This window comes from Clarias gariepinus, chromosome 22, assembly GCF_024256425.1.
Source record: "Clarias gariepinus isolate MV-2021 ecotype Netherlands chromosome 22, CGAR_prim_01v2, whole genome shotgun sequence".
In the NCBI taxonomy this organism is placed as follows: domain Eukaryota; kingdom Metazoa; phylum Chordata; class Actinopteri; order Siluriformes; family Clariidae; genus Clarias; species Clarias gariepinus.
The window spans coordinates 24,796,128-25,084,485 of record NC_071121.1 but is presented as its reverse complement, the minus strand read 5'-3'; the positions used below and the strand labels follow the sequence as shown (position 1 = coordinate 25,084,485).

At 39.4% G+C, this 288,358-nt stretch overlaps 9 protein-coding genes across 13 annotated transcripts; 5 read left to right on the top strand and 4 right to left on the bottom strand.

The window, feature by feature from the left end:
- Positions 1–8,978: 8,978 nt before the first annotated feature.
- On the bottom strand, positions 8,979–66,094 carry prdm5 (PR domain containing 5). 2 transcript variants are annotated; one of them, XM_053482955.1, is made up of 16 exons: positions 65,855–66,094; positions 64,999–65,082; positions 57,457–57,579; positions 53,913–54,075; positions 52,601–52,778; positions 52,299–52,394; positions 52,087–52,208; positions 49,796–49,875; positions 46,235–46,319; positions 45,974–46,131; positions 44,869–44,962; positions 38,711–38,871; positions 35,290–35,383; positions 19,989–20,074; positions 15,115–15,219; positions 8,979–9,199 (listed from the first exon to the last, which is right to left on the bottom strand). In XM_053482955.1, exons 1-16 carry the CDS (start codon positions 65,951–65,953, stop codon positions 9,035–9,037), a joined length of 1,893 nt encoding a protein of 630 aa, XP_053338930.1. In that variant the 5' UTR covers positions 65,954–66,094; the 3' UTR covers positions 8,979–9,034. The 2 variants fall into 2 exon arrangements, with proteins under 2 accessions (XP_053338930.1, XP_053338931.1); XM_053482956.1 differs by lacking the exon at positions 65,855–66,094 and adding an exon at positions 65,499–65,577.
- A 14,841-nt stretch (positions 66,095–80,935) lies between these two features.
- Positions 80,936–97,232, bottom strand: ndnf (neuron-derived neurotrophic factor). The gene is made up of 4 exons (XM_053481775.1): positions 96,881–97,232; positions 86,823–87,020; positions 85,254–85,378; positions 80,936–83,088 (listed from the first exon to the last, which is right to left on the bottom strand). Exons 2-4 carry the CDS (start codon positions 87,014–87,016, stop codon positions 81,671–81,673), a joined length of 1,737 nt encoding a protein of 578 aa, XP_053337750.1. The 5' UTR covers positions 87,017–87,020; positions 96,881–97,232; the 3' UTR covers positions 80,936–81,670.
- A 27,557-nt stretch (positions 97,233–124,789) lies between these two features.
- Positions 124,790–149,552, top strand: cpeb2 (cytoplasmic polyadenylation element binding protein 2). Of its 4 annotated transcripts, XM_053482623.1 has the most exons (11): positions 124,790–125,755; positions 130,082–130,345; positions 135,369–135,459; positions 136,818–136,868; positions 142,153–142,176; positions 142,465–142,635; positions 143,341–143,430; positions 144,429–144,547; positions 147,036–147,150; positions 147,480–147,661; positions 147,847–149,552. In XM_053482623.1, exons 1-11 carry the CDS (start codon positions 124,790–124,792, stop codon positions 148,072–148,074), a joined length of 2,301 nt encoding a protein of 766 aa, XP_053338598.1. In that variant the 3' UTR covers positions 148,075–149,552. The 4 variants fall into 4 exon arrangements, with proteins under 4 accessions (XP_053338598.1, XP_053338600.1, XP_053338599.1 ...); XM_053482625.1 differs by lacking the exon at positions 136,818–136,868; XM_053482624.1 differs by lacking the exon at positions 142,153–142,176.
- An 8,478-nt stretch (positions 149,553–158,030) lies between these two features.
- LOC128509921 (NACHT, LRR and PYD domains-containing protein 12-like) lies at positions 158,031–174,147 on the top strand. The gene is made up of 15 exons (XM_053481797.1): positions 158,031–158,137; positions 159,267–159,411; positions 160,059–160,184; positions 160,787–160,897; positions 160,979–161,083; positions 161,192–161,249; positions 163,337–163,538; positions 163,640–165,419; positions 165,545–165,718; positions 166,315–166,479; positions 166,576–166,749; positions 170,090–170,263; positions 170,371–170,544; positions 171,859–172,029; positions 172,901–174,147. The coding sequence occupies exons 2-15, from the start codon at positions 159,290–159,292 to the stop codon at positions 173,064–173,066; spliced, it is 3,702 nt and encodes a 1,233-aa protein (XP_053337772.1). The 5' UTR covers positions 158,031–158,137; positions 159,267–159,289; the 3' UTR covers positions 173,067–174,147.
- Positions 174,148–176,347: 2,200 nt separating this feature from the next.
- Positions 176,348–181,968, top strand: LOC128509928 (complement C1q tumor necrosis factor-related protein 7). Its single transcript, XM_053481807.1, has 3 exons — positions 176,348–176,619; positions 180,077–180,310; positions 180,861–181,968. The coding sequence occupies exons 2-3, from the start codon at positions 180,085–180,087 to the stop codon at positions 181,487–181,489; spliced, it is 855 nt and encodes a 284-aa protein (XP_053337782.1). The 5' UTR covers positions 176,348–176,619; positions 180,077–180,084; the 3' UTR covers positions 181,490–181,968.
- Positions 181,969–194,532: 12,564 nt separating this feature from the next.
- On the top strand, positions 194,533–223,741 carry cc2d2a (coiled-coil and C2 domain containing 2A). Its single transcript, XM_053482604.1, is given in 39 exon segments — positions 194,533–194,673; positions 196,610–196,647; positions 198,237–198,312; positions 198,650–198,706; positions 198,924–199,004; positions 199,120–199,246; positions 202,138–202,229; positions 203,261–203,362; positions 204,193–204,282; positions 204,485–204,673; positions 204,779–204,935; positions 205,056–205,192; positions 206,181–206,312; positions 207,729–207,938; positions 208,035–208,141; positions 208,244–208,384; positions 210,596–210,752; positions 210,883–211,124; positions 211,865–212,042; positions 212,115–212,268; positions 212,418–212,565; positions 212,847–212,985; positions 214,126–214,329; positions 214,479–214,571; positions 214,903–214,994; positions 215,530–215,697; positions 215,774–215,879; positions 216,211–216,320; positions 216,424–216,520; positions 216,690–216,788; positions 218,127–218,303; positions 219,143–219,346; positions 219,467–219,556; positions 219,632–219,745; positions 220,308–220,442; positions 220,624–220,746; positions 221,097–221,155; positions 222,420–222,597; positions 222,684–223,741. Coding segments are annotated over 39 exon segments (5,133 nt in total). The 3' UTR covers positions 222,873–223,741.
- A 2,503-nt stretch (positions 223,742–226,244) lies between these two features.
- On the bottom strand, positions 226,245–228,550 carry LOC128509927 (chemokine XC receptor 1-like). Its single transcript, XM_053481805.1, has 2 exons — positions 228,391–228,550; positions 226,245–228,175 (listed from the first exon to the last, which is right to left on the bottom strand). The coding sequence occupies exons 1-2, from the start codon at positions 228,401–228,403 to the stop codon at positions 227,178–227,180; spliced, it is 1,011 nt and encodes a 336-aa protein (XP_053337780.1). The 5' UTR covers positions 228,404–228,550; the 3' UTR covers positions 226,245–227,177.
- A 6,040-nt stretch (positions 228,551–234,590) lies between these two features.
- On the bottom strand, positions 234,591–236,461 carry LOC128509926 (chemokine XC receptor 1-like). The gene is made up of 2 exons (XM_053481804.1): positions 236,236–236,461; positions 234,591–236,038 (listed from the first exon to the last, which is right to left on the bottom strand). The coding sequence occupies exons 1-2, from the start codon at positions 236,237–236,239 to the stop codon at positions 234,999–235,001; spliced, it is 1,044 nt and encodes a 347-aa protein (XP_053337779.1). The 5' UTR covers positions 236,240–236,461; the 3' UTR covers positions 234,591–234,998.
- Positions 236,462–239,898: 3,437 nt separating this feature from the next.
- Positions 239,899–268,824, top strand: fyco1a (FYVE and coiled-coil domain autophagy adaptor 1a). Its single transcript, XM_053481796.1, has 18 exons — positions 239,899–239,994; positions 240,671–240,771; positions 241,806–241,912; positions 242,006–242,131; positions 244,300–244,406; positions 246,177–246,320; positions 246,947–247,040; positions 248,557–251,040; positions 251,512–251,604; positions 252,191–252,309; positions 254,643–254,810; positions 256,835–256,987; positions 258,241–258,464; positions 261,567–261,714; positions 262,609–262,707; positions 264,632–264,842; positions 264,941–265,050; positions 265,808–268,824. The coding sequence occupies exons 2-18, from the start codon at positions 240,720–240,722 to the stop codon at positions 265,881–265,883; spliced, it is 4,515 nt and encodes a 1,504-aa protein (XP_053337771.1). The 5' UTR covers positions 239,899–239,994; positions 240,671–240,719; the 3' UTR covers positions 265,884–268,824.
- The last annotated feature ends 19,534 nt before the right edge of the window (positions 268,825–288,358 follow it).

Below are 288,358 nucleotides of genomic sequence, written 5' to 3'. Positions count from 1 at the left end.
CTGATCTTTTTTACAGAAGGTGGAAATTTCTTAAAGAGAATCGTTACTGGTGGTGAGACATGGATTCATCACTATGAGCCTGTGATTTACTTTCATGCAAATCACAAGTGGGGTTTTCATTTTTGCTCGCACTGCAGTTACAAATGCACTGACGTAATACTGTACATTCACACCTGCACAGCATTGAAACGAGCTCGGGGCAAGGGGTAGCTCAGTGGTTAAGGCATTGGACTATGGTTCGGAAGATCCCAGGTTCAAACCCCACAACCACCAAGTTGCCACTGTTGGGCACTTGAGCAAGGCCCTTAACCCTCAACTGTTTAGATGTGTAATGAGATTTTAAAAAATGTGAGTCGCTCTGGATGAGAGCGTCTGCCAAATGCCTAAATGTAAACGATGATAAGACCAACAGGCCAAGCTTTAATATAACCGGAATGCGGATAATTTTTGACTCACCCTCGTACGTGCAGTTTTTTGTTTTCCCACACATTTATCGGCTCTGTTACAGTTTCAACTATACGAAATGAATTACTTTTGCCGGGTCCGCTTCCTGACTGCGGTTCACCATTCGATGACCCCTGCATTAAATGTTGCCCAAGTCAAACAGAATAAAGTGGACGGTAATCGTTGCGCTTCGGAGTGCAGACGCAAACCCAAGGCTTTCCAGAAACCACTGGATTTCTCCAGACTGAAGGCTCCACCTGCGTCTCAGAGTCTGTGAACGGAGAATGTTTACTTTGCTTAAGATTTGCTGACTCGAATTCAGACGTCAGGATCATCTGCTTGGGTCTGCGTCACTGTTTCTAAAGAGATAAACTTACAGCGAAAAAAAAATCTAACACACTTTTACACCTGCCTTACTTTACACCAGACAAGCCTCTTTTTTCTCGCGTTACCGTCGAAACCGAATTTAGAAACCTCTTTTAACAATTCCTGGCCAGCCTGAGAGACTCGATCAAAACGCAGAAAGCAGAAGCAATGGCAGAGTTGCGTGTTTGCTCTGGACTTGATCAGATCTTCACGTAGGTCTTTGCTAAAGCATGGGAGTTTGACAGAATGGTTTAAACCTGATACTCAGCTGGAGAAGAACAACTTGAGATCAAGACATTAGAAAACCAAACCAAAATTTGTGCATATGTGAGCGCACACACTAGTTTGCAAATTTTGTTGCCATGTAAGTAAAAACAATTAGAAGTGTGCTGTTATAGGAAAATAATCAGTGATGTGCCTGACACTGACACTGGAGACTCCTTCTAAGCATGATAAAGAAAATATCTGTTAAAAGAAAATTTCACCATCAGCAGTTACGTGTTGGTTTGTTTGGATAACTGTAATTCTGCGACCAGCCACTAGGGGCTCTAGGATCAAACCGTGATCTATACTGTAAGTGCTGGAATTTTTGTCGTGCCTCTTCATTACCTTTTTAACTCCAGAGCTCAGGATTAAACCCCATGGACCCTGGAACGTCCTTTTCCTTTTAAATAATTATAATAATAATAAAAAAAATTAAATAATAATAATAATAACAATTGTTTTTTTCAGTAAAGAGCTGGGACTCCAGTTACTCAGTAAAGAGCCACGACTTCAGTTACACACACACACACACACACACACACACACACACGCACACACACACTGTATCGGAACATATTTTACATTCTGTGGCTCAGAGAAGCATCCCACCCTACCTGTTGCCGTAGTGATACAGAGGCGAACCATCATGTGGTTTGTGTGGTGTCGAGTTAATCACACTTTTGTACCCAGGGTGGGGACCAGGGCCTGTACACACACACACACACACACACACGCACACGCACACACACACAGAGGGACAGGAAACCAGTGCACCCAGTAAAAGCATAATTAGAAACACAGACACACACACACACACACACACACACACACACATTCTGTATTCAAGTCTAAGATGGGCGTGATACACCCCATGACTTACAAAATTATACACACACACACACACACACACACACACAGGCTTTATATAATACTATTCTTAATGAAAAAATACCAGTGCACTCCAGCACCTTTATCCTTTACCAGTACACTTCGGCACCTTTATCTCTCACTAGTACACTTCGACACCTTTATTCCTCCTTAGCACACTTCGGCACCTTTATCCTTCACTAGTACAGTACACTTCGGCACCTTTATCCCTCACTAGTACACTTCGGCACCTTTATTCCTCACTAGTACACTTCAACACCTTTATCCCTCACTAGTACACTTCAACACCTTTATCCCTCACTAGTACACTTCGGCACTTTTATCCCTCACTAGTACACTTCAACACCTTTATCCCTCACTAGTACACTTCGGCACCTTTATCCCTCACTAGTACACTTCGGCACCTTTATCCTTCACTAGTACACTTCAGCACCTTTATCCCTCACTAGTACACTTCGGCACCTTTATCCCTCATTAGTACACTTCGGCACCTTTATCCCTCACTAGTACACTTCGGCACCTTTATCCCTCACTAGTACACTTCGGCACCTTTATCCGGCCCTAGTACACTTCAGCACCTTTATCCTTCACTTGTACATTTCAACACCTTTATTCTTCACTTGTACATTTCAACACCTTTATCCCTCACTAGTACACTTCATCACCTTTAACCTTCACTAGTACACTTCGGCACCTTTATCCCTCACTAGTACACTTCAGCACCTTTATCCTTCACTAGCACTCTTCAACACCTTTATCAGTATACTTCAGTACTTTTATCAGCACCTTCACTACCTTTAATCAGGACCTTTATCAATATATTTTCAGTACACAAATTCCATAACTTTATCGGTACATTTACAGTACACTTCAAGATCAGCACCTTCACCAGTACACTTTAGTAGCTTTTTCGGTACCTGAGTGTACGTTCGCGGTTAAACCGAGTCGTCTGATCTCCCCCGTCTCCAGCAGCAGGAATCTGAAGCGGATCTGAAGGGTACTGTAGGTAATGTTGTGGAAACACATGCTGGAAAATATGTGGTTCGACTTTTCAGTGCTCTATCATTTCCACTCACACATCCAATAAAAGCAATTCAGGTTGGCTCTGGACAACATGATCTTTCACTCCATAAAGGAAAAGATTTTTTAACCACTGATTAGAGCTAAAAGTATTAATCATTAAGTATTTAAGACACTCGCCATAAATACTAGCAGCAGAGCAACAGATCAGTTATACAGTAAACCATGAAATCAGGCAGTAATGTGCAGAGAAGGGAAGGAAGAACGATGACAAAGAAGGAATATGAAGAAATAAAATTGCATCAAGTGAAAAGAAAGAATTTGATGTAAAAAAGAAAGAAAGAAAGAAATATGAAGTAAAAAAAGAATGAAATAAAAGAAATAAAATGAAGTAAAAAGGACTTTATTATTACGTCAGTACGGGAAAAAAAAACATAAAAGAAAGAAGCACATTATATACAGCGGAACATTAAAGTTTTAAAGTATTTTTCTATAGAACACTTTCTAGACGGCACAATAGCTTAGTGGTTAGTACTGTCGCCTTGCAAATCCAAGGTCAAGGGTTCGATTCATGCCTCGGGTCTGTGTGCATGGAGCTTGCGTGTTCTTATTGTGCTTGGTGGGTTTCCTCTGGGTACTCTGGTTTCCTTCCACAGTCCAAAGACATGCAGATTAGGAACCCCGTCCAGGGTTTACCCCACCTTGCGCTCTTAGTCTTGTATGCTACACATTGCAAAAAATAAAAATAAAAAAGTAATGTAATAGGTGATGTGTCGTCATATGATCCAGTTCACAACAAATTCTTAAGCTCTGCCCTCTTTGACTCACCACCAGCAAAAAAATCGGGAAACGCATGAGGGCATGAACCTCAAAGGGGTTGTCGGGAAGGTCGCCAGAGATTCATATCCACACACCCACACACACCCACACACCCACACACGCAGAAGTACTTATATATAGATCAGAGTGGTGCTCTTGTGTAAACACATGCAGTGGAAAGACACTGAAAAACCGCAGGGCAGCTTGGATGTGACTCGTCCTCTCATCACTTTGTTTACAACACTACAAGTGGCACTCAAACTATTAATACAGCTGCGTGGGAATATGATGCACATCTGGCTGAAGAGTGATCAGCACAGATTTCCCATAATTCCACCACAGGGAAAAGGAGGGTCGTGAGAAACATTTAAGTGTTTACAGGAGAAACCTGAGAAACTGAGAAGAAATAATCATCACATCGGCACACACTCAAAACCGCGGTTTGAGGTTAACCGTTACCTGAAAGAGTTTGCAGAAAGTTTATAGCACTTTAATGCTTCCTCGCTCATAGATTCTGTTGAGTGAATGGCAGTTTTACATATATTACACAACCTGGATATATTTGCTTATGGTGAATGTTTAACATTAAATGGAACTATAAATGGAACAAAAGCAATCTGATTGGAATGAGATGTATTCCAGGAGTGGTGATAAGAGACAGTAACAGCACTGGGACCTTTAACTACTGTATATGTATCACTCTGCATTAAAGGTGTTCTACAATCGTTGATTACACTAACTGTTGGTTACAGCATGGGTGAAAGTAAGTCTGTACGGTCCGCAGTGCCGAGGAGAGAACAGCTGCCTGTCAAAATGTCATGGACGCATCGTGGCAAGAAAACACATCTGATGATGTGATTAAACAAGACTTTGTCTACTGAATAATTGCTTCTGTCATTCTGAAATGTCTAGGTTCTAACACAAGAATGACTCCCAAATCTCTCCTGTAACCCCTGATCAAGGGCACTACTTGGTGTGTTGAGCAAGGGATTGCGCATTCCCTACATAGCACACTAGCTTTCCATTTTACGCAGAACACGGGAGATATTGCTTTGATCACATATTGAAGCAATATCAGCACAGCTGTAATGTGACCACATCACAACCATGCTGATATTCAGCACAACAGCACTCCCTCTTGTGTGATATTGCTTCAATATGTGATTCTTAAATTTAAAAAAATAATAATGTTAGGCAAATTTCTGTACTATAAGAAGAATAAAACATGTCAGAAAACAAACACAGAAAAATAATTAAGTCACATTATACCAACATGCAATTTGTTGCGTTTCGTTTTTCTGTTGTTAGCTAAATGCCAGCATATGTTTTGCCGCATTTTCTGTTCGGGTAATGACTTCAAAAACAAGTGCACTAAAATATGTGGTGCTGTTAACATTGCTGTAGAATTTGGAGGGTAAGACTTTGTTTTATGATTTTATAATGACATTAATGGCTGTTCATGGGCCCGTGCCAGATTAGTGGTCCCTAAGCAGGAGGTTGTAGTTTATAAAAAATGCTGGCTAACTCAAAAAGTGCCTTAATCTCTCAACTGCTAAATCACTGTTGGATAAAACTACCAAGTAAATATATTCTTAACAAAATATAAGTATAAATGAAAGTCTGAAGTCCTGAATAGCACAATTTTGTTCTATTACATTCCCAGAAATGTGAGGTGCAGATTTAAAGATTTACGCAGGGCCTGTGAAGCCCTCTGTCATGTGTTTGTGTTATGTGTGTGTGTATGTGTGTGTGTGTGCTGTTTTCTCTGTGTGAGTCGTCGCCTTTGACGAGTCAGCAGCAGCTCAAGCCGCACTAAGGCTTTAATTAGCCTGTAAGCCACAGTTCCCAGCGTCGGAGTCGTGCTTTAGTTAATCGCTGTCGAGTGAACACTTGTAATCAACTCTGAAAAGCACGTATGATTAGTCTGAAATCAACAATTAACTCAGGCTCGAGGATTTAGAATCAAATCACTACCTGGGAATCACGGATGATTGCGACGCCACAGGTTGACAACCGTGACTTTACACGAGTTAACTTATTTATTCATTGTTACAAACTGGTCATTTTAAAAAAAAATTCTTCCCACTTTCATTTATTCCTGTGATGGATGAGGGAACAACGTTTATGGGCAATCGCTGTTGACATTAATCCCCTACATTAATGCACTTATCCGAGTGTTTTACTTGTGCTTGGATACCACTGTGGTAGAAAGTTTTCTCAGTACGTCGGAGCCATAATCCCACTGCATGCCTCACGTCTAAAAACCTGGCCTCCCAGGAACTCCTTTAAACATGTGGAACTGGCTTGGAGCGAGGTCAGGACTGTATGAGGGATGTGATGATAACTCCCAGCTGAGTTCCTGTAACGTGCAAGTGGTGTTACTGAATGACTGTGTGTACAGTTCCCCCAGACAAGTTGGCGATAAGTTATCTGTTGATTGAATGTTCACGGGAACGACTGCAGTAGGCTCCAAGCCACCTCAGCCAGGATTGTCATTCACGGATGTACAGTTTCTGTATAATGTTTACACCATTCAAATGTTTCACTGCGACTAAGAGTCTCAACACCATACTGCTCTTGAAGTCTTCTGTAAATGTAATTTGATTTTACGGCTTCATTCACAATTCACATTGACTTGAATGCCCCTCATAATATAAGTGTTGCTAAATATTGTGCGCTCTTGTGTAATTTAGAAAGCAATCTGCAAACATACTGTATATGCAAACACACCATGACATTTCCAAAAACTTTGTGCCAGATTAGTGGTCCCTAAGACTGCTAAATCACTGTTTTTATAAAACTGCCAAGTAAATATATTCTTAACAAAATTTAAGTAAAAATTAAAGGCTTTTATATGCTTATTTTACGTATATGTAAAAATGACTGCATAGGAAAAGACAAAACAGCAACATTTGTTTTAATAATTTATGGTTGTGGAACGAAGAAAGTGCCAATGAAAACTCAAATCAAAATGGGACTGTAATGGGAACATATGATACATACAACAGTCAAACATCAACATTCAACATTCGAGAAATACAACCGGACACACCGAACAGGAAATGTATCATCATTCAGCTCCTTGTATGGTAATGACAATAATTGATAAACTTTCTTCTTCTTCTTCTTCTAATAATAATAATAATGATAACAACAACACAAAATACTGACATTTTAATAAAGGAGTGTATCTGTACCTTATATCATGGAACATAAATACTGCATAGTACAATATATTCTTCTTATTGCATTACCCATAACATTATCTTTTCACGTAACTATACTATAAATGAAAAAAAAAATTTATGTCTGTCTTTAATATAGTCAAAATTACAATCTTTGGTAAACTGCTCTGGTGCAAGAGGAATAAACGACTTTATGCTGTTATTAGAAATGAATCGATTTTAGAGGCGCATTTGTGACAGCTAGGCATCAATTTCCTGAAAATCCTGAGAAGAAGAAAGTTGTTTCTTTAGTTTTTAATGATATTGTGATAAGCATACATCAGTGCTCCACTTTATTGACCTATTAAAAATCTAATTTAAATGAGGTTATAGTTATAGGAAATATCAGGCTACATAGGTTTATTGTTTTCTTATAACAGCATGCACACACGAGTTTTGTTCCTTATGGATATTCTATTAAGAATATATATTTTTTTTAATTAAAGACAAATTTTTTAAGCATTACATGAAGAGTGCATGCTGATATTTTGGGTGATTCTTGCTTGTCAGACAAAGAATTATGACAAGGAGGAAACATTGCCCCAGAAAGAAACTCCTAAACTGATTATCAGCAACAAAATGAATATAAGCTACTTTGAGAAGCTTATCAACAAATCAAGAGCCAAATAAGGGCAATTATATTTAATTATAATGTTTAACGTGTCCCAGTGACACATATTTCCTCTGCGGCTTATATTGTTAAACAGAAAAAAAACCTTTTTGTAATTGTATAAATGTGAGAGGTTTATAACTATTCTGAAGTTATAAACCTCTTACATTTATACATTTTCTGAGTTTCTGAATCCCAAATCCTGCTGCACTTAGGCACATTGGTCATCAAGAAACGGTTTTGCTAACAGGACATGGTTAATTAGCGTCCATGGAGGACCGGTCATCTTTTCAGCATTGGAACGCATTGACGAGTAACTGAGTAAATCTTTTACAAGTATAGTGCAAAGCTTTCGTACAGTATACTGTAAACCTCCAGCCTTTTGCCCACTAAACAAATGCAGAAAAAACAAAGATGCGAGCCAGCATCTAACCTCACTTATTTTGCATAGTACCATCTGTATTCCCCAATGCGATTGGTCAAAAACAGGAGCGCATTTGTTCTGCTAATGTGTGGCAACTATAAAGCTTTATGACGTGTTCAAAAAAAGGCACATTGTTAAATAATAGCACACTTCTAAGGCACCTCGATAGTTAGCAATGTTCTAGCTAAAAGAAGTATTCTGCTGTCTGTTATAATGTTACGTTACTTTTCTCTGTAATCATGTACGATTTTTGGACTGCTCAAGACCTTGAAACATGACCAGCGAGCTAGCAAATGAATAAAAAAATTAGGATGTTTGGCTAAATGGCTATGTTCATAGTTTAAATTCTAGCTGGATGATAGATTTAGCGGCTCTCTGGTTGATTGTTCAGGCTTCGCTCACTGTAAATGCTACTCAGTACAACTAAATACAGTAATAAGGATTCCAGCTCCAAACCGCCATTAATACTGATATAATGCAATACTGTATAATTCACTGTAATAGAATCACCTTCATCTTACCAAGTGAAATTATCTCAATCTGTGCTTGTTTATCTAATATTTCTTATTATGAGGTCAGTATACATAAGAAATATATGATAATTAAGCTTTAAATGTTTTTATTGCTAGATAATTTGGCTTGTTGGTATAAAAAAAGGACAAGATGCTTGAAATGACGAAAGAATGTCAAGACATAAGGTTAGTAAACATATCTGGCAAGATTTTTCTACCTGCAGTCATTTTTTGTAATGTGTGTATATATATATGAATATATCTGTGTTAAAGGCCACTTTTAGGTGTAGCATACTGTTAATTGGTTGTATTAATGAATCTAATGAGATGTTATAAGGATAGTAAGAAAAATGTGTGTGTGTGTGTGTGTGTGTGATAGAGAGAGAGAGAGAGAGAGAGCGAGAGAGAGAGAGAGAGAGAGAGAGAGAGAGATGGTCCGTATTCAGAGACATGTGACCCGGATCTACCCCTCCGTCTCCCCGTGGACGTTCTCCATGTGCACTTTGAGGTAGTCGTTGCGGGTGAACTTCTTGTGGCAGAGCGAGCACTCAGCCATGGGCCGGTTGGGATTGTGGGTGAGCTTGTGTCGGATCAGCATCTTCTTCAGGCTGAACGACAGGTCGCAAACCTGCAAGCAATAGCAGCACCGTAAAGAAGACAAACGAGCCATATTCGAAAGGGAAATTTATAGTGTACTGTATAGTGAACGCCTTATGTTAACAAAGTGAGAATGTCTCAGCTTCATGCAGATTATGCGGGATGCAGTAAAGTGACAAATGCGGATGAGTTCGCAAAAACACGCGTAAACATTTAACTGTCATAATCTTATCTTATATAAATGTTTGTAGAGAGACATCCTGGGACAGAATAAAGCTCTGAAAAAAAATAGCAACGTGTGTAAGTGTGTCCAACTGTGTGTGTGTGTGTGTGTGTGTTCATGTGTAACTAAGTGTACATGAACAATATTTGTTCAATCCGAATTAAATCATTCCGATTAGAGATTCTAATTTAACTGTTTAAATGGATGTGGATCTGATAAGATGTGTATTTACATGCTCAAAGCATTACATCAGAATATAACTTTCTTCTGGCATGCATAAATTGCTTTTAGAGAACTCGCTGTAAAATTTCATTTGCCAGAAAATATAATAGAAGAAGTATTTCTCTCAAACTTTGAGGTTAGATTAGGCTTTCCATCACTTTTGTTAAATCCTGCCTTCTGCGCTATGACTGGTTACAGGAATTCTGTATCGGTCAAATGCTTTATTACGTGTGAAGTAGCGAGCTAATCAGTGCTCCTTCCGCAGCCAGACACCCAGTGGATGAAAGTAAACACAGGTGAGAGAGAGGTGTTCTCACAGAGTTTACTGATCAGAAATGGAAGCAAAATTGCCCTTCCAGATGTTACCCCTGCATCACGTGCTTACATGGTTAATTTTTACTTATTGAATGGATTATTAAAGGTTTACACACCATCGCTCTCATTCTGGTCCGAGTCCTATCCGGGTCAAACTGTCCCGACAGTGATGCAGTTTTATTTCGACTGGGCAGTTACTCAGATGGAACATTATACAACAGTTTGTTCCAACCAAGCAATCTAATCGGACGAGAAGCATTCCATGACTGGTGATGATATAGGGTAACAGCACTGGGATGTTTAGCTGTATGTATCACTCAGTGTCTAAAATCCATGTACTACAGTTATTAATTAGTGCAGTACTTGGTGTGTGCACCTACTAAGTGATTGTGCACCCTACATAGGGGACTAGCTTTCCATTTAACGCTATTTGGGATTCGTCCCCAAAACTCCACACCATTATCAGTTTACGGAATTATATTCAAAAGCAGAATAAGTGGGAATATGAGGAGAAACTATTTTTTCCCCCCTGTTGATTGCAATAATTGTCAACTCCACCAGTCGAGGGTGGTTAGTCCCGCAAGGCGCAGAAGGATATGTGTTGGTGGAGCAAAATAACTGTTTAAATAAACAAACGAATAATAATCTGTGGATAATAAATGGTGTTTGCGAAATGGTTGTATACTGTAAAAGCAACATTACAGCCGTGCTACTGTTTATCCAGCAGTACAGCATGACCTCTTGTGTGGAAATGCACCGTCTCCAGTTCAAAATGACTGGAACATTATCTCTGTAACATACATACCATTAAAAATAAAAAAAAATTAAGCCAATGTTGTTTTACTTTTGGTCTGAATTTTATGGGAACATTCTATAAAGAACACGACTTTGTTTTAATGAAAACATATAATGTAACGCTTCCATTTTAAAAAAGCAGAAAGATGGATGTGATCACTTCTTTCTTCCTTCTCTCTCTCTCTCTCTCTCCATCATTTCCTGGACCTTCTCATGCTTAAGCTAATGCACCAGCAGCTATTTAAAATGTATAACATGATTTCAAATTATTAAACAAACTGGTAACAACTGGTGTATAAATTATGTTAAAAGTTAAAAATCCTGCTAATGCTGTGTCATGATTTGATAGCATGATTTGATCTTTCTTCCTTACACTAACGGATTTCTCTGTAATCACAGGCAGGAATTATAACAGGGGTAGAACCGAATCTTCATTCAGACATTCACCACAAGAGCACAACAACAGCATGGCAGGAGAGAAGGGAGCGAGGCGGCGAGGCAGAGAGTCAGCGGCGCTCCCACAGGCACATGCTCTCAATTGAGAAAGACTTGTGCTTACTCACACACTCTCACACACACACACACACACCGACCCCAAACCACTTCAAAAACAACACTGCCAACAAAAAGTCTAACGCAACTGGTTAGAAGGCATCGGCCAAGCCAGGCACTAAATCACACACAACTGGAGTCACCAGTCAGAGCAGAATCCTGTGCCTTTGTCCAGATAACACACACACACACACACACACACATCAGTATCATCGCATACAGAACATTTCCATGCACTTACTCACAAGTATATCACTCTGATAACGATACTCAGCTCCCTTGAGCAACTTGACAGGAATTCTCAGTGATGTTCCCATTCCAACATTTTAGCATTATTGCTGCTAATGCTAACCGTCCATCTATTTAACATGCTAATCTGACGGATTTTCTAAAACAACTTTCACTACTTTTTACTATTTTTACTACTTATACATTTATTCATAAATATCTAAAATGTGTTTTAAGTTAGTATTCATATATAACGCTAGTCAGTTAGCTCACTTAAGCTAACCTGAGAGTATTTCTGAAAGGAGTTTAAGAGCTCATGTTAGCTAGTGAGGTAATGTGCTGAATTTACAAGATATCTAAAAAAAAAAAACTTTTAAGTGTTCCTATATGTTTATGATTGTTTTGGTTATTAATACAAGCCAGCTAGCTAACGTGGACTAACCTGACAGGATTAAAAGAATTACAAAGTGTCTGCTCTTAATTTTCTTGCTAACACTAGCCATCTAGCTAACAATTTTCTAACTTACCGTTTCTACATTTTACTAAACCTATTTCTGAATTTCATCTGGGTCTGTTTGTTTTAGATTTTTTTAAGTCACTACTTGTGTACGTTTATATTTATAAGGCTTCAGTGATATAATGGTAATAAGCTAGCTATCATGAGCTAACCTGACAGGATTTCCGTCAGAACTTTCAAATATTTGTCCTTAAATGTTTAAAATTCTCATTACTAAAAAAAGACAGCACTAACCTGTCAGAATTTCTGGATTTTTAAAAGGATTTAAAATTTTAAACTAACTTAATTTTGTTCCTGCTAACACTAACCATCTAGGTTTAGCATCTAGTTTACTGGTAACACTAACCATCTAGCTAATTTTACAGTTAATTTTTTTGTTTAAAGATGTTTAACTCTATATATTTCCAATTTTTGGTTTTATGTTAACATTCATAAAGTTGTCCTGATAATACTGGTCAGTTAGAAAGCATGAGCTAACCTGACAGGATTTTTAAATCTTTACAATACGCACTCGTAACAAGCCAAAGCTATCATTGACCGGATGACTAAAATTAATTGTTCACTACATTTTGCAATTCTGACTGTTGAAACTCGCCAGATATCTAATAAGAACAAAAAAGTTGTTCAATTTCCCGCTCATAAATATACACCACTAGTGTTTGTCAGCCAGCTAAAGTGAGCTAATGAGTAAATGCGTACTAGTTTACTAATGATGCTAGGCAGCTACCTAACATGTGAGTCTATATCTGATATCTAAATTTTAACTATTTTAATTGCTTGTACAAGTCAGCTATCTGATACGAGCTAAGAATTATAAAATAATTTAACATTTTTGCTGCTTTGGGGTTTTTTTTTTATCTTTACTACTTATGTATGCTAGGCAAACTGTAAGCTTTACTTTTGAGACAGATATCTTCACTTAAAAATTTTGAATGAAATAAAACATAAAATATAAAATAAAGGATAAAACATCATAAATATGATCTGACAAGATTCCTGACAGAAGCTTAACAACATTGTTCTCATGGATGTGTTTAACTTCTAGCTTATCTATCTTCAGGTTCAAGTTAGCTCACCATAATTTTTTTTTTTAACTGTACAAGACATTACGTGTGTGTGTGTGTGTGTGTGTGTGTTATTCCTTCAGTGACCTTGACAGGCATGGTTATGTTTTGCTGTGTGTGAATGCCTGGAATGCATCAGGAGAATCCAAAGATCAGAATAGATTTAATTTGCTTCCAAAGGAATTTCAAAGCAGTGAAAGTTTTTAAAAGCTCAAGGCATTGTCTACGTTCTCACACACACGCGTGTACACACATCAAGACAGAGCTGCTGTTCCACATGGCATCGATTTCATGACAACGTGACAAACGCTAACCACATTATGACATTATTTTCTCTAATGCCGCTAAAACCATCGCTCGTCCAAACACTTTCTGGTCGGGTGTTGTTAAACGACATTGCGGACAGAGTTAAGCTCGTCACTCCTATAGCTTTTTCCTCCCTGTCCATATGAGGAACCACGTTTAAATGAATGAATGTTTGGCATTCTTCTAAAACAGGCATGGAGTCTGTCCTGACCACCATAAACATCTTTGAATGCTGTGAAACCGTTTCAAAAGGATTTACTAAAGGACAAGAAAAAGAAATGAAAATGAATCCGGATTAAGCAGCGGTTTCAGCTTCACGCGAGCATATGAAAGAATTATGCAACTAAATTGCCGTGGATAGAGGCTGCTCGTTTTAGTGTGCTCGAAAAGAGAGAGAGAGAGAGAGAGAGAGAGAGAGAAATGCTTCAAGGCTTAAAAGACTCGTCACATCAGAGGGGAAAAGAGAGGCCGTCTGGAGGAAACAGCCAATTTCACTCGCTTGTGGATGGAGAAATGAGAAAAAAATAACAGCTAAACTTAAAAAGGCGTGCTTGTGGGCGACCAGCGAAATCAAATAAAAGGCAGCTCGAGTGTTTTTCATTTGGTCTGATGGGATCAGTGAGACGGTAGCGTGTCCCTTTCCTCTGTGTGTGTGTGTGTGTGTGTGTGAAAGAGAGAGAGAAGTCTTCCTAAAGATCCTGCCGAATGTTTGAAATTGTGTATGTCTGTGTATTTATGTAAGATCCTTATCTACATGGTTTAGCCAACAGTGGCTTAGTGCCAACACACACGATCACACACATGTGCAGTTTTAGTTCCTGCTTTGTAGATTGGTGTTTCCATGCACTTGGGTGTTATGCTGTGCATGTATATTTTGTCTTGGTGTTGATTTGTGGGTCAGTGTGTGTAGTAGTGGACTTAAGCGTCGAGTCCCAGGATGCAAAGCAGCTATATACAGTAAAGCTGTGTTACAGAACAGAGTCGTCTCGGCTAGTCAGCGATGTATGTATTGAATCTTCAGGTCAGTTTGAGGAAAATGTTCGGATGAAAAGGTGAAAAAACTTCGGCTTTATTCTTCAATATTTTTCTTTTGTTAATGCCATAATGACACGGACGTGTTTAAAATGATTTAAAGCACAATGTTTGCTGTCCCTCCGCTCATAAAGCAGGGAACATAAAGCTTTGTCACTTTTCAGTGCTGGTGTGTGTGTGTGTGTGTGTGTGTGTGTGAGACAGTAAGCCATGTTTTTATTTCTTTAAACAGAACAAACGACAGAAATACGTGACAGTTTTGACCTTTGACAGTTTTGACCTAAGAGTACACGCAGACCTAGAATTATTTATCTACAGTGTGTTTGTGTGTGTGTGTGTGTGTGTGTGTGGAGGTCAGAGTGGGGTCAGTTTGCACAGGGTGGTCACAGTCTTGTGTCCGCTTGGCAGGACATCCTTCCTCTGTGGCTGTGACGCCACTGTAACGCTCCATCAATGCTCACACACACACACACACAAACACAAACACATCCACACACACAGAGGTGGATTTAAAACTATATCAGTCTGCCCCGGCTTCAGTGGTCTTCCCTCTAAACGTGTGCGTCATACACTGCACCCACAACCCACTGCTACCTCCATTCTTACTGTAAGAGACTGTGGACTGAGGTGGGGGGGTGAGAAGTGTGTAGAGTGTGTGTGGTGTATAGGGTGCGGTGTGGTGTGTTACTGACGTCACATTGGAAGGGCTTCTCTCCGGTGTGTGTGCGCATGTGTTCATCCAGACCGCGCTTCTGACTGAAGGCCTTGTTGCACTCGCTGCATTTATACGGCTTCTCCTGCATGAGTGAGAGAGAGAGAGAGAGAGGGAGAGAAAGAGAGAGAGAGAACGTCTTCATTATTAAAAATAAATTAGACAGATGCATTGAACAGGTTCAGTGTTTAGCACAGTGGCATGGGTGATTTTCTTCATGTTGCCATGGCAACAACAACAAAAAAGCAGACAAGTATTATATATTTAGTGTCAGAAGAAAGGATCAACAATCAACAGTGTTTGTTACACAGGAAGCCTAAACTTCCGATTAAACACAGAGGACTGATATCCGGGTATATGACAAAGTATTGAGATGAAATTTCGTTATTGACCGAATACTTATTTTCCACCATAATTTGAAAATAAATTCTTTAAAAATCCTACAATGTGGTTTTCTGGATTCTTTTTTCTTATTTTGTCTCTCATAGTTGAAGTATACCTATGATGAAAATTATAGGTCTCTCCCATCTTTTTTGCCCCACTGTACATACACCCATGGTTGAAGAGGCCCAGCCTGCCATGGTCTTATCATTACGGGAATGATTTAGGTGTCTGTTATCTAAATGTTGCATGCCATGACGCGTGTCCTTGTAAAAGCACACACACACACATCACAGTCGCAACCCAAACCATCACGGGAATGGGTGGACACAGGAAGCATGGATCCTGGGAAAAGGAGATATCTTCGAGGCAGGGCTAGGAGTGGTGACACATAATACACACAGGATGCACAGAAGACTGTGTGTGTGTGTGTGTTTTAGGTTCTTAAAAACAGAACCTTAACAGTACAAATAGGTTGTACATCATGCCAAAAAAAAAAGGGGTCAGCTGTTTTAGGTGAGAGATTAACAATCTATATCAGATCAGCTTAATTCGAAACTTACAACTCAGACACAGGATTGTGGGTAACACCGGAGGCGCTGGAATATATCGTGGCGAACCTTTCGTCACATCTGCTCACAGCTGTCCGCCTTTAATTCTGCTGACCTTTGATCAGGAAGCAAAGCTGTGTGTATACAAGTGTGTGTGTCCAGTGTGTTTCAGTAGTCAGCCAAAAAAAAAAAAAAAAAGGAAATCTGTCCGGTGTTGAGAATAGAACCAGAGTCAAGCAGGAACTGTGTAAGACACACATGCACACACACACAAAACACACGCCATATAATAACAGGAGCTTGACCTTATCATTAGTAAAACTAGATAAACAACGGAGGTTCGCTCGATTCTGCTTTTCTCTCTTCCGTACTACAGGACTCCGTCAAAGCGCCGCTCACATGGTGACATCACCACCACTCGGTGCTGTAGGTCTGTCCTGTATCAGGGTTCAGCTCATAACTCCCTCAGGCTGGCCGGCTCTCAGCGCTGCTCTACAAAAAGACCTGAGTCCTGGGATTATGGGGACTCACGCCATGGGGTATTAAAGACAAAGCGGGGACAAAAAAATTCTAAAACCAGCTCCACTTGGGGCATGAAGATGAAGACAGATGTCCATAATAAGACTTCCGATCTACACGTAATACTGTATATTAAATTGTTTTATTTTAGACTTTTTCCTTTTTTTTTATTGTCCAGAACAAGGCAATTAAATCAGATTTTCCCCTATCGTGACCTCATGCAAGAAGATCCCATCCCACAGCTTGTTGCTTAGCTTTGCACTTCTCTGGAGGGGAGCAGCAACCTCATTTCCCCTCTTGTCTGTTCCAATCATTCTGCATTCAGCATCACCAGTATAACTAATCACCGGCCTGATCATCTCTCATCATCTGCACCTGTTTCTCATTGGTTCATGCCTTGCCTTGGTTGATGCTTTCTAACATTTGAAAGATTTATACAGTAGTTACCTATAGTTGGCTTAACAAGCAAAAAAATATTCATTTGAAACCAGACTGGTGTAGGGACTGGACTGAAAATGAGAGTCAAACAAAATCCTTCAGGAAGCCTGGAGAACAATTACTGAAAACTATATTAAAAATACAAGAACGTCTGGCTGTTTGGAAGCAAACTATAACAAAGGGGGGGTCAAGACATTTGAACAGTACTGTACATGTAAAGAAAATCAATTCAAAGCTGTTGGCATGAACAATAACACTCGAACTCAATCTCAGGGACGGCTATAAGGTAGATTTAAATGGATTAAAATTATCCTTTTATTCTGGGGACGGTTTTAATTCCAGGACAATGTTTCTGTGTTTAGGGTACGTGTGTGTTAAGCATCAGCTATTCCTTGTCACTACGTATTTTACAGAGTCATGAGCTCTGAGTCAAAGTGTAATGCAGATCTCTTGGGTGTGTTTGAGGTAAAGTGAACAAGTCCAAGTTTCCAAGTCTGTGGAAACGCTGTTTTCCAAAGGAATAATAAAAATAATTAAAAGGTTTAGTGTTGCGCTTTTTAGTTAACAAGCTTTTGGAACATTATTAAAGCTGACATTTAGGTTAAATCACAGAAAACCCAGATTTGTGTCCAGAAGTAAAAATGTGTCTCTGGTAACAGTAGAACAGCATGCATAGATCTATACATACTGTAGATTAGCAATAATTGTTAGCAGCCGTCCGATTTGTGCTAACACCTTTGGCCAGCTAGTCTCACCAATGTTTTGTCCTTTTTTTGTAGTCTTCTTTGAAACAACAGGCCATCTGTGGTACATTTTTTCATGTTTCTTGATTGTTTTCAAGCACTCAGTTCTCCCAACACTCTTGTTTTGCATTAGTTTGTTTGGGATTTGACCTTTAAGCTCCCCAGACCCAAACACTAACGCTGTGTATCTTAAAGTTCTCCTACTCTAGCAAAAGGGTAACACCCAATGACCCTAATGTGAGAAACTTAGAAGGCTGTATACAAAGGTTAGCTGTTCGTTTGAGTGCTTCCATCAAAGAGTTGCTTAAATGGACCACTCAATCAGCATGCAACTGGGCACAGGTTTTATGCTGAATGCCCTTCCTCATGCAATCCTCCCATCAATGAACGCTCTGGACCGGCACTATGGATGCCCTGCACCTATTCGCTGGGAGGGAACCAAAACCGGCCCTTCTATAAGGCATGTGAGAAGCCTAACACTGAGCCACCAATGATGTCAATAAGGATACACATAAAGTAGTTGAGGATAATAGGTATAGGAAGCTAATTACGAGTTGTTAATAATAAAACGATCAAATCAAAAACTTGTCACAAAGGTCTTGAGAGAACCCTACAACAGACTGTTTCCCCATCAGTCAAAGTCTCATGTAGAACTTCTCATGGAAAACAAAGAATCTTCAAGTATCCAAGGATCCCCTTAAAGGATACTTGAAGCACTAAACCAGACACCTTTCATCATGGTACTGTATTATCATATACTGTAGGATAGTCAATTCAATCTCTAGCTACAATCCAAAGTGGATACCAATACTGATGTCTCGAAAAACCAGGAATGAATCTCTGGTGGGTATAAAACCATCAAACCTGGGGTTTGTTCAGATTTCCAGATCGTCTTTTAGCATCCTGCCATTACCACAATCACCATCTTGGAGCCAGGGGCCAAAGGAGCTGTACTACTGCCGTGTGTGGGGGCATACACTCTAACTCCCCGGTCAATCACAATGACACTAGCCAATCACAGGAGTTTGGGGTTATGTATGTAAAAGGGACGATTAGGGTTTCTGAGTGTTTTTACGCTGCTCTTTAAAACAGCATGAGCAGCACTGGTGGGTGGTAATTAGCAGGTGATCGAAATCGAGGCAGTTGGTAACAGTATGATGGTTGGTGTGGAGAATGCTTTCCAACATGTCTTTCTATATCAAGATGCTTAAAAGGTATGTAGTATACAGCAAGGTTTATTAAGTGCCCTAAAAGAAAAAACAACAGCACGGAGATGTGAGAGATCTCGGTGAAAACTCTCCGAGATGCTTCAGGAAGACGGTAGTAAGTCTGCAGTCCCTCGGCTTGCACAGTTAAAAATCACAAATGTATAGAATATCCATGGGATAAAGTAGTAAGATCTGTGTGGCCATAAAGTATGCCGTTCAATCATGTCTGCAAAAGGTGCTTCAATCACAAATCGAGTGAGCATTGATGTGACTTATGGGTGTAATATGGGTGCACCGTTGTTTTTGCCCTTTCAAATCTCATACCTTTCTTTATTCCTAGCTACCTGCATGTCTTCGCTTCCCCTCACCGATTACACAGTCAGCATGTCAGAACTGAACACGACATCCTCCCTTCAGACACGAGTGTGAAGATGTTTGCTTAGTCGAAGCTCCGGTACATATCCGTTTACCGAAGCGTAGCCGTCCACAAGAATACAGAAAAGCTCTGTCGAACAGCTTCAAACATGAAGACAGATTCAGGCATGCATGCAAACTATCACACTGACACACATATAGTGACACACACACACACACACACACACACACACCAGTATAGATCACAGCGGGTGGAATGAGTAAATTCGCTTGTATTTGGGGAGAGCCACTCCAAGGCGCCTCGTTCTGTGGTAAAGAGGCATTTCCCTACCAGCCAGAGGCTGAGGAGCTCGAAAACATCTGCCAGAGGACATCTGCTGCTGCACGCTGTGCTTTAAGGTCTAATGAGTGATAATACTTAAATTAAATATACTGACATGGAAATATAGGTTTAATCAACATGTATTGTAACTGTATGGAGAAGAATGTCATCGTGTGTGCAGTGAGCATACACAGTACACATCAAACCGTTTATAATTCAGCTGACCTTCGCGTTGGAATCTGGAGGAATTAAAATCTGTTGTGAGAGAAAGGAAACTAGGACTAGGTGTGTGAAGGCGAGGATGTGTTTGGTCTTACCCGAGTGTGTGTACGTATGTGCATCTTCAGCCCGTCGTTCTTGCTGAAGGCCTTGTCACAGTATGGGCACTGGTAAGGGCGTTCACCTAAACACACACACACACACACACATGCAGAATCATCATTATTGTTAATCATCGTGATGTTAGTTATCATGATCCAGCACACCTTTGCTAAATACAGATATCAAGCTGCTGTGGGTCAGCCCACAGACATGGCGCTGTGTGTGTTCTAAGTGAGGCAGACGTGGCAAGGCCTCTGTGATGAAGGTGTGGCTTATGTGCTTGTCAGTCTCAGTACACAAGGTGTGGCTTATGTGCCTGTCAGTCTCAGGAAAAGAGGTGTGACTTCTGCGCCTTTTAAATCTCAATGAATGGGATGTGGTTACATCTCCTGTCAGTCTCAGTACCAGAGGAATCTTTCATTAACACACTGCAGCTCTATGTCATCTTGTACAAAATGAAACACTGAACTTTTAAATATAAAGACGCACAACATGCAGACTTTGAGAGATCTTTGTTTTTGCCAGATACCTCTCGGACCTCTGTCCTGAATAAAAAAATAATAAAATCATGTTCTCATTAATAAGAGCGCTGCTTTATCGATGTTGTGGGTCGTAACTGAGAAAGCTCAATGCAGAATCGTGCATATATCGAGTTCACAGTCCAGCCTGTAGATCCTGTTTGTGATTCCATCCTTATGACATCATATGGGCTTTGTGGCATTCGGTTCTGCCGTGTCAGATTCTGCCGTGTCGGAATCCTCCGCGCGGTTCTAGAAAGCCAAAGCCGAGTTGTGGTTAGGAGCTGAATGTCTGGGGCCGAGTCTCAGAAAAATTTGTTGGTGAAGCCAAAATATACTGTAGTGTTGAAGTCTGTAGAGTCCTACAGGTCTTTCTTTAGAGGACTTAAAGATGTGTGCTGTCATCCTGGCCAGGTCTCAGTACTGGTAGCGCTTTGTGATTGATGGCCAAGTTGAGGAACACCACAAAGTTGATTAATTTCCAATAAAAGCTTATCCTGAAGTGTTTCATTCCTCTAATACCACAAGACTAACATTCCTACGTCCTGATATCTAGCGCAAATAATTCGTTTAAAGCCTGTTACATGAAATGTCCATCCAGTGTCGAGTTTCTGTCTAAGTTGTATGTAAACATGTGATAGATATTATAACCATTATCTTAATATAGAAAAAAAAAAAACGGCAAGCGTGAAACAACCCTTGTTTTCTTGTATGCACACACCCTCCTCCTCCTCCTCCTATCCTATCATGCTATTCAATTCCCCTTCCTCTATCTTCCAGATCTCCAGCCAGCCTGACCCACAGTGGGCGGGGTCACAGGCCCTTCCCTCCTCCACATTAAAGCCAAGCTGCTCCGACTGGAAAAGATGCTATCTGAACTCTAGCGACGAAGCTGCAAACAGGCAGTGACAAGCCGTCAATCACCGCAGGGCCGGACACGTGGATCCGATTAAAACCACAGCCGATTTGGGCAGCAGATAGCGCCGCGTGAGTCTGACTGGAGGTCGGCAGCTCAGCTCGGATACCTAACTATCATCACTCTCTGACATTTTTTGGCTAAAATGAACATTTTGCTATGGCAGCACATCTATGATTTGTGTCTGCTGAATCTGATCGAAAAGAAACTGAAATTTAAATTCATTTCGCTTCATGAAACAGCAGGAACGCTGGAACTTTGTCTGGGAACGTTCGGCGGAAAGATCCGACGTATGCTAGCGCAAAAAAAGGAAAAATCAGTTTAACACACCAAACAAGCTTCAAAGCAAAACTGCAATTAAACCGAAGAGCGACTAATATTTGAAGAAATAATCAGTTATCTACTATTGTTAATGTTATTGCCTTTAGCTTGCAGATGTGCTTATTTTGTACCTATATATAATTTCCTGCTGTTAAAATGTATCCAGAAATAGATAGGAAGTGTGTGTTAAAGGAACCTAAACATACTTTAGATGAAAATTCTTTTGGGATCGATAAAGTATCTATCTATCTATCTATCTATCTATCTGTTTTAATAAATCCAGCTTATAACTCCAAACTCTTCTGCTAGTCTTTAAGTCTAATGGAGTTTGAGCTGTACATCTTGTTCTTCTCAATGTGTGGGGCTTTTATTAAACAAACAAAACCATAACGAGTTACAGTATGTCTGTGGCTGGAGCAAATCACTGTGAAGCTGATTTGAAGAAAACAGTATTACAGCTTAAGGTTTGAATAAGACATCCAGCTTTCCAAATACAGATAGATAATTACCTGCTTTAGGTAGTAAACCAACCAGCAGGAAAAACAAGACAAGTGGGTGTCATGCAATTACTGTATTAAGTGTTATTCTTTTAAATCTATTTTAATAGTTTCTTTTGACCTACAGTGCAATAGTCACGCTAGTGTGATCAGCGTTAAACGTTAAAACGTTTAAAGGTTTGGCTCCGCGTCCTTCGTTAATTGTGAGTTATTAAGACCCGATGATCTATTACAGCTCCGGCTGTCTGAAACCGTGCCAAGTCTGCATGATTCACTCAGCTGCTTTTGGAAGAGGCTGAGAATCTGCTCTCGCGCAGACCGCTGGGAAACGAGAGAGGATCCCAGGCTCATGAAACAAAACCGTATTCCAATTTCATTGCTTTCTTCTGGGCTAATGAAATAAGGGGTTTGCTGGCTGGAGAACGGCTCCCTTTGGAATAAGTAATGCGCATGGCAACTGGGACAGCTCCTCAAGGAAACACAAAATGGCGATGCCTAACTTAATAAGATGCAGGCTTTAGAGAGATGCCAGCTGTGAGTGTTGGTGTGTGTGTGTGTGTGTGTGTGCTGACTGTACAGGCGATCTAATTTCCAATTCGTGTTGTTGGTGTAACCACTTAAGGGACTAATTGTCCAACTGAAGAAAAAAAAAAAAACACACATGTTGTTTAATTAGACAGAGTGCAGGACTGGTGGATATTTTTTTTTGTCCTGTGAGTAATAAGGTTAATTAGCTTGGCTTCGGGGGAATTAACAGGCTAAGATGCTCATTAAGCTGAACGCTGCCCTCAAGGAGAATCTGTCTCGAAATTACCAGCTCTGTTTGATGGGCGGTTTAACCCAGCAGCCCTTTCTTATTGATTCAACATCTTTTTCAATAAGATATTGCTGTATCAGTTACCTGGAACATAATCGCATGGCTATAGAAGCGAGAGCGTAATTAGTGGAAGCTGGACCCCAAGCGACTGTAAAATTGTAAGGGCGTAATCGCACTGCCAAATCACAAATATCTACAGGATGAGGACGTAAGAATTGGATATGTCATTTAGTCCATATCCAAAAGTTTGCAAACACCTGAGCATCACACCAACATGCGCTTGTTGAACATCCCATTCCAGATTTTTCCACCCTTTGCTCTGGGACAGTGCGTTCCACTCTGCTCTGGGAAGGATTTCCATCAGATTTTGGAGCGTTGCTCCAAAGGATTCGTGATCCTTTAACTGAAAGAGCATTAGTGTAGTGAGGTCAGGCACCAATGTTGGAATGTCAAGGAGGCTCCAGTTTCAGATTATCCCAAAGGTGTTAAGTGGGGTTGAGTTCAGTCAGGGCTCTGTACAGGACGCCCGAGTTCTTCCACTCCGACCTTAATACAATCATGGAGCTTGCATTGTGCACAGAGGCATCGCCATGCTGGGACAGGTTTAGGCATCTTAGGATGCTTCCACAATAGACATGATTGATTTGTACCATGTGTAGAAAGAACTGCTCCCTGTCCCCACTCCTCTGTTGGCCAGTGTTCACAATATTATTATTCTCCAGACTCTGGTACACTTGCATATTTTTATTCTCCAATACAGCAGGTGGCAGCACGCACCAAGTTGGTTTTAAAACCTCGACTAGACGCAAAGCCTTAGAAACGAGTCCTGGTCCCATTGTACCAAGTGCCCTTTGTTGAAGAGAAGGAAAAGTGCAATGCAACAACAAAGACAATCTATACAATTTGTGTACTCCAATCTTTGTGATAACAGTTTGGGGGAACCACATAAATGTAATGGTCAAGTGAGCACAAACTTTTTACCCATAGCGTTTTTATTTTATTTTATTTTATTTGGTATGTAAAGGAAAAAAACTTCTCAACAAAAAAAAGGACCAAAGTGATTTTTATTTCAATTTTTGCGTCTATTTCTCTATTTTCCATAATCTCCAAGACCCACCATATATATTCTCTGATCTCTGCCACCAAACACCCACACCACCTACACATCCCCCCCCCCCCCCCCCCCCTCAACCTTCCTCTGAGTTTAGCTTCAAGCTACATCGAGTTTCTTCACAAGGCCTCGGCTGCCCTTCGACAATCCCGCTCCTTAAAAGCAAGACTGTCAAATTGACAAACAAACCAATCTGCTCTAAAAAGCGTCATAAACACCAAGTATCGGGTTAAAGCTCATCTTTGAGACCCCGAGCAGCTCTGTGGAAGCCATTAGAGGGTCAAGCCAACAAAGACCCGGCACAGCAGTGAATTCTGGGACTGTGGAGGAGTTTTATGAAGCTTGTAAAACTGTAGTAGGTCAAGCCAAAAAATCCTGCATTCACATTTCGAGGATTAGACAGACTTAAGATACACTAACAGTGGTAAAAAGCTCAAGACTGATTTGAGGAGTTTTGATCATCGTGGCCAAAATGGAAAGAAGACAAAATGTATTAACAAGATAAAAGTTTAATAGAAATGAAGATGTAATTCAAATAAAAACGGAGTATGCACATGTATGAGTACGAACATATGATCTAATGCATTATAAATGACGAAATGTTTTTTTAAAGTGATCTCAGTGATCTTTGACCATGGCATGGTTGTTTGTTCATGTATTTACAGTACTACCTGTAAACTACATTAAGCCATTCAATCATGCATAATTAGGGGTGTGGTATATTTGGGGAATAGCTGCATTGCAGGTGTCAAACCAATGACCATAGCTATCTCCTGTGTATCGCTTCAGCAGACAGCTAGCGTTTTCCTTTTACACCTGTACGGTTGTCGTGAATGAGACTATAAATGTAATAATCTACAATAATCTACTATTGTTTAACCACTATCCAAAAAATGCATACAAAAGGGTCCCTCGTGAAATATTTGGATAGTCCCCATGCTGTGGAAGACGAACCCCCCGAAGAAAACCGACACAAAGTATTATGTAATTTTACCCGTTTATACAATATGCTGCAAAATTTGACACATCTTTACTGTAGATCGTTTACCGCGTGATTGATGGATGCACGTGTCTTATGTGTACAGTTGCTTTCACTGTCTCCGAATTCTGATGCACCGTCTTAACAGCTTAACCCTGAAAGAGGCGAGGCTCCAGACAGCGGAGTTAAATTCCAAACTCCAACCTATGATTAGAGCGTGACTGGAGTCCGATGGTTTCAGACACATGCTGTTATAAGTGGATTCTTATTTAGCCGGGTCGCTAGGGGATTAGCATCGGGTCTGATGCGTGTGTGGAGAAACAGAGGGGCTAATTGATTTAGCATGCTCTGTAAGGGGACACCGGGCATGTGTGACCCCTGGGTGCCTTCACAGCTTACCTTTAGCCCTGGGAGTCCCAAACGGCCCCCTGACGCCTCAGCCAATCGATCCATTTGTCACCCCATCATGTGTATGTGTGTGAGAGAGAGAGAGACAGAGAGAGAGACAGAGAGAGAGAGAGAGTATGGTGTACAGAAAACTCCCGTCTGATTTACATTAGTCCTGTCTGTCACACACTCACAGTTTCCTTCTGGACACACACGTGCCTCTGTCTAAAAACAGAAAACGAAATGCAATATCGATCCACTTGAGCTGATAAGCGTTTAAATCGGGTCATTCACACAAATCTTTTCATCTGAGAAAGCGAGAGAGAGTGAGAGGTTCTGCTAAAGATCCCGTAACACGTTATTTCCTGCAGTGCTGAGGATAAACAGACCCATGTGGATTATTGCTGTATGCACACACATGCGACAAATATATATGGAAAGTACAGAAACTTCTTTCTAATTCCGTGTTTACATGCAACAACAAAGCTCCCAAGTTTTGTCTATCGCAAATCCAAATTCAGTTTAATCTCAATGCAAACTAAAAAAAAGAGGCAAAGTAAAAAAAAAAAAATATTTGTTTCTGTAACTAAACTGTAACAAATCCAAAAACACTGGGACTGTAAACAATCATAATACACACACATCTCTGCTTGTCCGTCTATGTCCATTGCCATGCTGCTGAATTGATATGGCAGATCGTACAAGTCACACACACACAGACATAAGGATAAGATTTCGGGAATCAAACGTGCAGTGGAAAAGAGCGTGCCGTGTCTGAACACTCCAGAACACAGAGGACTACCAAGAGGCCGCAATTCCTGCAGAGAGGACATCGAGAGGAATTACCCATGACCAGACATATGCATATACTATCAGACAGACGCACACACACATATATATGTACGTGAACGTCCTCTTTGTACTCAAGCCAGACTGAATACATCTGTAAATCTTTCTTAGCTGTGCTATAGTATTTCATACTGATAGAGAATATCATATGGATGTCATATAGACTTAGGAAGATCTTACATCTTTGTCTCCTTTTCATGTCTTTGGCACTTACAATGTTCTTGTTGCATAAAATCGCTTGTCAGACAAAAAAGAGATTTTCATTCTATTTTCTTTAGGTTTATGGAATACTAATAGCTGGTGCTTGCTGCTCTTTGTCTTCTTATACGAGCCTGACAACCAGCCAATGTTAATGGCGCAGAGTCTTTGGACAGTAAGTTTTTACTCTGACGGCATTGAAGTCAAGCATAAAAACCCCTCGCACATGAATACAAAGGAATGGTATGGCATTTTAACAGCAAATTGACAACTATTCATGCTGGAGACAGTGGAAATTCAGGGACTGAAGCCAGACAGGGTCATAATCTCTGGCACTGAAGCTGGACAGGGTTGAAATCTCTGGCACTGAAGCTGGACAGGGTCAAAATCTCTGGCACTGAAGCTGGACAGGGTCAAAATCTCTGGCACTGAAGCTGGACAGGGTCAACATCTGAAGCTATCCTGATAGTACTGAAGCTGGAGTACTGAAAAGTTGAAATCCCAGGCACTGAAGCTGGATTCAAATACCCGAGTACTTAAGTCAAAGGTTCTGCTGCTGGACAGAGGCGTATTCTCAGGTCCTGAAGCTAAACAGAATCACGCTCTCAGAACTGAAGTGGGACAAAATTGAAATCCCAGATACTGAAGCTGGAAGGAGTGAAAATTCCTGGTGAAACTGGACAGAATCAAACATCAAGTCCAAACATCATGGTATAATGAAGATAGTGCCCTGGGTTCTTAGTGAAAAGGAGGCTAAAAAATTATCAAATAATTTCTGTTTAGATTTTCTTCAGTGTTGGTGTTTACAGCCGTGGCCAGAAGTTGAGAGAATTAAGTCTTCTGCTTCAGTGTTTTTAGGTCATTTTGTCAGATATTACTTTGGTATAGTTAAATATAATTACAAGCATTTCATAAATGTCAAAGACTTTTACTGACAATTACATTAAGTCATGCAATAATCAATATGTGCAATGTTGACCCTCCTTTTTCAAGACCTTTGGCCTGCAAGCAATTTGGCCTGGCTCGCTGTTTATCAACTTCTGGGTCACATCCTGACTGATGAAAGCCTGTTCTTGCGTAATCATTGCTTGGAGTTTGACAGAATGTGCGGGTTATTGTTTGTCTACCCATCTCTTGAGGATTGACCACAAGCTCTTAATGGGATTAAGGTCTGGGGAGTTTCTCAGCCATGGACTCAAAACTTCAAAAATCACTTTTGCCTCATGGCAAGGTGCTCCATCATGCCGGAAGAGGCAATTTCCATCACCAAACTGTTCTTGCATGGTTAGGAGAAGTGGCTTTCGGAGGATGTTTTTGTACCATTCTTCATTAATGGCTGTGTTCTTAGGCAAAATTGTGAATGAGCCTCCTCCTTTGGCAGAGAAGCGACCCCAGACATGAATGGTCTCAGGATTGTTTACTGTTGGCATGACACAGGAATGATGGTAGCGTTCGCCTTTTCTTCTCCAGACACGCTTTTTTTTTGGGGATGCCCCAAACAATTGGAAAGGGGATTCACCCGAGATAATGACTTTACCCCAGTCCTCAGTAATCCTATACCTGTACCCTTTGCAGAATATCAGTCTGTCCCTGATGTTTTTCCTGGAGAGAAACATCTGGGCCCTTCTTGACACCAGAACATCTTCCAAAAGTCTTCGCCTCACTGTGCATGCATTGCCTGCCAGAGCAATACCGCAATCCTGCAGCGGAATCAATAGTAGGAGATACAGTAGTCCTGGCACTTGCTGGACTTTCTTGGGCACCCTGAAGCCTTCTCCACAACAATTGAACCCCTCTCCTTGAAGTTCTCGATGATCCAATAAATGGTTGATTCAGGTGTTAAATGGTTAACAGAGGAAGAACGATGATTTCAAGCACCACCGTCCTTTTAAAGCCTTCAGTCTGTTATTCTAACTTAACTACAGTACCATGACACAGTGATGTCCAGCCTTGTCCTCATCAACACTTTCACCTGTGTCAACGAGAGAATCACTGACATGATGTCAGCTGGTCCTTTTGTGTCAGAGCTGAAATGTCCAGATGTTTGGACTTGATGTTTGATTCCGTAAAATTGTTTTTTGTGCGGATTAATTTAATTTTTATTCCAAAGAGGGACTATGCGAATTATTGTAATTTATCTGATTACTCTTTATAACATTTTAGCGTATATACAAAAAACTGAGACAGCAGACGTTGTGAAAAATTAATATTTATGTAATTCTCAAATCGTTTGGCCATGGCTGTACACTAATTAATGTAAAAATATTCCAGATAAATTAACACATTAAAGAAATGCTGTTATGACGAGACGCTGCTCACAACTGCAAGTACTTGTACCCATCCCTCATATCAAACAGCAGTGCATGTTGTGGCATAACCCAATCACTCACGCACAACACCCTCAGTTTTACAAGGGGATTTTCAGTGAAATATAAATCCAGGAAAAACTTCTAAACCTGTGTCTTTTCCCAACCTCGGCACGCCCTATGATGTCGTTTAGCGTCTGCATTCTGTAAATGTTTCCTTTAGGTTCTCCTGCATGGCTGATCCCCCAGGCAACTACAACACACACACACACACACACATGCACACAACCCCCTATGACGTGCTGTCGGGTGCAGATCAAGAAAACCGACACAATTACACATACTGCTGTAGAAGAGGCACTGACTGGAACAACATGAATATTCACGCTCACGTACACACCTGCTCCATGACGTAGTGCCAAACCAGACCATCAAATAAGTTGTCCATTCATGAGTCACAGTTTGGAAAAACAAACTTGGTTTGTTATACAAATTCAGCATCCACTTTCTCCCAATCTCAGGATGCATTTCATTGAATAAATCAGATGTTAGATTCTGATCTGAGACCAGTGCAAAAGCAGTTTTCAAGCTTACCAAGGGCTTTAACGGGCCTGAAGAAGCAATGTCTTCTTCACTAGCACTAACAGGTACTGAGGCCACACTTTCTTCACTCAGGCTTACCAGCATAGAGTCCACAACCTGGACTGACAAGTACAGGGTCCACACCTATCTAAGTAGAACTGACAGGGAATGAGGTCATACATCCCTTATTAAACCTGACAGGCACAGAAGCTACATCTCCTTCACTCGGACTGACCAGTACAGAAGCAACGCCTCCTTCAATGGGACTAACAGACACAGAGTCCATCAAAGAATGGAAAACGCTGAACTACTCCAAGATACGAGTTCGCAAGTTGAGGCATCTAGCTCATCACTGCAGCGAAAGCAGCCCATAGTGAAGCTCCTGAAGCAGCTCTGGCAAAAAACTTCACATCAAGAAAGAGTGACTTGTGGAGCTCAAGTCACGTTCTCAAGAAGCCGGGTACACAGTGGCGCCTAAGAATGACATCATGGACACCTTGGACCGAAAGAAAAAGCTCAGGAAAACTGCTGCCACGTGAGTGAGCTAATGTCAAGTAAATCCTTCCGATCTGGGAAGCATTAACCCAACATACAGTACGCCAACGCTTGCTTTGCACATTGCCTTGTCGAGTCCCTTACGGACAGGGTTCTCCTTTACAAGCAGGCCAACTCAGATCAGTGAAAACAGGACAGCCTGGCTTTGGACATGATGAATGCACTGCGAACTATTTTTATTTGGTCATGTTTCTTTGAACAGAAACACTTCTTATCCATGCAACAGTCGTATATCATTTTGCCAAATATGTCTCCATATATAGTTTTATGAATGTGAACATAAAATGAAATCCTTAAAATAAATAAAATGAAACATATTCATTGATATATCTTTCGTAAACACACACACACACACATACATATACTAGTCACCTTGTACCCAACCTCCACTCCCTCTCACCAGAATCTAATGAGATTTTAACTCCCACCACAGATGGAAAAACAAAGGCTGATCAGATGTGGTAATTCGAGACAGGTTAACTCATGATGTATTTAAGTGTCCCAGCATGTAGACTCTTCAGGGACTATCTCACTTTATCTGGTCTAAATCTGCGATTAAAAAGAGCTTGGACTCGGGTGAAGAAAGTTACCTTTAAGGATTAAGTTGGCTTTAAACTCTCAGTGGGAGTGTTTGCTTAAGAAAGTAAATGGTGTGTGGACTGTATCTCTACAGATTGAACAAACACTGGGACAGGGATTAACTCCTTCAGACTATCTGTGTTACCTTCACGATGCAACTCGAGGAGTTTACTTATTTTCCTTTAAAGAAAAATGGAAAGATTCTCATGACATCTGTGCTTTAAAATGATCTGTATTTGTACCCCACCTATATACATCCAGGAGTATGATGCAACACTCAAGACAATATAAGAGCTTGACAGATCACACATCATGGAAATTGTGTGAGAGTGTATGAGACGAGTTCCATGGCACGGGACAAAGAATACACCCAGCAGTGTGGCTAACCACACAGCTTACACTGGCTACACAGAATAGCAGAATAAAAAAAACACCAGAATAAACCATGCACCATGAGCTGTGCGATGCTGTAACCACTTAATAGACGAATTATATGAAACTGTAAACCATCTTAAGTAGCAACACATGAAACTGTGGCAGAATCCACACAGAATGCACTAGACTCGTGTGCTGACTTCTACAGAGCTATCGTCTTTCATTCGTCTTTAGTAACAAGGCCATGCTGGATCAAGTCTTGGGCATGATGTAGGAATACACCCTGGATGTGATCCAAGTCCATCACAGGGTACCTAGGGGCAATTTAGTGTAGCCAACACACCTTCTGCTGGGAAACCCATGCAAACACAAGGAGAAGACTCATCTGAGCTGAGCAGCGCTCTGCGAGGCGGCAATGCTACCTGCTGTGCCCCAGATCTGAGCATCTCTCTTGAGCGTTTCAGAAATTCATCATATTTGTATTTCATTATTTCCTTATTATGTTTTGACTGGAAATGAAAAATATAATATCTTGAAACCCAAGAAGGGCTGAATGAGCTCACCTCACTGGTTGGAACTTTGAGATACGTCCAATATATTCCATTCAAAATACTTTTAGATTTCCAGTCCACTTTTAACAGGGAAAATGTCATCCCATACTTCTGCAATTATTTTTTCCTTGGTCTTTGTCTCTTTTATCCTAGGGATCACCACATCGGGATGGTCTGAGCCACAAGATCTAGCACAGATTTTACACCAGGTGCCTTTCATGGGGCGTACGATTAACCATCTTACCCTCTTACCAGCAACCCAGAGCCTCAACCACCACAGCCTCTACTGCACGTCTTTAGATTTAAATCATTTCCTAAAATCTTAAAAACTTAAATCTACATAATATGCTTTGGTGCCTCCTACCCTGTCTCATCAAAGAATGTCTCAGTCACTTCAAAGTCTGATTTAAATTTAAAATAAGTCTGATTTTCGTCCGTCTAATTAAGTTTAGGACACACTTTTAACGATGCCACTAGTGTAAAATGTCATGATTTGCCCGCCCACTGTTACCGTCCACCACCCTAACTTTTAGATTTAATAACAATCATAATAAATACAGGATTGTAAAGTATCATATGCTTTTTTTCTATAAATGTATGAACACATATTGTGTACCCAATCTTCGTTATACATTTATTACACTTGGGTCCACCTTCTAACTAATCAAATTTTGTGAATATATCTGGACTGCACAAAAAGTATATAAAAAATAAAATAAATATTGATATTTAAAAAAAATATATTTTAATAGGTCAATCATAAATAAATAAAAAAAACATGTAGAAACGATTGCCTTTTGTGTAATTGGGACGGGAATCAACAGGGGCCAACCGATACAATATTATCGCGATACCGCGATGCTGATTCATAATATCACAAATTTATAAATACCTCGAGTTTATATACAATTTTTCCATATTTAGTTACAATTCCAAACGAATAATTTGTCCCTCCCATACAGGATGCTGTGCTGTCTGTTAATGTGTTAGCTGTTTAGCGTGCACCACTTGTTGTTTTAAAACCTTAAATGTAAACATACTATATACTGTATAAATAAAAAATATTTAGTTAAAAAAAAAAACAATTTTGGAGTCCAAAGAATCTGATGCATAACTAAACTTATTTCCTCTCGCATCTCTACTGTTAGACGCCAATAGTGACTGAATCACTTCCTTTAGCCACAGAAAGCGGAAGGCGATGGATGACACTAATAAAAGCGAAAGGAAGCTTGAATTTGGAGGATTTATAGGCAGCAGGGGTCAGAGGTCATGTTGCTGGATGCCTTGCTGGAGAGCTCCTTTCTATTCTCTCTCTCTCTCTCATTTTTCTCTCCTTTCTCCTCTTGAGCCTTGAGCCGCATCCCTCTCTCCCACCCCTCCCACTGCATTCTCCGACTCCCCTCTTTTTGTTTATCTCTACAAACACGGCACAGGCCCGGCTCGATAACACACAATGCAAACACACACATACATACACAAACAGACACACACACGCGTTCCCACGCATCTGCTACACCCACTCCGCATCCAAACATCTTCTCGCCATGGTTGTTTGTCATTTTTATAGCAGGCGTGTTAGCGTGCATCTAGATTCGAGTGAGAGTGTGTGTGAGAGGAGGGAAAGGCTGCCGGGTTAATAATAGCTGTGTGTGGACAGACAAAGAGCCTCCAGGCCCATAAAAGAGCAGAATGTGTCTGATGTCGCTCATGTAACTTGTCTCCGGCGGTCAGACGGGCAAACACAGCATCAGGCTCCCGAACTGTTTATAAATCTCAGTCTCTCAACTCTGAGTGCATTTAACGAGCAATCGGGTGTATGTGTGAAGTGTGTATGTCTCTCACTTAATGTGCTGTATAATAACAGTTTAATTAGCAGATGGTGTTAAAACCCAGAGTAGAATTCCGGATTCTGATTGGTGAGAATTTTCCAGTTCTGGCTGTGCGGTACTTTCAGGTCTATAGCAGTGTACCTACTCTAATAAGTTATTGTTTCTATAGTAATAACCTACAAGAAGACATGTATGGTGTGGTATTGTTGATGTAATGTAAACACACATATATATATATAACTTGTTAAAGAAATATGAGGGGTGTTCAGGTCAAACCGGGACTTTTACATTCAGTCAAAATTATTTTAAAGTCCATAATTCTTATGATTCTGTAAAACTGCTTTGCGATAATGAGAATCGTTAAAAGTGCTATACAAATAAAAGCAAACTTAATTAAGTGAGGGCGTAAACCAGATTTACAGAAGATTTGTACGAGCACAGTACAGTGATGAGACTCTTAGCCGGATTAAAACATTTGAATGGTGCGAACGTTTCTGAAGACGACCCTCGTCGAGGTGGCTCTGAGCCCACTGCAGTCGGTCCCGTGAACATTTAGCGAGTGAAGCGCCTTCCTGGGAGGCCATTAAAGAGGCAGACCTATCATTGCTCTGGCGTACTGAGAAAACTTCCTACCTTGACGGTATCCAAGCGCTAGTGAAACACTGGGATAAGTGCATTAGTGTATCAGGGGATTATATAGAGAAATAAAGGGAGTTTTTAATCTTATAACTGCGTTGTTATTCTGCACAATCAAAAGTCCTGGTTTGATTTGAACACCCCTTGTACAGTAGTAAAATATAAAACGTTAAAGGGAAAAAAAAAACAGTGATAGTGATAAAAGAAACTTGTGTAGCACGTTCCTGCAACGTTACACATAGATCTAATTAAATGTGGCATCGTTTAACTAAGAAAAAAAATTCTAAAACAATCTCCTATTACTACAGATAAGTAATTTTAGTGATGTGTACTTTTAAAAATGAATCTCACTTCCAGGCTTCTAAAAAAAAAAAGGGGAAAAAAAAACAAAACAAAACAAAAGACTGGCACATCACTACAGAGCTCTATCCCACAAAACCGAGAGGAAGAAAATGAAGAGTTCTTTCCGTGCGTTCGTTCTGGCTGTCAACCGTCCCTCCTACCCCGAACCCATCCGTCCGTCTATAGCTCATTCTTCAGTCCTTAAACCTCTGATAGAGATCCAGCTGGAACGTTTGTCCGTAATGGGATTGTGGGAAGAGCGCGGTGTTTGTAGAAAATCTCAAGTTAAGAAGGTTTAAAGACTCAAAGAATAAACACTGAATAATTTGAAAAAGAAAAGGGAAAATAAGGGAAGAATGAACAAGGGAGATGGAGGGGAGGGGGGACGAAACGAAAGTATGATTTGTATGGATGATGGGTATGATTTTGATTTCAAACCACGATTCGAAATGGACAAGGAAGCGTGTGTGTGTGTGTGTGTGAAAGAGAAGGAGTGTGTGTGGCCTGCGCTGAAGCATGTTGTTATGGCAGCACACAGGAATGTCTGGATCTCCATTATAAGGACACGCTGTCACTCTGTCCACGGGACAGCAGAGCTCTGTGTGTCCCTCTAGGGGAGCCGTACTTCCCCATGCAAATCAAACAAGATGCCCGTTTGATTATGGACGCCCTGCCTGATTTATCTTTATTAGTGCAACGAGGAACTTGAGGAAGACAAACTTTATTTCCATTACAAGAGCTGGTTTTCTTTTCATTATCAAAACTAAATAAGAGTGCTCTAAAAAAAAAAAAAAAAGAGCTGACCAGAATGCCTTTGGAGAAAAAAGCCCAGCTATCATGTGTAACTCTGGTGTGATGCAATTTTAAGCTACGGATGAGGTTTCTGAGGTCATTCCGATGGACGTGGTGTGGTGTGTGTGTGTGGTGTGTGTATATGTTGTGTGTTGACCTGTATGGCTGCGAATGTGCACTCTCAGCGTCCCGTTGCTGGCGAACTTCTGACCGCAGTACGGACAGATCTTCTCCTTCTCTCCGGTGTGAGTCTATCAGATGAGAACAGAAACAAAAGGAAGATCTGAGACAACATGGCTACAGTAACAAATCGAGTTCCTTTCTCATTTCTTCCTCCACATGTTTGTTCCCACTCCTTTGCCTTGTTTCCATTTCTCTCTCTCCTACACATCCCTCGTTCCCTCCGTCACCCCGTTCTCACTGGTTTGGAAACGCTAACACGAGCTGCACCGTGCGTCACCTCTCGACCCCTCCGCTCTTCATTCTAAGCCACACTAAATTTATCTTCTCTTTCTTATTTATCCAATAACACGTTCTTTAGGAATCTGTTTCTCATCGGTAACACGTAGTGTGTGTGTGCGTGTTTGTGTGTGTGTGTGAGACTGTTCTCTATCTGTTATTAAGAGATCAGATCCACACACTGAGAGACCGCATTGTGTGTGTGTGTGTGTGTGTGTGTGTGTGTGTGTGTGTATGTGTATGTGTGTGTGTGTGTGTGTTATTATCAGTTTAAGTAGTCAGGCTAAAAGGCTCAGCTTCTCTCTGTGTTATAAACAACACTCCAGTAGAGTGTACACAAGGCAATTTGCTAGACGTGCATGTTTGGAGCTATGCATGAGTATGTGTGTGTGTGTGTGTGTCAGGTGCTTGAGATGGCTTTACTGATGGATCCATTTAAAGGTGGAAAGATACTAACTGATGAAATTCTCAAACTGGTCGTTCATACTTTCACTTTATGAGCTGTGCATGTGTGTGCGTGTGCGTGTGTGTGTGTGTGTGTGTGCGTGTGGAGCTTTTAACTACAAACGATTAACCACAACGATACCACAATACATTTGCAGTCTGTCTTTAGGGTGTACAAACTTTTGCACTCAAATCTAGCTTCCCCCACACCACTAATGCAATCCTCCAGGAGCTTAATTTCCATCTGATCTCGGGTCTGATAATAAGCCGTCAAAGCTCAGTGCTTTTAATCTCCGGGCTCTTTGAAAGCCCTACGCCGCTGATCCAGCTGACAGGAGACGACAGGAATCCCAACAGACGGACTTGCTGTCAGACTGCGCTCAGTGTGAGAGAGGATATTAAACGCAGGCTTCAATGCAAAAAATGACAGTCGTTCTAGATGGACATGAAAATCCTAAACGGTCATGACAAACTCAAACAAAAACAAAACAAGCAAAGGAAATAAAAATTGAGTAGTAAATCTAAGCTCTGATTGGTGGGTTGACTGGCCAGTGAATGGAAGGGATGGGAAGAGTTTAACAAAAATATTTACACAGGAATGTCTGGTTTGTCGAAACCACTAGTATCAGGTTGCTTTTGGAAGTTAGAATTAACTCCGATCGGATATCGTTGGACTGACGTTGACTGAAAGACACTGAGAGGACGGCATGAATGTTGCGAATACAACTTCAAAATAGAATTATTTAGTCTTCCTTACGGAATTACATCCTTGATCATGTTATTCTGTTTCTTTTTTTAGTTGTCGTTGGCATAGTGGTTAGCACTGTGGCCTCGCACATTCAGGGTCCCTCTTATGGAGTTTGCATGTTCACCCCATGTGTGGTGGGTTTCCTCTCGGTTTCCTCCCACAGTCCAAAGACTTGCAGATTAAAGTAATCGGTGTTTCCAAATTGCCTGTAGTGCGTGAGTGTGTGCACTTGTGCCCTGCAATGGACTGGCAACCAGTATAGGGTGTACCCCGCCTTGTGCACAGAGTTGGCATCCTGTGACCCTGTACAGATGGAGCACTATAGAGGATGAGTGAGAGTGAGAGTGAGTGTGACTTGGGACTAGGGTTCGAACCCGAGCCACAGTGATGAGGGGATAAGTGCTAGCCACTCGTCCACCAGGAACCTAATAAGACAAAGGTAAAATGTACCTAACAGCATAGTGAAATGCTTTTGTGATGTTTAAAATGTTTTTTTAGGCATATCTCAGTTAGAAAATTTGAGTCAGGATACAGCACCCCTGGAGCAGATGGGGTAAGTGCCTTGTTTAAGGGCTCAACAGTGGAAGCCTGTCGGTACTGGTGCTTAAACCCACGACCTTCCAATTAGAAACCCAAAGCCCTAATTGTTTGAAACAACAACCACAATAAAATAAAAATAAAAAATACTGCAATGTAGCAAACTATTACATCAGGAAACAGTCAGAGGAGAAAAAGCTGGTCAGTATGACCATGACAAGGTTGTGCAGGTACGTGCTGCTTGACGTCCTAGATCAGTTCTATAAAATCAGACGTTATGTAATTTAAATATTGTATGAACAGACATTATGCGGCAAAAATGCTCTTGAGTTTTGAGGTCATTCATTCATTCAACTTTATTCCAACACAATTTTATCAAAGTCATTTAAACTTTCAAAAACAAAGTTGTTTCCGATATTGTGTTTTAAGTAAACGACCTTAACAACCAAACACCAACCGTAACACGACCTTTATTTGACCTTGTGTTTTCTTGTTTTTCCTTGCATCAATTAAGGGCCATCAATCACTTCAGAAAACATCTGATGTAATCTCGGAAAATACTGACATGCTCTACACATGCTCAACACTACCGAGGGGATTAAAACACATATAGACGTGGTATTATAGACAAACACCACTGCAACTCAAAATTTCTTCTTGAACTATCTTTTTTTTTAATCATTTATACTATAGCAACAATTAATGTTAAGTTGTACCTAACGGTTTATGTTATTGTAGCTATTAAAAAAAAACCTTCACCCCTTTTTTTTCCCACTCTTAATTGTTTACAAAAAAACTCAAAGTTACACAGCTTGTCATGTTCCCGAAATGTCCTGATAAACGTCCTGCTGAGAAAACTTACTGTTAGCAAAACCGCCGACTCCTCAAACAGCTCTGAATCTTCACCGTATCGACTTCACATTTTCTTTGTTAAATTACATTTTTTACAATCTGACTGATCAGTCGGCACGTCATGCAAATTTGCTGTTACCATGGAAGCTTATCCTGTACGGGGACTCGGGGCACAATGTGGGGTACATACACGATCCCGGCTAATTTGAACGCCAGTTACCCTAATCTGCATGCCTTTGGAACTGTGGGAGGAAAATAGAGTACCCAGAGGAACTCACCCCAAGCACGTGGAGAACATGCACACAAACCCTAAGACGGGAATTGAACCACAGTGATAAACACTGCCACACACCATGAAAACATTATATATAAACACATTGAAAGTGATATTACAGAAAGCCACTCTACAGCACCTGACCAATCATAATAAAGAATTCAACAGAGGTGTGAAGAAGCCTGCACCAAGAGACCACTGGCGTGAGATATTCACATCATTATAAAGCCTACAAATAAAGTAAAATCTATAGATATACTGTACCTTCTTGTGGCTTTTGAGCACAGATGGAGTGACGAAGGCTTTCTCGCACAGGTCACACTTGTACTTCTTGTGCCCGTCATGCACCACCTGTATGTGTACATTCAGTGTGTCCTTGCGTTTAAACGTGGCGTCGCACTGGTCGCACTTGAACGTCCTCTCACCTGGACATAAAGAAACAACAAGACGTGAGACATCCCTGAAGAAGGAACGATTTCCTCTTCTTCCCACACAAAGGGCGCGAGGCTGCTTTTGTCCCGCTCCTGAAAGCTTCTTCAACCACTGCCATTTTTGTGTCCCGACGGCATTGTGGGAGCCACTTTGCCGCCCCAAGTGTCTGTCTAGCTTTGGAAATTGTTCTATTATTCTCACCGAGCTATTTTTCATGCTGAAGGACACAGGCGTCTGCACTCATGTCTACAGTAAAGGGCGGGCAGGAAGGGACGAGAAAGAAAAATGGGGTGGCCGACAAATAAGACCGAAGTAAGGAGCCTGTGCAATTCTTTTCGTGAAGCCGCAGTGGCTTAAAGGATCTCCTTCAAAAGCCTGCCTCTGCCTCGCTTCAATTTTATAGAACACCACAAAATAATGGAAACGTTCCACAGAAATATGGACGGTGGAAAAAAAAATGTCTGCGTGTCTGTTAAAACTCTGCTCTCTGCTCTGGGTTGCAAACAATAAAAAAAGGCAGCAAATACTATACCAGAGCCAGACTCATTTCCCCATATAAGGTTTCTAGGAATGGCTTGGAACTGCATTGAGCATGATATGGAAGGACAAATGTGGTCAGTTTAAATAAGATTTAAGACAATGCAATACAGCTTTCCATAAAAATGTATAATTATTTATTGACGGATTGTTTTTTTTAATCCAACCGTCTTCAGAATCTCAAACCCTGCCCCAAACGCTACTTTCACATCCTTTTAATTGTTTAAATTAGCAAGTTGTATGTTAAACGTCTTGTTCTGGGGTTTTGGAATTTGACCTCACAACCTTCTGGGTGCTGGCACAGTCGCTTAACCGCTACCACAGAAAAAAAAAAAAAAAGAAAAAAAAAAACACCACCCCACGATCTGCTCTATGTGAAAGTGTTTCCTACATTCATCACGCTCTTTAGGGTTTGGACCAGACTCCAAACGGCTCCAATCGTGCAGCGGGACGTTTTCACAAACAGAAATAAAAAGCATCTTGAATCACTTATTACTGTTGCACGGGGTCTACTTTAAAAGGAACACTTTTGTTCATCAAAGATTCAGTTAATCAGTAAGACCGAAGAGACTCGCTAACACAGTTACTCACTCCACTGAAGTGGGATGTGCTGTTCAAGAGACCCTGAAATGTATGTGTAATATAATATACAAGTAAACGCTTTAGAACTGGATGTTTTACCATGTTCTCCTGACTATACATTAGGAAAAAAAATCTATGACATGCCTCATTTTTATCTCATCTAGAAAAAAAAAAGGTTTTCTTCTTTGTCTGTACTCACTACATGCTACTATAATTTGTTTTTGTTGACACGGTTACATATTGGACACTGCTCCGATGTATTTTATTATTAAATTTAAATAACATTTTATTATATTAGATTAAAGACCTGTCCATACGTACCTTATGACCTTTTTATAATCCTGTGGCTTGCTTATTAGGACTTTAAATTTACACCTGGACTTCTGTGAAGCTGCTTAATGACAATGTCTATTGCTTAAAGTGCTACACAAATAAATAATCAAACAATATTATTAATAATAATAATAATAATAAAAAAAAATAATAATAATAATTGAATTATTCAGAAAAAAATAACTTAATTTAGTTAATTTAATTAACTAATACATTTTACAAAATAAAATTCTGTAAAAAAAAAATTCCATCAAAATAAATGTATTAAACATGAATTTAATGTTGATTAAATGTCGGTTATTATTACATCAGTGATTGACAATTTCGCCGATGATTGAAAATATTTGATAAAGAAACGCACACGCACAAAAAACAGTCTATGTTTTACTGATTTTCTTAAAACAGCTGTTATTAGGGAGAAAAAAAACACCAGCTGTGTCATGTTGTTTGAAAAAGAGAGATTGGAAAATTTTTAATGATTTTTGATAATGTAACACCATAAAAATGAATTTCTGTTGCACTATTTGGAAGGTATTACCAATCAACCATCACGGATACCTCACAAACACACGTCACTGCTGTCAGCGCTGTGCTGATCACTATTAGTCAGACCATATAACCAAGCGCATAGTGGGCCAGGGGTAGCTCAGTGGTTAAGGCATTGGACTACGGTTCAGGAGATCCCAGATTCAAACCCCACAACCAGCAAGTTGCCACTGTTGGGCCCTTGAGCAAGGCCCTTAACCCTCAACTGCCCAGATGTATAATGAGATAAAAATCGCTCTGGATAAGAGCGTCTCCTAAATGTGAAAGTATCTATTATTTCAGGACAGTGGTTTATAAAAATTCTAGTAGCCTGGTACTTTTTAATATCAGTGTACCGTACATCACCAGTAAATAGGATTACTTTATTAAGGCTCCTTCCTTCTTTTTTTCTGTGTGTATGGGTGAGTCTGTGTGTGTGATGGGGAAGACCATCACACTCCGGCAAGGTCGGAGGGGCGTGACCATCTGCCCCGGGAGGACAGCAGGAAATGCCTGCGGCTCTATAATCTCTGTGTCATCGGTCTAGACTGGGAGGGAGCATAGGGCAGTTCTGTCCTGCCAGCTCCCCTCACACACACACACACACACACACACACACACAATACATATTTGGGTGGGAATGACTCAAAAGGCAGACAAAGTGGGGTTTGATGAGTACAGGAGTTGATGAAATAACGTTTCCCGGATTTCTTCTCGCTGTCAGTGCTAACTATGCTAAATATCCTCTGAGGTAAAACTGAGGTAATTGTTGATATTCCTGACAATTTTGTCTTGATTGCAGCATTACCGTTCAGTTTTTGTGTTTAAAGCATTTTCTTACTTTCAAACTTTCCAGTGTATCTGAGGTAAATGTTGACATTCCTGACATTTTTATTTATTTATTTTATTTATTTTTTTTTTTATACCAAAAACTATTTACCAACAAACCTGAAAGAAATGACAAAAAGTAAACTATTATTTTATCTTGTTTACATTATCTTTATACCTAATCAACTTGTGTTTGTGTTTGTGCATTAATGCATTTTCTTAATAATTTGTGAACATATCCAAAGTACTGTAAAAGTTAATATTCCCATTCCAGTCAATGCCGAGTGCAATTAAATAAAGAGTTTTTTTTTCCTTTATAGTTTACAACATATTTGAGGTAACTGTTCACAATCTTGATAAGTTTATGATTTTTCCACTATATCTGTACCTTTAGCAATCAGTGCTAAGTGCAATTACATTATTTAATTTATTAAAACTGATTTTTATTTATAATACACAAACATATCTGGGGTCAGTGTTCATATTCCTGACAGTTATGTTGTTTCCACTAAGTACAATTATGCTGTGATTGTCATAATATTAAGGTTCTTTTTAATCATAGTCCAACACACCTGAGGTAAAAGTTGATATGGCCATATTGACATTTAATGTTGTTTCCAGTATCCTTTAGCAAAAAATGCTAAGTTTATTTGATAGATGTATATTTGATAAATGCTAAGTAATTTTGCTAAGTAATTTTTTTACAGGATTTTTTTTTTACTTTTGTTTAATTAAAAAATATTTTCTTACACATTTACAAAGTTATCTGAGATAAAACTTGGCAGTTTTCACTTCCTTAATGCTAATTGCGAATACATTATGTTTTTACTTATAGTCCTTTCTTTTATAGTTCACCAAAATATCTGAGGTAAATCTTCATTCTCCTGACACTTTAATTATTCTTCCACTATCGCTGTTCCTTTAGCATAAAATGCTAAGTATAATTATACTGATTGTCATCATATTTTCTTTCAACCATTTGCCAACACACCTGAGGTGAACGTTGATATTACTGATTATTTTAACTCTTTCCTATTATCTATGTTTTTTAGCATCAAATGCTAAGTATAATTATGATTCTAATTAGGACTGTGGGGTTTTTTTATCATCACAAAAAGCATTTTGTTAATCATTCACAAAGAGACCTGAAGTAAAAGTTGATATTCTTGATCATTTCATCTCACGTCCTCAATGCTAACTGTAATTACATTATGTTTTCTCTTAAACTGTTTTTTCCAAAATGTCTGAGGTAAATATTTATTCTCCTAACACTTGTATTATGCTTCTACTATATCTGTACCTTTAGCACAAAATGCTAAGTATAAGTATAAAGTGATTTTATCATCATAAAAGTATTTTCTTAATCATTTACAAAGATTTCTAAGGTAAATGTTGATATTCCTGATTGTTTCATCTCACTCCCTCGATGCTAAACTACAATTACAAAAGTATGTTCTTTTATAGTTTTCCAACATATCCAGGGTAAATGTTCAATCCTCTGACACTTTAAGGTTTCCACTATCCCTGTACATTTATATAAATATACTGTAAGTTTCAATTATTTCATCTTAATCTCACTCTCACTATGCGTTCAGTTCCAAGTGTAATTACACTGTGTGTTTTGTTATACGAAGCCAATTATTCATAACTTAACTGTAATAATTTTATTTTAAACTAAAAAGACATGTGGTTCGAGTAGTTTGGACACTTATGTTGGTGCTCTCCTGTACAGTCTGATGTACTAGGGCAGGGTTAAACTTCGGTATGAAAACTCAACATTGTCTATTGATATTGTCTTCAAATTATGAATAATATTAGGCATAACCCAATGGTCAATTCCCTCATATCTTCTTTGTATTTACTGGTGGTTAACTAGATGCACACTCTTTTGGCTGCTCCTGGCAAGGCGTCACCACAGCGGACCATCCGGTCCACACATACAAGCATGGCAACGCCGGATGCCCATCCTCCTGCAACCCTCCCATTTTATCCTTCTGCATGACATACTAAACACCTACCACTATGGCTCGAGTGCCCAATTCTGTTGTATCGACGAGTGTGGATACAAAAGTGTATTTGGCTACGGAACAATACTACTAATGTGGAAGCTGGACAATGGGGCCCTTATTCCAGTTCTAATATTCAATTATTCGTCACATATATTCTACAGCTCAGTGAAACTATCTTTTCGCATATCCCATTTAGCTGGGGTCAAAGAGCAGGGTTAGCCATCATACAGCACCCCTGGAGGGGCCCCTAGAAGAGTTAAGGGCCTTGCTGATGGGCTCAACAGCGGCAACCAGGCGGTGCTAGGGCTTGAACCCCTGACCTTCCAATCAGTACCCAAGAGTCTTAACCATTAGAGCCGAACAAAATTTTCATTCAAATATATATGTTATGCATTCAAAGTTAAATATCAGTGAGAGAAAATATTAGTGTTTGTTGTTGGTTGTTTAACCAAAAACATAAATATATTTGGTAAATCTGTGAGATCAATGATTATGTAATTTGGTATTTTTAGATATTTTAGCTAGCTAGATCATGCAGCAAGTTGCATGCTAGCATTCTAACTTATTGTGTACCATTTTAAAGGTACACCAGGTTAAAAGTGTGTCATTTGCGGCAGTGTTTTGTTCAAAACGGCTGTCTGAATCAATCAAGCCTGGCGTTTGTCCTAAAAAAGTTTTTTACTGTTTATAGCACCGCCCTTAATCGAAATAGGGTGAAAAATGTTATACACGGATATTTAGTTTCACAGTGACTCACCTAGTAATACAAACAACAACAATGAATTTGTTATTGCTATAGCTCCTAGAGCAGGTCATGAGTTTTTACAAAGGTTCCTGTAGTTTAAACACACCCTATATTGAATCTGTAATGAGCACTCAGTGTGACATTGGACCTTGTCTGATCCCTTAGCAAAAACGTAAGTGTGTAAGTGGATTACATCAGCAATATTCTGTATTAGTAAATGAAACAGTATGTGTTTAGAGAAGGTATCTAGTGCTTATATTTTCAAACCAAATAACTCCTTATCCTGCTGAAGCGAGAGACCTGGGAGAAAGCTGTTCATGAACATTTGGCATGAACAATAAATGTGCAGGATCATTTAGAGGGCAAACCCAAGGCAAAGAGTTTCTCAGGACACACTGACGCACAGTTGGATCTTACACCATGTCTCTTACTGTTATGGATGAGGAGATGGCGCTGGAGGGAAAACGGTGTCCGGAACAGAGCCTTACACTCCTCACACTGAAATGGCCTCTCCTCTGAGTGGGTCTGAAGTAAGGTGAGGGGAAAAAAGGAAAGAGAGAGAGAAAGAAGTGTTGTTAGAAAACACCTACTAAAGCCACGGTAATAAAGAAGTACTACAGAAATTAATTCGAGTGCTTGGACCCCTGGCAATAACAGCCCTGTGAATAGATTGACAGGCAATTATCTATCTCTTTCTCTGAACTCTGAGCTTTTGGGGTTGACACTTTGCACAGGAGTAAAGGTCGAAGGTCATACGGACTCAAGAGGGGTCAGGGCTTGGCTGCGGCTTTGGCTCGGGCTCCACAGTGGCTGATTGAACTGATGATCTCCATTAAGATAAGAGGCTTACAGCTTCCTTATTTCTCAACCAATCTGTCTGTCTGGGTGTGCTGCCTGCGTCTTACTTCCTCTCTCATCTTCCGTTTGTTCCTCAGCCTGCCTCTGTCTCTGAGAACTAATCAGAGCTGAATTATTTGTGCGTAATGAGGATTAAACACCAGAACGCCAGAAAGATTTAGGAGCTGTCTATGTCGGGTGGAGTTTGCCTACAACACTGTGTCTCAATTACAGTTCTGACCTTGGGCTTAAGGCCGTTTTTTGTCACGTGATATCGGATCTACCCATGAGCAGTATTAAATCCAGTGCCACTGTCTGACAGTTTAATGTAGCCATATGTCATGCTGAAATTCATGTTTTGTGCCTTTCAGGTTTCTTGGAGCTCTGTCTCTGACAGCGTGCATGAAATGTTGAATATATATATGTATTATATGTATATATATAGTTTATAATATTTCAAAGAAAAGTACTACTACATAAGAAAAGCTTTAGATATTATTGTGGGGTGCCAAAAAATGGAATTTTAGGATTAATCCAAATCAATCCCAACTAATTGCGCTTGGGCAAGTATGTACTCATGGTGACACGCTCATCATCTTCAGGGTCAGGATCATCACAGAGCCAGGGCTTATCCTTGGAAATCTGGCAGCAAGAAGCAAATACACACTTGATGATCTCCCTGGAAACACATACACACACCTTTTTGTGGTTCTTGTAGACGTTGCGGTGAGCAAACTCTTTCCAGCACAGCTTGCACTTATATGGTTTGTCCTCGCTGTGGATGATTTTATGAGCTGTCACCTGGTCCAAGCGCTTAAAGCTGCGGTTGCAGATCTCACAAGTATAGGGTCGCTTCTCTGGTGGCCAAACACACACACATACAAACACACACACGCACAAAAGAAGTCGTGTAGCTGGTTTCCCAGGGAGGTTTTTCTGTCTGTCTTTGTTTGAACATACCTGAATGTGTGATCATATGCCGCTTCAGCTGATTGGTTGAGATGAACTTTTTGTCACATGCAGGACAGTCGAATATCTCGTGAATCTGGGATTAGAATATGAATCAAAAAATCGATGTGATTTATCCACTCAGATACATATACACATATCAGCTTTACACGATGTGCAGGCATTAATATGGATATAGATTTATTCCTAAAGAGTGGCAAGGGAAAACTCCCTGAGAAATCATGACACAGCATGAAGAAGAAACCTTTAAAAGGGACACCGCACAGCAAAAACATAAAGCATTACTTTTCTACAAGTGTATATTATACAGTGCTAATTGTTCTGGAAAAACCCTTAGCAGAAGCGGCAGGAGTAATTTTTGTAGGAAAATCATCAGCATTTTCGAGCTTGTGCATGCGAAGGACAGCAGACAGCACTAGGATACGCAGCAGTTTCAAAAAGCTGTCCAGGTTGGCTTTGTGTGTTTTAAAATAGACATGCATTTGAATTATTCTCCACCACTAGTAACCATAAGCAAAAATTAGCTGTTGTGAAAGTTCTTTGTGTGCAGACTGGGGCGTACAGTGTATACACTCCAAACAATTGTGGTGCTAAATGTCTCCAAACTCCAAGCATACAATATTCCAGCACTTGACAAAACAATTTCACACTGCCAAAATACACATCAGTGCACATGGAGTCAGTCATGTACCAGGCATTTTTTAATTGCTTGTTTTTGAGCTCCCCTCGGGTAGCATTTTTGCAGCGTAGCACCTCGCTGACGTCCTCGGATCGACTCTTTGAGGAGGACAAGGAGGCGTTTTTTAAGCGCGTCTCGTAGCTGCTCGTGGTCACAGCCGGGAAAATAATTCAATTTCAAAAAGATACCCCGCCCGATACAATAACACTGAAGAAAGTCTGCAACATGTCTCCGATGAAGGGTTTCGACACATCTTCCAACTGACGGACCACACAAAGCTGTGCGATGGATAAATATGATAGTGATATACTGTGTAATGGTGACATTTTCTCAGGAGCAGCAAAGCAAGAAAAACAGATGCTTAAACTGGACAATTAAATTATTGATGGCTTTCAGAGTCAGTCCGTGTCCTCCGAGACTCAGAATATACATTCGGAGAACAATAATATTTGTGTAAAGATGATGTGTTTTATCTTGCTAACTCTTGGCCCACTTCGAGTTTGAATCAAATAAAGTGTTTCTTTATAAGTGAGTCATTAGATTCTGGAACTTAATGAAACAATAAAACCAATATTTTATAACACTCCTTCTTCCATCTGTCCTTTTTATCAATGAGAAGCGTGCCGTACAAAATCCACGAGAAATGTGTCAAAACCACTTTGTTACGGAAAGAGGAACAATGAAGAAGTGGATTCGCGACTATTTCATTTCCATGCTAGAACACTGAGCTGCATATCTTTTTTTGGTAACTAACAAAAGCATGTTCAGCTTCTTAGCGTCGATGATAAAGCGGCGTCTTTGTGTTAAATCCTGAAAAATAAATGGTTTCATGTGGAGAGAATAAAACGCATTACTGTCTTGTTTAACGTTTCTAATCTCCTGGCGTTAAACCGCTGGAGGAGCGCAAAGATGAAGTCGCAATTATGTTCGTAACTGGTACAAAGTTAGAACTGAGTACAGGCTATTTAGGTTTAAAAAGACTGGAATAAGGATTTGGAAAATCTTTTAAAGTTTTAACGTGATGTTCGTTTAGTGGCTCTGGATTAAATTCCAATTATTAAAGATAATTTTGAGAAAATTTTTAAATGATCTTTTACATACATAAAAAAAAAACGATTTAAGGAATAGTTCAATTGTGTTAAACTATAAACTCAATTTAGCTCAGTTGGACTGCAGAGGCTTCACATGAGTCTCAGCTAAACTTTGTGGAATTTGGCCCCAATTACTTACATTCTACTCTGAATTGTTGGTAACAAACTTCACTTGATATGAGAGATGTACGAATACTTGCTGCTAGAAGACAAAGTCTGACGAAGTCCTAAGAAGACTTGTCGATTAGAAAAGAAGACTTACAAAGACTTCTTGATTAAAAACAAAAATTTAAAGACTTACGAAGACTTTGGAAGAATTACCAAAAAAAAATTCTCATTGATGACAAAGACTTTCTAAGACTTACAAAGTCTTTGAAAGTCTTAAGCTTGAGTCATAAATTCTTTGTGAGTCTTTTTCAATCAATAAGTCTCAATCAATAAGTCTTTGTACGTCATTGCGTTTAGTGGTTTAGTGAACAAGTTTTCTGAAGCATTTCCAGTTTCCTTTTACATCTTTAATTTCAATTCACAAGTCTCATTAAGTCTTTCGTAACTCGTGTTCAACCAAAAAAAAAAAAAAAAGGAGTCTCCAGCATCCACGCTTTGCAAAAGACCGAAACACTTAGGTATAACACCTCTGAAAGTCTTTGGAACAGATTTCCTTGTCCAATTGCCACATTTCTGCAGATACCAAGTGAAATGTGAGACTAATGTTATCCAAGTTACATCCTCCTCGTCCACAATAGAGCGACAAAGACTAGAAAGTGTTAGCTCTCCCCTGGGTCCTAAAGCTCCAGACAGGACCTGATCATTTGGGGTGAGCGATGGAAGAGGAGAGGCGCAGACAAACGCCCAGGACACGATCACATCTGTTTCAGCGCAGCTAGCATGTGGCGAAGTCATTCGTCTGTTGGTGGGATCGGGGCGGCCGTAAAGGGGGGACGAATCGGTCCTGAGAAACACGGGGACGTTTATAGACAGATCTTGTGCTAAGGGTTGGTGGGGTAGAAGTGGGAAAATAATAAATAAATGAACAAAGATTGTATTTCATTACAGCAGTTGCTAGTTTATTGAATATCCCTAATGGCTAATATTAATCTTTTACCATGTGTACTATAAATATTGGCCCGTCCATCATCTTTATTTGAAGGAAATTAACACCTGGTTAAATATTGAGAGCATTTATAATAACGTACGAAGAGCTAGATCCAGATCTCGTGTTTTCTCGTCAGACTCTGGACTCCTGTCCTTTTTTTCTTTATTCTGCAATTGCTTTCGGCTTGGAGGAATCCTGACGCCAGAGCTAACGGCTGATACTTTGCTCTCTCCCACTCTTAGATTTCACGAGAGCCTTAGGGACGAGTCGGTGAAACAGAAGACGACCTTTTCTTCTGCGCTCACGCCGGCATGAAAAAAAAAAAAAAAAAAACGTTCGAGCATCAACATAAACCTCGCCTCCTACAGAGAGGACGGGAGAGGGCTCGATGTGAAGGTCTGGGAGAAATGCTGCGAGGGATAAATATATTTGGAAAGCTGGAACATGAGCCATTGAGAATAATGAGACTGACAAAGAAAAAAAGATGAGCAGATGAACGGGAGACTTGCAGAAGAAGAAGGAGAAGCAAAAACAACCCGAGAGAGATAGATGGATGGAGGATTAAGTTGGATGGAGATCCGGACAAAGAGACAAGCGCAGGAAGTGGAGAGAAGTGATAGAGTGAACAGAAGAAGAGAGGAAGAGATGATGAGACGGAAGGGGGGGGGGGGGGAGACGCGGCTGACCTTGCGGTGCTCCTGCAGGTTGACTGAAGATGAGCATTTTCTATTGCAGATGGTGCATATAAGTTTCCTGCGAGTGCTGCCTGTGGAGAAAACACATGCACACACACACACACACACACACACACATGCAGTAAACAGCAAGGTGAAAGGATGATCTTTGGAATGACGTCACGATAACAAAAAAGTTGGCTAATTAATCAAATGAGGCTGGCTAGGTCAGCTAAAAGACAGAGAACGTTCAGCAAAGATCAAAAGTCGATCAGCAGCTATCTTTTTTTTCTTGACTCAGCATTTTTCATAGACGTGCTTTTATTTATTTGACTTCTACCTGCTTTCAAAGTGCATCCAGGATCCAACACTTGCATGTGTTGTGTGTGTGTGTGTGTGTGTGTGTGTGGTCCTCATTAGGTCCAAAGAGACAGTAGTCCAACTAAAAGATTTTGTTTAATTTGGTTCTGCAGGTTGTTTTCATTTTGGAAAAAATAATCAAAGTAGTGATATCAGGTAACGTGTTGATTCGAGCCAGCGTTAGAAACGGCTCTGTTTCTCCATTTAAACAAATATAAGACGAGCTCGACGAGTGAAGGACTGACCAGGATGGACCAAGAAAAAGAGGGGACACAGCAGGAAATTCTGGTCCTCAAAATGTTGTGTTGAAGTTAATTTGGGAGCATTGGGACTGTGAAGGTTGGTATTAGGTTGTAGATGAACGGTGGTGAAATGACATCAGAACAACGTTGACTACATAAGCATGGGATAACGTTAAGGGAATAACAGTGTTGCAAAAACGACTTTAAAATGACATTAATACCAAAATGATGGTCTGAGCAGGACACGAACTCCAGTCTACATTCTAGAACAATACTGTTTTTTTTTTTCATAAATATGAAATAACACATATGGCATTAGGTAATTAAAGAACAACAGCAACAGTCAGTTGTTATTTTAAGACATGAAGGTCAGCTGTTCTGGAAGAGTTCCTGCAAGAACAGGATTGTGTCGAGTGCATTTGCAAAACCCATCAAGCTCCATGATGAAACTGTCTCTCATGAAGACCTTCCTGGGAAAGCAAGACCAAAACTTACTTCTGCTACAGAGGAGAAGTTCATTTAGAGTCACCAGCCTCAGAAATCACCAATTAACAACCAGCACCTCAGATTAGAACCGTCATGAAATATTTACAGAGTAGAATTAGCAGAAACATCTCAGTATCTACTGTTCAAATTGTGCATTTTGGACGCCTTCAGCATTGTTTTACAGTGTAGAAAGATTTACGAACCATGGAATTGGAATGTGTGTCCAAATTTTTGACAGCTACCGAATATAACTGAGACCCACAAAAAAAATTTTTAATAGATTTACGGAAATATTCAATTGTAAAGAAGCCATTTAATGTGTGAGATGGGTTCTATAAGAATAGACGTGATGCAGTTGTGCAAACACTACAGTATATTGCATTAAAGTTGATCAGGAGCGAAGATGCACCCAAAGGTAATATTTCGAAACAGGAGGAAGCATTAGAACACTAGTGACATGAGATAGCTCTGCGTGCGGGAAGTTCGTCCCTTGTTAGAAGCTTAAGCGAGCATGGATGTGTCTGGACGTCATGTGTGAACGGACATTAATCTGCATTAGCGCTCCAAATAAAGGTTACGATCTGGATGGACTTGAGATTGCATGCGCTCCTTCAACAACATTTTAACTCGAACTTTCCGAAACAAAGCATTGTTCCTGACAGTGAACGTCATCGCAACCTTGTTACGGCGGTATTATTACAACGCTCATCCAACCTCCTGTTTCTGCCAGGATCTCATTTCTCAAAGATCTTTTTATTTTCATTAAAGATGCGATATTATGAACCAGATTTTGAAATAAAAGCTATAACATCTCCCTGCACACACCAACCTTGATTCCACATCCTGCGTATAGTATAACTATCTTTGCTAGACTTTATTAATAAATAAATACTAAAAAAAAAAAAAAAAACAGCATCATTAACAGTAAGGGCTATTTTAAGCTGATGAAAAACGCATTGATGAATTTAAATCGATGCAACTAAAACAATTATACTGTGTTTTTATTTGACTTGTTACAATATCCTTTATATATATATATATATATATATATATATATATATATATAATCACCATATTTATCTTTTTTATTTGCAAATTCTCTAACATGATTTTTCAGGATTAAAGTGCTTGGTTTGAGAAAAATCAGAAGAAGGCTGAACTGTAAATGTGGCACATGAATGTGTGTGTGTGTGTGTGTGTGTGTGTGTGTTGTACCTGTGTGAACATTGCTTTTGTGCTTCTTCAGAGCGTCTTTGCTTTTGAATCTCTTTCCGCAGCTCTCCGCCTTACAGATAAACCTGGCTTCTCCTTTACAGGCTTCCTTATGCTGCTCGAAACTACACACAAACACTTGCTTATTAAAGCAAAATATATATATTTATTTATTTGTGTGTGTGTGTGTGTGTGTGTGTGTGTGTGTGTTGTACCTTGACTCTGAGTTAAAGGAGCAGTGACAGAGGGCACACTGGTGAACCCGAGATGCATCTCCTACTGAAGCAGAACTCTCAGTGCAGTGAAGGACGCTGTATAAAACACACACACACACACACACACACACACAAATATGCAATTCTGAACCATTTTATATACACAATCTCAAAGAACAGTGGAGGTAGTTTTGGAATTGAATGAATGGTGCAATACTGAAAGCACTATTTAAGTGCTGTGTGTGTACAGTGTGTGTGTTTGTGTGTGTACTGTGTGTGTGTGTGTGTGTGTGTGGACTAACTGGCGCTGCAGTGCCTGTTTGACAGGGAACTCTTTGCCACAGTTGCGGCATTTGAACTCCTTCTCCTCGGCGCTGGCTCTCTGGTGTAAACTCTGCAGGTGTTCAGCCAGAACCTCCTCGCTGGGGAAACTGCTCTCACACAGCAGACACGGGTGATCTTCCTGCTTTATTGCTGACTCTACACACACACACACACACACACACACAAACACACACACAGTATATATACGTACACAATAATGAGTCTATAGTAGATTCTAACACCTTTAAAACAACAAGGATATCTTAAAGAATAAAACAAATGCATGTCGCTTCTCATTACAGATTAGAAAATATAGATTCTGATAACTAAAAGGTGTTAGTAAAGCGTGCAGTACTGTATAGCGAGTTATTGGAAGCATAAATGACCAGTAAATTCAGCTAGTAATAACTAGCAAGAGCATGTGGTTTAATCTCCACCTGGCTTGGCCACCATAATCTCCCCCAATCTGACTTACTCTAAAGAACATCTTACTGGTCACACGAAAAGGGTGGAATATTTACTGGATTATTAGAGATGGGAAAATAAATCAGTTCAGTTATGAATGACGATTCTTTTGTGTGGTCATTCACGTATCGCCATACTGACTTTTTTGGTATTTTTACATCTAGAATAGAGATGAACAAATCGATCGGACAAGGAGCAGAATTGACTGGTTTTCTCCAAACTTGAGCTCTCCAAGTTTGATCAAATTTGTCTTAATACTCACTTAATACTCAATTCATGTCTGGGAACACTGCGAGAGCAAATTAGTTAAAAACCGCTTGCGTTAGAAGGGGCGTGTTCCCGTATTAGACTCCCGCGTGTTTGCAGCCACTCAACCTTGAGTTTTTACACTCAACACTCAACAGTTTTGAGACTTTGGAGGCGTTTAAGGCAGTAAAACATCATCGTGTTTTTATAATCGTACAGGTGGTGCACTCTGAACTATTTACACATTCTCATGCCGTGTGGTCGGAGTGAATTATTTGCTCAATTTGTTTAGAAGTAATAATTACGGCAGAGGACAGAAATAACGTACTGCTGCTCAGAGAAACGTTAAACTCTCGTATTTGAAGTTAGTTTGGAGTGTTTAAACGCTGTGCTTGGTTTTAAAGTAAGAAAAGTAATGTTACAAGGAACGGGCTACGTTTATTTATTTATTAAACTTTATAGAACCGCAATTTGAATAAAACCGGCACCCGGGTATCGTGAAAAAATATCGCAACGGGAGGCGGCCTGCGATTCCTATCACTACTGGATTATTCTGTGTTTAGTGCATCCTGGTTAGACCTGGTTGAGTGCTGACACTCTTGGCCTCTTTGATGTCCTCTTCTTCATCTTTAACGATCTCGTCCTCCTCTTCCTCCTCCATGTCGCTGTCCAGGTAGCCGATGAGGAGCTCCGTATCTGTCTCAATGTCGTCAACGGCGAGGTAAAAGATATTCTCTCCATCCTTTCAGACAACACAAACACACACGTCATGTCGAAGGTTATAAAAGCTGTTTCAGTCTCCTCCGAGTAGAAGAAGGAAGGTGTACCTTATTCCTACCTCTAACCGTCTACCCACACTGCTCGTACATAAACACATGACACACACACACACACACACATGCACAAAGAGAAGACTGAAGTGAGATCCTAATTATAATAAATATCACAGACATATGTTTTTGTGATTTGGGTTATACTTGTCTCGTACACGGAGTGATGTTGTGCAGACAGAATGACAAGATGAGTAATGGCTAATCAAATCGCTAATAAAAGACACGCACACATAACACACGGCCACGGTGAGAGATGGAGGGGCGACAGAAGGAAAACAGTTTATCCACTTTTCCTGATTAAGGTCGCAGGTCAAGCACTGGAAAGCCCGACATTTTCTGTTATCAAACATTCCTTGTCTCGCAAGCTCTCGTGTTTCCTTCATTCAACGACGAAACATACACGTTCTTATAACGTTATATATGTCTGACCTACTGACTAATGAGGTCTTGAGCATTCACACACACACACACACACACACACACACACGCGCACGTATTGACCCCCAGATGGTCACTATTACCGCAAATTGCATAGACTTTTAATTTTTTGCACTATTCCCACTGTAGGATTGTGTATGATGCTGTAATTTTCATAATACTTATCATTATGAAATATACTGACAGCTTGGAGAGCTTTAGAGGGTCATGAGATATTATGAGATAATTCAGACTGCCTTGATTGTAGATGATGGAGAATGCCAAATGACGTTTGGAATTTTCATATTTTTTCATTTATAACCTCGACATTTATAGACTATGGACAGGAATCGCTCGATCGTCTCAATAAACACAATATGAAGCAATGTTAAAGGACCTGTGTGTCCCCTGAAATGGCACATCGATACCATTTTCTTTACTTGTCCACGGTTAAAATTCATTATATTTGTGCAACCGCTCAAGCATTTCAAAGAATGGATGCGATTTTAGAAAAAATATGCTTAGGGCGCTGCTGTGGAGGACGGAAAGCAGTTAGTCGGCTGTGTTTGTTGAGGTCCAGTAGAAGGAAGAAAGCCAGACGTCTCGCTTTAGCTGTTTTAGCAGCTGTTGTTAGCACTGCTATGAAATCCCGCGCTGCCGGTTTTGGACGGCGATGACATCAGCAACGCATGCACGTGCAGAGGCACAGAGTCGCATGGATTCCGCTCTCGATCATTTCGTCTATAACTGGGATTCTTGTTTGTGTTTTATACAGCAGGGGATCTCCATCTTTAAATCTATTGTAGCGGTTAAAAAGTATTTCCTGATTTTTTTTACTTTATTTCTTTCCATATTTGTCACACTTCAAGGATTCAGATCATCAAATTAATTGCATATTGCACCTAATTCTGTTACAACCGAAACAACTCCTATCAAGCGTTTGTGATAACTGGCAATGGGTTTTTCACAGCGCTGCAGATGAATTTTGGCCCGCTCTTCTATGCAGAATTGTTTTAAACTGGAGGGTTTTCGGGCATGAACAGTCAGGACTTTGACTAGGCCACTCTAAAACCTTAATCTTTTTCTTTTTTCTTTTTTTTGAGCCCTTCGGAGGTGGACTTGCTGGTGTGTTTCGGATTACAGGCGTTTCGGATCGCTGCATAACCTGAGATTGCTTGAGCTTGACGTTACAAACTGATGGCTGGAAATTCTCCTACAGGATTTCCTACAGTATTAGAGCGCACTTACGGTAAGTTCAGTTTGATCTTTGCAGGTGTTTTCACCTCCTTTAATGTCTGCAGTTGTTCTCGACTGGTTTGTCTATAGCAGAGGTTCTCCACCATTTAATTTACAATAGCGGTTCCCATCATTAGCCAGGATTCTCATTTCTTTTGTTCATTGCAGAGCTTCTCAAGCGTTTTATCTATAGCTGGAGTTCTCACCTATTTAATCTACTGCGTGCGATCTCATCTGACTTTTCTACAGCAGGGGCCCACAATCATTTTCATCTACAGCAGGGTTTCTCATCCATTTTATCTAAAGCAGTGTTCCTCAACCATTATCTATAACAACGAAGTCTCATTTTGTGTACTGCAGGGGGGTTTTAATATGTTGCCTATTGCAGGGGTTTTCAACCATAAAACATGCAGCAGGGGTTCTAAAGCTTTTTGTCTATAGTGTGGGTTCCTGACTGTTTTATGTACAGCACTGATTCTCAAACACTGCGTTTATTGCTGGGATTCTCAACATTTCGTCTCAAACGAGAATGGGAAATTACCTCCGTGTGCAACAGTGTGTATTAGTGTGTAGACTCTTTATCCTGTGAACATCAATCCTCATATAAGAGGCGATTAGAAATTAAAACGCATTTAATAACCGACGACTGGATTTTAAAGGAAAATGCGTTTTCTCTTCTTACATGCTGCACCTCCTCTGTGTGTTTACTGTCTGTTGAACTCAACCAATTAATCATTAGTTCCTAATTGGCTTCCTGTATGAAGCTACTGCCCACGTCAACAATATAACAGCGGAGGGTGTTTTGACTTTATTACGTTAGATGACGATAATGTTAATCATTTTGTTAATTGATTTTATTATGGTATGTGTAAACATCTAATCATCATCACGCTCTAATTGGTGGGAAGTAAATGAGTAATAATGTTGTGCAGGGGCGTGTGAGTGGGAGTGGAAGTGTGTGTGTGTGTGAGAGAGAGAAAGAGAGAGAGAGAGAGAGCACCCTGAAGTATTTGACAGATGACAAAGATGAAGGAGAAAATGAAGATGAAGGGAGACATGAGACAGAGATGGCACCGAGATGAAGCAACGGTGGTTGACTTGGTGCACGTGTGTGTGTGTGTGTGTGTGTGTGTGTGTGTGCGTGTCGCTTTCCTTATCTTGGGCCAAGCGTCATTACACCTTCTTATCTGAGCCACCTTCAAAGCACCACCACACACATATACACGCACACACACACACAGACACACACACACACACAGCTACACCAGACATAACAACATGTTGTCTTTATTTGTTTTGCAGTGTCTCGGTCTGTCTGTTGGTATTTTCTCAGGAATCTTTTTATAACCTGAAACAAAACACTAACACACACTAGTAAACACCCTAAAACTCTCCAGAATTCTCTCTCTCTCCCTCTCTCTCTCTCTCCCTCTCTTTCTCTCTCCCTCTTGCTCTCCCTCTCACTCTCTCGCTTTCTCTCTCTCTCTCTCCCTCTCTTTCTCTCTCCCTCTTGCTCTCCCTCTCACTCTCTCGCTTTCTCTCTCTCTCGCTCTCTCTCTTCCTCTCTACACCGAGTTTGATTGACAGGAAGCATCTGATTAGTCTTCAGAAAGGAAACGGTGATCAAGCTCTGGTACCTGGATGGCAGCCAGGTTCTTCTGCTCTTGAGACGGCGCCTGGTGCACGAAGCGCAGCCAGTTAGCATGTCGGGGGTTGCTGGCATCCAGTATGTACAGCACGTCACCTCTGTTTCCTCGAACCTGCAGTGACAAAAACATCAACACTGTGAAAAACAGGGTGAACTCTGGGTCTGTACGGGTCAGTAGTTTTTTCATAACCGGTGCAATATAACAGAAGTACTTTATTATGATACATAAAGACATTTCTAGGATGCAGGACAGTTATCACGAGCTAGAAGTTTCCTAGCAAACTCAAACGACCCTGCTGAAACACCAAAGGTCCAGGAGGTGGAGACAGCTCAGTGTTTTAGGAAGGATTGGTCCATGGGGGTGAGTTCGGACTTCATCCATGTCCTTCTCCCTAAATGGAGTTTAACAAAAAGTCCTGGGGTGGATTCAGAACTCATCCAAGTCCTTCTCCTTCTGTGGAGTTTAACCACCAAGGTGGAGTCGGACCTCATCCAAGTCCTTCTCCCTGAGTGGAGTTCAACCACCAAGGTCTGACCTGGGTGTGGAGTGGACCTCATTCATGTCCTCCTCCCTAAGCGGGGTGCAACCAAAAGTCCACGGGATGAAGTCAAACCTCGTCCGCGTCCTCCTGCCTTAATAGAGTTCAACCAAAAGTCCAGGGGGTGGAGTCAGACCTCATTCATTTCCTCCTCCCTATGTGGAGTTCAACCAAAAATGCAGACTGTGGAGTCATCCATGGACTCCTCCCTGAGTGAAGTTCCACTAAAAGTGGAATCATTCATGTTGTCCTCTCTGGCTGGTTTTTGACCAAAAGTTCAGGGGGTAAAGTCAGACCTCATCCTTGTCCTCCTCCCTGGAGAAAGTTTAACTCAATCTGTTTAGCCTGTGCAAGTGTGTTTGTTGTTGTACATCTGGTGGTTTAATGTCTACAGTAGATTTAAGTGTTAGAAGTAGGGTTGTCGTTATAGGTTCAGTTGGATCTGGTACCGTTCCATTGGACTTTTAGTTCTGCAGAGAGGAATATCTCAACAAATAACCAGGAGTTTGCTTCTACCATTCTACTTCATTCATTTCATTGGATTCGAACCACTCCAGTGTTTCTTTATCTGCATCCTTATGGTTGTTGTCCACCAGAACGGCCCTTCATTTGGTGCCATCAAGCTTTATTTTAACTCTGATTAGTTACTTCACATCTCTATAAAATGATGCTACCACCACCTCACCACCAATGGTGTTCTCAGGGTGATAAACGGTGTTTGATTTAAGACTAATGTGGCGCTTTACACCAAGGCCGAAATGTTCTGTTTTGGTTTCATCAGTCTAGGCGACATGCTAGGCGAGTTTTTGACATACCTTTTGGCAAAATCCCAATGGACAAATGGTTTTGTTCTTGCCACTGTTCTATTTTCTATTTAGCATTGTGGACTCTCCATGCCACAGTTGTCCTGTAAACAGGTTCCACACTCTGTGCTGAGGATCTCTCAAATGAATAGCCTCTTGGTTCACAGCTGGCCTCCGCACTCAGTAACTATAATTTGCTGTAAGAGCATGACGCTTTGCGTCTATTCTTTACATAACCAAGCAAAATTGGCTTTAGGGAATAATTGTGAAATGAATCAGACTGCGCCATATTTTTAAGGTCAAACATGAAGCAGAGCGGATTCGTTCCATAAACAAGAGCGAAACAAGACAGGTTACAAACACAAAATCGATACAATCCTTCAGGCTAAATGCTTTGTCTCCTGAGAAACAAAAGCGTCTGACCCAATACGGCAACCGGTGGGCATTTTGCATCTGTCTAGAAAACTGATCCAACACACAACTCTTACATCATCCTTTTGTTCAGCTGGTCTTCCCATGACGGGTGACCGAATTTCCAACCCTGATGTTGGGATCATGTTGCTCACAACACTATGTAGGATGATGTTTAAGCAATATCACACGAGTGCTGTTGTGCTAGTTATCAGCACCGCCGTGATGCCATCGTTATCATGATGATAACCAGCACAACAGCACTCCCTCTCCTGTGATATTAGATTTATACGACAGTTCCACAAACTCCATATATTATCAATAGATTGTGATTTATTTGTTGATTTAAGGAGTTATTTTGGTCTGCTAACACATATCTTTCCACACCGTGACTATCGAAGCTGACAACTGATAATCAGTAAAAGTTGTTTAAAATTCGTACTGGTACCATGTAGCCAAAGGGTGAGGAGAATAAATCATGGAAGTGGTCGATGGTCCTGTAAATCTCCAAAGTTCCTTTTTATAGTTCCCCTTATTCTGCTTTAGAATAACAGCTCCGTTAACTTCCGGGTTCTGAGTTGAATCCCAAATAGCGTTAAATGGAAAGCTAGTGCACTATATAGGGTGCACTTGTTTAACATATCAAGTAGTGCCCTTGATCAGGAGTTAGAGAGGGATTTGGGATTCAGCTTTGTGTTAGAAGCTAGTTAGCTTTGTAGCTAGGTAGGTGTAAATAAAGCAACATGGATGCAATTTTTTACGACAACAAAAATTTGTTAAAACTAACATAACGTTACAGATGTATTTCCTGCTAAAATGCTTCTGGGACTGGCCCGTAATGTAACTGCTCTCTCCTTAGTACTGCTGACCGAACAGAACTGCTTTCACCCACGCTGACACTGACAGTAAGTGTAATTAATGGTTATTAGAACAACGAGAGGCGTTCTACGAGTGGTGATATTACATGGTAACAGCATGGGGATGTAGTAAAACACCACTCGTAGAACGCCTCTTATCCAATCACCTGGAATTAAGTGTTGTATAATATTTTATAATACACTTTAATAGTTATCCTTAGCTATTCTTAAACCCTGTCCTGAAGTAAAACAAACACTGAGCATGGGGTTATAATTGTACAATGACAAAAAAGTTATCTCGGTCAGAGTTATTATTAAATGTATTCAAAATAGTCAACTTTTATTTGAGAGTCTTAGTCTTAGTGACCTTGACATGTATCTAATAGATGCATAAAGCTCATGTTCCCCACATTTTCTCCCGATTTGATCACCGCCACTTAGACATGACACTGATCCGATACCCAGTATCGGTACTGGACTACGACCAGCACGTAATGGTGGATCAGGTATTGGAGAAAACATATCAGATGTCGTCTTCCTGTAACAACTGTCAAAGACTTGGAAATTGGATTTGGAAAAGTATTTCAAGTTTGTAACTGAAAGTTTAGTATGACGTTTTTTCGAAAAATAATATCAGAGAGGTATTAGCATCCGGGAAAAAGTGGTATAGCAGCATCTCTATTGCAAATTCTTACTCCCCAAACAAAAAACTACTTTCATGTGTGCATGAGCGCAGAAATATTCGTGCTAGGTTAGCATTAAGGGTGCAATCATCTTGGTAATACAGAAATGAGGCTACTTGAAGTGATACAATGTATGTGCATGTATAATTGGGCTACAGTATGAGTTCTAGTACCGATGGCCTGGTTTTTATCGCAGTGGGAAAGCTTGATCATTCCACAGAGGGATTTTAGTGTATGATCTGGCAACCTCGGTGGGCACAAAGTGTGCAGGAAGCAGAGCGATTGAGCGAGCCCTGCAGCAGTAGTAACATTTTATTTTGAAATATGATTGTTAAATAATCTGTCAATAGGCTACACATTTATGGTTGCCCTGTATCCTTTTTTTTAATGACCTAACTTTTACTCTTGTTTATTTTGGTAAAAATAAATATGAAACCTAATCCACACTAATAAAGACTGAAGTTCCACTGCATTGCTGTCATCTCGAATTTGATTGGTTAGAAGTTCTCAATTCATTTTATATAAATTATGGGATTATAATAAATCACTTGTTCTAATATGTTACTACAGATGTGGAAATATTATATATATAATTTTTTGGAAGGAGTCGCTAATATTATTGCTTTGAAACAGCCAGAGGTGAAGTTTTTCCACAAACATGGCACGATGTTGTTTTTTCCTCTAACAGCTAAGACACGCTACACTTTATCCTTGGATGAATCAGAACGTCTGCCGTGCGTTCCCCCTCTCCATCCACACATACGAAACCGTGCATAGCAACACTTAACGATTTTACGTAACATCACTCTCCAGTTGCCTTCGAGAGACTAACGAGCTGTTCGCCTGCATCTGTTTTTGGAGACAAATTATTATTTTTGCCTGACTATTTCGGTTTTATTGGACTGAAATGACAGCTAATGATGCCTCGCGCTCGCAAACTATGTAATGCTGCTCTCACTTAATTGCACAGCTGCAGCGAAACCCTCCGGCACATAAAAGCGGAGTACGGTTTGCAGATTACACGCCATGGCCGGGTATCAGAGCAAACGCTCGTGCAGAACTGTAATTTAAGATTTAAACGTACTGTACGCTGCGCATCCGAGTACGTCGTTCAGATAGACAGATGTATAAATCACCTCGGTAATGCGGCCAGGCCCCGGCTGATGCAGGCTCTAATTAAAATGTTACGGAGCTGAAAATAAAACCTGAATCTCGCAGGGCAAAATATTGGGAGAGCGGGAGTGGGGAAGGTGGGGGGAAAAAAGTGTACCGGGTGGGGGGTTGAGCTATGCGCCCGTGGTGCTTCTTGGCAGCGAGAGCCGTTATTACAGAGACGACGTAGGCCGAGCGGTATGAGCTGAGAACACGGTCTACATGCCTGCTCTGATTACCCCCTCGCCCAGAGTTGCCCAGTCAAGCGTTTCTGCACCAAAGCACAGCGCCGGTACGGGTCACGATGCCAAACCACTTTTTAGTACTCATGCTTTAGCTATCAAGGCTAGTCGAAGCATGTGTATGTGTACTGAACAGTACATATCAGGTCATAGGTGTGTATGTTATGGACAATTAACCATTCAGAATAAACAGCACATTCTATCTGGATATGTCAAATATACTGTATATAGATATGAAATTTTTATTATAGGGATTTTTTTTTTCTTCAAAGTGAAAAATCCCAATCTGAATGTTTCACATGATATCAGCCAAACAGTTATAAGTACACTCACTTCATTAGCTACACCTGTTCTTCTGCTCAGCAACTCAATGCGTTTAATCATGTAGACATGATCAAGACAGTCTGCTGAAGTTCAAACCTGGCATCAGAATAGGGCAGAAAGGTTAGAAGTTAATGACCTTTGGATGTTTTTGGTGCCAGACGGGCTGCTCTGAGGATTTCCAAAACTGGAATTTTCACGCACAACCATCTCTAGGGTTTATAAAGAACGGTCTGAAAACACAAAGAATCTAGTGAGCAGCAGTTCTCAGAGGAGAATGACCAGGCTGGTTTGAGCTGATATAAAGGCAACACTAACTCAAATAACATCTTGTTACAACCAAGGAATGGCGAAGGCCTTCTCATGTCACAACACGTCGAACCATGCACATGGGCTCCAGCAGCAGTAGACCACACTGCGTGCTGTCAGCTAAGAACAGAAAAAAACTGAAGCTACAATTCACATGGGCTCAATAAAATTGGACAACAGAAAATTAGAAAAACGTTGCCTCGTCTGATGAGTCTCAATTTCTGCAGTGACATTTCGGGTAAACAACATGAACAGAACAAAACAGAATTTGGCATAAACAACATGAAAGCATGGAATCCATCCTGCCTTGTATCAGTGGCTTAGGCTGGTGGTGGTGGGGTTATTTCTTGGCACACTTCGGGCCCTAAGTACCTGAGTATTGTTGTCCATCCCTTAATGCCCACAGGATAACGTGACATGTCATAAAGCTTTGGAGTACAAATCACTGTACTCAAATGACCTCCACAGTTCCAGTACCAAATCTCAGTTCAATAGAGCATCTTTGGGATGTGGTGGAACTGGAGATCTCACAACATGGATGCACAGCCGACAAATCTGCGGGAACTGTGATGCTATCAGGTCAATATGGACTAAAAACTCTTGGGAATGATTCCAGCACCATGCTGAATCTATGCCACAAAGAATTACGGCAAAAGAAGGGAACAGCCACATCTTAATTTTTTTGTTCCTAATTAATTGGCCGGTGACTATAACTGAAAGCGAGGAATACTTCATTTTTTTGTTTTCATATTTTAAGTTACACCTCATTACTTTTGAAATTCACTTATTTGTAAAATTTCACTGAATCTAAAAAAAAATTAAAGTATATAAAAGTAATAAAAGTGGCATTATATGTTAGTTATGATTTCAAAACACTACTTATTGGAATTGTTGTTACTTTTTCCTTTCTTTGGATGAATTTATTTAAATTGTGTTTTATTAGTTTATGGATTTACAGCATGTTACTTCCTTGTCATTATCATAATATAATTATATACATTATATTATTGAGCTGCATTAAGCAAAGAAAACAACTAATGAGGTTTGGAATTACTGGAACTGGGTTAAGAACCATTTAATTAAACCACATTATTAAAACCTGGAAGGATAGTGCTATCAACTTTTTAAAAGAAATGTGGTCAGAAAAAAAACTCATAAAAGGAGATCTCTTAAACTCGTGGAGTTGTATGGTAAAAAAATCAACAGGAAAAAAAATTAATAGTGAAGGTAAGAGCGTTTCCACACACACACACACACACACACACAATGTAATAGGAACTCACAGCTGTGTGTCCATAAGAAAACCACTTTTCAGCGAGACTCATCAGGAAAATGAGTGGACTTTCAGGAATAGAAAAAGGTCATGTGGTCTAATAGGTTCCGATCGAGCCTAATCCAGAGTGATGGACGCGTCAGGGTAAGACGGGAAGCCCATGAAGAGATGTGCCCGTCCACTGTACAAGCCTCTGGAGACAGTGTTATGATCTGGGGTTACTTCAGTTCCTCAGGTCTCGGTTCAGCAACGTTATGTGGCAATAAAATGAAGTCAGCTGACGACCTGAATGTACTGAATCACCAGATTATCACATCTATGGAGTTTCTCTTCCCTGATGGAACAGTTATTTTATACTCCAGCTTTGAGAAAGGGTGGGTCTGGGAGCATGAGGAATCATTATCACACTTTTTTGGCCAGGCAGTGTATATTACAAAAGTTTAATTTTACCTAAATATCATGAGAAATAGCACAGTCATTTCCATAATAAATCTGGGTTTGCAGTAAACCCTCTGGCAGAGCATCTCTCTCCAGAGACAGATTGTACCAGATTAAGTTGTGACAACTTACTGAATATAAAATCGTTGTCTCAAGACTCTCAAGACTAACTTGCATTGTATCATGTGGATGTTTACACTGTTAGTGTCAGTACTGATATAAATGCTTGGACTAAACACAAAATCACACATCTGAAAACCATGCAAGTCCATCTACTTCATTTCTATTTGCTTCTTTATCTAATGATTTAATATGATGTAAAATGACGAGGGAGCAGTTTAGGACTTTACTCAACGTTGGGTTTTAAAGCCATGACTTTCAGAGCAGGACTAAAGCCTTGACCTTTTCGTTCATCTTGGGATGAAATGGGATGCCAGCGTATCTCTTGGTGTACTGTTGAGCATTCAGTAAACACGCATGTATTGTTTAAGCGTCTATCTAACCTCCCACATCAGCCTCGGGTCCATGCTCTCATCCAGATCACCAGGCATCCTCTTCTCGCCCGCGAACGGGCCGAACTTCTCTCCCTGAAAGTGTAACACACAGTCTCAGAGTTACACACACACACTGGGCTTTAACAACCATTTTCTAGCATATTTCTGGCAAATACTGTATGCTATAAGAAACGGATGAGTGTTAAAGGCAATGTAAATGTAATTAAATGTAAATTGAATGGATATGAATTCATTGCGTGTTGATTTCCTGATGAATGAACATGTTGTAAGGGACAAACTTTTTTTTTTTTTTTTAACAAACCTTCAATTATAATATGATTGCCTTTCTAAAAGGAATAAGTAATCTTTAACAGGGCTCTAACAGGGCTCTAACAGGAATCTATTTAATAATTATACATATGAGCACTGAGTAATCTTTTTACACACACACACACACACACACATATATATAGGAACTTTTATATACAGTAGGTGCCTACAGTGTCTACCTATGAAGGTAGTAAAGTAGAGTTCCAAATCGCGCCACACTGACTCCCTAGTGCCCTAGGTGCGCGCGGGAAGTTTGTTCTCATGTAGACTAGGTAGTGCGCATGCACAGGAAGGGCCGACCGGATTGAGACGAGTCCCAACGTTACCTCCGCTATATACGTGGCACCTCACGGCTCGGAAAAGTGAAAAGAGACTAACTTGGAATGTGGACGAGTCCAGAAGACGACATGACATTACAAAAAAAAAACGCAACTCGTTTGCTGTGAAAAAAAAAAATGTCTGAGTTTTGTCATCTTTAGTGTGTGTGTGTTTTTCTCTCTCTCTCTCTCTGTCTCTTCTAAAAACACGAACAAACCTTCTTGACTCGCCTCGCAGTGTACAGCCCGACTCCGTCCTGGACTTTGGAGGACTTCAGAGCGAACCTGTCTGGCACGTACATGCCCAGCATGGTCATTACTCTGACTGCTGAAGGAGCCTAATGTTTCCTGATAGAAAGCGAGTGAGATGATTAAAGCGCGCTCGCTTTCTTTTATCTGTGTTCCCGCGCCGCTACAATGTTTCCCCTCAGAATCTCGGCGCAGCTCGAGCGTCCATGTCTCTTTGCCTCGCCGTGATTGGTGGAAAGTTCGTAACCCAGGGCAACATGTTTTTCGACAAGGCGGAGCTCCGGCGTGGCTCGCGTGACGTCAGGGCGACGCCGTGTTGTCATTGGCGGAAAGTTTATAACTGAAGCTGCGGACACATTTTCTGTTCCATTCAGCTTGAGGTGAAGATGCTCACTGCATTTGGCTAATATGTCACCTCAAAGAATGAGGATAAATATGAGTATAATTATTTTAATAGCTGAGTGTGGATTAATGATAAGTCAAATATTTAGTATATAAATCTATATAAATAACAGAAAGGTTTCGTTTGTACATTGGTCAGAACTCCTATTAATTAATCTTTACAGTTCATTTCATACATTGGAGAACCCGAAACTCAGTAAAAAATTCTGTAAACATGTATGTCTGTCCAGCCAGATTTTGTCACAGCATCATGCAAAACTGAATGGACAGAATTTAATGAAACATTTGCAATAATAATAATAATACATTTTATTTGATGGCGCCTTTCAAGACACCCAAGGACACCTTACAGCAGAAACACATGCAATAAAACACCAATACATAAAAATTAGAGAGAAAAAACTAAATAAAATAATAATAATAATAAAAATAATAATAATAAATAAAATTACAATGAATTAGCAGATTTGAAGAGGTAAGTTTTAAGTTGTGATTTAAAAATGTTAATAGAATCGAACTGACGAATATGAATGGGTAGTGCGTTTCAGAGTTTAGGGGCAGTGTAACTAAAGGCCCTGGCTCCCATTTTAACCATTTTAACTGAAGGAATAGACAAAAGACCAGAAGAAGAGGAACGGAGAGGACAAGAAGAAGTGTATGGGTGAAGCAAATCAGACAGATATGTGGGAGCAAGGTTACGAAGTGACTTAAAGGTAAGAAGAAGGAGTTTGTATTGAATTCTTTGGGTTATTGGGAGCCAGTTAAGTTGAATGAGAATTGGTGTAATATGTTCAGTTGATTTTGTGAGAGTAATGATTCTTGCAGCACAGTTATGGACATTTTGAAGTCGTTGGAGAAGCTTTTGGGGTAAACCGAGAAGAAGGGCATTACAATAGTCGAGGCGTGAGGTAACAAGGGCATGAACAAGAACTTGGGTTGAATGCTGAGTGAGTGATGGGCGGAGTCTAGAAATATTGCGTAAATGAAAAAAGGCTATGCGAACTGTATTGTTAATATGTAAGTAAAAAGAAAGAGTAGACCTAAACTTTTGACCTGAGAGGAAACGGGGACTAGACAATTTTCAATACTTATACTGATAGGTGGAGATTTGGAAAGTGTAGAATTGGAACCAATAAGAAGAACTTTACTCTTATTGCCATTTAATTTGAGTTTGTTATTTGTCATCCAAGATGTAATGGCCTGTAAACAATCAATAAGTGCAGTGGGGCATGATGAAATACTAGGTTTTGTGGAAATGTACATTTGAATGTCATCAACATAACAGTGAAAGCGAATTCCAAAATGCCGGAAAATATTACCAAGGGGAAGGATGTAAATAATAAACAAAAGAGGACCTAACACTGACCCTTGAGGAACTCCATGATGTAATGGAGATGAGGATGACTTGATATTTTTCATTTGTACAAATTGTTTCCTGTCGCTGAGATATGAAGTAAACCATTTTAGGGCAGTACCAGTGACCCCAATGCCGGCCAAGCGCTCGAGTAAGACTGGGTGCGAGATGATATCAAAGGTAATACTGTACTTTGATATCTGCCTGAAGTTCAACCTGCACTATAAGTGAAATCAAAGTGTTGATGACCAACACTTATCAACACTAGAAGTGAAGGTATAAGCAGTTATGTGGCAGATTATAAACCGCAAGTTTTAACAGCGTACTAAGCTTAAATCGACCGCTGGACAGGATTTAATGAGACTTTTGCCGTACTTGGATATCTGCCTGAAGTTGACATGAATCAACATGCTAAGTAAAAGCATTGTTATGAACAGTTATGTGCCAGATTTAATAATCTACTGTAAAATGAGCTACTAATGCGCTACTTGTTCAATGTAAACAAACACCTGCACCAATAAAGTGAAGTGGTATAAGTATATTTTAACACGCTGAAGTCATTTCAAGACAAAACTTATTCTTCATCTGATCAGTTTTTTCTATTTCTCATCACTCTCCGATTACCCAACAAAAAATAAATAAAAAATTAAGGGGTTCATCTTGTTGAAAATGTATGTGCTGATCAGCTTATTTTTATCTTTAACCTTTTAACTATTTCTACAAACTCTTTAATGACAGGTAGTAACGCTAGTATAGTTATATAGTAATATGGGAGGTGGACACGGTGGTGTAGTGGTTAGCACTGTGTCCACGCACCTCTATGATTGAGAGTTTGATTCCTCCCTCGGGGTCTGTGTGCATAGAGTTTGCATGTTCTGGGTTTAAATGCATGATGGGTTTCATCTGGGTACTCCGGTTTTCTCCCACAGTCCAAAAACATGCAGATTAGGCTAATTGACATTTCTAAATTGCCCATAATGTGTGAATGAGTGTGTGAGTGAGTGTGTGTACTGTATGTGTGTGGCCTACAATAGATTGGCACCTTGTCAAAGGTGTACCCCGCCTTCTGCTCCAAGTCTCCTGGGATAGGCTCCAGCAACCCCCCGCCCATTTATACAGGATAAAGCTGTATAGATGATAAGTGAGTAATATAAATAATATAGTTATAGTATGAAGTTTAAACATTCTGTATTGCATGGGAAATTGGAAACTCAGTGGAAACTGTTTTAAATTATTTTTTTTATTATATTGTGTTAAGTTAAGCCTTCATTCGTGACATATATATTACTGCACAGTGAAATTCTTTATTCTTTGCATAGCTGTGGTAAGAGAAAAAAAAGAACAGGAACCCAACTCAGGGTCAAACCCGGGATCCCTGGAATTGTGGGTAATGTACAGTAGGAGCCTGTTAACAACAACAAAAAATTCAGGTCAATCAGTAAGATGTTTAAATTAAAAAGCATCAACTCAGACCTTCGTATAAAAACGAATTCCTTAAAATCTAATTCATGTTAATCGTAAAAATTCAACTGCAAGTCCTTTGGGGGCAACTTTTCGCTTAACTTTGTCGAGTTTCACCCAGAAACATGAATAGAATGCATTTTCTGATGTTTTTTTTTTCCATTGTAGTTGTAGTTGCTACAATCAACTGTTTTTCAAATTTTCCAAACTAATTATCATTAGCACGCTTTGCCTCCAACTTTTTTCTGTCTTACAGTTTGGGAGTGAACTGGGGCAGTATTTAGGCCACGAGTCCCAAAGGAAAGGACGAGAAAAGTCACAGACGTTAGAAGTTAGAAACAGTTCAGACAAGCTCTGGATGTCTGGCATTTGCATCTACCTTTATTCATCCAGCGTCTCAACAAATACAAACATGAAGCCAGATAGAATTTAGTGAGATATTGAGTGAGCTCAAGTTTAACATCAAGTCTGGAACAAGGGCCAGAAGAGAGAAAAATTATAAAGTCACAAAAGCACGAAAAAACACGTGGCATTTTGTTGGAATCATACAGTCATTCACCTTACAAACACACAACTGTGTGTATATTTAAAATTCTACATTATTTACAAACCCAATTTTTCCCGCTTCTCCATTTGTAATGCAAGAGTGGGCGTAATGTTTTATTAACTGACATACATGGTTAAAATTTCACGTTGGTCGAGTAACTCTTCCTCTATATCAAGGTACTACTCAACATAATCTCCACCACAAGTCATGTTTTTTGCGACATCGTTGAACCCAACTCTCAAATTGTCTTTAAAAATCCCCTGTGTGGTTTGTCTTTAATGCTGATTTCAGCAAAAAGTAGCATGAATTCCGGTCTGCCCGTTCACATTCAAGTCACATGATCACGTATCGGATATGTATCCAATCTAGGGGCACATACAAAAGTGACTCAGATCTGAGCTGAAAAACATCAGATTTGTGTGTCCAGACAGCCCTAAAAACAAACCTTAAAACCAGAACTAAATCACTTTAAATCAGTGTCCAATCTAATACCCCTCACCTATGCGGTTTGACTCACAGTGAGCTGCGAAATTGGGCACCGTAAGTCGCCGCGGTTGCCCGCCGACGTTCCGCTGGCGTTCCGCGAAGTTCTGTAAGGACCGCAAGCTTCCGCAAGGACCGGCAAAACAATTAAACATGTTTACATGAAACAGCGTAGGTGAGATAGGGGTATAAATGACCACTGTCAGTTAATAAAAACGTTATGCATTACCATCTGTACAATTTCTACACTGATGGTACCATACAGTATCTAAACCCTATGGTCTTACTGTAAACATTACCTTACTTAAAACCAAGAGAGACGTTTTCTCTGACGTTTTTGTTAAATTTAACCTTTAACAAAGTTTGTCATTGAGATTGTGTACCTTTCATCCATATGTTGTATTACTCTCAATCTTGCACTCATTTCAATACTCTATCTCTACCCCCCTCCCACACCTCCTCTCAACCTTCCTGTTCTTGTTAAGTTTCCTGATCGTGTTCACCTGCTCCTTGTTTTCTCTTGATTAGTTTGTCTATTTATCTCCTTATACGTGCATGTTGTGTTTCTGCCAAGTCTTATACGTTTGGATCGGGTCCGAGCCTTGTTTTCTTCTGCTCCCTGGTCACAAATTCCATACATCCCTTTCAGGTTCAAACCCCAACTACAGACAACGACTGTGATTTCTCAGAACACACTACACATGCTTGCCTCCAGTTTCTATCACATGACAAAGGAAGGGAGTCATGAAATCCACCTCTTGGGGGAACAAACCACAACATGAGGAGGCTTTGGTTGTGCTGGGAAATGCACCACATGCATCACTGACGATTTGTTTTGACAAGTGTCTTTGTTTGGATTATGGTCTTGTCTCCAACTCTGTCCTGTCGCCTAATGTGTGCACCTTTTCTATCAAATCGCACCACACTTGTGTGTCATGGCATGTCTTGTTGATTGTTTTGTGGAGGCTTGATTTAAAATTCTAGGATCCCTCACACCTTCTGGATTGAAGGTCCAAATCCCTGGTCCTGTCTGTGTGCGTGAAGTTTGCACGTTCATGAGATGTAGGCTGATTTGGGTTTCCAAATGCTCCCTGTAGTATATGACTGGATATGTCAGTATGATTGTGTGCTGGTGCCCTGAGATGGGTTGGCACCCCAACCAGGCTGTAACCTGCTAAGGTACCCTGAATGTTCCTGGAACACGCTTCAGTTGTATTGCCACTGGATGGATGCTTCACCCACCTCTGTCGCATGTTACAAAGGGAAACAATCAACTATCTGACTAGGCATGTAAGCATGTTATTAATAACAACACCATGATGGAGGCAAGCTTGGATCAAACTGGTGGAATCACCAGATCCTTCACATTCAACCTGGAAGCCTCTCTTATCTCCAATCTCCAGTTCTTCCAATCCCATGCTCTGCTTCTCCATGTTGGATCTACCTAAGTATCTGGTGACCAGGATATAATTGGAGGCAGGTTGCTGCCGTGGGGCGAATCACTGAGAAATGGATATGCTGTCCAGATACAAAAACATGTGGACAACAATGTAGAGAGACCGAGGAGAGGATACACGCAAACGCACACATGCAGCCACTCAGGATCACACATGTAAACACACACACACACACATCTGAGCAGGCTTTACAGTCCAGCCCATTAACCATAAACCACGATGGTAGTTTGCATGAGAACCTTTTGATCAAGTGCGAATGGCTTTAAAATGCTTCTCACACATGCACACACACTTTTTTTTTTTAATAACACACCTTCAATAAGTACTTCTCTTCGCTCTAATCAGTTGAGCATCTATGTTTCAGTGCAATTGTTTACTCCTTTCCCCCAGGCCTTGTTTATCTCGCACGCTTCCTGATGAGCCTCTTCTTAGGTTTGGGGTGGTGGAGGGGGGGGGGGGAGGCATTGTGGTCGTGCGGTTGGGTTAATTTTTTTATAAAAGCGAATTAAACAACAAGCTTTATTTACTTCAGCTGCGACTGGAAAACCCAAAAGTCGGCTTCTTTCGCTTCTGTAAGTGATGTGTTTTCCCTTGAGGGTGTGTAATATAATGGAAAACTACATCAAAATGGGTTTATATTGAAATAAGAAATATATGTCTTAATGACTGCATTGTTGTTCTGTTGCTGTACTTGCATTATTCTATTCCAGTAAGAAGTGGATCTATGGCATGGCATGAAGTGTGTTATTGCAGCTGATCCTAAAAAACGAATAAACTTTTTTTCTATACTGAGCATCATGTTAATGAAATCCCAAGTAGTTAAGAATATTAAGTATATTCATGTTAAGAAACCCCATGTAGGTACTGTATAGAGGAAACAATGGTGCAAAGGATGGACCCCCAGAATGCGGAACAGCCATGATGTACAGTGCATCTTAAAAAATTTAAATATTAAATGTTATTTCAATCAATTAAATAAAAAAACTAAAGTGGCTTAGTGGTTTGCACCAGGGTCGAGGGAACGATTTTCTATCTCCGGTCTGTTTGCATGGAGTTTCCATGTTCTATCTCGTGCTTAATGGTGTTCCCCTGCCTACTCCGGTTTCCTCCCACTGTCCAAAGACACGCAGATTAGGATAATTGGCGTTCCCAAATTGTCCAAAGTGTGTGTGTGTATGCCCTGCGATGGTTTGGCATCCTGTCCAGGGTGTGCCAAATACCCTAAGTCTCCTTGGATAGGCTCTAGGTCCTTCAAGATAAAGCGATATTAAGGATAAAGATCAAAAATCCAGTATATAATATCAAAAATATTAGAATGTTTCCTAAGTTAAATCACAAAAGGATTTACAATACAGAAATTCTGAAATTATGCTTATTTATTCACTTGATACCTGGTCGGGGCTCCTTTATCAGGAATTTATCAACGTGGCATGGAGGCATTCAGACTGATGTTATTAAAGCCCAGGTTGCTTCAATAGCACCCTTCAGCTTGTCTGTATTATCGTGTCAGGTGTTTCTCATCTTCCTCTCGACAATACCTCTTGACGATTCTCCATGGGGTTCAGGTCAGACAAGTTGGCTGGCCGATCAGCCATGACAAAGGAATGGAGTCAGAAATCCATCTCTTGGGGGAACAAACCACAACCTGAGAAGGCTTTGGTTGTGCTGGGAAATGCACCACATGCATCACTGACGTTTTGTTTTGACAAGTGTCTTTGTTTGGATTATGGTCTTGTCTCCAAGTCTGTCCTGTCGCCTAATGTGTGCACCTTTCCTATCAAATCGCACCACACTTGTGTGTCATGGCAATGTCTTGTTAAGTCCTGGGACTTTAAATCAAGCCTGAACAAATTATGCACAAGTAATATCATTATGAGCAAACCAGTTAGTGGTTCGTCTGGCAAGTCCTGCTGGAAAAAGGAACTCCATAAAGCTTGTCAGTAAACAGACGAAAGGATGACGTGGTCTTAAATCTCCTGGTAGACGCTACATTGACTTGATTAAACGTTGGTCTTGATAAAACACAGTGGACCACCAGTAGATGACACGACTCTCCAAATCATCACCGACTGTAGAAACGTCACACTGGATGTTAAGCAGCTTGGATTCTATGCCTCTCTACTTTTCCTCTAAGATAAATGATGCCTGTGCACGCAAGATCAAAAGCTTTTTTTATTTTTTAGCATTTGCTTTAAATGTCCCCCAACAAGTACCACTTCTATGAAGACTTCTTTTGCTTGTAAAGCATCCCGGGTGGCTTCCTCATGGAACCGACTTGGAGAGAACATTATTCCTAGATTGCTTTTTATTTTTCCTTCTCAGATCTACATCTTTCTGATCCACATTGAGATCAGTGCGTGACTCATATCTTCCTGAATAAACACCGCCACATGCTGATCCGGAATATACGCCTGAAAAAATTTTTCCTTATAATTCCCCTGATTAATTCGCCTTCATAGTGTTTTCACTGTGGCTGTAAATAATGTGTGTGTGTGTGTGTGTGTGTGAGTGTGTGCCAAGTTTACACAGGTGTGCATATATGTATAGGTGTGCTTGCTTCTGTGTGACTATGTATTTTGTGTGTGTGTGTGTGTGTGTGTGTGTGTTCCGTCATGTCCAGAAAAAGGCAGCTATTCTAACAGTGGTCTTTGTGTGGCCTCTTCCGTCCTGCCCCCAACCTCCGTGACCTCTGACCCCTGATGACTCCGCTGTCAGCGCCACTGGTGTAAAGTGGGCTGAAACGATTAGGAGCCGACGACCCCGAACGTGACCCCATATTGCACGACACACACACACACACACACACACACACACACACAATGACCTGACTACAACTTTCACTCTCAACTTTCACTTTTCTGATGACAACATAGCTCATTTGCTCTCTTTCTCTGTCTCTCTTTCACACACACACACACACACACACACACACATACAAACACACATACTCTGACACAAAAATAGGGAGAGTGTATAAAAAAATGAGTAAACACAGCCGTATCTTTAAAGCACACCTTTTTTACATTTTTCACAGTCGAGTTGAAAGTACACATGTCTTGACCTCATCTGTCACCTGTCTTTCTCTCTCTCTGTCTGTCTGTCTGTCTCTCTCTCTCTCTGCCTTTCTGAGTCAACTATGTTTCCTATGCAGCTTTGATTACCATCGGCACCTCACACCTCTCTCTTTAGCAGATCAACCCAAGAGTCTGCATGTTTTTGTTCAAAGCGTTTATATGTGTTCATGAGATAGCAAGCTCTCTCTCTCTCTCTCTCTCTCTCTCTCTGTGCTTTTCTTTCATGTTAGTTCAGACACCACAGTGCTCCTACCACTCCGACCCCGCTCCACTCTCAAACCGCAGCCTCGCCTACTCCTCCAGTCCTCCAAGGTCAGACGTTAATGCTCTCACTGTGTTGGATCAGAGAGAAAGATAGGATAAGAGAGAGAGAGAGAGAGAGAGAGATGAGACAGAGATCACTGTGTAGATTAAGCGTGAGAAAACAGCGAGGATGGCACGTCTTCCACATGTTAAAACGATTATTCTCAGGATTATATTGTCAATCTGTGGAAATGCTAATAAATCATAAAAATATGACGGTTAGCGCTAAAGTAAAGGCTGCACGTACAGGGTGTGTGAGATCTTTTGTACACTTTTCGGGCCAGAAGCTTCACAATCGCACCAGCTGAAAGTTGTGAAAGAAGTGTTTCTAGAGTCCAAGCTTTCGCAGGTCATAATACGTAAATCAGAATAACGTCTCCAATTTGTTAGGGAGCATGAAGATTAGACTTTGGACCGATGGAAAACATTCATGTGGTCTGATCTGTCCAGACTGACCCTATTCAAGAGTGATGGGTCTGTCAGGGTAAGAAGGGAAGCACAGAAGCAATAGAATTTTTTTCAAGTATTGTATTAATAAAAATTATGATCTGTAAGAACAGTGGCTTAGTGGTTAGCACTGTCACCTTGTACCTCCAGGGTCTGGGTTGGATTCACATCTCAGGGACTCTGTGTGTGTAGAGCTTGCATGTTCACCCCATGTTTGGTGGGTTTCTCCTGGGTAATCTGGTTTCCTTCCACAGTGCAAAGACATGCAGGTTAGGATAATTAGCGTTCTCAATTTCTCCCGTAGTGTGTGAATGTTGACGGGAGGTCCTACCATGGTTGTAAAAATGGGAATAAATTCAAAGGTCACTATTGGTCTTCACGGTCCCTAGTTGGACTACAGAGGTTCCTAGATAAATGGATGGATCGGTCTTGATAATTAGCAGATTTGCCAGAAAATTGTTGATTAAGTTTCTGCTTTTGGTAATTAACCAATTAGCTAGCAAGACATTGTCAAGTTTGTTAATTTTGATAATTGGCTAGCAAGTCATGATGAACTTTATCAATCAGGGTTAGTAGCCAGTCAACTAGCAGGGCACCCTCTTTAGCTAATTAGCTAGTAGGTCAAAGTTGACTTTATTATTCTTGGTAATAATTGGCTGTTTGGTCTGCAAGACATGGCAGAATTTGACACCTTAGGAAATTAGCCAATTGGCTGGCAAGTTATGGTCGAGTTTATCAATCAGGATAATTGGCCAACCATCCAGCGAGACACTGTCAAGTTTGTCAATTCTCATAACTAGCAGACTAGCTAGCAGGCATTTTATCTGCTCAGTGATATTTGCTGACAGTGCTAGCATTTTTGGAAATGTTCCTGTGGAAAAGTACCGCGCTAGTCACATACTGTTCTCACAGAACAGTGATTCGTGATGTCCGAAATTTTCCTGTATTCTCAAATCACTACTCAATTTCTCAAGCCTGGGATAAAAATAAAAACCTGCTGATTTAGACGGTGTGTACGATGTGTTGAGTCAGTAAGTCAATTTCGAGCAGAACCTCAAACGGTTGGTCTGCAAGACATGGCAAAGTTTGAAACAAAGGTCAGAGTACCTCGACCAAGCTTTCCGCTCGCCCTTCATCCTCTCTCTTCTCGTTGCTTGACAAACAGAATCGCACACGGGTGCCAGAAATTGAAACAGCGTGTTAGAGTGTTTATGTGGTCAGTCAGGGAGTTTAAAAGTGTAAGCATGTAAGGCCACAGTGACTTCAGAGTGTTCCTCACGAATGTACTCGAAAAGTGTCACCGGGAGTTCAGAATGGGACACCTTTCCACCCCTTCCCGATAAAGTATCCCAAAATCAAATAGCAGTATATTCCCGTATCGTTTGATTTCCACTCGCTTTGAAACTGTTTATTCACCTCCTTTGTCCTTTTTACAGCACAAAGTCCTGGTTTTGATTGAATTATTACAGTTGCTGTGCAAGTAAGTTTTGGCTGCTATGCGAAGCAAGCTGCGGTTGAGAATCGTTCCAGGACAAGGGAGACGCTGAGAGTCTGGATATGGAAGAGTGCTTCAGGGGTGGAAAATGAATCATAGACTATACACTTACGCATACACGTTTAACTGAATGCGAGATATATTTGCACGAATACTGTATCTCAATACAGAGTTTGACGGAATGTTTTTAGCTTAATATTTAGCATTCAGTGGTAGGCTTCTTGCCTGACGTACGAATCCTTACATCCAAGCTTTTGCTTAAACCCAGTCTTTAGATGCAGGGCATCCTTAGTGTCAGTTTCACGCCCGACAGAATCGTAAGGGTCAAGTTGTGTGTAGATCAGACGGTCAGCTTTGGCAAACCCCTTGACAGGAGCACCCAAAACACAAGCAACTACATTCATCGAGGATCTAAAGTAAAAAAATAAATGTCCAGTTGGTGGAGTAGGTGAAGAAGGACAGAACAGTGACTTAGTGGTTAGCCCTGTCACCTTGCACCTTCAGGGTCTGGGTTTCATTCCTGCCCTGAGGTCTGTGTGCGTGTTTGCATGTTCTCCCCGTGCTTGGTGAGGTTTTCTCCAAGTACTCTGGTTTTCTCCAGAGTCCAAAGACCTAATCTAGTCAAGATTAGACTAATTGGTGTTCCTAAATTGGCATTACCAGTGATGGTTTTGATTAATATAAATAATTAGAATCAGACGCAGCGTGGTAGCTTAGTGGTTAGTACCGTCACCTTGCACCTCCATGGTCTGGGTTCGATTTCCAGCTAGGTTCGATTCCTACACCGTTGGAATTCAACCCCAACAGATCAATACTGTGTTGTTGAATTTTTGATTCAATGTCTTTCACATACCCACATGAGGTTCAGTAACTGTAAATTTTAAGTAGACTTCTGTTTAAACAGGTTTAAAGTGTAAATATTTGTTCCTATTTTCAGGTTGTCCTTGTTTTCTTGCTTATTTAACGTAAAATAAATAAAAATTTATAAAAGAAGTCCTAATTTTTTAATTGTCAGTCTGATTTCTTTTACTGATCACATGTGAACTGGTGAAGGTCAGGGTTACCATTAGGAAGTAGCTAAAACCTGCTGGAAAAGTCACTAGATGTGTCTACATGGTGCCATGGCTGCCAATCAGAATGAAACCCCTACAAACCAACTATTTTAACAACAGGACTTTTAGGAGTGGATATGATGTGCCAGTTTGTTTGTTTTTTTGGACACTTTATGGTCAGGTCCACTAATAAAAAATCACTTTTGTGTTGGTAACAGTTGTCTTGTTTGGTTTTACACCATTAAACCTCATGTATTATTATCCATAATTGGTGTTTTTGTTTAGCCATTGATGTTACTGTGAGCTTCCATCCATCCCTTTAGGAACTTCTGTAGTGCAAATAGGGACCATGGAGGCCAATGGCGATTACCATTGTATTTATTCACATTTTACCTTCGTGGTAGGATCTCCGGTCAATGTGATTTTATCTAGACTATTAATACAATTCAATAGACAACCAATGGACTAAAGATGGAGTGTGTACCTCTATAGACCTGTTGCTTTCCAAGAAAAGTCTATATGAATGAATTAGATGTTTGTTTGTTTTTTAGAAATGTCAATTTTTAAAAAAAAATGTAACGTCACGTGTGGTTTCCTTTATTTTTTGGATGTACAAATCTGTGTTTGAAAACTCAGAGAAGGCTGTGTGATTGTGTATGTACTGGTAACTTGTGTAATTAAGTGATTTATGGAGCGAAGGCAGTTATTGAGATTATTATTATTATTTTTTTTGTAGAGAAAGTAGCTGAGCTTTGTCCAAAAAATCACTAGGTTTGTCATTTATTCAGTCTCCCGTCACCAAACAATGGTAAGGGTACGACTAATTGTAGATTTTATAACTTAAACAATAATAGGATAGGGCTTGAACTCTGAACTATGCAGAAGAAATACAGAAAAAAAAGAAAGATCAGAGATCACTTAAAAGCCTGGTTAGGTTGCATCATGAGAAAAATAGGACTGCAGAAATTAAAGCTATCAAAAAAATAATGGAAGTAAAATCATTTCCATATGCCCAATGTGATGAGAATTTACAGGACTGAGATTTAACAGCTGTGTGATTATAAAAAAAAATAAAAATTAACACTTCAAGCGGTGGAACCCATGTATAAGCCTTTGGAGGCAGGTGTTTGATCTTGAGTTGCTTCGGTTGGTCGGGTCTGCTAAAAAAAAAAAAAATCAACTTCAGATCGGTAACAGTTGTCTGGTTTGCTTTTGTTATTATATTATAATATTAGCCGCTGATTGAGCCGTTAATGTGATCATGGCTAGACTATTAGACAAGCATGGACGACAGATGTACAGATATTAGCGCCTTACTGTACAGTGGTAACACAGTTTGCACCTCTACAGACCTGTTGTTTTCCAAGAAAGGTCTTGGGTGATTTTTTTTTTTCTAGAAATGTTCATTAAAAACCATCTGTGGTTACCTTTACACTTGTAAAAGTATCACGAATATAGGCAATTTTCCTTAATATTTATCTTCATTCTATTGCTTTTTTGTGCTTATTGCACATATTTTATTTAAAATTGATCCTATTAGAATATTATCTATTTCTTATAATACATTTGCATTTTTATATATATAGTGGTGGTGGTGGTGGTGTGGCTTCAAGATGTTCTCCAAAGCTGTGTAGTCCTTTGGTATGCATACGGTCCATATGTGAATGTGAAATTACTCTAAACATTTCGAATGAACGAGAGTGAGTCGAATGAATCAAAACCTCACACATTTCAAAGGAATCATCAAACGTGTCAAAACTCTCCGGTTTCAAACCAGTTTTTTTTTTGTTCCCAGAAATCAAACGAGTGACTCAGAGTCCGCACCGCTAACTAGCAGATGATCTTCCAGATCAATACTGAGAAGTGTGAAGGTTAATCCAAACCAGATGACTCCTGAAACTTGGTGACTCCTGAACTCTGGATAATGTATGGAATGGATGACGGGAGAAAATTGAAGTGACACTTGAGACCTTGCAGGGAAGCTCTTGAGGTGGGGACTACTCACCCTTATGAGTCAAAGCATCAACTGTGTACGTGTATTGGCCTGTAAGTGTAAAAACAGTTAAGAGTGTGTGATAATGTGTGCTCTCTATGAAGATCCTTTAATGATTCGCTTTCAGATAAAGAAAAAATCCATTCACAATATTAATCAAAAAACATGGTCAAATAAACATATTTATTTTTTCAAAGCGAGTTAAATGGTGGATTCTTTTGTAGCTGTCCACTGCGTTTTGTGTAATCTTAATGTAGTCCTCTTATTGGTGGAATTTTGATCACATGATTTCTGTTTTTTTTTTTTGCGATAGTAAAACTTGAACCTAAAATCGTCCAGCATAAAGCTTACGTATGTGAGCGTTTGCGCTAACGCGTTGGTTCGGATGTCGCTGTTTTTCCGCGAGCCTGTATATTCTCACACACGCATCTGATTGTGCAGAACTGAATCGGGTTGTTTGTAAGTCTAGCGAGAGCCAGGTTTTGTTGCACGCCATGGCCCAGATTTGGCAAACAACTTAAAGACAGTGTGGCTCAGACTTGTTTGAGGTTTGAACAGATCTGCTGGGGGAGTTGTGTATAATATCAGTGCGTCTTGACAGTTCCAGTTATCGAGAGGGAAGCAGTGACATCTGGACTCGGTCTGGTCTCGTAAATGATTGGCTGCGCGAAGGATGAAGGTAATAAATTCCACCTTGTTGTGACTAAGTGGAAAATGGACAGGCTCGTTCTTTCTGGCTTCGGTCACCTGGTTAGTCACGTGCTTCGCTAAGCTTGCGGGACTGCAGTAACTGTGCATGATATATGCGCATCTCAGTGATGTGCGTTATCCCTTTTAAAACCTCTCGACACGTTGTACCATAATCCACGTACAAAGACCCGGACATGGCTTAAAGGACACGGACACTGATCCCTGTCCGTGCACCTCTTTATGAGCAACTGATTAATCCCTGCGGAGAAACACAACACCAGAAGCCACACCATGGGGGGGATTACTGGCCTCTATATTTAGGGTTTTATGTACATGAATATTGGCAGAAGCACTCTGTACATGTGACAGGCAGAGCAGACACACAGAAGAGCACATTTACAGAATCCCAAAGCGATTCACTCACAGAATGAGATAATATACAGACAAAGGCAGCGGGGGAGGGGACAACACCTCAACAAACCGCCTGACTTCGTCAGGGAATTTTACAACATATTTTTTTTTCATTGCAGTAATAATTATAACATGTAACAAGCAAAAAAAAAAAAAAAACAACAGTTCAAATAGCAAAAACAAAAATGAAGAGGTATAAAATAACTTAACAACTCTTTCTAAATGTGAGTACTCAGTGAGAGAGAGAAAGAGAGAGAGCGGATTGGGAGAGGGTGATGCGATCACAAACGATATGCTGATGAGTTTAACATAGTTCTCACACCACAGCGGAAAACGGAATGACCGACGAGTCCAGGGTGAGTGACGCAGATGGCGGTGCCTCCCAGTATCTCTCGTTAACGGCACTCGTTTACAGACAGTGCGCTATCTCGCTCTAAAAGCAGTTCGAGCTCTGCCACCAAGTAGTCAGTCAGCAAAGGAAAAAAAAACAATTTAGTAGAATATCACTTCCAGTTAAATAAACTTTTCCTCTCATTATATATATAATATATTTACTTCTGTGCAGAGTCTATTTTATGGGATTTTTTTTGTTTGTTTGTTTATTTTGTTTTTTATTTTAGCAGTACTTCCTCGTTTTCACCAGTTTACTCTGGTACTTGACCGAGTGTCCGCCGTGACCAATGGCGTAGACATCAAGGAGGTAGTTCTTGCCCGGCTCCAGACCTGTGATGGTTTCGGTGGTCACGGCTTTGTGCGGGTTGGCGCTGTGGAAGTATTTGCAGAGCACTTTCTCGTCCCTGCGACGCGTCTCGGGTCCGGCACACTGATTGCGCTGGCGGCGACGCTGCTCCTCGCCGTATCCGTCAGGCACCTCGCGCTGGTACACACAATACTTGTTGCGCTCCTGCGTACCAAGCCAGGCCACGGTGACCGACTGGCAGGTGCGTAGTCTGTCGAAAGCCTTGATTCGTGTATCCTCTGGAAGGGAAGGGAAGGGCCGCTTAGCATCAGCACGCGTGCTCGCTAACACCTTCAGAGCTGAAGCACCTTTGCGAGATCCACGGACGCGGATAAGGTACTTGGCCTTGGGTTTGGCGCGGAGCTGGAATTCACGCACTCCTTCCACATTCTGCGAGAGAACGAGTTTGCCATCGCGGCGAACCTGTACATGAACAGCGTCCAAGCAGGAGTGCACAGAAAGGGAGACACGTCGGTGGGAGGAAACGGGAGCAAATCGCAGCAGCTTGATACCCTTTCTCTCAACAAAGACGTCAGCCATCTTTCCATCTTTCAGCTCAACAGTCTTGGGCTCAGCCTCATCCTTGGTGCGGGCGAAGGTGCCAACGTAGGCCGTACTAGCATTGGAGGCTGCATTGACGGCAAACACGTCAAAGTAATACTGTGTGGCCGGCCTCAGCCCTGACACGGTAAAGATGTTCTTGTTGCCAATGCAAATCTTGCGGATGTCTGAGGGCTTGTCATTGTTACCAGGAGAACGCCACTGTTTGGAAGCTGGCAATCTGTTGGCATTCAGAGACCGATGGCGGTCCTTGGTGAGGTCATTTTCTGGTGAAGTGAAACCAAAACGTGCAAAGTCAAACGGACTGAAGTCTAAACCTGGCTTGGGCGCTACCATGAAGGAGTCGTCGGCATCCATCTTGGCCTCAGCGGCACACAGGCTCTTGAAGTTGTGCTCTTTGTTAACAACCACACAGTACTGCACAGGCTGGCCCATTCGTGAGCCAGTAGGCGTGGGCTTCCAGGCTAGCGTGACGGTGGTCCGGCCCAGGCTGGTGACATCCACTCTGGGGTCGTAGGGCAGCTCGGGGTAGGGCTGGTCCGATTCTGGAGTAGTGGTGGCATAGATCTTTAGGCTGCTGTCCTTTTCCGTGGAGAGAATATCCAGCTGGTAGAGGCCTGAGGGTGAGCTGCTGGAGACGAATGACTCGACATCATTGCCTTTGTAAGAGAAGAGCTCTGTGCCTTCACTGGCTGTCACCTGCTGCCTCTGCTGCTCCAGAGGCTCGGGCTCACCTAGGAAAGACAAACACATCTGCATGAGGTTTTGAAAGAAGCATCATTGACCTTTTTGGAGACACATCAAGTTCTCAGAGATGCTCAAGTGCACACACATGCACAGATTAATAAATGATTCACAAGTACTGTTTGGATGTCTGAGACCAACTAATCCACCCAAGGCTAGCTAATAACTTCTCTTTTTTTTTCCTGAACTTGATGATTTGCTTTCCTTTCCTCCTTCACCTGACATCGACAGGTAGCAACCAAAATCAACCTGCAGCATTTAGGGGAGCTCGGTGTTTTATCAAGTCAATCCTGACAGTCAGACAGTTTTCAGCCTTCTTAGACGATTAGTAGTTTGTGCCACTGGCTGCAGTGTTTTCTTTCCAAATACTGCTCAACTTCAGAGCCTTATTCACTCTGCCTTCCCCCCAAAATCTCCACTGCCATACAGAGGCGCCTTGTAGCCTCTTTCCAGCCCACAGTCCCCATCCGGGCCTTCTCCTTAAAGCCGGACGAGAAAGCATAATATTTTTTCTGTCAACCTAAGAGCGCGTACTAAATTAACAGACAGCATGCACATAGACGCCGTTCCCTTCGGAGGCATTCGGCAAACACGCCAAAAAGCTCAAGGGTCATGTACGGAAACGTGTAGATTTATGTACGTAGCTGTATATTTACAGTGTATACTTATTTTTTTTGTAAATCTCTGCATTTAGGGTGGGAATAGATGATGATGATGATGACAAATGTCTCTTCGTCAGGATCAGTGGCAAAATCCGGACATAGACATAAACTAAGACGGAAATGTGGACATTCTGAAAAAAATTCAAACCCACACCCTTGAGTAAAAGTGAATTAATAGACTCATGCGATAAAGATGGGAAGTGCTCTGGTACACATTAGTGCACTCAAAGACTACCTACAAAACAGACTCACATGCTGGCCCCATAACGGATTCATGCGCACATGGACGTCTTTTATACTCGACTTGAAACTAAACACACATGCACAACAGACAGTTCTTTCAAAAGCATACTGATAATCTCGATCTCTCATTCTCTAATTATTCTATCTCTCTCGTTCTAATCCCCTCTTTAAATAAAACCATGACTCCACTCCAGGTCTGGTGTTTTGTGGCACTATTTGCATTTTCAGATATGCTCCAGATGGGGAGAGAAAGAGCGAGCAGAAACGGGGCAGATGGGAGATCACAGAGTAAAAAAAAAAAACAGGGTATAGACCTACAGCCAGGGAAACAGAAAAGCTAACAGAACAAGAACGTGCACTGCAGCGATGCTTTGATGTAAAAGGAAGCAAACGAAGTACAGAAAAAGTCATGACCTCTTTTCTGCTTGAGTTGCGCACTGATTTGATTGGAACAGAAAAAAAGGATCCTAATAAAGTCTACATCATGTATTTATAATCTCTATCTGCTCTATCGCTCCCTTATTCCCTGCGTTTCCACTCCGATGGAGTTCCTCAGTACGTCAAGTGTGGTCTTGCTTAACCCAGAAACACACCCAACACACACAAACCATACACGGTGACTACTTTGAAAACCACCACCACGTAGACAACAAATATTTACAAATATTTACCCAGATTCATGGTCATGCACTTGGGATAGTCGGACTCATTCACGGTCTTTCCACTATTTTCGTAAAAATCAATCCGTGACGTTTTTTTCCTGATCTCTCAAGAGTGATTCATTGAAACTCATCTTGTTGTTGGCTGATTAAACAAAAAGCAACACATTCACACAAGTTCATGCGCTGCTTAAAAAGCGGGCAGCCTCATGGAGCTAACGGGTCACAAATGAAACCTAAAATAAGACAATATCCTTTGCAGCTCTGCAAAGATGAGATGATACTGCCGGCGGTATCCGGGACACACTGTTCTGTTCTTTAAGGATTGAATGTCCAACTGTAATTCCGTCTGATCTTCCGGAGACGGATGGAAGGAGGTATGTAAGTGTGCATTAAGCTATAAACTGTATCGATTGGTAAAAACTGAAGACCATGGTATTGACTCTCCATTTGGCCGTTTCTCAGGCACACGACTATACTTTCGGCTATAAATTATACATAAAACAGCTGTAGAGCATTCTGTGCATACAGATGATCAGTCGGTATAGCTTTGTACATCTCAGTAAACTGTTAAGACCTGACTGTAGTTACCTGATCCCTCTCCACTGCCTTCCTCAGGCAGCTCCTGCAGCGTCAGTCTCCACTCGAGTGGAGCATCACATGGCGTCACCGTCACCGACAGCGGCGTGTTGTCCTCCTCCACCACGAAATAGTACCTGTGAAAGCAAAAACACAGTTCAGGGTTGACCATATGACTCACATCATGCCTTCCACAGAAGATGGAATAAAAGCGGGTCCATTTGGTTAAGAGCTTCATGTTGTTGTGGACAAACTCATTCTGGGGCAGATCGCAATTTTGGTTTCTAATGACGTCAGAAGTCTGAGGAAGCTAAATTGGCCGGGTGGAAAGGATTAGCGTTGCTTTTCTGCAGACCAAGATTCGCTAGCTTTCGGCATTCTCTGAGGCCACACATCCGGAGAAGCGTAGATAGAGCTTTCCTCTGGATGAACAGCAACTTGAAAACATGCAAAGGCTCGACATGCACACACACTGATTTCCGAACGGCTAGTCTGTGTGTCTTTGTGGGACTGCGGGAGGAAACCGAAGGAAAACCCAGCTAACATGGCGAGAAACGCGAACTCCATGCACACAGCAAAGGCGAGATTTGAACCACTAACTCCTCAACTAAAAGGCCTTCGATGTGCTTCTTCATCGCACACATTCTTTGACTGTGGAAAACACTGAACTCCCTGAGCATCCGAGCCATTATCACCCTCATCATCACCGCTACATGTGTTCACGCCATATTAGCACTGTCTATTAGGGATTCAGCTACTGAACAAAGAGATGAGACACCTGTCTGATAAAAGATTCAACAGATTAGCACACTGAGGCATGACTAAATAATTGAGCTATTTGAGCTATTACTACTCAGGTACATTACAAAGTATTGGCACTCTACATTCTCTACAGTTCTTGTTCTAGATTTGACGATGTTGCGATTTCAACATAAGTACGACATCCAGAACTCAGTGTCGAATGTGATGAAATGCATTTTAGCTAGATTTGGTGGTTAACCCAAGCATTTACCCAAGTTTTCACCTGTGTGCCAGGTTGAGGCATAAAATACTGAACTGTTGGAAAAGTCTGGCGTCACCATATGTGGCCTGCGTGTTGGAGTTGATTGATTTAAATAGGCTTCCACTTGTGCCCTTTGAAACAACCTTGTCCCCAGTGCTTAGCGAGAGAGAGAGAGAGAGAGAGAGCAGAAGTGCTGTGCATGTGGGTATCGTCTTTCGCTAGAGACACCTGCTTCTTCATCAAAAGTGCTTCTCATTCATGCGCACACACCCACGTTTCCCAGCATCTCATCCATAATGCATGCCTCCTTATGCCCTCATCAGCTGTGCGCTGGCTGTAATCGATTCCATATTCTCCATTAGGACACGTAAAACATATCCACGCACGGGACTGCGTGAAGTCCTTCACATCGTGTAAAACGGGACGTCGATAAGGTTTTAAATACAGGCAGTGAAGTGCAGCTCGCCAGGTGCAGATCACCGTCTTGGATTCTTGGAAACTGTAGTCCAGTGCATGGAACATTTTCTTTAAACAGCAACCAGATAGTTGTGTGTGTGTGTGTGTTTGTGTTGGCATACCTTTTCGGCGTGTCCCTGAACAGGTATCCACTAATCTCTGCTCCATCGGGAATAACAGACGAGTCGTGAAACAGAGCCTTATCCCGAATCTGCATCTGGAACAGGCCTTCATCACGGGTGGGTAACTTCTGCCCAAACGCACACAGCACCGCCGACGACAACAGCACGGCAAAGCAGCCCAACACTCGCCTCATCCTGCTGCAGAGAAATAGAGAGAAAGAGAAGAAGAACATGAAGCACGACTGTGCTACCTTACAAATGCTAAAGCTGACGATAACAAGATCTACAATGTTCTTTTTTTTACAACGTACATACGTTATTCCGTGAGAATTCAGGATTCGTTTAATAATTCAAATATAAATTCGATTTTCTTTATTTAAAATAATCAGATTGTACGTCACATCTCGATCAAAATCGTTATGTCTATTTCAATTAAATAGTCAAACAAATGAATAGACTTTTCATTTAGACTTCTGACAAATTGTAGCTGAAATATCAACTTTAAAAACGTATTTTCAAATTTTTATTTAGTGATGTAGCAATAAAGCTGTATATGTGGTGACGTTCATTTGTTTCGGATGTTTCATTGATTTTACGTTGGTATTAGAACAATGATGAGATAACGCTGATTGAATGGCCCCGAACACGATGTCGTAAATCCCTAATGGCCTCAAAACAACATTAATACCAAACTGATGGCCTGAGCGAGCCTCAGGTCACTGTGTGTTAAACCCTGGACCACTAGGTGTCATGCTGTCGATGCTATGAAATGCACATGCATACATACAATACAACAAGCGGCATAAAAGGAAAAAAAAAAAAACGAAACAGAAAATTTTAAAGTGTAAAGAAGCGAAAGAGGTAAAAATTGATTCTTAATGTGTGTGATCTCTTCTGTTAAAGTGGACGTGATGGAGTTTGAACGTAGTGCAAACACTGAAAGAAAGGAAGAATAAAGAGGAAACATTACATCACTAAGAGATGCATGACGTGAGATATACACACTGTGTGCGGGAAGCTGCCCAATCCCCAATCAGACTTCTAAACCCCGTTAGAAACCGAAAGGGCCGTGGATGCGGTCGGACGTTGTGTGAATGGACGTTAATCGGCATAAATGCTACAAATAAAGGTTACAGTTTGGTTGTTTTAAATCGTTCATTCAACATTATCTCAACGTCATTTCATCAAAGTATTCCTAACTTTCAAAAAACAATATTGCATTGACGGTGAACGTCATCACAACTTCATTAGAACATTCCTGCTAGGTAGGACGAAGACGTTTGAAGATTAAACTTATTGAATTTATTATAAATCATGTTTACTCTGCAGTTATTTTAGATGAAAAAAAAATGTCATGATTCCATGACGATGATCCATCAAACACAATTTACTTCAGGGAAAGTTCTACCGATTCACTCTTCATCAATGCTTGGTTCATTTTAAAATACGCACTCCAGGAGCTTGACAAGCAAAGAACATCTTATCAAACGCACTGACATATGGTCACACGATTTTACCGAAGCCTGCTTAATATTTCTCACTCATCAAACATTGAATTGAACTTGATATTTCTGCACTGATGCAAGGCCACAGATCGACACCTGGTTTAATATCGACTGGTTATCACATCGCATGTTACATAACGCCGCTGACGGCCTGGACTAAAGTCACTGGCAGCGGAGCTCACATGCACACAGATGTGAAGCACATGTGAAGCTTGTTTGTATTTGTTCTGGAGCGTTTCAGCCGTCTGAATTCGTTCATTTGTCATGTCAGTTCATTACTTCCCGGTCAGTCTAAAGCCGGTCCTGTGCAATATAAAGTCTGTTGAGTTAAAGATCTTATCGTTGAAATAATATAACAGGTCTTTAAGGTTCATCAAATATTTTTCAAAATGTGCATTTTGGAGCAGAATCTAATCCTGAACTTCATCAGTCTTGCTAATTTAAGAGAAAAGCTATGTGGGGAAAAAACGCTCGGCGGTTCAGTCGTCCTTTCTGTATGAACGTTATCTGTAAAGAATGTAACAAGGAAGAGGAAATTTAATGGAATTACATAAAAAGAAAAAACCAACCACTACACTTACTTGTAATGGTCAAGATTGTGGATACCGGTAACATTCATCTAGTTAAAAACGAAAACTGATAGGAGACTAGACTAGAAGTCAGCATCCCCTTTATTCCCTCGTTACCCAGCATGCTGTGCTGCTCAGTGTTCCACTTGTTTCGCTCAAATCCTATCCTCTATTGATTGGTCCCCATTGATCGAAGCTGATGTCTAACCCTGATCCCTCCTGATATAATCAGGCTAATGATGGCAGATTAGCCCGTTACTTTACTGCCTTCCTTACTGCAGCTGGAACGGGTGGGTGTCCTTTTAATGACCTCTTTCTTTTCCACCCTCCTCCCTCTCAGTCTCTCTCTTTCTCTCACCGCCACTCTCTTCATTCAATCTTTGTCTCTCTTTTGTCTTTTTCTCCTATTCTTTCACCTCTTCCACATCTTTTATTCCATGTTTAAAAGTCAATCTCTGTCAAAAGTCCAATGCCGCTTTTATTTCTCATGGTTTGCTCAAATTTTACGCAAACATTCTTCCTGTTCATCGCCACTCTCCTGGACATTTTTGCTCAGTTTAAGACCTGAAAGGTTTCAGATTGTGAAGGAAATGTTCTCTGGGAGACAACATGGAATGGAAATCAAAATACATTCAGTCATTTTTAAAGGAGTCAGGGTCATGGAATTTTTTGCATTTTTAATGGAACAAGGTTATGGGCTTTAATGCAAATCATTAGAATGAAATCTGATCAACATCCGCAAACATAATGAAAAAAATAAAGATAAAATGGAAGTGCTAAATGCCCAAACTGTTTGTACCTATTTTTTCAGAGGTTGCATGTTGTTTGAAAAATAACTAGTGTGGAAGTTTTGAGAGTTTTGAGACCTGGCAACCCTGACTCAAATTATAATAATAATTCTAAGTTAGACAATCTTAATTTTAAATTTACCAGCAAGTAACTCATTAGTTACCGTATTAAACAAACAAAGCAATTTAAGAAGACTAACAACTGGTGTATAAAATACTTCGGTCTGGTTTTGTAACCAGGATGGCATTCGACTTTAGATCCAATGGATGTGTGTCTGCGTTGGTGCGAACCCCACTTTTAGTAACAACTTTTAGTGCGTACTTTAAGGTCCGTAAGACATTAAGGTCCCAAGTTGGTAACTGAAAGAATGAGAAATAAATCCCAAAGAAATCCCTGGGGGACCAATCATAAGGTCTGTATCCATAAACTGTAAATAGGCAACTGTATGTATAGGCTGCATCCTGTTTCCGTTATGTCTCATGTGTTGGATACAAAAAAAAATTAAAATTGCGAACCCTCGGGGTGGTGGTAGCTCAATGGTAAAGTTAAGAAGGTTCTGTTCAGAAGAGTTAGAGTTCAAGTCCCAGTCTATTATCCTGCCACTGTTGGCCAACACAGCTGGATCCTGCCTGAGCCTATGATCTGATTATGAATTCTTAATGAGTTGGTACAGTATATGTGAGGAAAAAATTGTCCATGATCTATATGTGATAAATCAAGGCCTGCTTCTAATTATAATGCAGCAGAATGGTGATATGTGGACAAGTGGACAGCTTTGTACACAAGATACTGAATCCACAGTATCATGTTGTATTGATGTCAAAAAACATTCAAAACTTCCACCAGGATTCTGTCAGATCTAGTAGAGTTATCAAATCCTAGCATTTTAAATGTAATAGGTCTAGAACAGCAGTTCTCATCCATGTCCTGGAGGACCCCCGGCCTTACACACAGCTCCAGAATGCTCGTCAGACAGATAGTGGCAATGTCAAAACATTTTGAACATTAAACCAGGAATTAATGAATAATGTCTACTTTGAAATTCTAGTTTAGACACCACATCGGACAGATTCTGATGGCGTCATAGAACATGAAAATAAGGAAGAGTTATGGAACACAGGTCCATAAGACAGATACTGTAGGTAAAGAATGTTCAATAGTGAACCGGGAAGATCTTCTTGGAAGATCTAATTCTACACCATTCATCAGACAGACTCTGAGGATACCATGGAATATGAGAACATTGAAGGAATATCGGAGCGTTATGGAACCCCTGCCCTGTCTGAAGTTCCAGCCCTAGAACGTAAGCTATTCATCGGCAAGATTCTGACGATGTCACGGAACGTAAGAGTATTAAACCAGGATTCTGTCAGATTCCTCGGACACAGTTGCATTTCCCACAATGCATAGCATTCTCCTGCTAAAATTAAACTTCAAAACAACTCCATCTGGAACAAATAACGCTAAATGTTTAATTAGAGCCAGGGAGAATGTCTGATCATAATTTGCGAGCGGATAATTTGAAGGCAGAGCCGACCACAACCGTGTCAACCTTGTTTTGCTGCTGTTTGTTTATTTATTTATTTATTTATATCTTCTATAATATATTGCTGGAACAAGAGCTTTTTGTCACTTGTAGGTCATACTGTATAGAAAATGAAATGCGTGACATGTGTGTGTGTGTGTGTGTGTGTTTATGTGTGGGGTTATGAGGCTGGCTGGAGGATTAAGAGAGGATAATTCTAAACAGCTTAAACTCTTTGAGCATAGTAATGGTTCATAGTGTTTGTATGACCATCACTTATCTCCTCTTAATCGCTTACATAAAAGCCAAGTCGAAATAAAAAATGTCAATTCTGCAACCTTTCCTCTGATCTCGGGGGCAGGCATCAAAGAGAACAAGCCTACGGATTACAATTACTCCTCGCCAGCTGCTCGAACACCGAGCTAACGCAGTGGAAAATTACTGGTTTCCACCATTAATTGTCTGATTTTCAACTATTAAGTCACATTTAAAATTGTCCTAAAAATAGGGTGCAGGTCAGAAAAAGTGCACAAGCTGCGTGGGCTCTAAATGACCGTGTGTGAACGGTCAAAGCAACAAGCACGTGCAATCATTCATTAATTAATTGTGCTCGTTTAAAAAAAATGTGCGATCCATCCATCACTCGGTGGATGAAAGAGCTCAATCAGTTCGGATCGATAACGTCTTTCATCAATCACTCGGGGACTTGATTGATCTGTAAGTGGTGTTAATGTGCACAAAATCGCCTTTCAACCAGAATAAGCTTAGTGCAGCTATTCACTGGAGACTATGGCTGTTCCTAGCAGGTTGTCAAGACACACACACGCACACACACACACATACACATATACAGTACACACAGATGAGGAGCACATGTAGGGAGCATGCACAGGAGCGGCACCAACAGTGCAGAAGCACATGGGCATTTCCACATGCCAATCACACTCCAGTGGTGCTGCCCACAAACGCCAGAAAGTCATCATTACTAACATATGTGTATGTGTGTGTTATTCAAACAGACTTCTGTAGATATTCGAAGCTCAGGCTGTGTGCTCTGATACGCACAAAAACACACTGGCAGCTGGGCAAAAGAGCAGCTTGACATCAAAACTTGGCATTAAGACAATATTTTTCTACAACACTGATCACAATCTACACTTTGGAATGCACGCAGGAAAATATTACAACCGCCATAGCGCACGCAATTCCAGGAGATACGGAAAGGCAGAAATGAACAAAGTTTGGGGTTTATCCAGCATTCCGAGACTATGGTGCTTAAAATTCCTGCCGGTATCTAAATTGCGAATCTGGACAATAACATTTATCATTATAGCTACGCGGGAACAAGACAGGACTCAAGAGATGGCAATGGAACAGCGACAGCTTCTCTTATTCTCTCACTTGAGAGCTCTGGACTTGATTTTAAGTTAACTGCCAAACCAAAGTGACACCACTCTGCCTGGGTAGCCAAATCACACACACACACACACTAGCTAAAGAGAATGATGACTAACGCTAAGCTCCAAAGACACCACTGGAACGCTGTGCAGGCTCTGGTCCTTCTTGGCCAGTGCTCAAGACGGCGTTTGCAGAATCTAAATTTAGAGAAAGTTTGGTGAAGTTTGTTACATGACTGTTTACACGAAGCTCACAGACAGAATGCTATTAGTGTGTAAGCCTCAAACAACACAATGGTGCAGGATATGGCATGAGGTGCCGCGCTGCAAAGCACAGCACTTCATAGTTGTTTGCATGTGTGTGTCTAGGGAGAAGTTTTAGCCAGACTTTTTTCCGATAAAATCTTGAAAGGCTGTTTTACTATCTCACTAAAAATAGTACCAAAGTGTCACTGGTGTGACTCCCTCGTCTGTTGCATCTTTCATTTTCACCTGTAGATTTTAGATAAATGCTCCTAAGACTTCTAAATGCTTTCTTTCTTTTTTTCCTAGGTAAAAGATATCGTCTAAATGTACAAAAGGTGCACCCTGGAAGGTACCACCAGAAGAGGTTAGGAAAACTCTACAGTTCAAAACTGATTTTCCAAAATGAATATAAAATAAAGTGAAAACCCTGATCTACAAGATCATCATTAACTCAGCAATTCCAGCACTACTTTTAAGGATGCACCAGTCCCGCTTTTTCATTTTTAATACGGTACCAGTATCAGATCTCTAAACATCAGCCGTTACCCGATACTGATCCGACACTGACATCCTCACAGTAAGTACTGGTTGCCAAGTCATTTGATCACAGGCAGGTCCGTGGCCTGCTGTAAGGCGAGCTGTGTCCTTATTGTCACACACATTCACAGCATTAAATTCATCAGTGGATCAGATCCAATACCGATCCACAGGAGGACATGGGTGCATCATTAACTTTTTACATTGATATGCGAAATGCTATAAATTAGAAAATGAGCTGTAAGATGATTCTAAGTGAGTCTGAATGTGTGGCAAGATGTGTGAACAATTGCCTCTCAGTGCTGAGATAGGTTATGTTCCAGTGACCCCAAGGTTATAAGTCAAGAGCTGATGGCTATAAAGAAGGAAGAGATCTAAAGACAAGGCCAACAAAACCAAGCTTTAAAACAAGAAAAAGCGGTCAGTTCCATTAAAAACATGTGCACATCTTTATCATGAAAACTATCCAAATCTCTATCATGAAAAATGTTGGAATCCAGTCGCTCATGCTTTTGTTTTAAAGTGTGGGAGAGAAAGAGATGTGTTCAGAGAGTCCTCAAACCCTGCCAAGCTACAGTTCTGCATAAGTCAGCATTTCTCTGCTCTAAATTAGGACTTAGTCACTTCACCCACAAGTGAAAGCCGTGGCACATCACTATTTCAAGACCAAGGTGACAAGAAGGCACGGTGGGAATCCTTTCCGTGGCCGCCTTTTCCGTGTTTCCACCCAGAGAGCACAGAGGCACCGTTCAGAGGGTGTCTGATCAGTGTGTGAGAACCGTAAGCCGAGCTGTTTGTATGGAACCCGCTGGGAAAGAACATTCCAGAGGGAATATTCAGCTGCGTTTTGGGCTGAACAGGTATGGAAATGAGAGGGTAGCACCCCTGATTCTCCACCTATAAAGCTTGACATGGAGACCTGGGGAGTAGCGCGACCCAAACAGCGACCCGAAAATGCGCTGCATACCGACGGCGTCCTGTCACACTTGCCGGACACACACACGGCCAATGCAACAGTGGCGGGATTCTTTCTGCGCAGCGGTTTTCATATGCAAATGGAGGGTTTAGATACGCTATGTGACACAGGCCTTGCCCATTTTCACACTTTTGTTCCACTTTTCATTGCCTCTCTGAGAAAGACTGTAGAAGAGAGAGAAAGAAAGAGAGCAAGACAGATAAAGAGAGAGAGAGAGAGAGAGAGAGAGAGAAAGAGAGAGAGAGAGAATGCAGGAACAATGACTTGGCCTCGCTGTTAAATACGCTTATTCAAATCCTCTCCTTTTTGTCTGTTTCTCTGTAAGGAGTGAACAGAAAATATCACTTTTACCAGGGCAGGTCATTCAGGCAAATAAATAACTTGAATCGTAATCGTTAATTAATATTTTTAGGAATAATAATACTAAAGTAAAACAGATAAGCAATCTTTTTGTTTTATTCAATACACCGCAAAAAAGTACAATTCTCAAAATATTGATCAGCTTCCTGTATTTATTCTTTTCTTTTTTTTTTTCATTACAATTTCGTACTCACAAAATCCAAAATTCAAGCTTGCAGTATAAATCAATCTTTACATTTTCTTATCTTTGGTGTTCTGTCTCGTACCAAAAATATTGGAATCCTGATCTCCCCGTCACTGAATTCAGAATTTTTACATTTTACAATCGACTGGACTGAAATTTTTCTACTGTGTTGGTTTGTAGAGATTATAGGATTTAAGGTTTGAGCTAGGTTAGACTGTCTGAAATTAAAATGACACTGTGTGTTTTGTTGATTGCTAAGGTAAAATAAAAAAAAAAATTAAAAAACTACTGTATATATATATATATATAATTACACCATGGACAGTTCAGCTGTTGTTCTTAGGTTCCTTCCATACCGCTTGGTGAGGTTCCCATACAACTGTTTATCCATAACTTAGTATTATGGTTACCACCACAGTGACTTACCATAAACCAATATTTAAGTACTTTATTTTTTTTAGGCTTCACAGTTATTCCCAATCTGGCAACCCATATACTGACTAACCATTTTTACAGTCATAAATTTCTTTCTTGTTTTCTCTCCCTCTCTTTTAATAAAACACAACTGTGCATCAAAATTTCACCACAGGAAATAGTGAACCTACCATCAGATATATCAGAAACTACTCTATATATATATATATATATTTAAAAAAAAAAACATTAAACCTGAGGTAAAATCACCAAATTTAAATTTCTTTTAAGTTACCAAGCGATGCTATCCGATCTGAAATAATTAGCAGGTTTCGTTGATGTTGATATTATCATCACCACAGTGAGTGAAGTTTTTCTTTCTTTCTTTCTTTAGGCTTTACAGTTCATCTAAATCTGGCAACCCTTACTGATTAATGGATTTTACAGTTATAAATTCATAAATTTGTCAAAATATAACTGTGCATCAATATTTCACCACAGGAAACAGTGAAACTACTCGTTCAAATATAAAAAAAAGTATATTACTCTATAAAAAAGAAGAAAAAACATTCAACCTGAGGTAAAATCATCAAATTTCATTTTTTTTTTTTTACTTAGTAAGTGGTGCTTCCGTTCATTTTAACTCCCGTGTAAATATTTTACACCATTCAAAAACGATTTTTTAGTTTCATACACGTTGTTAGAAACGATTAATTAATAAAGTGTAAAATGTTGTGAAAATACACATTATTGTGGGAAAACAGCGTCGGAGAAAGCGTCACGGATGAAGAGAGGCACTAACGGTCCTGTCAGAGAGCCTGAGAGAGAGGGAGAGAGCGCGCGCGCGAGGCAGCCTCGCGCACACAGCCTGAGCGCGCGCTTTCCGCGTGCGCCCAGTTTCACCTGTGTTTAAAAGGCGAACCGATTCTTTCTTCTTCTCGTTCTTCTTCTTCTTTTTCTTTTCTTTTCATCCTTATCATCTCCACCTCCCCCTCCTCCTCCACCTCTCAAACCGCAACCCGGTGCATGGGCGCTAAATTAAAAGCGCGTACGAGCTCGGGCTTGATTGAAGCGCGCTTGTAGAAACGCCTATAACTTCCCGGAGTTGTAAAAACCGCAAAAGAACGACAAACCCAACTTCCATCGCACTCTGGCACGAGTTTCAAAGGGAACAGTTTAGTGCTCGGAGAGTCCCGGGTTGTTATATATATATTTTTTTCTCCCCCGTTTCCATGACATGCACAAAGTTTTCCTAATAAAAGAAATTTATGAGATTTTAATCCAGATCGGATATGCAAAATCAGATTTAGGCTATAAAAGAGAAAACAAAATGCTCTAAATGAGAGTTCATCATGTTTTGTAAGTGCAATGCGTTCAGGAGTGTAAACTAAAGGTAATTCTTTAAAGAACGCAAATATCAATACAGTAAAAAAAAAAAAAAGTATTTTGGGCTTTATTTTGCACAACACCTGATGCATGAATGCATGCACAAAAAAGCAACACTTGAAAAGTGATTAAAATGTTTCAATGCAGTTAAGTATTAAAAAACACTTTACCTTTTTTCTGCTTTGTTTGACCCCGATGTTAAATCTGTTTCCCGGATTTAAAAAAAAGTGTTGCTTTTGGTCCCCTCCAGGAGCACAGACCTTCAACTCGAATGCATTACGTTAAAAGACAAGTGATATAACAGTAAAGTTTGTCCTTCAGGCTTTGGCGCGATAGGTTCCGGGCTGGTGCGTGATGCGATGCGGCGCGCGCTGCTTGCGGGGTTGACGGGCTTTGCGGTCGCTCCAAACTCCAAAACACAGGCACAGGGGTTATCCCGATTTCTCTCCCCCCTTGGCTGCGTGCTTTCCCTCTGCTATTCAGACTCTGACTAAAGTGAGGGAGAGTAGAAGGCGCATGCAAAAGCGACTCCCATGAGCCTGCCCACTTTGCACGCACGCACACACACACATACACACACACACATAATTAACTCCATCAACCAAAAGAAATGCCCTACATTACGCTGCCACAAAACATTTTTCAAACACGTCGTTTACATCTTCAACCATTGCCAAAGTTTTTTTTGTCATTAGCTATAACAGTAAAAACTGAATAAATTCTCCTTCAGTAAAGAGTTCAATCAAAATTTCAGCAAACATCTACATCAAAGCAAGTACAAACAATTGTATCTTAGTGTAACCTTTTATATAAACCTATGTAAAATGTTTAAAGCTTAGTAGCCAGTGTAGCCAGTAGCCTTTGATATATATCTTTCATCTAGACACATGGATATAATGTACTGTGTATAGTGTAAAAAATTAATTAATAAATGTATACTGCATGCAGGTACAAAATGTGTATCCTTGAAGGAATTTCCCTTAAATATGCCACCATTAAAGGTACTGTACCACACTTGAAAGACAGCACCCTTGAAGATATGCTCCTTGAACATACCACCCTTGGAGGTAAAACCACTGAATCACCCATGAAGGTACCATCCTTAAAATTAGATGCTTTAGATAATGCTGCTGAAGTAATCTTTTAATAAATCGTGATGCAAGTTTTTAAGAATATTTCCCATGGTTCATTTCTTCACTTTTTCCCCAAAATGAACTTTAATAGAAAATAAAATCTTCTTGGTTGAACATTTCTTTTCTGTCACCAGTATTTAATATATTCTTTATAAGCAATTTTTAAGATCATAATTTTAAACATGAAGTGTTTTGGTGTTTTTATAGAACTGTATAGTTTCTTATAGAACTGTACTGTTCATACAATGTTTATTGGGAATCATTCACGTGTCAAGAATCTTTGCACCAAGGACCCCTGGAGGCTATTATTTAAGATCCTGCTGCTCATGAGACAATGTGAGAGGCTTTCAAGTCTCGGAAGCTTCTGTTTTTGAAGTAACCGGTGCTATTTTGTGTGCTTGAACTTGACATGTCGTGATGAGCTCCAGTCTAGAGAACCCATAATCTAGATTAGTCAGCATTCCTGCTGTACACTTTGTCTTATTAAAGGGCGTTCTTGTAAGACTGGGGATCCCCCGTGACTGTTTACTGTAAACGGAAGAGCTAAGCTATTTTTCCCTTCGATGCAGGTATAGTACGATATAGTGTGAATCCTGAAGGGCTTCATATTGACCAATTAGGACAAAGACGTGTCCTCTTTTATCTATTTACGTAGTGCACCTATGTAGGGAATAGGAAGCTGTTGGGAACGGAGCCACTGACAGGGCCTCTGTGTGTGAATGAGAGAATCAATTAGGGGCAAAGAAAGACAGAGGAAGAGAAAATTCCCACGTCTTCTTTGCTTGTTCTTTGTCGTCTTGTCTTTTGTCTCTTTGCTTTTTTTATTCATTTCTACAAACAACAGTTTGCCCTGCTCTGGTTATGTTTGGAATGCCATTTTGCCTTGTTTCTCTTTAAAGCGTATTTAGTTTTATATATATATATATATATATATATATATATATATAGTGAGATATAATTCATTTTTTCTAGACAAATCTAGAGACGTCTAACAACTAAGGTGTAGACTGTAACAAAGATGCTACATACTTTGATACATGAAAAATACTATTAATCATTATCATTGACATGTCATCATCTAATTATCATAGTATAGTATAGCATAGTATAGTAATAATAGTCATTTTAATTATCCCAACCTCCAACTTCAGAACATCTTCATTTATATGACATTAAACATGACTGGAAAATGCCCTTCTCTCTTCAGTGGTGTACCCTAAATTAATTTTATTATTATTCATGTTTGAATTGATTGGAATTGTCTAATATCAAACCCCATTGTAACTGCAGTAGGCCTTTTTTGTGCAGTTAGTACAACCAACAAAAGCATTAAACATTTGTGATGCATTTCAGGAAGGACTTTTTAAACAAAGCTATTTTTAATACTTGTAGATGAAATGCGATCACCTTTGCCCGGCTGCCTCAGAACAGTCTCAGTAGTTAATGTTGTTTTATTTACTGACGTATTCAGAGAAGGCCCGGAGGTGCGAAACCTCCTCAGTGGCACTCACACACTCTTTGTGTGTACTCCTGTTGTAACCCAAGGGAATGTAAATATTTATCGAAGACAGGACCCACCGGACCTGACGGAACGTAATTATGTCTGTATTTATGACCTGCGAAGGGCATGACTTCTTCAGGACCCGTAAAGTCTGTTTATGATACTTGAATAAAGAGAAAAGTGTTTATGGCAGCCTGGCACATAACGACAGGCGTTTGTAAACCCCGATTGTATGCAAAGGTGCTGACTGATTTATTGTTTGGTACCTTTTTAAGAGAATATTAAATTTTTCTTTATATTTTGTTTAGAAAAAAATCTAAATATGAAATGTATCCAAATCTATTTAATTTTATTATACTGCATATCTGCCCTTAATGCTTTTCTCATCCAGTAGACAGTCTAGGAGCAACAGCGCCATCTAGTGACAAAGGTTCTCGTAATTAAAAAAAATTACAACAGTGTGTGTGTGTGTGTCTTTAGGTCATGACATTAGACCAGCAGTGGTGCCATGATTAACCCAATAAGAGTGAGAAGCTTGTGGTAGCTGACTAAAGCTAATATAAAATCACATGTATCATTATTTTATTTTCCAATGTTGTCTACTTAATAAATTTACATTTTTATTGCAATGTTTAAAATTTGCTAGATTTAATATTTACAATTAAAATGCAACGTGCATACAGTCTTGCGCCCACATTTCTTTAAATTCAATTAAATTGAATGATGTAGATTCAATTAAATAAATAGGAATCCAACTGGCTGCAAAGTGCCTAAAGATACAATTTTTAAAACTGCCTGTTTATATAACAACCTCAGCAGCAGCCTCATTTCTCCTCTCGTCTGTTCCAACCACTCAAGCATTCAGCATCAGCAGTATACTAATCACCGACCTGATCATCTGTCATCATCTGCACCTGTTTCTCCCTGGTTCATAACCTTACGTTAGATGCTTTTTATTACATTTGAATAAATTATAGGTCACTATGTGGCTTAACAAACCAAAAACTGCTCAGGTACAGGGACTGGATTGAAAAAGAGAGCCAAAAACTTGCCAAAAGGTTATTCAGGAAGCCTGGAGAACTATTCATCAAGACTACTTTAAAAATACAAGAAGTCTGGATTTTTGGAAAAAAAAATTTAATGAAGGGGGGAAGGGGGTCAAAACTTTTGAACAGTACTTTATGTATATCAATATATATCTTTTCCTGGAAATTTGGAAATTATGAGTAATTGTATGATTTTGAAACACACACACACACGCACACACACACACACACACACACAAATCTAAACAAAAGCTAATTATACTTTCTCATACGTTCAAATTATAAAAACAAAGCATTCAAATAGCTTTTGGCAGTTTCTAAGCAAATAGCAAATGTACTTATTCTGTTAAGAATTTGCAATTGCATTTCATATTGAGCAAGATTTAATAACTAAACTTAATAATTATTTTTGCAAAATATATAGTATTTACCTTGTTTTACACATCATTTCAGCATACTGGAAGAAAATGAGTATCTGCTACTACAATCATGTACTGCTGAAAATAAACTGCATTTTCAATGCTGTCTGTTAATAAAGCACAAGTCAATCCAAACATATGGGAAGGACATTTGTGGTGGAGTGTTTTTTTTTTTTTAAAGAAGCTGAGGTTTGACAGAAAGAATATACAGGATGAGTCTATTCACTACTGTCTGTCCTGAGCCACTAACAGCCTCGTCCTTTTTGCCTTGAAGCCAAAGCTTTTAAAGACAGTGATATTAGATCTGGTGTTCCTGATTACCACCAATTTTTGCTGTAGGTCAAGAATCAATTCAGCCAATAAACAGAACATCAGTTTAGATTCTTGAAATTAGAAAAAAATCTTGTTTTAAATCCTTAAAACTCAGAGCATTTATTTGTTTTGCAATTTTTTTAATAAACCTATAGGACTCAGGATTGTGCAATATAGTGACTTAGCTTGTTTTTTTCAGCACAACTCAGGCAATATGATGGACTGAATTTATTTTCATTTTACAAACATGACTGAGGGAAAAAATGAAAAAAATTGGTAGAATTAACAGATACACACGTCTTTAATATTGTTGTTGTTTTTTCTATGATAATTTTTTAAAATAATAATAATAATAATACTTTTAATATTTTTAAAAGTTTTACATTTTTGCAATGTTATTCCCGTATTCCAATAGTGGTAAAATTGACACTTTATAAAAGTAATGATAACTACCTGACATTTCCGAAAACCCAAATACACAGTTTAAAGTCTGAAGCCTCTCTGTTAACAAACACTGGCAAAGGCTTTCATATAAGCATTTTTTAAAAGCTTTGTTGCCGGCACAGATGCGCCGCTTAAGTTTTAAGGGTTTTTTAAACAACTAGTAAAAAAATGTTCCACTCAAATTCATAGCCGCAGCCTTCGACGCTGTAAGAAAATGATGCAAAAACAAATGGAGTCATTTTTATGGCAGAATCCTCCAGGTACCCTGCAAATGATTTGCTTGTCATTGCTCTTCCATTTATTTTGGCAGGGTTATTTACTCCAGATAATTAATTAAAATAACAGTCTGGGTTTTGTTGTCAGAATCTAACCATGGATAGAGGGTTTTTCTAACAAAAAAGCCTTTGTCTGTCTCGAAGACTTTGCGCCCATATATTCTGTCCTAACCAATTTTCCTGATTGTGGAGCTACTACAGAAAGTATGACACTGGCCCGGCACCTGCATCCAACTCTCGGTTTCCACTCTTACCCATGAGGTATGAGTTGCACCCTCGGGAGAGTTGCATGTCTGTGTTTGTTGCTCGGCACTGACATTGTGTTGATGTCGTTCAGAGGTTTGTGTAGCCTAATTGGAGCACGCCGCTCTAAGGACAGTGAAGAGCTGATATCTTATCTTAGTGTAATGGAATGTGGAAGAAGCTTCTCACACCGCTTGAGTGATAACAGAGACAGAAGGGATTTGGAGGTAGCGTTAGCCATCCCAAACGCTCTCTCTCTCTCTATCTTTCTCGTACACACACACACACACACATATACATACACATAGACAATCGTCCATCTGTGTCTGCTTTTCTCTCTCTAACAGATCCCACCTCTGTAGCCCCTCAGCTCTGAGGAATGCCAGTCATGAACGACAGGATGCTCATCGTTCGGGCGAAGGGGTTTGAACTGTCTAATCATTAACTCTTTCAACCCCGTCGCCACGGAGACCTGAGCTTCTGTAAACAGCCTGCACAATGTTTATGGTTTCCTCTTCCTGCCCATTTTGACTTATGGAGGACAATGAAGACAATACGTGACCTTTGACCTTCGCCCCATTGCCCCTGTCTACCCTGTAATGCAGGTTTTTCTATGTGAACCCTAACAAACATGTAAAAATGTGCACAGGTTTGTGAGCATCCTTCAAAAAATTGAAGTGAATGGATGATGGAAGACGATATGCAACGAATAGAGAATCGCTTAGAACATGAAGAACAACTTTCATCCTTATGATCAGAACCGAGCTTGTATTCAGCAGGGAAAGTGGTTTATACCTCATATCTACAAGGTATCTGCTGAGCCTAAGCTCGGGTTTCTATCTGTGTTTAGTGTCACATGGTGTCCCTGTGTCTGTATGGGTTTCCACTGGGTTCTCAGGTTTTCCTCCCACTTACTATAAACATGCAAGTAGGAGGATTGGTCATGGGGAAATGGTTAAAAAGGCTGGAATAAGTGTGTGAATAGTGCACTGAGCTGGACTGGAATCCCATCTATGCTGTATTCTCACCAGTACTGCTTGAACTTGGTCGAGGTCATAGTGGACCCGGAGCCTATTCCAGGAACAATGTGTGGGAGGCAGGAATACACTCAGAACTAATTATCTTCCTGTTCTCAATCTAATGTAGTAATACCTTACAATTTACCTTATATAATAGCAAAGGATTGGCAAATGTGCCTGCATTTATATTGTGGTCTACGAATTGGATTTTTTTAAAAAGTTTTTGGAAGTACTTTACCCGTCAGACAGGAGTCTAAATAGGTAAGTAGGTCAGCTCAGTGGTCAAGGTATTGGACTATGGTTCGGAAAATCCCAGGTTCAAACCCCACAACCACCAAATTGCTGCTGTTGAGCAAGGCCCTTAACCCTCAACTGCTCAGATATGTAATGAGATAAAAATAAATAAATAAATAAATAAAAAATGTAAGTCGCTCTGCATAAGAGCGTCTGCCAAATGCCTAAATGTAATTAGTTAAATAAGTAAAGACGGATGTAAAAAAGTAAGTAAGGATGTAATAAGTAAGTAAGCGGGCATTTCCAACATTATAAACATGACTTTAGTGTAAGTATAAGTAAATTAAATGTAATGTAATCTCATCAGCTAAAAAGGTTTTCTACAAACTCTGTGAATTTTATAGCTGCAGAAGACATTGTACCATGAGAGAGCATTAAATGAACACTAAAAGTGTAGATTTAAAAGTATTTGTTATTTTTTTGATAAAATGATTTAGCACAACTTGGTATTATGGATGTGATGTTTTCATGTTACACATCAACTGTGTAAAAAATGTGCTGGAAAATAAAATTTTAACATAAATCAGGTAAAGTAGAGATTATGAAAAAAAATAACAACTATGAAATAATCACATCATCAATAATTTATTTTTCTTTTTCCCTCTTGCTCTGTAATGTTCAGCATTTTTGTAGTTTTTGATGCTCAGCATTATTATAGACTTATGATTTCATTTACAAGTATAACCCTCTAGGCAGAATATGCAGATGTATGTAGTGCATCAGTATGGTTTGGTAGAAACCCTATAAATTATGCATACTTTTTCCCATGCTAAGGTTGATCTTAGCAATTTGACCAAATAAATAATTAAGTAAGCAAGTAGGTGATAAGTAATAAAGTAAGTTGATAACTAAATATATAAGTAAGTATGTAAGAAAATGGATACTTTATAAATAATAAATAATAAATAAATAAATAAATAATGAGGTTATGAGGCAACTACTGTTACTGTTACTAAGTTAGTAAGTAAGTAAGTAAGAATGTATAAATAAATAAATAGGTAAATCTGTAAGGAGGGAACTAGCATTACTGTTACTACGTTAGTAAGTAAATAAATGAGTAAGAATAAATAAATAAATAGGTAAGTAGGTAATGAGAGAACTACTGTTACTGTTACTAATTTAGTAGTACAACCCAAATTCCGGAAATGTCGGGACGTAGTTTAAATTTGAATAAAATGAAAACTAAAATAAATTTGAATAGAATGAAACTTCTGTAACATTGAAAATAGAGAACATAACAAATGGTTAAATAGAGAAATTATAAAGTTTTATCCCCCAGCTGAATCCTTTTCTTTTTTGAAACCTGTAGCCGGCATCAAATTTAAAATGAGCTCATTTAGTGGATAAAAATTTACAATTTCTCCATTTAACCATTTGTTATGTTCTCTATGTTCTATTGTGAATTAAATATTGGCTTATGTCATTTAAAAGTCTTATTTATTAGTATTTATTATTATTAGTCATATTAAAGTTTTAATTTTCATTTTATGCAAATTTATAAAACATTCCAACTTTTTTGGAATTTGGGTTGTAAGTATGTAAAAATTACTACTGTTACAAAGTCAGTAAATAAATAAGTTTATAAGTAAGTAAGGATAGATAGATAGATAGATAGATAGATAGATAGATAGATAGATAGATAGATAGATAGATAGATAGATAGATAGAGTAATTACTGTTACTAAGTTAATAAATAAAAAAACAAAAAAATTGTTTGCAAGTAAGTAGGATATGTATAAATAGATAAATAAATAAATAAATAAATAAATAATTACATAGGCATGTAGGTAACTGTAACTGGTAATAAATAAATACATTTGCAAAGTAAGTAAGTAAAGTAAGTACATAAGTAGGTAAGTATGTATATTAGTAAATGAGTAAGTGATACATAAGTAAGTTAAGTAAATAAGTAAAAACTAAAAAAGTCAATAAAAAAACTATTGTAGTACACAATCTCTTTTCAAAGGATACTTGCCTTAATTCCATGTAAGTAGCATGTATTATAAATCCTGGAGTAAGTCCTCCTCAACTTTACCAATGATCTTTAGACAGACCATAATAAATAGTCGCCTATATGGTGTATTCAGTAGCTTCTACATAGCATAATTATAATATTAACAACATATGCTTTGCCTAAAAGAGAGTCTGATCAAGCTGCACAAAATGATTCTCTTTACAAGTCACTCTCCTTCGGGATGCCGTATCTATGTGCACTGTTCAAAACAACATTCTTTAAAGGTTTCTTTTTTTTTTCATCAACTGCTTCTTGATGGAAAGAATTTTAATCAGAACCCTAGCATTCAGGACGCACTGATAGTTTCCCCTTTCTGTCTTTTTTCACACACACGTACAAACTCTTCAGGTAATGGCAGTAAGCCACACAAGCCTTGGAGGCAAGCATAAACATTTGCTCTCTCTCACACAGAGATAACATTGCTCCGGTGTCTGTTGACATGAGCGGTTAGCCGCTTCCAAAATTAGATGCTCTTTCAAAGGTTCCTTCTCTCCTGGGAAAGATGAGAAGACACTGCAAGGGGAAAAAAACAAAGTGGTAGAAGTCTCAACTGGGTCCAGATGAAAGGGAAAAGAAGAGCAGGACGCCAGCGTCTGACTTCATTCGATTATCCAATAAGTGTGCAGTTTGGTAGGGAACAATTTTATCTTGTTATCTAATCAGGCTGTTGCATGCCAGTGATGCCAGAGTCAGACTGCAGGCTAAATGATTAGTGAGAGCCACTCACTCTCTCTCACTCATCGTCTATACCGCTTTAACCTGTGTTCAGGGTCACGGGGACCTGGAGCCTATGCCAGGAGGATAGGCTTAGGGCAGAGGGCGGGGTACACCCTGGATGTACGGGGTACATCCATCGCAGGGCACACATACACACACCCTTATTCACACACTATGGGCAATTTGGGAACACCAATTAGCCTAATCTACATGTCTTTAGACTGTAGGAGGAAACTGGAGTACCCGGAGGAAACCCACCAAGCACGGGGAGAACATGCAAACTCCATGAACACAAAGACGGGAATCGAACCCGGACCCTGGAGGTGCAAGGCGACAGTGCCAATCACTACACCACCCGAGTGAGACCCATACAGACTTAATTTCTAGGTAAACCTATACACCCTTACACACTCCCTGCAGGTATAAGTGTGTTTTTTTGCATGTTTGTAAGAGCCTGATCTCAAAGAAAAAGGAATCTATATGATAAGAATTATCTGACGTTTTTATCATAAACAGTTCCATGTGAGAGCAAAGGGCGACTCTGTGCCAAGTGTATGTTTGGAAAGACAGAATATGCTGAATTGACTCATCTAAACATCTAACATGTGTATTTATAAAGACAGAATATGTCAAATTGATGCATGTAAACATTCTCAGAAGTGGTCCATGATAGCATCAGGACATCTGAGAGCAGAGGCCTTCATGTTCATGGTGGCATCTGTGGAAAGAAGCGCAGCAAGGAACATGAAAGCAGAGCGAAGAGAGAAGAAAAGGGAATGGGTTCAGAGGAAAGAAAGGAAGAAAGAACGGAGAAATGTCTAAATAAGGACCATGACGGGAACTTCTTTAATAATCTACTGAGAAGTGATGTGGGTTTCAGAATCATCTCAGCTGTTCTTGATACAAATCCTGTGCAGTTTGTGGATTTGTAAAAATTTTATCACAGCTCTTCTTAGACAATATAACAAATCAATTTGCAAAAAATATGATCCCCATCAAAAAAAGGCAATATATATATATATATATATATATATATATATATATAGTATATATAGTATAAATTAGTATTTATACAGTACTACTACAAAAAGAGCTGGTGATTTAAATGTAATAGAAATAAATGCAATAAAATTAATTGTAGATAAAAGCAAAAGAAATGTGCTTTGTATCCAATTGCTAAATTTATTTAGTCAGTTATTTATTTATTTATTTATTTTTATATTTTAATTGTTTTTAATATTTATTAAGAATATTCAAAATAGGAACTGGTACCTTTTAAAAACTCGAATTTTTTTTATAAATTAAGTATTAGATTTATAAGCAAAAACAAATCTAAGTGACTTAAGGCGAATAATATAATTCAGAAAAAAAAACAAGTAAATTGTGTTTTATTATGCAGTGATGACTGGCTATGTACTTCACATGTCCCATCTATTAAAATATTGTTTCAATAATGTATTAAAATTCATAAGACCATAATGTTTTTAACGATGTGTTGGGAAAAACTTGTTTTATGAAGTAACGTTAGTAAGAGAGTTGACACCTCCAGCTTTCCAACGGAGTTACTGAGCTGCTCCTTTTAGAAACACATTATCCCTGCAATCCATCATCAAGTACATCACACTAAGCCATGGGTCAATATGACAGCATTAAGCACGGAGGTGTTTGATGTGCTGTGTCCATACATTCCAGCAGCGGGACATTCCTTGCTGATTCACTGGATGACCCCTCGCTTGGAATTCTGGGGACAGGTGACTACAGAGCTCTGCCTTTAGATGGTAAACCAAGCACAGCTGTGCAAAGGTAAACGTGGTGGCAATTAAGCTGGACTGCGAGTACAAATAATGTTACATTACAAAACATTAATGCAATCCTAGGTGACAGTGGTTCTGTGGGTGGTCAGCATTGTGGCCTGATCAGGATTTCTAGAAAAATAAAATGCACAAAATTCAGTTCAGTAACTGGATTAAGGAACAAACAAATCTTGTCAATTTAGACTTATTTTGCAGTTAGTTAAAAAAAATGATTTTGTAAATACCACAGTGTCACTGAAACGCTTTAAATACATTTAGATAAAAATATTAATGATGTGTCTAATGACTATTCTTATACTTCTTATACTCTGATGTCATAAAATTTTAAGACCATTGGACACCATTAAATAGCATTGGACAGCATTGGACAGTGTTGGACACCACTAGGCCGGCACTGGACACCCTTTTATGGAATTGGGCACGATTGGACATAATTGCACACTACTGGACAGTGTTGTACACCATTAAATGACACCATGCACCATGATGGACACCATTGGACAGCACTGGACACTACTACATGGTGTTGAACACCATTTGGCCAGGATTCGACACTATTGGACACCACTGGATGAACTTGGCAGCCATTGGACAGTGTTGGACACCACTGGGTCACATTGGACGCCATTAGACACCATTGGACAGCACTGGATGATACTGGATAATATTGGATGTTATTGCGGAAATGTTTATTAATGAGAATTGGTGAAATATGTGCCTTCTACATGGTAATGAAATTCATTTCAATCGTAAAATCACTTGAGCAGCTGTGTAACAAGTGGGGTTATGTGGAGGAGATATTATTGTAAAATACAAGGCATGTCATTCATAATCGGTGTTTAAAGCACAAATCTTTTATTTCCTTGTTTATTTTTTTATCAACGGTGCTCTTATTTTTCAATTTACAGCTTCACGCATGATAGATCGTGTGGTAAAGCAGAACAGTTTATGTGTCTGTGTGGGAAACAGAGCAAGAAAACAGTTTATGTTCGGTACAAGCCAAACGTTTTAGTGCACTCCAGTGGAGACACACACACATACACGTACACACACATGCACAGAATGAGTCTGAGATGTTTATGAGTTTCAGACATCAGTTATCCCAGTGAGATGCTCAGACTTTATGAGATTTGTGGTCACCATAGGATCCGATGAAACACAACACCGCAGTTTGTCCCTAAAATGCACCCAGGCAGTAAAAGCGGCTTTAGCGAGAGATGATCCAATAACAACATGGACTGATGTGCAGGCAGCTGCGAGCAAGTGGACGGAATATCTGGATACTGAAACGCTAGTGTGGTGAAGACATTTGGACGTCAGTGTAATGTCTGTTTAGTGAGGCTCTTCCACAAATCACAGTCATCGTCCACAGCAGGACGGATGGACGCGTAAGGAGAAGAGATAATCTGGAGAATTCTTACAAGTTGTTCATGTGGACAAAATTGAAGCAAGATGGAAAACAAAAACAGAATAGAGACAGATGAACAAGGGACTTGCAGAGGTGCCATTACTTTGTTAGAATATTGGAAAATATATGAATGTTTTTCACCTTTCAGAAAGAAAAAGAGGTTATGAATGTCCCACATCATGAATTTCCGACTTGAGAACTAAAATCTTTCAAGACATTTGCCTCGCCATATCAAGCAGCCGAAACGAACACTGGCTAGTGCGTGTACGTCCGGGAGCCGTTTAGAACTTGTTTGCGTTACTGGAAAGCCAAGTGGAGCAAGTTCCTAAATTTTTCTTTTTTTTGGTTTTGTTTGTTTGTTTTTTGCATTTCGTGTAAGATTTTGTGAAGCCTAGCACCATGGGGTCACCAGAATGTTATAGAGGACGGTAGCAAGAAGAAAATGGAGCCATTTTCAGTTTGGTTTTTAAAGTACCCGGTGCCAAGAGAAGTCATAAACTAAGGTTAAGTGAGGTTTAATGCCTATATATTTTATATTTTACTTCAATTAAATGTCAGACTAGTAGTGCCTGATAAAATATTAATTTTTAACAAAAATAAAGAAACATCAGCATACACATTGGAATAAATGAAATTACATATATAATACCGAATGTTTCCTTATATATTGTTCCTCTGCAATTAACATGCCGACTTTAAACCGTTATTGTTGCACTATGGTTCCATTTTTTCTCTGATGTTATTTGAATTTACTTGTATTAATGATCCATTTCTTTGCATGTGATTGTTTAGTTTCGAATGTCCGATCTTTATTGTCAATAAAGAAAAGCATGAATTAGAATAGGTACTTTCCTATTATTTTCCACTAATTCCCTCCCGTTCATTGCGCCCCACCTGTCATGTCTGTATTCCCCACTAGTGGGGCGCCCCACACTTTGAGAACCACTGCCCTATGCAGTCCTTATGCCTCCCTGCAGCATGCCTAATGCTAAATGTCTACATTTTTTTAATTGTTTTTATATGTAAAAATATGATTATAGTGTTGGAAATTGGTAATATTGGTAATAGTTTTAAGTGATTATCTGCATTAAAATTACTTAAAATCTGCATTTAAAAAAATTTCTACTGGAAAGTGTGTTTCGAAATATGAATTTCTGCCTTAAAAATGCCTCTAGTGTAGGTTTGTATCCTTTTTAAGCAAATATTTCCAAAGTAAGGGTAAACATTTTGCAAAAATAACTTCATCCAGGAACCACTAGCTAGTTTGTACAGTCAGAGTTACCGGCATGCTAGCTCAAATATGAGAGATTAGCAATAAAGCTGCTAGTTATTATGCAATTGAAGCTAATTTACTAATACTAATTTAAACTTGTAATTTTTTGACTACAACAAAAACACCCCTCAACTTGTAATTTCACCTCATTAACTTAAAGTTGTCTGGTGCAGACACAGCACATTTATTTTTTATTTCTGTTTGGAGAAGGTAATCGTGGACTCTAGAGGTAGCACTGGTGTTAACCGGCTAGTTTGCTGCTAAGCTACTCAGTATAGCCCGCTGTGGTTGCCGTGCTTTCATTTCAGTCCAGAATGTTGGAGGAATGTTTAAGTTCTCTACAGTAGAACAGAACCAACGGTCACGCAGGTCTGTTACTGCAAAAGTGCAGCTTAAGTGGCTTTTTATGAGTTTTACGTGCTCTGGCAGAGCAAACTAAGGACACACTTTCATGGAAATGTCCAAGTTTCCTGAGGTTGGAAATGACATTAATAGAACTTGTAAACTACAACATGTACTCACCAGGAACAGAGCATTAGCCTTAAGCTAATTTTAGTTCTTGTGAAAGTCGGATAAACTAAACTACAACCATTAAATAAAATCAACTGTACAACTTTATTAATTATTAAATTTTTTTAAATCCAATTTTTTTTTTTCTTTCATAATGTTAAAAAACCTTTTGAACTAAGTCAAGAACCGTTAGTTGTACTTGAGCTTTTAAGAGCGAGCAGTCCTGGGATTTTGAACTTACAAGCTTCTGCGCATAACCTCAACCACTCGAATTATTCTAGCGACGTTTTAATAGTGTAAAGTCCATACAGTTAATGAAAACCCAAACTGCTTTAGCAGAAAATTCCAGAGAAGACCTGATTAAAAAAAATAATAATAAATTTTATGAACATATGGTGTTGGGCAGCATGTTGGTAATGTTTTTGACACTGTCAGCTTTGCACCTCAAGGGTCCCGGTTCAAGTCCCGCCTCAGGGTCTTTGTGTGTTTCCTCCGGGTACACCAGTTTCCTCCCACAGTCCAAAGACAGATTAGGCAAATTAGGCTAATTGGCCCATAGTGTGTGAATGAGCTTGTATGTGTGTGTGCCCTGCAATGGATTGGCACCCCATTCAGGGTGTACCATGCCCTGTGCCCAAAGCCTCCTGGTACAGTATAGGCTCCAGGACCCCCACGACCCTATACACAGGATACAGTGGTATAGACGATGAGTGAGTGAGTGGAAAAGAGTGTTGGAAAAGAATTCTTACCCAGGCTTAGATTGCCCTCTAGTGATGTGTAACAGGAATGCACTTTTTAATAATGAGAAAAACAACAGTTTTTGATTTTTTTTTTTAAAAAAACAACACATATTTGGATAAAAAAAAAAGGAAATATTTAAGAATATCAGAGAGCACGAATCATTCTGAAACACTTGATTAGCTATACAGTAGATATACTTGTATACAATGAGTTATGCGAATATTAGAGAGTATGTAGGTGTATCTACAAACTAGAGGCCAAACATGCAAATACAGATACAGTGAGTTTGAATTGCTTTCCTCAGCAGGAGGTCTTTGCCCTTCTAACAATTTCAAATTACAGCCTTGCATTTATAACTGATCTGTGACAAAACTCCCAAACATGTCCTGTGCATTAGAAATAATTAAAGTGAATATTTAAAAGAGAAACGATGACTAAACCTGTCTTCATTAATTAAGATTTGGTAATCATTAAAACATGTATTAATATAAGGTACTTTATAGGAAAAAAATAGAATAACTATCTATCTAAGAAGTAATTTAATGCTTTTATGCATTTATATAGTAATACATTTATTTTAGTGTTTAATTAACTCCTAAGAAGTTTTTGACTCAAGTAATACTGCTTTGAAGGGTTTATTAAATATAAAGAATAAGTAAAAGTTAATAATAATAATAATAATAATAATAATAATTAGATCTTTCCCACACAAACGACCGCACCTCTACAGACCCCTCTGTCAAGCTCTGGAAATTTGCAGACTCCACCACAATCATCAGCCTTAACCAGGACAGTGACGAGTCTCCGGGTATTTACACAAATATTTACACATAGACACGAGGTTGAGCAGCTTTTGTCTGGTGCAGTCACAACCACCTGGAGCTGAACACACTCAAAACAGTTGAGATGACCCCACTGACCATCATGAACAGCACTGTGGCAGCAGTGGAGTCATTCCGGTTCATCTCTCAGGACCTGAAGTGGGACAATCACATTGAGTCCATTGGTAAAAAGGTCCATCAGAGGTTGTATTTTCTGCCACAGAGGCTGCTCACACAGTTCCTCTCTCAGCCCTCATGTGTCCTGTGCACTTCAATAACTGTGTGGTTTGGCTCAGCTACAAGATCAGACACCAGAAGACTACAAAGGATGGTTCGGTTGGCTAAAAGAGTTATCGGAGCTCCCCTGCCCACGCTGCAATAACTTTATATCTCCAAAGTGAAGAAAATGGCTGTAAATCACTTTGGACCCCCTCACACCCAAGCCATCTTCTTTTTAAACTTTTGCCATCTGGTCGATGCTACAGGGGACTAAACCCCAGGACAGCCAGGCAGTTTCTCCTCATGGGCAATAAACACATGTTAAATATTAGGATGTGCAAATAGGTAAAATAATGACAGACATATCGCTCTGGAATAGGTTCAATCCGGTCCCATCAGGTCACATGACCTTTTTCCATTGTCCAATCTTTATGCTCCCTATCAAACTGGAGATTTTTGTCTGATTAGTCGCACTAACAAATGGTTTCCACTTCTTATCTAATTGTGTGTGTGTGTGTGTGTGCCTAAGACGGCGCTACAGGGAGACAGGAAGGACAGCTGATCATCCTCGCTGTGGAAGACCACGTATAACAACACCTGCACAGGATGGGTACATCCGAATATCACACCTGCATGACAGGTACAGGATGGCCAGCACAACTGCCCGAGACAACTGCCCAGGAACACACAATCCCTCCATCGGTGCTCAGACTGTCCGCAATAGGCAGTCCATGAGGAGGAGATGCACTGCAGTACTTCAAGCAGCTGGTGGCCACCAGATACTGACTGGTACTTTTGATTTTGAGCCTCCCTTCATTCAGGGACACATTGTGAAACATTTTTAGTTTATGTCTTATGGTGTTGACTCTTTTAGTGTTCATACAAATATTTACACATTAAGTTTACTGAAAGTAAAAACAGTTGAAAGTCAGAGGACGTTTCTTTTTTTGCTGAGTATATATATATATTTTTCCTGACAGTGGATATAATGTGATGTGAAAATATGATGGAGAGAAAGACAGTACCATTACTCAACACTGGGGGGAGACAAAACATTAAGAATCACATTAAAGCTCCTCCACCTGACACACTTGGATCAGTTGCTTCATCTTTGAAATGATATTTTAACAAATTTTGCTAGATTAAAATGCTCACTCTCTGTAACTCTCTCTATGAAAATAACAAATGGTTGTGACAAAATACAAATATATATATATATATATATATATATATATATATATATATATATATATATATATATATATATATGATGTAACAAAAAATAACACACACACACACACACACACACACACACACACACACATATATGTGTGTGTGTGTGTGTGTGTGTGTGTGTGTGTGTGTGTGTGTGTGTGTGTGTTTCTCAATTTCATCAGTTGAGAAACTGGAAAAAGTGAACTTTAACTTGACTGCATGTGGAATGTGTTTTTTTTTTTTACTTATTGTAGTGTTTTGCCTGATCTCCAGAAGCTCCAGAAGGGTGCTAATAGTTATTGCTCAGCAAGACATACACTGAAATATTTAAATTTAAAGAAAATTGATGGTTTTATGTTGTATTGTCTATGTGTGTGTATGTGTGTATGTGTGTGTGTGTGGGAAAGCAGCCATCTATAATTCACACTCGGAGGTTTGGGTTTCCGCTGCATTATTCAGAGAGAGTCCCGTTTTTCCTTTACCTTTAGTAACACTAACGCTTGTCTCACATCTCGGGTTCGACTTCAAACCAAATTCACAAACTTCACCTGCTAAATCTCACATTTACTTACTCATGGAGCGCTGTATCAGTAGGCTGTACACACTGGTATTGTAAAATTAATTTATTTATTTTTTTCATTTTCATGGCTATTTAAGTGAGGAATAAAACACTCAGGGTTGTGTTATAGTAATAAAATAATCACCGACAGGTTGGTGAGATGAAGCAGAGTCCCCGTTACTAACTTTAACGCTTAAGTCCCTGTTACTACACCACAGTGACTGAGAGCTTGCTCAGGGGCCTAGGCCTTGTCCACATCTACTTGTTGTTGTTAGTCTTTCGGCTGCTTCCGTTAGGGGGGTCGCCACTGGGGTTTGGGCATCGGGTGGGAATTGAACCCATTCTGCATGGCAGGTGAGAAACCTACCACTGAATCACAAATGCCCTGTTCACATTTTTTGGAGAACAAAAATCCAAAATGAAGATATTAAGTGTTAGTGTTGATGTGCGGATGGGAAGAACTGCCTTTATATCTTTATATAAGAGCGCACGTCGCATGCACTGTATCGCATGATGTCGTATGTTATCAGATTGTCACATATGACTTGAAGGACAGGATTATATCGCCGCCTGCTGGTTTGAAATAGTGTTTTTGTATTTTCATGTCCATAAAGATTTTTTTTTGAAGAATGTATGAATATCACATTTTTAACAATAGACATGGACACATGGACCAGGCTTTAGTGGCAGCTTGGCAGAGCGTAACCCTTAACCCTCTTTATCAGTAATCCAGTGATTAATGTTTTTAGCTTCAAATCTACTTATTATCCTGGAATTGACAAACTTTTGAATGACATCACAGACAAAAAAAAAAGTTTACAATAAAGCTTATTTTGGGAAACTTTAACCCAGTTTTACGACCAGTTTACAGTTTACAAACCCATGAAAAATGAATCAGCTGAAGGTTTGACAGAATACATTAGATCATTCTTATTACCGGGGTTAAATATTATTGCCACCTAGTGACATTGGTGTCTTCAGTAAACTATAGCAATTTTTGATTAAAACATTCAACATGGAACCCCTTCTAAAACCCTTAAACCCCAAGCAGCACAGCCGGCAACAAAGCATGGGTCATTAAAGATAATAAAAACATATATGTGCTTATATGGAAACCTGCTGGTGTGAGTTAACAGAGAGACCTCAGACATTAAGCTGCATTTTTGGGATATGTCAGGTTGAACCAAACTTATAATTACTTTTATAAACAGAATGACGTTGCAAAAGCATATTATTATTATAAATTTTTTTTGGTCATAAAAACAACTGAAACCATTTGATCATGTGTATCTGTGCTATTTCTTTGCCTATGTGCCCCCCCCCCCCTTTTTTTTATTTTTTTGCTCAGTCATGGTTAAAATGAACTAAAATTCAATTCATTATATTGCAAAGGTTGTGCTGAAAAAGGCTATGTCACTCTGTACTGCACAATCCTGAGCCCTATCCATGTTTATTTTAAAAAATAAAATTGCAAAGCAAATAATATATCAAATGCACTGAGTTTTATGGACTACAAAATAAATATAATAAAAAGAATAATAATAATAATAATAATAATAATAATAATAATAATTAATTCCGTATTATATTAAAATGACTAGGAAACAAAGGGGAACACAATTCTGACCACACACTGAACAATATGAGCGAATTGATTCTAATTGTACTGCACAGTAAAACAGGTACTTTACATTAGGATCAGGTGTACAGTAGTGTTTTGCAATGAGACGGAAATGGCACAAGAGTTTCGGTTTCATCCATCGAACAAGCTTGGACCTGTCTTGCATGAGTTAACTAGTGAGATTGTGAATCGGGGTGTGGCCAAAGCCAAACAAACAAAACAAAATGTTGAATCAGCTTAAAGATACTAGTGCGAGGGGCGGTAAACCCTTAAACACTACAACACACTGTGAGTGTTTAAGTAATGCAATAGAATTATTATAAAAATTTTGTTTATAAGTAGAAACACATTGTGTACTAACTGTGGCAGTCGGTACTTTATTGTTCAGTTATGTTGTGTCCTGTTGTGTCAAGAAGGATGATGAATAAAAAAAAATTAATTAAAGATGGCCCTGATACCACATCCAGGATTAGTATCAGGCTGATATCAGCAAACAATGTAGTACAGGATATTGAAAGGGGAAAAAAATAATTCAATCTGATCCTGTAACAAATTAAACGAATTACATTTGGAGAACTGAAAATGGGTATGTACACCTACTTTTCAATTTAATATTCAAACTTTTATGCATTACATTTACAGCATGCAGCCAGATTGTACAGTACATGTGAACAGTGGAGGACCTCAAGACTCCAACAGGCGCAGCATGCTTGTGCTGAGGGTTTGAACCCACGGCCTTCCTAAAGGCAACGTCTAAACCCTTGAGCTACCCTTGTGACCTCACCAGGTCTCCAGCCAAACCAGAGGAGATTGGTTTGAGTCTAGTAGTATAGGAACTCTGTAATACCGTGCTGAGCAGAAAAGCATCTTTGGATTCACAAAACTGTCGGGGGGGCGGGTGGGGGGGGGTTGTTCTCTGATCTCTCTCATCATCAATTTATTTCTTTTTTTTTCTTTGAATTTTTGTTTCCCACACCATCCTGTGTAAATCCGAGACAATTGTGCGTAAAAATCCCGGGAGATCTGCCAGTTCTGAATTACTCGAACCAGCCCATCTGGCACCAACAACCACACCATGGTTAAAACCAAAAGAGATCAGACTTTTTACTCATTTGGATCTTACATGCAGAAGCTCTTGACCTGGATGTGCCTGGACCTCCGCTGTCCTACGACTGGCTAATTAAATAACTGCATACAGAACATTTGAAAGATAACTGGTTTTACATAAGTTGTGTTTTTCCCTGTATTTTGTTAATGGGTCGTAGCCTTTAAAACGCAATTATATGTTTTGCTGTTGTATTTTTTAATAAACATATATAGGGCTCAGAACTGTGCAGTCCGGAGTGACATTCCTTTTTTTTTTCAGCACAACCAAGGCAATATGATGAACCGAATTTTATTTCATTTCAACTATACAAAAAAATTTTTTTTTAAAGGATCACATAGGCAAAGAAATAACACAGATACACATAATCAGATGTTTTTCTGGTCATTTTGGGTTGTTTCTATGACCGAAAAATTTAATATATAATAATAAATAATAATTTGAGCATGTTTTTGCGACGTCATTCCCATATTCCTGTAGTGGTAAAATTCACACATTATAAAAGTAATGATAACGTTCATTCTACCTGATATATCAAAAAACCCAAATACACAGTTTAGTCAGAAGCCTCCCAGCAAGCCTTCTGCATAAGCACATAGATTCTTTTTAGCGTAATTGACCTATGCTGCCTCTCGGGTTTTAAGGGTTTTAAATTGTTTTGTCTTTTTTTTTTTTTGCTATTTTCATATCTGCTCTTGCTTCAGCATAATCACCACCTCAAAAACAGGAACAGATATTCTTACTAAACCCATTAACCCTAAAATGTATATTTAACATCAGCATTTTCAATTATTTAATCCATTGTGTCTTTGGTTTCATGCCCGTTCATGTTCGACTCCCATGTTGCCTTTCCAAAGCCCCGATTGCTTGTACAGAACACAGAGAATAAGAACTCATGGTACTTAAATACAGTCTAATTTCATGCCGGATGAGATGAGCGTATTTTTTTTTCCCTTTTAAACAAAGGTCATGAATGACATAAATTATATAGATTTAATGAGACCTCCACTTCCTCCTCCTCCTCCTCCTCCTCCTCATCCTCGTCCTCCTCCTCCTCATCCAGCTCGTCTCAGCTGCTTTTTCCTGGCGCAGGTCCAAGATAAGAGACGCGTGTGTTTTGCGGTTTATTGTTTATCTGTGTTTCTGGGTGACAGAAGAAACCTGTTACGCACAATGCACGCCTTTCTGTGCACCTGCTCACCGGCAGGACGGAGATGGGGCTGAAAGACACTCGGCAACCTTTGACCTCCTGCTGAAGCCCTAAGGTCGTTTAAAGACAACCCAAGGAAAGAATAAGTGCATGCTTCCTCCTATCTAAATGTTTTTTTTTTAAATAACAGACACATAGTGTATTTACTGTACATTAGATTATACATTCTAGGTTTAGATGTATATAATAACCTCACGTAAAAGTGTTCTGTATGTGTGGAACCAAAATATGAGTTTGTTAATGAGGTCAAAGGACATTTTATTTTGTCAGTGGTGTCAACAACCATCATCACCATGATGCCCCACACTGAAGACCCTGATGATTACGATGATGATATCGACAGGGATGATAATGATGGTGATGATGAAAATGCTTATCACAAGGTGTGTGTGTGCAAGAGAGAGAGAGAGAGAGAGAGAGAGATCCCTCTGTTCACTGTCACTCAGATAGTCTTGATTGAAAGGTTGATTATCTCCACTGACCTCTGACCTCCCCTTGCTTCTGCTCCTTCAGAAGTCCTCATCTCGTTAACACCTCACCGACACTCTCTCACACACACTCACACACTTTACCCCTTCCCCCTCGATGGTTCCCTCGTCCTTCCTAATTTCCCTCAAACTGCTGTAGCGTAACCAAGTATAATTAGTATTGCGCTGTGTGTGTGTGTGTGTGTGTGTGTGTGTGTGTGTGTGTGTGTGTGTGTGTGTGTTTTAGCGAGAGCCCTATTCATTTTCACATGCACATGTGAACACACAGATGTGACGCTAACAGATGTGGTCACTCAATCCAAAGGTTGAACCGTGTAATTTGCTTTGCAGCGATACGCCGAGTGTCACATCAGTCAGACTGAGCACGAGTGTTGGGGGACGATACTTTTTAAAGTAACTAATTACATTACACAATTGCTTTCATTAAAAAGTAATCAGTTACATTACAGCGTTACTTTCTGATAAAAGTGACTAGTTCGAGTACTTTTCCATTGCTGAAAATAAAAAACTCCTTTGTGATTCCTCATGCATGTTGTTTTAGTCCAGACCTTTATAATTATTCTACCATCATCACTCAGGGAAGTTTAACCTATAATCTGTAAACTACTTATACCCCTATCTCACCTACGCGGTTTCGCGCGGTGGCCGTAAGTACGGTTCATCATGATTCACCGCGAGTTTAGTCGCTGTGATTAGGTTTCCATCTTTCCGCGCGTCGGTTCTCGCATAGTCAAACCGCATAGGTGAGATAGGGGTGTAACAGCAGGAATAACAGGGAGGGGGGGGGTATCGGGGGTGGGGCTTGTAGGACGACTTTCACGCACACACTAAGGGATTGGGAATGACTTCTGTCTGGCTCACGGATTGCGTAAATTGTCTGAATAACGGATAAATTTTTTTTTAAGTAACTTAATAACTAAGTACTCGTTACAGTAAAAAAAGTAATGCAAGTACTCTACCTTTGTAACGCGTTACACCCAACACAGCTGAGCACTAAATAAAATTTGCGGGAAAGTTATTATTGTTTGACTTGATTCAGATTAGCGGAAGGTAATAGTAATTAAATTTCTTTACAGAGTTAACGCAAGTCTCATACTGTACAGTAGCCCCGCAAAAGATGTGTTAATGCTCCAGATAATGCATTTTTCCATCTCTATCCGTTTCACTCCCATACCAAATCTGCTGTTTCAGTGTCTATGTAAATGAGCTACTTGTAAGCCACGCCCCTCCAGATAAAAGCAGAGTCGAGCAACAAGCTTGGAGAACATTGCTGCAAGAATTTACAGGCTGGGCTGGTAAGAAATCAGCCCCTGCCTCCTTCTTGCCTCCTGCTTTGTCAAACCATCCTGTGTGTGTTTATTACGACCACTGGAGGTGCTGTTGCACTGGTTTCCACAAAAGAAGATCCCATTCGGATATAATGAACCAGGCCACTGGCCTCAAAAACAAAATGGCCGCCATGTGAACTCTCTCCTGATCCACCTTCGAGCTTTGTCCGGTCGAGAGGAACCAGTACTCTCAGCAAAACGTCACTACTGTGCGTGTGTGTGTGCGTGTGTGTTTTGCATACTAAGACTGAGAACCTGTTTTAAGCTAATTATAGAAGTGTAACAAACAAGGTGTGAACCCACATGCTCTTACCACTGCTTAACATTTTGCACTCTAAGTGTGTGTGTGTGTGTGTGTGTGTGTGTGTGTAATGTATGTGAGTGTGTACTGCTCATCCTCATAGTGAGGTGTCATATTCAGTTGGTTTAAGGGACCTGGGCAGCTGGGACACTGAAAAAGCGATAAAACCCCCATGCGTGCGCACACACACACACACACACACACACACACACAAACATGCCCCCCCTCCCTCTATTTAAGAAGTGTATACATTGGGTGGGGGGGCAGCAGCTGGCAGCCTGCCCTATTATGGCAGCCCCCGCAAACACACACACACACACACACACACACACACACACAACTCCACCCAGACCTTACGCAGACTAATACCAGCCAATGATTGCTTAGGACTGCCACACCTGCCCTCTGACTGGTGAGATTGTTCCATCTGGGATGCAAGTGTGTGTGTGTGTGTGTGTGTGTGTGTGTGTGTGCATGCATGTGTGTGTGTGTCAGAGTGTGTGGCTCGACAAGAAGTGGGAATGAATGAAAAAGGACAGAGGTGACAGAGACACAGAGCGTGCGTGTCTTTGTGAATGGAGACCACGGTGGATAAAGATGGCGTCCTTTTCACTCACACATTGCTAGCATTCTCACTTGCATGCTAGCTGGCAAATAACTAGGTGTATCTGACCTGATACTAAAGTGATCTTTTTGTCATGGTGACGTTCCGTTCTTTTTAAATGAAAGGGGTGAAATTGGCAAGATTTAGAAAAGCTGCTACTGTGTTTGCTGAAGTTACATCAAATGCTTCTGTCACTTTAAGTCCAAGCATGGACATATATAGATCTAGGACTAATGAAGAGACATCTTACACAAGTAGTTTCAAGTTTTACTGTCATATGCACAGAAACGTGTTCCCCCTGTACAATTAAATGCTTCCTTTGCTGTCCCCCTAATAAATGCTGCTAAAAAAAAAAAAGTAGAAAATAAACATAGAAATAGAACAAAGATAGTAAAAGATAAATATGGGTATAAAAACCAATATATATAAACATAGAATTATATTAAATATAAAAAATAGAATATAAAAATATACAAAAGTATAGTAAATATAAAATATAGTATATAAAAATATAGTATACACTATATATATATATGCAAAGGGTTGTTGGATTTTTTTTTCATAATTTATTTTAAATATAAGGATGAAATATGTGTCTCTTAGTGAAATGTGAATAAAGGCAAAACAGAATGTAAAACATACTGTATACATACATGCGCTGTGTAACATGGTGGGGGTATAATGGTGTGTGGGGAGAGTTGTCTTGGTGTAAACTGGACAATGTAACTTCAATCGAGCTTTGTTTGATATACTTTGTTCGAGATATTGATTAACTAAAGCATTAATCTTAAACATATAGGTATCTCTTTGTAAAGTAAATGCCATATACTTCATTATATGTAATCAATTTTTTTTTTCTAGTACAGTATGTATTTACTTTAATGTCACTGTGTCATTATTATCTTTCGATTTGAATCGATCTTTTCGATTGATCTTTCGATCAGTCATTTGATTAAAAAACTGACTCAGTAAAGGCTTATTTCTGTATATATACTTATATATATTATATGTATATATAAAACCAGTGTGAACGCTGGGAGAAGGCAGATGGTCGTTTGGTTATATTATAGCACTTCTGCTCACTAACGGGATCGGGATCATTCAATCTTCCTACTGTGTGTCTGCGTCTCTCCACCCCCACCACTCTCTCTCTCTCTCACACACACACACACACACACACACACAAACATTCACAATGAAAAGGCCAGCTGGTCGTTAGTTGTAGGTAAAAACGGCATTATCTCATCTCTATAGGATGACAATGCATAAATTAGATTGTACGTATATGGTGTGGTGTGTGTGTGTGTGTGTATAGTGTGTATGTTGTGAGTGTTTTCCTGCTCATCATGTTACAGTCAGTCACGATACGCATCCAAGACAGCCAAGCCTGACCTCTTAGAACTGGATCTGGCAGCGGTCTATGATCACACGATCCACCATCATTTTACAAACGTGTTTAAATTATGAATTATAACTAGATCATAATGGTCAGTTATGGTTTGTATCGATTTTGACGATGTTCCACTCTCCTGTAGCGTGAGGAATATTTTTGAAGGGAAATTTTCTTTCATGGATTTTACAATCGTAACAATATAGTCGACTTACACTTTCTTTTTTATAATTTCGTTAAAATTGGGTGGACAGTTCTGAAAATGTATTTCAAATAACATTTATAGCTTTAAAATATAAGTCTGCCTGTCATTTAAAAAAGTTTACCTCAATTTCTCAAATTTTTCTTGTTCTTTTAACTCTTAGAAATGAATATTTTACATAACAATCACAAAAAGTGTGCGTTATTGCTCTGTAATGACAACTCAAAACTAATAATAATAATAATCTGCTTTTCTATAATAATAATCTGCTAATAATAATCATATACAAAAAAGAACTAACAAAAAAGCATTGAAAGATGATTTACCTTAAAGAATTAGAGTAAATGTGTTATCATATAATTACTAAATAAAAAATTATTTGTTCATGTAAAAGTCTTTGTATAACATGACAAGTACCCTTAAAATAAATGCATTAAGTAAAAGTTTAATAAGGGTTTTTTTTTTTTTTTTAATATGCAAAAGGTCACGTAACTAGGGCTCATTGAGAAGGAAACACAGATTTAATTTTTTTCCCATCATTTTTTAATTACAGGAGCGTTCACACAGGACAGCAGTTCTGTCCGCACTTACAGTATCACCATTATAGGGTGGTTCAGGTGTGTGTGTGTGTGTGTCTTTGTCAATGATTGGCTTATGTTAATGATTGCACAATGTGACCTGATGAAATGGCTTGTTATTGTGTAATTCCATCAGTCACACAAAGGAGCAGCTTAACATGAAAACACTGTGGTCTTTTGGTTTCTCTCTTCGTTTCACCTGACTTTAATCTAATCCATTTTCACAGCAATTGAAACTTTTGCCTTCTTCACCCTAAAACAAAAGCCACATTGACCTGAAAGGGCCAGAGCATAGGTGCCTTTTGTAAAAACCTAAGATCTGTTGCTTAGAAACTAGGTGTGCTTTCCTTGACACTGCTAGGATGATGCTGCTGTTTAAGCATGCATGGAGAATTCATCTCCTTGACATCCGGTTAGGTTTTTTTTTTTTTTTAATAAATCTATTTATAGCACTGGAGAGTCAGCGCGCACTGAGTTATGCGCATGCGCGCTGTGTCTTATTCGTACCCTACCATATGGCTTCACACTAGACACAGAGCCTTTTTAGAAAATTGAATTTAGAGAAGCATGCATGCAATCAGCACCAACTACTTTATAATTTTTTATTATAACTTTATCATTTTATATAACATTAAAGGTGCATGATATTCAGCATTTAGCAATGCACAGCACCCATCTTCTGCATTTGGAGGTCAGCTCGCACCCTGTTATAATCCACCTTCGAGTGGATTTGCATGCGGTTTAGGACACAGCCCGAGCTCTGGGGGCAAAAAGCCTGCGCGCGGCTGCCTCTGCTGCTGCTGCACCCGGTGAATAATTCATGAGGTGACGTCATCACTGCGGCGAAGCGCCTCTCGAGCTCGACGCGCAGGTGGGCGTGGCTTTGGATAAATTATGGTTGTGACGCAAGCGGATGAGTTTTTAATCCTCCTGCCGCAGCAGATCAGATGAGCGGCCGGGAAACGCCGAAGAAGCGGGGGCGCGCAGTCGGTCGGACGGTCGGTCTGCGAATATAATAATAATAATATCAATAATAATATCAATAATAATAATAAAACAATCGCAGATTAATCGTAGTAACCGTGTAAGGACGATTTTCCTGGCGACCGACCCCCTCCAGCTCCTCCTTTCTCTCTCTTTCTCTATAAGAAGTTAAAGGTCACTGGCTGCGCGCTCCCGTTTTTGTTCTTAGCAAAAAAGAAAACGGGGAAAAAGAGCTTTAAAAGGGCCGCGGGATATCTAGGGCTGTCTATTCCTGTATTTTGACGCTAATAAATGGGTGATTACAGCTTCGGCTTGTTACAGACAGCGAGTCTCGACAGCAGCGCACTGTTCGGCGCGTTCAGACCGTCCTACTCGAGCCTCTCCGGTGACCTCCTGCTCCTCCCCGCAGCCTCCCCGCCACCGGCTCTCCCCCGCAGCGGTGCATCAGCAGCGTCCCGGCACAACATGCAGGATGTGCCCGCGGGGGTGACAGCCTCCTCGCGGCGTCAGGTCGCGTCCACCGAGTTGAGCGACGACGGGACCGGAAACTCAGCCCCCGAGCGATCGCCACCCACCGGCGGCGAGAACGGGAGCGGACCTCATTCTCATTCCCATCATCATCACCACCATCATCATCCTCCTCCTCATCTTCGCACGGATTTCAGCGACTACAAGGCCGGGCAGGGCCGCTTCAGTGCTGTCGCGTCACTGCGTGACCTTGAGAGAGACCGGAGCGAGAAGCCTCAGCCGCGCGCGGACTCGGAGTGCGCCCCCGACGGCCCCGGAGCTCAGCTCGCGGACGAGGCTCTGACCGATGCTGCGGCGCCCGTGAGCCCGAACAAAGTCCAGATCCGCATGGAGCCCGGGAGCGCGCACCTCGCGGCGCCCTTCACGAGCCTCCAGCATCACGAGAGCTCGGCTGCGTCTCCCTCCCTGCCTGGGTTCGGTGGCGCGCCGTGGTCGGTCCACACGAGCTCCCCGCCGCCTGCTCCTCCTCCACCGCCGCCGCCGCCGCCGGGATCCAACAGCGTCATGCCTGGAACCGAACCGCACGGCGGAGGAGGCGGAGGGGGAGGAGGATTCTACCCGGGAATCCCGTCCCCGGGGTTCTTCCAGGGCTTCGGACACGGGTTCGGCGCTCCGTTCTCGCCGCAGATGGGCGGCGCACCGCCGCAGCACGCGCCCAGCCGCCGCTCCCCGCTCAGCCCGCAGCACGGCGCCTTCCTGCAGCAGAGGAACAGCTACAACCAGCAGCAGGTGACACCCAGAGGGTCCAAGGCATGCGCAGTATATCGTTTATAATCTTATATCGCGATATTATTAATATGAGGTCATTGATATCGATGCATGGCGTAGAGGTTAGCGCAGTCGTCTGGCACCTCCAGGGTCCGGGTTCGATTCCCCCACCTCTGGTCTGTCTGTATGTCTGGTGGAGGTGTGCTTGCTGGGTTTCCCCCGGGTACTCCGGTTTTCTCCCACTGTGCCTGTAGTGTGTGTGTGTGTGAGCGCGCCCTGCGATGGATTGGAATCCCATCCAGGTAATGCTCTTCCCAATGCCCTAAGTCTCCTGGGATAGGCTCCAACTGAATACAGGATAAAGACGATGAGTTATATCGATGCATTTAGTCACAGTGTGCAAATCAGCTTTGTGTGGTGTGATCACACAGTGCAAAAGGCACAACATAATACATCACGTATGTATTTCCTAGCCACCATGCCTCCGCAGTCCATAAACGCACAAAGAACTGGTGTATGAGGTGTCAGAGCTACACAATATGCACAAAAATATATTGCAGTTTATGTTTTATATACACACACACGAGCATGTTTCACATTCCTTTGTGCACCTTAATTTAAATTCGGCCTCGTTTTACGAGCATTTACTGAACAACGCTCATCTGTGATTAGTAACGCAAAGAGCGTTCTATTGTGCATAATGCCTGAATAGATGTCCATGTCCGTCTGGTGAAATGATAAACCATCATATTCAGCTGGCACAGTTTAGCTGGCACTCCTTCTGTAAAGGAAAACTGAGAAAAAAAAATGCAAAAAAGACCACACCCTGACATGGAGTGTGTATAACTGTGAGAAAATTGGTTTACACCATATGTGCCAACGTAATTATAATATTTTGTCCATATTGCGCAGTCATAGGCTGGTTCAGAGGGTTGAAATGATAATTGTGCTGGAAACTCGCCAAGCTGGCAACCTTTCATTTAATCAGCATCTTCATCTGTGCATCAGTACTGAATAATAGATCACAAGGCTTTTGTTATTGACCCCAGCCGATGGGATTATCCCATGATAATTATCGTGTAACCACGATGATATTATATATATGACCACTCTAAAATGATCAGAGATTTGGATATAAAGTGTGCCACGAATGTGATTGGGAAAAAAACAAACAGACAGGCTCAGAGTATCTGGATAGCAGATAGCATCAGATAGTACAGTGCACAAATGTTTATCATTCAGAATATACCTTATATCGCCAAATGTGTCCAGTTTTACTGTAGTTCATAAATAATTACTTAGTAACATTGTTTTGTAATGATAATGCTAATTAGCATTAAATTAAATAGCTATAAATAGCTATTAGGAAACATATTTTTATAGGATAAGGTAATGTATTTTTTAAGTTAATATTTTTTATTAAATTCAATCTATCGTGATGTAATATGCACTTTAATTCTATAGATTCCCTGTCCATAGCAACCTCACTATATATAATTAAACAAAACATTATGATTTATTTAAAGCCCTCTAGGATGTGTTTGTGTAGCTGCGTCCAACTCCATAATTACACTGGATATTTGGATGCTTAGTAATTTTCCATTTTCTTTTCACAGGAAATTGTCAGGAGAAGGGAACATGCATGCTTTAAAGCTTGCTATTTTAAAAGAAGCTTGTTAGGTTTAAAGGCATCAGGTGGAAATCAGGACATATCTAGCTTCTGTCACATGACTTTTTTTGGTTACATGTGTGTAAAACAGCATATAAGGGTGGAAAATAATATTAATAGGTGGCTGGGCTTTGGTTTTATTCATCAGGATTGGATTAGATTGTGATGAACCTAGAGTTTGAGCTTAGGGCGGGGAAACCTGATACCATATTATTGGTTAGGATTAAGTTCCACATCCTTGCATTATCATTGTCAAAAAGCAGTTTTTTGTAGGTGTTGCATTTTTTAAGTGCTTGCTGACAATGAGGTGTGCATGGTACGAACACGCCACCTCACTAGATAAAATGGCTTTAAACACATACAGTGTATAATTTAGTCGAGTGCAGGTCGAAGTCCAGAATGCTTATTCTGGCCTTGTCTAGCTTTAAGCTTACAGTACATACTGCCTATTTTACAAAAATTGATAAAAAATTATGTTTGTAACATATGTAATTTGTTTAGTTTAACCGAAACCTACCCTTTTACCATTATTTACTTTTGAACTTCTTTTTGTTCATCTTACATATTTTAATTAATTAGAAATTCTGCACTCAATTTAAATATTTTGATACATTATTCTTTATTTTCGTTTTAGTCCATGCAGGCCGTGCTTTTTTGCTTATTTAAAATTTGTACTATAATCAATATTCTATAAGATCATAAAGGCTAACCGGCAAGCTAGCTGTTTATTTTAGCTAGTACTGTAATCTATTCAAGCTATAGCAACGGCGAGTCATAGTTGCAGTAAGTTAGCTATGTACAATAATAATATTGTACATTTCTGGCAGTGTTTCTTTCATTGAAAACTGAAACAACCTTCTTCGATGAGAAAAATAAATGTTACATAAATACTAGTGAGTAATATTCTAAATTCTAATAAATATAATTTGATTAATAATAATTCAGGTTTTGCTTTAAAAAAAAAAAATATATATATATATATATATATATATATTAATACAACAAACTAAACAAAACTAAATATCAGAAACAGACACAAGTGAGACTAATTTTTAATATCTTTGTTATCCATCAATGATTATTAACCAAATCACCAAAATATGTATAAATAATTTTCAGTAAATGAGTAAAAGACTTAAATTAAAGTCAGTAATTATTACTAATTAATACTGTTTTTTTGAGGCATTAGCTAGTTGTTTATTTATTAGCTAAATTTCCCAGTTCCTTGTTATAAAACTAGTTATTTATTTGTAATAGCAAAACATTACCAGCTAACTAAATAATAAAAAAACTATAATATATTATTATTATTTTTTTACCAAAACTGGTTTCTTATCAATTAAGACTTATCAATGTTTAGCTAGTAAGTTTCCGCTAATTTAGCCTCACACATTAGCTGATGGATTAGTCCCAGTTCTAGCTAGCTTAAGTAAACAGTTATCTATATTTTTTTTGTAAATAAAATGACTAAAGTGTGCCTATATGTTACATATTTTTATCAAAAGATTAAAATGACATATAAACTACCTTTTACCATGAACTTGGTTTGTGGTATTAGCTTGCTACCTACTTAGCCATCCAATTTAGCTTTAAGACAGGCCCTTTGTTGGAACATTAGTTACGTGATATTTAGCTTCAGAGAACATTTAACAGTTAAAACATGAACAAAGTTGCTGAGTTTTGTCCTAAGCCTTGAGAATGTTTTTTTTAGTTTAGCACACAATAAACACATTTAAAGAGTATTAGCCCTTTTTGAGGCGTTGGCACTGTGTGTGTGTGTGTGTGTGTGTGTGTGTGTGTTTAGAATCTAGACATTATGGAGCTTACTCCTGAAACACAGCAGTGCTGGAGGCAGCTTATGTTTTCGTTCCCAACGTCTAGACGGCGACATCATTATCAGTCATTCACACCAAAACACTCATCATGTGTGCGCACGCACATACACACACACACACACACACACACACACACACACACACACACACACACTCACACACACACACAAACACACACACAAATACAGCCTGATATCTAATTATACACACACGCAGTGTAGGTTGTATAGATGGGTGTGGTGAATACGCACAGGAGAGGTGGGAAAAAATGCACACACTGATGCGCGCGCACGCACACACACACACACACACACACACAAACACACAGAAATATACCTGGTAATATGAAGTGCAAATATGTGCACAGATTAAAGTCTGTGTTTTGTCTGTAATCTCTGTGTGTGTGTGTGTGTGTGTGTGTGTGTGTGTGTGTGTGTGTGCGTGTGCGCGTATGCAAGGGTATGAAGTCAGGAAAAGCTTTAAAGCTTCTTACACCCTCTCTGCACAGGCATCTCTCTCCCTCTCTCTCACTATTATTCACACCCATGTTGACTTGATACAGATCTTTATGACTCTTTTCCTTTACTGTTCTTGTCTCCCTTCCTCCATTCTTCACCTTTGTTTATCATTCTGTCCACAGCTTTCTCTGTATTCTTTATCATTTCACATTTATTTCATAGCTTCCTTTTATCATCTACCTGTTCACGCTTACTGTTTTTTCTCTTATTTTCAGATTTTAGACTTTTCTCTCACTCTCTATCCGTGTATTCTCTGCGTGTTTCTTTGTGTCATTCAGCTTTTTGGAGTAACTCTCTCTCTCTCTCTTTCTCCCTCTCCTTGTAGCCCCTGATGAAACAGTCCCTGTGGGGCAGCGGCTGGAACTCAGCGGGCGTGTCCTGGGGCAGGGACCATCGAGGGCGTGGCGTCGGTATGGCCGTGCCCGTCTCGCTCGGCCAGATCTCGCCCATGAAGAAGCCGTTCAGCAGCGGGAGCGTCATCGCCCCGCCCAAATTCCCACGCTCTGGAGTTTCGCTCGGCCCTAAGACCTGGAGTGACGACAACGTGTTCCGCACCGACAACAACAGCAACACACTGCTGCCTCTGCAGGTACAAACCCAGTGTGTGATCTGTCTCATGTATAGAATTAAGCTGCATCAGGAATCGTTCTAGAATTGAATCAATCTGCAAACTATTGACTCATAGGGAACAGAGAGAGATAGAGAGAGAGATAGAATGTGTGTGTGTGTGTGTGTAAGTGGATCTTTCAGAGCTTAACCATTGTGTATGTGCGTGTAGAGAATAAGGCCGCCTCATTTCCATATGAACCGTGCCTGAGCACCTGGATTCACTTGTGTGTATTCATGCAGTCGCCTGGCTTGACAGGGCCTGTTTTACTGTTTTACACAATCACACTGAGCATTACATCATACCGCATTGCATTATGGGGCGGTAGGTATCAGAAGCTCAGATCTTCCTACATCTTATCATCAATATGAGCTTTCCGGTTTTTAGAAATGTTCTCTTTGTACATGGACCAAAACCTAAAGGAATTATGGGAGAAAACTGTTTATAAAGTTGGGATGGGAATAAAGAACCCCCCCCACAGGATAAATCACAATATGTAGGTACTGAATTAAATGTATAGCGCTATGTAAGTAGCATGATTTAAAATAAATATCCAGATTTTTCAGATTTTGTTACAATTCTGAACAAACCTACTGTAGCAAAGAATTTGCTCCTACCACACGGGGCAGTGTGCTGAGTAAACCCCTGCAGGATTATACAAGAGGAGCAACATTTTACCACTTCATTCGACTCAAGTTCAAAGTGATTCTGATAATCCACATTCGTCTTCCTAAATTACACAATGTCTCATTATGCTACGTTATTATATGAGAACTTTTGATTGTACAGAATAACAGAGGACAGTTCTGAGAAAAATGCACTTTATTTCTCTATATAATCCCCTCCTACACTAATGCACTTATCTCAGAAAGAGCATAATTTCCCCAAATTAGGGAGTTTATGTCAGACTAGGACAGACCCAGCTGAAATTTTTGTCTTATTTGCACAGGAATACCAGTCTCCCCCAAGTACGCCCCCCTATAACCCCCCCCTCCAATAAAAAACAACAACAACAATTGTTGTGTTATAGATTATATTCCTTTACCAGCAAAAGCTTTTTCCTCTTATACCACAGCAATTTGTTGATCTTTATATCATTTCATATCATATAATATTATGCAAATATTTTATCTGTTAGAATGAAATGAAAAAGTTGGTATATTCGCTTTACAGTTAGCGATTTTGTCATTCCTATCAGATCAAGTGACTTTATTTATTTTCTTTTTTCGAAATAGTTTGCACAAAAATCATGAAGAATTGCACAAAGAACAAAAAATGTAGCAGGTGCTCAAAAACAATCACTTGATAAAAGCTTGTGTAAAATGGTTTCTGTCACACATACAGTGTCAGTGTTATTTTCTCTTCTTCCATTTTGATCATGCAAATGTCTCAAGCTTCTAAAGTTCTAACGCTGTGTCTTTTCGACTGGTACTTTCACTAAGCATCATAACCACCATGTCATTACTTTGTGTTCACCTCCAGTCCCACATGGTTTGTCTCAACTGTCCCTCGTCACTTTTTCCTCTTCCTCGATCTTGCGCCCTTCCTGCGCTTGGGAATTCCACGCATTCCTCGTGCGTCTCCTTACTTCCTGCCTCATTCTTCTGGACTGTCCTGCATGCGTCATGGTTAGGGAAAGTGACCCAGACGCAGCCAAGAATTGGAAAGGAAGGGCAGAAGGTTGGAGTGAAATAGAAACAACAATGTGTGGAGCGTTTGATACTAAACTGCTAAACTGCTTACAGACTCCAGATGGCTTTTAAAGCTGTCGGTAATAAAAACACGAAGCTCAGACTGCTCACTTCTCTCTTCGCATTTGTACTTGTCGTCGTTTTATTTTAGGCGGCTGGTGCTGATGCTAAACACTACACTTAGTGTTGCTAGGTAGCACCTTCTATGCAGCAGTGGATGTGCAAACCACAGAATGTGTTGGAGGTTTTAACAGCGTGCTAGAGACCAGAAAGCAAGGCTCTCGTACGCTCTGAACAAGAACGGAGCTGATTATTTCTCCACTAGCCTTTCTTTTATTGATCTTGTATCACTTTGGGTTTATTAGCTTACTTGCCAATGTTTATACTAGTCTTAATTAATTACGTAAAATTAATTAGCTATGGCTAGTCAGGTCAAGGCTTTTATTGTCATTTCAACAATATACAGTTTAGTATACAGTGAAACGAAAAAAACGTTCCCTCCAGGACCAAGGTGCTACTATACAACATAAATTGGCAACATAAATTAACAGAAAATAACTAGCTAACTAAGAAACCTAATTAGCTGGCTAGCTGAGCCAAGACAGATTGACATGACAAAATAAATTAACAAGATAAATTAACAGAAAACTAACTAGCTACTGTAACTCTGAGACCTAATTAGCCGGCTCGCTGGAACAAGACAGATTGACATTTTAAGTTAACTACGTTTTTATACAACTTAATTGTGAATTATTTACGTTTTTATACAACTTAAAGTGCACGTGCAAATCTGCAAACAAAAGCGACAACGCGACAACATTGCTAGCTACATGATGTTGGATACATTAATGTTAGTTAGCTAAGGTAAACATGCAGCTACTTCTGATATTTTGCGTAAAAAAATTAAAAACAGTTATTTTATGCTTAGCACTGTTTTGGGCAAAGAAAGAAAAAAAAACACTAGTGATAACATCAGATTTTTTTTTTGCAATTGCTCGAGCAGATTAAACCTAAGCCGACAAAATGAGGACCAGCCAAGGCGACCTGTGGGAAGCTTAAGGATTAGGTTTTAGTGCATGTGCGCCATATGGATACTGGTATATCTCCAACTCTGTGGTAGTTCCCCATGAGGTTAGAGAATATTCTTTATAATGATTAGGTGCCACAGTATTGTTTATAGTGTTAGCATGCGGTAAAACGGCAGAAAGTCGTCGTTATTCACGCTAAGGGAGCTCACGTGTCTTGCTCTTTTTAGTAAATTCGTTCATCCTTCAGGGAGACAGAATTTCTCAGTATCCCATGAATTATACTTGTTCATTATGAGCTGAATCTCAGGTTGAACCTCGGCTTGGTTTGATGCGTTTAACTTCTTGTGATTTGTAATTATATATAGAACTTTTTTTTTGTATGTTTGTGTGTTTGCCTTCTCTGTAATATGTACAACTAATAACGTAACCTTTTCTCACTACGCAGTAAGTGACTACAGTTCTAATCGATTATACAGTTTAATCGATCTATTGTTGGTCGGTTCAGTTAATTTAATCAAAGGGTTATTTTTGGATTCAGGATCGATTCACAATTTCTACATTAAGGTACGGTCATCTTTTGCATGGTAAATGTTCTAAAACCGACAAATTCTTTTAACAATATACCACAAAAGCAGAAAATATGAACCACAATGTACGTGCAAAATACTCTTGTTTAGCGAGATTATCGCTTATTTCTTCTTGTTGTTTTGTTTTGTTTTCTAGTTCATGGCCAGTTTGTGCAATACAGCCACCTACTGGCCTGGAGAATAAATTTTAAAAAAGTGTATCGCATTGTACCAGTCTTGACATTTAAACAATCAACAAGACAAGTTACATAGCATTTCAGTTTTTATTAGATACTTTTATTAGGTTTTAATACTTATAAGAAATGTAGCAGCTTGAGACAATAAACGTTAAAGCTGTTGAATAGAATGGAAATGAAAATGGCAATGCATTGCAACAGCTTTGAAAGTAACAGCGGTTGCTTATTCATTGTTCCGGATCTTGCTTGAGCTATCAAAAGCAACCTTTAGGATAATTACAAAATTTTAAGTTGAGTTTTTTTTTCGACAAGTGTAGCTGATATAGCAGGTATATATATTATGTGCGGTATGTTATCCAGCAATTATTTAAAGCTAGAATGAGGTTAGTTTTGTTGAGGTTGGGTGTTTTGTCCTACTTAGCTAGCGTTTTTGTTTCGTTTTGCTTATCGGCGGAACATTTGAATATAATCATGATAATGACTCTAAATGCATCCGCGTCATGTGTTGTAAGTTTTTCCAGTTTTTAGCCTCCAGTTCTACTTCCAGTTCCAGCGACTCCAGTTTGTCTTTGTGTCTCATTCTGTCATTACATTCTGACATCATGTTATTGATCCTCTGCATATCTGTTCTTACTATCTCCAGTCTTTCGACATGTTTTTACTATTAAAAATAGAAATGCGCGCGCACCACGGTTACACTGATTCCCATGCAATGACAGAGGAGCGAATCAGAACGTCCGTGCTATCTTCAGGAAATGTTTTTGAGATGTGGTTAAGCTTGTCGATAGTATAACATGATCCAGAGCTAGGTTTAATCTGGAAAGTGGGACACGGGAAACGCTACAGCAGGAAGCAGGCCACGTGCTTGGTTATTTACGGTCATGCATGACACGTGCATATGTTTCTAAATGCAGGATATCAGCACCCAGTATGTGTGTGTGTGTGAGTGTGTGTGTCATGTTCTCTTTGAGGGCAGTGTGTGCAGTAAACATTCCCCTGACTGTCCACACTCTTCTGCGGGATTGCTTTTACTCAGGACAGAGGCACAGGATGGCCTTCTGACATTTATGGCGAAGCAGAAAGAGATGTTATCTGCGCACACACACACACACACACACACAAACATACTCCTATTGACTGTCCATGGGGTTTCCTAAAGGTCAACGTTCCAGGATATCATTTTGCAGAAATAAAGGGTTCCGCTTCAATGCTAGTTATAAACACACCGCTCACATGAGCCAGCACAGAAGGAATCTCCCAGCATGCACTAGGATACGATTAAAATCCTGAGGCTCAAAGTGGACTAACGGGTACAAAATTTATTTTATCCCACATCGATTTGTCTACGTTACTATTAACAATATTCTGCCTATTAAAGAAACATACGTTGTCCTTTTTCTTGTTTAAAGTTACATTTATGTCCTGGGACGTCCAAAGTAGAAGTTAATTCTATGAACAGGATGGGTTATGAAATGAATCTACAGCGCTGTTGTATAACCTGGAATATGTTTTGTCCGTCTCAGGATCGGAGCCGAATGTACGACAGTCTGAACATGCACTCGCTGGAGAGCTCTCTGATCGACATCATCCGGGCCGAGCAGGACCCTCTGAAAGGTAAGACTCACTTCCTGCTTCCTGCTTCCTGCTTTCTACTCTGTTATGATCAAACATCCATGATTAAAAACACCCATGATGTAAGATACTACAAAATGTGGAACTGGATTAAAGAAATGTGGCTACGCCTAATGTTTATTTCTTTCCCTTTAGCGTTTGTTTGATTACTAAGAGAGAAGAAAAACAGCAATTTGTTACTGAAAACACACAAAATCTAATGGCGGTTGTTGGGATTGTTAGCATGAGGAAGAGACGAAGAACGTGATACACAAGATTTAATCACAAGTCCCAGTTTGACTCGAACGCCGACTTGAACTCTTGTAAATGCGATTGAAAGATATGAAACATTAAAGCTATCAGATGTGTAAGACGTGTTGTCTTTTAAATTCAGTTTATAGTTACGCTCGTGTCTGGAGTGCGTATATCGTTGTTTAACAATTTCATCATCCAAGTGCGATTTTCTTTTCAGAAACTCACGATTTCATTCCGAGTGCGTTTTTCTAATGTTACGTAACTCGCTGCGTATGTAAAGTGCTATCCGCCCGCTTCCACATACATGAGCTGACAGACGCCTACGATTGACGAGTGCGTCTCGTGCCAATTTGACTTTTCATGTTCATGAGTCTTTAAAATAGATTTAAATCTGTGACGCAAGCGATTCTTTGTCTAATTAACCGATGATTAAAAAGATTACACACACCTCATTCATTTTCTTTTAAATCAGTCCGGTTATTAATGGATGCTTAGAAACATAGTCACTAAAAACAGTAAAGGAGCTAAAAATCCCACACACTGACCACCTCGATTCTTAGTCATAAATAAATGAATAATAAAAATAATGATAAATGGTTTCACTGGCATCTGTGCAATGTTAAATATTTGTCTGGAACTTCTGGCTAGAAGACTTTAATGTGTGTGTGTGTGGTATGTGTGTGTGTGTGCACGTTTAAGGTTGTCTGGGTGTGGCAGGGTGTTACGGTGCTTCTTTCTCTTTCTTGACTCATTGTGCATTTAGAATTCCTTCATACTCATTTCCTAGTCGTATTTGTGTAGCACTTCTACCGATAAAGCTCGTCATGAAGCAGCTTTACAGAAATCAACCAGATGTTGATTTCAATCCAAGCAGTGAGAAGGAATTCTAATTCTACTCTCTCTTCAAGAAACCTTGAACCAGAACTGAGTTTTGAATATTGAAAATGCCTGCTTTAAAAAAAAAAAAAAAAGAAAATTGTCGATCATGCGAGACATAATCATCACAGCATCACTAATGTCATGGCAGCTGATAACCGTGTGACACTCAGCTTTCCGTTTCACTCCCTCTCTCTCTCTCTCTGTCTCGGTCGCTCTCCGATGTCCAGGCCGCATGGGATGTCCATATCCTGGCGCCGATGGCCTGCTGATGCTCAATGGTAATTACATCAACCAATCACATCTCTCTGTGCTCCTTCCTATTGACCCCATCGTCTGTAACCCAATAGCAGCGCATTTACACCGTATCTGTTTACATTAGAACACTGAATAGCGTGTACTGTACTCTGATACAACGCTATGACATGATCAGCATCAGGAAATGTATGAAATGCAATGATACTTCCTGAAATGTTCAGATATATGTTCCACACCTTCGCACCCACATCACTTTCACATCAGCTTATAATGTGTAACTTGTATTAGCTGCTGAATAATAAGTTGAGACTTCTATATGTGTAAGCAGTTTCCTGTAAAAGTAGTTCAGACGAAAACTAAGATTATAACTATATAATTATAAGTGAATAATAATTTACAATTCTTTTCTAAATATATGACAAAAGGAAAAGATTTTCTTTTTCTTCAGTGAAAATAATCCGGGTTACAGAAAGCAAAAGCACAGAAAATGATTGTAGAATGAAAACATACCAGTGACAGAAACATTACCACGCAAGCGAGAGCTAAGCGGCGAACCGAAGCTAACCCGCAAACAAAAAGCAAACCAGAGGAGAAAAGCATGAAAATAGACCGGTGAAGGAAATGTGAAAGCAAGCGATATAGTAAAGACAAACGAGTAGAAACATTTTTTGTTAAAGTAGAAAAAGAAACGTAAAATTGCAAGCGAAAGTTAACCTGCGGAAAAAAACCTACGCGAAAGCAAACCTGTGAGTGAAAGCAAACTAGTGTAAGAAAAATTATCTGCTGAGTGGAAAATATTCAGTGAACAAAAAGCAAAAAGCTAAGAGATAATAAGTGAGTAAACTGGTTAGTAGTGAAAAATAGTAAATAAAATTTATGAGAGCTATCCAGCAAACGAAAGCTCTTTCCCAGTGGGGAAAAGCTAAAGAAGCAAACAAACAGCGAAACATTGACGTAAAAGTATCCGTATAAGAGAGAGCTAACCAATGAACGAGAGTTATCCAGCAGACGAAAGCACACTGGTGAAGGAAACCTGAACAAGCAAACAAGTTGAAACCAACAAAGGGAAGCAATCGAGTTAGTTAAAGTACATAAAAGCGACTGAAAGCAAACAAACGCCAAAACCCGCAAGGGAAACCAAGTAATGAGAAAAACAAAGCAGTGAATGAAGGCTAAATAATTAAAGACATCCAAGCAGCTGGCAAAAACAAACAATTTAAAATACAAACAAGAGCAGACAAAAAAAACAGTTTAAAGCATCGAGCAGAAACAAACTAATAAATGATGCAAATGGCGAGTAAGTGATAAAACATTTAGGTAAAAATAGCCTTATGAGAGAGAGCTAGCCAATAAACGAGAGTTATCCAGCAAACAAAACCAGAGCTGTGCATGAAAGCAAACCAGCGAAAGAAAGAAAAGCGAACAGGCTAGGGGTGACTTGTAACTGAACCAGAGGGTGAGAGAGAAAATCATCGATCAGCCATGTGGTCAAGAGTTAACCAGCGAACAAAAGTTAACCAGCTAACGAAAGCAAAAGAAGTAAAGGCACGCGAAAGCCAAGCGAACAAAAGAACAAAGGTGAACAAGCGGACAAATGTTTTAACCAGTGAAAAAAATGAGCGAGTGAATGTACAGTAAACGCGCAAACGAAAGCAAACTGGCGAGCGAAAACAAACCCAACAACATTTTAATTTTGTTTTGTTCGTGTGACGTCGCAGGCTAGTTGCCTTAAACTGAGCAATGTCAAACAAAAGTCAACCCATGAGAATATTAGGCCACGCCCAAATAGTTCTACCATCGGTCTATTCAGCGAACATAGCCGTCTTTTATACTGTATGTTTTTCAGCCTGATTTTTATTTAGAATTTGCTGGGAATTTATAATGAAGTTCAATAAAAACATTTATTTACAAAGGGTGTTCAAGTCAAACCGGGACCTTTGCCTGTGCAGAATAGAACAGAAGACAGTTATGATTAGAAAAACTCCCTGAAAAACGATTTCTCTATATAATCCCCTGATAAACCAATGCACTTATCACAGTGTTTCACTAATGCTTGGACACCATCAGTACGCCAGCGCCATGATCTGACTGTCTGGTTCATGTCTGGAGCTTTACACTGGCCTCCCAGGAGCTCCTTAAATGACCCAAACATGTGGAAATAGCCTGGAGCGAGGTCAAAACTGTACAGGAACGACTGTTGCATACAGTCATACACTAGAAATCTCATCACACGTCCCGGTTTGACTTGAACGCCCCTCGTATTTCAGGCCATATTTGTTTATTTAGTTCACCAAGCACCTTTAGTCATTTTGTAAGGGTCGCAGCGGGGGGCGCATTTTAAGCAGACGCTTTTTATAGCATGGCCTTATCACGTGCAGCCACCTGGGGCCTGTGGAGAGGACTATCGAAAGGTCAAAGGTTGAATGGCGGGTGGATGGAGGGGGGTTTGTCTGGAAAGCCTTGCACCATCCATTATGTTGATCTTGGGCATCTTCATATTACGCAGTGTCTGAGAGAGAAAGATATTACAATCGAATTTCCCAGAGAAAATAATTGCATTATGGTAAAGACTCCGACGCTGTGGATCCCGTGTCGTCCCTCTAAAGTCAGAAGAAACCCGACGTAATTAAACCGATGCGCTGGCAGACATCTTGGCAGTAACAGCACTTCTCCTGGATCAGATCTCCCTGTTCGTGTGGCTCGTATATCCTTCAGTGCTTTTTATTTAAAATAGATAAATCAGTACGCTCAGCAGCAGGAGCATCAGCAACACGGTCAGAGATGAGAGATGTTTTTCAGCTACGTCTCCTGGCAATTTTTGTCGATGGCACCATCCCAGTCCTCGGATTAAAGACAGGCCGAACATTCCAGAGATCAAGTGTTCTGTCTTCCAAGCAAAAAAAAAAAAAAAAAAAAGGAGAATCTAAAGAACTCGCATATTTTCATGTGACCAGTTAAGGAAATCCTGTTCTGGCCAATCGGCTTTCTCGTCCGAGACGGCGCTCGGCCAAACAATCCTTGTCCATTTATAGCAGCACTGGAACTCGAAGCAGAACGTCTGCTTCAGCTGAGACCGACTCGCTTTACGCTGTCCAGTCTCTGGATCCAGTCTGTATTTTTAGCGCTTTACTCCATCGTGTTTCACGTCAGCCGCAGCTGCTCGCTTTCTTTTCTAATGGAGATCGTACAGTATGAGTGTGTGTGTGTTTTGTTCTTTTTTCCTTTCGAAGCAAAAAATATTTTTTTATAATAAATGCATGATGTGATATTTATATAAGCAAAAAAAAAACATTATTTAAATATCAGATTGTGCCAAAATTTTTCTTTTCTTTTAGAGAAACTGCACTGCACCGTGTGACGTCAGAGCGACACGCAACCTCTGACTTCTCACAAAAACATAGAGCAAAAACAGCAACAAGCAACAGATTAGCCCTTGACTCACAGTTCAGTCGTAATTATTTTAATAGTTAAGGTTGTCAAGAGATATGTTTTTTTAATATCTATTTTTTTAAATATTCACACATTGACTTCTTCATTTTCATCCATGACGTTTGTGGTTGTACCCAAGGGCTCACTGACGATCGTAGCGCGTATGGCACGCTAGTTGCGCTGTACTTCCTCAGTGTGAGTTCCCCAAGACGCACGTGATTTGATAAAATCGAGAACACGAAGTTGAAGACGCGCAAACGGAAGCAGGTCACAGAACAGTTCGAGAACCCCAGACCTGGTTTATTCTAATCATCCAAAACTGTTCTCCGGTTCTAGTACGAGGAATTGGGATACGCATTACATTTAGATTTGCATTCAACCGTTTTAACGCGATTTTTAATGAATCACGAGCGTTAGCGGGTTAATGCAGAGACATCAGACATAATGTGGTTCTGAGAGGGGTTTCCACTTTTAACGTTAGTCAGTCCGACACATGACCGAGGAGGTCACATGAGTCACCAGGGCTCGGTCGGGGTCATGTGACTGGCTGTGTGATGTCGGCTCACATGACTGACTGGAGACTGAGAGAAAGAGACGGGATGTCTTTGAGTAACCCTAAGCAAGCCCTAAAAGTCCACTTGAACATCACGCTTATCAGTTCAAATAGTAAGTTCAGGCTTTATTCGTCACATATACATTATTAGAGGAATTCTTTATTCTTCGCGTATCCCTGCTTCGTTGTTATTAGCGCAGGGTCGGCCATTATACAGCATCAAGGGCCTCGCTCGAGGGCCCAACAAGGGGCAACCCGGCGAAGCCAGAGTTATTAATAATGATTATAAAATAATAATAGGAAACCTTATTTATGGGTTAATTTTTATACACTTACAGTTAAGTAGGAAAACAATAGGATTCAAATAAAATTTTAAAATTCATAAAATAAACAATGCAACCACAAAGTAAAGCTAACTTCTTGTTATTTTTTTTAATTTATTTATTTGGTAATTCATATATTTATACAGTATAATACTGGACAATACATGGACAAATAATCTTTTTACTTTGTAATAAAATATACATAAAATTTCTTTCCATAAACATTAGACGTCGCAGCCATCGGGCATAAAATGAGCGTAAATATATACCCCCTCCCCCCAGCACACACTACAGACTGAACGGTTAATAACGTATTTATCCATTTGGATTTGGATTGTCCGAGGAACTTTCAAGTGAAGCGATTCAGTCTGATCCAGCATCAGCAGTCAGACGCTCTCCATCGCTCTTTGTGGGTGAAGGGATTTGAACCCACAACCTTCAAGGCACAGATGGTCAGAACATGTTGTATAGCAGCGGCTCAGACATTACTGCAGACTGTGATTTAAATTCGGGTTACATGAGGGTTATCTTCATGCGTTTACCCTGTAAAGGCGTCTGTGTTGAACGCATACGGAGGACGTGTTCCAAGTTCAGGGTTTTGCAACAGTCTCCAGTCTTCATAAACACGCCGGGCTGCATTTTTTCTTAATGACGTAACAAGAGACTGGAGTTCAAATGACTATTAATCGCATAGCTGCTGTTATTTAAGAGATAGCAGGAGCTTTGTTCGTGATCGTTTCATGACATGATCGTTTCAACTATAACCTTAAACAAATACGAAGCACAAGGTGTGACCTTCATTAACGAATTAATAGGAAATTTAGTGTGCTTCATACAACCGTGTCGTGCATTATTTTTCCTGTTTTATCATGCCTGACGATGTTGTATTCCTAAATCATGGTGATGACATAACCTTTAATATGAATTACAGCCTGTCTTTAACCTGCCTTTACAACTTCACTCATATCACAGCTTTTTATCCTCTTTTCTGTTCACATGCAGCGAGGAGTTACGGCAGACGACGAGGTAAACGCCACTCCCTGCACCGCGCAGCTCTCCCATGTCTGACTTTTGTGTTTTTGTCACATCAGCGTTAGTGCTGGATTTACTAAAGGTCACGTTTAAACGTGCTTTAACTACACCACGGGAGTTTCGGTGGTTAGAAGGATTTCAGCCAAACTTGTTTGTGTTATCTTTTTGATCACGTGACATCACGTTTAGATCTTTTTGATGTCTGAGCACGTATCTATTACTGGCGTAAAAGATGAGCGATGAAGAAATAATTCCTGTTCCCTCATTTGATCTTTTCTATAGGACGTTCCTCCCTCTTCCCGATAGACGACGGTCTCCTTGACGACGGACACGGTAACCAGGGCGTACCCGGGGTTCTGGGATCTTCCGGTTATCCGCATCAGAACGGCGAGCGCATCGAGAGGTTCTCACGGAAAGTGTTTGTGGGCGGCCTGCCCCCCGATATAGACGAAGGTGATTCGCCGAAATGAACGATTGTAGTTTTGTCGTCATTTGAGTCATTACAAGTTTGTTCTATACATTAACAGTGTATAGAAAAGTATTTGCCCCCTTCCTGATTTTTTCAGTTTTTTTGCATGTTTGTCACACATACTGTAGATAACCAGAGTAAACACAAAATGCAGTTTTTAAATGATGGTTTAATTCATTAATTGAAAAAAAGAAAAAAGCTGTCCAAACCTACCAGGCCCTATGTGAAAAAGTAATTGCTCCCTAAACTTATTAACTGGTTGTTGCCTTTGCGATAACTGGAAATAAGTCTTTCACATCAATGTGGAGGAATTCTGGCCCGCTCTTCCCTGCAGAATTGTTTTAATTTCGGACACACTGGAGGGTTTTTTCGAGAATGAACAGCATGTTTAAGGATCTCAAACGCATTTAAGTCCAGACTTTGACTAGGCCACTAGTCATTCAAAAGTGGACTTGCTGGTGTGTTTCTGATGAAATCATTATTCAAAAACTGCATTCTGTGTTTACTCAGGTTATTATTTAAGTGTCCCAATTATGCAAAAATAAATAAATAATTAACCCAGGAAGGGGCAAACACTTCCTTAAAGCACTGTATATCCATTTTTTCCATCACAACTTATTCCCTTTATGTGTTTTTTTTTTTAATCTCACATGGTTTTCTTGCCTGTCTGTAACCCCCCACACATGCAGACGAGATCACATCCAGTTTCCGGCGCTTTGGTCACCTGGTGGTCGACTGGCCGCACAAGGCGGAGAGCAAATCCTACTTTCCTCCAAAAGGTAATTAAAAATATATTTAAAACATATATTTAGAATAAAAATTATTGTGCTGTTGAAATTTACAGAGAAACAATTATAGAGAAGAAATAAAAAAACGAAAGAAAATCGTTTAATTCCTATGTACATATGTTTACGTTTTAATTTTTTCTTCCTACTGCCGATCCCTAAAGTCTACAGATAGTATAAACAATCTCTAATCCGCTTTGTCAGATAATATTTCTGGCTACGAGGTAAATCACAGGTTGATATCGTTTCTGTGACTTTTGTTTAAGGAGAGTTTGGAAGGAGTCTCCAGTGTCAGGGATTTGTTAAAGCTGTGATTTTACGAGCAGAGAAGTCTATGCCATTGCTTTTTTTTTTTTTTTTTGTCATATTCATTTTATGAGAGATAATAAAGGAAGGCTGTTGAGGAAATGACTGATTATAGCTGCTGCAACATGTCAGTAACTACAGGAAGTAATTGGCCCGGTGGACGTTCCGCAGCATTCACTGTAATTATGAATGGATAAAAATAAAAAGCGCTGCTGTTCATTTATGAATAATTTTTAATTACCAGGAATTTTTGCACTAAAATCTAAATTCAGGTCTTAAACTGTGTAGATATTCACAAAGATTTTAATAGTTTAAACAATCAATCTAGCAACACACACCTGGACAACAAGAAATACGTACTAGTCATGTGTTCCAATATTTTTAGTCACTTGAAAAACAAAATGTGCACGTGTTTAACATTGTTAATATCAGCCATGAAAATGTGGGATTCTGCAGTTTTGGAATTCATATTTATCTTTAGATCTCAAACCAAAAAATAAATATTAAAAACAAACAAACAAAAAAAACTTGAAGTATTCAAAAGTACTGGAACGGTGTTTTCAGTACCCCGTTCCAGTACTTTTGAATACTTCATATATCTTCAGCCTCCGCTTTCGTACACACGTCGGTCTGCACTGTGTTCACAGCTGCTGAGAGAGTGTTGCTATTTCTGTTATCTCTCCAAGGATACGCCTTCCTGCTTTTCCAAGAAGAGAGCTCGGTGCAGGCGCTGATCGAAGCCTGTCTGGAAGAGGACGGCAAGCTCTACCTGTGCGTCTCCAGCCCCACCATCAAAGACAAGCCTGTGAGTCTTAATGTCTGATTTTATCAAACAATCAGTGAGAAACAGTAACCTAAACGTATCTCTGGCGATCAGCATCGCTTCTACAGTATAAACCACTAATCCCAACAGTGTCGTATAAATCACCACCATGAACTAATCAACATGCCAGTGTAGGAAAAGGAAAAGGGCCACATAAAGGAGCAGTTATGTCAAATAGATATAGCTGTAGTATCTAATAAGGATCTGGGGAAATCTCATTGCATGCAGACACCACATAAGTGCGCATGTTTTAAAAGGGATTTTAATTCAGTTTGTGCTTTTCATATGGAACAATGCTCTCTATTTAGGAGGTTAAAGTCACTAGAACACTGTTGCTAAGCAACCAGGAAATTATAGGAGCCGAGGGGAAAAGAACAATGATGTAGTTAGATATTAATAATAATAATAATAATAACAGCAACGGCTACAAAAAAATTATAAGGCACTTTCGACAGTTTGTGTAGCATTACAGCTCAAAGTGTTTTATGAAGGGAAAAAATGTAGATGCACAAGCAGCATAAGATCATAAAGAGGAAGTATATAGTTAAAAAAGATATAATAGAAATACTTAAACAATAAATAGATAGATCTAATATAGTGCTAAAATAATAATAAAATTAGCTGTAAGAAATTGAGCAGATCAGAGAATTGCTGTATAGTTTCAGAAAAAATATAAAAATGAAAAAAAATTGACCAAAATAAAAAAAAATTACATAAACGTATTTAAAATAAATTGAAATGCAAATGTACAAGTCACCACTAAAACATCTAAAGTTTTCCAAAGTATAAAAGCAAAAGCAGAAATATATATAAAAAAAAGTTATTTACTAAAGATGCAGGATATGAAAGAGGATTTGTTTTGGCACTTTTGACATTAAGAAAGAACTTTAAAAATGTGATAACTTTAACACCACAAGAGGGCGCAGGTGCAGTTCAAAATTTTGAAAAGGAGCAGGTGTTTAGGAAATAAAAGAAACAGGAATTGACCTTGTTAGCCTTGTTACCTTGTGAGCGAATAGTGTTGCCAGATTGGATGTTTTTCTTTAACTTGGTTAGTTTTACAATCAATAACAGTGGAACCTTGGATTACGAGCATAATTCGTTCCAGAAGCGGGCTCATATTTCAAAACACCAAAGCGAATTTTCCCATTGGAAATAATGGAAACACAAATTATTCGCTCCACAGCCCAAAAAATTAAATAGATAAAAATAACTAATACAAAATCTTAAGTAAAAATATAACAAATTAACCTGCACTTTACCTTAAAAAAAGTTTAAATAAATACCCACAGATAAGTTATGTGCGCAGGCTTTGTGTGTGTGTGTGTATGTGTGTGAAGCTAAGGAGAGAAGGAATCAGACGACGATTACCCACAATTCCGCAGCGCGAGAGAGACAAAAAACGTTGGCTCAGTTGTGATCATGTGACGCTCGGTGTCAAAACAAGAAGCGCATGCGTGATACATGATACTCGGTACTCGTAAACCAAGACTTGCTCGTTTTTCAAGTCACAGTTTATTAAAAATCTTTGGTCGTCTTGCGGAACACTCGCAAATCGCGTTACTCGTAATCCGAGGTTCAAAATGTGTTTATGAATGGTAATAAATATTAGTGTAATTTTAGGGACAAAGTGTATGTGCAGAAACAGTTGAGCTATAGTATGAGTTATAGGTCAGATTTTTAAAATTTATTTATTTATTTATTTAATCATCTTATAATCGAAGTTCAGCACTGCCCAGTCATTCTTATGAACGCAACATCTCAGCAAAGCCTTAAGGGAATTTATTTAAAATTGTTGCAAATGTCTACTTAGCCTGAAGGATGAACTGATTCAATTTTGTGGGTCAAGCGTCAAAGGTCAAGGTTGCTTTGACCTTGCGCCCATCCCATTATTTTGACCGCAATATCTCAGGAATGCCTTAAGGGAATTTCGTTAAAATTGGCACAAATGTCTACATAGACTCAAGGATGAACTGATTACATTTTGGTGCTCAAAGGTCAAGGTCAATGTGACCTCTAGACCCTCCCAATCAGTCTGTCCCATTCTGGTGGACGCAATATCGCAGGAGTGCCTTGAGGGAATTCCTTTAAAATTGGCAAAAATGTTCAGGTCATTGGTTGACAGATCACAAGGAGAGCGCACGTGAGAGTTTGAGCGAGCAAAAAATGTCATTTGAGCAACCTACTACTGTATGGCATACGGCGGCACAGTAGTGATGGTTAAAATCCACGGTTCACATGTGTGCTGAACCATGGGGAGAGATCTGCATGGATTGCATTTTTATTTTATTTCATAAATTTGTCTTACATAACTTATTTCCTAGGATTGTGCAGTTATAAAAAATGTGCTTATTCAGTTATTACTGATGATTAGTCTTTTATTGACTGTGAGTGTGTTCAACAATTGAAAATACTCTCACTTTAGAATCGAATTTGTCCTGGTTAACTTATTGTGGTCTGACGTTTGCAGGTTCAGATCCGCCCGTGGAACCTGAGCGACAGTGATTTCGTGATGGATGGCTCGCAGCCTCTCGACCCACGCAAGACCATCTTTGTAGGCGGAGTTCCCCGTCCTCTGAGAGCAGGTAACATTTTCCTTTTCGGTGATGTATGGCTGGTGTAAACGTGCAAGACATACACCTCAACAAGAAAATCAACAATAAATATCGGCTTATATTTAAACTACAATAGTCTCAAAGTGTTTGTTAGCCTACGCTCCTGTTTTCTTGTAAATATGTGAATCATTTTATAGTATTACAACTTAATAAAGGTATATTGTACATTACATTACTGTAACTTCAATTCGAAGTATCCGGTGTATTTTTGGAGTGATTGCTCCCCCTTGTGGAGCATCAGTCATGCAACACCATGTTAAATAAAATGTAAAAAATTTAAAAATTGTTTTATTGCACAGTTGAGCTGGCTATGATCATGGACCGTCTGTACGGTGGTGTGTGTTACGCTGGAATCGACACCGACCCTGAGCTAAAGTACCCAAAAGGTGCAGGCCGTGTGGCTTTCTCCAATCAGCAGAGCTACATTGCAGCCATCAGCGCCCGCTTCGTCCAGCTGCAGCACGGAGACATCGACAAACGGGTAAGAGAGCCAACCAGAGCTTATCCTCTATGCGTTATTCCACTCCACTTCGGTTGATTATATATCTTTAACAGCACAGGCCCTGAAGTGTGTTATTTCTTACACTTTGTACCGAGCTGTAAAGTTAACCAGTAAGCATGGCTATTCAAAAACAGATAATCTAAGTGGAAGTGTTTCTCGTGCAGGTGGAGGTGAAGCCGTACGTTCTGGACGATCAGCTGTGTGACGAGTGTCAGGGGGCGCGCTGCGGAGGCAAGTTCGCACCCTTCTTCTGCGCCAACGTCACATGTCTGCAGTACTACTGCGAGTTCTGCTGGGCGAACATCCACTCACGGGCTGGCCGAGAGTTCCACAAGCCGCTGGTCAAAGAGGGAGCTGACCGGCCGCGCCAGATTCACTTCCGCTGGAACTAACGAGCTACAAGGAAGCGCGCCTGAAGACCGAGCTATCAGTATAGAGCACCTAACAGTATACAGTATACATATAGAAATCTATGAATATATTTATCTTTATCTTTTGTAGCAGCCGGAAACACTACATGCCTCATTATTTATAATATATTTTTTTCACCAAATCACACACTTTTGCTCCCAACCACTCTCCCACCCCTATCACCCCAGTCCCTACATCTCAGGCTTTTGTGGTACTTTGGTGGTGGTGTTGTTTTTTGTTTTTTAACCAAGATTCAGATCAGAAACGAGATTTGTAGTTGATGTTTTTTGTTTTTTTTTTTCAAATTATTTTTATATGTCAGATTTAACGAGTAGATACGAGAATGTCTTTCGCATGAGAGGGCAGTTGTCTGTCTGTCCGTCTGTCTGTCTGCTGCTAAACTCCCCCCTTCCCTCGTGGGCAAAGTGCGCAATTGTTTCTGGATAAACACTTGATGATGATGATGATGATGATGATCCTGGGGAGCCGCAGTGTAATCCAGTGGGGAAATCGGAGAACCCCGTGTTGAACTGTAAGCTCCCCTGCTGAAATCGATGCCTGCCAAGGGCTTTACCAAAGGTAGCGAAAGAAAACAATATTCTCGCTTTTATTTACTTCTGGAATGGTTTCAGGAAATCTAATTTACACACTTTGTAGTTTACTTCAAATGAAGTCGATCAGTCGAGGCCGAAATGTCTGAGGGAGCTTTTTCACGGATAACGACAGTAAAAAAGAGTTCCCTTAAATAGCTCTATAAATAAAAACAAAACTTCTGTAGCGTAATGCCGGTGTTCTGCCAGTCCGTGCTACCTATCATTTTTTGCTACTTAACGTTTCTGAATGTGCAAACTCCAACAAGTTTGGAAACTGTTGAATTCATTTAGTTGATTATGTCCTGGAAGCATTATTTGATGGGGATATTTGTCTATCAGAATATGCTACTATGTCCAAAACTCTACAATAAATATATGCTAATATATGCTCTAATAAAACATCAAACATACTTTATTTACTGGCATAAGACATTTACTCCTTTAGTATTTAGCATTTTTTAACAGGATAATGCGAATAGATAGACCCACTTGCGACAGGAGCATTTTTTGACAAGTCAGTGTAATTTGGCAGAGCACCGTTCACCATCTTGGACAACACTATTTGCTATCACTTGACTCCGCCTTCTATAGTACAGTGTTTTACTTTATATGTAAAAATAAGGCCCCTTCGTACAATTTGTCAATTTATATTTACGCATAATGTTGTGGAAACAAATTAGTATGTGTTTTCATATTACATATAAATAAACAGAAAGAATATTGTTTTCTATTAGATTTGGATACCAAATTGGCGTCTGCGTCCCCTGTCAATATTGGACCACATCATTTCATACTCGGACGAAAGTGCTATCCATCTCTTCCACCTGCGTGACCTCACACACACCTATGATTGGCCATACAGCTATGATTGAAAACAGAGAACATGGCCAATCTGTAGCATCACCCTGGAACTGAACTCGCAATATCTGACATAAAAGTGGTGAACGCGTTACCATTGTGCCACCCAGGAGCCTAAATGTGTCACTGTTTCACAGTATGAAGTATCAACATAAGCGTTTTACGCTGGTTTCAGTTCGACACCAAACGTGCCTTGGCTGATTGACTTCATTTAGGATGAACAGAAAATTGCATATTTTTTATTTTTCTTCAAACTGCAAACTTGTTAAAAATGCTCAAATATTGATATGATGACCTGCAAGAAGACTAATCTGGTTTTGTGGGCTACGCTTTGCTGCTATAACCAATAACTAGACGTAGACGGCATTTTTAACCGAAATTGTTAACAATAACAATCAAAATGCAGCGTGTGCTCTCACAGGGGCGTGGAGGAATGGAATGTGAAACTGTACATGCATGCATGTGTGTGTGGGTATGTGTGTGTGTGTGAGTGCGTGTGTGTGTGCATTATTTGCATGCGTTAGGGTTTAGACCAGTTTCCACATGCATTAGATTAATTTTATTTATCACGGACACTACAAAGCATGAGAGATTTTAAAGGCTCTCAAAGTACACGATAAGCGTTAAGGAATATTACGCTAAAAATGCTGACTAAAAACCTTTGCATGCTTCAATATGGTATTTAATTTTTTTTTTTTTTTTTTTACGATGATAGCATTGTTAGCTTTTCGGTTAGCATCATTTAGTGAAGAAGCAGTGTGCCGTCTAGTGCTCTTGTACGTCTTGTCTGTGAGTGTAGTCAGTTTTTAGTTTAGAAATAATGTAGATAGTGGAACGTTACGATATCTCTACTCTCAAAAATACCTGCTTCTCATGCAGGTCGCCTGTTGCTAGCTGATGTAAAGTAACACGCAGATGAGTTTGCAGAATAGGGCTTTTTTATAAAAATTTATTCGACAAAAATTCTGACTCAAAAAAAATAACAATCTTTTAGAAGGATAAACAAACTAGCATATTCAGCAGCTAGCTAAACTTTTTAACCACAGAAAAAAAAACCCTCCTGCCTGTAAAATGCTAGACTTTTTTTAACCAGAATTCATGCTAACATGTTAACATGCTAACATAAGATCTTCAGGACAGCTTGTTCGTCAGAGCAGTAAACCTGACTCACTGAATGTTGAGTCAAAAGGAAAAATTACTAGAAAAATTATAACTAGCATATTGATTAGCTAGCTGACGGTTTTTACCACAGAGATTAGCTAAGTTATCCAAAATGCTAGTTCTACGGGGTTTGTTTGTTTGTTTGCTTAAATTTTTTAAATATTTTTTTTAGAACACTGTCGATACAACCTTGTTGTTCACTGAAGCAGTAAACTTGGACGACTCAGGGTTGAGTCAAAAACAAGAATCAGTAAAAAAAAAAACGGGGGGATTGTTGCTGTAGTTGTTTAGTAGCTAGCTAAATGATTGCTTAGCAGTTGCTCAGCTAGCATGCTGCGTAGCGTGAAGGACAGACAACATAACTGGTGTTATATTTTGATTGTTTTTAACGTTTATGCATAGTAAGCATTATGCAGAGGCGTCAGCACTCTAACGCCTTGCTAACGTTACATGGAATAGGGGATACGGCTGAAAATGAAAAATGGAAAATTAACAAGCGCTTACGTCAAAGTTTTGCGTCATGGAAAAAAAAAATATGTTTTTATATCTTGAAATATTTCTTTTATTTTCCTGCTGTGATTTTCTTGTTAGTGAAGTTGACGCCTCTGCATCACGTTGTAAAAAAAAAGTAACGTTCCTCAGTGCATTGTGAACAACAAAGTACGTCTTTCATTCAGTGAAACTACACTGTGTGAAAAAAAAGAAGACTATCAAAATATTTTTTCAAAACAGCTGACGTTCTAGCGAATTGGTTAATCGTGTCACTTACTAGACGTCGGTGCTAGCATTAGCTGTGTAGCAGAGTATGTGAAGGTGATATGTCTTTCGCTATGGCAGATATTCTTGTGTTTGTCTCTCCAGTTCTCAACGTGGAAAGAAGCGTTAACAAATATCTAAGAGGAGATTTAGAAGGCACGAATGGACCTAAGAGTAGGTTTACAATAATTTTTTTTTTTTAAAGAAACAATAACAACAACTCAGTTGTTGTTGTTTTTTTTTTTACAAATTTGTCATAGTGGTCTGCGCAGATTCCATCGTCTCGTCTATGTTATGAAGTGCAACTCTTTAGACAGTGTTAGGGACAATCTGTGTGGAAGCAAGGCGTGTTACACCACGTTTTGATACTGTACTTATCGTAGTCACTCTTTGCTTAGCTAGCTAGCTAGCTAGTTAGACTCCATCCTGTATCGCTGTGCTTGTGGCGTTTTTCGTGCGATGTTTCCTTATTTATTGCTAAGTATTTATTCACGTCTGTCGTAACACGATCACGTGCACTACTGTACTCTACGTCCATAGCACATCAATGTTATCTGATTGATATACCGAAGTCTACTGTACACTCGAACACACAATGAAAAAAAAGCGTAAAAAATGAAATATATATTAAACGTTTTATTTTGTGTCTTTGCGAATACCTTTTCATTAACTCTAACAGATTATTTAATAACTTTTATTCGTGCTAACTTATTTGATAACGTTGTCGGACACAATAACGTGCGATCTAATCACATATACGTATATTTGGGACGTGAATGATGGTTAAAGAAAAAAACTCCATAAAGGAATGTTCCTGACCCGACCGTCACGTAATCCCTTTAACACACTGCTGTAGCTGGTGTTCGTGCTCAGTACTGTGTCCTCCTATTTCTCTCTCTCTCTCTTTCTCTCTCTCTCTCTCTCTCTTTATCAATCTCTCTGTGCAACATGTGTTGATTTGTTTTCCCTTTTTTTTTTCTTTGTCTTTTTGTACAAAGTGGTATTTATTTCTATTTTTGTAGATTGGATTGTATTTTTCTATTTGACTTATTTTTATTTTTTTTCCCCCAATTATTTATGATTCAGCAGGGTTTTGGTGGACAAGAATAACAAGCTAAATCAAACCACCCATGCAATTATGTGTATAGTCATAGATTCGTTAATATATAGTTGCTTTTGAATATTTTTAACATAATTAAAACTTAATATATTCAGTTACAATATTATTTGAAGGGTTTTTCTATTATTGTTTTTTATATTATTATTATTATTATTAATTTTATGGAAAACACTTGAGCCTCTCTGTCTCTCCCCTCTCACTGACGTGCAGAAACTTGAACACACTTTTGAAAGGCTGACTAACCTCGGATCTGTGTCGTGTCGTGCAATACTGTTTCTAACGTTTGTATAAAAGAATAGTGAGAATTACAGTGTATACCTTTTTAACGCAGATTTATTTTTGTCATTGCCTATTTTGCAGAGTTCCGATTCACGGTTGTCATTTTTTTACGGTCGGAAAAAAGATGAACCCCTTTTTTTCATCGCGACTATTTTTAAAAACCCAGATCTCTTTGTACTGATATAAATGATTGTAGTTTATTTTGGATAGCGTTTTGCTAAGAAAAAAAAATAAACAAAAGGAGATTTTTTTTCATGCATTTCTATTTCATTTCATTTTGTTTTATCCTTTTTTTTATTTCACTTTAATAGTGGCGAAAAAATACTTGGAATAATTTTTCATATATGTCATTAACATTATTTTGTATTTTTATGTGAAAATATATAAATATCTAATTTTATGATGCTAATTGCTAAGATGTTATCCATTTGAATTATTTTTCAAGCTGAGATCTTTGTAATATTGTTAATGTTACTAGTTTCTAAATCAGAGTTCGTGTACAGATCTGCTCGAGCGGTTTATGAAGTGTTCGGATTGTAATTATTACTGAATGGATCTTTGATATGCAACATGAAAAATGATGTTGATTTTTATTTTGTTTTGTTTTTTTGTATTTTAATGGGGTGTTGATTACAATCTTTATTTCGTATTTCAGTTTCATGAATAAAGAGCTCTTCTGTTCGAACATAGCTGGAGCATTTGTATATTAGTTTAAGATATACTATATATACTTTTTATTTTTGTATTAGCCAGGGCTTAAAGAAAAAAAGCCAAGTAATTTCCCCCCTATTGTGACCTCATATAAGAAAACCTTCCCCCAGCTTTTGTTGCTCAGCTTTCTTCTTGCCTAATAGGATGATGCTTAGTAGTAACGCATTGACATAGCCATTGAAGCGACACATTAGACACAGACAGAGGTTGTAAAGAGAGAGTTACTTAAGTATTGGAAGAAGATGGGCTCTCAGATGAGATTGTTTGGTCTTCAATAATTCAGTTTTTTAAGAGAGTTACTATGATAACTACAGTATGCACACTGCCTGGTGTAAAAAAGTCACCGTTTCAGAAGGGTCAAATTATTGGGCTGCTTCAAGCAACAACAAAAAAACAACAACTAAGGAGATTTAAAATTCCAGAAACTGGGTTAGGATTTCTCCAACATTTAATTAAAACTAGGAGGAAAGTGCTGAACCATCAACTTTGTGGAAGAAATTTGGTCCGGGAAAAAAAAAATGCCTGGAGATCACTTAAACGCGTGGTGAAGTTAAATGGTAAAAAATCAACAGTAAAAACCAAAGCTATGTTTAGTAGTGTAAGCAAGTGAATTTACACACACACACACACACACAATGTGAGGAAAGACTTCAGTTTGCTAGGGACCAAAAAGATGGAGCAGTGCCTTTGGAGCGATGGAAAAGGGCCATGTGGTTAATCCTATTCTAGAGCGATGGGCGCATCAGGGTAATAAGTAAAGCACATGAAGCGATACACTCACCATGCATAGTGTCCACTGTACAAGCCTCTGGAGACAGTGTTATGATCTGGGGTTGTTTCAGTTGCTCAGGTTTTAGACTCAGCAACGTTATGTGGCAATAAAATGAAGTCAGCTGACAACCTGAATGTACTGAAAGACCAGGTTATCACATCCATGGAGTTTTTCTTCCCTGATGGCACGCCCATTTTCTAGGACTCAGATTGTGAAAGAGGTTCTGGAAGCATGAGGTCACAGTGTGTCTTTTTTATGGCCAGCCATTGGAAATATCACTTCAAGTAAATTAAGGTAACAGTTGAATGGTTCATTTGCAAAATTAGATAAAGGCCATTCTACAAAAAAAATTATAAATAGTCTTTAGTATAATCCTTTATACATGTCACATTCTGAAATGTAAATTAGTTAAGTTATTTTATAGTTAACCAAAAAATTGCTTGGTATCAATTGGTATTACAGACAGATAGATAGACACGCAGACAGACAGAAGATGATTTATGACAATTTATTAAAAACAGAGATATCTGCTTTTACTTATGTTACTCAGTAGTCCCGCTTTGACTTGAACCATAGATAGATAGACAGATAGACAGACAGAAATACATTTGTGACAATTTATAAAAAATAATAATAAATAGATATCTGCTTTTAATTATTTTTTATCTGTTACTTGGTCTTGGTTGGACTTGAACCATACACACACACACACACACACAAGGGATGTTCAAGTCAAATGGGGATTAAGTGTTCTCTTAATTTTTTACAGTTTTTCCCAGTTGCTTTGGTGCATTTCTCACAACAGAATTAAACTTTGCACAATAGTTAGTTCAACCTTCACAACATGTAGTCGTTTTGGCACAACCTTGTGGCGGTTTCATGTTCATTTCGTCCAAAGGCAAATGCCTTTGGACATGAAGCAGTTGAGTAAGTACAAATATCTAAAGAATGGTCACTTTTGACTTGCTATTCATCACTATCTCCTTGCTTTCATCATGAATGTCACAATTATCTATACTTGTACCGGCTGAATAGTCATTGTCCTTACAACAAATAGTCTTCATTTCATAGCTTGTGTCATTGCACTCAAAATTGTTGAACATCTTGTCAAACAATTTGTACACCCATTTTGAAAACCCTATTTTTAAGGAGTTTCCATGAAAATCCCCATAAATTACTTTTCTCAGGTGAACCTTATCTCACACTAATGAAAATTGGTGTGTGTTACTCTTACTTGCAACCAATGAAAAGCCTCTTCTAACCAGTCACAGGTGAATCGCGTTACAGTATCCCCTACTCTAAAAGTATATATATAATGTAAACCAACAGACAGGATTGGCATGAGGTGCATACTAAATCTACAAAACTGCAGAATATGGAACGTCAGCCTTGTGGAAGAGGGGTGAGGATCGGAGGAGAACGAGGACAAAACCGGGTAAGAAGAGGCCAACCACATAGACACGTTCCTGACGAAATCAGGGCAACACTTGTGGATCATGTGATAAACCATGGCCTCACAATGGCCGAGGCTGGTCGAAGAGTGCAGCCAAATGTTGGGAGAGCTACTGTAAGTTCTATTATTCAGACATTCCGTCGGAAAAACAGGTGAGCATACTGTAATGTAGTTATTCAGCACAAACTAATTTGCTCTGCACTTTCATAGTCATACAGGAGACTTGCATTAGGACATGACCTTATAGATCTTTACATATAGACGTACTGTAACTGAAGCGCAGACTTGGCCCAGGTGTGGCATAGTGTGCTGTGGTACAATACAGTAATGCTGTAAAGAAAGGAGTTTTGAATGATAGTCCTGTAACAATTACTGTAAGCATGGTTGCGTTTATTTATGTTTGTGTTTTTTCATCTGCATCTCAAAAAGGACTGCCAGACAACCTAGAAGAGATGGAAGAGATCCACTTTTGACTCCGCAGCAAGAGGAAAGAATTTGTGCAATGGTGGCTGCAAACAACGCTTTGAGACTGAGAGAAATACAAAGAACTGTCGTAGAATATGACACCATCTTCGGAAATATTCAGTCAATATCAATTTCCACCATAGACAGAGTCCTCAGACGGAATGAAATGTCCATGAAGCAATTGTACAAAGTACCATTTGAACGGAACAGTGATCGAGTGAAGGAGCTCCGTCACCAGTATGTACAGGTAAAACATGTTTGCATATGTACCTCTGTTTACTGTAAAAGTTTAGGCCATGTACTGCACTTACATTTATGCATGTTACTGTAATCCTATTTACAATTCAAACTGTACAATCTGTTGTGCCAAATGCACCATTACAGACTTTTTTATTCTCATCGTTTGTATAGTGTATCCTGGAATTGGAGGCCAGGGAACCCCTGCACACATGGATTCAATTTCGCAAAAGGCAGACGGCGTGGACGAAATCACATTGGAGAGAGCCACCATTGATGTCCCAGGCCAACGAGGAGGAAATATTACAATGTGTGCAGCAATCTCAGAAAATGGCGTTCACACCCATATTCCTCGTATTGGTGCATACAATACACAACACCTGTTGGCTTTTCTGGACGCTCTTTATAGGGACCTAATCCCACAAAATAAAAGGGATGATCCTGGTGACAATCGGACAATGTATGTAGTGGTTTAGTGGTTTGGGATAATGTTAGCTTTCATCACTCTGCTGTAGTCAGGCAGTGGTTTGCAGCACACGACAGGATGCTTATGGAGTTTCTTCCTCCTTACACTCCATTCCTAAATCCAATTGAGGAGTTTTTCTCTTCCTGGAGGTGGAAGGTATATGACGGGCATCCACATACCCAAATGACCCTGCTAGCAGCTATGGATGCAGCTTGTGATGACATCACAGCAGAGTCCTGCAGAGGGTGGATTCGACACTCCAAGAAGATACTTTCCCCGATGCATCGATAGAGCTGACATTCGCTGTGATGTTGATGCAAATATGTGGGCAGACAGACGGGAGCGTCTAGATATCAATGATTGATATGCAGCAGTGTCTGTTTTTCAGTTGTTTTTTTTTGTTTTATAACTACTTCAGTAAGGTTTACTGTCTAAGTGAGTTTATGTTTGCTGTTAAATGTTTGATTTACTGTATTTCCCCAGTTGCACAATGCTGTGAACAGTTTCAATTAAATATTATCAAGAGTGCATATGAAGTGTCTTGATTTTCCTTTACAATTTATGGTTTTCAACATGCCATGCATGCTGTCCAGACTTGACACGTCATTGGAAAGCACCTACAAAGAAATCCGTCACAATGAGAACATGTTCGAACCAGTTGATTTTGTGACCAAAGGTGCTAATGACTTGTAATTGTGACAGCCCTGACACTTTGATTGATATAAGTACTTGCTTTTGATGAATATATTATCTGTTTTGATTAAGGGACTTGCTTTTGAAGTATTGACTACTCATTTTGAACAACTGACTTTTCTTTTTGATGAAGTGACTCACTTTTGCAAGTTATATCCACCATGTTTTGCGGTTTGCACTAATTGTTTTGAGAAGAGCCTTAGTAGTGGTGCAGAGATCAATTCTGTTGTGAGAAATGCACCAAAGCAACTGAGAAAAACTGTAAGAAGGATAGATAGATAGGCAGTTAGATAGATGGATAGATAGATGGATGGATAGATGGATGGATGTAAGTTTGGTGTTGGAAGAGTTAACTTCCTTAAAGGGACCAGAACAGAAACCGAAACCTACAGGGAAAGAGACACATGACTGAAGTGATGTCTGGAGAATAATAATCATAATAATCCGACGAGTCAGTAACCTTCAGCGGTCATGCAGCAGGTAACGCGAGATGAGATCATCTCCTCTCCAGACTCGTTCTTCACGTGGACGTGTGTGAGAAGTCTTAGTGTTTATGCGGAAGCTTTTCCGCCTCAGTGCCGATACAGACCGCGGTGATTAACCCCAGGATGTTTGTGTCTATTAATACACCTGAAATATTAAAAACCATCTGCTTGGGGAAATAAATCGTTTGTACAAATTTAAAAATCCGTTGAGTTTGATTTAGAAATGACGTAAGTAACTGACCCTCTCAGGCAGTGGAATGATCAGGTGAATCGATTCACGAGCAGGAAGGAATCGTTCCGTGTTGATTTTCTTTCCCGTTTTGCACAGCGCTAGTATCGTGTGATTAAAAGAAGGGAAACAAAAGTATAATATATTGATGTTTCTGATTGATCTTTCTTTGATCTTTCTTGAAACACTGCCTTGAACAAATTAAAGGAATCGATTCACAAGCAGGAAGGAATCGAATCAATTTTCTTTTACAAGTTAAAACAAGATCAGAGCGTTTGCTGAGGAATAAATCTAGTATATATCAATCGATCAGTAGTTGTTAGGAAATCATAGTAATAATAAAATGTAAAAATCTGAAATAAAAATTGCTCACAAGCATAAACACACTGTAGGATAAGTGAATCGATACTGCTGTGTCGATTCTTTCGATTCCATCGTTCTACTCGAGGTAGACACCTTCTACTGTACATTCTACAAGTATTTTTCTTTACTTGTTATATGTTTTCGTTGTTCCAAGTACATGAATTGGTCAGATTTAAACTAATACACAGTAAAACACTAAATCTTCCACCATTAAACCTCCAATCCCAAATAATACATGTTGCCTTGCACCTCAAGGGTCCGGGTTCGATTCTCGCCTCCATGGGAATGTGGGCATGGAGTTTCCTCCCACAGTCCACATGCAAACTGGGCAAATAGGCATTCCCAAATTGTGTGTATGTGTGTGTGTTCCCTGCAATGGATTGGCACCCCGTCCAGTGTGTACCCTGCGCCATGCAAAAAGTCTTCTATAATAGGCCGTTATACACCTGTAGACCCTGTATACAGGATAAGCAGCATAGAAGTTAAATAATTGATTGAATATAATTTGCATGACTGTATTTAATCCATGCAGGTGATTTAGGTGCGTGAGAAAGGATGGACAGCGCACATGTCCCCACGGAACCTCAGGAGCATGGCGATGTCCAGGAAGTGGGAGGTGCCTACAAGGATGAAGGAAGATCATCCACAAAGCATGAGAAAGTTCTTGGTGCGGAAAGGTGTGGGGGGTTTTTTTGTGTGTGTATTTGCACATATTTTATGCATTTGTGAGAAATTCTTTTTCATGCATTCTGAAACTCAGCTTCACCAAGCGAAAAACCTCCTCGGTTTATCATTTGGTATTAATAAAAGCCAAAAAAAAAAGACAATCAGCTGTGACCCAAAGACAGCGGTCTGGAAGCAATAACATTCCTCTCAGCTTTATTCAAGCATGATGTGTTCCTGGCTGCAGAACTAAAAATATTACACATATCTAATCACCATATATAACATCTGAGTGTCTGACTATCTCAGGGAAGAGTGATAGAAAATAATCTCGAATCCCAAAATTCTGTTCAAAGCAGTAAAATAGTTCAAAGCTCACATTACTCTTAAAATAGCCTGCTTAGTGGGATGCCAGATATTTCAAGAATGCACGATACACTTCTGGTAAGTTCTTGACACCATGTGGTTATTTGTAATATTAACCATCTCTGAACATCTCTTTCAACACTGATGTAAATCATTTTATTATTCACCAGTACTTAAGCCAAGCATGATGTTGCAACAAACCTTTTTTAACCAATGCCTTACATAATAAACAAATATATAAATGCATGGGAAAAATGATTAATGCCTTGTCATTACATACACTACCGCCATCCAGCGGTGCTACAGGCATCCAGCAGGAGAGAGCTGGCTCGCCTGTCCCCAGTTGCCTGTCCATGAAGAGTGACTGGTCCATGGAGGTGCCACTTACACTAAAGCCAGCAGATAACACTCCTGAGCAATGGTATACCAATATATTCATATCATATCATGTCACTAAAGACTAATGCGATTAAAAATGTTAAATTAGTTAATAACCCGAATCCTCGGATCCGAAAACCAACAACATAGAGCCTTCGCTACCTGAGCCACCACTCCCACATCTTACATTACATTGTATCTGTGTAATAATCTTTCCTCAGTCATCTTTTTTAATCTGCATTAAATGGGAAGCCATTAGGGTCAAACTTGGTCATATAATTAATGTGAGTAAAGTAAATAGTAATGCTATTAATCACATGCGTTAACGTGTTAATATTGACAGCCCTACTACGTTAGACACTACTATGTTAGTAGACCATTTTGGCACACAGGTGTCTCCTATAAGCTGCCTTTGAGGTGTGGATAAAAATGTGTGGGGGTAAGTTGTGTTTGACAACCCATCATTTCATCCCTCGTCCATTGCTTTCATTGATTAGATGCTTTGTTAGCTTATCATCGGATCAGATGATATTATAGACCTACAATGTTCACATATAAGGTTATTGTGCCTGATAAAATGCTTTAACTACATACTGTACATAATGTTTGTCACTAGAAATATATCTGTTCTGTTTTATGTCTAAGGGCTTCTCTTGAGACCAAGAGTTCATCTTCTCTAAGCTGCCTATCCATGAGGAGCCACCAGTCAATGGATCCACCCGTCAAGTTTGAAGACAGAGCACCTACTGAAGAAATGTACTATCTATATTTGTTGTTTAATATTTGTTTGTAGTTGGTGATTTTTAAGTTATTTACACACGTCTGTCTTTTCCTAAGTACGGGAAGGCAGAAACGCTCATCTGCTCCCAGCTGTGTGTCCATGAAGAGTGCCCATTTCATGGATCCACCAGGCTCTTCCAAGGAGATCATCTTTGATGAAAGGTTGCTTTATGGTTGCATTAATTCACAATGTCAAAATGTTATCCAGTAAATGATAACTTTAGTTATTAATTAATCTATGCTCTGTTTAATCTTTGTCTTCCTTTAAAGGGACCAGCCAGGAGGATCTCGCCAGCCTGAACAGACGTATCTTTCTGCTACAATAAGGGTAAAGCTTTTAAAGCTTGTTTTTGCCTTTGGAGGAGAAACTGAAAGTGTTGACAGACTAAGCACACGTAGTTCGGTCAAAGTACACAATTACGCAAAAGGACAGAGTTTAGTGTTGTTGTTGTTTTTTTCAGTGAAATGCATCTTTTCTTTTTATCATGTTTGACATAAAAAGTATTGCATTACAGACTTGGGGAAAAAAATCCAATCATGTATGCCGCTACATATTATTATATATATGAGGGTGAGTCAATAATGATCCACACTCCGGTTATATTAAAATATCGATGCTTTCCGTTTAAGGCTACTGACTTCTCAGTCACCGCTGTGCAGATGTGATCGGGTTACATCAGGCCAGTTGTAACTGCAGTGCTAGCAAAAATGGGTGCCTTACTTGTGATTTGCAAGAAAGAAGAGCAGCAATCAGTGATTTTTTTTGTCTGATGGTGCACCTGGTGCTCAAACATCTCACAGCAGAGCATAAACAGAAATGTTTGGATTGTCCAGAAGCTTGTGAACGGCAGAGTATGGGACAGAATCATCTTCAATCATCGATGAGAAAATGTTTAAAAGTCTCAAAAACGCAGAGGACCGCTCCCAAGGGCGTCGTGATCTTGCATGACTTCTGGCCCACACTGTGGACACTCTGCAAAAACTTTGTTTCAAGGTGTTTAAGCGTCCTCCCTAGAGCCTTGTTCTTACTTCATTGGACTCCCACATGTTTGGTCCCCTGAAAGCAGCGAGACGAGGACGAATATTCACTTCTGATGAAGTGCATTTGTGTATCGTACTGTAGCTCAGCTTAAAACATTTTTAATGAGGGAACAGATGGATAAAGTCTATTAAAAAGCAAGGAGATTAAGTCGGACAATGATGTATTTGTTTTTCCTAAAAATTAATTAAAATAAAGCTAGAAAGCAGATCATTTTTTGACTCACCTCCAAAGTTTCAACTCACATCATTCTTATTATGGCAACCTCATAATGTAATCAACCCAAATACAAGCTACTGATATACTGTACACTGCGTGACCAAAGCAAAATAATTTATTCGACTGACTTTATTTTATTGCCCCGTAACGTTGCTGAGTCTAGACCTGAGCAACTGAAGCAACCCCAGATCACAACACTGTCCCCAGAGGCTTGTACAGTGGACACTATCCCTCCTCTTCTGTTATCACCCAGACACACCCGTCCTTTTGGCATAGTGTCAATCTGGCCTCATCAGACCACATGACCTTTTTCCATTTCTCCAAAGTGAAAAAGCTTTTTTTCAACTACAGTTTGCCATTTTGTTTGTCCAGCAGTGTGTCCCTGTAACCTTTTATCATATTTAGTTAATCTTATTCTATTGTTGTTTATTCAAGTTTTAGTTGACTAAAAATCTTTTTATATGAATTTACACACATGGATTGTTATAGGGATACTGTAGCTCCTATGGGTCATAATCATTTGCTAACCTATTAGATTAATGTGTTTGGCACATTCGGTTTAACTATAAAATCAAATACATCATAACATGTAATTATGGTAACATGTGATAACATAAGGCTGTAAAACTGGGTGATTTTTGTAGTCTGCTTTGATGCATCTCTTTAGGTTTGTGTGCCCCCACTGTTTCCCCTCCGATATTACGGCACATCAGCTTTTTTCTCCCGTTCAATATGAAGAAAATGGCCGAAAATATTGGCTCTTTTCATTCACCCGAGTTTATCGTCAACAATATTGCATGCTGATGTCATCACTGTCACTATTTACTGATTCACATGACGTCTCGTCATCATCTTGTCTTAGTAACAGGGAAAAAAGATCATCAACAAATATTTTTCGTCAAAAATAATGACGAAAATAACACTACTGTCCAGGCAGGTTTGATGCACAAAACTAATATGTGACCCAGTCTATGTGCACAGCAAAAATCATGTTTTTATGATTCAGTTTTTTTGCATATACAGTAATCCTTCTACCTTAAACATAGTCTTTCTATGTACTGTTCATTTGATATGCACAAATGTTTTTTTTTTTTTTAAGTGTCCCCTTTCTTATATTCCAGCATGTCTAATTTTATTTATTTAACTGCTCGTATTAGAACTTTGAGGAGAAATTCATGAGTTTGATGAATAGAGAGATGAAGAAAATAAGCCAGATTCTCAACCCAGATTATGTTGGATCTGTGGAAAGTGCAGAGGAAGACGAGGACAGCAATCATGCCAAAGAAGCGGCTCTAAAGATCGCTCTACATATTTTAAAAGGCATGAAAGAGCACGATTTGTTCGAAAAGCTGAATAAATGTAAGCTACACTCTCTTTCTTTGTTAAAATCATGACGATATTAAGTAATCCACAGTCGAATTTGTGTAGAATATAATGGTTTTTAAATTTTCCTGGTCTAGTTGGAAATGTATATAAAATTCAGAAAAAATTCAAATCCAGCCTGAAGCACAAGAGCGAGCGTGTGTTTGAAGGAATCGCTCGGCAAGGAAACCCATCCCTTCTCAACAAAATCTACACCGAGCTCTATATCACAGAGGGTGGATGTGGAACCCTCAACGATGAACATGAAGTGAGACAGATCGAGTCGTTGAACAGAGTTCCAGTGGTACAAGAGACACCAATTAAATGCAACGAAATCTTTAAACCACTACCAGGGCAAGACAAACGCATCAGGACCGTCTTGACCAATGGTGTAGCTGGTATTGGGAAAACCGTCTCTGTCCAGAAGTTTATCCTGGACTGGGCTGAAGGCAAAGCCAATCAAGATGTGCATTTCTTATTTCCGTTGCCATTTCGGGAGATAAATCTCATGAGAGAGGAGAAACACTCTTTGGAGGAACTTCTTCATTGCTTTTTTAGAGAAATGAAAAACATCTCACTCTCAGAACTTGAAAACTGCAAGATGGTTTTCATCTTTGATGGTCTGGACGAATGTCAACTTCCTCTGGATTTTAAAAACTACGAAAGATGTTCGGAAATCACAGAACCACTGTCGATGAATGTTCTTCTAACAAACCTTATTTTAGGAAATCTCCTTCCACACTCTCTGCTCTGGATCACTTCCCGACCGGCTGCCTCTAACCAGCTACCAGCTAACTGCATTGACCAAGTAACGGAGGTGAGAGGTTTCAATGACCCCCAAAAAGAAGAGTACTTCTACAGGAGAATCAGTGACCAAAGTTTGGCCAAGAAAATATTCCATCACGTGAAGGCCACAAGAAGTCTCCATATCATGTGCCATATTCCTGTCTTCTGCTGGATTTCTGCAACAGTGCTTGAGAGGCGATTGGGCCAAGCAACGAATCAACACATGCCCAAATCGCTGACTGAAATGTACACTCATTTCTTGATCTTCCAGACACAACAAAGAAATGAAAAATATACAGATGGGAAGGACATGCAGCCTTGCTTTACCAAGGCAAACCTTCTTTCACTTGGGAAGCTAGCTTTCAGGCAACTCCGTAAACGTGACCTGATCTTCTACAGAGAAGACTTGGAGGAATGTGGCATTGACATCAAAGAGGCATCAGTCTATTCTGGAGTGTGCACGCAGATCTTCAGAGAAGAGAACACCCTATTCCAGAGGAAGGTCTACAGCTTCGTGCACTTGAGCTTCCAGGAATATCTTGCTGCACTATTTGTGTACCTATGCTGGGCTGACACAGAATTTGACCTGCTTCAAAATCATAACCTCCAGGAGCTTTGCCTAAATTCAACACTTTTCGATTTGCACAAGAGTGCAGTGGACTTGGCTTTGCACTCAAAAGACGGCCACCTGGACCTCTTTGTTCGATTCCTCCTCGGTCTTTCTCTGGAATCCAATCAGAACCTGTTGCACGATTTCCTGCCAGAGAATGTGAGCACCGATCAGACCTGCCAGGATACCATTTCTTATATAAAGCTCAAATTCGGAGAGAACCTTAGGACTGAGAGCACCATGAACCTGTTCCACTGTCTGCAAGAGCTTAACGATCATACGCTTGTACAGGAAATTCAAACCTACCTGAACAGGAAGAGTCTCTCGGCAGAAACACTCTCACCAGCACAGTGGTCAGCTCTGGTCTTTGTGTTGCTGACAAGTGAGGAGAAGCTTGAGGTGTTTGACCTAGGAAAATACGTAAGGTCAAATGAGGGATACAAGCGATTAAAACCCGTAGCCAAGGCATCCAGGACTGTCATGTAAGTATGGTTATGTTTACTAATAATGACCATGCATTAACAATTAGATAAAATTATTAGATCTGAGACTTAATTTTGGAAGGTGTAATGATAGAGTTTTAAGCCTTGTTGACTTTGATTTTCAGATTGTCTTCCTGCAACCTTACAAAGGACATCTGTCAATCACTGGCCAGTGTTCTTCATTCTGAGTCTTGTGCTATTACAAAGTTAGATTTAAGTTACAATGTCCTGGAGGATAAAGGACTGGAGCATCTGTGCCGTGGGTTGCAGAGTCCAAACTGTCGACTGGAGATGCTGAAGTAAGAACCTACAATATGTAATTCAGAGGTTTTCTACATCTAATGCTGTGGGATCGATTACACTTGACCCCAAAGTCTGGTTCATTTTGATCAATGAGAAACACAACTGTTCCAGACTCAGGGACCGTGCCAGAGTACTCTTGGTTCCGGGCACAAGTGGCAATCTTATCCATTGACCTACACAGCTGTAGTAGAAAGCAATGCAAGAGCATTATACGCTACTTGAATTTTCTGAAATATGAATAATATTAGGCATAGCATAAGGGTAACATCCTTGTTCTTTTCTTACATTTACATTTAGGCATTTGGCAGAGGCTCTTATCCAGAGCAACTAGCAAAATTGCTGAAGTTTCCATCATTGGATAGGTTACTAGTCAAGTGTATTCGAGTACGGAGAAGAAAAATAATGTGAATGCTGCCGGGCGGGGGTGTGGGGGGTTTGGTGGATCATAGTGGCTGCCTGTGTTGCCTTTCCATCTAGTAGTGACTACAGTTTGCTGGCGTGTAGTTGGTGATTAAGGTTCTACAAGCCATCTGTCAGTGGTCATAATGTTATGGCTGTAAATATACAATTGAATTTTTGTCTTCATTTGTAGCCTGGCATGTTGTAGCTTCCGAATTGGCGGTCTGAAGCTTACTTCTGCTCTACAATCGAACCTTGGACACATCAGAGAGCTGGACCTGAGCTACAATCTTATTGGAAGTCGAGCTGTTAGTGAGATCATGGCATTACTGCCTAACAGCAGGATCGAAACACTCAGGTGATGCATAAAAAAAGTTCTTTCAGCTTTAGTTTTTTTGCAGGTATTACAATCTCAGGTCATATTCTAACTGAAATCATAATGCATTTCACACAGACTTGTGCACTGTGACGTCAAAAAAGAGTGTTGCGCTTTTTTGGCATCGGCATTAAGCGCCACATCGTGTCACCTTAAACATTTGGATCTGAGTGACAACAACATATGGGATAAAGGTGCAGGAGTCTTTCCTGAATTACTGAGCAATAAAAATTGTAAACTTCAGTCCCTAAGGTAAGGAATATGGATGTGGAAAACTTAAGAGTTTCTTAACAAAGGGATTGTCCATTCACAGTCCTGCTAGGAAACTCTCTAGACAATTCACAATTTATTATGAATTTCAGATGCTCTATATCTTCAGAGCTGCTATGCTCAACTGAGCAGCCAAGAGCCAGTTATCTTTTATGTACTTTCCCAAATATATTACCTCACTGTGTTTCTTTTTCCTTGTTTAAATTTTCTACTCCTTTTGTTCTGTATTCTGTTGTCTATTTTATTGTATTTCATTTTCCTCTATCTTTCCACCATATTCTTCTTTCCCATTTTTCTCAATCCTTGTCAATCCCTTTCCCCATATAAATTTTACTTCCCATTCTCTCATGCTGCCATTTGTCTTGTTCCAATTTCCCAATCGTCATTTCCTGTATTGTTTTTATCCTGTACAGGTTAACTTTGGATCGCGAGCATAATTCATTCAGGAAGCGTGCTTGTATATCAAAACACTCATATATCGAAGCGAATCTCCCCCTTAAGCAAAAATGGAAACTACAACGATTCGTTTCATGATAATAATTTAAACAAAATATAAAGAAGAAATAAAACTTATTAACCTGCACTTTACCTTTAAAAAGAATTGTGGCTGTAGTGATTGAGACCAGAGAGAGAGGAGAAAAGGAGGAAGAGGGCTACTGTGGATGACTTTCACCCACACACATACAGGTGAAACTCGAAAAATTTTAATATCATGCAAAAGTTTATTTATTTCAGTAATACAACTTAAAAGGTGAAGCTAATATATGAAATAGACTCATTACATGCAAGGCAAGATACTTCAAGCTGTGATTTGTCATAATTGAGATGATTAAGGCTTACAGCTCCTAAAAAAAACCAAATCCACAATCTCAGAAAATTAGAATTTTGTGAAAATGTTTAATATTCTAGGCTCAAAGTGTCCCACTCTAATCAGCTCAATTAAGCCATAACACCTGCAAAGGGTTCCTGAGCCTCTCTTAGTCTGGTTCAGTCGGAAGCACAATCATGGGAAAGACTGCTGACCTGACAGTTGTACAGAAAACTATCATTGAAATCCTCCATAAGGAGAAAAATCCTCAAAAGGTAATTGCAAAAGAAGTTGGATGTTCCCAAAATGCTGTATCAAAACAAATTAATAGAAAGTTATTTGGAAGGGAAAAGTGTGGAAGAAAAGGGTGCACAAGCAGCAGGGATGACCGCAGCCTGAAAAGGATTGTCGGGAAAAGGCCATTCATAGGTATGTTGTATTCCTCTTGTCAAAAGTATTGGGGACTTTTACAAGGACTGGACTGAGGCTAAAGTCAGTGCATCAAGAGCCACCACACACAGACGTGTGTGCCCCTGGACATGGGCTTTAAATGTCGTATTCCTCTTGTCAAGCCGATCTGGAACAACAAACAACGTTTGAAGCGTCTTACCTGGGCTAAAGAAAAAAAGAACTGGTCTGTTGCTTAGTGGTCCAAAGTCCTCTTTTTTTAAGAAAGAAACTTTTGCATCTTATTTGAAAACAAAGGACCCAGAGTGTGGAGGAAGAATGGAGAGGCACACACTGCAAGAAGTCCAGGGTGCAGTTTTCACAGTCTATGTTGATTTGGGAAGCCATGTCATCTGCTGGTGTTGGTCCACTGTGCTTCATTAAGTCCAGGGTCAATGCAGCCATCTACCAGGAGATTTTGGAGCACTTCATGCTTCCTTCTGCGGACGAGCTTTATGGGGATGCTTACTTCACTTTTCAGCAGGACTTTGCACCCGCCCACACTGCCAGTAGCACCAACACCTGGTTCAATGACTGTCATTGGCCGGCAAACTCGCCTGACCTGAACCCCATAGAGAATCTGTGGGGCATTGCTAAGAGAAAGATGAGAGACATGAGACAGAACAATGCAGAGGATCTGAAGGCCGATATTCAAGCATCTTGGTCTTCCATAACACCTCAGCAGTGCCACAGGCTGATAGCTTCCATGCCACGCCGAATTGAGGCAGTAATTGCCGCAAAAGGGGCCCAAACCATGTACTGAGTACATATGCATACTTATACTGTTCATAGGTCTGATATGTTCTTTGTACAATCCTTGTTTTATTGACTGCATGTAATATTCTAATTTTCTGAGATTGTGGTTTTGGGGTTTTCATGAGCTGTAAGCCATAATCATCTAAATTATGACAAATCACAGCTTGAACTATCTTGCTTTGCATGTAATGGGTCTATCTCATTTTTTAGTTTTACCTTTTAAGTTGCATTAGTAAAATAAATACACTTTTGCATGATATTCAAATTTTTCGAGTTAACCCACACTTGTACACACACACACACACACACCCCAGTTTACCGATAGAGACCCTCACTCACACACACACACATACAAAAACAAAATAAAAAATACTGTATGCGCACACATGTGGTCACAGTGCTATAATAAACAGTACACACATGCACGGTTGTTGACTGTACGCGTGACGCACACGCCTGAGACGAGCATGAGAGACGATTACCCACAATACTGCTCGTATTTCACAACCCGCTCGTTTACCGTGTTAAAATTTATTTCAAACCTTTGCTTCTTTTGTGAAACACTTGCAATCCAAGGTTCCACTGTATTTGCTCTTCTCATATTAAAAAAAAATCCTTCCCCATATTCTGCTGTCCCACAATTTCTTGCCTTGCATTTGTTTTTTGTTTTTCTATCCTGAATATTATTTTCCATTATTTTATTTTCCTAGTATTTCCTTGTCCTGCATTTCCATTTGAAATATTTCTTTTTCTATACTTTTTTTTTCAGCATGGTCATCTTTCCCATATTCCTTTTTCTATTATCCAGTTTCCGTGTTCCCTTGATCCATATTTTCATTTCAAGTTCCATATTAATTTTATCTGCCTTTTTTTCTGTTTCCTGTCTTCATATTCCCCTTTCCCTATTTTCTTTTCTCTTATCCTGTTTTCCATAATTTCCCATTCCCCACATTTCCCTTTCCTCAGGTTTGTTTTTGTTGTATTTTAATTTCCCATAATCCATTTGCCTGTATTTCCACTTGACATGTTTTCTTTATCATATATTCACACTTCTTTATTCCAAATTTTTGTATTTGCTTTGTCAATATTTCCCTTCACCTTTTCCTCCATTTTTGTTTTCTGTGTGGCACTATCCCATATTGACACATTTTCATCACTTTATTCTAGTTTTTAAATTTCCATTTTTCTTGTTACTTTTTGTTATTCATTTTCTGTGTACTTTATTTGGATAAACCTTTACTGTATTCAGTTTTTGAGTTTTTCTGCTTTTTTTTTTCTTTATTTCCTATACTTTTCAATATAATTTTCCAGGCTGGCTAAATGTGGCATAACTTGGAAAAGCCGGAACATGCTGGAGTACGCATCCACCTCGTCGTCCTGGTGTCTCCAATCCCTCGATTTGAGTGACAATGAGCTGCAAGACACAGGAGTAAAAAAACTTGCTTATGAACTGAATAATATGACATGCAAATTAGACACATTGAGGTATATAAATTATATATATATATGTGATAATTATATTATCATTAAGGTGCATTTTGTATGTAACCATGAGAAGATCATGATGCTGAGAGACGCCTCTCTGTCTTCAGCCTCTCAAACTGTGGATTCACCGAGCGAGGATTGTCGGCTCTGGCTTCGGCTCTGAGTTTAAACCCCTCGTGCCTGAGAGAACTGGATGTAAGTAAGAATTTCCCTGGCAAGGCTGCGGTTGAGCAGCTGTGTACAGCTCTAAGACAATCCACCTGCACTCTTCAAAAGTTATGGTGAGCACTGTGCATCCATTTTCACACTGCAGCTGCAAAAAAAAAAAAACTGGCGGTAAGAGTAGCTTTTAATAAGAATCATCACTGGCTGGCGTCTAGAAACTAAAATAGACATGATGAATGCGCTCACTACTGTATATAAAAAGAGGTTTGAAAGAAGTTGAATTTCACTCAAGTGAGAGTACAGGTACAAGTTTACTTAAATCTCCTGGTTAAAGTTAAAATTTACATCCAAAGCATTAAAAAATAAAATCAAGATTTTAATTTATGTACAGTATGGAAGCTTAGAAGAAGATAAAAAAAAAATCTGGATGTTTGCCTCCATTTTAATCACGCATTAATAAGTTCTTCTTTTCCAAACAAACCTTTACCTTAGCATACATTAGCAAAGGCTTGCTAACAACAGCAGTGTAAAATGCTAGTTAGCATGATTACAAACAAACTAGCTAAATGCTTACACAACTTACACGCAGCAGCACACAAAATTACTCTGTGTTAGGTCTTATTCCTGCTTTTTCTGTTAAAAAATTATGCATATAAAAATTCCTCAGAATTCCAGAGAAGTTCAAAACTTTCATTCAAGGGGAAAAAAATTATAGCTTAAACAGAAAATTCTGTTAGGAATGTAGGAATGTAGGAAGTAATTCTGGATACTAAGTAGAATTATGGGCAGTAAAGCGTATTTACTTCAAACTGCTTGATACTAATCCTGATCCTCCATGACTAGCAAGTTCACTAACAATTAGTCATGAGGGAAAAAAATGCTCTGCTAACTCAGACATTTAGAATTTTGTCTTGTCGAATAGATAAAACTTTACCCTTTTGGAATGAATGCTAAAAGTAAAAAAAAAGACTGTACTAGCGAATTTAACATCAAAACTTACAAAACCAGAATATCTGGCTAATTTAACAGCTAGCTAGCTAAGTTAACTAAGTAAATTAGTTAATTTAGCTTTACACACACACACACACACACACACACAGCACCTGCGTGCACAAACAGTCTGTCAGGATTTATTTTAACTTTTTTTTTTTTAAGTTTTTGTTTTTACTTTATATTTTGTATAAAGTATTTTATGTATTTATTTTGTTGGGCTGTGGAACGTATAGTGTGAGTTTCCAAATACGAGTGCTTTGAAATATGAGCCCGCTTCCGGAACGAATTATTCTCGTAATCCAAGGTTCCACTGTAGTTCATAAGCTTAATAAGATAATTAAATATGTGCCATTGTACAGTAAACCTTGCTAGTTAAAAGTTAGAATATGTAAAATCCAAATATATATTGAATTCCTCTAACTGATTTGCCCATACAGCATGGAACAATGTGGGCTTGTCCCTGAAATATGTATCTTCCTGGCTGAAACTCTCAGCCAAAATTCGAGTCTGAGAGAGCTGAGTCTGAGCCATAATGATCTCGGGGATGTGGGAGTAACTGCGCTCTTCAGTGCACTCCAGAGTAGACGTTGCACCATGAAGATCTTGAGGTAGAGTGGAATACATCTATAATGACATGACATTTTCTCCTACTAGCTACATTGCCTATATGGCCTTGTGCCATCTGTCTACAATGACTGTTAGATGGCCGAGAAGTCCAAAACAAACTAATAAATAATTTTTTTAAAAACAAAATAACGAAACCAAAAACACCAAAAACATCATGATAAAACCAAAAAGAAAAAAACTAATTTAAGAACAAACTAGCAAAACCAAAAACAAAATAACAAAACTAAAAACAAATGAACACATTTAAAAACATAATAACAAAATCAAAAACAAAAAAAGGCAAACTTAAGGCTTTGTGTTTTTGTTTTGTTATTTTGTTTTTAAATTATTATTATTTTTTTTTTGGTTTAAGTTTTATTTTGTGTTGTACTTTTTGGCCACCATAATATACAGTAGTAAAACACTTGAGTCTCCTATTTCTTCATATTAAGCTGAATTAAATGATGTAGAATAATTTAAAAAATGGGAACAAATCTTTTATTGTGAAGTGCCTTTAGATACAGTACAAGAGTAGAGTCTGAGTCTGAGGACGTTTAAATTAAATCAGTGGAGCTGTCTTACAGACATTATTTTTTTCAAAGGTAAAATTATAGTTTTATAGCATAAAATTTAGTTTTAAATTCATTTGGAAACCGTAATCCAATTAGAGCTTTAATCAATATTTGAAACCTCACTTTAAAAAAAAAATATGTTCACATTCAGATTTTTTGCCTTTACTTTCTCAATTTCTAATGCCATCATGCTAACACTGTAATACACTACATTCACGTTGCTAACTAAAACCTTACTGTATGGTGTTTTGCGAGTGTACCTGTCATATAACTGGTTTCTATTTAAATTCTACTTTTGCAGACTGGCGAAATGTTCCCTGACTGACGGCATTTGTGAGTTCTTGGCCTCGGCACTAAGCTCAAGCACCACATTCCTTTCTGACCTGGACTTAAGCGGCAACAACCTCAGCCAAAACAGTACCACTTTCCTCTCCTCTATATCGAACATAAACCTGACACTGTTATAAGAACTGTTAAACTCAGTGTTTCCTGTATCTCAGGAGATCTCAAATGAGTGTTTCTCTTTAAAGTTGTACAGCTATTGTACCACAACAAATTCGTTCTCAAGACCTTCATGAGGCGGTTTGTTTAGATACAGGGAGTTTAGAATCAGAATTATAATTCATCTTTAAGGGTTTCAGAAGGATTTTTTTTTTTTGCATACCCAGAAGTACTGTATATAAGTGTGTGTAAACTTTTGGAAATTTTCTATGTAATTTTAAAATTTTGTAAACATGAAAATAGGTTTTAAAAGAAGGACTTCAGGAATAAGCAAGGAAGAAAACTTGGGTTTGTGCCATTAAGTAATCAATAGCATGTATTACTTAATTGTTTTATTGCTCTGTACAGTGGAACCTCGGATTGCGAGTAACGGAGTTTGCGAGTGTTCCGCAAGGCTAGCAAAGATTTTTAATACATTTTTTACTTGAAAAACGAGCATTGTCTTGGTTTATGAGCACCGACTATCATGGATCACTCATGCGCTACTTGTTTTGACGCCGAGCGTTACGTGATCACAACTTAGCCAACGAAATTGCTGCGAAATTGAAGTTAATCGTCTCCCCTGCTGAGTCTTAGTGTGCGTCTCTTACTGGTGTAATCAACATCCGTGCACGCGTGTACTGTTTACTATAACACTATGTGTGTGTGTGTGTGTGTGTGTTTGTCTATGTGTGTGTGTGTGTGCGCGTAATTTGACAACGTGCTCCTTTACTCACAACAACACAGACACACGCACACTCTCGCCTTTACAGCCCCCCTCCCACCCCCTTCTCTTCTCAGCTTCCCACACACATACAGACGCACACTCTCTGCTTTTCACAGAAACTCTGCTCTGTTGCGATTATTTTCAAAGGTAAACTTTACTTTACAACAGTGATTCCGTTGGTTTGCGCTCACGTCAGTGTGATTAGCAATGTTCCTTACTAATTTTTCCGATAAAACAGTCTCTCTGTTAATGTGAGTGCCTGCGTGCACAAACGGAAACACTTATTTGTCGGGATTTAAAGGTAAAGTGCAGGTTAATAAGTTTTATTTTTACTTTATATTTTGCATTTGTGAGTTCTTGGCCTCGGCACTAAGCTCAAGCACCACATTCCTTTCTGACCTGGACTTAAGCGGCAACAACCTCAGCCAAAACAGTACCACTTTCCTCTCCTCTATATCGAACATAAACCTGACACTGTTATAAGAACTGTTAAACTCAGTGTTTCCTGTATCTCAGGAGATCTCAAATGAGTGTTTCTCTTTAAAGTTGTACAGCTATTGTACCACAACAAATTCGTTCTCAAGACCTTCATGAGGCGGTTTGTTTAGATACAGGGAGTTTAGAATCAGAATTATAATTCATCTTTAAGGGTTTCAGAAGGATTTTTTTTTTTTGCATACCCAGAAGTACTGTATATAAGTGTGTGTAAACTTTTGGAAATTTTCTATGTAATTTTAAAATTTTGTAAACATGAAAATAGGTTTTAAAAGAAGGACTTCAGGAATAAGCAAGGAAGAAAACTTGGGTTTGTGCCATTAAGTAATCAATAGCATGTATTACTTAATTGTTTTATTGCTCTGTACAGTGGAACCTCGGATTGCGAGTAACGGAGTTTGCGAGTGTTCCGCAAGGCTAGCAAAGATTTTTAATACATTTTTTACTTGAAAAACGAGCATTGTCTTGGTTTATGAGCACCGACTATCATGGATCACTCATGCGCTACTTGTTTTGACGCCGAGCGTTACGTGATCACAACTTAGCCAACGAAATTGCTGCGAAATTGAAGTTAATCGTCTCCCCTGCTGAGTCTTAGTGTGCGTCTCTTACTGGTGTAATCAACATCCGTGCACGCGTGTACTGTTTACTATAACACTATGTGTGTGTGTGTGTGTGTTTGTCTATGTGTGTGTGTGTGTGCGCGTAATTTGACAACGTGCTCCTTTACTCACAACAACACAGACACACGCACACTCTCGCCTTTACAGCCCCCCTCCCACCCCCTTCTCTTCTTAGCTTCCCACACACATACAGACGCACACTCTCTGCTTTTCACAGAAACTCTGCTCTGTTGCGATTCTTTTCAAAGGTAAACTTTACTTTACAACAGTGATTCCGTTGGTTTGCGCTCACGTCAGTGTGATTAGCAATGTTCCTTACTAATTTTTCCGATAAAACAGTCTCTTCATTAATGTGAGTGCCTGCGTGCACAAACGGAAACACTTATCTGTCGGGATTTAAAGGTAAAGTGCAGGTTAATAAGTTTTATTTTTACTTTATATTTTGTATAAATTATTTTTATGTATTTATTTTTTTTGGTTGTAGAACGAATAATTTGAGTTTCCATTATTTTTAATGGGAAAACTAAATTTGGTTTACGAGTGTTTTGGAATACGAGCCCGCTTCCGGATCTAATTATGCTTGTAATCCGAGGTTCCACTGTATTTGTATTGTACCACATAACTTTGTCAGTAAAAATTTAAATTAAAAAAATTTTATTAGACAACATGGCATGTATTGTTAAAACAATAAAACACTTTACTAGATGTTTTACAATGAAAACTACCACTTAGTTGTTGATCATTTTACATTAATATGCTTTTCTCAGAAAACTCAGCTTGTATTAAAATTTTAAATTCAGGAAAAATTGTTTATCTTCCTGATCTGTCAACAGAACTGAAAAGGTTTTAATCCAAAACATTGTTTCAAAGCACTTAAGTGAACAATATCCAAGCTGTTTATTATAGTTGCCATAGAAACACATGCATTTTTTTCATCATAGACCTTTAAGGTATTTTTTTTGGGCATCAAGAGAAATCCTGGTGTCGAAAACAAACCTGAAGGTTTCCTCTTTCTGGCTACATTGCAAAATCTTCATTTAAACAGGATTTTCACAGGTGCTCCTCGTAAACAAACTCCCACTGGGCGTATCTCAGCAACCGGGCATGATACAGTAATATCAACATTTGGCATATTGAACCAGGAATCTGAAAAATATACACAACTCAAATCCCCAAGATGTGATTTAATTCCTTAATTGATGTAACATGTCACAAATATTAAAGTGCTGTACTATACTGGACTATTCCAGTCATTTCGGCATGAACTGTGTTATCAGTGACGTAATGGTGAACTAGCCTTTGGAGTCATTCCCTCCTCCTGAAATAGGAGGAGAACAGTGAGAAGGAGGGGTCAAAACAAGGCATCAAAAGCTAGATATCCATAAATATGAAAAGCTAAAAGAGGAGAGAGGGAGTAGGGAAGGGCAGAGTTCTGGTACACAGATGCAGAGATTACAGCAGCCGACAGAACTCTGGAGACGCTCACTTTTCCGAAGTGGGCTGCACAACCTATCGAGCCACACAAACAGATGTTGCTGAACGTAGATGATCGAGAGGAAGAAGAAGAAAAAGAGTCCTGATAGAACTGCTCAAATAAAATGCCCAGGACCACCTAAGAGTAAAAGCAGGCTGCCTTCTTAGGAATCATTACTGCTGCAAGACTGGACTAGAGTTTTCAAACAACAAAAAAAGAAGGTACTTATTACACCATTGTGTCAACTTTTATACTGCGTAACACTGTATAAACTGTTCAATTGGATCCCATTAATGTGTTTGTAGTAGCTGATGTGGTTTTATGGTTATGCTGGTAATGCTATCGTGACTGAGCTCTACTACAGTACATGTGCTTCATGTTAGTGCCTGGCTGTGAACACTAATAACTTGGCCGTGAAGATTGGGAACACATCGTTTTTGTACAACACACTTATAGTTGTGTATACAGGGCTACATGGCAAAACAAGCTGTCAAATTCGAATTCAAATTTTTATTCGTCTTCATATACACAACTATACACATTATGATATGCAATGTAATCCTGATATGAAGTGTACTTATACAATTATACAATACAAATGACAATATTACCCTGGAAAAATACAATAAAAAAATACAATTTGTAATAGAGTAAAAATTGAAGCTGGAAATTAAGTTAGAGAATAAATTACACAGAAACAGAATATACAAAATGAAAGTGTAATAAATTATTGTATTGTATAAAATTATAAAAATTATTATTTTTTAAAAGGTATGAAATGAAGTATGGGTATGAAAATAGCATTATGATTTGAAACAGGGATTATGAAATGATATAAGGTGTGTGTCAGCAGAAGTATCTCCTATTAAATGCGTCAAATGTTACACCTCATTTATCAAGTGTGATAATAAATACATCATTTACAGCACATGTACAGTATGTTTAGTCACGCCTGCAAAACTCAACGCTCACAGAGGATGAAAACAAAAATGACAACTAAGCGGTAATGCAGTAATGCAGCCCTCACATTACAGTGCATCAAGTGGAGATTACTGTATAATGTAAATGATGAGGAAATGGACACTGAGAGAGACTCCGCTTGTGTATCGTGTCCATAACAGTTGGCGATCTCTATGGACAAACATGCTAGGATTGGTTGTTACGAAACTTACAACTTTTTTTGTATTTGTTAAAAAGTCTCATGACATTTAAACAGCGCCACCTACAGTCCTGGAGCACAAACAGTATGAGAGTAGATATGCTCCTCTCAGGGTTCTTCGGTTGTTGTTTTTTTTGGGGGGGTGCTAATTGGTTTTTCCATCCGATCCCAACCATCCGATCCCAAATGCCCTTCCTGACGCAACCCTTTTATTTTATCCGGGCTTGGGACCGGCACTACATCCAGTGGCTGAGGTTTGAGCATCGGGTGGGAACTTAACTCCGGGCCTTCCTCATGGCGGACGAGAAACCCACCACTGATTTTTTTAACCTACTAATGTTTGTGCAGTGCACTGCATGTTCTCCCCGTGCTTGGTCTGTTTCCTCCAGGTTCTCCAGTTTCCTCTCATAGTCCAACAACACACAGGTTGGCATTCCATAGCTTGTATTGTGTGTGTGTGTGTGTGTGTGTCCTGTGATGGATTGGCACCTTATCCATGGTGTACCCCGCCTTGTGCTCTCCTGGGATAGTCTCCTGCCCCCCCCTGCCCCCCCTGACCCTGCACAGGATAAGCAGTATAGAAGATAAATGAATTAATGTGCTCCATAATTAGAATCAGCAATTACCCATCAGAAATTATCTGACTTGAAGCTGAACAAGTCAGTACTTACAACTCAATTTATGTGAGCTTATCCAATCTAACTGGATTTTCATGAATACCACATTTCTTGTGTAAATGCTTCTGGAAATAGTTTACAAATGAATTTGGTCATCTTGAAACTCAAATGACAAATAAAACTCACTTTGTGTTATTTGTCAGTCTTAGCGTGTATAATAAACTTTATAAATCTTGTTTCCCAGTCCATTGTCAACACAACGGGTCTTTTCGCATTTCTATTTTGATTTTCCAAATTGCTTTCTGGATCACAGCTGCCGAACATCATCCATCGTCCATGGAAATCCCCAATAACGAATGGTGTTCCATTAGCGAATAATTCAGCGAGTCCAGCTTAATCGACTGAGTGATATCATACAGTACACGCAGATTTCTGATCTAGTTAAAACTGACACCGGACACAATTGCAAACCACAAGTGGCTAAAGTTGGCTTCTAAGTGATCATCAGTCGCATGTTCACATGGTCATCAGGGCTAGCTAGCATGGGTCATGTTCCATTGGAATTGATTACAGTATGTACAGTATACTGACAAAAAATGTTCAGGGATTTAAAGCAGTTCAAGCTGCAGTGATCTAATTACTTTAAGTTTCTGTTGCAGCTGCAATGCATTTTGGGACTAGATTTCTAGGGCATTCCTGAATGATGATGATAATGATGATTGAGGAATGAAGCTGCTGAACTAAAAACTAAATACCTTTTATGCTTAAGATTAATTATATTTAATATCTTATTAAATGGCATCGTAACTGCCCTCACCGAAAAAAACAACATCCAAGGTGTTTAAACATATAAACATGAAATCTCAGGTTATTTTTTCTCTCCAAGTCTTTTCAGCAAGCCAGGTTCTGGACAACATTACCATTGCCAATGATCTATGCTACAAGATGAGACAGACATAATCCAGACAATAACAAGATTCCAAGGTGCATGGGAAAACATGTAGGTCTGGAAACACAATCAAGTAAGGGAATCCCTGACTGTTTGTGGGTGTGTGTTTGCATTTTATAGTCAAACTCCCTTTGCAGTACACATCATTCTACCCATTCGAGCACACATCTGGCCTTAGTGGGTGTCAAGCCAAGTGCTAAGTGTGTAATATGTAATCCTGTTCTTTCCCAACGGAGTTCAGCTTGCTCTGAAATACCATGGAAAAGAACAAGGAGGGCGGGGGCGAAGGATAAAGCGAAACAGGAAACATGGCGGAGGTTGTTTGCGCCGCATGAGCCATGAGAACAGAATAGAGTCGATTAGGCAAGACAGGTCAAACGTTTTTGAAAGGGTGAGTGGGAATGAGAATGTTTTTCGAGTAAAAGGCGGGATTGGTGAAAATTGTTGCAGGAGGGAATGGGACTTTCATTTGGACCACTACAACAAAACCAATATCTCTGAAGTAATGGAAGTCTAACCACATTTAACCACATGATGAACTTTTGGGGGGGTTCCCTCTATTTTCTCCCCAATTTAGTCATGTCCAATTCCTCCCCATCACTAGGGGGTTTCCACCAAAGGCTATTACGTGTTTCATCTTTTTGATCTGCTCCCCCACGCACAGAGGTCCGTGGCTGGCTGTAGAGCCATGATTAATGTGAAAGCGCTATGTGCCTGCCATCCCACCCCGCTGAGAGATCTTCACCCCAGCCAATCAGCTCTCTCTAGGCCCCCGGCTGCGAGAGGCTATAGCATCACCCTTGGAATTGAAGCGATCTCCGGAGCATTTTACCACTGTGTCACTCGGAGGCCCATAAATCTGTAGATTTGAGTGTCACAGACTTCCATTTACATTATTTTTTATTTCTTTTCTATATAATTTACAGGCATAACATGTCTTATATCTTTTCTAGATCTGAAGATGCGGATGATCGTGGGCATCATGTGTCTGTGGCAGTGTGTAATCGGTCAGCTGTTGGAGGCCAAAATGAGGACCCCGAGACTTATATGCAGCGTCCCAGGTCTACCGGGAACGCCTGGAAAACCCGGACCACCCGGGCCCGCGGGTGCTGAGGGCCATGTTGGAATTCCTGGAAGGGACGGGAGGGACGGACGTAAAGGAGAGAAAGGAGAGAAGGGAGAAATGGGTACGCACATGGTTAAACCAAACTGGATGCACATAAAAAAAGGGAAATACCGCACAAGTCCAGAAAATCAATTAATATTTTCCCTACTAATCAAATCTGCCAAGATTTTCAGTTAATAAGCTTAAAATGCTTTGATTTCCAAAGATATCAGTTTTCTTTGATTTCGCTCCAAATCTTCGGATTTAGAATGGTGTTATGCAAGGCTTAAAATGTTTTTTTTCTTTCCTTTTCTTTTCTTTTCTGATGAAAGCTCCCATAGTTTAGAGGCAGCACTCTGGATCATGGAAGTTGAAAACTGGTAGATCATAATATAATAACACACACCATTAGATTGGAATGAGAAAATCATTCAAGCCAAAAGTTGTACTGTACTTGTCTGATTTGCACAAAATTTAGAAAATATCAAGTCAGACGATGCTCGTAGCTATGAACTTTGACAGTTGTGCCACCCAGGAACCCAATAAGTAGTGTTTTTTTTAACTTATACTACATGGTTACTAATGTACAGCATGTTTGTCTGATGATATTTTGCTGCCCTTAATTTATATAGGTGACAAAGGAAAAGTTGGGCCAAGTGGCAAAATCGGCGAGCGTGGTGAAAGAGGTGTGACAGGTAAGCGAGGCCCAGAGGGTGAGCACGGAGACGGGGGAAAACTAGGACCCCAAGGACGGCCTGGCCTGAGAGGAGAGAAAGGTCACAGGGGCCCACGAGGAGTGCCTGGCAAGTGCCTTTGTGGCAGCCTGGTACCCAAGTCCGCCTTCTCAGTTTCCATCACCAGCAGCTACCCGGCTGAGGAAACGCCAATCAAGTTCAACAAAGTCCTATTCAACGAGGGCGGCCATTACAACCCACAGACAGGCAAATTCTTATGCGCGTACCCGGGCATCTATTACTTCTCCTACGACATCACGTTAGCCAATAAGCACTTAGCCATCGGCCTGGTCCAGAACGGGAAGTTCCGCATTAAGACCTATGATGCCAACACGGGGAATCATGATGTCGCTTCTGGCTCAACGGTGATATTCCTGAACCCAGAGGACGAAGTGTGGTTGGAGATCTTCTATAAGGACCAGAACGGTCTGTTCTCGGATCCGAGATGGGCCGACAGTCTATTTTCAGGGTTTCTGCTCTATGCAGATACCGCTTACCTGGACACACTGGCGGAGGATTATTCTTAGATCGCTGTAAAGATTAATTATATTTTATTAAGATGAACTTTATGGGCTATATTAAAAATGTTAAATACTGTATTAACTTATCCGATGATTGTAACTGATATATAGATCATCATGTTTTTGTCAAAACGACATATTTCAGGAGGTTTTATTTTGCATGTCAGTGGACTAGTAAACCCTCCTGGGCTGGGGACAGCTTGTCCCCTATGATAGTGGTGCTGACTACATACTGTAGTGCCTGGTTAATATTTCCAGTACATATGTTGCTATAAACACGAATCTTTATTAAAGTTGTAAGCTGTACAATAAAGCACAACATCTGGATTCCTTAAGAAAAGACATATCAGATGAACCATTGGTCCGAAGAGTCATGTTTCAATACTCAGAGACACTAATGCGATTTTCTTAGTCTTGTTATCGGTGATATCTGGTGTCTGGATTTTCTTTTGAATAAAAACACTCCTGGTGTATGAATGATTTCAGATGTTGTCTGTTCCAAGAAGCAGCTCTCTTTGTTCAGGCAGTAACAGCCTAGTATTACTAAACATTCAGATCTACATTCAAAGAAGTGTACTAAATCAGCAGTGTTATGGATTCGCTTTTTTTGTTGTTTTTATTTGAATTGTTACTGTCTTGCTAGGAGCACAAACCCATTTACCTAAACACACCCGCTATCTGTGCCTGACATATTGCATGTTTCAACACTTGAATCAAACTAAATTAAACAATTTATGCGAATAAAAAAAGAACAAATCAACACAAGGAAATTAAAAACAGAGCACAGAACAGGACTGCAAGACAAAACAATATGTTCTCTATGAAGAGCGTCTGGAAATCCACAGTACAGTACAAAAAAGGCTGCACATGGTCTTCATATTCACCATCCGTGTTGTTTTCTCATGCATCATAACTGCTGGACTGCTGATTCTTTTTTTTCTTTTTACAGTTTAAATACCACGAGGGCTAGCCTAGCACCGCCAAAGTCCAGGTTCGATTCCCAGCCAGGTTCTATTCCCGCCTCTGTCCGCATGGAGTTTGCATGGTCTCCTCGTGCTTGTGGGTTTCCTCCAACAGTCTAAAGACATGCAGATTAGACTAATTGGTGTTCCCCAAAATGGTCTGTAGTGTTTGTATGTGTTTTTGCTCTGCAATGGATTGGCACCCTGTTCAGGATGTACCCTGCCTCATGCCCTAAGTTTTCTGGGATAGGCTCCAGGCCCCTGCAACACTGTATACAGGATAAAGCAGTATAGATGATGAGTGAGTGAGAGACATACCACAAGCCTCTTAAATCCTCTATATGATTAACTTACTTCATTTCCATTTGTATAGTGCTTTAAACCATGCTCATTGTTGTAAAGCAGCTTTACAGAATAAAAAAAATATGGAAACAGATTAGAAAAATTTACAGAAATATGTAAAAATTATAATTAGATTGTCACTGATGAGCAAGCCAAGGGTGACGGCGGCAAGGAAAAACTCCCTGAGAAGGCAATAGGACGAAACCTTGAGGGAAACCAGACTCAACAGGGAACCCATCCTCATTTGGGTGACATCACATCAGTCTGTGCTTCATAAAACTGAAAGTGTCTGATAATGGCACGGTTTTTCAAGTCATAACGTCCACCCTTTCCGCCTTCCAACTGTTTGTGGGAATTTCAGTCCTAAACTATTGAGTAACTGAAGTCACTTTCCAAGTAGACCTCAGGAGATCTCAGGAGCAGGAAGAAGCCTTGATGTAACGAGAACTCCAACCAGAAGCAGGGCAGTTTCAAACCGCACACTTAAAATATTGTCTGAAGACCAGGTGATGTTTTTGTCTTCTGAGATGCTTTTCTGCTCATCACATTCCACTGAAGTGAACCAGGTGCTAGATCTTGTCAAGTGCTAGTGTCGGTTCAGACTGGCTCAGTTTTTCCACTAGAGAGTCACGTCATTACATCACTTTATATGTCCGTGTAGGGGCGTGGCGTGGCTCGTGATTAAGGTGGTGGACTGCTGACCAGGTTGCCACTGTTGGACAAGGTCCTTCATATATATATATATATATCCATCGCCCGATGTACCAGGCAGCACATAGACGGAACCATTCGTCCGTTACTTTCCCAGCAAGGCAACACACAAACACACTGACACATTTATGTACACAGATAGACCTGCCAATCCACCTACTGGCATCTTTTTGTGGTAGGAATCTACACACAGACTCAGGATTGAACCTAAAAACCCACCGTAGCTTTGAGTGAATGTTATATAAAAAGGATGAAAGAAAATGCATCATTTTATTTATGATAATAAAGGTTAAAATGTAGAATTCTCTGTTCAATCCTACAGTTTAAACACCAAGACTATCTGTGTAACTTTTTGTAAATAGAGTATGGGTAAATTGTACAATGTGCCTTTAATGACATAAAACCCAGAATGTTATTTCTTCTTCATTGCCACAGAGACTGCTGTATTTAATGCGAAAAAGAAAAAAAAAAAGCAGTGATAAATGTTTGGAGATTTTGCAATGGTGCTTTTGGCAGGAAGGTGTACGTCATTTAATATTTCCCTGAACATCTTTATTTTAAGACGTTTCTTTTTAAAATACTTTTTAATGTACTTCTTAATTTAATCTTAAATAGATTAGATTAAAAAGTCATTCTTAACAGCAAATCAGTCATTCTTAAGAAAATGGAACAAAACCTTTCAATTAGAAAAAAAATCTTCACTTTCTAACTCCATGGTCAATACTTTTTCTTACTTTCTACACTGTAAAACAATACTGAAGATGTCTAAAATATGCAGTTATATAACAGTTTGATATTTAGATGTGTCTGCTATCCTTCATAACGGCTCTAATCCGAGGTGCTGGTTGTTAATTGGTGATTTCTGAGGCTGGTGACTCTAAATGAACGTCTCCTCTGCAGCAAAGGTCAGTTTTGGTCCTGCTTTCCTTGGAAGGTCTTCATGAGAGACAGTTTCATCATGGAGCTTGATGGGTTTTGCAAATGCACTCGACACAATACTGTTCTTGCAGGAACTGTTCCAGAACAGCTGACCTTCATGTCTTAAAATAATAATAATAATAACCACTGATTGTTGTTGTTGTTATATAATTATCTAATTCTGTATGTATGTGTTTTTATAGTTTTGAAATCCTCAGAATTGTTGTAGAATGTAGAAAATAAATCACTAAACAAAAACAAAGAAATTTGCGAGTGATCGCAAACCTTTAAGTGGTAGTGTATTGTTGAACAGTGAGCTGGGGGTTGCCAAACCTTAATTAGAACAAATTCAAATTCAAATTTTATTTGTCACATACACAGTCATACACAGTACGATATGCAGTGAAATGCTTGGACAACTGCCTGTGACCTTAAATTAGAGACAATGAATAGAAAATAAATATGAAAAGGAAATCAGAAGGTAAATTGACTAAAAAAGAATAAAATTTAATATAAAATTTAAAATAAAATAACACTATACAGTATAAAATATACAATATAAGAAAGATTTATGAAAAATATAGAAAAATAAGAGACAGCTGTACTGTACAGGACAAAATATACAATATAAGAAACATATATGAAAAATATCAAAAATAAGAAACAGTTGTACAATACAGAGATATAGAGTTTATGGACTTTTGTGGGAATGAAGTTGAATATAAATTGAATATAAACAGAAATTCCACATATTTAAAGTGTTTAAAGTGACTTGTGCAACCGGGTAACAGAACGTCCAGTGCTGAAGTTCACTATCAACTCCTTTGTCCTACTGACGTTTAGAAGGAGGTTGTTCCTCTGGCACCAGTTCTCCAGATTCCCAGCCTCCTTTAGGTAGATTGTTGTCAGAGATCAGGCCCACCATGACAGTGTCATCAGCAAACTTACTGATGGTGGTGGAACTGGTAGTGGTCACACAGTCATATGTGTACAAAGAGTACAGCAGGGGGCTCAGGACACAACCCTGGGGGGCTTCAATGCTAAGAGTGAGGAAGGCTGAGACATGTCCACCCATCCTTACTGCCTGTGGTCTGCCAGTTAGAAAATTAGAGATCCACTGGCACAGAGATGAGCTGAGTCCCAGTTGCTCCAGCTTGGTAAGTGTGGAGGAAATTAAGAGCATGAAGAGCATTTTAACATAATTCCCCCCTCTAGTGTCCAAGTAAACAGCCTCCCTGTTATAATATTTTTGCAGGAATGGCAACCTTTTCAGTGTGTTACAGGATTTTTATCATTAAAAAACATATTTACATATATATTTTTTAATCTGTTTTTTTTTTTATTAGTTATTTGAAAATGTTACCCCTTGTTCTGGACAAGGACTTTTTTAGGTCAGGTGGGGACACTTTAACAAACAAATTAAAATAAAATTAAAAAAAAAAAAAAATTGTTATGCTGAGTTGATTTAGCTTATAAAAATGATCATAATTGAAATAGAAATAATTTCTTACTTTTACAGAAAAACATTATTTACATTACACAAATATTATGCTTAATATATAAAACTATGTATTTAACCTGCACCTTATAAATTGCACAATGTCTATATTTGTACTGATGTATTTACACTGCTATCTGTAGTTCTGGTAGGTCCTAAACTACATTTCTTTGCTGAGCACCTGGACTCTACCTATGCAATGACAATAAAGTTCTATCTATCTATCTATCTATCTATCTATCTGTCTGTCTGTTTTTCTGTCTGTTATCATACTGGATTTTTATTACTGTAATCATAAATAAAGGCTTGACATAACTTTACTTTACATGTGATGAATTTTGAAATTTTAAAATAAATTACCAAAGAATAAGAGGGCCCTTCACACACTATGACATCATTGGCTGATGTCATAGTGCTTGGGCCCTAATAATGAGTTCCCTATGATAATCTAACTTTTAGAAGCCCTGTACATTAACTTATATAACAAGTAGAGTACATATGGACATCCCCACATGTATAAAATCAAGAAAATAAATCCATCATGGTCAGCATGAGTTTTTTTAAATATATAATTTCTTTTGGCAATAAAATATTTTCCACCACAGCAACTTCATGTAAACCAAACTTAAGCTGAACGTAAACCTGAGCATCTGGCAGCGAGAATAGCTTCATTAAAACTGAATTTTGTCACTTTAATTCATTTAAAACTTAAAAATACTTGTATATATGTACTATATTTAGATCATGTAATGGATTGAAATTGGTTGGGAAATGTAAAGGTTATAGTGCTTTTTATTCAGAACTACCACTTTTTACTCATGTTAGAGTATGGGCTAGTATCATGGTGTCTAGGTGTGAATGTCTACAGTAAAGTCTGACCGATCAAAGGAGCAGGGACATCATCTACTGTACTGCCTCTTCCAAACTGACAAAACTTAAAGGTGATGAACGTCTGCTTGACTAGTGTTGAGATAAATACTCTATTCGTGTGCGTGATTTTTTTATTGTAATTTAATAGAAGCCATAGAAGAAGTGATTCTTGGATTCAGAAGTTGGTGATTTTATTTGACGATATATGAAAAGGTTTTAATCATTTTGATGTTTTTTTTTAATGGACATGAAAAGGGAATGACAAATTATTGCCTCTGCGGTTTCTGAAATGAATATTGTGTAACCGGTCACTCCAGTTAGACTTTACTCTGCGTTGTGTGAATCAGACACGGGACACAGATGGCGGTTCACTGGAAGCATTTAATCTGACACAAAGGAACAAACAGCCTTCGAGTAAGAATTGCCCTTGTTCTCTCTTCCATACAGTTCCATTAGGAAAAGGGCCAGAACTACAGCATAAATAATTGAACATATGTAAACAAAATTAAAAATTAAATATTAAGAAACATACCTGACACAAAGGAACAAACAGCCTTCGAGTAAGAATTGCCCTTGTTCTCTATAAAATAAATGTGATTTACATCATGTGCTTGATTTCCACATGTTTAAGCCAAAATTGGTAATATAACCCAAAAAAATGAAAAATGCCATAAAATAATCATGCAAATATATTTTATAACATTATACACACAAATTGGAGTAAAGATATAGAAATAAAAAGAATAATAAAAATAAAGATTTAATTGGATTACAGGGAGTCAGAAACAACATACCTCTTCCATACAGTTCCATTAGGAAAAGGGAAGAGGAGGGGACAAAACAGGAAATTGTATTGGCTTTAGATGACATCACAGGATTTAAAGGGGAAAGGGCCTACCTCGAACAGGCATCTACATCAGGTATATGAAATGAACAATTTTGTGTAAATTCTAACAATTTAACAGGTTAATTTCTATACCTGTTACACTCACCCCCCCAGAATTTATACAAAATTCACAGAGTATATAAACACATGAAAAGCAACACACAAACAAAAAAACAGGTCAGAAGGATCATTTGGTCCACATTCCAGAAAAAAAAAAAACAGACCATCAGCATAGAAAGCTCCCCAACAAAGGGGTGCAAATATGAATGAAGTTGGCCAAACTTCAACACATGTTGCAGACACATACAAAGTGCCCATTACACTTAGAAATATCCAGACCTGATGTAAAGACAGAATTTATAAAGATATATGAGAAAACAAATAACTTAGCATGTCATACAGTGCATGTAAAAAAAAGTATACAATGTAATACAATGCACAGCTCTAAATATCAATAACTGGAGATCTAGGCTCACTACCTAGGAAGGACTCAAGTTGAACCATTGACTCAATTAGTCTACGGACAGGCCTAATTACTCTACCAAGCCTGGTGGTGTACCGATCTCTGGAATCACTGGTAACCACAGGGTCACATGAACAGTTAGAGACAGGTATAACCGGTAAAGGGGCGTCTGCACCGGCATCATGATCGACAACTGACAAATCATCCTGTGCCTCAGAGAGAGTTTGAGAGGAATGGGATGAAACCCAAGAAGCAACAGGATCATCATCACAGACAGCCCTATGAGAAATGACGGACAGAGAATCTGCATGTGACGAATCATCTGTAACTGGTACTGCAGATTCAGCTAGATCACGTGCAGATTGAGAAGGTGCGGAACAGTGATCAATATCACCACTTCCACTGTCAGAAAAGTCAGACCCCTCTGTGGGCAAAGGGAGAAAGTTAACTGGCAACAAAAGATTCCGATGCACTACTCTCTCGTGACCAGAGTTGCTGCGGATCTTATAAATGTGCAAAGATGGGTTAGAGGAAACAATGGAATACATGGTGGGCTCCCATTTATCGGCGAGCTTCCGTTTACCCCTACAGCCTTTGTTGGCAATGAGAACTTGATCACCAACTATCAAAGGTAGACCCTTAACCTTCTTGTTGTATTGGTCAGACTGATGCTTTTGTTCTGCAGTAGAGTTCATTTGAGCCAGCCCCATAGCAGACTGCAGGTCTCTGACAAGAGATTGGACATAGTCATTATAATTACAGATGGACTCATCACGAAGAACACTCTGAAACATCAGGTCAATAGGCAATCTCGGAACCCTACCAAACATTAGATAAAACGGGGCAAACCCAGTTGTTTCATGGGCAGTGCAGTTATACACGAAAGTCATAGTCTGCACTAACTGTGGCCACTTTTGTTTAGATCTATGAGGAAGCGATCTTAGCATGTTACCCAATGTTCTGTTAAACCTTTCAGTTCCACCGTTCCCCATTGGATGGTATGGAGAAGTTCGCGATTTGTCAACACCGGTAAGAAGCAGCAGCTCCGCTATAAGCTCGCTCTCAAAACTAGCACCCTGGTCTGAATGGATACACTTTGGGAAGCCATAAACACAGAAGAAGCCATCCCAAAGTTTCTTTGCAACAGTTTTAACAGATTGGTTTTGGCAAGGAAAAGCGTGTGCTAGCTTGGTGAAGTGATCTGTGATTACAAGAACGTCAACAGATTTATTGTGCCTATTTTCAGCAGCCCAGAAATCAATACAAACAAGCTCCAAGGGTGCAGTGGTCTTAATGCTCTCCAAAGGTGCTCTTGCTGCCGGTTCTGGAGTTTTACTCAGGACACAACGGGTACATCTCCTGACGTAATCACGCACATCCTGTTCCATTCCGGACCAATAGAACCTCTGGCGGGCTAAAGATAGGGTACGTGGTTGCCCTTGGTGACCAGCCAAATCATGAACACCAGAAAGAGCTCGCTGTTTTAGGGAATCAGGCAAGACAAACTGAAATTTCTTGTGTCTTGTGAGAGGATCTTTGATGGCTCTGTACAGGATACCATTAAGCAAAGAGAGTTTGTCCCACTGCCTCAACAATCTCAAAACATGCAAACCCTCATTTACACGCTCACGTCTGGAAGGTCTGCACTTCCTACTGACATAAAATGTCACCCTTGAAACAACTGGATCTTCGTGTTGATGACTTTGCAGTTCAGACAATGAAAAGGTATGGATGACATCTTGGCAGTCGGGAACAACAGAGCTCATGTGATCAGCCAGAGATGTTGCTCTGGACACAGCACCCAAATCCCAATCACCGCAAGATGACAAAATGGATGACACATCCTCAGCAGTCATGGAAACATCTGTTTCACAGCTTTTTTCCACAGCATCAAGTGTTTGCGGCTGGCATGTCAGATGGAACGTCTTCTGCACAGAATCATCGTCCATACTGTTTACCTGCTCCAACAATGCAGAATAAGGCTCAGACAAGAGACGCTGGCTTACTGGTTTGGTGAACGGGTCGCGACTTAGTGCATCCGCCACAACATTGGATCTTCCAGGAACGTACTTTATCTTAAAATTGTACGGAGCAAGTTTTGAAACCCAACGCTGCTCACATGCGTCTAATTTAGGTTTTGTCATGATATATGTGAGCGGGTTGTTATCAGTCCACACAGTGAACTCATGGCCTTTAAGCCAGTGGCTGAACTTGTCACATATGGACCATTTGAGAGCCAAGAACTCCAGTCTGTGTGCAGGGTAATTGGCTTGGCTGCGGCTCAAGGACTTGCTGGCAAAGGCTATTGGACGTGCCTTATCCCCACCAGGAGGAACTTGAGAAAGCACCGCACCTAGGCCGTCCAATGACGCGTCAGTACAAAGAATAAAGGGACGCTCAAAGTCAGGGTGAGCAAGTACTACGCTCTCCAAAACGGCTCTTTTCAACCCCTCAAAGGCGACGTCACAGTCGGGGGTCCAGTCTTGGGGAGACAACTCACGGAAAGTTCCAGCTCGCTTTCGACTAAACGACCCTTTTACCAACCGTTTTTGGCCAGCTGTCAGATTAAACAGTGGCTTTGCGATTCGTGAACATCCAGGGATAAAGCTTTGGTAGTAAAGGGCCATGCCCAGAAATGATCTTATTTTCTTTGAAGAAGGCGTGGAGCCATCCTCTTTCATCAGGTCTTTCTTCTGAAAAGCAGAAATGACCGCTACCTTGTCTTCATCTACGGACACACCAGAACCGCTGATCACATGACCAAGAAATTTGATAGACTGCCTGAGAAAGTGACACTTTTTCGGAGCCAATTTCAAATTACTCGTCCGCAACCGTGAAAACACCACTTCCAAGCGTGTTAAGGCCTCCTGTTCAGAACGGGCGAAAATCAGTAAGTCATCAAGATAACAAAGAAGGCTGGAAAAGTTGAGATCACCAAGTATGCTAAGCATCATGCGCATAAAGGATGCTGGACTATTACACAGGCCTTGTGGAAGACGATTATATTCATATAGGCCCATGGGTGTTGTGAATGCTGTGTAATGCCGATCAGCCACATGGAGAGGAATGTTGTAAAATCCAGATGTTAAATCCATAGAGCTGAACAGAAGATTGCCGCCAAGAGCAGCTAGGCAATCTGCCTGATGAGGCAAAGGATGAGCATCCTTGACAGTTTTTGCATTAAGCCAGCGAAAATCAGTACAAACCCTCAGAGAGCCATCTTTCTTCCAGGCCATTACCAAGGGAGACGCGTACTCACTGATGGACTTACTAATGATTCCCTTCTCCTCCATGTCAGAAAGAACCTCTCTTAACTTGTGATAGTGGGCAGGGGGAATTCTGCGATAGGGCAGACGGAAAGGACGCTCATCGCACAGATGGATCCTGTGGACAAAGTCCTTTACCTCTCCACAGTCAAGCCTGTCTCTTGAGAAAACGTCACAATAGGAGACAATAAGACTCGCTAACTCCTCCTTACATGACTTTGAGACCTCACACCCATCAATGTCAATATCCCCCAAACCATACTCACGCAGTAATTGCGTTGGGTCTACAGATGGAAAAGGCTTGGTGAAAGCTGAATCAGTGACATTGTGAGGGCTGCACAGACCTTGTGTGACAGTAACATCCTCCACCGCCAAGCAAGGGGACACGTCAGCCAGCTTTGTATTACGACGAAGAGTTATTGGAGACTGGGTGGGATTAAGTATTTTCACTGGCACCCACCGATCGCCCCACAAAGGAGATACCACACGCCCAACAAGAACATGACGGGGCGCTGAACGTGATGTAGTGGGCTCAACAATTACTGTGCTACCAGGGGAAATATGAGCATTCCCTGGCAATTTTCCCCAGACAAGGTGCTCACACCTGGGAAGTAAAGTGACTGCTTGACGAAGCTTAACTGAGCCAAGTTTTTCAGGTCGAGTTGACCCAGACCAACGAGAAGTACAGCTCAATAGCTCAAGAAACTCTTCACACTCAGCGTTGCCGCTTTGGCTGGAAATTAGCTCCCAGTATTTCTTCTCCTCCTTCATCTTCCGAAGCACATGTTTGATGACATTACTGCCAATAATAAACTCATCCTTCTGCCCAGGTACTACCAAAGTAGGCACAATAAACTTAGACCCGTATACCTCAATTTCCAGATCATACGTGCATTTAGGATGAACAGTAAGACCACCACAGCCAACTAGGACCATGTCACTGGGAATCACAGAGGGTTCTGGGAGAACGCCATCAGCACGTAACTTAGATTCGCCATCTGTACTCAGGGTGCAAGCCATACTGCCAGAATCAAGCAAACCATTAAGTACGGACCGGCCCCCGACAGTCAAAGGAGCATAAAACAGATCACTAGCTCCATCAATTTTCTGAGATCCCACATACAACACTGTTTTGTCAGGTGGCAACAATTTACAACTATTCACAAAAACTTCTTTTGGGTCGAACGCATCTTTAAGGGGAAGTTCGTCACCGCCCACGCTAACCCCCTCCACGCATGGGCTGTTTAGTTTAACTGCGTAAGAGGAGGAAGTGGGTTAGAGTCTGCGGCCCTTGTACAGTTACTCTTAAAGTGTCCAGGTTTGAAACAGTTACGACACAGCCTATGACGCATACAGTGAGTATACGTTGTATGCTCCTTTGACTGACATACTCTACACGCCGGACTAACGTCGGGCTTAAAACCTGAGGCCCTGCTAGGACAACCCGAGTTGGACGTTGACAATGAGGCAGTACATAGCGCTAAAACTTTACCCATCATATCAACCAGCTGTTGCGTATCGGTATTTGAGACAAAAGGGGCGGCGTTGGGGTTTAACAGAACATTAGAACTTGGTGACTGACCTGACGGGAGTTCAGGTTGTTTCGGAAGACTGCATACTGAATCATCACAAACCGTCACTGTATTCTGATGGCAAGCGGACACAGATGGGTAACGTGGGGTTCTAATAGAAGCTCTTTTCGTGTCCCTATGGTGACAATCCAGCCGCTCTTGAACCTCGGCCGCACTCCACTGTTCAGCAGGTTTGAACTGAAAAGACAACGCAAGTCCAGGATCTGGACAGTGAGAGACAAACATCATGACAGCTTCAGCTGCTGGGTCTTCAACGCATTTGTTCCGCCCACGCAAACACTCGTCAGCCACATCAATTGCCTTATTTAGCCTTATCCAATAATCCATTGGACCCTCATCTACCTTGGGAAGTGTGTTATAAAAGTCAGCCATAGGCATGTTAGAATATGTTGACTCGCTGAAATTACGCTTTAAAATATCAAACACTCTGCTAGGGGGCACTGCAGCAGTTGGTCCAGAAAAGCTGCGCAGAGATACTTTGACTACATCCCTTGCTTTTCCTGCTAACCTAGCTAAAATGAACTCACAGACCTCAGCATCGTCAGTGCATTTCCTACTGTTCAAATAAGTGCGCATCATGTCTTCCCATTCATGCACGGTAAATGAATCACTCTTATCACCTCTGAAGAATGGTGGAGGCGAAACATCATGTTGCACAATAACTTTCAGCTTGGAACCATCAACACATCCACTAGAGTGCTGCACATTTGACATGGACTGCATGAGGGCTGGCTGTTGTGTTAAATTGAGACTGGTTGAAATGCTTTCACCAATTTTCTGTGCCAAATCAGAGATAATACCGCCTAAAGACTCAGTGATAACGCGATCAGTATTTGGACACGTATAAGGAGTGGAACAAGCAGCTGGGCCCACTGAGGCACCAATACCTGAATCAGATGCATGTGTATGGTCAGTTTCAGCATTAAAGAAGAATCTACCCCTACCAACACATCGAGGTGAAATTTCAGATAAGTTCTCAGTATGATTAACTATATTCCCTCTACCCCTACCTACTGAGAACACAGCACTGGGCTGTCGCAGAGGGCTAACGTTATCCTGACTAATAGTGTCCTCAAACATGACTTAAGTAAAGTAGAGATCACAAAAAGAAACGTAATAACTATCTCGAGGGCAATAAGAAAAAAGAATTAAAAAAATGAAATCACAACCTTACATAGGTGAACGTATAAGCACTTGCAGAAACAACCATGTACTAGCACTTTTACAAAGTAATCAGAAGTTCAGTATAACGCTGTACAGGGTAGGAAAAAGAAAAGAAAAAAAGTTCCACACGCGACAATCACTAAAACAGCAGCGTGAGTACAGCACAAAACTTTAAAAAAAAAAAAAAAAAAAATTAATAATGAGCGTGCAGCAGCGCGAAAACTCAGTCACGTTAAATGTGCTGCTAACAGTTCAATGCCTCTCGAAGACAAACAAGATGCCGAATAATCTTTGATAAAAGCCTAAACAGTTTTTCACCATACCTCACCAAGTGCAAGTGTTTGGGTGAAACCATCCAACGGTGAGCAACGGACAAGATGAAATCGGGAGACGAGACCAAAACGCGAGGCGGCTTCTCCAATCGGCGAAACACTCCTCCCGCGTCCCTGAAGCAACGCGCAGCGCATGCGCAGTTTATCCGAAGCAGCACTCCCGGTGAGCGGCGAGCAGCCAATCACGTAAAATCCAAAGGGTCACGGCACCACGTGTAACCGGTCACTCCAGTTAGACTTTACTCTGCGTTGTGTGAATCAGACACGGGACACAGATGGCGGTTCACTGGAAGCATTTAATCTGACACAAAGGAACAAACAGCCTTCGAGTAAGAATTGCCCTTGTTCTCTCTTCCATACAGTTCCATTAGGAAAAGGGCCAGAACTACAGCATAAATAATTGAACATATGTAAACAAAATTAAAAATTAAATATTAAGAAACATACCTGACACAAAGGAACAAACAGCCTTCGAGTAAGAATTGCCCTTGTTCTCTATAAAATAAATGTGATTTACATCATGTGCTTGATTTCCACATGTTTAAGCCAAAATTGGTAATATAACCCAAAAAAATGAAAAATGCCATAAAATAATCATGCAAATATATTTTATAACATTATACACACAAATTGGAGTAAAGATATAGAAATAAAAAGAATAATAAAAATAAAGATTTAATTGGATTACAGGGAGTCAGAAACAACATACCTCTTCCATACAGTTCCATTAGGAAAAGGGAAGAGGAGGAGACAAAACAGGAAATTGTATTGGCTTTAGATGACATCACAGGATTTAAAGGGGAAAGGGCCTACCTCGAACAGGCATCTACATCAGGTATATGAAATGAACAATTTTGTGTAAATTCTAACAATTTAACAGGTTAATTTCTATACCTGTTACAATTGCATAGAAGCAACTGGTCAGGCGGCATGGTGATGTAGTGGTTAGCACTGTGGACCTTGCACCTCCAGGGTCTGGAGCCTTGCACCTTCCCGGCCAGGCTCGATTCTCGTCTCTGCTTGGTGGGTTTCCTCTGGGTACTCCAGTTTCGTCCCACAGTCCAAAGATATGTAGGTATAGAAGATGTGAGAGTGAGCAACTGGTCAAGGTGTGACGACAACATGCTATTGTTTCTGGCGTAACGTTAGCAGTTTACAATCATGTCTTGTGCAGTTATGATGATCGATGAGGACATGAAGAGTGAAGAGGTGTTAGGGGGCGTGGCTATGAAATAACCGACCAATCCAAATATAAAATATAATTTTTTTTTAAACCCTTCTGGACCGGAAGTCAGGTTTTCAAACGGTTCCTTTTTTTTTTTTTTTTTACCATATCTACAACATAATTTCTTATTTTTGTACTAATAAGAAATGAAAAAAAAAAAGACTGTTGTACCGTTATTGCCCGTGTTATAACGTTAATATACTTATAACTTTGCCTATTTAAGTGTCCTCAATATATTTTCGTTAAATTTTCTACAGCTTGCTTTAGTTTTATAATAATTTGTAAAAAAAAAAAAAAAAAAAAACATTTTTTTTAATGGGCTGTAAAGCGAACCAATCACCGCACAGTTCGTCGCTCTTTACGTCATCAGATCTGACGAATCATAACTCGCGGTTCCTCCTTCGTTTGCAGCAGGTACGGTTGAGCTGCTCGTGCTGCTCCTTTCAGGGTTCGGTTGCGCCGTAGTTTCCCTCCGTTACTAAGCAGCGAAGAGACGTGATGGCGGTAAGAGCGTTTAGTGCTTCAAAGATTCAAGTTTTACTGAAATAAAGTTAAAATGTCTTTTATAAAATATGTAAATAAAACTGTGTGATGTTTTAATATGCTATTTAGTCCGTTTTAGTTATTTTAAATGCTTTCTAAGTGTACATATTCTCTGCATTTGTGTTGTTATTGTTGTTGCAGTCTAAATACCTGCTGATTTTAAAGACTATTCCTGTAATTTATAATGTTTTTAATACTGAAAACCACCTCACACATAGTTTAGCACTTGTTTAAATGATCCTTAAATGATCTTCTTTTTTTTTTTTTTTTAGCTTAACTAGAAAGCATGGACCACTCCTGACACACAAGCTTCTCCTTATGGAGTTACAACATAATCTAATATGATTTAAGAAGGTCTTTCTGTGATCCTCCTTCATCATGTCTACTTCCAGGTGATTATTTTATGTTGTTAATCTTACAAATGATTTTAGTTACCCTTTTCAGTATCTACTGTACTTTCTCCAGGGCAGGGCAGGTTATACTGGGAGCACTGGGAATGAGCCACCCTTCAGTGGATGCCAGTCTATTTATTATACAATTTCATACACGGACAAATGTTAATGCATTCGCAACTAGGTGCAATTTTAAGTCACATCTTTATAGCTTTATCAACTTGGTGCTACGACGAACCCAAACAAACATGACAAGACCTTAGAGATTACAAAAAAAAAAAAAAACAGCAGTAACTCGAGCTCAGGATTAAACCAACGACAAATTGATTTTTTTTTTTTGCATATTTGTCACAATTAAATGTTTTAGATCATTCAAAGTTGTGCGGGTTAGAGATGTTGCAGCTGACAAAAAGACAGACTGTAAAGCTGGGGTTGGCAGAGCTGAAGAGGCTGCAGTTTGCTTTGGGAGTTGCATTTTGGATCAATCTTTTGCGGCAAGTTTGCTTGAGCATGTGAATCATGAACTGATATCCAGACATTCTTCTTCAGGGTTTTCTGGTAGAGCGCAGAATTCAATGATGTTCTCCAAGTCCAGAAGCTGCTCTGGAAAGCAGCCCTGGACCATCACACTAATACCACCATGTTTGACTGTTGGTATGATGTTGTAATATTAAAACTTGTTCAAAGAACTGAATAATTTTAGTGTGACAAATATGCCAAAAAAAAAAACAGGACTTTTTCACAAAACTGTTTTTCACATATATTTTTGTCTCATTCCGTATCAGTCACGGATATGAAGCGGTTCATATCACAGATTTTGGTCACGGATCAGATAATTGTTAAAATTTTTGCTTTCTATTTACTACGTGTAAAACTTAATGAACACTTAAGGAACTTTTGCCTGCTGTCTAAACATCTATAAAATCTCTACATCTATAAAATATTATAGATGTCGATCTATAAAATAAAATAGAATAAAATAAAATTGAATAAAAATATATTATTCAACATTTAATTATTAAATTCAAGTGAATAAGGAGTCATTCTTATTTATTTACTTATTTATACTCTTTTGACACAGGCCTTTTTTATACTTAATTAAAAAATAAACTAAAGATGCTACTGAAATTTTTTATATGAATAAATATATGAATAATAATTGAGCTTTTTTATGGTCTTAAAACAAGGTAATAAAACTAAAGGGCTGATTAAATATAAGCAATGTATCCATATATACAGCATAATTGAGTTACAGTACGAGTTCTAGTGCAGATGTTATTAGCCCTGGTTTTTTATACAGAGCAGACAGGTTTTCAGCACTGCCTAGGGAGATTTTGATAAGTGTGATCTGGCAACCTGGGTGAGCACAAAGTGGCTGCACAAGAGTAAATAAAAATTTAATTTATGTGGAAAAAACTTCTTTTGTTTAAAATTTTTTTGTTTATGATCATAGTTAAATTTGCCAGTTTATCAATGCTCTACATGCAGGCGGAACCATCGTCCTCCACCTATTTGTTGATGGACGGTGTGGAGATTATACAAGATGTCAAGTTATAAACTGCATGAAATGAGCATGTTTTTTCTTCTAGTGATATCCGTGAGAAGCTGCGCAAGAAGCGGCGGGCGCTGCAGGAGTCCTTGGTGAAAGTCAGGGATGACACACAGGTCTGTAATCTCTCTGACTTAATCTTTGGTATTGTTTCTAAAATATAAAAACTAAATTATATATAAACTAGATTTGCCTGTATGTAGCGAATACTATGCAATTTACATGTACATCTACAAAAATGTGCGCTGAACCCAGACGCTCGACTTCTCCTACACAACGCTTGACATAACTAAAGAATACTACTTAGAGTGTTTAGTCGACGGAGAACATGTAGAGTCGTAGAAAGCATGACTTGACACGCTCGCACAGGTCCTGGGGAAGCATGAACACACTAACACACTCACACACTAACGCTCTGGTAAGCCCGTGTGTACCCTGTGCTCTGCCTGCTAGGCTCTGGTTCCTCCTGACTCCGGCGCCACTAAGGAGAGCGCTCACACCATGGTGGAGGTTGGTTCTTTGTGTCACGTTCTAAACTATAGATCCTTCTTTCCTCGCTCCTCGAACTTTCTTGCACAACTGCATTGTTTGTTCTTAGATCCTTACCTTTTCTCCTTTACTTCCTTCCTCTCTGCTGAGCTTTGGATAAACTCATTCTTTTTTTCATGAATACAGTAAAAAAGTGATCACTTTTTCTGATAAGTAATTTTTACGGTGTATACACCAGGAGCTGACCAGCAGAGAAGAGGACCCGGGTGAAACCCTGCGGCAGTCTCTGAGAGCACAGAGAATGAAAAAGAAAAAGATGGTATAAATACAACAGCATTGTGTCACATATCTGAAACATATACAGCTTGTCCTTCGACTGTTTATTTTTAGGCTGTTTATTTTTGAGCTGTCTGTTATTCGCTCTCTTGCTCCAGCTGTTGAAAGAGATGGAGGTGGAAGATGAGGTGGTGCAGGAGGTGGTCACGGTTGTGCAGGAGCTGCAGGAGGAGGGTCCAGAAGACTCACAGGCAGAGAGCATTCGAGTGGCTCGAGCACACAGAGGTGAATATCTGTTCGGACACTTTATTGGTGCAGTCAGAAACATTCTGTTTTTTATAGCAGAGGTTCTAAAGGAAACACGCAAAAAGTTCTCAAGGAAGAATAAAGTCTATTATTAAAAAAATCTAAATCATATTATAGCAGATTTAGTCAGTGATTATTAAATTTTTGGACGCAAAATAAGGCAAATATTCAAAAAAAAATTGTTTAGGAACAAAGATAAAAATGACATCATATTGTCATTCTAGCTCAGTCAGTGTTGTATATATGAATTACTATTGTGGATGAAACTATTATTTTGTCCTCCTCGATCCAGTGGACTTGCTGGGTATCGACTTGTTGCTTTATGACTCGAGATCGTCTCATACCATAGTCGGTTCAGTGGTATAATCAGATATTAGATTCATGAATCAAAATTTTATTGCATGTAACTCAGTATTATATTCGACTCATGAATTCAAATCATGTGCTAGTCAAATCAGTGGTTTTGACAAATCATTGCCTTATGAATCATATGAATCGACTTAATGAATCAACCTTATGAATCAAGTCAGTGGTATTGTATAATAATAAATTAATGACCAATTAATTAAAACTGTATAGTAGTGGATAAATTTGTGATAAAATACCAATTACTATCGTAATTTAATCGATCTTTTGTTGGTCAATTTGATTCAGTGAATTGACGGATCAGTGTACAGTGGAACCTTAGATTACGAGCATAATTTGTTCCGGAAGTGGGCTCATATTCCAAAACACTTGTAAACCAAATTTAATTTTCTCATAAGAAATAATGGAAACTCAAACTATTTGTTCCACAACCCAAAGAAATAAATACATAAAAATAATTTATACAAAATATAAAGTACAAATAAAACAAATTACCCTGCACTTTACCTAGTAAGTAAAAATGAATCCCAACAGAAGTGTTTCCGTTTTAGCATGCAGGCGCTGTGTGTGTGTTTGGGTCTGTCATTATGTGTGTGTGCGCACGTAATTTGACACCGTGCCGGTTCATAAACACACACACACACACACACACACACACAAACAGCACCTGCTGCTCTCTCTGTCTCTCTCTTTCACTAAAGGCGAAAGAGAGTGTGTGAACCGGCACGGTGTTAAATTACGTGCGTGCACACACATAACAACAGGCTGAGGGAGAAAATGCGTGCATGGATGTTGATTATACCAGTGAGAGACCGGCACTAAGACGCGCACTAAGACTCAGCAGGGGAGGCGATTACCCACAATTCCGCAGCGCAAGAAAGAGAAAAAACGTTGGCTCAGTTGTGATCACGTGATGTGCAGCATCAAAACAAGAAGCACATGCTTGATACATGATACCCGGTACTCGTAAACCGAAAAAAGTCAAAATTTATTAAAAATATTTGTTTGTTTTGCGGAACACTTGCAAACCACGTTACTCGCAATCCGAGGTATCACTGTATTTAGGTAAACTTACAAATGCTAATTGGACTAAAATAAATGAATTCCTTAAAAGTATACTACAGCTCTAGTAGAAAATATTAACCGCAATTGTACTTGCGAAATACCTATTATTATAATAATACTTACAGTACATCGAAATGTTTATTGAGGATATCGTTTCTTCTTTTTTGTCTTTTAAATTTATGGGAAGTTGGACCTATTGGACTTGAGTGCGGATCAGAAGATACAGATACCAATATTTACAATTATATACAATATTTTGAGTGTGTAAATGAATGTATAAAATGTCTAAAGCCCGATATATTGTATGCGTGTGTGTGCGAGACGAATAAGTCGGCCTCATCGGTTTCAGTGAATCAGTAAGGGAGCACAATGATAGAAAAAGTCTGTCCTGTAAAGCTGTCCTGAAGGTGAATAGTCCTAATTTCGGAAAATCCCCAACAAAACAGAGTTCACAGTCCAATACAGTGGAAAACAGCTCTGAGACAAAACAGTGTTCGGAATTCCCCTCGCAATTTAAAAGTGCAGAGACAGCACTGTTAGTCAAGTATATTGTATATTCGTGTCAAAGGCATATAAGACTCACTTTGTCGGACTTAAGAACAAATCTGACTTACCAGGAATGGAACTCGTTTGTAAGTCGGGGACTACCTGTAGTTACACAAGATTTCAGTTTTTATGAAAATACTTTAAATCATTTTAATACTTTAGAAGCTGTAGTCAGGCAATACATGTTAACGCTATTGAATGAAAGTAAATAAAAAAATTCACTTGAAACAGTCAAAAGTTTAGACACATCTTCTAAGTTTGTTCTTTCCATTCTACACTGTAAAATCATTCTGAAGGCGTCCAAAATATGCAATAATCTAATTTGAACAGTTGATATTGAGATTTATCTGCTACTTATGCTCTGTAAAGCTTTATAATGGCTCTTATCTGAGGTAATGTTTGTTAATTGGTGATTTCTGAGGTAAGTTTTAGTCTTGCTTTCCTGGGAAGGTCTTCACTTCATCATGGTGCTTGATGGGTTTTGCAAATGCACTCTACACAATACTGTTCTTACAAGAACTGATCCAGAACAGCTGACCTTCATGTCTTAAAATAATAACTGAATTACCTAATGTGGTATTATATGTCATTTTAAAATCCAGTATTGTTCTGGAATGTAGAAAATAAACCTAACTTGTGTTCAGATTTTTAGTTGGTACTTCATGATTCATGGCTCTAAAAAAAGTTACTTATTGTAACTGAAGAAGTTGGATTGTTAAACATTTAGTTGTTGACTTATAAAAGATTTACACACCTAATTATACAACTGTTTTATTATTTTTCTTTATCAGGTGTAATAGTGACAGTAAAACGCACTAGGGTTTTTGAGGTTCAATCCAGCTTTCTTTCTCGCTCTCTCACACACACACGCTTTGTGTCTGTCTCTGTCCCAGACCTTCCTCCTCTCCCTGGTCCGAGGGCCGACTCCAGCCTGTCAGAGAGCTCTGTGAGGCAGCGTATGAGGGAGAAGCTGAGAGAGGCCAGGGTAAGCCAACTCGAACAACAGCAGGAAATAACTATGACTCAGAAATTCAAAATGTCAACGTCCTGAAAGATTATTTTTGGGGCAAACTGAAAGCAGAGATGAGAAAAGCAAAAAAGGAATGATGAAAATGTTAACTTAAGCGCCGCGGGGGGATTTGTTTGTGAAATAGAAACATCAGAACAGCACTCAATGGAGCTGGCCGATGGACGAGGGATGTTAGGGAAGCAGATCGATCGCAGCCCGTTCACACGCAGAGTGGGCATGCGTATTTGAAAGCAACATAACTCACACTCGAGGAGGAATGCGACAGCTTTAGAGTCTCCATGCAATCCAGCTGTGCTCTAATCATATTGAGGAGGAAAGAGCTTAAGATTCTTTTTCCTTTATTAAACTGCCAAATACGAAATATCCTGTTTAAATTGAATACATCATTGTTTCTATAATAACAGGTCATTCTCCATATGATATGCAGTACGAGATGAGCCTGCAACTTCGTTCGCATGGAATTTATTTGCACACGTTTTAAAAAAAAATTTATGGTGCCATCTGTTGAATTTTGAGATGAACTGATGATTTTTTTTTTTTTCAAGGTTAATTATTTATTTATTTACATTTCAAATTAGCATATCTTTTCTTCCCTTGGGCCGATTTCGATTAAACAAAAACGTTACCACAGGCTAGGCCAAATACACCTCTAAAAAACCCATTTACCCTAAAATATGTTCAGTAGTTTTTTTTTATGTGAAGCGTGCACAAACAGACAGATAGAAATTCCAAAAACCGTCTTAATGGGATCTATTACTCCACTTATGTCGTTCCAAATAATTTTTCCGCAAATATCTTTCATGTACACACACGCTAACTTTACAGTTTTATTATATGTAATAAATTAAAGGCTTATAATAGTAATAAACATGTTATCATTTATAAATAAGTTTTCTTTAAGGAGATATTTAAAGGTTAAGGAAGGAGTCTCCATTGCCAGTAATTTGCAGCAAAAAGTAACAGTGAGGTTTTTTGCACTCTTTCAGTCCAAAGCTGCGAGTCAGTTGGAGCAGGAGGCTTCGCTGGAGCCGGCCAGTCGTCTGAAGAGCCTCAGAGACAGAGTGACTCTGACCAGATTCGACCAGGAAGTGCGTCTGCTTCTTTCTTTCTTTCTTTCTTTCTTTCTTTTTTTCTTTGGTATTGTTTTTGATTTGTTTTTTCTCTGGGACTGATGATTTTTTTTCTTTATTTTCATAAAATATATATTTTTTTCCTTTCTGGACTGCAGGTTTAAGTTGTTAAGCGAGTTTAAAGACTTGTGAAAAAAGTGAAAAAAGAAAATCTTAAAACTAGTGGAAATTTACTTATTATTCAGCTAATGTTCGATCAATAAACCTAGACCTTCTAGACATATTTTACTGTTTTTAAGGCAGATTTACTATTGCCAGAATCTTTTTTAATTTAAAGCATTTATTTCCCGAAAGAAGCAAAACTTATGCCAGTAGAACAAGAAATTTACTCTTAAATATTAATTTTAAAACTATATATGGAAATAGGCTCAAATCAAACCGGGGTTTGTGATGAAATTTCTGGTGAACAGAAACAGAAGGAGCACAGTATGGTGATGAGACTTTTAGCTGCAGTAAATCATTTGAATGCTGTGAACGTTTTTAAAGAAGGCCGTATGTCTGTGAATGCCGATCCCGGCCGAGGTGGCTCAGAGCCCAGACCTGAACCAGACAGTCAGATCAGGGCTTCGGTGTACTGAGAAAATGTTCTTCATGCTGAATAATCTACCTAATGTTCATAATAATGTTCATCAAACTCGTCTTAATCATAATTTCGTTTTGTTTGTTTATCCTTGCACAAAATAAGTATAGTTATTGAATCTTTCCTGTCACTACAGTGGATTTCAGGAATGTTAATTGTATCGAAGTTGAGGTTGACAAGAGCTCTGATGCTTTATGATGTTTTGCAGTCAGGCGACGCTCCCGGGCACAGCGACGCGTCCACCGCTGCCAGGGTGAAATTCCGGGATGCAGCCAGACGCCTCACCAGAGACAAAAAGGTGAGCAAGTACTCTTGTAATGGCGCGCACATAACGGAAATAACGGCATTGATGACAAAATCTGCGCTGGAAATGACTGTGTTGTAAAAAGGGATGAAACTCAATGGGATGTGATGTTAGTGGAAATTAATTGACTTCATAATGGTGACAGTGATCGATTATATAACTACAACCCACTCGTTTCATTTCATCCACTGAACAGACCGAGAGCGGTTCGGTGACCGCAGAGGAAGCGTACAACTTCTTCACCTTCAACTTTGACCCCGAACCCGAAGAGCGTCCACCCAAGGTCGAACCAAAGAGCCAAGACGGAAGAGGTGATGAGCAGGAGGAAGAAGAGGAAACTGACGAGGAAGAAGAGCATGAAGGAGAGGAGGAGATCACAGAGCGGGTGACGCATTTCACGTTTAGCCAACGTTAATACATATTAATTACATTTAGATTACATCAGGTATTTGTCAGAACTCATGAAGCTGAATGAACTCCTGTAACTCAGGACGAAGATGCGCCGCTGGTCCAGGATGAAGAAGAGGATCTGTTTGTTATTCAGTCAGCGCAGGACTTTCTGGAAGTCAAGAAGACAGAGTATGTCGAGTACGACAGCTTAATGCAGAGAGAGAACGAGCTTCTGTTCATCCCCAGTATGAGACCCGGTACAGTCTCTCTGTTCATACGGCTGCGTTACAACCGCTGTAGCTAATGATGTCACTTCATATAGTTGTGATCACAACGCTCGTGACTGGTGCTCGTGTCTGTGTGTGTTTGTATCTCAGTGCCTGCTTCTAGTAAGCTCCCGGAGAACGTGCGTCCCCGTTACCTGGAGGAGGAGGGTCTTTACGTAGGAGAGAGACCGTATGTTTCCAGGACCAATCAGAACATTATGGAAAACCGCATTATAAAGCAGAATCAGGTAACTGATAAAACGTTGGCATTAACGTCATAAAAAGATGTGAAAGTTCTTGTTTTTTTGTTTTTAAAATAGGAACTTGCTCATGAAAGTGGTAGACAGTTCCTTCTGAAAATGGAAGCACCTGCAGTGCAGCATCGTGCCACGTTACCTTTTCACAGTAATACAAGTTTACCGTATAACTTTAAACTCGCACAATATGGACTCTGATGGCTGTCACATAAATCCTCACTGCGTTTTCCAATGTACATATTTCACACATTTTTTAAAGTAACTGGACACGGTTCAAGTGTGAAATCAGTCCAATATTCATAATATATTATATTACATCACATAGATATCGTTCTCTGTTCACAAGCCATTTTGCAAATCAAGTCCATAAGATGTCTTAGCAGTCACGAGTTTCCAATACAAAAAGATATAGTTAATGTGACGACGCTGGTCTCACAAAGAGCTGAACTGTGTAAAAATGCTTTGCCCTGTTTGGACCGGGCAGATCCGCAGGCTGCTACCACACCGAGTTCTAAACAGGCGAAGGGGCGGTGATTTTTAGACATGCGGTTGCTAGGCAACGGTGCAATCAGCCTGGATACACCGACACAAAATTAAAAAAATGCTTTACGTGCACGAACACAAGTGGTCACAATGTTATAGTCGACAGTACACGCGTATATATGACTATAAGAGTGATACACACACACACACACACACACACACACACTGAGACCGAGCATAGAAGAAGATTACCCACAATCCTGCAGCGAGAGAGAGGTAGAAGAACCATTGGCTCACTTGTGATCACATGACACCTGATGGACAAAGCTGTAGTACATGCGTCTTTTAAGACCTTTGTCATTTATCAAGTTACAATTCATTTTAAAAATGTCTTGCAAACCGCTTGCAGACTGAGTTACTAGCAATCCAAGGTTTCACAGTAAATGTGTATTCGGGCTTATAGTGTTTACACAGAAATTTATTTCTTCCTGCGCAGGGGATGAAGTGGTTTGGCGATGATGGCCGGATCATGGCGCTACCCGATCCAATCAAAGAATCTTCGTCAAGACCGCCCCTTTTCCATCTGGAGGAGGAGCTAGAGCCGGCACTACAGACTGTCTACAGAAAGGTATTTTGCTCACTGTGTATACGAGGGAGTATCAAAAAGTTTCAAGACTAGTTTTGTAACACGCCAAGAAGCTAAACACTTAACCACTCTATTTCCTCATGGACAGCAAGTTAGAACAAAGAGCGATGACATGATTCAGCAGTTTTACGACGATGCTGCAACGAGTCGTTCGAGGTGTTTTGAGTGGATCGAGAATTGGTCCTCAGGGGCCAGATCTTCAAAAGCAAATTCTACTGCCATGTTTTAAGGCATCTGAGGGAGGCCTTAAGGGAGGGCGTACGGTGAAAAAAAACAGAGCTTGTATCTTTTTTTTCTTTTCTTTTTTTATCTAACGCAAACGTTCTAATTATAAATCCTAAAGCTGCTCGCATGCAGCTGTTCCTTGGTGGCAGCCAGTAATATTTGTGGTTCCAGATGGGTGATGATGTAATGATAAGGACGGGGTAGTTTGTGCCTCCTGAGAGAGAAAGTAGACAATATTAACCCCAGTAGGAAATACATTGGTCTGATGGAAGCGCTGAGGTATATGCAGTTATACTGGCGGTGGCACGGTGGTGTAGTGGTTTAGCACTGTCGCTTTGCACCTCTAGGGTCCGGGTTCGATTCCCGGCCAGGCTTGATTTCCATCTTTGTGTGCATGGAGTTTGCATGTTCTTCCCGTGCTTGGTGGGTTTCCTCCCACAGTACAAGGACACGTGGTTTAATTGGCGTTTCCAAATTGCCTGTAGTGTGTGAATGAGTGTGTGTATGTGTGTGTACCCCGCCTCTTGCCCTAAGTCTCCTGGAATAGGCTCCTGGCTCCCCTCGACACTGAATACAGGATGAAGCGGTATAGAAGATGACTGAGTGAGAGAGTGTTAAATTGGAAAAAGAGTCCAGTAACCTCTATACACTCTCTACAAATTCTCTCTCTCTCTCTCTCTACCTGTGTGTCATATTATACAACAGTTAGTAATCTGTTTGGACGAGAGGCATTTCTTTAGTGGTGATAATGGACTGTAACAGCACTGGGGCGTGTAACTATACTGCATCATACTGTCGGTGTTCTACAATCATTCATTACATTAACTTTCGGTCGCAGCGAGGGTGAAAGTAAGTCTGTACAGTCTGCAGTACTGAGGAGAGAGCAGCTGGTTTCTGTACTGCTTTTGTGAGAAAACAAAACTTAAGGAAAATGAAAAGAAAAGCAAAGGACTATTATTTCAAAGCAGAACAATTCATTTGATTTATTATACTGTCTTTTTTAACAGAAACTTAATTTAAAACATGAGCTAGCCTTTTGAACAGGAAGAGCTTGGAACCTTAACAGATTACAGAGTTCATTTAGAACTCTCGAATGCTAGTTAAATTATAAAGTAGCTCAAATTTGTCATAAAAAATACATATATCTTTTTTTTTTTTCCTTTTTTCATGCAGGCGCTAAAATCCAAGCACGTCAACCGGTACATCATAGGAGTCGGAGACCCAGACGGAGACTACCAGCTGGACGTTGATGTATCCGGGCTGATATTCTCCCATCATCCCTTGTTCAGCAGGGAGCACGTACTGGGGGCTCGGCTGGCCCAGCTATACGACCAGCACCTCACCAGACGCCACAAAAACGTCACCCGTCTCCTGACAGATAAGGTAAGGAGAAGCAGCTCAATTACCATGGTAACGGCTTTCACTGTTGGAAATCTGCTAAATAATACACAACCTCTTTTTCCGATTGTGCGATTTCAGTTAAACGGGTTGCGAAATGCGATTCACAATACGCTCGAGCTTCATAACGGAGAGGGCCTCAGTCTGGTGAGTCAGCAAAGAATCATGGAGTACAAGCAGGAAATAAGGTAAGCAGTTTCACATCTCTAAGGTTTATGAGTACAAGTGGTTTAAAAAATAAAAGGATTTTCTGCGCATTGTGTTAATTGCTAAAACTCCCGTTTTATCAGACACACTCGTCAGCTCCGAGACTTGGAGCAAGAGAGAGACCGAACTCTGCTGAAGAGCATTGTGAAAGTGTGGAAAGAGCTCAAAGCCCTGCGGGAGTTCCAGGGATTCACCAACACGCCCTACAAACTCTACATCAGGAAGTGCGTACCGCTAAATCCAACCAGAAACTTCACACTCATCCATGGTTCCTCAGAGCACATCAACATACACAACATGTTCTTCAGTTCAGCAAACATCATCACTGACATTAATACAGTGTGATAAAGTATACATGAACAAACCAAATCAAATCCATTCAACAAATCAAACCAACCCTCTTTTATACTTGTAAAAAGTAATCTAATCAATTTTTTTGTAATCACATTCAGCAATGCAACCAACAGCACTAAAATCTAACACCAACAATCAACCCATTACTTTATCGAACTGGCGCCGCCGCTGCTGCTGTTGTCCAACTGTATGCGACTCTCCGACGATGTTCTATCGTCCCCCAAGCCCTCATGTCTTGTACTGCATCTTTAAGTTATCTTAAAAACAACAACAACAAAGTTCTCTATACTTTTTACAGATTTTAAACCTATTTTAAATGTATACATCAAAAATAAACGGCAGTCAGAATGAGTTAGATGTTGAAATAAATCCCAATGTTGCAACAAAACGTACATTTTCCTTTTAATAATCGTTTGGATCGAGTCATTTACTATACAAGATGCAGAATAGGACACTCAAAAGCTACACACATATTTTTACCATCAAGAGAAAATTCACCACAGTGTTTATGTACAACTTTTTTTTATGTCATCAAACATATTTTATTTGACTGTAGCTCCTCACTCCTGTGAGGAACGCGTTTTATTCTGAAAAGTTTTTAAACGAGTAAATTCAAATGTAGTTTTAAAGTTATTTTAAAAAAATTATCTTAAACATTATTATCTAATTTTAATATTGAATTAATAAAAACAAGCGGGCATGGAGTTAAAAAACCAAAAAAAAAAAAAAAAAAAAAACAAAGTCAGTTACTTCCACAATGCTAATCACAATCTTGGTGTTCGTCTCGCTCTCTTCTGTCTCCCTTTCACATTTCCCAGGATCAGAACATTTCCCAGGGAATTGCGCCTTCTCGTTACACACGCCCCAAGTATTTCAGCTCAGTTTCAACATCTGTCTTTCCATTTCTATTATCCTTTCAGTCATGATGATACTTTTTTTTTTAAAGTATTGATTCATTTGTCCTCTTCGCTCTCCAAGTCGTCTCCAACACCGCGTTTTGTAGGCATCAATTATTCACCATTCAGCCTTTCACAACATGCCCAAGAAATGGAAACGCCAAACCATTCCATACTGTAAGAATTCTCCTTAAAAAAATCATCATCATTGATTCAGCACTCTAAGAACAAACACTCATTAATCTTTTTTACTGTTTTTAATTATTAATGTTTGTGGGAGAGTGTTGGATTAACATGCTGTTGTAATTTAACACACTGATCCAGCACAATCTGATCCAAACACAAATCAACAAACAACATGGTATTAATCTTGTACTCTGATCTAACACTCCTAATCAAATTATATCACATTTGTGCAGGACTTACTAACAAACAGAAATGTCACAAAGGGCATTGTCTAATAGGATCCACATAGATTAAATAGAAAAGTTTCACAAAGCCTGATCATTGGTGTTTGTTGAAATGTATCGGGTTAACATGTTGGTGTTTGGTTGTCAGTCTTATCGTATTTGTTCTTGGTCTTCTCTCATTCTCGTTCTCATCCGAGCGTTCTAGTACAGTATCTCATAAAAGTACTATAGAAATAAAAATGTAATATACTGTACTTCAGAGTAATGTGCAGCTTGCACATGTTGTTGCTGGGATCCTCTTCCACTCCTTTATAATGATATCACGGAGCTGCTGGATGTTAGACACACGGCGCTTTGCCCCCTTCCACTTAAGGACTTAACAGGTGCTTAATAGGGTTCAGGTCTGGAGATGTACTCGGCCACTGACAAACACATGGACATAATGAATAGGTCATGTGACTTTGGATGGTAAGATGTACAGCTGTTATCATTTACTGTAGGGTGTACTCACTTTTGTTGGCAGCTATTTTGACAATAATGGCTGTATGTTGAGTTATTGTTAGAGGACAGTAAACCTACCCTGTTATACAAGCGGCAAATTGCAGACTCTAAAATATATCCATGTTTCATTTCTATAGTATCATGCTTTGAGAAGTTATACTTAAATGTTTGCTGAAATTAGAGGGGTGTGTAACTTTCACTTTTGTGTAACGTTCACTTTGGAAGCAGTTGTATAAATAAAATCTTTTAACCTGATCCTCTCTTGTCTGGTCAGAGAGGAGGTGGAGCGAGGACGGGACAAACGAGAACACGAGGCCGAGATCTTAGCAGAGGTGGCCGAGGTGCAGACCGAGCTCGCCGAGGATTATGAGAGGAGGATGGTTGAATACCGGAGCCAACTGGAGGAATGGAGGTCCTGGAGGAGGAAGCAGGTGCCATTTCTACACCATCATTCATTAGTCGCACAATGTATTAAAAAAAAAAAAAAAAAAGTAATAAGATTTTTTTTTTTGCAGAGCCCTTTATTAATTCTTTTTTTTTTTTTTTAATGGTTGGGTTTAGAAAGCTGTGAAGCAGAAGAAGAAAAGACAGCAGTCTGAAGATGAGGAAGAGGAAGAACAGGACGAGAACAACGAGGAAGAGGTGCGAGTGAAACCAGAACCTCCAGAGAAACCGGACATGGCGAGCCTGGAGCAGGAGGTTCGAGAGAAAGCCGCAAAGATCCGCAGGAAGCCGGGAGAACCAGTTCTGGTTCCGGAGCTTACAGTGACCTGTCCGGTCACTCCTAACGAGCAGTGTCCGCGGTAAACAGAGAGACCTCACTCTCACACACACACACACACACACACACACTATATGTCTAAATATCATGAATAAATCTAGATTAAATACATGGATCACTGAAATGAGAAAAAAATTATTTTATTTAAAAATTCCTTTAATTTTGAATCACACTTTAGGTTAAATATTAAAACTCCCTTTTCTTAAAAAAAATATATCACTCGGCGACAAGAACAGCGTAGTCGTTCTCTTCTGTGTCATGCGTGTAAATCCTGAATAATATTTTCCAATTGGCAATTACACAACTTTTTTCTTTACATCATGCAGAGATTTTCTTATAAAGAATCTTCCCAAAAGACGTGTCAGCTGAAAGCATTGTTACCTCAGAAGGAACCAAAACTCAGAAAAAGGGAACTGTATGAATCGTCAGTCGTCTTCCAATTATGGAATTACAGCCAGAAGAGTTAAAGTGCACGAGTTGACAAGTCAACACTGATAAGATAATGTATGACAGGATAAAGTTTACTGTCTAATGAGAAAACTGTCAAATCTACACTTTATATGAAGCAAGAAAAAAGCATCCAGGACCCCAAATACCTCCGTCTAACATGGAATGAAGCGATGGTAATAAACCGGTCTTTCAAACAGAATAGTACCCATAAAAGTAATGCACTCGATTTCCCTCTTCATTCTGGTTAAACCGTTGCTGTAACCCGTTTCCTCCAGCTGTGTCCCATGTGTTTCGTCCTATTCCTTTTCCCAGGGGCGAATTTGCACGGCGGGAGGACGTAGCAAAGCGCTCGCTCTTCATTAAAGTGCTTTACAACGACAAAGAAGTTTCCAGAACAGACAGTCGCTCGCTCAGCATGGACTTCCGGGTTCACTTCGGCCAAATGTTCAACCTGAAGATCGTGAACTGGCCCGAGAGCGTCAAACTTCAGGTATAGCGCACGTTTAGGGTTTAGTCTGTGTTGACGAGTACGTGTGCGTGATCTGTCTATCGTGCGCGTCAGGTGTACGAGAGCGCCGGATCATCTACCAATCTGTTAGCGGAGGTGTGCGTGCCGGTTCCGGAAACGTCCATCCTAACAGGAAGGGCTTCGTCCGAAGAGATGGAGTTCAGCAGCAACCAGAGGGTCGCGTTTAACCACGAGGGCGTCGGCAGTGGTGAACACACACAAACACACGCACACACACACACAGACGCACAACGATGTGTTTGTGCAAAGCGAAAGTTGATCTACGATTGCTTGTGACCTTTTCGTGACCCCCAAACTTTCTTCCCCGTGCATTAACCATGCCATGTGTTGTGTCAGATGTGCCGTTCTCGTTCATGGCCGACGGCAGTAACAAGCAGACGCTCCTGACCTCGGGGAAGCTGTCCTGCTGTGTGTCCTGGGCCGTAGGAGAGGATGACCTACCCCTGGCTCCGCCCTCCGGCCAGCCCGGTGCAGGTATCCACAGGTGAGACGCTCAAACGACAACACCATACACACGATTAGCGACTTCTACATCACACTCTCTGCAGCACTGCAGTTTCTGTCTGTGCAAGAATATTGTGGAAATAGAAAAAAACTCTGGACGAAGTTGGTCAGGCTTTAGAGAAGTCATTTACGTCACCATGGCAACCATAACAAAATATTGAAGCATAGGAAATAATGCTTTTTTTTTTTTCCTCCACAAACTGACCTCCACAAATCTCTCTCTCTCTCTCTCTCTCTCTCTCTCTGTTTCTCTGTCTGTAGTGGTCTGAGGCAGATGGATGCCATAGCGTGCATCGGCGCCTCCGGGCTAAATGACATGAAGAAGCTGGGGAAATGGGCAGCCGAATCTCGCCTCGACCCCAACGACCCCAACAACTCCTCCATAATGCAGCTACTCTCAGTGCGTGCGCTCATGCAATACAGTAATCAGCGCCACCATGGCTTATTAATGCACTCTTATGCTAAATTTACACAGCAGATATCTTGATCTTTAAGCCTAAAGTTTATTTCTTGACGTAAATCATTCATACTGTATACGATGGTGAGTCAAAAACTCATCTGCACTTTGGCTTGTAGAATTTATTCGAAGTAACTAAAAAAGACAAATACATCATTTTCCGACATCTTTTCAATCAACTTAAAATGTTTAAGCCACAAATGCGCCCTACTTTGGTCAGGCAGTGTACATCAGTGGCTTGTATAAGAGTTAATTTATAAAACTGTACATGGTAATATGAGTTTAAATATTAAGGAGAGTCAAAATTATCCGCTCTCTGTCTTTATTTTAAGTCATTGTTAGAAAAGACAAACACACCATTTTTCAACTTGACCTCCTTGCTTTTAATACAATTTACCCGTCTGGCAACAAGCTTTCGTATTCCCTCATTAAAAATGTTTTAGGCTGAACTGAGAGCCACGAATGCACTGCCGTCTTCACTTCTTCAAAAACCAGATGAAGAAGTTTGTTAAGCGTTGATGAATTTTCCAGCTGATGGTTAACTTTGAAACCTTTTCTCGGCCTTTTCTCTCTCAGGCTCGTAGTGACGAATCCGTGTCTCGTCACCAGTAATGATTCTCTTTCACCTAAGAAACTTCCACCTTCCTTAGAGTATTGGTGTAAATTTTGTTTGCAGATATCCAAACATTTTCTCTAACTGTGCACAAAGTCTTCAATAAATTACCAGGTAACATCACCTCAGACCACCAAAAATAATGCAAGTTACTTTTATGGAAATCACAAGTTCATTTTTGCTCGCACCGCAGTTAAAAATTAACTGATGTAACACGTTCACACCCAGGGAGACAGGAGCCTTGGATGGAAGCCTTGCCTTTTCTGAAGGGGGCGGGGTGTGGTGTGGTTGGATTTTGAATTCTTAATCTTCGTATATGTGTATGGTGAAAATCCTGATTACGTCTGATTACTAATTACAGGCCATAATACCAGTGTCTACCATAGAAACGTACAAGGGGTGAAAACCGAAAAGAGCGTGTGACGGAGGTCATTCCGCAGACGCACCATCTCACCACTTGTGCTCCTCAGGTGGCGAGCGGAGGAGAGCTAGCGGCCCCGGATTATTTCCGAGTGGAGCAGTTGCAGGAGGAGTTCAACTTCCTGTCTGACGAGGAGCTGGAGCGCTCGCGCCGCTTTCGCCTGCTCAGGTTGAGAAGCCAGGAGGTGGCCGAGTTCCGGCATTTAAAATCCGTGCCTTCTACAGAGCGCGAGATCTCGGAGAAAGTGTTCGAGGTTCGATTTCTCGCTCCACAGACCCACAGTCCTGATGGATTTAAACCATCCAAGCTGCTCATATTATCTTCACTCTTGAGCTGAGATGTTACATGTGCTAATTGTGTAATAGTTTTTTTTGTTGTTGTTGTTGTTGTTAAACATGACAGGATTATGAGCGCAGACTGAAGGAAGGAGAGCTGGTCGACACCAAGGAGCACATGGATGCACACAGAGCTTTGGTGGCCAAATATCTACAGAAAGTAAGTCTTGAATTCTCAGTTCTGAGTGGTCCGGTTAGTTTTTTCCGGAACCGCGGCTCTAGAAGTAGTTCCACCCACAGACCAGATCAGAGCTTTATATCAGTGCGCTTGTTCACATAACCCTCACAAAAACTCTTAGAAATAAACTCATGTGACTGTCAATTGTAGTACAGGGAAGATTTTTCTGAGAAAGATTTAGTATTGTTTCTGTTGAAAATCCTCTCGTAGTATCCAAGGTTCAGTTTTTCTCAGGAAGTGTGTTTATTTGTAGTACAATAGTAGAAGTGATACTGTTTCTCTGGCACACCCACAATTTTCCTTCTTCTTTCAGGTGCGGGAGTCGGTCATTAACCGCTTCCTCGTAGCTAAACATCATTATGTTCTGTCGGATGTGATAGTAGAAGAGGAGGTACCGAGCATTGGGTAATCACCCCGATATCCACAACTTTAATTTTTATTCATCTCTATTTTTATTGTTACGTTAAGGTCAGTCGAATTCCTAAGAAATGAGAAAGACGTCTAAGAACTCATCTAAAAAGACGTCTTCTGAGTTTATCTATATAAACTTGAATGTAAATTCGTCTATTTAATAATTTCTTGTTTTTTCCCCACTTTATTTACTTTCCTTACTATTCTTTTTCCTATTTTCCACTCTCAGATGTTTTTAATAGGGTACAAATTGTTCTACCAAAAAAGGAAGAAAAAAAAAAGTTAAGCTTAGCTGTGTACATTTTAGTTTGTAAAACGCTAAAATATGAGGTAATTTTACATATATATATATATCTCGCTGAGCTTTAGCCCTTGTTAAGAAATTTAGTTTTTCTTTTTTCTTTGCCTTTTTTTTGGATTACCATTTTAACACCAATTACATCATCTCAATCGGTCCATACTTTTGCTTCTGATTTACCACTTAAGCATTTTCATCTCAATCACACCTGATTCTGACATTTCTCATCAGGATTTTAGGCCTGAACCTGTTCAAGCTGGCCGAGCCCAAGCGTCCTCTGAAGCCTAGAAGAAAAGAGAGGAAGAAAGTGACGGCTCAGAACCTTTCAGACGGAGACATCAAACTACTCCTGAACGTCATCCGAGGCTACGACGTCCCCGTCAGGAAACCTCACACCAGGTACACGCGCATGCATTTTAATAACTGTAATCCTGTGTTATAAAATCAGTTTAATAACGATTTCTGTTATTTATAGCAAACCCACAGCGGCGTCTAAGAGCGCTCGGTCCCACGCTGAGCCGTTTGCGTCGGCTCAGTCTTCTCAGACCGCCCTCCAGGGCAGCGAGTGGCCCCTCGGCCAGGTAAAGTTCGTCACCACGCACAATCAGCACGCCTAACTGCATGCTCTTTTATTCAGCTTACTTTAAGTACTATAAGATTAATTCTTTTCAACTTAGAGTATATGATCAGGTTCATCTGTTACATGTTTAAATCCTTAATGCTCAATAAAACGTGTCACAGATCCAGTAATACTCACACTATGTGTATACTGCCTTCCGAATGCATGATCACATGACAGGGATTTGTTTATAGTGAATTATATATATGTATTAGTGTCATCAGTATTACTTATAAACAATTTAGACATTTTATAATTGTGTTTGTGTGCACTGAATGTCTGCGTGTTTTAAGGCTCAGATCCGTCCCTACGTTGAGGTCTCGTTTCAGCGTACAGTACTGCGGACATCTACAGCCGAGGGTCCGAACCCCTGCTGGAACGAAGAGCTGGTGCTTCCGTTCAGGTCGACGCCTAACATTCACTAATGTTCATATTAGCAACCGTGTTGCTTGCTATGACTATGCACTCAATTTGTTTTGTTTATTTTTGTTTGTTTGTTTTATCAGCGCCCCAAACGGAGACTATAGCACGTCCAACCTGCAGGCTGTCCGCGACGAGGTCTTCATCAGCGTCTTCGACGAGGTCCTGTACGAGGTGGTCGAGGTGAGGAATACACTGAGCTTACAGCAGATTCATTTTCGTGTTTTTTTTTTTCCCCAAGCTGCCTTTTTTAGACTTCTGTTTTACTTCTTTTAAAGAGACATGTAATTTGTGTGTGCGTGTGTGTGCATGTGTGTGCGTGTGTGTGTTCGTGCGTTGCTGTTTCTTTCAGGATGACAGAGAAAGAGGAAGCAGTGTTTATACACGTATTGAAAAACACTGGCTGGGCTCCATCAAGATTCCATTCAGCACAATCTACCTACAGTCACGAGTATGTCCTGGTCATGTGATCTGCGACCATGTGATCGAAGCTGAATCACAGTGTTTGCTGGAGAAGCCATGTGATTGATTAAACTGGTCCCATTGTCTGTTACAATCTAAGAACATTCCTCATATTCTTCATTCATGTCATTAGTTTTGGTTCTGCTTTAACGGTGTAGAAGGCTAAGAATTATATAACTAAATAGGTTTTGTCACTGACCCGCATTACCAGCATTAAAAGCAGCCAATAGCACGGTTGTAATATATTTACTTAATTAAGGAGATAACTTACTTAAAATTACATATTCAATGTATGAGCGCCATTTTAGAAAATGATAGGAAAAATTCCTGGACTAAAATATATTTGCAAGCAACGATGACGGGCCCAAGCACCCTGTGCCATCGCCTCCTGGGCGCACCGCACAACCTGTGTGTTATTTAAACGTGTTTTAAAAAAGCCATTTCTTGCACACACGTTACACAATATGACGTAATTGGGCTGATGTTAGCTTGGGCCATAAATATTTGTTGAGTGTGTTGGTGTGTGTGCGTGTGTGTGTTAACATTTGTAATGTGTACGTGTGTATAATAGGGTGCAGATGCTGGAAAAAAAAAGCATATCACCATGATGTTACTTAATTTGATGTCACTGATCGTGTCATTGAATATAATGTCACTCAATATAAGGCCACACAGAAAGCTATTGATCACTTTAGCATATGTTTAAGGCATCGTCACGGCTGACCCGTTTGAGATATCAAAAATCCCCCTGCAATTTTGCGTCATCATTGTCTTTAGATCACATCGGCCCGGTTTGGTGATGATCATATAAATTCCCTAGGAGGAGTATATTAAAATCCATCGGGTGCATTTTTGCGAATGACCCAAAATAACCGGCCTTCTGTTAGATTTAGCCCAGAACATGCAGTGCGAAAGTTGTTCAGCTCAATGAGCTCTAAATAAGTACAGAGTTTTGTGTGCCTACATGAATGTATGTATGAGAGCAGCAAAATCTCCTGTGGAGGCCCCTGAGGGCCCCGGACCACGTGACTCTCAGGCATCATAATGGCAGAAGATTCCAACCTGTCTGCCAATTTCCATGAGTTTTTGAGCTTGTTAAGACTTCTAGAAAGGGTGTAAAAAAAAAGGGTGTAAAAAAAAAAAAAAAAAAAAAAAAAATCCTTAGGAAAACAAGAGGGTCCTGCACACCCTATAGTGCTTGGGCCCTAAAAATGCAAGTGCTATCAAATAAACGCTTTAATGAAACACGCAGTTCAAACCAAGATAAACTTTTTCAGACTAAACCCAAAAAACAACTAATAATTCCTGCCGTATGTTTTATCGGCAGATCGACGGGACGTTTAAGGTGGCCACGCCCCCAGTGTTGCTAGGCTACAGTCAAGAGCGGAGCCTGGGCGGCGAGGGTGGCTATGACACGGTTCGGAGTCTAAGTGAAGGCACCTATCTCACCCTCTTCATCACCATTGAACCACAGCTGATGCCTGGAGACACCGTCAGAGAAAAAGTAAAAAAAAAATTTCCTTTCTTTCTTCTCTTTAGTCATTTTTGTTTTTCCCTGTTATGCTTTATTTTTCTTCAAGTAAAGATTGATTATGTCTCTCTCTGTGCATGTCTTGATTTTGCTGCTTTCTTTTGATAGATGAAGGTAACCAGTACGTCTCAACACGTGTGTGTGTGTTTTTTTTTGTCCTATTGTCGAGCACATATTTCTAGTTGGTCAATCCAGCTGTTTTAGGGAAACTCTTTCTGGATATTTAAATTTGGCCATCGTCTTTTGAAGCACTCCAAAATCTGGAACCCAAGTTTTTTTAATTATCCAAAAAAAACCTAGTTAGTTAAATTGGAATTTTATGTCAAATCCAGTGTTTTGTATTTACAATTTGGCACAAATATATTGAGACTAATAAGATAAGATGAGGCTTGTTGGTTTGCACCTCCAGGGATGAGGGTTTGAGTCCCGCTTCAGGTCTGTGTGCGTGGAGTTTGCATGTTCTCCCAGTGCTTGGTGGGTTTCCTCCTGGTACTCTGGTTTTCTCCCACAGTCCAGAGACATGCGGATTAGGTTAACTGCTGTTTCCAATTTGCCCGTAGTGTGCGAGTGTGTGTGTTTGTGTGCCCTGAACCTATCCCTGGATTGGAGTCCCCTTGTATAGGTTCCAGACACTTAGCTACCCTGTAGAATAAGCAGTACAGAGATTGATTTGATTGAGTTTATTGCTGGTTCAGCTCATCCTGCAACTCTTTTCTAATACGCACTTTTATAAGGATGTTTATAGTTATATAATTAGTTATTATGTCTGTACGTTTATGTCTCCTCCACCTCTTGTCCCTGGATTGGTGAAGTTTGACTCTCAGGAAGGTGAGCATTTGCTCTTGGCATGCGAAAGCTTCGAGAAGGACGCGGCGAAGAGTTTCCTGGACCGCCCCTGTCTCACCACCGTGGTGGATATGAATGGCAAAACCGTCTTCATCACGCGCTTCATCCGCCCTCTCGGCCCTCCGCAGGAGCTGCTGGACGCTTTTCCCAACAACCCCCAGGAGGCCACGGTGCGCTCGTCTAACACCATGAATAATTGCAGTATAAGTGCAGTTGTGTCTTTGGTTCTGTTTGGTTGTCTGTTCTTTATAATCATCCTAAAGATCTTTCCTCTTTGTTCTTTCTTCCAGGAACTGGTTGCTCGATTTGTTTCTCTCGTCCCCTTTCTCCCAGACAGCGTGTCTTTCTCTGGCATTTGTGATTTATGGAGCACCTGCGATGTAAGTTTCACAAAGTCCTCATCGTTGTGAAGGTGAACACGGCTTTTCCTAAAATCCTTAATATCGTGTTTATAGCAATTTCTGATGCTGTTAGCGGGAGACGAAGAGGAGCACGCCGTCCTGCTCTGCAATTACTTCCTGTCCATGGGTAAAAAGGCGTGGCTCATCATAGGAACCGCCATCCCTGAGGTGAGACTTTTGACTTCACGTAAAGAATACAGGTAGGCCCGACTTACGAGCATTCGAGTTACAAATTTCCCAGATACAAAAGGACCGCTGTTCTACTAAAATTAGTAGATGCGATGATGGAAAGTGTCTGTCTGGTAAAGTTGTCCTGATGGTGAATAATCTTAATTTTGGAAAATCCTCAACAAAACAGTCCAATACGGTGAAAAACAGCTCTGAGACAAAACAGTGTCCAGGATTCCCCTCACGCTTTAAAGGTGCAAAGACATGTGTGAGATTCATTTCCTTATTATGGTTATGATTTTTGGCCACATGATGGCAGTGTAGGAAAAGGAGACAGAGGTTTAGTCAAGTGTATTGGTATGCTTTACATTGTATAATTATGTCAAAGGCGTATAAGACTTAATTTGTCGGACTTAAGAACAAATCTGACTTACGAACATGCTCCCGGAACAAAACTCGTTTGTTAGTTGGAAACTACCCATTTTATTCTGCTGAGACATCCTTTAAGTCACGTTACCTACTTACTCACATTAGTTTAATGTCTGCGTGTTGCTCGTTGCAGGGTCCCACGGCGTACGTTCTCACCCAAGAACAGAACCGCTATGTGATCTGGAACCCCAGTACGGGTCAGTACTACGGACAATATGACACCTTCTGCCCACTGCAGACTGTTGGCTGCCTGGTCAACGCTGATAATGTAAGTGCACACACACACACACAAACACACACACACACACACACACACACTCACACACATGCATTTAGAAGACTCATTAGAAAGCTAATCAATACACTTACATGAAATGTAGATCAACACAGGCATTGTTGAAGTCCAGCTCCTGTAATCTTTCAGGGTTTTGATCTTTTCTATCTTGCAGGTGTGGTTTAATATCCAGACCTACGCCACTCCCATGAGGATGGGGTTCGACGTCACCAAACCCAAGTGCTGGAAACCATTCTTCTCCAGAGCGTTCCCCAACCCCGGGCTCTCCAGCATACAGGCAAGTCTGTGGAGCAAAAACCATTAACTTCACCAGAGCACCGTTCTCATTCGGGTTATGTTGGTCGAAATAAAAGCAACAAAATAAACAAGCAAGTAAGCAAATAAATAAATAAGTCAGTATAAAATATGACCATATCAGCAGGTGATGAATATAAAAAGCGTCTGCTAGGTAAGTGTGCAAGTATTAGTCATTACTATAGAAACCATAATGTTTGTAATGTATATAATGTAAAAAGTGAATTCTTTTAAAAATGTGATTTAAATAAGAGCCAGAACTACTGCAGATTAATTACAATTAATGACTGAAGTGATTTGTGTGTGCGTGTGTGTGTGTGTGTGTGCGCGAAGCCTGAGGAACTGGTGTACAGGAGGACAGACAAGGCAGCTGCAGCAGAGTTACAGGACAGGTGTGTATCTCTTATATAGTCTGTCTGTCTCTCTCTTGTTTTGTTTTATCTTTTATCCCAAATAAAAAACATCAAATGTAAGCAATAATGTTCTTGTTCAAGTTATAATCAGCCATTTTGACAGCAAAACAAATATTAGCTTCTTCGGTCAGTGTTGCTTAAAAGCCACGCCCACAAAACAGCTACATGGAGTGCAAAAAATGCTAACTTTTTGCCATTCATGATCATCTACCGGCCTCTTTGTTTAAAATATCGGAATAAACTAAGGTGTGAGCTAAAAGTTTTGGGTGACAATAATTATAAAATCCTTTAAAACCCAAAGGTTTTATTTTAGGCTTTTTTTGTTTGTTTGTTTTTGCTTTACTATGTTTTAATGAATTATCTTATATTCTTGTATGAGTATCTTGTATTCCTTTTTTTTTCTTTTTTTCTTTTTTTAAACACGATCTATATTCCATGTGATGAAATTATTTTCATTTTATTTTAACCAAGTATTATATTGTAGTGTTTTACCGCCGAAAAGGACGTTGGAGAGACGAGTGAGCTTAATTGCTGCCCAACGCAATGGCTGGGAGTACTTTATTTTACACACAGCATGTATAGCATGAGCAGCACATTCACACATCCAATTCAGCCTAAGCATAAACCGTAGCACATTTAACACGTCACACACACCTCCACACACAAACAGGGCCGAAGCCACTATCCCAAACACCCTTCCCTAACAGGGTGAACACATAGAAACCCCCGCAAGGCATGCTGGTCGTCAGCCGCCGCCTCGCCCACGCCACAATATAAACATTACTGAGCAAAAAGTAGGTCTTACATTTTTGTGATTTAATTCCTGTTTTCCTGGAGCAGTAAAACTTACACAAATTAAAAGAAATGGTACCTTTGCTTCTATGTGACATGTCTGAAAATCCAAAAAATCAACACACAGGCAGGACTTCCGTATAAGAAGTATTTATTCATTTATTTATTTTTTAATTGACCTTCTGGCATGGAACCGTGCCACTTAATTTAATTTGGGTTTATGTCTCTCTCTTTTTGTTTTTTTTATTCAACAAAATCTGCTTTGGTGTTATTTGTATTGCTTTGACTACACAACAAGAATTCCTTCACAATCAGTAAAGTCCTATTTTACTTTCAAAAACAAAACATTGCCTCTCAGTTTATCTCTTTTAACTATTAATGAAACGTCAACTTTTTGGTAAAAAAAATAAATAAATTCAGTTAAATTGACCAAAACTCTTATGTTCAACAGGATAGAAAAGGTGCTGAGGGAGAAGATCATGGAATGGCGCCCGAGACACCCGACTCGCTGGAACCGCTACTGCACCTCGACCTTACGTCACTTCCTGCCAAACCTGGAACGCAGCGGAGGCCGTGAGGTCTCCGAGGAGCACCGCATCGAGCTGCAAAGCCTGCTGGGAGACTACAGGGTGAGTGTCTGAGAGCCGAGCCTTTCTGATGTCCTGGATACGAAGTGATTTATTTTAAATCCTGTAATCCTTTTTGCTCATGTCAGATCTCCGGGTTTCCCCTACACCTTCCGTTCTCTGAGATCCGGCCGATCGTCGAGGCCGTGCACAGCACAGGCGTACACAGAGCCGAGGCTTCCAACGTGGAGTTTGCGCTGGCCGTGTACGTCCATCCTTACCCCAGTAACGTACTCTCTGTGTGGGTTTATATCGCCTCGCTTGTCCGAACACGCTAGCTTTCACAATATTGCAAGTAGCCATAAATGGGTGAATTTTTTTTTTTTTATGACGACTTTTTTTTTTCACCTGAACTGTCTGCTTAGAGGTTAATTTAATTATATTTATATAATTATATTAGATTTTAATCAGTGTATAAAGAAGTATATTTTGTGACGGAGTTTATACTGAAGATTTTGTATTTGTACTTGAATCGAACAATGGTTTCAGCATCAGTGATGAAAGCATGAAGTTGCACAGGCCATACAAGCACAACTTTTTTTTTTGTGTGTTATCATATTATAGAGTAAGAGTTTAGTGGACACTAAAAAGGTCTTTTTTTAAACCGCTATTTTCAAACATAACTTATACATAAATAGCAAACAAATATTATACATAAATAGTATTACAGAAAAATATCTGCATGCCTGTAAGGAAAGCAACATATTACATGATGGACAAAAAAAAACTAATTTAGGCTCTTTCGTTTTACATGAAAATTGAAAGTAGCGAGTGATAAAGTTAATCTTTGAAGTGGTTACTTTCTCCAGCACGCTCAGTAAAACCTAACAGCTATTTTACTTATGAAACTGCACACATCTGTATCTACTGTAACACTACAGATTATTTTCAATCAAAGAGTTTTCACACCAAATCTTGACTGTGTTAATTTTATTAATCTTTAGCATTCTTTATAGAAGTTTCTTTTATATAGAAATGTAGAAATAAAGACATTTTTGTTTGTGCAACATTTTTTTTTTTTATCTGCTACAGGTTTTTGCACAGTACTGTAAGTAAAACAGCTGGATGGTTTTACTGAGTGTGCTGGAGAATATGAGGTTTTTGTGGTAACTTTGCCACACACACAAAACCCAGGAGCCTACATTACTATTATTTTATTTTATTTTTACAATCTGAAACTGGTCTTATATGTAATATGTTGCTTTCTTACAAGGCAATTATTTATTTATTATCTATTTTTTATAATGCAGACATGATAACCTAATCTATAACACAACTTAGGAAGATATCATGGTGCTTGAGACGTTTGCACTGTACAGATGTGGCCATTAAGAATGCGCATGTTTTTCTGCGAGATGCATGCGCGGTGTGCCGTGACTTGCCGCAAGCAACAATCGGCAAATTAAATAAAAGTGTTGGGCTTCACTGAATATTTGCCAGATGTCGCATAGAAGGACTTTATCCAAAAGCCAGACCAAATACAATGAAGAATTGTGTATAATTAGTTAGCCTAAAATAATATTTTTTCCAATGCTGAAGCAAACCTGAATTTTATTTTTGTTTTACAAAAGATCTTTCATGATGAATGTGTGTATATGTGCTTCATAATAATAAAATGGGGCCCTAAATCGTGCTTTAAAACTCCTTATAAGTTTCTTATATAGTTTTAGTATTGTATTACAGGGATAAAACAATGAAAGACATGGCAATGCCTCAGTTTAAATGGTTTTGAAATTAATTTAATTTCCTGATAGTAGGCTACCTGATAGTGTTAACTATACGCGAATGTCCTTATTCGTGAATATGCCAACATATCTTATTTAAAACATAAAAATGTGTCGACGTCATCAGTACTATATATAATTTTATCATATTAAGTAAATATTATTTTATGAACACGAAGTGCTTCGGGCTTTTTAATAATAATCATAATTTTTTGCTGTTTTTGTCCTGCATTGAAAAATTATTTAATCCATTATTTACTCAAAGTTGGAAATAATACCTGGAATGTGATGTGATTGTAAACTTATAACTGAAATAAAGCTGTTCGTCTTTTGTAAAGTAGTTTCACTTTACAAAAGGCAGTGTTTTGATCGAAAGGCTGATTAACGCGTATTGTACAGTATATACAACGCAACAGCGCGCTCGGTTACTGTAATCCTTCTTCTCACCTTTCATGTAGGTCTGCTCGGTCTTGTTAAATCGTTTTAAACCCCTCAAGTCTGCGAATTCCCCCATCAGCGAAACCGGTTTGATAACTTCACTCCTATTCTGAATGAAAGGTGAGAAGAGGGAGAAATGACAGTAACTGGGGTTCTGTGGGTGTCACCTCGGATTGCGCTGTCGCGTTGTATTCAGCGAATAGACTAAAACAAAATCATGTTTGTTTCAGCATTAAAAACAATATTGAATTGGGCTAACTTTATTAAAGATTATACACTTTTGTCTTTTTGCACAAAAGTGCGGGAATCTTTAAATTTGAACAGAAAATAATAGTGAGCTGGTAGGCACGTTATTTTTTATATAACTTAAACGGCTTAATTAGGTTAAATATACACAATAAATTAATAATTGCGTTTGCTTTACATTTGAGCACTCATGTATAAATAGCTTTTTCATTGCATATATACTACCATATCATATATTTGTGTCTAATACTGTTTTATTCATATTTTATTTTTTTTATTTTTATTCTACTTTTAAAATGTAACCTACAGTATAAGCATTATAAGTATAAGTATACTTCAGCAGTAAATGAGAAATTTGGTCTGTCTGGCTTTTAGATAAAGTTCTTATTTGATATTATTTTATTATTTAATTAATTATCTTATTATAAATATGATTCTTTTTCTCTATATTCTTGTTGGGTATAGTCCTTCAGAGCAAGCATTATGTCAGAAGATTCTGCGGAATCTCTTCTCACTTTTCATTCATGATAGGTGTGAATTTATCACTGTTGGCAAATACTGTAGGGGGGGGTTTAGATGAATTAAGAAGACAGAGCAGACAAAATTAAGAATAAATAAATATCAGTATTTACAGTTTGAGCTCAACACGTTTATGAGCACTGTCACTTGCTGTCAATGGGCGCCTAACAGAGAGAACACATTTTTCGGCTCAGTAGACACACAATACTTCAGACTGAAACACGACTGCCCCTACAGGTAATAAAGGGCATTTTCACAGCTTGCCGCGCGCAGCTGCGGCAAGTCGCGGGATCCCTTTTCTTGAAACATGCGTTTTTTTAATGGCCATGTCTGTAAATATATAAAGCCATAAAGGAATCTGTAAATGTTAAGCTGTAAATGGTGGGTGTTTATCAGGTAGCTTTTAAGGCAAGAATTCATTTACTTTTCTTAATAACAGCCTTCAGTCTTGATTTTACCCTAAAATTAAAAAAACAAAAAAAAAAAAACGAACAAACACTAACAATGAAAGTCGATTTATGGTATGTGTGTTTATCAACTAAAATGTTAAACCTCACACATCCTGCTTACCTTTATGTGGTTTTTTAAAACCATTTGCATGAGAAATGACAAAACCATAAATGTTTTTTTTCTCACACAGTATACACGCATATGTGACGGCCTTTTTACCGTAAATGTTTTGGAGTTTAATGTTCAAGAAAATACACCAGCAGACACAATAGGAACATTTTTTTAAAGGTTATATTCTAAATTGCGTCACAAAGGTTCCTGGCATCAACAGTGACATGAACATTCAGGAAGTAAACACAATGTGAATATTACTGTCATCGTGCTGTGGTATTTATTTTAACATAAACTATTATATTTATTAATCTACTGACAACTTCCTTCTTCCACTGTTCTTAGCCACATTCTTAGCCAGATCCAATCATCATCTTTAATTATAAAAATAGTATACACATTGTACTTTTTTTTTACTTTCATTAGAAACCACCTGTACATAAAATAAAGACCAGCTGGCAGATTTTTTTATGTCCATCTAGGAGTCGAACCCTGCTGTTGTGACGCATTCTGAATGAGATTTGATGAGAGAGCTTTTTCTGTAAAGTGCTGTTGCTCCAAAAAACTAAAAAGTTACAGTGTCAGCCCAAATCCGAACTGTCCGCTCTTATCTCTGAATCTGTGTAACTCTATGAAATGTATAGACTGTTGGCATTAAAAAAAAATGAAATAAAAAATCCATGCAAGTTCAATATTTGGACCTGCTTATCCAGCACCATCGGTCGGAATCCCTGAGAATATTTTTTTCCTTTTTTTTTTTGAGGATTTTTGTTGTGAATATTAACTAAAACACTACATGTTGAGTGCATGGAACTACAGTTGTTCCTAGTGGACAGCGAATCTATGTAGCTTTTTTTTCTTTCTTTTTTTTTTTACATATTTCTAACACTTTCACAAAACAGCTCAGGTAAAGCACTACATACAGCACCCTTAAAGGACCTTGCACTTCTACATATCAATACTATAAACAGTTTTCAGTACCGTGACACAATAAGCTCTGCAGTACTACATTTCAAGCAGTTAGTCCAACAAAGTCACAGACTTATTTACACTGAATCGGACAGTTCGATCACTGCTTCCATGGTTGTTACAGTATCAGTACAAGGAGCCCATTGACTGTGCTTGAGCGGTTCGTGTTTGGGGCGCACTCGTGATGGGTGGCCTTTGAAAAATTTTCTGCAGGATCTCCTTTAGATAATTCCTGAATTTCACCCCGACGAAAACATAAAACACGGGATTAAGGCAGCAGTGTGAAAACGCCAACAGCTTACAGACGTATTCGGCGTAGTCCAGATGCTTCGTGACATCGCAGTCTGTGAAAAACTCGACCTTGAGATAGGTGAAGGTTTGTAAAAAAATCACCAGGTTGTAAGGAGCCCAGCCGAGATAGAAGACGACTACGATCGTGAAGATGAGTCGGATAGTCCGGTGTCTCTTGTTCGTTCTCGCCCTGAAGATAGTCCGGAGAATGTTCACGTAACAGAAACCCATAATCGCAAAGGTGAGGACGAAAAAGCCGTTCTGTTCGTACGTGAGCGCGAGTTCCGCCTCGGTGGAATTATACTCACAGTAGAGTTGGGAAGGGTTTGCTGGGTCAGCCATTAAAGAGCTGTAGAATGGAGCCGGCAAAGCCGCCGCGATGCTGAATGCCCAGGCGAGATAGGGGACTAGTGCCAACCTCTGTCCTCTTTCCCAGTCTGAGAGAGGATGCACTACAGCTATGTAGCGCTGAATGGTCATCAGCACCAGGAACACGATGCTGCTGTAAAACCCGGCGTAGAAGATGAAGCAGACGGCTTGGCACGCTGGTTCTCCGAGAGTCCAACCCCAGATGTGGTAACAAGCCCAGAACGGCAATCCGACAGTGAACAGCAGGTCCGATATCGCCAGGTTGAGAATGAAGATGTTGGTCAACGATTTGAGATTCTCATAATATGCAAGAATCGCCAGAACCAAACTGTTACCACAGAGACTGAGGATAACCACAATGCCGAAGAATAACGGGATAACGATGGATCCAATTTCGGCCACTCGTTCCTTTCGACACACCTCATCTGTAAGAGTAGCGGGATCCTGGTAGTCAAAGTAAATTGCTGTAAAAAGGAAAAAAAAAAGTGTTGAACATAGCAGATGAATAGGGATATCTTCTCATGGCTAAAGAAATTAAACTTATTATTTAAAAAGAAATGTCCAGAATTGCATCACTAGTAAATTTACACAAGGCTCCAAATGCTGTAAATAATACATAGCCTATAGACTTTTTTAATAGCTTTATAAACCTATTTCAAAAAGTGTTATTTGTACAGACCTTCAGGATCCATTTGTTCCTCTTCCAAAGAAGGGTTGAAAAAATTAAGTTTGATGGATAAACCACAAGGAAAAAATGTACAGTTAGATCGATGACATTGTGGGGAAAAAATGGAAAAATTCACTTTGTCTGTATATCACTTCTGAGCAGCAGTGTGAAGAATGAGAGTTATTGTACTTTGTGCTCTACTGTATAGTAACAGTGAAAAAGGAAGTTTTGACGTATTTGCTGACGCAAATTTCCTACAACTCCCCCCTTTAACTTTTGGCTAGGTGGATCAAATCAGAAATTTAATTTAATTTTATTTAATACTTTACATCAGTAACAGTAGATCAGACAATACAGTGATAAGAAAGTAAGAAAAGGAACCAGTGTATGGCCAGAAAAAGAGAAAATGGGTTAAACGTAAATATTGGGGTGTCGACTCAGAAAGTTGGCTGCGGTTCAGAGAGGGGGGGAGAAAGAGAGAGAGGGGGAGAGAGAGAGAGAGGGGGAGAGTGTTTGTTTTACACCTTAATGTGGCTCACAGGTTTCCTGTTATCTGATTTATTGAGTTTTTGAACAATGCAAGGCAAAAAGAAACGAGGAACAAGAATAGTTCATATACTCTGTCGAAATTAAGTTGATGTAAAACGTAAAAAAAAAACAAGCTGACGGTGGCCAAGCTGCTGTAAAATTAGGCACAACTACTCAAAAAAAAAAAAAGTAAGGGAACTTGGCATTAATACTGGATATGAACCTGACATTTCACGCTTTCACTTACTGTATGCAAGAGTCTAGTTCTCTCTTTTTTAGTGTCTTGCTGTATATACACAGATCACTCATAATGATCAGTCAAAAAACATTATGCCCAGTATTGTGTAGGTTTTCCTGAGTGCTGTGGGATGCAGGTGGGGTCTCTATTGATCAGACTTGTTTGTCCGGTGAATCTTGTATAATATTTAAGGAGTTTGGAAGCCAGGATCAACAACCTTGAACTCTTTGCGTGTAATGGCTTATATGGCTTATGCTCTGGGTGTTCTAAAACCTTTCTTTCATGGAACTTTGTTTGTTGATTTGTAGTGGACTGGCCTTCGTAAGATCGAAGCGGACGGGCTCGCCCCCCATGGCCATGGGTCAACCTTGTTATTCACGTCACTTGTCAGTTGTCATCTGTCGGTGTACAGTGTGTACCTAGTAACCCAGTTATGAGGACAGTTTAAAAAAATTAGTTTAACCTGTATCAGACAGGTGCTCAGCTAAATAGTATTCATACATCGTCTGCCCTCAAATGTTTCCCAGAAAATGGAGCGATATGGTTCTATGATTGACACGTCACAAAGACTGCTGGGGTAAAAACAGTCGAAATCTAGTTTACTGAAACAAAATTTGATTTCATGAATGATCATGTAGAAGCTAAGACCTCACTCACTCACTCACTTACTCATCTTATATACCGCTTCCGAACACGAGAAGAACATGCAAACTCCATGCATACAGAGCCGTGGATCGGTGCAGATCTACAGAGCAGATTATTTTCAACATCTTGCGAAAATCTCACTAAGCTTGCTCTGCAATCCACATTTGTGTTTTAGTACTGGAGTAATACAGAGTGTATTACTTTTTTTTACCAGTCTTTAAGAAAGCCGTCATAATCTGAATAAACTGTCAAAAGAACAAAGTTATAATTGAAATGCGATTCTATAAAAATAGTATTAATGTTTGCTTGGTTATAAAAGGTCAAGAGTAGCTTTAACTTCATGTGTGTTACAAGCTTATTTAGTTGCTAATCAAGTCAGAAATGGATTTTCTATTAATCCTACAGTCACTTAAATACTGTATGCATCATGTAAATGTAAATGTTTATGTAAAAAAGTTTTAAGATCTGGTTCTGGAAGTTTATGACCTTCTTTTATATAGGACATACCACTGATAATCATCTGTAACCAAAAACCCCCATTTTCGTAGCTAATTTTTAACAGATTGTTAAAATATACAGTTGAAGATGCCGATGTTCCTAAGGTTTATCAAAAGCATTTATGAACTATTCTGGGTTAAATAAAATCTTAAATTTGAATGTAGCTAAAGAAAGAAATTAAACATCTACTTTTTAATACAAATTAAATAATATTTGTTAAATATTAACAAATTATATTTTTTATAATTTGTTATAATGTTTTAGCCTTAAACAAATGCATTGCAAATTGCATTTCAGTTAAAACCTCAATGTCAACTTCTTCCACTTGCCGCTTAAACAGTTTTGAGCTTGAGATGGGAATCAATACAAGAACATTATCTCCAGTATACTGTAAATATAGCCTATATGCTCTGCCCATTTATTACCATATACTGTATTGCACCTTATTCGAACTAGTCTGGAGGTAATTCCTCAATAGGATCTAGTAGCCTTGTTTCTGCATTTGACCACACCTGTTTCATTTACATTTAGACGCTCTTATCCAGAGCGACTTACATTTTTATTTCATTATACATCTGAGCAGTTGAGGGTTAAGGGCCTTGCTCAAGGGCCCAACAGTGGCAACTTGGTGGTTGTGGGGTTTGAACCTGGGATCTTCCGAACCATAGTCCAATGCCTTAACCACTGAGCTACCCCTGACCCTAATTGGTTTCAAATCACCAAATCTACCCAGATGGTCCTAGGATTTAGAAACCTGACATACTTGCAGTAGTCCATCTAGCCAGCTCTAAATTAATGGAAGTATGTGGCACTGCGAGATCAGGACACCTGAATTACTGCGAGGTGACATCTGTGAGAAATAACCTTGGAGAGCCTTCACTCCTCTGCAGATCCAAGAGACCTAGGTCTGAGACATTGTGACCAACATCCTTACCTGCACAGGAGCAACCTCAGACAAATGCCAGCCACAAGGCTTCTTCAATATGCCTTTCTATAAAAGTGTGAGCTTTAGTCTGTAACTACCAACTGAGCCAACATTAACCCACATATCAGGATGCAAAGGAGTGGGGAAGCAAAGGGGGGCTACCTTACCAACCACTTCATATATTCCAAGGTGTTACTGATGCACATGTCAGGGTACACCTTGGCATTATCATTTGGTGTCATCCTGGCCAAAAAGAAGGGGCTTAAAGCGGAGCTCATGAAAAAAAAAAGTACTGTAGATAAGATTAGATAGCAGGTCAGTCTGTAACGTGCTTGTCCAAAATTGGACTTCATATCCATGTGACGTCTGTCTTTGAGCTGTCCTCCTGGTTTCCCCACCAATTTGCAACTCGAGAACACAGTCGCATGTGGTTGCATGGCAGCTTATTTGTTTCCTTCATACCACAGCAGAGTATTTTACAGGTAATAAGAAAATGGGGAAACTATGGCTGTTTATTTAAATCACATTCTGACCCACAAACCCAAGGCCACGTACTGTGAAGAAAGAGAGAGTAACAGCATATTGTTGATATGCACCTGTTCATTCACTCAAACTCCCTGTTAAATCCTGTTAAAACCACCCCTTTGCTTGTAACTACTTACTCAGCATTACACTTCTAACCACAAGAGGTGGTAAGAGTAACCTGGAGCTACCTGCCCATTTTAGGAGTGGCTGAAACCTGTTCAGAGATGACGGTCACCACTGGCATGGATTTTTTTTAGACAATTTCTTTTTTTTTTTTTAACAAAAAAAGAAGGCGCGGTGATTTATAACTGGTCTACCGCTACAGCGTGTGTCGGAAAACTAAATGCCCATTACCATAACTGAACGATGGCTCTGGAGACCCGTCAATACATAGAAAAGATGGCGTCGGTTTTACCGTGTAACGACCAGCTAATTTTATATTAAGTGTGGCTACAGAAATCGAGAGGTCTTTTATCTTTGTGTCGGTGTTGCGTTAAAAGGCCGGTGAGCAGAAAGGACAAACACAAACAAGTAGAGAAAGCATAGCCTCTACACCAAACTCCAAGGGAAAAAATGCCTCCGCACACGTGAAGTGCACATGCGCCTTGCCACTTCGCGAGTTTTAAGTTCAGTTTTGGTGAATGGTGAAGAATAAGTAGTTAAAAAGGATTTAGTTTGCTCACGTTTTTATATATTACAAAGTGTTTAAGCGAATCTGGCATGAATGCTCGGTCACATTAACAAGAGTGTGGTAACGTTAATTGTAAGATGGCAATTCATAGTAGCACCGAGCAAGTTGTTTGCGACGTAAAATGTGGGCGGACATTATGCAAATATGTTACAGAGTGACGTGGATTTGTAACAGAGTGCAAATAGATTTGCTAACGACTCGTTTAGGCGAATGTGAGCCGATTCTTTTTTTTTTTAATAGACGAAAACTTAATTTATCGTGCACTGTCAGCGTCACACATAGTGCAGATAGTCTATGCTCACATACAGCTACATGACACACTGCATGAAAGAAAATATTTGAAAAAGCATAATAGGACCTTTTTAAAACAAAACAGCAGCATCCTCCGATAATGATTCCCATGTACTGTAGCTCCGTCACATGAAGGCTAATCATACGTGGCAATGGCACTAATCTTTCTGCAATACAATTACATTCAAAACAGAATAGAGAACACACAGCAATTGCCAACGAATAAAAGAATCAATACATCATCACAGATCATTTAAAAACACATACCGTACAACCGGGTTATAAGATCCAGTCAGTGGGGCAGACAAACCATGTGCTGGGTACCTGAGAGCCCATTCAGTCCACCTGACAGACAGTGGGTTCAACGGAGGAACCGAACAGGTCCGTAACACCAGGTGAACATCCATTTCCGTTGCGCTAAATCAATCCCACTTGACGCTTAGACTATAAATACACATAAAAAGCACCGCTACAACACGAGCCAATCATAACATAAATTTATAAAAGTGACAACATTACCTGCACAGGAGCAACCAGCCAACTCAGCCAACATTAACCAACATATCAGGATGCAAAGGGGGCCTACCTTACCAACCACTTCATATACGTAGTCCCCCACTGCCCAATGATGGGACAATCAATAAGCAACCGACCAACCAAATGCAAGTAGGAAGAGCTAGACACATTCCAAGGTGGTACTGATGCACATGTCAGGGTACACCTTGGCATTATCATTTGGTGTCATCCTGGCCAAAGAGAAGGGGCTTGAAGAGGAGCTCATAGAAGAAAAAGTCGAAGAGATTAGATGGCAGTTCAGTCTGTAACGTGCTTGTCCAAAATTGGACTTTATATTCATGTGACGTCTCTCTTTGAGCTGTCCACCTGGTTTCCTCACCACTGTGCAACTCGAGAACACAGTCGCATGTGGTTGCATGGCAGCTTGTTTGTTTTCCTCATATCACAGCGGAGTATTTTAAAGGTAATAAGAAAATGGGGAAACTATGGCTGTTTATTCAAATCACATCCTGACCCACAAACCCAAGGCCACTTACTGTAAAGAGAGTAAGAGAAACAGCATATTGTTAATACGCACCTGTTAGTCCGCACCTGCTCATGCATTCAAACTCCTGCTGAAGGATCATGTTAAAACCACACCTTTGCTTGTAACTACTTACTCAGCATTACACTTTTAACCACAAGAGGAGGTCAGAGTAACCTGGATAACCTGGCTGAAACCTGTTCAGAAATGACCGTCGCCACTGGCATGGATTATTTTAGACAATTTCTTTTTTTCTTTTTTTTAACATTGTCCTTTTGGTGGTTAGCACTGTCGCCTTGCACCTCCAGGGTCTGAGTTTGATTCCCGTCTCTGTGTGCATGAAGTTTCCATTTTCTCCCCGTGCTTGGTGGGTTTTCTCCGGGTACTCCGGTTTCCTCCTACATTCCAAAGACATGCAGATTAAGCTAATTGGCGTTCCCAAAAAATTGCCCAGTGTGTGTGTGTGTGTGTTTGTGTGCGCCCTTCGATAGATTGGCACTCTGTCCAGGGTGTACGCCCCGCCTCGTGCCTTAAGTCTCCTGGGATAGACTCCTGGCCCCCCTGCGACCCTGAATACAGGATTAAGTGGTATAGACGGTGAGTGAGTGAGTGTCTTTTTATAAGTAACACTTATCAAAAGTCACCTGGATCTTTTTATTATTTCCTTTTCACATACTCTCTGTGGGTTATGTATTGAGTTAGTCCCGCAGGTAACGTGTTATTTGATTTTTTTTTTTGTGGTTTGAAGTTAGACATAAGGGAAGACAAAAGAGACAAGAAACTAATGATCACTATAGGAATTAGTAAAATTTATTTACAGAGGAAATCTCTCTTCAGCTGGCATTGCGCATAAAAATAGAAATTGAATATTTATACAAACAGTATTCCATGCAACAAAAAAAGTAAAGGATGTAAGACATCAGACATTTCATCTACATGTAATTCTAATTCACAATGAGCATAGTCCTGTCTTTCATTAGGTACTGTATATTGCATAGAGTATGTATAATAAGAAATAATAAACAGATACAGTACATCATGTTTATGCTGTTCCCCTGAATAACATTGTAAAGACATAGTAGATTTTTATACAAGGCACCAATGTAATTAGGCCTTCTTAAAAACAGTTAATGATGGTTCTTATTTTTATTAAGTACAGTCTGTATTACATCTTTACCTCTTTATTTAAAAAAGAGCTTAAGCCTTCATTTATTTAAGCACACATAATTTCCAGACGGCCTCAGACAGTTGTGTACATGGCTTTGCTGTTTCCATTCGAGCCCATGGAGCCATGAGACAGGATGGTGCCAGTTCGGGGTCGTTGCATGTCCGTGTTCGGCGGGCTTTGAAAAATCTTCCGCAGGACCCCCTTTAGATGATTCCTGAATTTCACGCCAACGAAAACATAAAAAACAGGATTGAGGCAGCAGTGTGAAAACGCCAGCAGCTTGCATCCGTATTCGGCGTAGTCGAGATAATGTGTGACGTTACAGTTTGTGAAAAACGGATTCCCATGACGAGTAAAGGTGTGCAGAAAAATCACCAGGTTATAAGGACCCCAGCCGAGATAGAAGACGACTACGATGCAGAAGATGAGTCTGATAGTGCGGTGTCTTTTGTTCGTTCTTGTCTTGAAGATGGTCTGCAGGATTCTTATGTAGCAAAAACCCATGACCAGAAAGGCGCAGAGAAAAAAGCAGTTCTGTTCGTACGTAACGGTTAAATGTGCCCTGGTGCTTTGGTACTCACAGTAAACTTTTTGAAGGGTTTCTGGGTCGACGTGGACTTTGCTTGTTATCGGGGCCGGCAACGCCGCTGCGATGCTCACCACCCAAGCGAAGACGGGGATGAGTGCAAAACCCTGGCCTCTTTCCCAGTCGGAGAGAGGATGCACTACAGCCATGTAGCGCTGAACGGTCATCATCACCAGGAACACGATGCTGCTGTAAAACCCGGCGTAGAAGAGAAAGTTTATGGCTTGGCACGCTGGTTCTCCGAGAGTCCAACCCCAGATGTGGTAATAAGCCCAGAACGGCAATCCGACAGTGAACAGCAGGTCTGACAGCGCCAAGTTAAGGATGAAGATGTTGGTCAACGATTTGAGATTCTCATACAGCGCAAGAATTGCAAGAACCAAACTGTTACCAACGAGACTGAGCAAAACCACGATGCCGAAGAATAATGGGACGACGATGGATCCGATCTTGACCACTTCGTCCTTGCGACACAATAAATCCTCAATGTCATCCTCGCTAACATAGTCGTATTCAGTAATGTTTTCTGAAAAGCAAAAACATTATAAAATTAAAGACAAATTATCTATGTTTTGCTTCCCTAAAGGATAAACCTGTTACAATAGGCTTCACAAACATAAAAAGGAACTTATTGTCCATGACCTGACACAATGCATGATCAGTTACAGCTGCCTGTATACAGATGAAATTATTCAATTTATCTATTAAAATAGCTTTAATTACCCATTTTGCTGCAGTTTTGTTCGAAGACTGATTTTTTTTTTTTCCCCTCTTGGAAATCCAATAAATGACCCAAGAACTAACAAACCCACCCCCAAAAAACACCAAAAACCCCTCTTTATAGTGTAAAAAAGCAACTCTTATTCTATAAGCCAACCAAAGTATTAATTAATAAAATAAAGAAAAAAAATAAGCGCTACATGGAGAAAAGAAAAATCCACCACACTGGACTGAACAAGAGTGTGTTGTCTTTTAAGCGGCGTTCGCGTGCTCCCTCCCAGTTGACCCACCTGATGTTCTTGTTAACCAATAAGGAAGTAAAATATGTTAAATAAATAGTTCATGCTTTTTATTATTATTTATTTATTTATTGAGACACCGCAAAAATATCAGACTCCAGTGTAACAGTCAGTAAGTTTTTCATTTAAGTGTTCGGGACACTTTAAAGTCTTCTGCGCATTCTGGTTTCAAATAAACACAAAATAATTAACAATATATATATTTTTTTGGTTACATTAAAGAGCACCTGTTAAAAAAACAGTGTGCAATGTGCTGTTTTTGAATCATTAAACAGTGTAATTGGTCCAAATTACTGGTCTGTTATACTCTAATAGTCCACTTTCCTGCACATTAACATACACGCATTTTCTACAAGGTCCAGGTAAGAGCATGTTTTTTAGAAGCTTGAAGAAAACCGAAGAACCCAGATGGACGTGTGACGTGTGATACTCCACACACCTGAGCTCAGGATCGAACCCTAGACCGTGGACTTTGAGTCAATAAGTCACAATGGTTTAAAAAATAAAAGAAATGCATTCTATGAACACATGATGACTAATTATACACAATTTGTTAGATAATAAAAATAAAACACTGTGAATTAATACATGATTAAAATGTGATTTTTTTATATTCATATAGAAATAGATTAAATGATTATGAATGAAAATGATTTTTCATTATTCATACATACACTGCGCCGGGGGGTGATTATGGCCGTGGCGTTGTTTCTATAAGTTTATGCAATGTCGGATCGCTGCGTAAAGCCCTTCTCCAGCACAGCACCAAGATTTTCAACTGAGTTAATGTCTGGCCAATCTATGTGTGAAAATGGGCTAATGCTCCCTGAACAGCTTTTACACACTGTGAGCCTGATGAATGGCTCATACGTCTTTTTGAAATATATATATATTTCTATATGGAAGAAATAATCTATTGATGTGATACTCTTGTCATTCAGGTCGTCAGCTGACCTCATTTTCGGGGCACATAACATTGCTGGGTCTAGACCTGACCAACTGAAGCAAGCTCAGATCATAACACTGCCTCCACATTAGGCACTGGGCGTGATTTGACAAAGTATTTAAGAGATTCTCCCATCACAATCATTTAGGATGTTTTCAGACCACATTTCCTTCTTGAAGATGGTTCACCACCTCATCCTTCCAGGTTTTAATAATGCGCTTTACAGTTCTTAACCCAATATTAGTAGCTTCAGCAATCTTCTTAGATGTTTTTTTTTTTTTTGCTTCATGCAGGATGTTGATTTAAATCTTTTGAAACAGAGTCACATCTTTACCACAACCACAGGATATGCCTTGTGATATGGTAGTTTAAGAGAAGAGAGGCTACTCAACTGTGCATCAGTTACGGTTAAATACACGGCGGAAAAATGACTATTTGGTTATCCCTTGCAGATTTTGTAAGTTTTTCCACTTATAAAGAACTGAAGGGTCTATCATTTTTATCATATGTTGATTTTAAAGGATAAGGACAGAATATCAGTGAAAAATCCAGAAAAAGCACATGATATAAATGTTATAAATTTAGTTGCATTTCAATAAGTAAAAAAAAGTATTTGACCCCCAAGAAAAACATGACTCACTATTTGGTGGAGAAACCCTTGTTGGCAAGCACGGAGGTAAGATGTTTTTGGAGCTGGTTACCAGGTTTGCACACGTCTCAGGAAGGATTTTGTTGCACCATTCCGTACAGATCTTCTCTAAATCCTTAGGGTTTCTGGCTAGGCAACTCCATGGCTTAGCAGATTTCATTAAAGAGAAAGTACAAACAGAGTGATGGCGATGACATCATTGTCATGTCGTCATTGTGCTGATGTCATAGTGCTTGGGCCCTAATAACAAAACCGAAAACAAAATAATAACAAATATTACTTAACAATCTAAGACAATTTACTTGCATGTTAAAAGAGATAACATTTTGTGTATAATTGTGGAAAAAATGTGCCTCCCTTACAATAATATTTGTACTTTGTGTCTTCAAATTCAAATTTTATTTGTTGCGTACACCTAAAACAGCTAGAATGTCTAGAACTTAGCAAGATAGATGGAATTCCTTGCAATAAAAGAAGAAAAACCATTGCACTAAAAAGAATGTAAAATATAAAATCTACAAATATACAGATACAGTATATGTTGTTGTTGTTGTTGTTCATTTAGCTGCTACCGGCAAGTGTTCCCCACAGCGGACCATTTGATTCGCACATACAAGCTCGGCACAGATTTGATGCAAGATGCCCTTCCTGACACAACCATCCCATTTTATCCGGTATTGGGACCGGCACTGCATCCAGTGGCTGTGGTTTGGCCACTGACTGGGAATCGAACCTGAACTTTTTATAAAAGAGTTCACAGGGTAAACCTTGTAAAGGATCTTAAAATGAAGAACGTTAGTTTTATTGGAGATTAAGTATTTATTGGGTATAAGTCAAGCTTTATGTCAGTCAATATCTTGAATATAAGATCTCCAATAAAATTTTCTCCTAAGAGCAATTCTTCTTTGACTTTGAAACATCCAGCGAATGTGTTTATTAGGTTATTTTCTGTCTGGTATATCGATGCCATATAAAAGTAATTTAAATTGTATAATCTCATACCAATATTAAAAAAAGGTGACTTTTAACAAGAATAATTAAACTGGGGCAAATTAATCTCTCTAAACATTAAATTCTCTAGAAGGTGCTGAAAGAACATAAAAACCTGTCAAACCATCTAGAAAAAAAAAACCTGATTTATTTTGGACCGTAATTTCTTACGTTGTTCCAAATGAGCATTTTTGGAGGTGTAACTATAACAGTAACACCTTTTTTTTTTTTTTTTTTTTACAAAAATCACACTTACGATATTGAAAAAATAAAAGTACAAGCTTGAGGTGTAAAAAAGATGTACTGTGTAATTAACTATTCACAATGAAATCTATGTAGGCCTACTGTATAAGCAAACTTAAAAAAGAAAATGTAAATAAATAACAATAGACAACAACCAACAAATAAACAGACACATAAATCATTATAAAAAAATTTCTAAGGGAAAATTAGAAAAAAAATAATTACAGTAAAAAAAAAAAAGTTTAAATGAGGGGACAATAACAGAGACCCTGTGTGATTTTCTATTACATTTAAAACCAGCAACAACAGTGACAGCCGGGTTCAGCTGTTCCGTGACGTCATCGCTTCAGTGCAACTAACCTTGCTTGTCTTTCCTATTGGTCGAGGCGCGCGAGTGGGCGGGACGTCAAGTTGTGAAATAGGAAAGATGTAGGTATTTCAGCTATATTTTCTACAAATATACATGTCAGTAAAACATTTTATAAAACATTATAAAACCTCATGTAGTGTATTAATCAGTATTTAATCCCTGAACGTTTAATAAGTTTACCCTTGACCTGTCAATCAAACAGTTTGAGAAGACTAGCGGGTTTGTTCACCTGTAATAAACATCGCAGAGCCTCAGGATCTCTAAAGTATGTTCAAGTTTATCAACATTTAACTTCAAACTTTAAACATGACGGTTTTTTTCCCTCTCACGGTGTAATATGTGTCTAAACCTTTCTGGGAATTATGACTTGTTAAACAGTAAACACTCAGGGTTCAGTGTTTTAATGCTGTTTTGGAAGTATTTATGTCAATGTTTATAGAAATATAGACTTTAACACTAACACACATGTCGTACTGTCGACGTTTACTGACATTATTTATTTATTTTGTCTATCTGTTTGTTTGTTTGTTTGTAAGCTTGTTTATAAATAAAAATGCTTGGTCACGACTTGTTCTTGTGTGATTATGAGATTAGTGAGTCTGAGATGCACTACTCAATTCATAATTCATAACATTAAACTAAAAAAAGAAATCTAGATGGTTAAATTAGGTTTACTATTGTTTTATTAGTGTTTCTTGTTATGATCACGACTTATTAAACTGTTATTTTGTTCTTACAACTTGATGCTCTTACTCCTCTGGATGAAATAGACAATCATTTATCTTGTGTTTTTATTTATTGATTTATTTATAAATGTATTTAAAAAAAAATAAATACATATTTAAAGCTCTGCTTTGAAAAAAAAAAACTTTAAAAACATGAAAACTTTAAACATAATCAACCTTTGATGTTTGTTTGTTTGTTTACGATTCCCTGTTTAGCACCTGACACATGACCTCTTGACCCGGGTGTGAGAGACCGAGCAGAACCATGGCGATGGCCGGAGAGGGACAGCTTCAGAGGATTATCAGAGATCTGCATGGTACAGTGTGTGTGTGTATATAATTAAAGAGAAAGTAATAGTACATCCATGCACATGTTGAAGAATGTGTACTGTGTAGATGGATGTAAAACTCGCCCGGGTCCACCTGTGATCTTTATGAGATGTATCATAAGACCTCAGCCTGACATGTAGAAGGGACAAAGTTCTCTCCAGGCTTTACATGTGTGTGGATCGTACAGAACGAGGAAGAGGGTGGAGTCGGAACGAGGTGTAGAGACTTGGCAGAAAGAAGTGATGGGATAAGGCATGATTGATTGCTACCAGTTTTTCTTTTCACCCTTAATGCACTTACTGGAGAGTCGCTGTATTACATCTGTTTCGAGATTCAGCAAGCTAAAATTGGTCAAAGTGATTGGCTATATATATATATATATATATATATATATATATATATATATATATATTTATAAAAATATTTTGGTTTATATCGCAGTGGTCTTGATTTCTTAGGTGTTGATAGGTGTCTCCTACGTTCTCCACATCATGCAAAAAAAAACAAAAAACATACCTGTAGCTGAATGAGCTACAATAAATTTCCTCCTAGGGGTGAACGTGTGTGTAAACGTGCTTGTGGTACCATAGCATAAAGAAAGCGAATCCCTAGTCACCTACAGATACAACATTATCATGAGACCCAATTTTCATCTAATTAGCACTCGTGGTGTGTGTAATGAGTAATTAGGTTTGAGACTAATTCGCTCACAATTTTTGAGTTTGAAAAAAAAAAAAAAAACGCAGTTTGGAGGCCACAAATGCATTTTTTTAATAATGTAACACATAAAAATGCGTTTCTGTTGCAGCACAGAATCGTTTGTATTTAAAGCTGATCTATCGATCACCAGTCACAGCCAATCAACCTGAAAATCAGACAAACTAGGAATGTCATAACTGATTTTTTTTTACCTCAATTATGTATTCATGTTGTATTTGCACCCAGTGCTCCTGGGCCTCGCTCTCCTTCCATTATTATCCTGAACCGAGATAAAATGATCTTATCATTTTTTTTTCACCAGATGCAGTGTCAGAGCTCACCAAGGAGTACAACGAGACCGGGGAACCAATCACAGACGACAGCACTAACCTGCAAAAGTTCTCCTACAAGTTAGAGTACCTGCTTCAGGTTTGTTTTCAGGACCGTCCAGTGTTTTAACCTCCAGCCACATTCTTATTCTTGTTTTTAGGTGTTACAGCTTTTCTTTATCGTTTCACATAGTTTGACCAGAAGGACAAGACTACGTTTCTGGGCACGAGGAAGGATTATTGGGACTACTTTAGCGACTGTCTGGCTAAAATCAAAGGCGCCAATGATGGCATTCGCTTCGTCAGATCCATTGCTGAGGTAGCACCTGTTCATTCACTCATTCTGTTCCGTAGGTCAGGGTGTCACATCCACGCAATGCTAAATCTACAGTGCGTCAGGAGGACAGTACTGAAGAAGACATGCAGATTAGTCTTGCCAGCTCCAGTCTTTGTCATACATGGTTCCACATTGGGTAGATTTGTTTAAACACAACAAAGGTCAAAGCGAAATAAAAATTAGTCCTTCCTTATTTAATGACATGAAGCGGCGTTTCTTGAAATGTCAGTTTCAGTCATGTAAAAGTTTTAGTACACAACAGGATATTTGCAGTACAAGCAACCATGTGTGTATAACATATAAAGTTCCATGGCATGAAACCTTATAAGTCACCTCTGATTGTTAAATAAACTCCTTACAGAATACCGTCACCAAATCAAATGATTAAAAACAATAAAAGGTTTGCGATTTGCACCCAGGTATACTCTTTGGTTTAAACTTTCAAAAGCAATATATTTATAGTTTTTTACAAATGATGCTTTAGTGCAAAGTGGACCGTGTGCATTACATTAGATATAACATGACCTTCCTTATTGTTGTTCTTCATAGATTTCCTAGTATTTCGTAACAAACCTCACTTTCTTTAATATGAATTTTTTTATTTATACACACTTCCTCCTTTTGGTTTTTCACTGGGGAAAGTTTTTAGTATCTAATATCTACTGTACTAAATATTAACTTCCCCCATACATAACACGTAGTCGTTTAAGTAAGTTAAACTTTACAGTTGTTTCATTGTTTAGTAAAAGTTTTAAAAAGCTGATTTCTTATTCTAAACTATAAGTAGTCAAGCGAGTTCCAGCTGCAAAAGCTGAAAGGTTTCTTTTTTCTTAGCGATCGGCGGCAACTTGAAGTCATGTGATGTAAAACTGAGTTACGACTCCAGAGCTGACAGTGGCGTTAAAAAAGATATTTAAAAAAAAATGTGTAAAAAAGTACTTATTTTTTCTTTTTTGTTTATTTGTTACATTGAAATGATTCTAATCATCAAAGAAATTTACATTTACATATCAATTACTTTCTCATCTGTTCTAAAATTAATGTGTTGCTTCATTTTCACACGTTCTATTTAAGTTATTTCTTGATTCTGCAGGTCTGGTAGTAATCGGGCCTGGGTGTCATTCACTCACTCACTCACCTTCTATACCGCTTTACCCTGTTTTCAGGGTCGCGGGGACCTCGGGTCTATCCCAGGAGGCTTAGGGCACGAGGCAGGGTACACCCTGGACAGGGTGGCAATCCATCGCAGGGCACACAGCACATACACACTCACTCACACACTTTGGGCAATTTGGGAACATCAGTTAACCCTAAATGTCTTTGGAATGTGGGAGGAAACCGGATTACCCGGAGGAAACCCACCAATCACGGGGAGAAACCCGGACTCTGGAGGTGCAAGGCCATAGTGCTAACCACTACACCACCTACACTACACCAGCATGAGGCCTGGGTGTGGCAAGTGAAATTTAACTCAGCTTTCCAAAAAAAAAAAAAAAAGAGCTTAATCACAGTTATTTTATGATTTAGCAAAGGGTTGGGGGGGATTGGGGTGCAATTACTTTTTTTTTCCACATAGGGCTTTGGTTTGGACAGCCTTAAAAAAAAAAAAAAAGAAAAATATTTTTGTTCTTTAAGATTATCTTAAAATTTGTGTGATATTAAAGTTTGTTTGAATCATTTAAATGTGACGAATATTTCCCAAAAAAAATCAGGAGGGGCAAATACTTTTTCACAGCATGGTTCATGTTTATGTAGTTACTAGGTCCTAGTTCAACATGCATTGAAGCTGTTCTGTAATGTTTTCTTTGAAAATCTCTATAACAATTATAAAACGTCCTGAAGACTTTCATGTGGTGCAAAAACCTGCTGTTACAAACCACTGATACTGGAGACTCCTTCCAAAATGACACAAAAGATCACCATATTAATCATCTTTATTGTATAATAGCATGTTTTTTTTAATCTGATTATTACATTTAGTTTAGTCCATGTGTAGGCTGTTACTACGAAAATATTCGTTTAGAGAATTAATCAACAACACTGTGACATGAACAGTGTAAACCAAATGCATTTTATTTCAGTGTAAAGGAAATTCTTTGTGAAGCAGCTTGTACGTGTGAAGGAAACAACACTTCTTGTCTCTTTCTCAGCTGAAGACGTCGCTCGGGAAAGGCCGAGCATTTATCCGCTACTCTCTGGTGCACCAGCGTTTAGCGGACACGCTCCAGCAGTGCCTCATGAACCAAAGGGTCACCAGGTAACACACACCCGTGCTCTACTTCTAAGGGGACATTCATTTATAACACTGCAGCACGTACTGTACTGTACTGTACACTCTCTTCACATGACTTGTGTGTCGTTCTGTTTATCTACTTATTTTTGGTCGTACCGCTGTTTCGTGTTCCTGTAAATGATCAGGTTTGCACAAACGATGTTTTACCTACGAAATTTCTCTTCCCGTGTCGAGTTGTACTTCTTTAAATCTGTTTCCCTGTTTTATCAGAACCGTACTGGGAGTGGAAGCTGCCCTTTTCACGTATCACTAGAATAATAGGTACATGTGCGTGGTGGTGCGCAAGCAACCGAGTATGTGTGTATGGATCGATTCGGGAAGTGCGTTATGTTGCGCATGTAACCGCAAGTTCAGTTCTTCTATGGCTGATTGAAGATTATACTGTTTGGGTTTTTGTTTTGTTGTTGTTTTTGTTTTTTCTGGAGGTTGTCACTGATTTTAATATTAATAATTATCAAGTAAGTATGGCTTTAAAAAAATACAATTTAAGTACCATCAAATTCCAACTTCAAATTTAAATTTTATTTGTCACATTAACAGTCACACACAGTACGATATGCAGTGAAATGTTGAAACGACCGCCAGTAACCTCAAAAAAAAGTAAAAGCCTATTTAGAAGAAATAAATATGAATCAAGAAGAAATACAGTAGAAAATAAAATTAATTTAATTTAGCTAGGTAAAAAGAGAGTAAACATATTTCTGTACAAATAAAAATATTCTGTGCAATAGAAATATAGAAAAAATTTCAACTTTTTGTATAAATAAAGAAAATGACACCTTTGTCGTTATTGTAAACAGGTAATTCTCTTTAAAATACAGCATGAAAATCCTTTTTTTTTTTTTTTTTTTTTACAATACTTTGTACTTTTGTAGGCCCAGAAAAAGGTTTCTCTCCTCGGATTCAGTTCCCACCCAACGCCCAAACCCCAGCCACTGGGTACAAGCACGGATTATTAATTGGAGCATTACATCAGGAAGGCCATCCGGCATGAAACCTGCGCCAAGTTGTTGTGCAGATCGGGTTGCTCGCTGTGGCGTCCCCTTAACAACATTTAAACTTTATATAGTATACTGTGAGGTCCAAAGGTCTGAAACTACATTCCAAATCTGGGAGTTTTTTATTATTTAAAACAAACAAAACACTTTAGAATGTTGAAATATTGGGGGAAAGAAGAGGAAATGTTCATTTTCATGAATATTGATTTAAATATAGAGGGGATTCTGTGCCAGCTCGAGTGCACACAAGAGGAACAAAGAAACAAACCGAATAATAAGGAACTCTAAACCTCAGGACAATATTTCCAAGATTTTGCATTTCATTCATTCAAAAACTAAATTTTAAACAAAAAAGATAAAATACTTTTTCACAGCACTGTTTGTTTTTACATCTGTTCATGTAGTTACAGGGTCCTAGTTAGACATGCATTAAAGCTGTTTTCTAGTGTTTTCTTTGAAAGTTTCTATAACAATTATAAACTGTGTAAAAAGTCTTGAAAAAAAAAGGTTGTTTTAAAATCACTTTGCTGATATACTTGTGAATCCATCTGTATCTGAAGAGTAGGAATATTGATAAGAGATAGATGTGTCTCAAAGCATGTTCATATGTAAGAAATTCATACAAAATTATTATTATACTGATTCCTATAAACAGTGGGGACATGGGGAGTCTTTAGTTCTCAGGTGGAAGTGTATTCGATCGAGTCTTACACACCGTCGTGTGTTTAATCTGCAGTGACTGGTATTATTCCCGAAGTCCCTTCCTGAAGCCCGATCTCAGCGCAGACATCGTTAACTCTCTTTATGAGCTCAACGAAGTCCAGTTCGATGTGGCGTCCCGGGGTCACGACCTGGATTCGGCCTGGCCCACCTTTGCGAGGTAAGCAGACGGACACGGCCCAGTATTAGTACGGGCTGGCTTAGGAGAGAGACGTGTGAAATACTTTATTCTAAGAAGCGTAACTTAAAGAAATTGTTTAAGGTGGCTCTGATCCTCTTCTGTAATATGAACACACAAAATTATGAACTTTTTAGTTTATTTTGGAGAAATGTGTTGTTTGGCTTCTTGGACCCTGCTGATTTTTTATTTCAATTATAAAGCAAAATTTTATAGCAAAACAAATAAATTCACAGGCAAGATTATAATTTTTTTTCTTATTTTTTTTAAAGAGATTAACCAAACATTGTATTGTTTATTATTTAATATTTCTTTCTTCTGTTCTCTCTTACAATCCAGCCTCGTTGTGACACATTATATTATAATTGTATTGTCATTGATTTAAATAATAAAAAAGGAAATAAAAGGAGAGACATTTGAATGTGAGTCAACGTGCACTGATGCCGCAGCTCTTACAGTGAAGAGTTAAATAGCAGAGGAGAGACACAGTGTTGAATAGGGTGCTAAGACCACACCAAGCATTTTTTTATAACCAATATCCATTTTTTAACAGATTTCTTCTCCCTCTTAAATCTATGCTATATCTCTGCTGACGTTTTGCTTCACAGGAGGACTCTAGGTATGACCAGCTCCCCGAGCCACATGTGGAAAGCACCGAGCCGCAGCTCCAGCGTTAACAGCCTGGCCAGCTCATTCTCACAGGTGATATGCTTTACAATACACTGCAATTATAAAAGAGTTAACAAATGTAAAAGAAATATATCATGGGTATATTTACGTATAAATCACTACTGTGTGTTTCCAGTAGATGGCAGGAGTTACCAAACTTCTTCTCCTTATTCTGTTGGAGTGGTTGAGTGATTTTAAATTCTGTCCCTGAGTATTCCTTTCAGATTTCTGTTTACATTTCCTTACTTGGCTGTCTCTTTTAATCAGTTTGATAAACGACCAGTTGAACAGTTTCAGGGTTAAAGGTCTGGCTCAGTTGATTGGCAGTGGCACCTTGGTGGTGCTGGGACCAACACCTTAACCACTGTACAATTGTTCCTATTAATTAGTGCATCCATAGGGTCCTTGGTGTTAATTCAGGGCTGGAAGTTTAAATCGTTGTCTTTCTTTTTTTATGATTTATAATTGGCCTTTCCTGTGGATATGTTTTTCACCCCAAATTTTCAGCCAACAAACTAAAAAAAAAATATTAATACTAATAAAAAACATTATCTACACTACCGCTCAAAAGTTTGGGATTAACTCCAATTTCTAATTTTATTTGTCACATACACAGTCATACATAGTACGATATGCAGTGAAATGCTTAGACAACTGCTCACGACCTTGAAATAAAAGTCTCCATGGTCCGAGTCTCCATGGTCGTTCCTAATTTTAATTTGCAAAACAATACTGAAGGCAACCAAATCAGCTGCTTCATCTGCTCTAATCTGAGGTGCTGTTTGTTAATTGGTGATTTCTGAGGTTGGGAACTCTAAAGGTAAGTTTTGGTCTTGCTTTCCTGGAAAGGTCTTCATGAGAGACCTGTTTCATCATGTAGCTTGATTGGTTTTGAAAATGCACTTGACACAATACTATACAATATTTTGTTAGAACTTACCCAGAAAGGCTGTGTGGCTCTGTGTCTTAAAATAACAACAGACTGTTGTTGTTGTTGTAACATAATTATCTAATTCCATATATGTTATTTCATAGTTTTGAAATCCCTAGTATTGTTATAGAATGTAAAAGTAAAAAAAAAAGAAATTTCCAAGTGATCCCAAACTTTTTCAGCAGTGGATTAGCTATCGGAGATGAAGGGAAAATCGATTAAATTTCGCATCATGATTCTTTTATCTGGCTAACCACGTAGATCCATAATTAATTTAAAAATATGTATGATTTAAATTTAGATATGTTACATTTGAGGTTTTCTAGTATTGCCGTTCCTCTATAATCCTACAGGTGCCTCCTAAACATCTAAGTGTTAGGAGCAGATTATGTGCTACGTCTGATTAGAACCGTAACAAAATCTTCATATCGAATCGAAATATTTATAAAATTTTTAAACGAAATGAATCGGCAGCTAGGTATTGTGATAATATTGGCTGGTTCCTGGTGATCCCCTTCTCATCGAGTTGTTCTCAAAGGATAATTGCAGTGCTTGAGCTTGATATTTGTGTTTGTCGTACCAGTACTAACTGTTTGTCCTGTGTCCTTGCTCTCTCAGGCCCCAGAGTTCCCCTGCAGTCCAGAGTTCGGACATAGCTTGCTGAGCGAATCCGCAGAGCCGTTGTCCGATTCTGCCATCGCCACCGTGGACGAGCTTCGTCTGGAGCTGGATCAGTCAGAGCTGAAACAACGTGAGCTTGAGGACCATGTTCAACAACTCGGCAACCAGGCCACAGAGCTCCGTGGCGTGGTTATTGAACTTCAGAGACAACTGGACATTTCATTAGCAGCCCAGTCTAACAATCAGGAGCTTCAACACACGCTGGATGTCCTTGCTGAGAGGGAACGGACTCTAGCTCAGGATCTGGAAGTCCTGAGGGCGCGTGAGGCTGTTAAAGAAGCAGCAAATCAGGAAATTCTGGGCAAGTTAGCTGCTGCAGAAAAAAAGAACGAGGAGCTAATGGGTAAACTAGATGGGGTGCTCGAGGAGAAAGGACAGAGGACGGCTAGCCAGTTTGATTCAGCTCAGAAGATCCATGAACTTTTGGATGGACTGAAAGAAGCAGAGAAAGGCAGGATAGAAGCACTAGCGCATGCTGAAGAGCAAAGGATGCAGGCTGAACGTCTGGCTGAGGAGCTCAGGATGAAACACCAAGCCTTGACGGATGGAGATACTAAAATGGCCACTTTAACAGAGAAGTGTACGAAGCTGATGAAACAGGCAGAACAACAAAGGAATGCCATGGACAAGCTCCAGGAGGAGCTCTCAGTGGGGGAGAAGCAGCAAAGTACTCTTCAGAAAGACCTGCAAGGCCTTCAGCACTGTCTGGAGGCGATGGAGCAACATGCTGTGGAAGAGAGAAAAAAGGCATTGGGGGAAAGAGAAGTCCTGCAGAAGAAGTTGAATTCTCTGAAAGAAAGTTTAGAAGGACAGGTGCAGAACCTAAAGGCAAAACTTCAGAGTAAAGAAACTGAACTTATCTCCAGTGCGAAGAAGATACAGCACCTGGAAGCTGAATCTGGGAAAACAGCAAGAGAGAAAGAAGGTCTGAGTGGAAGTATAGTAAAATTGGAGGCAAGTATGAAAGATCAGACCAAGAAGGTTAATGAATACCAGGAACAGTGCACTAATCTCACAGAGGTAAACAACAAGCTTCTCAAGACAATCGAGAAGAACGAGGAGACCAAGAAGGAGCTGATGAAGAGCAAAGCTGTGTTAGAAAATGATCTGGCTGTACTCAGGGCATCCGAAAAACAGCTGCGAGGTCAGCTCAATGACGCTAAAGTGACTGAGGGTGAAAGGGAACAGCGGATGCGCGAGGAGAACCGCAGCCTGGATGAGAACCTCCAAAAAGCAGTCCTGCAGGTCAAGGAGTTAGAAAGCATAGTCCTTAAACTGGAGCAGGAGAACACAGATCTCAGGGAGGAGTGCTTAAAGAGTAAAGATGCTCTCACAACAACACAAGAAGGACTGTGTAAATTTACTGAACAGCTCATAGATCTAGAGAGAAGCCTAGAGGTGGCTAAATGTAACGAGGCAAATCTCACTTTGCAGCTAAGGGAACAACGTTCACAGCTGGAGGATAGAGAAAGGCTTTGCGAGGAGCTCCAAGAAAGACTTGACGAAGTGGAAGCCCAGGGAGAAGAGCTGGAGGCAGGGAAGGCAGATGCTGAGCGAGCTTTGGAGAAGCAGAGGGAGATGATGGAAAGGTTGGAGATCGAAAAGAAAATGGTGGAAAAAGCTCAGCTGGAGATGAGCGTATGCCATTCAAAGGAGGCCCAGGATAAGGCATCGAAAGTTGCGCTACTGGAGGAGCAGCTGGGCCTGAATGTGAAAGAGGTCTCCAGGCTTCAGGGGGAAGTGGTGGACCTGAAGGCCAAACTGTTCTTTTCGGAAGAGGAGAAAGTAAAGATACAGACCAAGCTGGAAATCACAGAGGCATCCAAAACAGAGCTGCAGACTTTGACTGAACAACTTAAAAAGCAAGCTGAGGAGCAGAACCGTAATCACGTCAACGAACTTTTACAGTCCAAGCAGCAAATGGAGGAGATTTCGTCAGAGCTGGACACAGCAACATCCTCGCTCGCGAAAACGTCGGCTAAATTCGCTGCAGCTCAAGAAGATCTGGCTGTCCTAAAGACCCAAAATGAACGACTGGTCACAGAGAACGCAGAGACCAGAGAGGGACTCCACAGAGCCAACACGGAGATGGCCGAGCTGGGAATGACCATCTGCAAGCTGACGGCAGAACACAAGGAAGCCCTAGAGCGCTGGACGGCCGAGAGCGCCCAGATCCACGAATTGAAGGAGCAGGGCATGCGCGAAGTGGATCGTTTGAACGCCAGCATGGCGGCGCTACGGCAGGAAAACGCCAGCCTGCAAGAGGAACTCCTGCAAACAGAGAAGCTGCCAGGAACGGTGCTGGAGCTGAAGGAGATGCTGGATAAAGCTGAGAAGGAGAGGGAGGTGGCGCGTGAGGAAACGACAGCAATGAGGTTTCAGATGAGTACGGAGAGTATGGAGCACCAAAAGCACGTGAAGGTAAGGAGAGGGTCTCGGAGACAAGGGAATCTAATTGGGTAGGTCTGGGGTGAAGGGAAGAAACATCTGAGAAACATCTGTCTATTGGAGTAAATATGAGTAAAATTGAAAGTACAAATCTTTGTTAGCTGATAGAATGTTGTGTATGAGCTCATTGGCTACTTCATCAGGAACACTGAATGTGCAGCAGCAATATAACTAAGTTGCCACTTTAATAGGAACATCGTTCATAGAGGAGCAGTTTGGAATGACTGAAGATTTGGACCCATGACTTTCGGATTTGTTGGCATGAATATAACCACTATGCCTTTACCCCTGAGTCACCACTGTGTATTCTGTATACAGTACGCCATAAATGCAATATAAAATGCACTGGCAACTTGCAGCATACTGTATTTATCCAGTATATACTGTAGATCAGTAAGTTTTTGATGTTGTGACTATTATTATTATTATCTTTTTTTACTTCAGAGCTTAAACGAAGAGCTTGAGAGTTTAAAAGTGCAGCTGAAGTCTGAAAGCGAGAAGGCGTCCAGCCTGGAGGTGAAAGTCTCAGAGTTAGAGGTCTGTCTGTTCTAACTCTTTTTGCAAAAAAAAAAAATAAATAAATCTATGTAGTAATCGTTGAACTCTTTTACTTTACAGAAAACTTACTGCATGCAGAGCATTCGCTGTTGAAGTTGTTACCATAGAAACGAACACAATGGATAGATAAATGCATTCATATAACCCTTGCACTTGTTATAGAAATTAAAGAATATCTTCTGACTGATTAGAAATCAGGGGGATTAGAAATCAAGTATAAAAGAGCACATCGCTGTCCAGAGTTATTGCTGTATCAAAATCCTTGATCCAAAAATCCTTCGTTTTCCATCACCATGAGGAAGAAGGGTCGAAACTCTGGACCGGTTTATTGTGAAGAGGAGACCCAAGCATAATATCTTCCAATCTTTAAAAACCTTCTGAATGTGTAATGTGAAAAAAAAATGGATAAAGAAAATCTATTTACAAAAAATATCTATACAGAATAAAAAATAATTAACGTTGTTTAAAAAAAAGTGTGGTATTCCAGCAAGACTGTCAGTAATAGTGTTAAAATAGAGTTCTTATCGTGTAGAATGTAGACGCAGTCTGGTCTGTGTTTCTCCAGGAGGTGAAGGCAGAGTTTTTCCAAGTGCTGGAGGAGAAAGAGTCACACATCGCCAAAACCGAGAGCCTGATTCGCTGTGGAGAGGGTGAAATACAGCAGCTGAAGGAGAGGGTTACATGGTAACACACACACGCATGCACACACACACACACATAAACACACACACACATACACACAGCCTCTTCCTGAGCACGAATGCATTTTCTCCTCCGTCTTCTCCTTCACAAAATCTCACCTCACATCTTTTTGGACGCGTTGTAATGATGAAGCAGCACCTGGCGGATTTGGCGCCCCTTGTGGTCACTGCGTAAAGTCTGGGTGTTACCCTGAGCAGCGCACACTTCACTACTTTGTGTCGCTGCGGCCGCCACCACCACCACCACCATGACCTCCTGACATCATACTGTACAGGCCAGAGCATCACATGTCTGTAGCCTTCACAGTCAGAAGACTGTCAGAAGGTTTCTTTCTTCTTTTCTTTTTTTCTGTCTATGTGCTATATTTCTTAATTCCCTTCCAGTGGCGGCCGGTGCAAAAAAATTTCAGGTCGATCTGGTCCAAGCTCTTTAACTTTTTTTCTTTCTTTGTCCGATCACCTTGCGAAGGGGTATTTTAGCCAAGAAATTACAGAATTTTCTCTCATATTTAGCCGATCATAAGACTCGTTGAGAATAATTAATAGGACACATTGAGAATGGTACTATCACATGAGCACAAATATAAAAAAAAACAATATTGATTCGCTAAAAACAAAAGTGGGAGGGTTTGGGGCGGACAGTGCGACGCCCCAGGGATGATTTAAAAAAAATCCAATTAGATTTCAGCCTCAAATCACATGCTTTTCAAAAATTTACGTGTCTACATAGACACTCGTTTGTCCGCCGCCCCGCATACATGAACACAAATGAATGTAATACATTTTAGATTTTTTTTCAAATTGTAAATAAATTATATTAAGAAACACAGCGGAATATTGTGCCCAAATGACTTCTCTTTTATCTTCAGGCTGTTTTCTCTTTCTTTTTCCTGTTTCTTTCTTTTTCCTCTTTCTTTTTCCTTTGTCTTTTTTGTTTTGTTTTTCTTTTTTTTCCTTCTTTTTTTTCTTTCTGTCTTTGCGCTATATTTTCTTTTCCCCTCATCATCATTTATCTTTTATTTATTTTTGCCATTTTTCAGTTTCTTCTTTTCTTGTTTTCTTTTTTATTTCTGTATTTACACAAAATCAAAATTTCCCCTTATCATCCTTTATAATTATTTTTTATTCTTTTTCTTTTGTGCTATCATGATGTTTTCTTTTGACCTTTATAATTTTTTCTTTCTTTTTTAATCTGTCATAATGCCATATTTTTTCCCCCATCATTTTTTAATTCTTTGTCTTTGTTTCCTTACTTCCTTCCTTACTTCTTTCTTTCTTTTTTCTTTTTTCTTATAATCATGCTTTTTTCCGTCTTCCTTTATTGTCCTTTATCACTTTTCATTTTTGTCTTCATGCTATTTACTTTCTTTCTCTCTTTGTTGCTTTTCTTGTTTTTTTATTTTTTCTTTGTCATCATGCTATATTTCTTTTATTCCTTATTAGCCTCCATTATCTTTTTTATCTATTTTTTTTCCTTCTTTTTCCCTATTTTCTTTTGTCTTTTGTCTTTCTTCTTTTTTCTTTGTCTTCATGCTATATTTTCTTTTCTTCTCATCATCTTTTACCTTTTTAATTTTTGTTATTTTATCTTTATTTTTTACATTGTTCTTTGTGTTCTTTCCTTCTTGTTTTCTTGTTTTCTTCTTTATTTGTCTTTACAGTATATTTCTGTTTTTCTCCCTCATCCTTAAACTTTTTTTTGTCTTCTTTCTTTCTTTCTTTGCTATATTTCTTTTTATTTCTTATTATCATTCCTTGTCTTCATGCTATTTCCTTCCTTCCGTCCTTTTTTAGCTAGCATAATGTGTTGTTGGATAAACAGCTTGTGAGTTGGCTGAGGGAATGAACACACCCGGAGAAGAGTGTATTATTTAATACACCGTGTTTATTTCTTATTAAATCTCGGTGATGCGATGTAGAGGGTGTTGTCCCCGGGTTTGTCTGTGATTGCTGAAGAGGCTCAGGCTCAGCGCAGACAAGCTAGCTTAGCATGTAGCTTAATGCTAACCGTCAGAGCGGCGTGTAATTAAAGCAGGTTTCTGCCGCAGCAGGACGCTGATAATCGAGGAAATAATGTCTACTCCTGACCTTCCTGAATTCCTGTAATGTCATCAAAGTGATTAAAAGTTTAAATATTATGCAAAACGGAGAAACGCAGACAGAGAGAGAGATGGCGGATCTCAGCAGGATCTGTCTGCCTCCCACATCGTCGCTCATACTGACTCAGAGTCTGACTTCTGACTCTCACATCACTTTTCATTTACAATCTCTTTCTAAGTTCAGGTCTCTGATTCCCTTTTCTTTCTCTCGGCCCAGTGTGCAGGAGGCTCTGGCGCTGGCGCAGACTGAGCGAGACGAGCTGAAGGAAGCGGTGGAGAAACTTCAGTCTGAAACAAAAGCCGAGCAAATCAAAATGGCCGCCGAGATCGACGACCTCGGCCACGTGAAGACCACGCTGGAGGAGCGGCTGATCGAGCTCATCAGGTTCCAGCTCACGTTTAACATGACTCGCTCACTCACATGCTCTATCTATCTATCTATCTATCTATCTATCTTCTTCATTTTCATCATTTCTTTCTGTTTTCTTTCTTTCTTACTTTTTAGTTTTTATGCTGTTTTCTTTCTTTTGTTTTCTCACTTTATATTTCATACTTTTTCTATATCTATGTACAGACCTTACTTTGTCTTCATTTCTTTCCTTCTTCCTTCTCTTCATTTCTTTCTGTCTTTCTTTCTTGCTTTCTTCCTTTTTATGCTGTCTCTCTATTCATCCATTTTTCTATCTTTCTTCCTTTTTTATGCTGTCTATCTATCCATCCATTTGTCTCTTCCTTACTTTTTTATGTTCTTTTTTCTTTCTTACTTTCTCTCTCTCCCTGTCTTCCCCTTTTTTCTATATTTCTTTTTTGTTTTCCTGATGTCTTTCTTTTCTCTCATTTACTTTCTTTCCCCCTTTTTCTTTCTCATTTATTATCTTTCTTTATTTCCTTCCTATTTATTTTTTGCTTTGTCTTTCTTTTTCTTTTAATATATTTTTCATTATTTTTATTTCATATATATTTTCTTTTATTATTTCCTATCTATCTATTTATCTATCTATCTTTATTTCTTCGTTTGGTTGGTCTTTTTTTATTTTGGTGTGTGTGTGTGTGGTGGTGGGGGCGGGGGGGGGGGGGGGGGGGGGCTGGGGGTGATGGTGAGGGGCAATAAAGATTTATTTAATCAGCAAAGTTCTTGCCTTAAAATGGCACCAGACAGCATGACAGTGCCACGGTGTTTTGTAATCAGTGTTCTGTGTGTGTGTCTGTGTGTGGGTCGGTGTGTGTGCCTGTGTGTGTCTTTTGCACTGTTGTTAGCATCAAGCCGTTTTGATCTTAACAGGAAATGTCCTGCAGTGAACCCAGCATGGTCTTACAGTAGTGTTATTTCCTCACACACACACACACACACACACACACACACACACACACACACAGAGATGTAGTGTAAAGGTGAAGTGATGTGTGTCCTGTACATTATTCTCTCTTTTCTTGATGTACCTGAGCGTTTTATTCCTCTTACACCTCACTCTCTCACTCCCTCACTCACTCACTTACGCTGCTACCTCACAGAGCAAGATTCTGTTCTTTCTTTCATAATTTTCTTTTTTAATCTTTATTCTGTACATTATTTATTTTTTAAAATACATTTTTTCTTTTATTTAAGTCCTACAGTTTATCATATTCTTTGTTTTATTTTTAGTCTGTAATTACTATTTCCCTTTCCCTTTTTATTTTTTTTTATAATTTCTTTCTTTCTTTATGATTTTTTGTTTTCTTCTTATATATATAATTCCTTATTTTCTTTTATTTTCATACTTTTCCTCTTTTTTTCTGTATTTCTTTTTTCTTATCTATTTTTCTTTTCATCTTTCTGTAGTTTCTATATTTATTTTATTTTTTCATTCTCATACTGTATAATTTCTTTCTTTCTTTCTTTCTTTTTATTATTCTGTACTTTCTTTATTGCCGTCATATATTTTATTTTCATTCTGTATTTTTTTCGTTTGTTTACTTCTTTCTTTCTTTTAAAATTTTCTTTATCATTCTGTACTTCATTTTTTGCCTTTACATTTTTTTTTATTAAAAGGTTTCTTTCTTCCTTTTACAATCTTTTTTTTTTTACAGTTTTTTCCTTTTTTTCCTTTCCTTCTTATCTTTTTTTTTTAATCATTTAGTATCTTCTTTATTTCCTTTATCTATTTAACTTTTTGTGTGACTAAATGAATGTACTGTATATGACGGTGTTTATAATAAATAAAACTGAGCAGCTTCGCTGCGGCGGTCAGAATGAGGATCACCTGGTGGATTAGTGGACTCGGGTGAGGACTGAATGTCAGCGATCCAGTTTAATAAAGTTCTGACACTGGTTTGGAAAACACACTCCGGTTTCTGTCCTCCCTCCGCTCAGTGTGCGCGTGTTTTATATTCTCTTCCCTCTCTCACTGTCATCCTCGGTGTCCCCTGCAGGGACAAGGACGCGCTGTGGCAGAAGTCTGACGCTCTGGAGTTTGAGCAGAAGCAGCGGGCGGAGGAACAGTGGTGGTTGGTGGACCGCGAAGCGTCACGCTGTCTGAGCTGCAACAGCCAGTTCACATGGTGGCTCCGAAAGCACCACTGCAGGTGGAGCGCTCGCACACACACGCGCGGACACACACACACAGAAACACACACACACACTCAAACACTCTAATATGCACACCTGTAGAGTTTTACTGGAACACCTGCATTTTGGCTGAAGGTAGCATCCAGTCATTCATACATTCATCTATTTTTTTTGCATTTAACATTTAATCCATCCATCATCCATTCAGTCATTTATAGTCACCCATGTACTGTATCCATCTATCCATCCATCATTGATGTATCTATAATTTTTTTCAGCAATCCGTTTATCCCTTCACATATTTCTTTATTTCTTTCCTTCTTTCTTTTTTTTTTTTATGCTATTAATCTACGTATCTATAGATCTGTGTCTCTGTGTTCTAATGTTCTTTCTTAATTTCTTTCTGTCTTTAGTTTTTTTTCTCACTTTATTTTTTACTGTCTATTTTTTATAGATATTTATTATCTATCTTTCTTTATTACCTTCATTTTATTTCATTTTGTTTTTTTCCTTTCCTTTTTATTGCTGTTTTGTTTTCTTAATGTTTTCTTTCTTTTTTCTTTCATTCTTCTTTTCTCTTTGAGTTAAGTATTTACTATTCTATCCATTTATCCATCATGTATTTATCTATCTTTTTTATCCATCCATTTATCCATTCCTTTATTTATCAATCAATTTATTACATTTATTCATCGATCAACTATTTCTGTCCTTTTATCCATCCATTAATTTATTTGTTCATTTATTTATTCATCCACTTATATGTTAATCTATCCATCAATTCATTTATCTATCTATCATATATATTTCTCCATTAATTTCTCCATTGATCTATTCATCCATTTCCCCCGTTTCCATTCATCTATTCATCTCCATATTAGTCCACCAATCTGTCTCTCTACCCTTTTCTCCTTCTGTACTGTCCTCCATCATTTTAATCTTCCACTCTTTCTTCCTTTTGGTCTTCTATCTATCCATTCATTCACACTTTTTTTTCTTTCTTTTTTTTTATATTTTTTCATTCTTTCTCCCTTCCTTCCTGGTTTTGAATGATTTTACTCCCATTACTCCTCTTCATCCTTTTTTTCTTTTGAATGATTTGCAGATATAAAAAATGAGAAACAATAGAATAATGTTTAAAGCTGTAGATGGATTGAAGGACTGATGATGTGAAACGTCAGTACCAGAAATCCTCGTATTTGCAGATAAGTAATAATAACCTTTTATTAAATATAATTGAATTAACTCACGTTGTGTGTGTGTGTGTTAGGTTGTGTGGGCGGATCTTCTGCTACTACTGCAGTAATAACTTTGTGAGCACGCGGTGCGGGGGGAAGAAGGAGCGCTGCTGTAGGGAGTGTTACACACAGCACAGCGCCGTGGTGGAGCGGTTCACACGCTCGGAAATCAGCAGCCCCGCCCACACGCCCGCGGCGAACACACACACGCCCGGCGCACCTGCACCCCCCTACATACCTACACCTAGTGTCACAGGTATACACACACACACACACACACACACACTGACTCAATTAGAATATAAAAAAAGTCTTTTAAATCTCTTTTGTGCTTTTAGGCTGTGTGTGTGTGTGCAGTGACGCTCATAGCTTGTATAAAAGCAGCATGTGCACTTGAGCAGAACGAAAGCTTCTTTACACAGCAGGAGCGTTTCATCCTGATAATCTCTCAGAGCGAGAGCAAAGTGGAAACTTGCGTCCATCCTGTCCTCTCTCTCTCTCTCTCTCTCTCTCTCTCTCTTTTATATAATTTTTTAATATTTAGGTACCGTTTTCAAAATTAATTTTCTATTTTTTTCTTAATTTCTTTTTAAAATTTCTTTATTTTTTACAACTTTCCTATTTTCATTCTGTCCTCTTTTTTTCTCTTTCCTTATTTTCTTATTACTTTTTTTCATCTTACTTCATCTTACTTCATTTCGTTATTATTTATTTTATCTTCATTAATATAATTTATCTTTCTCTTGATTACATTTTTTAAATAATGTATTGTCTTCTTTCTTACTTTCTTTTTGCTTTTTTCCTTTGCAATTATATACTGTATTTTTGTGATTTCTTTAATATATTTTTTCTTTTATTCTTTCCCTGTACACTTTTTTCTACCTTTCTTCCCTCCTTTATTCCTTCAAGAATTTAGCTAATCTATTCCTTACTTCGTTCTAACCTTCTGAACTTTTTTCTTCGAACTTCTAACTCTTCTTTGCTTCCTGCCATCTGTCCACCCATATATTTTTCATTTTATTTTATTTTTCTTGCAATGCAGATAAGACTATAATTTAGTTTTTATTCTGTTTATATAATTAAACATGCTATTAAATTTTAAGGATTGTTGGTGTTGATATGGTTTCGGTGTGTGTGTGTGTGTGTGTGTGTGTGTGTGTGTGTGTCATAAGCCACCTTTTATTTTTATTTAATTTAATTACGCCTTCTTTTTTTTTTTTTTTTTTTTTACATTTGTTTCACCACAGAAGGACATCTATAAAGAGCTTTATTCTTTAAAAAAATAAAAAGCAGAAAGTGTGAAAGCAATCGTATTTTTCTTCCTCTAATACAGACTGACTGAAATCCAGCGACAACCCAGAGAGCAAATCAAGTCTGAGAGTGGTGATGAAAAACTCACAGCACAAAAGAGTCCAATCGTAGGTTTTTGGAGCAAAAATAGATTGGGAGCACTTAGATTTGTGTGTGTGTGTGTTTTCTCCACAAGCATATCAGATGTGTGACAGATCAACGCAACAGTCAACATTAAGAGGTGTTAAATCCCACAAGCCCCTGAAACTGCCTTCTTTTGATTGTGTACAGCTGCTTTGCAACAATGAAAATTGTTAAAAGCGCTATACAAATAAAATTAAATAGAATTGAATTAAACCCTTTAGATTTTTGGAAGGGGCGGGGTTATCCTGGACTGTGCAACGCCCATCCAAAGAGAGAAACCTTAACTTTGTAGTGATTTGTCGCTAAGGAGACATGTGGACCCGTACCATGCAGGATAACATATATTGTTTTCATGGTCACAGGCAGGTTGGAATGGGTGGAGAAAAGATGTGTTTAGCGAGAGTGAAAGGAAAGGTGTACAGGACAGCGGTGAGACCAGCGATGCTCTACGGCTTAGAGACAGTGGCACTGAAGAAAGGACAGGAGGCAGAGCTGGAGATGTTAAGGTTCTCTTTGGGAGTGACCAAGATGGATAGGATCAAGAATGAGACAACCCATGTTAGATGTTTTGGAGATTAAGTCAAAAGGGCCAGATTGAGGTGGTTTGGACATGTTCAGAGAAGAGATTGTGAATTTGTAGAAGGATGCTGAGGCTGGAACTGCCAGGCAGGAGGTCTAGAGGAAGACCAAAGAGGGGATTTATGGATGCAGTAAACGAGAGAAGTTGTTTTCATGGTCACCCTTGATTTATTATTTTATATGGTTTTAAAGCATCACTTTTCAATCATTTTGTGTTTTTTTTTATACAAGCAGTAATGTATGACTGGGTAAAACTGCCCCATTTAGCTTCACGGTTTTGTGCTTACATTTGTTTGTGTTCCTGTCTCCGCCCCCTGGATGCCAAATCGATTCGTATCAAGATTCTGTTAGTGTCACGATTTTATACGTTTTTCAATTTGATAAGAGTTTGTTACAGTTCTTAATAAGTTTTGGAAATGATTCGCTCCTATTAAGTTCAGACGCTGTGCTGCCTGCTGACTAGTTTAGAGAGCACCACCTGTAGGATTAAAGAAGAACTGCAACATATTACCATTTCAAAGGCAAATTCTGAATCGCTCATCGTATATATCGCTTTAATCTGTATACAGGGTCTCATAGCTAGTGTTACAATATTGGACAGTTGAGTTGAGGTCTATGTTTGAGTTGTGTAATAGGATGAACCTTACACCACACAGGAGCCTATTGTGTTAGTCCTAATGGTACTGGTCATCCGGTCAGGATGTTTCCAGGAATTCACATACTAAGAAAGCTTTTAATTCCAGAGGAAGGGTTTATTAGCATTAGTACGATTTCAGTCCCAAACATTTAAATCCCTCGGATGAAAAGCTCATGGAGAACTCCGTATGTAGAGTCGCTCCCGTGCTCAGCATGCCGTCGTTACGATTTCTGATCGCCTGCTGTTTGTCTTATCAATAAAGAATTTCATCCCTGTTGGTGGTTTGTTTTGCGTCTCGGGCTGAATGCTTGAGCGAGAGAGGTTGTTTCTTTAACTTGTTGATTTATTTGGATCCGAGCAAAATGGACGGAGGAAGGGATCCAGTCAGTCATTCCGTCGTAACTTTTTAAAATTTTTTTACAGTTTTTATATATTTTTTAAATTGCCTTTGTTTTAAGCCTTGAGATGAGATATGGATCTCTAGCTCAGGGCATCTTTTGATCTTGAAGTGCGTCTCAGTAATAATTCTGAGATGTTTCTATTGAAGTGTAGTGCAAAAGGTCGTGTGAGAAGTGCTTTATTTCGTACCAGTGCCTTTTTCATTCATGTATAAAACATCTTTTGAAGCGCTTGAAGAAATTGCAGGTTGGGTATACACCACTCTCTCCGTGTCATCATGTGTGTATTTGTGTGTGTTTGTGTGTGCAGTGACCGAGCCGAGCGCGAAGCAGGACGAAGCAGCATTCGATATCATCACTGACGAGGAGGTTAACGGACTGTACGACAGCGACACACACTCGCAGACCACCGCCGAGTCTCAGGACGGAGAAGCCGAGAGCCGGACTGCTCAGGACCTGTGAGTCTAATACACACACACACACACACAGACACATACACACACATACACAGCTACCTAAAATAAAATCTTTTGGTTGCCATGGGAAATTTAGGTGCCGCAGCAAGCACGGGACGTGAAACGCACAGAAGGAAACACATGTAATTACACACCATGCGAGTGCACATGCACACACACACACACACACACACACACATACTCAGGTTTGTGGCGCTGGGTTTCCACAGGGAAATTGCTCCTAATTTTAGAAACACGGAGGGAGCTCTGTTGGGTGGGCGCCGTGGGGGAGACGCCGCCTCCAAACTCAATCGCATCTTCTGCTGAGCTCTAAAAGCTTAACAGGAAAGCTGAGTAGCACTTACGTCTCCATGGAAACCCCTAAGTAACATTTTAGTTCTGTTTCCTGTTTTAAGTGTGTGTATATATGGTACCTCGGCATATGAATTAATTCCGTTCCAGAGACGAGCTCTTAAGACGAAATTTCATATTGCAAAACGCATTTTCCCATAAGAAATAATGTAAATGCAGATAATCCGTTTCAGCTGCCCAAAAATATTACTAATATTACCAATTTCCAACACTATAATCATGTTTTTGCATATAAAAACAGTTGAAACATTTAGAAAAAAAATTATATAAAAAATTTAGACATTAAACGTCACTTACTGATTCCTTTTGGCGCCGGCTATTTTAAAAACCCAAACCTAAAATTTTCTTCCTGCTGGCGTCCTTCCTTCTTGCACTAAAAGACGAAAAAAACAAAAAAAGTAAGCTGGCTATGCTTGGTTTTCCTCTGACGCAAACAAGTTTTAAATTTTATATATAATATGTGTGTGTGTGTATATTTAATATGATATATGCAGTATAATGTGATCTTGTGTATTTGTCATTTAGAAATGTTTCCGGTGATGCGGCGGAGTCTGAGGAACAGGAGGAAACGCCCCCGCCTGTCCAAGATGCTGAAATCAATCTTCTTAAATCAGGAGAACTTTCGTGAGTGCAGTAGGAGCGCGAGATACGACAAAAAACATCACTTCACATCACGATATTCTGGGACATTTGTATGATACGCGATAACGATATACACATTTCCAAAAAAAAAAAAAAAAGATAGATTACAAATCTGTGACAGAAAGTGTATCGTGGTGTCGTTTATCATGATAACGATATTATATCGTCAGAACGCACGATTCTAGGAAAGGAGTTATTTTAGAAAATCCATCGGATGTCACTGTGGCAAGACATGATGAAGACAGAAATCAGGTTTCTGCCCAGATTTAGGGTTTTCTACCTTTGACGCGACGACCTTAGCAAGTGTGTTTCACTGAAACTAGTTGAAAGTAAAGAGTTCGTCCCGCTAAGATCATAAGCGTTTGCTAAACGTCTGTCAAGGTCCACACCGTCTAGCCTCATTAAACCCTGAGAATTCAAGGAATGTTATCAGTCGTGTCAAAACGTCGTGCTGTTCAGGACCGTAACTGTTACTGGATTGCACAGACGAGTCACAACACTTCACTTGTAAGAAAACTTCCATTCTTTTTGACACAATGAAACGTTCCGTGAACCAGAAACCCCAGTCAAGTAGTTTAGAGTCTTGGCTCGATCATGACGTTAAAAGCTTGGAGACACTTCTATAGACATTGCATCCTCGGTCCGTTATCAATCATCATGCTATAGGGAGCTCTTAGTTAATCATCTTAGCCATTTTAATAGCTGATCTGTAGTGAAAATGGATAAAAAATAAATAAAAATTCAGTTTTGTTCACACAATTCTTATCAATAGTGTAGATGACTCCTTTTTTTCAGTACAGTGGAACCTTGGATTACGAGCATAATTCGTTCCGGGAGGGGGCTCGTATTTTAAAATCAAGTAAAATTTTCCCAGAAGAAATAATGGAAACTCAAATAATTCGTTCCACAGCCCCCAAAAAATAAATGCATAAAAATAATTTATACAAAATATAAAGTAAAAATAAAACAAATTAACTTGCACTTTATCTTTAAAAAAAGTAAAAATAAATCTCGACAGATAAGTGTTTCCGTTTGTCCACACAGACGATGTGTGTGTGTGTGTCTGTGTGTGTGTGAAGCTTAAGTAAGTAGCCGCTCCCTTCTCTTTTTCGTCTTACACAGTTACCCTTCCTCCACTCTTTTCACACACACGCGCGCACACGAAATCTCTCTAATGACACTCGATTGAGCGACACACTAACGGAATCGCCGCTGTAAAGTAAAAATTAAACAAATTTTCCTGCACTTTTTACTCTGTTTCTGTATAGAGCAGAGCAAAAGAGTGTGTGTCTGTGTGTGAAGGCGAAAGTAGGAGGGGTGTGTGTGTGTGTGTGTGTGTGGCGGCGGGGGTTGGGGGGTAGCGCGGTGTCCAATAATGCGCGCGCACAGACACAAAGAAAAAATATGGATCTTTAATCTCTCTAATAAACAGTACACGCGTGCAAGACTTGTTCGTTTTCCAAGTCAAAATTTATAAAAAATCTCGTCTTGCGGAACACTCGTAAACCACGAGGTTTTACTGTGCTTTTTCAATTTATGTTTTTGTTGTAGAGGAATCTAGACACTCATTAAGCAGCAAAATCTAACAAAGATAACAGCCCCAAAAGTGTGCAACATTTTATCACTTTTTTGCACTTTCCTATGAATCTAACTATTTTTTTAGTTTTTAATTCCTGGTTGATTAGTGATAAAAATAAGTATCCATGCAGTAATTCTTACCGGGACGGCGTATTACTCTGAGCCAAGTGTAGTTTTCATGAAAAGAAAAAACAGCCATTTTAAAGTGCACTATGAGATTATGAGAAGTTCATTTCATTTTACAAGTACAGATCAGAGAATAGTAAGTAGTGAATATCACGTCCTGACTGATGATTCTTTTCTTTACCTGCGTGCATGACGGGTGTAGCTCCTCGGTCCTGCTGAACATCGATGAGATCGAGCAGTTCGGCGACGCGTCTCGCGAGCTCTTCGTCAAGTCCGGCTGCTACAGCATCATCTCCGTCAGCGTGCGCGAGCAGGGCCGCGCTGTCGGCTGGGTTTTCTCGTCTGAGCCGAAGAGCATCTGCTTCAGCGTCATCTTTAGAGAATCCACGAACACACCTGAGGAGCAGGCGAAGGTAAAACACACACACAGTCGTATCACAGGAAGAACTGATGCAGACACCTAAACTGAAGCTTAAATCGGTACTGTAAGCGTGTTTTTATTTGTGCATAGGTTCTCATCCCACTGACTCGGTGTAACGCGCACAAGGAGACCATTCAGGGCCAGCTTAAAGCCCGAAACCCTGGAGTCTACACACTCGTCTTCGACAACTCTTACTCCAGGTACAATCGCTTTCTAAACAAATGGCTGAGAGAAGAACACACACACTGTATAGAGACACACCAGGCGATGTTTATATAGTCCTCGTGGCACAGAGTTCTTAGTTCAGTTGCTCATCTGGGCTCATCAACGTTATGTGGCAATAAAATGAAGTCAGCTGACGACCATCTATGAAGGTTTTTCACTGGTTCTACGGCGATTTGGACCTCCACGAAGCCGCAGTTTGAATTTTGCGGCCTCAGTTGTTCGCGGATTTTTCCTCAAAAAATAATTAATAATTGTTCGCGGGAACCGCCACAATTTCGCAAATATCCTTCGCAATCTTCTTAATAACTTTTTTTGTGGCAGTATATAATTTTAATGCTAAACTATAAAGAACAATATAATTGACTAATTTTGTAACATAATTTATCGTAAATTCAGCTATATTTCTATAGACATTGTAACCATTTTTTCCACATTTAGCGGGTGCTTTAGAAATGTAACCCCTGTGAATTTCTGGGGTCGACTGTATTTTATGTTCCATAACATGAGTAATAACAAGAACTACCTTGCCTTGTGGGCATTTCATGACAATAAATGAAATTTACTTATAAATGGTAAAAACAATTATATGTTCATAAATAAAAATTGCCACCATTTGCGAATTCCTGTTTTATATAAAGAATGAGCCATTGTGGATCATTTTTCTGTAACTTGTTCATCATTACCAATGATATTAATGAAGACACCGTGTCTTGTTTGTCATCATATCTCAAGGTTCATCTCGAAAAAAGTCAACTACCACCTGACCACAGAGAAGCCCGTCATCTATGATGGAAGCGACTGCCCGTAGACACACGGGGAAGTTCTCTCAGCTGTCTTTCATCTTTTTTATGTTACACGTTTTACCATTTTATCCTGACGCATGCGAATGTTTTGGGTTCTGTTTAGTTTTAAAAACAGCACTAATAGATAAGGTGTGAGGTTTTCACACGTCTGCGTTAGGGCTGTGTTTATTGTTTTTTTTAATTATTATTATTTTAATTGATGTTACTTTCTGGACGTTAATAATGTCTGTTTTTCTTTTCTTTTTGTTCATTTTTAATCCTGCCACTTATTACATAGCTTGTTATATATGATTTAAAAGTCACAAGTGACACTACACGCTGCACTACATCACCGATTTGCTGCTAATGGGAATTTCTATATGTGCTTTAGCATGATCTTTTATACACTACATATACAGTACTAGATATTATCTTTGAAATGCTTTTTTTTAAACTCTAGCTATCTCTAAATGCTAAATGAGACAGTGCACTTTACCAACTCCAGAACATTCAGGAAGACTTTTAATAAATTGCCGTTAAAGTGGCTAAAGTTTAACACTACATACGCATAGCCTTGACAACCAAAGATAAAATCATGATTGTTTATAAATACAGTCTACGCACACTATGCTTTCTAGACACAAAGTGCGCCGGGGCCTGGGAAATTTCTTATTCGTTAAATTAAGATGAAATCAGACTGATTCTGCGTTCCTTTTATCTCTGAGGTGGGAAGTCAGAGTTTGGAAGTCAGGTAATAGTTTTTTTACCTTTGTTTATTTGCTGTATGAAGAAAAACATGGAGGACTATTCTGTTAGCAGTAAGCTAGCCTGTGTTGAGTGGTTTTTATTTTTCCCCTTGAAAGAGGGAACTGTATAACGTTACGGTACGAGGTGCGTTCAAGTCGAACTAGGATTTTTGATTTTTTGTTAGTTTTGAGAGTAAAAACTCCCTTCAGTTTTCTATATAATCCCCTGCTACACTAATGCACTTATCCCAGTGTTTCACTAATGCTTGGACACCATCAAGTTTGAAGGTTCTCTCGGTATGTAGGAGCCATGATCACACTGTCTGCTTCATGTCTGCAACACTGGCCTCCCAGGAACTCTTTTAATGGCTCAAACATGTGGAAATGGCTTGGAGCGAGGTCAGGACTATACGGGGGATCTGGCATTAACTCCCAGTTAGTTCTAACAATCAGGTCGAGTTGGTGAATGATTGCATGTACAGTTCCCAAAGACAGATGTGTGTCAAGTTATCCGTCGATTTTCTATAGAAAGATGAGGCCTTCCACTCACTGAATGTTCACAGGATCGAATGCAGTGGGATCTGAGCCACCTTGTCGGGATCGTCATCCTCAGACGTACGGCCTTCTGTAAAACACCTGCAGCGTTCAGATGTTTTACTCCGGCTATTAGTCTCATCATCGTACTCTACTTAAAGTCTTCTGTAAATGTTTCACGGTTTGACTTGAACGCCCCTCGTTAACACAGTATAAGATCAAAATATGAGAAGTGCTACTAATGTTTAATGTTGGTCCTGATTTGATGTCACTTGGATATGAGGAGACTCGCCCTCGTTCCAGAGAAGGATTTTTTTTTTTAGTTATGAGTGAGAGAGAATGGATCCTCATGTAATATCATAATATTTTAGCAGGAGGGTAGTTTCAGCACAATGAAAAATATGAGTTACAACTTGAATGCAATTTTGATCAAAACATTTTAGTACATTTTTTGATCAGATTTTGTGCATTTAGAATTCGTTGGTGGTGAAGTAAGTCACATTTTAGAAAACTCAAATTTTAAATCAAAACACTATTTTTTTATGTAAGTTTTCAGATGTAATGACATTGGATGAGTTTTCCCACACCGTCACACACACTATAATTTTAATGTTTCTTTTTATCTTTTTTGTAAATGAAGTAATATAAACACAAACACTAAAAGTGCCTTTTTACTACGTACTTGAAAAAAACACTAACTTCAAACAGCCCAAAGTCACTCACTCAGGTGCTTAACCACATTCTGTCTCTGTTTTTATCACAATTTTACCGGAAATGAAAATAATTTTTAAAACAATCTATGCAAAATTCACAAATGTAAAAGAAGTGTAAATTATTTTAAAGTGATTTTCTTTTATATGTTAAAAAAAAAAACACAAAGTAAAGGGAGAAATTTCAAGTTTAAGCTGTAAATTTTTAACAACTTGTCTGTTTAAAAAAAAAAAAGAGTCCCTGTTTTAAAAAGTGTTTTTTTTATATAAATTGTTCACCATCCAGAGAACCTCTAAGCCTTGAATGTAGAACAGAATGGATCTCATTTTATTCATTGTGGTACATAAATGTATCACGGAAATCTTTTTATTTTATGTGCTGTGCATGCGTATAGCATTAGGTTTACAGTTCCTGCCTCCAATATGTACAACCAGGACTTTATGATTGTACAGAACACAGTTATGTGAGTACAAACTCCATTTATTTCTCCATATATTCCCCTGCTACACTAATGCACTAATTTCACTAATGCTCGGACGCCATTAAGGTAGAAAGTTATCTCAGTACGCCGGAGTCGTGAGCTTTTACGCCGTCATCCACCAGAAATGGTCTTCCTTTGACTTGAAGGCCCTTTATAATACAGGTTGTTAGACTTTACAACTCTGTAAAATCAATCCAAGCATAACGCCAGCTTGTTATGATACTCTATACAACTGAAAACTGAAACAGTTTGTCAACTTGTTCAACTATGTTCATGTTTTTAAACCTTAATGCACATTTTTTGCTTAAGAGTTGCATTTTGTTTAACAAAAAGTATTTTAGATATTGGATATTTTAGACTCCTTGTTCTGGCCAAGTTCTGTGAAGTGAACACTAAGGAAACTATGCACAATCCGTTGTTACAGTATGATGTGATGTATATTTTAAATGTTGTAATAAACGTTTTATTCAGTGCTGGTTGGCATTTACACTTTGACATTTTTTGGTTACATAATCCTTCGTTTTTCTTTTACTGTATTACTGACCCCTGTACGGGAAGGAAAACAATACGAGACTTGACATAAGAAAAAAAAAATAGCAAGGGAAAAAAATGTTTTTGCTGAGATGAGTGCGAGATGATCTGCGTTGGCTGATTTTTTTCATTATTTTGTGAAGTTAATTTCAAAATAGCCAAAGAAAATGTAAAAGTGTTAGTAAGCCTCTGTGTGGGGTTAAGAAATCCACTTTTCTGTAGTATGAAGGGATTAAAGAATTTAGTCTTGTCTATGATTAATTAGAAACCAATTACTTAGAATACACTTCATATAGTAGCTATATTATAATGAACTGTTGATCCAAAATAGTCCAAAACTGCAGCTCTTGTGAAATGTTTCTGGTCTGCAGTGATCAGGATAGACCAAATGTGATCCAAGGAAGGAAAACCGGTAATCTGGTGACTGGGTCATGGGCAGCCAAGGCTCACTGATGCACTAAAACATGGCCTACTCAATATTAGACATACTGTCATGGCTGATCGGTATACTGTATATATGCATAGCATTTCACACCCTGTGATTTTTAGGCTTTTCAGTAAACAATGTTCATCAGAAGGAATTATTTATAACCTAGGTTAAGAGGGTGTATCTGTTTGTGACAGTCTGTCAGTAACACACATTTGCAAACCTGGCAGCGCGGCTATAAACAGTATTTTTCCCCCTGAGTTTAAAAAACATGTTTTGTTCATCACTGCGGAAATCTGGCAGTTATAGTCCGGCTTAAAAGCGTAGTAGGCACGATCAGCACGCTCATAAAACCACTCAGTGTAAATGCTCCATAATCACAGATTCATTAAAATACCACAGAACTGCCTGGATGGGTTAAAAGCACTGGGAATGGAAAGCGAGTAAAGAAGCGGTTGTGTCACTTTTACTTAGCAGCACAGCAGCATGTTCTCTCACCGTAACACATCAGAGGAACACGGAGTCGAAATTATTTGAGCGCAAAGACGACATAGACTCACTAAAACACAGCACTTTTCAGGATGGGTCTTTACTCGCTTCTCGACAAGCGCCGTCAAGTCCTTTCACTCTGCTCGCATCCACATTATTGCGGAAATGTACTGTGTAATTACTGAAATGACAGTTTTCTGTAGCGGGATCTTTATTCAGCGTTTATGGAAGGAGTCTCCAGTGTCGGTGCTTTTTAGCAGCTTGTTCAGCTGTTCATCATTTCGTGCTTTTATCAAGTTTTTGTCAGACTAATCGTCAGAAAGGGACAAATCAGAAGCTAATGAGATTAACCTGCCTACTTGTATAATTCTATTGGTGATTCTACAGTAGTGTTTCGTATGGTGTATATATATATATATATATATATATATATATATATTTCATTTTAATGCAGAGTGGATCACGCAGCGAGGTTTGGTGCAGTTTTTGTTAAATTATTCATGTGATGTATCCTCTTCATTTACCTTATTACTTAAATAAACGTAAATACGTACATAAAATTAGGTAGCATGGTGGCGTAGTTGTTAGCATTAGCATAGCACCTCCAGATTTGAGGGTTCAATTCAAGCCTCGGTTCTGTATGTCTGCATGGGGTTTGTGTGTTCTCCCCGTGCTTGGTGGGTTTCCTCCGGGTTCTCCGGTTTCCTCCCACAGTCCAAAGACATGCAGGTTATTCTAACTAGCATTTCCGAATTGTCAGTAGTGTGTGTGTGTGTGTGTGTGTGTGTGTGTGCATATTATGTGCCCCATGATGAATTTGATCCCCCTCCACAGTGTACCCGCCTAGTGCCCCAAGTTCCCCGGGATTGCCTAACCCTAACCCTAACCCCAGGTGCCCCACAACCCTGTACAGGATGAGCCGTGTAGAGAAGGAGTGTGTGAAAGAGTGATACATAAAGGTGTTAGGAACTGACACTGGCTCAGATGTAATATCAGGTGAATAATTATTCATGGAAATTATTCATGTGTTAAACTGTGGTGAAGATGTGCTACTTGTAAGTCCCGCCTCCACGCGTTTGTATTGGCTGGCATTTCATGCTCGATGAAGATGGGATTAATCATACAGGAGAATGGAGTTGCAGGAAATTATGGGAAGGATAACAAACCTAACTGCTACCAGACTGCAATTTTCCTATTTTAAATTTGATTTATTAGGAAATAAACAAAAAATTGGGTTTATTAAAGAAATAATAATAATCTACCCGATGTATTATTATAATTAGTAGTAGTATTATGTAGCACAGTGAAATTATTTGTGTGTGTATCCCAGTCAGGAAGCTGGGATTAATAGATTATTATTATTTATTATTGGTGTTTAACTGATACACAATGAATATATTATAAGGAGTTTACAATAATATATAAAAAGAATTACACGAAAGATTGACCAGACGAGTTCAACAAAAAAATATTTTAAAAAATTAAAACTTTCGAAAAAGCAAGAAATGGAAAGACTTTAGTCCCCTTTTTAGTTGGAATAAATCTTACAACATTTGCATCAATTACATCAATCTGTAAACTTCAAAGAGAAGTTTTTGTTCTGGTAAATTTACATTTATAGATGAAGAATTAAAAGCTGGTTTGTTATAATGGAAGGACCTTTGAGATAATTTAGAAATGTATGACAATCAAGTAATACATATTTGAAAGCAAACAGAAAAATGATTTTAAATATAAGATGAAAAGGTTGTTAATATCGGGCTGAAATCTCTAATCAAATGACTAAAAAAAAAATAAATAAAAAAGCCAAATATATCCAGGGCAGTCATTACAGAAATACCATGTGTATGAGGGTTTAACACTTTTGCGATAGTACAGAATTTGTGAAATGATTTAAATTTTTGAAAATATCAAATTTTCCTTAATTTTATTTACCAATAGATTATATAATAGATAACGCCTGCATTTTTCTTTTCTTCATATTCTTCTTTTACCTGCGCACGTTTGTGTAAAAGAGCCAAATTGGTTAACCCCCGGCCTTAGTGAATAAAATTTAATTTAAAAAAGACGAATCCCATTGAGAAATCACAGCACAGTGAAATTCTTTTCTGGTATTTCCCGGCTTGGAAGCTAGGGTCAAAGCGCAGGGTCAGAGTGCGAGGTCAGCCATGATACCTCACCCCTGGAGCAGAGGGCGCCTTGCACAAGGGCTCAACAGTGGCCCCTTGAACCCGCGACCTTCTAATCAGTGACTCTGAACCTTACCCGATTGTTTTACCCGTGTTGTTGTTGTTTTGGGAACGGTCTAGTAACGATGCTTCTTATGGTCAAGGGTTAAGTATTTTATTACTCTGCACAGATCTGTCTCTGTACACGTCACTGCAGATCTTGAATACAAACTGATCAAGTATAGAACAAGTTGATATAGTTTGTACATCTGCGATTTCATCATGTACAGCAATTTAGAACAAAGAGCGAATGTGAAATTCTGGGCGAATCCTCCACAGGGACATTTGACACAACCAGGCAAGTTTACGACGATGCTGCAGTGAGGCGTTAGAGATGTTTTGAGTGGCATGCACGAATCAAGAGCAGAAGAACATGACTCAAAAATCTCAAAAAATCAGGAGGACTTCTTTTTTGTCTTTGGGCTGTTCCCTTTCAGGGGTCGCCACGGCGAATCATCTGCCTCCATCTAACCCTATCCTCTGCATCCTCTTCTCTCACACCAACTAACTTCATGTCCTCTCTCACTGCATCCATAAATCTCCTCTTTGGTCTTCCTCTAGACCTCCTGCCTGGCAGTTCCAACCTCAGCATCCTTCTACCGATATATTCACAATCTCTCCTCTGAACATGTCCAAACCACCTCAATCTGGCCTCTCTGACTTTATCTCCAAAACATCTAACGTGGGTTGTCCCTCTGATAAACTCATTCTTAATCCTATCCATCCTTGTCACTCCCAAAGAGAACCTCAACATCTTCAGCTCTGCTACCTCCAACTCTGCCTCCTGTCTTTTCTTCAGCGTCACTGTCTCTAAGCCGTAGAGCATCGCTGGTCTCACCACTGTCCTGTACATCTTTCTTTTCATTCTCGCTGATACTCTTTTATCGCACAACACACCTGAAACTTTTCTCCACCCATTCCAACCTGCCTGTACCCACCTCTTCACCTCCTTTGAACACTCTCCGTTGCTCTGGACCGTTGACCCCAAGTACTTAAAATCCTGCATCTTCTTTACCTCTGCTCCCTGTAGCCTCACCGACCCTCTTGGGTCCCTCTCATTTACACACTTTCAACCTAAAAAAAAGTAAAAACCAATCAGCAACTTGATCCAGTGAGAAAACTTGTATGGGTGTACGTGTACAACCCTGAGACGAAACAACGATCTTCACATTGGAAGAGCCCATCATCTCCACGACCGACAAAGGCGAGGTAGGTCGACCAAGTGCATGCTCATCCTATTTTTTGACATTCGTGGCATCATGCAACGAGAATTCCTCCCCTGTGGTTGGACCATCAATAGCAAATTCCACTGCCAGGTCTTAAGACCTCTGAGCTAAAGGAAGATGCACCGTGAAGGCAACTGAATCTGTTCGTATCTGTTCATACTCCATACATAAGCACAAGCTCCACAAAACCTTTCATTTGTTTGATTCTTTTTTTTTTTTACTAGTTAACAATAAACAAAAGTGCTGATCTTTTTTTAAGCCCTAACCATTAATGTCACTGCTATAAAAAATCTAAAAATCATTAGAAGTAGTTCTTTACAGAAGCCAGAACCTATATTTAAGAGTGTAGAGAGCAATTTGTGGCATCGGTGCACAGCCAAAGAGGACGTGGCTGGTAATTCATCCTGCCTCTGCTTCCCTCGCTTGGTGCTGATTGCTGATTGCATTGATTTTCCGCGCGGTTCCTCCAGCACCGTGTCTCAATCTCCGCTCTCAACACAAATGCACGTCAGATTTGACTCGGGAACTTTATAACACGATAATCCCAGTGGGGCAATCACGTGTGCTGATGCACCTCAGCGGGTGACGAGATTAACGTGAATATCTCATGGCCTTCTAGAAATCCCATTCCTTTACTCTGCAGTTACATTTTACATTTTCGGATTTGACAGATGCTCTTACGCAGAGTGACTTTTACTTTTTTTTTTCATGCATACTGAGTTGAATGTTAAGGGCCTTGCTCAGTGGACCAGCAGAGGCAGTGTGAACTTATGACCTTGTGTTTTACCCACTGAGCTGCCTCGACCCTGGACAACTGGACAAAAAGGTAATTAGGAAAGGAGTCCAGTTAATCAGCAAATAACAAAGAAAAACACTATTTCATAATGTCAGTGAGTGTAGTTCAACATTCTGTGAGCTTAGACGAGCTGTTAAAGGTAACCGTGTCATGTGGTAGATACTGTATGTTGGGCTAATTAGGAAGTAAAAAAGTGGCATGAATTAATATTTATTCTAACGCCGGTTACAAGTTCCTGTGCAATTAACACACATTTAAATAAATGTTAACCAAATCCCTGTAGAGCATCCACAAAGACAGTTCAAGAATATTAATTAACTTATAATAATAATAATTAATTAATTAACCCTGTTTATATTCATCCTTCATTCTATACAACATAATGTCATGTCAGCTCGTAGTGGGCTTTTACCCAAAGTGCATAAAAAAAAATCCTAATATGTCAAAATAATGCAAACTAAATAATGAAAGAGGGACACGAGTAAAAGGCTGGTAAAAGGAGAGGGAAGGTGCTGAATGGAGGAAGAAGGGAATATAGAGATATGTGGAGGGATGGAACGATGGAGCAAATAAACAACTAGAAGTAAGAAATTGTGCAGGAGAGGAAGGACATAAATAGGTGAGAAAAGGTAGATGTAATTATGGTAAAGAGTTGAAAAATGCCGACATACAGTACTATGAACGAAGAAAGAAATAAAGAACATTTATATTTAGGCATTTGCCAGGGACTCAGGACCAATTTACAAAAAGTGCTTTTTTTTTTTTTTTTTGCAAATATTTTTATTGAAAAAAGGAAAACAATACAGTACTTGCAGTTACAGACTTACAATTTACCTTTCTTCATTTTTCTAAATAAATATATTTATATATTAAGCCAGTGGGAGATAGTAGGATATTTAGCAGACTTCCAATGCAACAATAATAGACGTCTCGCTAATAAGGATGTGAAAGCTATGATATCCATTTGTGTAGAGTTAAGTGTAAGTGAGCGATCAGGAACCCCAAATATAGCAATCAGAGGACAAGGTTGGAGAGTTACCCCAAGAACAGTGGACATAATAGCAAAATAACCTGTCCAGAAATCTTCTAGAAAAAAACATGTGGCTAAGGTGACAGGGAGAGCCATGACATTTATCACATTTGTTTTTCACATTCGGATACATTTCAGAAAGTCCAGACTTAGAGAAATGTACCCTGTGTAGGACCTTAAATTGAATAAGTCCAAGCCGAGCACAAGAGGTGGAGAACCGTACCCTCGCTATAGCCTGTTCCCAGGACTCCTCATGTGTTTAAATTCCTCCCATTAAGCTTAACATTTGAGTGGATACTAAGAGACAGGATAGAATCATAGAGTTTAGAAATGGTTCCTCTATGATGAGGAATAAATGATATCATAGTTTCCCACTGCTGTTCTGGAGGTAAAGAGGGGAAATTAGGGAAACACTTGGCAACAAAATTTGGAATTTGAAAACAGAGAAACAGATGGGTAATGGGGAGACCATAACGAGATGACAAATTGGCAAAACTATCGAAGACACCATCCACATATAAATATTTAAATTGTTTTATACCCTTGTCACTCCACACTGAGAATGTCGAGACCAGGAGTGATGGTGGAAACAATCCAAACAAATGACAATCCCCTTCCCAAATGAAATAACCAATAATCCTGTCCAGTGAGACAAAAAAATAAGGGAATAATAAGGGAATCAACTAAAAAAAAAAATTTGGTAGGATATTCATTTTAACAACATTAATCTTACCGATTAATGAAAGGGGGAGATTACCCCATCTTTGAATATTAGATGTAACCCTTGATATAAGGGGAGTAAAATTAGCTGATTTAAGGCCAGAAAGAGAACGAGTCACATTAATCCCCAAGTATTTAAACCCCGATGGACTAAGATGAAAGGGTAGATCGGACTGTTGAAGATGACATGCTGACGTATTAATGGGAAAACACTCACTTTTCCCCAAATTTTGTTTATAACCAGAAAACGAGCTGAAATTCTCCAAAATACCTAAAACAGCAGGGATGGAGAGTGCAGGGTCGGTTTTATATAACAACAAATCATCTGCATACAATGATAATTTATCTTCAATTCCATTACGGATGATTTCCTTGAATACAGAGGAAGATCTCAATGTGATGGACAGAGGCTCGATGACGATAGCAAAGAGTAAAGGTGATAAAGGGCAACCTTGACGACATCCACGACCCAGAGCAAAATAATCTGAATAAACATCATTAGTATGAACACTGGCTTTAGGGGATGAATAAAGAAGCCGAATCCAAGAAATAAATTTATTGCCAAATCCAAATTTCTTTAAAACTGCAAACAAGTACTTCCACTCCACCCTATCGAAAGCCTTTTCAGCATCCAAAGAAATCACAAATTCGGGAAGTTCAGATAGATGCTTTAAATAAATAACATTACAAAAAGTGCTTTGACGTTTCTGTCATTAGATCTTTACACTAATTACTGACTATATGTACTATATCAGTCAAACACTGTAGGGAAGGTTTGTTTGTTTGTTTGTTTGTTTGTTTGTTTGTTTTTGGGGAAGATTTACATAAATATAAGAGAAAGATATATCTTTAGAAAAAACATTGAATGGAAAATTAAACATCATGAAGGAAAGTGTGGAAGGAAGAAATGGAACAAAGAATGAAGGAGGAAATGAGGGAGTGATGGGAGGAAGGAATGAGGGAAGGAAGAAAAGAAGAAAGGAAAGCAGCATAGAATAAACTATGGAAGGATGGAAAGAATGGACAAAATAGGGAAAAAAGGAAGGAAGGAAAGAAAGCAGCGAGGTAATAAAGTAGGGAATGAAGAAAATAAGGAAAAAAGAATAAAAAGAGGGAAGTGAGAAAAAATTAGGTGTGAAAGGCTGGAAGAGGAAAAGTCTGTAAATAGTCAAAAGAAACAACTAAATATTTATAGAAACAAACAGACATAAATTTAATTTTTAATAAAATTTCATATATCGTTTTAAAGTGTTTAGTACAATGTTGAGATCAGGAGTGTATCGTTCTCCATCGGGCCTGACAATAATGTCATAATTTTTTCCTGTTAAATTCGCGAAGAGTCAGAGGTCACGTGACCGCCGCGTGTCTCCTCCAGGCATCTCGCTCTTATAAATGAATGAGACCCGGGTTGCGCGTGCCCGGGCCGAGTGAGTGAGTGAGTGCGTGCGTGCGCGCGGGTGCTCGCGCGCGGCGCGTCTATAAAGGTAAGCGCTCGCGCTCCGCTGCGGTTCAGACTCAGAGCGCGCGACGGGCTTGTGCGGAGCGCTGGAGCCGACATGCTGAGCGCGCGCGCCGGAGCCGTGTGGCTCGCGTCGCTTATTGCAGCCGTGAGTACACACACACACACACACACTGTCTTGTGTCTCCTGTTCTCGGCATTTAACGCGTGATAGTTCACTTTTAATCATTTTTAATGTTGAAGTTTTTAGAGTTGAAGTTTAATTGCAAAGGTACTGATGATGGTTAATATATAATGTGCATGGAAGAAAAGCTCTAATTGTAACAAAACAACAGTTTAATAGTTTAAGGTCATTATGTAGGTATTAAGAGTTTCATCAGAAAGAGTGCTTGTATGTATAAATTATTCCTTAAGTGTATTTCTAATGTTAAATCTAATATCTGTAAGTATATGTATAACAGCATATGCGTTAAGATAAAACACTACATGGCTTCATCTAAACTATCTCTAGGTTATTTAGATTGAGTGTGCAAAGAGGTGGTTCATATACCACCAGGGTCCAGGTTAGCTTCCCACCTCGGGTCTGCATGCGCATGGAGTTTGCATCTTCTCCTCGTACTTGGTGGGTTTCCTCCTGGTACTCTGGTTTCCTCTTACAGTCCAAAAACATGCAGATTAGATTAATTTCCAAATTGCCCACAGTGTGTGAATAAGCATCTAAGTGTGTGTGTGTGTGTGCCCTGTGATGGATTGGCAGTCTGTTCGGGGTGCACCAAGTCTTTTGGGACTGGCTCCAGACAGCTGTGACCCTGTATACAGGATAAAGCTATATAGACGATGAGTGAGGTGATGCATAAAAGTGCATTATGTATTGTGTAATGCGATGTCAATATCAGGCCAGTATTGTCAGATATTACCCTTCTTTTGACTTTTTGTTTTACTTTAATTCAAACATAAACCCTATTACTCTGCCATTAATAACACGGTTACACACCGGATTTGCATAAAAATATCAATACCCACTCGGTCCATTTGAGGTTTATGGTCTGACTCTAACAGTTTCCTGAGGAGGTCTTGTAAGGACTTTAGTGTAGCAGTATTATCTGACCAGTTATTTTGAATTTGTTATAATTTTCTAGTAACTGAATATAACCCACTGAGACTCTTATCCGATGGTTACTAAAGATAAATGAACTGACGGTGGATTTTGGATATTCCTCAAACCCTATCTAACTGCTCACTCATGGAGCTATTAAACAGGATCTCATTTAATTTTCTGATAAAGTAGGATGAGACAGACCTCCAGGGTATGATATAACACCATGTAAAATGTTAAAAAAAAATGATGTACAATACTAGATACACTAATAGTCAAAGGTTTGGACAACTAACCTTGTATATACACTAATCTCCTTTGATCCTTTGAAGGATTTACTTCTGCTCTGTAAATCCTTCATAACGGCTCTAATCTGAGCTGCTCGTTGTTAATTGGTGATTTCTGAGGCTGGTGACTCTAAATGAACGTCTCCTGAAGTAAGTTTTGGTCTTGCTTTCCCGGGAAGGTCTTCATGAGAGACAGTTTCATCATGGAGCTCGATGGGTTTTACAAATGCACTTGACACAATACAGAACTGTTCCAGAACAGCTGACCTTTATGTCTTAAAATAACTCACTGCTGTTGTTCCGTAATTACATGTGTTATTTTACAGGCTTTTAATCTTCAATATTGTTCTTAAATGAAGAAATTAAATCACTGAGCAAAAAAAGTTTAAGTCTTTGAATTGAATTAGGTGCGTCCAAACTTTTAACTGGTACTGCATGTACACTGCCTGGCCAAAAGAAAGTTGCACACTCTAAGATTTCATTCAATCACATTTATCATCTTTTCTTTAATTACAGCACACCATGTGGTGTCCAGTTCATGTGTGAAAATGATGTTTCATGCTCCCAGTACGACCCTTTCACAATGCTGCAATATGCATCAGCGAAGAAAAACTTCATACAGTAGATGTGATAACGTGGTCATTCAGTACATTCTGGTCGACGGGTGACTTTATTTTATTGCCACATAACGTTGCTGAGTCTAGACCTGAGCGACTGAAGCAACTCCAGATCATAACACTGTCTCCAGAGGCTTGTACAGTGGACACTATGTATGATGGGAGCATCACTTCATGCGCTTGCCTTCTTACCCTGACACGCCCATCGCTCTGGAATAGGACCAATCTAAACTCATCAGGTCACATGACCTTTTTTCATCGCTCCAAGGTCCAATCTTTACTCCCTTCCAAATTTCAGCATTTTTTCTGATCAGTCCCACTAAGAAGTGGTTTTCTACTTTTTACTGTTGATTTTCAGACTTCACCAAGTGTTTAAGTGATCTCATCATTTTTTTTAATTCAACCACATTTTTTTGGTTGGATGGTTCAGCAATAGCACTGTCGCCTTACACCTCCAGGGTCCGGGTTCGATTCCCAGCCAGGCTCAATTCCCGTCTCTGTGTGCATGGAGTTTGCATGTTTTCCCCATGCTTGGTGGGTTTCCTCCAACAGTCCAAAGATATGCAGGTTAGGCTAATTTGCAATCCCAAATTGCCCATAGTGTGTAAATGTGTGTGTGTGTGTGTGTGTGTGTGTGTGTGTGCACTATGGGCAATTTGAGATTGCAAATCCCATGATGGATTGGCACCCTGTCCAGGGTGTACCCTGCCTCATGCCCTAAGCCTCCTGGGATAGGCTCCTGGTCCCCGCGACTCTGAATACAGGATAAAGTGGTATAGAAGATGAGTGAGTGAGTGGTTCAGCAATTTTGTTTTAGGCTTTGATAATGTGTCTAATGGTTCGTAACCCAGCTCCAGTAATTTTACATTTCTGTAGTTGTTTTCTTTGCCTGATCGATAATTTAACCCTTCTGAAATGGCGACATTTCTTTGGCCAGGCAGCGTACTGTATAACACAATATCTGTTTTATAACAGGATACACACAGTGACACTAGGGAGCTTCACATATTTTCTTAAAACTCTAAATTCATTCTGTTCAACTGTAAATAACTTATATCTACAACACTACAAAACTCTGTCTTTACCATCCGTCACATTTGCATAGTGAACGTGCCCTTGTGGGTCAGACTTGTTTCTTTCTTACCCAGGACAGAGATCTTTAGTTCGGCGTACTAATTTAACATCAAGCATGCAGTAGTGAGAAGTGGGAAAAGATGGGCCACACTAATTGTTTTAATTCAGGCACCAGCATGTCAGCACTGCCTGATCTAGCTCCCACATGGGCATCGTGTTTTCTTCTCCTCCATCTTCTCTGCATTGATATCACGTCCAGTTATAGTTATATCCGTCTCCATTACATTAAAGCTGCTGTAAATGATCATTTCAAAAGAACTCCTTTTCCCTGTGATAGGATTTATTAAAATGCAAGGTCTTGTGAGAAAAATGTCCTTCCTGGGTCTTTTATATTTTCACTAATCTGTCACTTTCCCTGCGCGGTGGTGGTCTCTCATGCATATCCGGACACTCATGCACTGGAATCCCATATGAGTAATGAATGTGAAATGAAGCCCCAGTAAAGATATCAGTAGACATATTCAGTATTTGCAGTATTGCAGATAAAGGACGGAGGACAAAATGTCCAAAATCACTAAGAAACATAAATTGTTTAGTAGAGGAAAAGGGAAAATGAGTGCAGAACAGAATGGGACTGAGCACATGAGAAGACAAGAGTGAATATCTGTCTGGCTTTTCAGTCCCGGAGCTCCGGAGAGACCTGAATCTCAAACATGCTTATTTTCCTTCTGCTTGACCCGTAATTATTTTGTTTGCTAGCTTCTGGTGTTATTGACAATCATTATCCCAGAAGAACATTTGTTATCAAGCTAATATTTGCCAAACCTTATACTCTAGCCAGGCTCACTGTGATTCGTCTTGAACAGTTTTTTTATTTATTGCTAGGTTGTAGTGTAGTAAAATTGGCTAACATTTAATGAAGTATTGCATTTAGCTAGCTAACATTTACATAGCAACTTTACAGTACTTGATTTTCTCATCAGCTAGCTAACTGTCACATGGCTGTTTAAAAAATAAAAAAATTTTGCTTTGATGTTTAATAATACCCAACTGGTATCAGCTAACATTATACCAAACGCAGGATAGTTAGCTTGCTAACGTTTACAAAGTTTTACTTAATACTCACTTAACAGTCTTATAGATGTTGTTAGCCTGAAAAAAAGTTGTACTTATTTATGTATTTGTTGCTTTGTTTCTAATTGAAGTTTAATCATTTTGTCTTTCCGCTAAAACCAACAGTAACATTATTAAGCTAGCATTAGTTTATAATTAGCATTATTAACAGTCATTGCTGCAGATGGTTGATTTCCTTGAAAATTTAATAAGAGAAAGTTTTTCTAAAGTTCAGGCAAACCTTGATTATATCTTTGAAGGAACACTGGTGTGAATTAGCAAACACTGCTAATATTATGTACAGCAGCATTATTTGTAAAAGCTCATTTGTAAGTCAGATTTGTTCTTAAGTCCGACAGAGTCTTTTATGTCTATGCCACTTGACTAAATCTGTTCCCTTTTCCCATGATCATCATTTGGTCATCATGTGGCAATAATCGCAATAATGTAATCGTGCCTAAAAAAATGAATCTCACATGAGTGTAACAGTGTTGTCTTCGCGCCTTTAAATCGTGAGGCGAATCCGGACGCCATTTTGCCTCAGAGCTGTTTTCCACTGTATTAGACTGTGACTGCCGTTTTGTTGAGGATTTCTCGAAATAAGGATTACAGTATTCATCATTAGGACAGCTTTACAGGACAGACATTTTCTATCATCGTGCTTCCAGATTGATTTATTGAAACCGGTGAGGCCGACTCATTTCTCCCGCACCTCCACACGTATACATATACAATATACCGGACTTTTTATACATTCACTTACACACAATTTTTTCTTTTTTATAGAATTGTAAATATTGGGATCTGGTGCACTGCAGTGTCTATTTTTTATATACGTGAGCTATCTCCATGATTGAAAGGAAACTCGAATGTTCGTAAGTCTGGTACTAGCTGTTACAGGCAACGGCATCAGGTACTGTACACGAACAAACCACAAAAAACGTATTTTTTACACGTTGCTTATCTATAATATTAATAGCAAACTGTCATCAAATGAACAACATGGTTGCATGCACACAGAACACAACAGAGTACAAACTAGCAAAAATTAGCTTTCGAATTGACCTACAAGGTTTGTCACTAAGCTAACAAGGAACGCAACATTGCCTATCATAGCATTTTTAAATGATGCATTGATCCTTGCTAGCCAAAATTGTGTTTTCAGGTTTTCCTGGCTATGAAACAATAATAGTCATGTGAGGAATTTTCATGCTGCTATAGTTAACATCACTACGACAGTGTATAGCAATAAACTAGAGCGTAAAAGAATGGCCATAGGCTAGTAATTGACTGTAAATAATGATGATGTGAAGTAGAGTTATTGCTCCTACTCTAAAGTTAATTATTTTCTTATAACTGCACAATCAGGAATGTTTTTATTTCCTTTAATATCTCGACAGTTTGCCAAAAATTGATTGTTTTTTTTATTTATGATGTCAATTTTTTACCAGATTATACGTCGCGGAATATCCGCACCATGCTAGTTCCTGTTATCAGTTAAGTCTTTCTTTGTGAATAGGATATACATTTTTTTAAAATACTGTGTAAGTTCCATCCTCTAAGCATCTTTTTTTTATCACCTATTGATCCTTAGAAGCTATGTGACCAGGCGACTGCAGTGTGTTTGTCATCCCCCAGCTCTCCGCTATCATTATCGGTTCTTTGCTCTTTTCTTCCCTCACTTAAATCACCAGACACAGAGCTTTGAGAACATGTATTAAGTGGCATTATCTTCTGAAAAAAGTAACCGCATCATGCTGAAAAGTAGGCTATTGGAAGAAGGCAGAAATACACCCACACAGACAATGACAAAAGCAAAGCTGATTTGTCTGTCTTATACAATCTGGAACATGGAACAATATACAGAGTCGCGCGGAAAATGTTTAGAACCTTAAACAGTTGTTATCTATGCCATTTCTTAAAACTCAAATTTCATTATGGCAGCAGTGTGTAGCCGTAAAAGGTTCCTTTTAAGATGTCAGCAGTCGTACCATCGTTCATGCTATCATGTGACCTTGATTTTTTTGTGCATATATTTTCATGCAGTGCATACAGTAAGTCCCCTACATACGAACATAAAAGGTATAAACATTCAAAGATACAAACGTGTATGTTCCAGGATGTCTGGAAGCCAGTGGAAAAAAAATTGAGAGAATGGAGTGAGGTGAAATGATGGCAGTCATTGCTCATTTTTCTCACACATTGATCGTTCTTTTCTTTTTTTGCTCATTCTTTTTTGTCGTATACCATGTCTAGCCAAGTATTCTAGCACCTAGACAAAGTTTGTTGGACTTGCGAACAAATTGGACTTACGAACGAGCTCTCTGAATCAAACATGTTTGTTTGTAGGGGACCCCTCTGTGTATAAAGGTAAAAATGTAACATTTTAAACACAATGATTACATTGAGCTGCATTGTGTCCTGTAATGATGCAATCAGATAATTAGTGTTTCTCGAGACAGTATGTCTTGGGTTTGTCTCAGAGTGATTTATTATCACATGATTTCTTTTTAATGCATGATTTACTTATTATCGTGATATTTTTTTCTTGTGCTTTCTTTCTTTTTTCAGCTGTGATTTTTTTAATGCATTTTATTTTTTTACATGCCGTTTGCTTATTATCTTTTCAATTCTAATCACGATTCATTAATGTTCACATTGTGAGATTCAATAATTTCTATGTACCGTATGACTCTTTATTCTAATGATCACTTTTCACAGGCTCCATTGTTTTTGGATTACACACAGCCATTTTCCAGCCACACGGTTAACCACAATGTCCAGACAGTGTTAAGAAAAACGACCTTCAGTCTTCACTCGCCAGTTCTTCAGAACCAATGGTTAGCCCGTGGTGTGCTGTTAAGATGCTCCAGTTTTAAGTTCCTCCTCGTTCCTGTGGCTTCTTGCCTTCAGTCTTATTTCCAGTTATTGACTTTGTCAGTTGGGGATATCTCCTCACATATAAATGCAGAAGCATGTCCAAACAGGAAGAGGCTGACATTTTAAGGGTTCTGACCTACAGCTCAGGTCAAGCTGACATTTTCTGATATTACATGTTTTTCTGGAATTTTACAAAACAAAAAAAACCCCAAAACAGATTAAATCAATTCTCTTTTTATTAAAGTGATGCTGCTTCATCTCAGAGGTACAAAAAAGAGGTACACGATCGGTTCAAGCGCCTGGCCCAAGATGAAGCGCCATCTTGGAAAGGGACATTTAGGTGCTTCTTGGATTTAATGTCACCCTTCTGCTTCTGTTGTATTAATACCGCACGATCTCTATGCATGGAGTTTGCATGTACTGCCCATGCTTGCTGGGTACTCCAGTTTCCTCCCCCAGCCCAAAGACATGAAGATTGGGCTAATTGGCGTTCACAAAATGCCTGTAGTGTGTGAATAAATACAATGGACGCAACTGCCTTCCATGGTCCATAGTTGGAATACTGCGGTTCCTAGATGGATGAATGGATCGCGATGATTCCTGCATGAGGTGCTTATCTCTATGGATGCATCTCGAATATCTTTTTTCCCCTCTGCCCTCTGTCACTAGTTAATCTTCATCAACACGACCTTGCCGCTGAGCATTTCTTATCTTTAACGTAGCCCTTGACATATCTCTGCATCAATCCGGGGCAGCGTTCCAGATCTGTTCCAGCTTTCCTTTAAGATTTATTGCATTCCTGAGTTTAAACAGATAACAGGCAAAAAGTAACTAGAGCCCTAATGGTTTTATGTCAAAATGTATGTAAAGTGGAAAACGCCATGAATGAAATGGACCTCCAGGATACAGTGCGTGTAATGCTTAACAATGTGGTCAAATATTATTGTACAGTAGATATCCTGTAGATATTACACAATATGTATCCCATACCATGATGTGAAAAAATATCTAAAATGCAGTAAGTAAATAAATTGTTTCTCTGTCTCCGTCACATTTGCATAGCGAACGTGCCCTAGTGGGTCAGACTTGTTTCTTTCTTACCCAGGACAGAGATCTTTAGTTCGGCGTACTAATTTAACATCAAGCATGCAGAAGTCAGAAGTGGGAAAAGATGGGCCACACTAATTGTTTTAATTCAGGCACCAGCATGTCAGCACTGCCCAATCTAGCTGCCACATGGGCATCGTGTTTTCTTCTCCTCCATCTTCTCTGCATTGATATCACGTCCAGTTATAGTTATATCCGTCTCCATTACATTATTACATTACATGATTTATTGAAATGCAAGGTCTTATGAGAAAAATGTCCTTCCTGGGTTTTTTACAATTACATTTCCACCAATCTGTTACCTTTCCCTGCACGGTGGTGATCTCTCGCGCGTATCCGAGTTTGACTTATGCACAGAAATCCCATTAGAGTAATAAATATAAAATGAATCCCCAGTCAATATATATCATTAGACATATTCAGTATTTATAGTGTTGCCGTAAAGGAGCTTTACAAGATGTCACCCGTAGTTATTTTGCTTGCTAGCGTCTGGTGTTATTGACTATCATTATCCCAGAAGGAAATTTAGTATATAGTTAATATTTGTATATATTCACATGACCTACATCGATGGCGCCAGTGGCTCCAAGAACATCATCTCACGACCAACCCGAAACTGTGGATTACTGCGGAGGTCCATGCACTCCTGAAGACCGGAGACTCCGCCATCAGAGTGGGGGACAAGGTGGCCCTAAGAACAGCAAGGGCTAAAACTTTCCTGGGCCATGAGAAGGACGACGCGCACACGCCCAGAGAATCCCTAACCACGTCAGGGACAGCGGTGACATACGGCGCATGTGGCAGGGCATACAAGCCATCACCAACTACAATTAATTTTTATTTTAAAAGGCTGCATGCAGTGCCAACTTCTTGCCGTTTATCTTCTTGGTGGACTACCAGACCTGGGTATAGTATGTGTCGTCCTGAAACCCACGAGTGTTCCTTGCCTGAGCGTGCATGTGGGAGCCCCATTTAGACATAAAATATCAGGGATTCTAAGATTTTAGCTTTCCTTTTTCATGAAAGTTGATGTGGCAGCTGGGGCATGATTGAGGCTCACAAGGATACAGTACATGCATCCCGAGATTAAACTTGAACCTGATTTTTGAGAGTGTGCTGACATAAACACAAACCAGGAGCTCTCCCAAAGTGCCGGGTTTGAGCAGCAGTTTCTCTGTGTCAAATGTGAAGCTCCTGGAGCTGTTTGAGTATGTGGCAGCTGCAAAGGATAGCCAAAAGAGGATTGGGCTCTGCAACTCTTTCCTGGATATTGGGAAAAGGCCAACTTGCTGGGCAGCATCTGGACACATCTGGAGCCACAATACCACCTTCTTGGACAAAGTCATTTAACTGGCTGAGGAGAGCGATCACCCCAACAGGAGTCTCCTTTATTACACGCTTCTACATCCTTTGTTTCTTCTATTCCTCCCCAGTTCTCTCTCCCTGGAACCAAGGGGTAGGTACTCCAACCACTCCCATAACTCTTCCTGCATTATCTTTTCCCCTTCACATCTGATGTGTCCACTTTCACCATCCGTGCACTTTCAAGTGCCCCACATTTAATCATGCTTTGTTGGATGTTGGTCAGGTTTCACCCTGAACCTACCAAGGGCATGATGTGTTTTCAGTTGTGTACTCATTGACCTGCAGGACATTCCTGCTCAATCGGGGAAGCCTGCAGCTCGGAAAGGGTTCAGTGCCCATAGTGGTAGGTTTGTGGCCCGCCATGTGCAAGGCCAGGGTTCGATTCCCACTCAATGCCCAAACATCAGCCACTGATGCAGTGCCAGTCCCAAGCCCAGACAAAATGGGACAGTTGCGTCAAGAAGGTCATCTGGTGTAAAAACCAGTGCCAGGTTGTTGTCCGGATCGGGTGGTCCGCTGTGGCGACCCCTTAACGAGATCTGCTGAAAGACCAACGACAACATCATGTGGTGAATACTAAGCAAGAAATAAAGACCTGCAGGTATAGGAATGTCATCAACAGCAATGCAGATGATGTGGAGTTATTGTTACCACCCCGAAGTTGATTATTTTATCGTAATCACACAGTTATTCTATAATTTATCATTTCCTTTAATAGCAGTTTTCCAAAAATAGATTTTTCCACAAGAAACTCGTTCCTTTTATCAGTTCGCTCTCTCTTCCTGAATATTATATATATAATTTTGTTTTATACGGTGTCAGTTCCATCCTCTCAGCATCATTTTTTTTTATCACCTATTGATCTGTAGAAGCTATGTGACTAGGTGACTGCAGCGTGTTTGTCATCCTCGGCTCTCTGCTATCATTATCCGCTCTCTGCTCTTAGTAGCTCTTTTCTTCTTTCACTTAAATTCACCGGGAATAGAGCTTTGAGAAAATGTATTAAGTGGCATTATCTTCTGAAAATAAATAAATAAATAAAGTCACTGCATCATGCTGAAAAGTGGGCTTGTGGAGAAAGTAGGACTACACCCACTCAGAAGATGACAAAAGAAAAAGATGATTTGTCTTACACAATCTGCAGTTATTTATATACCTATTAGCTGGAGTGTTTTGGCACGGTGGACTCAGCATATAAATGTATATTAAAATAAGTAAGTCAAAATGCAGCGGATATCTTAAGCTATAACGTGTTATTTAATAGTTATACTGAATTTAATAAACAATTAATAATTAGAACATTACGTATTCTGAAGTGATTCATTGTGGTGTGATTATATTGTCATATTGTCATTTCACTCATATGAGTTATACACATGATTCATTGGACTCATATAAGTTACACATATGCTTAATGTTACTCGTATGAGTTACACACATGATTTGTTTCACTCGTATAAGTTACACACATGATCTATTTGACTCACATATGGTTACTTTTACTCATATGAGTTACATACAATGAGTCACTCATATGAGTTACCTACTCATATATGATTTGCTTCACTCAAATGAGTTACACAC

Excerpts from the sequence above, each read along its gene's own strand:
- fyco1a (XM_053481796.1), top strand. The coding sequence starts at position 240,720 with ATGGCGATGGCCGGAGAGGGACAGCTTCAGAGGATTATCAGAGATCTG. Across the intron at positions 246,321-246,946 it reads GCCTGGCCCACCTTTGCGAG|GAGGACTCTAGGTATGACCA; the intron begins GTAAGCAGACGG and ends TTTGCTTCACAG. Across the intron at positions 256,988-258,240 it reads CTCCGAAAGCACCACTGCAG|GTTGTGTGGGCGGATCTTCT; the intron begins GTGGAGCGCTCG and ends TGTGTGTGTTAG.
- LOC128509928 (XM_053481807.1), top strand. The coding sequence starts at position 180,085 with ATGCGGATGATCGTGGGCATCATGTGTCTGTGGCAGTGTGTAATCGGT. Across the intron at positions 180,311-180,860 it reads AGGAGAGAAGGGAGAAATGG|GTGACAAAGGAAAAGTTGGG; the intron begins GTACGCACATGG and ends TAATTTATATAG.
- prdm5 (XM_053482955.1), bottom strand. The coding sequence starts at position 65,953 with ATGACCATGCTGGGCATGTACGTGCCAGACAGGTTCGCTCTGAAGTCC. Across the intron at positions 52,395-52,600 it reads AAACAGGCACTGCAGCGCCA|CGTCCTTCACTGCACTGAGA; the intron begins GTTAGTCCACAC and ends TGTTTTATACAG. Across the intron at positions 46,320-49,795 it reads ACCTGCAGGAGCACCGCAAG|ATTCACGAGATATTCGACTG; the intron begins GTCAGCCGCGTC and ends TTCTAATCCCAG.
- LOC128509921 (XM_053481797.1), top strand. The coding sequence starts at position 159,290 with ATGGACAGCGCACATGTCCCCACGGAACCTCAGGAGCATGGCGATGTC. Across the intron at positions 160,898-160,978 it reads AGAGCACCTACTGAAGAAAT|TACGGGAAGGCAGAAACGCT; the intron begins GTACTATCTATA and ends TCTTTTCCTAAG. Across the intron at positions 170,545-171,858 it reads TGCACTCTTCAAAAGTTATG|CATGGAACAATGTGGGCTTG; the intron begins GTGAGCACTGTG and ends TTGCCCATACAG.
- ndnf (XM_053481775.1), bottom strand. The coding sequence starts at position 87,016 with ATGAGGCGAGTGTTGGGCTGCTTTGCCGTGCTGTTGTCGTCGGCGGTG. Across the intron at positions 85,379-86,822 it reads TTCAGGGACACGCCGAAAAG|GTACTATTTCGTGGTGGAGG; the intron begins GTATGCCAACAC and ends TTGCTTTCACAG. Across the intron at positions 83,089-85,253 it reads AGGCAGTGGAGAGGGATCAG|GTGAGCCCGAGCCTCTGGAG; the intron begins GTAACTACAGTC and ends TGTCTTTCCTAG.
- cpeb2 (XM_053482623.1), top strand. The coding sequence starts at position 124,790 with ATGGGTGATTACAGCTTCGGCTTGTTACAGACAGCGAGTCTCGACAGC. Across the intron at positions 130,346-135,368 it reads ACACACTGCTGCCTCTGCAG|GATCGGAGCCGAATGTACGA; the intron begins GTACAAACCCAG and ends TGTCCGTCTCAG. Across the intron at positions 143,431-144,428 it reads ATCCTACTTTCCTCCAAAAG|GATACGCCTTCCTGCTTTTC; the intron begins GTAATTAAAAAT and ends TATCTCTCCAAG.